Source organism: Rhinolophus hipposideros (assembly GCF_964194185.1).
Source record: "Rhinolophus hipposideros genome assembly, chromosome: 11".
NCBI lineage: Eukaryota > Metazoa > Chordata > Mammalia > Chiroptera > Rhinolophidae > Rhinolophus > Rhinolophus hipposideros.
Window position 1 is genome coordinate 72,333,073 of NC_138057.1, and position 287,117 is coordinate 72,620,189.

Genomic DNA, 287,117 nt, shown 5'->3' on the forward strand with positions numbered 1-287,117 from the left:
AAGTCACTTGCCCAAGTCACACAGCTAGTCAAAACAAAGACAGGAGTCAAAGTCAGGGTGGTCTGACTCTGACACCCAGCTCCCAACACTCACACTAACCCCCACACCAAAACTTTGTTCACAAAATTATGCAGCATGTTTAAACATAGCTGAGTCCGTGTATACATAAATATATATATACACACTAATCCTCAGCTATGTGAAAATTACATGCAGATGAAAACATTGGATTCAAATATGCCAATATATTAATAGTAGTTATTCTGGGTGATGGAATTAAGAGTAACCTTTTTTTTCTCTATTCTTTTCTGTACTTTCCAATTTTTCTACAATGAGTATGCAGTGCTTTGATAACTGGAAAAATGTAATCTTTAAATTAAAAAATTTTCCTTGGTTGTTGTTCTATTACTTTTACAGCAAGTCCATTTCCAGGGAAAGAGACAGGAAGAAACAGTTCAGTAGAGGGGTGTGGGCAGTTTTCACTCTCGCTGGTTGTTTCCGCCCTATTAGTGTCAGAGGCTGCCATCAGGTGGCACCCGAGGTCTGGTTTTTGAAGAAGCTGAAGAAGGATGAGGTGCAGGGAAGTTCCCATAGCAACAAGCGTCTGAGTAAAACCGAACAGCTCCCGCCTGGCTTTATTTGCAAACACACACACTTTTGCATCTCTAGGCTTATACCATGGTCTTGCTCTGACTGGTGCATTCTCCCCTACACCCCCTGACTCCCTGTCTGTGCAGTGAGCTGTTTATCCTTAAGGCTGAGATCCAAAGTCTCCTCCTCTTCTTAGACAAGGGGTGATGGAGTATCTGGGAGCACTGGGGTTCCTGGAATGGGGAGTGATCAGTCTTAATGAATGAGCAAGGCTTCATGTGCAGTTCTGGGTTAACTGTTTCTCAAATAGGTAATTTCTTTTTGAATGACAGTAATCGCCATTGTTCATTGAGCACACCTCTATACCAAGCCCTGTTGTGTATTCTAGTATTTCAATCCTCCAAGGAACCCTCCAGGGAGGAAAGTCTTATGGTCCTCACATGACAGTTTGGCATAGAAGTTGAGAATGGACTCTGGAGTTCAAGTCTCAACTCTCCCACTTCCTGGCTGATTATCCTTACATGGGTTACTTGGCCCTACTGTGGCTCTTTCCTCAACTGTAAAAATGTTAAAATGCCAGTATTACTGTTGCTTTGGGGATTAAATTAGCCACCACACATAAATCATTTAGAGCCGAAATAGCCAGCATACATCAAGCCTTCAACAAGTATTAGCCATTATTATTCTTATATGAGGAGGAGGCTGAGGCCTGGAGAAGGAAGTCAGTTGCCTAAAATCACAGAGCTGGTAGGAGATGAGGATTTGAGCCGAGTCATGTCCAACTCCTACTCCCAAACTCTTAACTGCCACATCATTTTCATTAGATAACCTGCTCATTTCTGTTATGTTTCAGGAAAGACTGGTAGGGGATGTGCTCTCCCCTATGTCTCTTTTGACTTCATGATTCTCTAGGAAGCAGCTGTCATTCCCTCCTCTCTGCGCTACATTGAGAAAACAGCCATAAATGAGTGAGCTAGTATGGCTGTATTCCAATAAATCTTTATTTACAAAAACAGGCAGAAATGTTCAATGTCATTAGCCTTCAGAGAAATGTGAATCAAAACTACCATGAGATACTACTTCACACCCACTAGGATGGTTATAATACAAAAGACAGGTAAGTGTTAGTAAGGATGTGGAAAAATCGGAACCTCATACACTGCTAGTAGAAATGTAAAATGGCGCAGCTGCTTTGAAAAACAATCTGGTTAAATACAGAGTTACTATGGGATCCAGCAATCACACTCCCAGGTATAGACCCAAGACAAATGCAAACATATGTCCACACAAAAACTTGTATACAAATGTGCATAGCAGCCCTATTCAAAACAACCCCAAAATGGCAACAACTCAATTATCCATCAATTTATAAATAGATGAATAAAATGTGGTATTATCTATTCAATGGAATACTCTTTGGCAATAAAAAGGAATGTAATATTAAAAATGTAATAAAATGTAATAAATTTTATTATGTAATAAAAAAGTAATAGGTAATAAAAGAAATTTCTCAGTATGTAATGACAATCTCAGATTGAACAGGCCCATTGTGTACCAAGCCTAATGAATATAGAAAAGGTCCACACCAAGGGACATCATTTTAAATTATAGTGCACTGGGAATAAAGAGAAGATCCTAAACATTTCCAGAGGGAGACAGTAGGAGGAAGTGAAAACATAAGACATGGGGAGCAGAATGGCATGAGATATCTCAGCAATAACAAATCTGGAAGGCAGTAGAGCAGTGCCTTCAAAACTAGGAGTCAAAAGTGATAGATAATTCTATACCCAACCATACTATCAAGTATGAGGCCAGAATAATGAGAGTTCCAGCAGACATTCTAGGCCTCAAAATTGACATTCCAATGGGATTTATAGATGATGTGATATTGTACACATCTACAGAATTGTACACCTGAAATCTATGTAATTACACTAACAAATGTCACCCCAATAAATTTTTTAAAAATTGACATTCTAAGTGTCCTTTCTGAGGAGCTACTGAGAATGGACTCTACCAAAATGGGAGGATAAAACAAGAAAGAGGATGACACATGAGATTCAGAAAAGACTTGTAGCAAAAATGGACATTTTTTTTTAAAAGAATGAAGTACCGGTACACAAACCTTAAAAACAGGATGCTGCGAAAGAAGCCAGACACATAAGACCATATATTGTATAATTCCACTTATATGAAATGTCCAGAATAGTCAAATCTATACTGAGAAAATATATTAGTGGTTTCTGAGAGCTGGGGGTATGGTGGGAATGGAAGGTGAGGGCTAAGAGGTATAGGGTTTCTTTTTTTAGGATATTAAAGTGGATCATAGTGGATACATAACTCTGAATATATTAAAAATATGAATTATATGGCCTGTGGAGTATATCTCAATAAAGCTGTTAAAAAAATAGTCAGTGGGCCATATTTAGCCCACCAGCCATACATAGTCTGCTGACTCTTGATGTAGAGTGGTCAGACTGCCTGGGTCATAATTTGTGTTCTCCTTTATGACCTTGGGCAAGTTTAGAGCTCCTGTGTCTTCTACTTTCCTCATCTGTGAAGGGGAGGGATAATAATAGTACTATCTCAGGGTGTCATTGTAAAAAGTTAAGTGAGTTGAAATACGTAAAGCGTCTGCACATAAGTCATCTATAAATGTTGATGATTATTATGGTTCCCATTTTAGAGATGAGGCAACTGAGGCTGAGGAAATGGAAGGCTCTTTTCCCAAGTCACACAGTCAGTAAGTGACACAGCTGAAAATCAAAGTTCAATCTGTCCAGTGCTATGTCCGTGTTCTTCCCATTCTGCCATTCTATTGTGCTGTCACCCACTAGTAGGTCCTAACTCACTGGGAGGCCCTGGTCTGGCCCTGCACCCTCTGGGCTTCTGACTGCCCTAAGCCAGTGGGGAGGTGGGCCAGGACTCCCCGTAAGAGCTTGAAAGAGCTGAAAGTATGACATTTTACAAATTGGTGAAGAAGACGGTGTGAAAATGTGGGGTCCAGGTCCATGCACCATGCGTCCTTGTGTCACCAGCATAAAGCCCAGAGGATGGCTTTCCCACCTCCCTCGCTGACTATCATGCCAGCCCCCAGGAGAAGAGGAGATGCATGACACTCTACTCACAGGTAATAGAATAATGGTCAGGCTTGTGAAGCAGTAAACTGGAAGTAACGTAACTGACAACATGATACCACCCTGCTTTCCCAAGTGCTCTGTGCAGGCAGAGAATAAATACCAAACTTCAAATTACTTTTCCTAGAAGGTCAAGAGAAATTGAAAGCCACTGCAGTCTTCTGACAACAGGCTTCTCTCTTGGAGAACTGTCACAGTTTAAAAATATTTTATAAAGCAATCATCTGTATGCAATCAAGACAGAAGCCTCACCTGGGTCAAGGAGTGGGGGCTGTTGGAGTGTATCGGTGGAGTTGTACTAGGAAAAAGCAACAACCCTATTGAGAGTTCAATTGTAACCCAACTTTGAAAAGCAATGTGTGGGGAGGGAGGGAGGGGAAGGGAAGGAAGGGAAAAGATAGATCTCTGTTGTTCCCAATTTCCTCAATGTGAGATGAAATCCTTTTACTGGTTAGTTTAGGGGTGAATTAAGGAGAAGGTTTCCTTTTGTTTCTGGGTTCCTGACTCCTCCATTTCCCTCATCCCTCCACAAACAATTAGCTATCAAGACCCATATTGGCTTCTATTGGAATTTACCAAATGATTTTGAAAGAGCTTGAAGAATGTCTTGCCATTTTCCACAAACGCTGGTTATGAGGACTAGACAGGTGAGTTCAGCAGCCCTGCAGTCTTTTCTGTTGAACTTGAAAGAGTGTATAGGCCAGGATAGGCTTTGTTATGCTGCAGTGACAAACACCCCCCAAATCTCAGCGGCTTAACAGAGAAGTCTATTTCTCACTCACACTATGTATACAGGGCAGGGTCTCTGCACATAGTAACACTCAAGGTCATAGACAAACAGACGTTCCATTTCAACATATGGTTCTATGACCACCATGGGTGGGAAGAAAGGGGACATGATGAATTATGCACTAGTTTTTAAAGCTTCACTCAGAGGTGATGTGTGACAGTTCTGCTTATATAGCATTGACCAGAACAAGCGTAACTTCCGAGGTAGAGAAGCCAGGCAGTTCTACCATGTGATGAAGGAAGAGAGCCAGAAGTGTTTAGTGAGCTCTCTCTCTCATGACAACCGAAATGCAACTCAGGTGGGGACCCGGGCGATGAGCCCCAGGCCTGGGAACCAAACTTTAAAGAGCTGGACTGTGGAACTCAGGGAGCTTAGTGGCTTCCAGCAGCTTCTAGGGTGAGGGCAGGTAAAGTGCCCACTATGAGCCTGGTACATGGTAGGCACTTAATAAATACAGTATTACCTGGCCCCCAAAGGATGATGACAAAAGAACCAACATGGGATGTTGGGAGGGACCTTAAAGGTTGTTTGGCCCAAGTTCCTGAATCAGAAATGGGAAAAGAGAAAGGGACAAATGGGGAGTGGCAAAGACGAAGAAAAGATTCTTCTTGCCTGCCCTCCCACTATTCCTGGGAACCCCCTGCTGTTCTCAATCTTAGTAGAAAGCAGAACATCTCCCTTCTACCCCTTATAGTACAGGTGTCCCATGGGAAGGTACTGTTCTCAAAGACCCAGCCTCCGAGGGATACGGTTGATGCTCGACACAGATGTTGGGGCATCTCCCAGATGGCCCCACCTACAGACCCAGGCTTGATTAAGGGGACAGGCCCCAACTTTGGCTGGGCCTTAGCTTCAAAGCAAGGGGATCAGAGAACATGGCAAACTGCCTTTGACTAACTCAGCTTGCCTTGACCTGACAGACAGAAAGGATTCTCAGTTGTATTATATTTAGGATCATTTCTAAAGAAGGAAACATCACCATGGTAGACAGTTACACTGATGACCCCAGGGAACCATACCTCAGTCCCAGTAATGGCCATGTGACTTGCTTTGGCCAATGGAATGTTAGTAAATATGATGTAAGCAAAGGCTTAAGAAGGTCTTGCACGTTATAACTTGCCTTGGAACATTCCCTGATGGAAGCTATCACCACGCTTTAAAGATTTTCAGGCAAGACTGCAGAACAATGAGAGGCCACATGGAGAGACCCCCAAGGATGAGAAGCTCCAGCCCCAGCGGAGCTCCCCGCTGAATGCAGCCACCGAGTGACCTCAGCTAGACTGCATGGAGCAGAAGAACTACCCAGCAGAGCCCAGGCAAGCTTCAAACCAGAAAAAAAATAAATTGCCATTACTTTGGGTAACTCCACTTGGGGTCATTTATTATGCATCAATAAATAGCTGAAAGAATAACCTTCTTTGGGTCAAGATAAATATGCAGGATTCATGCTCGGGTACATGGACATGGCCGCCTTTGTGTCTCAGGTTTAACTGACACAGAAACTTCCTTCACTCCTTCCTTCCACACAAGGCCCCTGGGCCTGGGGACGCTCCCTGTCCACAGAGGCCAGACACATGCATACATGACAGCAGAGCTGGAAGTGCTGTAAGAAGGAAACATGCAAGGTGGCCAAGCTGGACCGCTTAGCCAGGATGACCTGCAAAGTGGCTTTGAAGGCGCAAGTTCACCAGGCAGATGGGGTGGCGTGGGGCAGGATTCCAGCCAGTGGAACCAGCATGTGCGAAGATGGAAGTGTGAAACAGCCTGGTGCCGCCGGCCACCTACCAGCTCAGTGTTGTAACTGGACATCTCTACATAGAGCAGAGGATGGGGAGAGGAGCTGGGGAGGCGGAAAGGGCCAGGTTATTCAGGGTCTTGCAAGCCAGGAGAAGGCGCACGAACACCATCCTGAGCTCAGCAGGGAGTCAGGGGACACTGAGGGTTTGGAACCTGCGCAGGACAGAGTTTAGTCCCAAAAGGTCACTCTGGCTACTGAGTGAAGAATGGATCCGAGGGAGGGAGTCTAGAGGCAGGTGGTGAGAACCTGAAATTCATTCATTCAAGAAATTTTCACTGAACTCCTGCTACGTGTCAGGCACTATTTAAGGGTCGGGCACAGTTTGGAACAGTGGAGACGGAGAGGAGGAGTAGACCTAGAAATGTCTGGGAGGTAACGTGGGAGACAAGTGAGAGAGCAAGTTAAGGTTACTCTCAGACTGTCCCCAGGCTGCCTGACAGCGACGGAGGCGTCATTCGCTAAAACGGAACCAGAAAGAGAACCAGGGTTGGGGGATGACAGTGAGTTTGTTTTGGACACGGTGGGTTTAAAATGTCCATGGAGCCAATGGAGATAGATGTCTCCCAGTCTAAATTTCCATTTAGGTCATGGGAACAATAAACCTGGCTGTGGGGGTGGCCGAATGCTGTCCCCGCCTTCCGCTTCTCCTGATCTGTGTTTCTTCTCCCTTTGCTGGTGGGTGTGAGAAAGGGACCCTGAAGGGTGCCAGGGGTGTGTGCTGGTGGGCTGGGAAACCCCATGGGAATTTGAGGAGGAGAGGGGAAACCGGGGGCGGCCCAGGAGTGGCCCAGGAGTCGGGAGGGAGACGGGGGACTGCAACACTGTCTGCCAACCTCCCAAGGAATGGGGGAGGGCAGACACATTGTTTAGTCTTTTCTAGTTTTCTCTCTGTAAACTGGAACCGAGAACATTGTTGAGAATTCAAGCAGATAATGCAGGTAAAATTCTTACCAAGAGGCCAGCCCATAATAACCATTCACTGAGTGACATGTGTTTGCTTTTACTCACTTTTGTTAGCTTGTGAGATCCCAGCAGCAGAGTTGAGGCCCAAGACCCATGGTTTTGGGGAGGCCTCTTCAGCTCCAGCCCAGGAGACTCATAAAGCTCGGAGGGAGACGAGAGGGAGCCAGGGTCAGGAGAAGGGTCCGGGCAGAGGAGAGAAGCCCCCTCACGGCGACCACCCCGGGCTTCCTCATCCTCCTCGTCACACTTGACATTGCTTTTTAGCATTGGTTTCCACCATCCGTCTGTGAGCGAGCTCCCTGCAGACAGGACACAGTCGTATCCTCGGAGCCTGACACAGCGCCTGGCTCACAGTGAACACCCGAGAGCTGAGCATAGGATGTGCGGGTTTCCGGGGCACCAGGGAAGGAGGGAGCGGTCAGTCTGAAAGGAACGTTAGGAAAGGCTGCCCACCAGACTGGCCCCTGTGCTCACACCCAGGTGGACTAGGCAGGAAGGGTGTTCCTGGAAGGGAGAGCCACCTGGGCAACGGGCAGAGGGAAGCCTCTTTATTGTGCCAAGCAGACAGGTGAGGGGCCAGCATCTTGGCTGAGTTGTACAACCTGCCCAAGTTCACGCAGTTAGCAGGGGAGCCTGAGTTCAAATTCAATCATTCTTATGCCACAAGTCACATTTCCTACGACTCCTGCCACGCTGGCCAGCCCCCACGCCCTCCTCTGGCTGGAGTCTGAGGGATGACTCAACAGACAGAGACTAAGATTTGGGGTCAGAAAAACCTGATATTCCAGACTGAGCCCCAAAACACAGCTGCCAAGGGAGCAGATCAGATTTGGAGGAGGAGGAAAGCCCTAGCAAGAGGGGCCTGTGGTCGAGGCCTCACAAGAGAATTGGGGCACCAGATTGGAGTCACCCCTGGGTTTCCACAGACTTGGACTTCCACCATCACAGCCCTTACCCTCAGAGCCTCATTTACCTCATCTGTTAAATGGGAACATTTTTGAATGTTCCCATCAAATGAGGAAATGGATATAAACTACCAAGTGTCCTGCAAATGTAAGTTGTTGACGTATTATTTTTATTATACTGACCCTTAGGGATACTATTGGATGCTGATTCTCACTTCATATTACAGACTTATTGTTGGGGCAGTTCCTATTGGGAGGGAAGATGGATTTCCCCAGGGCCCACACAGGAACAGGGCCCAGACTCCACCACCCCACCAGTCCTTCCCATCCCAGGATACTGGCCCATCACCAGTGCTCAGGAGGCCAAGTCTGTCACTCACTTTTTCGTTCTGTATCCTTTGCTGACTACTCACTGTGTATCAGATTTCAAGCTCGGGATGCAGAACTGAGCAGAACACCCAGGTCTCGTGCTCATGGGACTCGCAGGCTAGTAGGGAGACGGAGAACACACAGGCGGGCCAAGCTGTGGCAGGGAGACACACTGCATGCTCTACCAGCATGGACAGGCCCCAGTCCGGCCTCCCCTGCCCCCATGTGGGCCAGAACCACCGCTTGCCAGGCTCTCCTCCACACCCTTTCTGATCTTGCTTCCTCAGCAGCTGTAACTTGGGGCTCAGTCTGGAGTTTCAGGTTGGGGGTGGAGAGATACCCCAGGCCAGCCAGCCTGACTGCACAAATGCTCAGCCCCTCCCCACCCTCCACCGGCCCATTAGCATGCAGGCTGCTCCTCTAAGGAGCCCTGCAGGTGCCCTGCCTGTGGGAATCCCATGAGAACAGCCTTGGGGAATAGGGTTCCCTTCAATAAACATTTACAATCATACTTAGAGCAGGAGTACTGAGAGTTGGCAAAAAGCAAACTTTGATCTTAGCCAATGCTCACAGCTGCCCTGAAAGAGCAGAATTACTACTATCTCCACTTTACAGATGAGAAACTCAAGGTTCTATTCATTCATTCATTCATTTATTCATTCACTCATTCATGCATCATTCCCCAAGTTCTGGGGATGCCGTGGTGACCATGTAGTCAGGACTGCTACCCTATAGGAGCCCAAGGACACTGAGTAAGTCATTCCTAATGGGATGAGGGGAGGCAAGGGAGCCCTGGAAGGGTATATGGAGGGTAGGGGTCAGAGGTGGCTACCCAAAGAAGCCATGGAGAAAATGAGACCTTGAGGAGGAGGAGTGGGAGGCAGCCAGACAAAGGCAAATCAGAGAAGCAGCTCTACCTCGTAATTTGCCCAGCTACGAGTCTGAGCCATGACTAGACTCCACTTCCAGTGCTCTTCCCACCTTATCGTGCTGTCGTACCACTTGCTCAGATGGCCAGGCCCCGTGCTGGACACTGGCAAAAAGGACTTTGCTGTGAATATTACAGTGTGGGCACTGCTAGGGGAGCCCAAAGCAGGGAATTTGCTTTGGAGGAGCAGGAGGGATCTTGGAGGGCTTCACAGAGGAGGTGACATGCAAGATGAACCTTAGAAGATGGGTAGGAGTTTGTCAGCTAGAGGAGGGCTGCCCATGCAGAACGAGTAGGGTGTGCAAAGGCTCAGAGATAAAAATATGATTAGCATTTTGGGGGCCGCACCATAGAGAGGTATGTGAAGGAAGGGGTGTTTCAGGTGGATGGAGGGGTGTCTCTCAACCCCTGTGGCTTCATCAGGTCATGGAAGAAACCTGAAAAGACCTGAGAAAATCTGGCAGGAGTAGGAAAAACTGGAATTGCGAAGGGAGCTAGGAGCCAGCAGTGGAGCTGCCGCTTGTGAAGGGAACCAGCTGTCAGCAATTGAGGCGTGTTGTTGACTCCTCCATTCATTCCCCAGTCTCTCTCGGAAGCTGATTAGCAATTGTTCCTCCAGCTTCTTAAGAGGCCAGAGAATTACAGGGAGAGAGGGAGGTGTGCCTGGAGAAGAATCCAGAGGCAATTTGGGAGGCAGAGGAGACCTCTCTGACACCCACCTCTGCTCCCTCCCTTTCCAACCGAACCTGGGAGATGGGGGAGGGAAAAAAAATCCTAAAAATACTGAGACAAACTGAAACACATTCTAAAGCAGAGGCATTTAAAACCATGGAGTTGGAGGGTGAATGGGGCAATGGAAAAAACCCTTGGATCATTGGGCAGGCAGACCTGAGTGAACTTTATCTTAGTACATACTTACTGTGTGACCTCGGGCCAGCAGCGTAACATTTCTGAGCCTCATGTTCCTGTTAAGGTTGTTGGCAGGGTTTGGGGAGTCAATGCGGGCACAGTAGTTGGCAAACAGTAGGTGCTCAGTAAATGTGCAATGGAAGAGATTTGAGAAACTCAGTGGCTATCTCCATCTTCAAATCTCAGTGGTGCTGTCCCTGAGCAAAGTATCCTGGTGGGGAAGAGGTATATAGAGAGGCAGGGACTAGCTCAGCACGACACAGAGAGGAGAGAACAGCCTCCATCACCCCCCCCCCCCCACACACACACACACAAAACACTCAGAAGCAAAGGCCCTGGCAGGGCCTCGACTGGCCCCACCAGGGTCAGCATCCTGGCCGTGAGTCACGGGTCAGCTGGAGCCGTGACCGATGGCAGCCAGTTCTCTGCCTCTCTCTGTGGGACCTCCCCTGACATGGCTCCACACACCCCCAATCCCTCTGGCTGATCTCCTGGCCTACCTCCCATGAGTTCCTCATTTCTAGGGCTGCACAGAGGGAGCTCAGGGCCTGAGCAGATGAGCCCACCAGACCCTGCAGCCTCTCCTGTGAATATACCTGAAAGCACTGAATTGTGTTCTTTAAAATGGTGAATTTTATGGTAGATATATTATATCCCAATTTTTAAAATTCCAAGATGGAAGTGCCAGTGCCACCGGGTATAAGGGCTGATAAGGGCCAAATAAGAAATGGGCTGCAGCGCACCAGGCTCAAAGTGAGCACCCAAAGAAGGGACATTCCAAGCACCCCAGCCACAACTACCTTGGCTCCCCTCTAAGAACTGGAATGGCCTCTGGCCTTTCGCCTGGGTTCCTTCCCTCCTAGCGTCCTCTGTGGCCAGGATCTGGCTGGAGCCCCTGTACCCTCGGAGGTCAAGGCCATAGCCAGTTCTGGCTCAGGTCAAGGGCTGCCCTGCAGGTCACAGCTGCCCTGGTATCCCCAGACTCCTGCCCCTGGCAAACTCAGACACCCCTTAATTGCTCCTGTCCCCACTGCACCTGGCCTGAGTCTGTTCTTTCCCTGCAGGGGTGGCTGGGACCCCATCACCCTCACCCTAGAACATGGCCTGGCCCTTCTTATCTCCCAGTCTCTCTGCCGAGGCCAGAGCCACCAAAAGATGAGGGCTCGGTCCTAATGCTGTATGACCCTGTCCACAGGCCTGGAGGCTCCTTGGCTTAGCCTCAGCCCCTGGGGACCCGACAGGTGGCTGCAGGTATAGGTCATGCCTTACACCTCCCCTCCTCCAGAATCTTCTATATGTGCCACAACTCGCTGCACCTGAAGACATTTGGCTACATCACCCAAGATGGTGCCCAAGACACCCTCCATTGCCACGTTTTCAGATCCGAAAAAAAGGTGAAGTTCCCTCTCCAGCCCCTACCTATCCGCTGAGGGGTGAAGCATACGACTCATCTGCCCCAAGCCTGGACCTGGAGCCCCAGGAGGCCTGGAAGAGTGATGAGTGCTCTGAGGAAGGCACGTCCCGCTGTGGATCTGCATGTGCCTGTAAGTGTGGCCATGAGCACGTGTCTGTGCACCCCAGCTTGCGTGTGTGTACATGTGCATATATGTATGTGCACGCATGCTGTTGACACAGGGTCTGTGCACATTTGTCGGTCTGTGTTTCTCCCTACGAAATGAAGGGAATCTCCAACAGGTTCCAAGAGATTACGATGTCCAATTGCCACACTTTGCAGGGAAAGAAACTGAGACCCAGGGTACCCAGGATCACAGGGCAGGATCTGGAAATATAGTCCCTAACGTGCAGATGCCGGGCCAAGGCAGGACCTGTTCTTATGCTGCCCTCTTGTGATCAGAGAAAGGCCTGCCACCGGCAGCCCAGCGGCTCCTGCTGCAGATCCACAGATGTGCTGGCCTTCTCTCCTCTTTCCCAGGCCAGCTCCCCTCAACCCCTGCCCTGGGGTCCCATAACCTCCTGTTCTTAGTCTGGAGGAGCCTCAAGGTCAGAGCACCCAGGTTTCTGTGTCCAAGGCTGGTCCCGCTGTGCAGGAATACCTACCTGGAGGGGCGACCCACTTCCTATGCGAGCAAGTATCTGCACCACGGCCCACCGGCAGTCCCCCTGCCACCTCTGGAGCACGCCTCCCGTCCTCACCTCTTCGGCCTCTCTGGTTTCCATAGGACTGACCACACTCTTTTTCTTGAAATTCTCTCTTTCCTTGGCTCTGACAAAGCAACAGTCTCCTGGTTGTCCCCCTCCCTCCCTGACTGTTCCCTCTCAGGCTCTGTGAGCTTCTTGCTCCCCTCTGACCCTGACAGTTGCTGTTTCCTGAGCTTCTCACCTCCCTGCTCTTGCCTGGATTTGGAGATGGATCTCCTAGCAGGCAGGCAGGCAGGCAGCCTCAGGGCACCATCAGACCAAACAGGAAGAGGGAGAGGAAAATGTCAGTGTCGACGAACCCATCCACTTGGCAATAATAAAATTTTTTTAATGCGTGTAAATGTTATTTTACAATTTAGCATCCTATCCTTCTATCTGACTAGGGGAGGTAGGGTGAGTGCCATCATCTTGTCAATGCGTAGGGCTTCTAAGGGCCCTGCCTGGGTGACCTGGGCTTTCAACTACCTGTCAATCAATAACCTGTCAATCAATAACCTGTCAATCAATAACCTGTCAATCAATAACCTTGCAACTCCCATGTGGATGCCACCAGACCTGATTTCACCCACTATCTGGATACCTCCCCCAGACCTCCCCCTGGCTCTCAGGCTCAACAGATCCAAATAATTCTCATCACCTCTCCCCTCACCCCTTACCCAGCACTGACTTCCCCATGGTAACTTCACCATGATGCTCACCTCCTCCATGGCCAATCCCTCACCAAAGCGTGTCAATCTTCTTAATAACCCTGGAATCTGCATCCTTTTCACCACCCACTCCTGCTCCTGCCCTGCTCCAGGCCACTGCTGTGCCTCCTGGCTGGCCCTCCTGCCCTTGTCTCTTCTCATTAGCTGGCTCTTACACGCCCAGCTGACCATGTCACTTCCCTGTCTGAGCCTGTCCCCAAATCCCTGTAACCACCAAATAAAGTCCACACTCCTAAGACTGGCCTTGAAGGTCCCCAAGATGTGGCTTTGCCACCTTTGTTATCTTATCTCCCACCACCCATCTCATACCAATAGTCCAAGTGCTGAGAAATTCTCAAGTTTGATGGTTAATGAATAAACTAAAGGGAGGACTGGGTGGGTTTAGGACAAGGCTGGACAGGTCACCCCAAGCTGGTGATGACTGCCGAGGTTGTACACTCTGCCACTAAAGTCTGTGAATCTGCAGGTGGCTCCAGCTCAGCATGTATACCTCCCACGACGGGGAGCTCCCTACCTCTCACTATCCCTGGACAGTACATGGCGAGAGGAACTCTAGAGACCCGCATCCTCAGGGACACTTAAATGCCTTTTCTTCCCTGGGAGTCCCAGTTGCCCGGGTCTGGGTGCCCCCATTACAGCGCAGCACTGACTCTGAGAAGGCCGTCTGGGCCTGACAGATTGCCCGATAGCCACCAGAGGGCAGTGCTGCCTCATACACGGCCCCTGGGATCAGCCTGTCCTTGTCTCAGACGGTTTGGATCTTTCAGGGAGGGAGGGAGGGGGATAGGGACAGGGATCGGGACAGAGACAGAGAGAGATAGAAGAGAGACACTGTGTGTGCTACTTTGTATGTCTCTGATAAGGATGTTTGTCTAGGCCACTTGGTATATGTGGTTTTCATTTTTCTTCACATCTGGGTCCCCCAATTCCCAACACAGGAAGAAGTGTCTTGGTCACTCCAGGAGCCTCAGGGAGAGACAGGGATGAACACAGCCTCACCCTGTGCATGGTCCTCACCCTCAGAAAACCCCTGCCACCATTACCATCACCATGAGACATGCTGGCCACACCTGGGCCGCAGGTACCTGTCGACTAAAGCAATGGCCCCAGTGAGAAGGGGCAGACATACATGCTTGTTGCTGGCTCAAGGATCCTGGCCGGTGGGGTCCACGTGGGCTGGGGCCCCAGGCCCTCCCTCCCAGCCTCAGATCCACTCCTGCCCATCAACACTCTACAACAAGGAGGAGCTGAATATGTCCCCAGATCAGAGAGGAGGTGCGTTTAGATTGGTCAGCCCTGAACTGGGCACCAGCACATGAAGGCAACTTGGTCCCAGTGCCCAGACCTCGCAGGTCAGGCCCCTGGAGAAGGATGTGTCTACTACCCCTGCCCACTGCTAGGACACACCTGGAAACAAGGGTGCTCTGGGAGGGAGCTGCCCCTCTACTTGGGATGGGTCTGGGAGGACAGGCGCGTGTGCCAGCACGAGAACAGCTTGTGCCAAGGCACCAACGCGGGAGAGCCTAGCCTGGCGGGCCAGGGCCCTGAGCTGCAGGATGTGTGCAGGTGAGCACAGGGAGCAGGAGCTGCAGTGCCAGGAAGGACGCAGTCTCCTCCGCAGCCTGGCTTGTGGGCCTGGCCCAGCCACCCTGTCCTCAAAACCAAGGCCAAGTGGGATCCACTCAGATCTCCATGGCTTCCACGGAACAGACACGTCGCTGTCACTGCTCCTATTGTCCCCAAGGAACCAGGAACCTAGGGGGCTTCTGCGGCTTGAGCGGGAGGGCAGAAGGGGCTGAAAGAGTTCCGTGTGTTTCACACTCCACACCTGAGAGTGCACACTGGGAGATAGAGGTCTAGAGAGAAAGTGTGTCAGACACATGGAGAAAGGAGACAGACACGGGGAGACCCACAGAGACAGGAAGAGAGAACAGGAGAGAGAGAGGGATAGGGAACCGGGAAGGCAGGGAGAGGACAGAGAGAAGGGGTGCAAGGAGCAGGGGTAGGACGAACTTTCTGGGCCTCCCTCCTCACGCCCTCCGGCAGGCGCCAGCGCCCAGCAATCAGGACGGCAGGAGGCAGGTGGCCCGGGCAGACAATGGCTCGGAGGAGTGCGGAACCTGGGACTAAATTTGGCGTTGCCTTTGCAGGGCGCGGGGCCGCCCGTTCATCTCGATGCCAAGGAGAGACGAAATGAATATGCAGCGCGCGGGCTGTAATTGGGCCGCCGCGGCCGCCGCCGCCGCCGCCGCACTATAATTTTCCAAACAGGATCTTGCAATCAGGGCCTTATTCATTAGCGCATAAACAATTTTGTTTCTCGGCACTCGAGCCTGTCAATCACGCCGAGAGGGAACATCTTGGCCGGAGGCGCGGGCCCCCGCGCGCGCTCCCACGCGCGCCCCCTCGAGCGCCGCCAAGCGGCTTTGCGCCGGACAACCTTGGGTGCCGGGGTGGAGGGGCACGGAGCACGCGGCGGAGTCCCCAGGCCCGCATCTGGGGAGTGGGCGGCTGGGAGAGCGCGGCTTGGGGGGCCCAAGCCCCCTGGTTAGAATCCTGCGTCTGACAGCCTGGCTCGTCCCTCCTCCTCTCCAGCCTCTGTTTACCCCTCTGTGAGGCGACCACTGCACTCGCCCTGCAGAACTAAAGGGGACATCAGCTCAGAGAAAGGATACCTAGTGCTTAGGATGCTGTGGCTGGGGAGGGGGGGCGCGGGGGGGTGCTGGGAAATGCTGGAGGGGAGGCCATCTAGCTCCTTTTATTAAACAGGGATCAGGAGCCCACTGACCCTAGAACCTCACTACCCAAAGTAGGTTCCTGGGACACTGTGTGTCTGTGAGGATTCAGTGTGGTTCCCCAGAGAGCTGGTAACAGGGTGGGCTCCCCCCCAATGGGACATGCATGCATGTGTGGGCTCCATGCTTGCTGGCAGCAAGGGTCTGTGGGCCCCAGGGCACCTAGGATTCTGCGAGTCAGCATGTGACTGTACGTGGGGCTTTGTGCCTGTGTGGTTGGGACCGGGTATCCTGTGCCCCTGTGTGCCTGTGTGAGTGTGCGTACAAGTCCATCTGCAGATATGCCTGTGTGAGTGGGGTGGGCTGTGATGGCGTATGCGGTGACTTGGAGCCCTCCCTGAGACCATGGAGCTGTGTGTGGCTCCCCGGCAGTGGCTACGTGACAGGAATGACTGACTATTTCAGGGAAGGCTGTGCGAGCAGGGCTTTGTGACTCTGCGTGTGTGTGTGTGTGTGTGTGTGTGTGTGTCCTTTGGGGCCAGGTGACCTGGCAGGACCATGTATATGGGTGGCCTGGGGAGGGGAGGACTGTTTCTTTCAGGACATATGACAGTTTCTGTTCTCCTCACCTCCTCCCTGGCCACCCCTCTGTCAGCCCCACTTCCCTGCACAGTCGGCCAGGGTACCCAGGCTGGAAACAGGAGCAGCTTTTGCCTTACTGACAGACCCTGTGGGGTCAGGGGGTTCATCTCCCTGGCCCCCTCAATGCCTCCCTCAGACAGTTCTGAGACAGCCTCTGCTGCTCCTTCCATCAGAATTCCAAGTCCTCTAGAATTTCCAAATGTTCTAAGCTCAGCTTTACTAGATGACAGTATATCAGACCTGGACAGACCCGGCGTATGAATGGGGAAACAGAGGTACAGGACAGGAAACAGGAAAGAGACCAGCAAGTGGGGAGCAGAACCAGGATTTAAAGTCCTATCTGCCTGGCCCCAAAGGAGGGGACAGGAGCCTGACTTCACCAGACACAAACACCCAAACACACGTGTGCACACACACCCCAGACCAAGCCTAAGGGCTAGCCAAGAGCAGAGGCAGCCGGCCATGGAGATGTCGCAGGCCCCCAACTCGCCACCCCACCCCCCACCGCTGCAGTCCCCTGTGCTGTACAGACAAAGAATTTGTGGATGTGCCGGCAGCCAACTGACAGGCCATCAGTCTCTGTCCAGACACCCTCTTCACAGCTTGAGCCCCAGCCCGGATGCCACCCCACCCGCTGGTCACCCCCAGCACCAGGCCAGGAAGGGAGGTGGCCGGGGAAGGGACTGTGGGGGAAGGCACGGAGTCCGGAAGCCCGGAGGAACAGTCTTCAACCTGTGAATCCGGCTGCACTCAGCCCCACACGAGTGTCTTGCTGGATGTCCCAACCCTCGAGGGACCCAGGCTATCTGGGAGGCAGCTGCCGTGAGCAACAGCCCTTGACCCCTTGGCACGCTGGGCAGAGGCCAGAGGCAATGCTTTGGATGAGGAGGCCAAGGCTTAAAGCCCAGCTCTGCCACCTCCTGGCTGGGTGACCTCAAGCAACTTGCCAAACCTTTCTGTGCCCCAGTTGCCTCATCTGTAAAGAAGAGCTATTTAATTCACTCAGTGTCCACTTGGCACTAGGTGCTTAGTAAATGATACCGTTTTCCCAAAAATAAGACCTAGCCAAACCATCAGCTCTAATGAGTCTTTTGGAGCAAAAATTAATATAAGACCCAGTCTTATATTATATGATGTTAGATAAGACCCAGTTTTATATTGTAGTAAAATAAGACCAGATCTCATATTAATTTTTGCTCCAAAAGACGCCTTAGAGCTGATAGGTCTTATTTTCGGGAAAGTATGGTAGGATGAAGGAGACCTCAAAGGAAGAGACCTCTTGGGTCAGATACATCTCCGGAGCCCAGACCCCAGACACATGTTTCAGAGCTTCTTCTCCTGAGGAACCCCTGCCAGACCCCCAGCTGCTGGAGGCCACTGAGTCAGGGTTTCTAAGCAAAACTCAGAAGAGTTTGTCTTTTTTGAAAAATGATCCCTTTCCAAGCCTTGTGCAACCCTTCCTATGGACACTGATTTTGGAGACATTATGCGGCCTCATCGTTGCGGTGACTCTGCTCCTTTATGGAGGCAGGACCCAAAGGCTGAGGGTCCGAGTCTCTTCCCCAAGGTCACTAGCTGGTAAAACAAGCATCTGGGCTTGAACCCACCATACCTTTGAGCACCAAGAACACTGCTCTCAGGTTGGAGATATCCAGGCTGGCCCCAGTCCAGCTTCAGGAACTGTCACGAGGTCAACAGTGGTCACCAATCACTGTCCCTTTTGTGGGGTAGCTGGACTGCATGTGATCTGGGAAGGAGATGGCCTAAATGCAGGTTCATCAGGAAATACTGGCTCCAAGGCTCTGGGTATGAAAGCTCAGGTTGGGGGCGAGGGGATTGAGGAGGAGAGGAAGGAAGCAGGTTTCCAGGGAGGTGTGGAGCCTAGGGGCATGGGTTTCCTTGGGGAAGTCCCACTGTAGATGCCACCTATATACCCCAACCTCCTCCTTCCTGGGGGCGTTACTTACATCTAGGTGATCCTTGCAACATGGGGCAGGGGAAAGAACTCAGAGGGTTACTAGCTGTGTAACCTTCAGCTAGGCACTCAACTTCTCTGAGGATCAGCTACCTCCTCTAGACGATGGGAACGGCATTACAAGAATTACCACTCCATGCCCAATTCACTGCTCTAGACCCAGCACCTAGCCCAGCGCCTCACACACAGTAAACGCTGAATAAAAATCTGTTGAGTGAGTGAGTGATCGAGGGAGAAGGGCTGAACCCAGACAGGCAGCAGAAAAGGCTGGGCGCTGACATATGAGGTTCCCTTCCCCCAAATCTGGCCCTAATCGGCTGGCGTCTCCCAGTCACCTCTGTACACTCAGCCCCGCCCAGGACCTCAGCACTGCTTGGTGGCTCGGAGTCCAGAGCTGTGCTGTCCAATTCAGTAGCCACGGGCTACATGTGGCTAGTCCAAACTGCAGTGTGCTGCAAGTATGGAACACACATCGGTTTTTCAAGACTTTGTACCCCCAAAAAAGACTGTCAAAGATCTCAACAATAATTCTTCATATTGATAACCTGTTGAAATGATAATATTGTGGACACACTGGGTTCAGTAAAATACGCTATTCAACTAACTTTACCTGTCTCTTTTTAATTTCGTAATGTGTTCCTAAAACATTGAAAATGACGTATGTGACTCTCATTTGTGGCCTGTTATGTGTGTGTTGGACAGCAGGGACCTAGACGATGCTGCTTCCCCAAGGAGTCAGGGGAAGACCCTGGACAGTCAGTCAACGACAGTGACCCTAAGGCTCCCTCCCAGAGCACTCAGGCCCAGAGCACAGCACGCGGGGCCTACGTCAGCTTCCCCGTCTGGCCCTCCAGTTCTTCATGGCACTGGCATCCTGATCCCACCTGGAATCACCCCACAGCCTTACTCCTGAGCCAAAACATCACATGCTGGGGCCACACCCCCCAACTGACCAACCAACCTTGATCCAACCACCATTTTACCTTTTACGTCTCTCAGTCCTTACACTTTTCTCCATCCCTTCTGGCACGCCTCTCGCCCAGGCCTCATTCGTTCATTCAGCAAGTATTTACTGTGTTCCTGTGTAGCAGGAGCTCTCCTTGGTGCTTGATATACATCAACAAATGAACCAGACAAACCCCTCTGCTCTTGTGAGCTGACATCCTAATGGGGAAGACAGCCAATAAATAACAGCAATTACAAACAAGTGAATAGTAGCTGTTAGAAAGTATAAATGCAAATTTTAAAAAATAGAGCCAGATAAGGGGGACCGGCCTCCACCCTGGTCTCCCTGCCTTCATTCTTGCCCTTTGACTCACCCTCCCTGGGCTGCTAGAGGGATGGATCTCAGGTCCGACCATGCTCTCTCCCTGCCTCAAAGTCCTCCCTGGCTCCCCAGTGCCTCCAGGTGACGGTCCAAGCTCCTTGGACTGGCACGCAAAGCCTCACATGCCCCAGCCCTGCCAACTTCATCCTCCTGCCCAGCTCCTGGGCCTGCTCTCCAGTGCCTCCCTGTGGAGGCCTCTGCCAAGAACCCCCTTCCCGAATTCCTCTGTTCCTTGGCTTGTTCTCATCCCTGGAGGCTCCGCTCACTGTCAGCAAGGTTTGCGCCCAGCCACACGTGGATCTCCGCATCCTAGGCCTGAGTGTGTGCTCTGGCCACACGCCTGCTGCTGCTATAGCTCACACACATGTGTGGACTCTACGTGGGCAGACATACCAGGTTCCCCTACATCCTCCCCCTCGGAAAGGCCTAGCTGGGGGGCCCAGGTATGTCTCCACTTCCAAAAGCCTCAGCGGGAACAGTCGCTGGGATTCAGGAAGTCGCCATGGCAACCGCTGGGCCTTCGTGCCATCTCCTGCAATCAGCGCTGGGACCCAGCCACCCGCTGGGCTTCCTGGAGATTTGTTCCCTATGATAAGCAGCTGTGGGGAGCGAGGGGGGTTTTTCCTAACCTCCCCCTCCTCTTTTCTCCTGTCCTCCCTTCTCTTGCCCCCAGCATGGCTAGGTTGCCAGGCTGGGACCGTGCAGTATTTGGGAGAGGACTCCTCTGGACTAGAAGCAGGGACTGGAGTTCTGGTTTCAGATAAGCCACTGGCAGCTTATGTGGCCTTGGGTAAATCCTTCCTTTCTCTGTATGTCCATGTCCTGATCTGTGAGATGCCTCCCTTACAGGGTGGCTCTGGGCCTGGGGCAATCATGTAGCACTTATCAGGTGCTCAATTAATGCTATTACCAAAATTAAAGGTCTGTAACAACTCCTCATCTTTATAGGGCTTCAAGATGTCAGTTTGACAAAAGAGAAGCCTGAGGTCAGAGAGGTGGAGAAATGGGCCAACGTCACCAGCCCTGGCTGGCTGGGCCAGGTCACAAATGCTGGGGAGCCCCAGGAGAAAGGCTGTCTATGAGGGATGGAGCTTGGGACCATCCTTTCTCTGCCAGCACAGATGAGCCTGCCTCCCTACCACTTGCTGACAAGAGTCTAGGCTGGAGCTGCGGCGTAAAGGGGGCACCTCTCAGATCCCACGGCCCTCCTCAATGGAAACAGCCCTAGACTGGGAGGCAGGAAGCCTGGGTTCCAGTCCCGACTGGCTCTGTGACATCTGGGGAAGGAGATTTTTGACATTTCTGGGCCTCACTTAACTGCGCTCTAGATTAGACAGTGAACCAGACGACCACAAAGGGCATGATCCACTCACACAGGCTGTGTTTTCTGTTCAATATCAAGACAAGCTCATGGGACATTGCAGCCCTGGGCAATAGTGACCCGTGATCTTGCCAAATGCCAGGCACAGACCTCTCCCAGCGACTGATGGGCCCTGCTTCACACATGCTCGTGGAGAGTCAGGAAACAGAATAGTGTCTTTGTTCTCCCAGTTCCACCAGAGCCTCGAATTTCTTAATTCGGATGCTGCAGTGTCTATTTCTCCATCTCAGTCCAATTCCTGCCAGAAGAGTCACCGAAGTGAGGGAAAAGGCACCATGTGCTTGGGCCCCCTTTATGCCCGTGGCCCCATTTAATTCCCACAATCTCTCTGCAAAGTAGGTCTTACTGCATGCATTTCATGGGTGAGGACACAAAGGCTCAGAGAGCTGGAGTGACTTGCTCAAGGTCACACAGCTAGTAAGTGGCAGAATGGGATTTGAACCCAGACCTATCTGATTCTAGAGCCCAGTAGAAAGACCATCCTCAATTTCTGCTTTACCTAGTTGCCTGTTTCATCCTCAATGACAGCTCTGCTCCCTGGAACTCCTTATCCTCCTCTTTCTGGGAACCCAGGTGCTGCCGATGGCAATTCTTCCTCTTTATCCAGGCAGGAAAGATGTTTTGACTCAGAATTCCAGAGCATCAGAGGTGAAATAGCTCTTTGAGTTGACTCAGACCAGCCTTACCTGACCAATTCTGCCTCCATACAGATGGGGAAACTGAGGCCCTGTGAGGCAGAGCCAGAGCTAGAGCCAGAACTAAAGGGGCTGCTACCTATCCCTCCAGGGGGCATAGTGGAAGGTAAGCTCCACCCAACAGGACTCAAGAGCTGCAGGCTCAAAAAGAAGGACATCAGTGGAGCTCTGGGGATGCCTCCTAGAGCAGGCAGGTCTGCCGGTCAAGCTGGGTTAGGATTTGGCCAGCAGAGAGGACAGGGAGCAGGCCAGACACCAGGGTGGGGGTAGGCAACCGGGCTGAGCAGAGGGGTCAGGCGGCCTTGGCTGGGCTCCCATCTCCAGCCCCAGGGCCAGCGCGTGAGGTGGAGCTGAAACATTCAAGCAGCTTCCTCTCCTTTGTTGGGAGTGATGTCGCCCATTTCCTGGATGTCCAAGAACGGGCTTCAAACAATAGCGCTGTCAGGAAGCCAGGAAGAGGCTGCAGCCCTGTGCCTGGTCCTGCCCCATCCCTCCCCACCTCCTGAGACTTGGCCAGGCCATCCTTTAGGCTTATCTCTCTGAGTCCGATGCCTCGCTCTGTCACCAGCCAGCTGTGTTTCTGTGAGCAGGCCACCTAACTTCTCTGGACCTCAGCTCCCCAACTAAAATTCGGGGAACTTATCCTTACGTGGCAGAACTGACACATTGATCAGAGAAGGTAATCACAATAATAGTATTAGTAATAATTAACACCCCACGCATAGATAATGCATGTGGAATTGCTGGGCACTTAGTAGGCATTTGAAAAAAGTGAGTTTGAATCACGAAAATTGTCAACTCACATTTTTGAAGCCTACTACGTGCCAGCATTTCTACGTGTATGATCTATGCATGGGTGTTAAGACTGGCTAAGAGTGACAATGCAGTCACTCTAGAAAACAGTATGAGGTTCTTCAAATAATTAAGAATAGATCTACCAAATGATCCAGCAATTCCTCTTCTGGGTATTTACCTGAAAAATATGCAAACACTAATCTGTAAATATATATATACCCCTATGTTCACAGAAACATTATTTACAAAAGCCAAACATGGAAACAACCTAAGTGTCCATTGACAGATGATTGGATAAAAAAGATGTGGTACATATATGTAAACGGAATACTACTCAGCCATAAAAAAGATAAAATATTGCCACTGCGACAATATGAATAGGTCTTGAAGGTATTACACTAAGTGAAATAAGTCAGATGGAAAAGGACAAAAACCATATGATTTCATTCATGTGGACTATAAAACAAACAAGTAACAAATAAACAAAAACAAACTCATAGGTACAGACAAGAGAATGGTGGTTACCAGAGGGAAGGGAGTAGGGGAAGGGCGGATTGGGCAAAGGGGGTCAAATACAAGGGAAGTAAACTAGAATTTGGGTGGTGAGCACGCATTCGAGTACACAGACATTGAATTATAATGTTGTATACCTGAAATTTATATAATGTTATTAATCAATGTTACCTCAATAAATTTAATAAAACAAACAAAAAAACAGATTTCCAGTTCTGGAGTCAGACAAAATTGGGTTTAAATCCCAGTTCTGTCATTTTCACGCTGTGTGACCTGGGACAATGTCATAGCCTTTCTGAGCTAATCAGTTTCATCTGAAATAAAGCAAAATAGGAATAACAGAATACCTGTTTCATGGCATCATTATGAGGAATAAATGCGGAATAAATGTCAAACATTTGGCACAATACCTGGCAGAGTAGGCACCGAAAAATCACTAGCTGTGGTTGTTACTATTTCCGTGCTGAGCCTCCCAGTACCACTTTCTTACCTCTGCTCAGGTTGCTCTCCCTGCCGACAAGCCCTTCTCTCCATTGTCCACACATCCACCTCTGTACAACTTTTTAATATCTAGTTGCAACCAGATACTAAAAGCAGTTCAGGGCAGGAAGTCAGAAGTCTAGACTCAGTCCTACTTTTGCTACTATCTGAGCCCATCCCATCTGGGAGCCTCAGTTTGCCTATCTGTGAAGTAAAAGAACTTCACTGACCTCTAAGGTCTTCCCAATTCTGATGTCCTGTGAGTCCAGTCCCCGCTAGATTCCTGGCACTGGACTTGCCAGGGCGGGGGAGCCCAGACCGAGCACAAGAGGGCGTCTGCATCTCCAGTTCACCAGCAGGCTGCAATCCTCCCCAAAGATGAGAGCTGCACAACTGGTTCAAGCTGTCTCCAGGCTTGGGAGCTGGGTGGGTGCTTTTGTCAGGGAACAAACATGGCCTTTTCATTAGCGCCATTGTCGGCCAATTAGCCCAAAGCTGACTCACAGGGAACACTGCATGGGGGCCGCCTTCGGTGGGCATTGTGTTCCGTCAGCCCGCCCCCTACTTCTCTGGGAAACCTAGGCTCCACTGCCTGTCCAGCGTGTCTCTCAACCCCATTGCTGGGTGCACCTGTCAACTCGAGGGGGTCACCTTTATTGCAAACCTGCGAGGTTGCCAGGCAATATACAATCACGTTGTTACCAAATCAACAAAACCACACTGCTGTTACCCTCATTTCTCACAGGAGGAAACTAAACCTCAGAGAAGTGAAGCGTGTTCCTCCAGTCCCGAAAAGGAGTGAACCACCTCATGAGTCACCAGACAGAGTAGCTATTTGAATCCTGTCTGCCAAGTAAGCGGAGAGCTGTGTGACCTTGGGCAAGTCACTTCACTGTCCATTTTCTCTCCGGTTTCTCCTCATACCTCAATTTCCAGTCATCCAGTTCAGCAATTCCAAACCAACAACTCAGCAGTGATCCCAGGTTCTGAGGGTAATCAGACCTAGGTTTTAATTCTGTTTCTGCCAGAGATAAAATACACAGTTCCTGTCTTTGAGAAACTCAAGTCAAGAAACAGAGGTAGACCCGTGGGCAAACAATCGCCACGTAATTTGACGTAGAAGGGAGCCATATCTCATAGGAATTTCCCATGTCGACAGAGAATCACTCCAGGCTCCTTACTAGCTGCCCAGGACCACATTGTCTGACTGTTGTAACTCGTTCAACTGCTCTGCTACGCCCATGGACACTCAGGTTGTTTTTCTCTGTGTGTCCCTTTTTACAAGCTACGTGCAATGAACATCCTGGCACACATCTTGAAATACCTGTTCAGCACTTCTGGAGTATAAATGTTTACAGGTGTGGAAGGGTACACATGCGTTATATTTTGATACATGCAGCAAATTGGCCTCCAAACGTAATGCATCACATTATACTCCTACCAGCAGGGGAGAAGAATACCATTTCCCCACGTGTGGGTCAATACTTGGTGTTACCAACTGTTTACATGTTTGCCAAACTAACAAAATGGCATCTCACTGTGGCTTTAGTTTGCATTGTTCTGACCACTAGTGAAGTCCAAGAATGTTTCATGCATTTAGTGGCCATTCTGGTTTTCTCTTCTACAAGCTGTCTGTTCACAGTCTTTGCAGATATTTCTACTAAGATGTTTGTCACCCGGGGCCGTGAGTTACCTCAGTTGGTTAGAGCGTGGTGCTCTTAACAACAAGATTGCCGGTTCGATCCCCACATGGGCCACTGTGAGCTGCACCCTCCACAACTGGATTGAAACATCTACTTGACTTGAAGCTGATGGGTCCTGGAAAAACACACTTAAATAAATTAAAGTTAAAAAAAAAAAAAAGATGTTTGTCCCCCAACCACTCTCTGACTCAGTTTATCCTACTCCTGCCCTTTTGGCTTCCAATGCTCTGGTCCCCTCCAGTATTCCAAGTGCTCTGCCTGCTCCCACAGATGCAGCTTCCCCACCCCAACCCTCCACGCAGCGCCAGCCTCCAGTGTCAGCCAGCCTGCACCTATAAGGGCTAAAGGCTTCAGACTGGATTTGGCCCAATCCGAAGGCAATTCAAGCAGGAGATCATCTCCGAAGTATTTCTCTTTAACTTTTAAGATCAAAGCCTTCATAATAATCCTCTGAACAAACTCAGCCTCACATAACAAGAAAGTTACACAAAACAATTTCTAATGAGGGAAATGGATGACAAAATCCCTGAGCTTCTTCCATATTATATCCTTCAAATGTCAGCATGGGTGATTTATTTACAACAAAGGTCTGAGATGCCCTTCTCATTTTAATGAAATTTCCAAAATGAACTGCCCAGGTAATTAGATCTACCTCAAGAAAATCATCAAAACTCCACCATCTCTCCCCAACAAATTCGCTAGTAGAGAAACTATGTTTCATATAATTCTTGGCATGGAAAAGAGTCGAGATGCCATCTTGGTCCAATACTTTATTTTACAGCTAAAGAAACGGGCTCAGAGGAGAAAGTGTTCTGCCAAGGCCACGTAACAAGGTCAGAGATAGAGCCAGAAACAGGACCCCAGCTTCCTCCTCCCACTGTGCCTGCTCCCATCACATTGATAGGGAAGAAAAGAGGCTAAAAAATTTTCTTGAAAGTTCTTTGGTTTGAGTTTACCACTGGGAACCTCAGATCCTTGGAAACAACCCCAGCAACACAAAGATGCTGTAAGTTCAACAATCAAACTAACTAACTACCTGACTAACTAACTAACTAAGTAAGCAAATCCCGTATATCAAACTACTGTCACTTCACCTAACACCTTAGTTTCGGATGCCAAATGAAAGAAACATTCCTACAATTTTCTTTTCAGCTTCAACTCTTCCTCCAGAGCAACAGAATTGATTAACACAAGGCTTCCAGAAAGGGCATGTCTGCTTAATTTGCATTCAACCCTCCAATTAAAGGAATACCAAGTATGCAATTATATTTCTTAGTACTGGAGCTGAATCTGACCTTTTCTGCATCCTCCCTTTGGTTCACAGATAGCATTTTTCCTGAGCCTATGATAAGGATTTGTGGGCTCTTTTTGAAAAAACAAAAAATACCTGAGGGTTCCCTTTTGGCTCCAGTGGTGCTCCTCATTACAGTAGAAACCTGAGCCTCTCTTTGAGAGGAAAACACCCTCGTGCTTATTCTCCACAGAAGGATACACATTGAACGCTTAACGAGGCTACTCCCTTTTGGTGAGGCCGATGGCTGTGTAACATTCATCCAACCTATCATTACTGAGCCCTGACTATCTCCCAGCCGCTGTTCCGTGGGTAGACGCCATGCAAAACAAGATGCGGTTCTTGCTCATAGAGTCCAACAGCAACACTGCACAAGAGGCTCGGGAACACAGAGGAAGATGTCATTTACCTTGGGGGCAGGTGAGGGATGCTGAGTTGCATCTCAAGAGAAGGGTTCATCAGGAAGAGGTGGGGGAGACCTTTTGGGCAGGGGACACAGCATGAGGAAAGGCCAGATGTCTAAAGTGGCAGAGAGGAGAGTTCAGTTTGGAGCAAGTGTGTGGGGATAATGTGGGAGGTGAAGCTAGAAGGTTCTGAGTCAGGCTCTGGAGACTATCACACTAAGGAGGATGGACTTTATCCAGCAACTGTGGGGACACCGGTCAGGATATGTCCCTATCAGGCTAAAGACAGGGGTAAGTAAGCTACCAGGGCATTGGGCTTATACCCACGAGACCACACTCCAGCCACACTTTCTGGAGCACCGAGCTCCATGCTGCCTCAGGGTTTTGTTCCTACTATTCCCTCAGAGACACTTCTTACGTTGGCCTTTAACTGGCTGGTTCCTTTACACCCTTCGGGAGAAAGTTCAAACACCACTCCCCCTGAGTTTCCATGGCCTTTCTTCCTAAACTCCTCCTCACCTCATAGCTCTTCGCTTTCATATTAACCCCATTCCGTTCCTTCACAGGACGATCACAACCTGAAATCATCTTGTTTCTGTGTTTACCTGGTTAGCGCCTCCAGCACCGGCATGGAAATCCCACGAGGGCAAGGCCCTGCCTGTCTTGTTACTCACCCACGCTGAGAATGGTAACGAGCACCCAGTAGGCTGTAAAATATTTGCCCAATGAATTAATGAGGTGATCAAAGAATTTCCAGGGTTCTGGCTACAATTATACCCCTTTTTCTCCCTCCAAAGAAAGTATTTTTGAGTATAACTGAGCAAGAGTCCGGTTATTTATTACAAACTCTGTATGTCCAGGCCACACCGCAGACCAATTGCACCAGAATACCTGGGGTAGGATCCTGACATCAGCACTTACAGATCTCCAGGTGATTCTAGCACGCACCCTCGGCTGACAGTCAATGACCTCAAGGGACAAGTGTGGCCATTGGAACCAGACAACCTCCATTTGTTTCCCAGATGGACCACTGCTCAGAAACAAAGCCTAGGGTTTCTAACTTAATCTCTCCCTAATCTCTTAAACCCGTCCTAATGTATTTTTCCAAAGCAAATAAATCTGTAGCTTTCAATATCTTATTAAAACAAACTACGTATGACACATATTACAAATGATCAAAACACACAAAGGCATCATAACCCCAAACTGAGACTTACTATGTATGTGGTAGAAGCAACCAGTACTTTTAAAAACCCAAGTATGTCATGATCCCTTTCAGGGCAGAAGAACACATCATTTATTATAGCCAAAGCTTTTCAGCTAGGATTTGATACCTACAAAGATGGCAATTTACCTCAAAGAATTACTCCCTTTTCCACAAAATTCACTTGGTTTTTTGTTTTGTTTTGTTTTTGTAGCAAATAGAGGGTTTGGATGTTCTTTGGAAAGATAAATCTGGCATAATCATTTCCTGATGTCTGTCATGAGCTGGACACTAAAATATAGAAATATAAGTAAAAGTCCAGATCTTACAGTACTGAGGTCAGGAGACATACAAACTGGATACAATATATCCAGTGCCATGACAGGTGTTACCCAAATAGGGTACATAACCATGGTTATCATTTACCAACCCTGTACTAAGCAGTTCATGTGTATAATTCACGACATGCTCAGAGCCATCCCAGGAGATATTATTGTCCTCCCATTTTACAGATAAGGAAAATAAAGTACAGACAAGTTAAGCACTTGCCTAGGGTCACACAACTATTACACGACAAGAGGCTGGATGCAGATCCAAACAGCACTACCCCAGAGCCCTTGCGCTCAACCCTCATGTGTCATGGGAACAAAGGGACAGGAAAGACCACTTCTGGCTGTAGGAAAGGGACGCTTCCTGGGGAAGACAGCACTAGTGTTTGCCTTAAGAGATGGGTAAACTTTCAAGAGGCAGAGATGAGGGAAGGGTTGTTTCCTTGCAAGTGGACGGTGGCATTAGTGAAGATTTGGAAATTGGAAAACACACTTGAGGAATACTTGGGAATCTGTGCGGTACACGATAAGAAGTGGGATAATGGTGGGGAAAAATGGACGAGGCTGAGGCCAGATTATGGAGTGTCCAAATGTCAGTAAGGATTGGCCTTTAGTTAATAGCTGTTCAGGAGCCACTGTAGCAAGCTGGAGAATGAACTGGAGGGTGAGATGAACGTAGGAGACCAAATCGGAAGTAGCGTTCATAATCCAGGCAAGGGAACAAAAACAGGCTAGGACAGTGACAGTGAGATAAAAGAGGAAGTCACAAATGTGAGAGGTTATAGAAGGAACTCAACAGGACTTGGTGTTGGATTGAACACAGAGGAGTGAGCGGAAGGAGTCAAAAGTGCATCTTATGTTTTGACACTGGACGGATGGAGACACCGCTAACTCAGATAGAGAAGACAGGAACAGGCTTGGCCAAGGAAAAAGGCAGATACATTTCCTCTGGGAATGTAAGGAATTAGGTTCTTCATCCTCAAGCCAAACCAGCAGTTAGATTTTCTATCATTTGGAGCCCCGTTCAGGGATCCATCCCGGGAACTGCTTCCAAATTGTTCCATGACCTTTTACCCACTGAAATTGCGAGATGCATTTGTTGTGAGAGATTTTAGGAATTTTATCTTCACTTAGACTCTTCAGCCCTAGAAGGCTATGAAGTGGTGTAATTCCATCAGGAATACAGGAAAGCCAAAAGTCAGTTTCTTTGTTCAAGGAATTCAAAGCAAGGTGGGGAGGAGGGGAAGGCAAGAACGGCTGTCCAACTTGGGCAAAAGTTAAAACATCCTAGAATTGAATTTGAAGCCATTAACAGTTCAGGACTTGTTGCTCGAATTCTAAAGAGGTGAATTAACATTCTTGGAGTGCCGGCAGCTGGACACTGCAGCGGGATAGGTTTGTCAGACACAGATCCTGCACTCACACAGACAGTACGGTTTATCCCCTTGTTACCCAAAGTGTGGTCCACAGACCAGCAACAGTAGCACCAACCAGCAGCACCAAATCTCAGATCCTACTCCAGACCTACTGAATCAGAATCTCCATTTTAACCAGATCTCCAGGTGATTTATAAGCAGTGGTGTGTGTGTGTGTGTGTGTGTGTATGTATATATATATAAATAAAGTGTATGGGCTTTGGTGTATCAGGTGTTTTCTGGGTTTAAATTGCAGCTTGGCCACTTAGGTTCTACTCACTAGCACTTCACCTCCTGGGCCTTGGTTTCACATTAGAATAACCTAGGGAGCTTTCAGAAATTCCATGCCCCCACCACACTGCAGACCAATTACATCAGAACCTCTGGGGGTGGGATCCAGACATCAGTATTTAAAGGTCTCCAGGTGATTGGCTGCAGCACGCACCCAAGGTGAGAACTACTGATGACTTCGAAGGACAAGGGTACGGCCATTAGACACACTCTTCATTTGTATCCCATTTCTACCATTTCTAATATAAGACTGCAGCTTCTTAACCTCTCCCTAAGCTTTAGTGCCTTCATCTGTGAAAGGGGCATGACATAAAGTAGCATCTCTTTCAAAGGACTTTGAGCATTGAAGGAGACATATGGAAAGCACTTGGCATACAGTGCTTAATGATTGTTATTAGTTATACAAGTCCCAGCTTCCTTTGCAGAAGGAACCTAGGAAGCAACACGCAGCCTAAGGTATCCTATAAATGCCATCAATCCATACTTTCCCCACCAGAGGCGACTTCCAATTACTTGGCCACTCAGAGGGTAATGGATGTTGACTTCGCTGTTTTATAAATGTGAAAACCTATTATTTTTCTTCATTAAATTGGAGAATGAGGCAGAACAGGTGGGAGTAAGTTTCACCCAAAATGTTCCCAACTTTGGGTCAGAATGGGGTGGGTAGGGGGAAAGCAGACCATGCGGTGCTTTAACTATCCTGACACTTTGGGCAACAGGCCCTGCACCTCAGCTAAACGCCTCACAGCAATCTCCCCACTTAAGCATATCTCCAATGGGGGTGGGAAAGGCCTTTACTCTTCACGACTTCACTTTTTAGAGCTCTGCATGAAGGCACCGAAGGCCCGGAGAGTCAAGATGACTTATGCAGGGTCATATGCAATTTAATGCCACAACCAGGTGTCAAGTGACCCAGTCAGATGAAGAGGAAATAGCCTCACAGTGAAAAAGAAATTGAATGAAAGGGAAAATGAAGACATAATAGTGCTTTGAACCAGAGCCTTATAAATCCTGCGGCTTTAACCTGCCCGGGAGGTAGATAAGCACGTTCCCTTTAGTCAGTCCTCAAATTCAACCTCTCGCAAGAGGTTAAGGAACACACCCAAGGCTGGAACTGACACTCAGACCTCCCGACTTCCTGGCTTTGGAGCTGAGAGCTCAGCCTCCACCTCTCTTGTCTATCAGGAAAAACATCTGGGTTATAACACTTGAGGATGGGCTATCAGGGGAAGTGGTGGAAGTTTGGTTCTTTAAGAAACTCTGAGCAAGACCTCCTAAAACCGAGCCAGGAGGCTCCTCCCATGGCCTGAGTCACGGGCTCCAAGTTTCTTCACTTCTCCTATCCTGGATGCTTCCCTTGTATGACCTTTAGGGAAATCTATTTGTCAGAGAGGTTGCTTGGGAGAAGAGCTCCTCCAAAATGTGTGAACACAGACACACCCCGAGGAGCTGCCTCAGGTAACAAAGCCTTTCCTTTATAGTCATTTCTCTATAATCTAACTAACAGTGTGGCTCCCGGCCACACTGGCGAATGCCTACTTAAAGCAAGGAGAGGAACAGGCAGAACCACAAGAAGAAAAGCAAGGGGAAGTCATCTTTAAAGGCCAGAAGGTTATATAAAACATAATAAAATACAACTGTTTCCTTTAAATTTTTTAATGGCCAGGAAATGGTATAGAATAACTGCCAAGTCACATAAATTAACTTTTTCGTTAACGTTTGTGATCCCGGAAAGAACTCTATCAGTCGATGCAAACCGCATGTGAGTTTTCATCAGTTGTCTGGGCACAGGACAGTGTGGGCCACGGACCCATCTTTACATGGTCCAGAAAAAAAGGCGGCTGCCATGTTTGGCAGGCTTCAGATCTCCTTCTATCTCAGGGTTGGGCTCTGGTCGTGCTCTTGAGTGATAAGGATTATCCGGCAAAGGTCGATCTGTTTTCACTTTGGTGACCTGCAAGGGGTGAAGAGGAAAGACGCAAAGTTGGAAGCTACATAGAGAAGTCTGTGACCATAAACGTACCTCTCACTGTCTCCTGCTCCCCAACTACTCTTCTTCCTTGAAGCTCCTGAAAAATCACATCGAGACTCACTTAACCCTTGAATAAACATTTAAGACAGCTCACTTTGTGTCATTCCACTTGGCAGAAGTTAGGGATATGGAGGGTATGGCTCACAGTCTAATGAGGGAGTCATACAAGAAAATCAACCAAGACTTCCTAAGCAAATTACCATACCTGAGCCATGAACTGAGTGCTGGGGGAGCAGGGACCCCACATACCTGATCCGTCCTGAAGGCGAGGGGCCTGGACTATTTCTGAGGGGGCAACATTTAGCTTAATCTTGAAGAATGACCAGGAGCCAGCCAGGACAATTGGGGAGGGAAAGACATTCCAAGAAAACAAACAGTACACATGAAAACAGAGGCACGTCTTTAGAATGGCCAAAGCAAGGGCTGCAAGAAAAGGGGCAGGAGATGAAGCACCTAACCATGCACTAGCGCAGTGGGAAACGAGGCTGGGCGTGCTACTCCATCTCATCCTCACACCCCCATGGGTCATTTTGCAGAGTTCAGAGGCCACCTAGCTAATAGTAGAAGAACTAGTACTCAAAGCCAGGTCTGCCCACTCCAGAGCCTGTGCTTTTCAGGAACACGCTACGCTGGGGGGCATGAACCAGATGATGAAGGGTACTGAATGATATGCAAAGGCGTTCGGATTTTGACCTGATGGTAACCTGCAGCAGGAAAGTAATTCAATTACGTCCGCAGGAAGGAAGGTGTAGAAGCTAGGCTGGACAGTGGCAAGATCACAAGTGGAGAGCTGAGCCAACAGGCCAGGAGAGATGGTGGAACACTGAACCGTGGGTATCAGGGAGAGAGATGGACTACGCCCCAATGGCCACAAAAGTCTCCATTGGAAACCCAGCAGAAACTGGGTGAGGAAACAGGCTCAGAGAAGTGGAAAGACACAAAGCCAGTTATTAACAGCTGGTTACCTCGTGGTCTGAACTCTAAGTCATCGACGTAGTAATTGGGCCGGATTGGTCTTCCTACGTGTACAAATTCGAAAGCCATTTATTATGAACAGCGCTTTCATGTACACAGTTGCACAATTACTGCAACTGCCCTCTGAGGCCTTATCATCTCTAGCTCACAGATGAGGACAGGGAGGCTCCGTCAGGTAAAGACTCATGGGAAGTGTCAGAGTTGGAGCTGGAACCCAAGTCTTCTGACTACAAGTCCAGAGTAGTCTTTTGTACGTTTTTAAAACAGTGTCCTCATCTCTCTGCTATAATTAGAGATCACTATGGTTCCTCATTGCTCGACAGAGTAATTCCAAATGCCTCAGCAGCCATTTGAAGCTCCTTTAAGGAATTCAAGAGATCTATGAAATAAAATTGAGAAAACTCTTTCTCAAACTGAGAGTAATAAAAGGACCCCTTTAAAGGACAAACTATTGTGGAAAGAACAATTAAACAACTTCCACTTCCGTGTCACACTCAGAAGAGAAAAGGAGCAGAAGCATGTGGCCAACCTAACTGCTAGGTAAACGAGGCTGGGCAGCCTGCTTAACCTTCAATTTCCCACCTCTAAAATGACACGACTGTCAGGATAACATACCTCAAGTGCCTGATGTAGACAGAGCCGATGTTCCGTAAGTTATTTTCAATATTAGTATTGTAAGGATGATGGAATTACGGATGAGAGAGCAACTCTGCCTAGGAAAGTCAGAAACCTCAAAGAAGGACATGACATCTTGAGCTAAGCTGAGATGAGTGAGTAGGAAGAATTCTTTAGGGGAACACAGGAGGGCAGGGCCATCCAGAGGAAACAGAACGCAAAGTGAATGAAGCTCAAATTTAGGCTTCATCCGGCTGATTATCACCTTACTAGGAAAAGACTGGACACCGATTTTAAGTATACCTAAAACTGACAATCCTCTTAAAGAAATACACTTTTTGAAGAGCTGAGACAATTATATTTTATTTTATTTCATAGGTTTTTAAAAAATGTTAATACAAAGATTCCGGAATAAATATGCTTTCTTAACAGTATGATTTTTTAATTCTTTCATGAGACAGAAATGAGAAAACATAGTTTTCATTATTAAATGTCTTAAGTTCCACACCACTTCCTAACTTAAGAATTACCAACTATTAAAAATAATTTGTTCAGGGGCGGCCAGATGGCTCAGTTGGTTAGAGCGTGAGCTCTGAACAGCCAGGTTGCTGGTTCGATTCCCACATGGGATGGTGGACTGAGCCCCCTGCAACTAAAGATTGAAAACTGGTCTTGGTGCTGAGCTGCGCCCTCCACAACTGGACTGAAGGACAACAACTTGGAGCTGATGGGCCCTGGAGAAACACTGTTGCCCAATATTCCCCAATTAAAATAATAATAATAATAATAATAATAATAATAATAATAATTTGTTCAAATACCATATGATCTCACTTATATGTAGAATCTAAAGAACAAAAACAAACAAACAAACAAAACAGAAAGACTCATAGACACAGAGAACAAACTGATGGTTACAGAAGAAAGGGGGGTTGGAGGGAGAGGGTGAAAAAGGTAAAAAACATTAAGTATAAATTGGTAGTTACAAAATAGTCAGGGAGATGTAAAGTACAGCATAGAGAATATAGTCAATAATATTGCAACAACTATGTATAATGCCAGGTGGGTACGAGCCTCACGGGGGGTGGGGGGGGGGTGTCACTGTGTAAATTATATAATGTCTCACCACCATGCTGTACACCTGGCACTAATACTGAATGTCAACTGCAACTGAAAAAAAAATAATTTGCTCAGTGTAGCAAAAAAAGGTATCTGAACTGAAATAATTAATCCAGATACAAACATCAAAAACGAATTGCTGAGACATTCACCTACTTATGACACCATGCTGAAGACCCGACTATCCACAAATACTTTACACAAATAGAAGGGAAGGAACATTAACTGTGGAACAATATGTAAGGGACAAGGCTGGAGATTCACAAAGGCTCTCTCGCTTAATCCTCACAGAAAACTAGGGATTAATACTGGTCCCATTCTGTGGACGTGGTAGGATAGGAAATGTTAAGCAATTTGCTCAGGATCCCATAGCAATTAAGTAGTGGAACTAAGATTCACATCTACTGTCTGTCTCCATTCACACCCTGAGTTTATCCTCAGTGCCTTGGTACCTATGCTGTCCCAGAGGGAATGGAGGGTCGAGGAGCAGGGCTAAGTCAGATTGTAAAGGGCCTTGTATGCCATGATCTGGGGAGATGCTTCATCTTGCAAGCTATAGGGAGCCCCTAACAAGTTTTTAAAAAGAAAGTGACATTGGATTTATTTTCCACACAGATCATGCCTGTAGTGAAGATGTAATTATGTCCTAAATTCTTTTTCAATTTCAGAGGATGTGCTGTCTTCTAAAATCTGAATTGATCCAGCCTCTCCTCCCAGAAATTCAAGCAGCCCAGGTTAAGAATTGTCCAAGAAATGGGGGCAGGGAGAGGATTCAAAAATTTTTCTAGGAGATGCTGATCTATAGGAATTGACAAAATGAAGGAAAAAAAGAGTAAGAAGTGAAGAAAAAACACACTCAAGTTTTTAGCTTTGATGCTTCAACAGATGGTGTTATCACAACTGAGATAGGAACTGTAGGAGAAAGTTAGGAAAACATGCTTTTTAAACTACAGGCATGTACTTTTTCTACCTTCGGTATGTTCCTGAAAACTCTGGCATAACCCTGATCCTATTTCCCCACTGAATTCAACAATTACATCAATGTTTTCAACTGACAGTGTCCCCTGACATTTTGTTTATCCTCATCTACTCCCTTCTGTTCTTCAATTAGCTAATTAACCACAAACAAATCTGCACATGCTGCAAGAGCTATTGAAAGGAGTACCTCCATTAAATAAACTCCCTTCAAGATGGCGTATAATCGCTCCCTAATTAATCTGTTAGGTAAATTTGGATTTCTCGAGTCATACCTGCACTCTCTGACCCTTTTCTGACCACCTCTTGCCTTTACCCATCCCTCAGTGAGCAAGTGAGCCTGCCAGCCGGAAACACTTTTTACCTTGGACAGCTCTCCCAGGTCAGGTCGCACCCAGCCCAGCTTGTCCAGCACACACTCGTCAAACTTTGCCTGCTGTTTGCGACAGCGACGAAATAGCTGCAGGCCAGAATAATCGATGCAGGTCCAGTATTCTGTAAAAGGCTCTGCACAGTGACGCTTTATCTGCCTGGAAAAGAGGGCTAAGTTAGGGGGAGCTCTTCGCAAAACAATGAAAAACAGAAACGTGGGGAAAAAATAGGTACAGACCTCAAATACAAAGCCTTGCTCTTTGAACGGGACGGAAATAAATACTCTTACCTCACTTATAAGACAAATTGGAGAGCCTTAGGTCGAGAATCAATAAGGAAAAAAAAGACTTCTGAGGGATAAGACCTAATTTCTTTATGCAGCAAAAATAAGTGAGAAGAAATGCCAAAAGACCGTGGTCAAACGTGCATATACTCTACTCAGAGAAGAACTCCTCATTTTTTCTTCTTGTCTTTAGATCCAATTCTAAAGATTACCAGTTTAGCAAGTTTAGAAGAGAAGTAGGCATAATCAGAGATGGGCATGCAGACAGAGGTGACAGATAACGGCAAAGAAGAGGACAGAATTATGAAAAACAAATACACAAACTACCAAGCAGAACATCCCGGAGTCACTCAGTACATATGCAAACTGCCCTACACTCCTCAAAAGCTCAAGGTCTTCATTCTCTTAATGCACTGAACCAAAACAGAGATTACTGTTGTCGTTAATAATGTTAAATTTATTTGGTGCTCTCTGTTCAGAAGCAAGGTAGCATATGAATTCATTCTGCGACCACCAAAAAAGGCTGAAGAAAAAGTACCTCTTGTGTATAAAAGGGATAAGCCGCAATTATTTTGCAGAATTCCTCTTCTCTTACCATTCAACCTTCCTAGTAATCAAATAAATGCAAACTAAAGCAAGAATAAAATACCATTATTTTACATAGAAGCTGTATTTGCGGCAGTGGAAGAAATGCAGAACACGTCCTTCCTCCAAAGGAATAATTACGAACAGCTTGCTTGTTATATTCCAAGAATCTAGCTACACTCAACACAGGAATCTTATTTACCATGGCTCAGGAAGAATCTCAGAGATGGTCTAAGGAAATACATAGTGAAAAATCTGCTTTCCATTCCTGCTTCGATCCCTTCCTGGGAGGCGACCATTGTTACCAGTTTTTCATGTATCCTTGCAGGTATTCTGAGTGTAACCTTGGAGGTGGCGGGGTGTGCAAGAGGAAGGAAGAAGGACTATCAAAGCCGTAGGGGGCTGTTCTGAAATACCTCTAGCCCCACTGAGCTGGCTTTCCATAGTACACAAAACTGCACCCACCAAACATCTACCTGAGAATCACTCTGGTTTCCAACGGGAGTTTCATGTTCTTCCAAAATGCTGCGGCACAAGGCCTGCAGACCAGTACTCTAATACTTAGTCTCTGTTCTGCACCCTGTCACCCTGGCACCCACACCCAACAAGACAGTTACGTACCAGTGCCTACGACAAGCAACTTCAGCAGTGAGACATTCCTCTCATGGAGGCAGTTAGGCACCTCGGAAGCTTGTGAAATCCAAACATTTCCCACGTAAACGTACCACGTCTGGGCCAAAGGAGAAACGTTTTGCCAAAATTCTCTTAGAAAATAGAAAACTTGGAAGCATTTGAAATCTTGCTTCCTGGCAGTGTTGTCAGTTTTGGCTCAAATAAAGTCTTACTTAAAAAAAAAATTTTTCAAATAAAAAATTTAAAAATAAACAAATCAATGCAAATTCAAGCAAGAATTCAGTGCCATTTTGTATCTATCAACTATTTAAATAATAGGTGACACTGGTACCAAGATATAGTGCTGAAGACAGTGTAACTGACTCAACTTCAAAAAATGGCAACTGTCATTGAAGAGCCACAAAACATGTTGAAAGCCTGTTATAAAATAACCTCACTGCTGGGAAATTGATACCAAGGAATTGATGAAACAATGAAAAAGCTCCCCACACAAAGGTAGTCACTGCAGACTTACACAAAACCATCAAAGCTGGAATCAACAGTGACGTTTAATAACAGGAATTGGTCGGGTACATTATGGTTGGTTTACCAACTGATGGAATATTACACAGCCAGCAAAAATGATGATCATGAAGACAATTAGCCATTTGAGAGAATGTTCCCAATAGTTTCAAGTGAAAAATGAATTTTAAAAGACACACTATGACTTTAACCACAAAAAATATCTCTACATGTGGACACGGACAGCAGAAGCAAGGAGAGCAGCTATTATGCAAAGAAATTTGATTTTTTCCTCTAACGTCATTATAGCAGACATCTGTGGGTTTTGCCTCGCCAGCAGTCACTCCCTATTCTTTTCTAACATCCTTCTCATTTTCGTTTGGGAAACAACCCCTCCCAATCTCCCAGCAATGTGGTTTAGATGAATCAAGTCTACTCCCACTTCAGGCCTGACCAATCCCAGCATTTTATCTCCTGAAACACAACTGATTCAAAGACGTGCACGTGAAATCAACCCACCAAGCCAATCGGACTCTGTCCAGGGGCCTCTGCCCGTATTACCGGAGAATTGGCACTCTTTATCTACAGCTGCTGAGCAAGGAGCACAGCAGCTTGGAGCGGCTGCTCACCATTTTTGCTGTAGCAAGGAAAGAGGCTGTCTGAAAAGGCGTCTGACAGAGAAAAGCAGAAGGGGAAGAGGAGAGGCAAAAAGACACCAGTCACTGAACTTATTTAAGCCCTTTAATCCAGCCCTGCCTGCTACCAGTCCCATTTCTGGACTTCAGAGTTACATGAGCCAATTCCCTCTGAGTTGAGTTTCTGTCCCTTTTCACAGAGATCTGACTAATATGGCTGTTAAAACATTTTTCTACAACTATAATTTCGATATTTTTTTTTTTACTTACAGTATCAAGCACAGAGACCTACCCAAAACTTGTCTCTGAATACACTTTTCTTTCCATAATTGTGTGTTCCGTGGTAATGATAAAGATAACAACCATGTTTCCCCGAAAATAAGACCTAACCAGAAAATAAGCCCTAGCATGATTTTTCAGGATGACATTCCCTGAACATAAGCCCTAATGCGTCTTTTGGAGCAAAAATTAATATAAGACCTGGTCTTATTTTCAGGGAAACACGGAATCTAGTGATTTCCACTAGCAAGCACAGAGCTGAGTTATTTTTAGGTGCCTTTTCAAATTTCTCATAACCCTGTATAAGACAGGTGTTATTCTAACAATTTGGAAACTGAGATTCACGGAGATGGAAGCACTTGCCAAATAATAAAGGACAAAGAACATAACTGTATCACTTACTGTGTGCTTGCTTTGGTCTACCTGCTTTCCAAGCCTTGCATTTCGTACTAAAATAAGTCACTAAAAGACCCTTCCCTTTAACTAGCTGGATGTTCACCGCAACACATACGCCTTGGCGTTTCACCCAAGCAGGTGTGAAAAGACTCTTACTTGAAGAAGTCCAGAGCGCACTTGTTGACAAGCTTGCCTTCCTCCAAACACCGCCGCGGGTCCTTCTCTTCCCAGCGGCACAGCATGAACTCCTTGTTGGGCTTGTCGCACTGCGCTCCATAGTGATGGGCCGCAGCTTTAAGCACAGAGGAACTGACCTTGACCTGGGGAAAGGCACAGTGGGAGAAAGCACACAGCTGTGTGACTGGGACATCACTTCCCCCACTTCACCTCACGGTGATCAAAACAGAGAGAACACAAAGGTAGCGGATCAGAGCAGTGCCATGAAAAGGAAGGCAGGGGACTGCCCAAATAACCCTTTGGAAGCTTCCGCGCTTTAGAGATCCCCGAGCTCTTGCAAACGGCAGCCCCAACAGGACCCTTAGGTCTTTCTGACAGAGAAAGTGGTGCTCCAAAGGAAAATGGAAGCTTCTGGGACATAATGGGAGGAACCAACTCTGGGGGCTTTCTTGAGTCTCCTCTACAGGAACAAAAGTAATAGAATATTAGAACATATGAGAATATTAGATAGTACAGAGGGTACCAAAAAAATGTAGACACATTTTAAGAAAGGAAAAAACTGTATTAAAATTGTACTACAAGGAATGACGCTAGCATTCATTTGATGAACGCCATCTTTTAAGCGAACGTCATACTACACATTGCTACCGTAACTCAACTTCGAAAAGTAATACATAGGGAACATCTCTTAAAATGTATTCAGTTTTTTGGCACCCCCAGTATATATCTAGTATTAGAACAGTAAAACATATCTAATAGTAGAAAGATACATTACTAAGAAAGTATTAAAATTTGTGAATTTTTAAAAATTATAGTGTACATCCATGATAGCCATCCCTACAACTATGTCAGTCTCACTCACATTCCAGTTCATTACCTGGAGAAACAGTGTGGCTTCAGCTAAGCTCACAGGGAAATGCACACAGTCCCAGGCCTATGGAATCGCTGCTGCAGCGACCGTCCTGCTGGCCTTTTCTGTACGTACTACCTTTTCCGGCGTCAGTACCACAGTTTTAATTACTGCAACTTAACAGAACACTTTCTTATCTGGGAGGACCATTCTCCTCATCATACTTCCTTTTCAAAATTGTCTTGGCCATTCTTCCAAACGAACACCACCCCACCTCACCCCCCCCAAAACAACTGGAGTTGTAGTAAGTTTAGTTATATATTAAATGAGAAGGGAACAGGGAATTCTACATCACTGGGTCTCTGCTCCAATTTGACCTCCTCAGAGAGTCTTCCCCTGGTCACTTTATATAAACCAGCATCGGTGGTCACTCCGGGTGTGTCCACTAGAACGTAAGCTCCCAGAGGGCAGGGATTTTGTTTTCAACAGATATCCAATACAGTCAGGATGTCAGTTCTCCCTAAACCAAACTGTAATTGAATTAACGTTTACTGTGGTTCACCAGGCCGTCATATAGTACGGAGCACGAGCAGCGGCTGAGCACGGACTCTGTGCCAGAGACTGGGGATACGACATTTGAAAAAGAGATAAGAATCCAGGAATTATGCCCTCTCATCCAGAACACAATATGCCTCACCATTTATTCAGGTCATTTTGATGTTCTTCGGTTAAAATTAGTTTCCTTCATATAGAAACGATGCACGTTTTTTTATTCCTCAAGTATGTTAACATTTTTGATACTATCTAAGTAGGAATTTTTTTCTATTAGATTTTCAAATTGGTTACTGCTTATTTGTACATTGCGTCTTCTCTCTAGCCATATCTTACTGAATATCTTACTGATCTTGTTAGTTCTGATACGAAACTAATGAGAATTAACAGAAAAACTTCCATTTACAAATAAAACTGTCTCCCTTCCTTTCTGATATTTGTATCTTTTTCTTCTTCTTCTCTTTCCTTTCTTTTTGCTCTGACCAAAACCTCCAGGATAATACAGATAAACAGCAATGGCAGCAGGCATCCTTGCCTTTTTCTAAACTTTAAAACACAGTTTTGGAATGACACTTGTTTGGGATATAGTTGTTTGGCTATTCCTCATCAAGGAAGTTTCTTTCTAATTCTAATTCGTAGTATTTTACTATTGCTATTTTGTCCACCAGGAAAGTCTGAAATGTTCAGGTTCCTTTTTCATTAATCTACAAATGTAGTATAGAGCATTTACACATTTTCTAAAACTGACCAATTGTATCTAGAATAAAACCTAGCTTGTCATAGTGTATTATGCTTTAAGATACCACTGGATTTGATGTGCAAATATTTTTCATGGATTTTTATGTGAGAATAATTTTATAATTATTTGTATTATAATAAAAATTTTATTTTTGATGAATTTCACACAGCTTAGGTGAAATTATTAGTAAGATAAAAGGCAAGGAAAAACGAAGAAAGTAATTCATCTATACACTACAGGAAGAGGAGAATAAAATTACGACTATGTCTACTAATGTCACACCTGTTATAACTATCAAAGCAAAGGTTAACTTATGATGTATGTGAAATCTGCCATGTCAACTCTCATAAATGTTTAAAATCTGTAAAATTTTGTATTACAGTTTTTAATAATAAGAGTTTATTTAGGTTCATTGAGTGGTAAACACTTCTTTGCTGTATTATCCATAAAGAGTTGGGAGAATAAAAATCAAGACTCGAACTGATTTAATAACTCAAATGCTTTCACAGCTCTCATGCCCAAAAAGCCAATGACATGCTTTGCTTTACTTTCCTACAAATGTAGAGGTCTTATAAAAATATAAGTATACCCACGTTGTTGAGCATGTAAAATAAGCTGTCACAGGGAATTAAAGGATGAGAACTCCACATTGAATCTATCCTGAGGAAAAAGAGAGCCATTCTCTAGATGACAGGTCAGTGGCAACCAAATAACTGGAATCCAGAGACTGTGACCTCCAATCAGGCCTCTTCCCATTATATCACCATTACTGAGATGGCAAAGAACTTCAGATGTCCCCATTGCCCTTCACCTGCTTCTTCACTAAGACTGATGGATTCCGACAGAAACAACATCTTTTCGCAGCTGCTTACCGTGAATACCCTCTCAAATTCATTCAGCTCCCTTTGTCTCAAAGAACACAGAATTTCAATGTCCCTCCTCATTTATCCTCACAACAGCAGGTTTATATTAGTCTGCAGGTGGAGAAAGGGAGGCAGAAAAAGTCTTACAATCTAGTATACAGTCTTCTAGTCCTCTTCTCTCTTTCTTAAACCATGTCTGCACCTCTTTTTATAGGACTTAATTTATGCTATGCCTTATATTTTACTTAATTTATGTAAAAGGAAGGATAATAGTACTTATTCGGTGGAACTGTTGTGATTAAATGAGTTACTACATACAAATATATTAAGAACAGTGCCTAGCACATAGAAAGCACATCATAAACGTTAGCTCTTCTTTCTGCTGAGAACTGTCAGTGTGTACAAGGAGCTTCCAGCCCAAAGCTCTGCCTACTTTTCCCATCAGGATGTGTCATAACTCCAAAGTCAATGAGGCCCAAAATGTGTGGACCCAACAATGAGGCCCAATGAGGCCCAACTTGCCCCTCGAGCCTGCTCTTTCTTCTGGCTTTACTCAACCTATCGTCAGGGTGCAAATCTGACACTGATTCCTCAATTTTCCTGCCTCTGATGCCTAAGCTGTTGCTAAGTCTGATCAATTCTGGGCAAATTTGTCCTTGCCTCTCTAAGCATAATCACCAGTTATGGTGAGGTCATTGATATCTTCCTCAATTATTTCAACGGCCACCAAGACTAGTCTCCCTGCTTTTCTTGTCTTCCCTTCAACCCATTCTTCACAGAGCTGCTGGAGTGATCTTCCTAAAAGACAATTCTTATTTTACTCTGCTATTAAAACAAATTAGCAGGAGCTGGCCCGGTGGCTCAGACGGTTGGAGCTCCATGCTCCTAACTCCGAAGGCTGCTGGTTCAATTCCCACATGGGCCAGTGGGCTCTCAACCACAAGGATGCCAGTTTGATTCCTCGGCTCCCAAAAGGGATGGTGGGCAGCACCCCCTGCAACTAAAATTGAACACGGCACATTGAGCTGAGCTGCCGCTGAGCTCCCGGATGGCTCAGTTGGTTGGAGCTCGTCTTCTCAACTACAAGGTTGCGAGTTCAACTCCTGCAAAGGATGGTGGGCTGCGCCCCCTGCAACTAGCAACCGCAACGGGACCTGGAGCTGAGCTGCGCCCTCCACAACTAAGACTGAAAGGACAACAACTTGACTTTGAAAAAAGTCCTGGAAGTACACACTGTTCCCCAATAAAGTCCTGTTCCCCTTCCCCAATAAAATCTTTAAAAAAAAACAAAAAACAAGTTAGCAACAAAACCCTTGACAAATTCAAGCATAACAGCAGCATAAAGCCTAAATGTGCTATGAGGTATTCAAAGCCTTCTGGATCCAGACTTTTCACTCATGACACTTCAAACAGGAATCTCTTGTGGTTCCCAGAACCCATTTTGGGTCCCCTGCCTTTCCCCATCTCCTTACCTTTGTTCAGATCCCACCCTGGCTTAGAAAGCTCGTCTCCATCTCTGCCTATAATTCTTACATTATGCCCAAGAAGTGCTTTCTGTTCCCTTTATAGCCTCAGAGAATTATACAGCTAGAATCACTTCATCTTGCAAATAAAAGTGTCTACAAATGCTAAAAGTGACTAATCAAGGTAACCAAGCAATTAGGCCTAGAATGTAGCTACAACTTCAAATCCTACTCTTTTCTTAAGCCATGTCTGCCCCTCTACCATAGCATTTAATCATACTTTGTCTTGTACTTTATTTACGTAATTATCTGTTTCTCAATTCAACTGTGTGAAGCCTAAAGGCAAATAATTTGTTCCAGATATAGAATACTTGCAGGAAGTAAAACCTCAGATGTTTGTTGAACCAAATTAAAGTTCATGAAAAATACAGCGCCTTGAGACGAAGCCAGCTTCACAGTAGGGCAAGAAACAAAAGACTGACTGTTGGCAGCACTCCCCCACCCCACCCCCCTTTTAGTAAATGTCACTTTATTATAAAGTCCCTGAACAGAACTAAAAATGTCTTCATCTGCGGAAAATAATAGCGGCCATTCTCCCAGGCCTATATTAAGTGAAGCAATGCAGGTGAAACACTTACGACGGTGCCTGGGATATAATTTCTGGCACACAGTTTTTAGTCTTGCCCTCCCTTCTCCTCCAATGTCGCCTGATGGTCCCGTCAGGCCATGATGCTCCTCTGCCTTAAAACTTTCCGCCTTTCCCCATCACCTTACTTATAGGATAAAGTGCAAACTGCTTGGTCTGGCCTTGTGGAAACTGTGTCCTTCTGGAGCCCAAGAGACCTCTGCCGGCTCAGCCACTGCCGCTTCCCACCGACACTAAAGTGTCATCAGACAGGACTTGTCTCGCCACGCACAAAATGGTTCTGGTAAGCCGTCCCCCTCGGTTGAGCTTTTGTCCACCATACGGTCACTTAAAAGCACGGGCCTTAAAAATCAGGCCTGGGTTCACGTTCCCGGTCGCCCCTACCAGCCACGTGACCGTGGGCCAATCACTGCTCCCCCGGGGCCCTGTCTCCTTAGGAGAGTCCCCTTGGATCCTTCGTTACGGTGTCGCTAGGAGGACGCCCTGAATGAACGCACGTGAACCCTGCCTGACCCCTAGAAGAGGCTCGATCGCGTTGGCTGTAACTAGGGTTGTGCTGTCCCCGCGTCCCAAGCACCGACCGCCCTGCACTGTAACTGCCTCTTTCCCTGTCTGTCTCCGTATCGGATTACAAGCTGTGCGAGGGCAGGGGCGTGACCTCTGCCTGTCCGGGGTCTGTGCACGTGGTCGTTCTCCAAATGCTGCCTCCTGAATAACGAGATGCTCCCAGCGTCTTGTTACCCAACACCTTCGCCGGGCGGTCCAGCAGCCGCACGCTCCAACACCAAACCCTGTCCCGGCTTCCCAGGCCCACCCCGTGCACGCTGCACTGACGACGCCTTCCACGGTAACCGTGCCTCTGCCGCGCCACGGCGGGCACCCCGGGTTGTACGCTCACTTCGCGGGCAGGTCGGAGCATTAAATGCCATGAAGTAAGTGGAGCGTCCCTGTAGGTGCTTCACAAAAAGTGTCACCAGCATTCACGTCAAGAAGCAGGTCGCTGTGGAGCGGGGGGCAGCTCTCGAGCCAGTGCGGGCCGAGGGGGGGCGATTCCCGGAGCCGAGGAAGGGGCGCCCGGGCGTTGACCCAGACACGTGCGGGGCGGGCATGGGGTCGGGGGTCCGGGACCTGGGGTCCGCCGAGGTGAGGCAGGGCTGGGCCCAGGCCCGGGCACTGCAGCCCGGTGCCCCGCTTGCCTGTCCTCCGGACGAGCCTCACCTCCTGCACTTTCAGATCCTCCACAGTGGGCAGCTCCACTATCCCCGGCATGATGGCTGTCGCCCTGAGGCGGACCAGGCACCCGCAGCTGCGTCGCCCCCGTCTCCTTGAACTCCCCTTTCGACCGCCAAGGGCCACCTAGTGCCTGCGCATGCGCAGCCGCGGGACGCAGGCGCACTGCTCTGCCCAACTGCGAGCCACGGAGCGTGCGCATTGCTAGGAAACTCCGCAGACCCTAGGGGCGGGGCTTCGCTTCGGCTCCGCCCACCCCTCCTGGTTGTCATAGCGAGGCGGTGTTTATTGAGAGTCTTGAAAGCCCAACCGCTGGAAGCCAGAGGCAGGCGCCATGCAGTACACCGGGAGCAAATATATTGGGGAATATGTAGATGGGAGGTAAGGGTCTTATTTGATTCACTATGTCTTGAACATCTGACTGGGAAAAGACATCTATTTTTTTTTTTTTTTTGCCTTTGAAAAGGACCTGTACCCGACACTTTCACAAACTTTATCCCTTTTAACTTTCAGAACAACAATTTCAGGTAGGATTGTTCATTCCCATTTTACAGTGCAGAAAAATGAGACCCACAAAAGTGAAGTAACTTGCTCAAGCGGCAGAGCTGGGATATATTCATTCCATATGTCCTTGTGTGTACGTGTGTTTGCTCTCTGCCAGTTTTAAATATGGGGATAAGAATATTAAAAATGTCCCGATCCTTGCTCTCATGGAGCTTATAACCTAGTTGGCATATTGCCAACAAATAATAAATGAGAAGATAATTTCAGATAGTGGCTTTACCTGAATCTTTCCCTCCTCACAGCAAACCTATAAGATAGCATCATCTCCAGGTGGGAAAAGTGAGGCTCAGAGTAATTACGTAACTTGCCCAAAGTCACCTAGTCCGCATTTAGCAGAACTCTCTACTATAGAGCCTCTGCTGCTGGGCCCTGCAGAGGCTGCACTGAGTTGGGGTCCTTGAAGGCTTCGTGGAGGAGATAATATTTGAATTGGGCCCTGGAGGCAGGGAAGGACTTATGTGGGTGGACATGCAAAGTGAAGAATGTTTCCAGGCAGAGGGAACAGCACGAGCAAAAACTCAAAGTGCTTATAAGAAGAGTAGGCCGTTCAGTTTGGCTGGAGTGTCGGATGTGCCCAGAGGAGAGTGGGAGCAGAAGCTGGAAAGATGGGTCTGGGCTCTGGCACAGAGAGATTTCAATACCGTGCACAATTCTGTGGGTGAGAGGCTGGGCATTAGAAATCTTATTTATTTTATCTCTTCATCCCTTATTGTGCCTATGTCTGCTAGGCACTCAGGAAATATTGGCTGAATAAATAAGAGAATGAATGAATGAATGGTATTTGAGATATGGTCATTGTATCCTTATTATGGATTGAAGTCTTCATGATAAAATAGCTCTCTCTCTATTCTTTTTAACTTACTTGAATTTAGAGCGAAGGCTTTTCGCCTTGAATAAATTAAAGAAAAATGGAAGGGAAGGAGAGAGAGAAGAAAGGAAGGAGGGAGAGCGGGAGGAGGGGGAAGGGCGGGAGGCAGAGTGGAGATGGGGTGATCAGGTCAGAGCCCATTACAGATGTCCCAGTAAAAGGCAGCAGGACCCCAGACCAAGGCAGAGGCAGTGGGGCTTCTGGAAAGAGAAAAATTTAGGAGAAGTTTGGGGATTTTATTGCCAGAACTTGGCAACTGATTGGCTCCCAGTCCCACTGAGAGACCGATTCCAGTCCCAGCCCAGTGCTCAGCTCCAGGATTTGAACTTGGAGGATTCTGATGCCACTTATGGAAATTGAAAACTCTGAGGAGGTACTGTTTTGGAGGAGGAGAGGACGAGTTCCATTTTGGTGAGCGGGAGATGTCTGCAGAAGGTCTGTGGAAGGACAATGATGTCCAATTTGCAGTAAAAAAAAAAAGGGGGGGGTGTCTAATTTCAAAGAAGGATTTATATGGAAACTATGCTTAGAAACTATGTGATCTCAAGCAAAGAGGTAGAGGACAGAAGGGCTACTTTCTCCTCCAACATCTTGCAATAGAGTAAAAGCAAAATCGTTTTTGAGTTCAGTATATGCCTTGCATTTTGCTATTGTTTCCCAGCCATTATCTCACTTAATTATCTCAACAACTTTAGGGGATTGCTGTCATTATCCCCATTTTCACAGATGAGAATCTCAGGCTCAGAGAGGTGAAGGAGCTTGTCCAAGGTCACACAGGCACAGAGAGGTGGAGCCAGGCCTGGACGCCAGATCTGCATGGCTCAGAAGCTGTGCTTTAACCACAGCGCTCTCCTGCTTTGGGCCTGTACCACAGTGGCATGTGTCATCATTCAGTCAGCTCACTGGCCTTTGTGTCTCCTTCATTTCTTACTCAGCAGCTGTTTACCGAGCACCTGTTTAAGAAGAGACATGATTCTAAGAGCCAAGGATACCAAAGTAGTTTTCTCAAGATGCTTTGATTAAATAGGGGAGGGGAGGTATACAATTAGGATATGAGGCGGAAGGTGCTAGGCATCCAACAGAGGCACAAACAAAAGGCTAAACAAGTTAGGGGTGGTGACCTCCAGTTAATGGGGAAGAATGGAGAAGGAAGGAATGAATGAAAGCACGTTTCTTAAGCATTCACTATTATGTCCGGCCCTTGACTAGGAAAACTGTTACACGTTATCTGGGTTAATCTTGGGCAATTAACCTTGGCCTTTCACACATGAAGAAACTGGTCAACTGGTCAACTGGTTGAAGGGTCCCTGCCCACTGCTCCTGTGGGGGCCTGTCTTGCCCTGGCATGGCACTTACCACACATTATGTAATTGCTTATTTGTGCCCCCCAATAGACTGTGAGCCTGACTCCAAGGGTAGGGATGGTATTGGCTTCAACACAGTTGTATCCACGTTATATCCAGCAGACCAGACTCAACAAGACACCTGGCATATAGTAGGTTCACTGTAAATATGTGTTGGGAAAAAGGATGACACAAAGGAAGGAAGGAAAATAGACAAACAGAAAGGTTTAGGAAAATCTCCAAGATAGTACATCTAGGAAACGGTGAAGTGAGATTCAAACCCATGTATTCTATCCAAATTTCATACTTTTCCACATATCCCATTTGTGGTGTAATGGGTAGGGGTGAGCTGGTCTTGGCAGGAAAGACACAGAGCCAGCTGCTAGGAAATCTGGCCCTAGTCTCTGCTGCACAGTGCTTACTGGCTTTGGGCACATCTGTCCCCTCGCTGGGCCAACCAAAGGGTGTTCCTGGGGAAAATGTGAACTCCAGGACAGCCTGTAGGTGTAGGGAAGGAGGAACAGACCAAACTCTGCCCACCCCCCTTCAACAACACAGCCCCTCTTATTTTTGAGCTTTTGAGGGGAACAAGCAAAAATTTGGGGTTTGAGCAGAATGTTACTGGGACATGAAAGTCTGAGGCACCTGAGGATGGGGTTCCCACTGGGTCTCCCATGCCTGCCAGTTCTGATCGTCGGCTGCCATGCAGAGCTCAGTGATGTCTCTTTGTCCCTACAGGATGGAGGGCGATGCGGAATACATCCTCCCTACCGAAACAAGATATGTTGGGGAAATGAAGGACGGCATGTTTCACGGCCAAGGAACCCTGTACTTCCCCAGCGGGAGCCGATATGAAGCCATTTGGGAAAAGGGATTGGTCGTTAAGGTGATCAGCCTGGGGAGGGGGCTAGGGAGGGGAAAGCCTCAGACAGGAAGAACCCCTGCTGACGCACGCAGCACCCACACTGCCCAATCGGGTGCCCTCTTCTCCCCTCTTCTCCATCTCCAGCGCTCTGGGTCCTCTCCCTCTGGATGCAGAGGGGCCCCTCGAGAAGCCATAATGAGTCTGAATCCTGTTAAACCACTAATTGTGTGACCTTGGGCCCATGACTTCCCCTTTCTGAGACTCCTGTTCCTTGTTTAATAAATTGGGGACAAGAGTTGTATTAGTTTCCTATTGCTGCTATAACAAATTACTACAAACTCAGTGCCTTAAAACAACAGAAACTTATCTGACAGTTGTGAAAGTCAGAAGTCTAAAATGGGTCAGCAGGGCTGTATTCCTCCTGGAGGCTCTACGGAGGATCCATATCCTTGCCTTTTCTAGCTTCTGGAAGCTGCCTCCATTCCTTGGCTCATGGCCACTCATGACTCTGACCTCCACTTCCATCGTCACACCTTCTCTCCCTCTGCATTTATCACCTTGTCTTCTATCACTCTGACTCTCTTGCCTCCCTCTTATAAAGACCCTCGTGATTACATTACTCCTCCCCCAAATCATCCAGGGTAATCTCACCACTTCAAGATCCTTAACTGAATCACATCTGCAACATCCCTTTTGCCATGTATAGTCAACAGATTCAGAGGTTCCAGCACTTAGACGTGGGTATGTTTGGGGACCGTCATTCAGCCTGTCACAATAGTACTCGGCACCTCCTAGGACGGCTGGGAGAGTCAGCAGTATATAGGAGTGCTTTGCTCAGTACCTGCTCACAGTAAGCACTCAGCAAGTGTTTGCTCATACTGTTACTGCTACCACCACCCTACTATCATGATACGTCATCTACTCCAAAGATTCTTAATCTTGAATTTGTGGGGCCACGGATAGAATTGACGGAGTCAGTAAAAACTGATTTGTACAGAAAAGTTTCTCTGTGTGTGGGACCAGAGTTTTCTTCGGGGGAAGGAGCCATAGCTTTCATCAGTTTCACTAAGGGTGTGTACAGGGCTGGCTCATGACCTAAAAAAGATTCAGAAACACTCCTCGTTTTACAGATTGGAGAATCTAAGCCCCAGGAAGGGGATGTGATTTACCCAAGGTCACACGGTGAATTAATAGTATTGGAATTTCCACCCATGTTTCCTGATGTTCAGGCCAATGCAATGTCTGCATCCTGGGCTTCCTCTAGCACGAAGGCAGCAAAAGCAAAATGTACATGTTTGGACAAAGGGCTGTGATGGATGATGGCTCTGACCTTTTTAGCTATAATAACCTTAAAAGGATGATAGCAACTTCACATTCATTGAGTGCTTACTATATGCCAGGCAGTTTGCTGCATTCTTTACAGGTACTGTCTGGTTGAATCAACCCTATTAAGTAGGTACCATTATTATCCTAATTTTACAAATAAGAAACCAAGGGCTAGAGAAGGTAGGTCACCTGCCCAGTCACATAGTGAGTTGCCATTTTTGAGTGCCAGGCCCCGAGCTGACCACGTTCTATCCATTCCTTCTCATCGTCACAGCCATAATAACTATGATGATATCACTTCTTTTCTGTGACAATGAGAAAGCCGCCTCTTCCCTGACATACGTCCATCCTTGGCAAAGGACAGACTTCCTCAGACACCCCCGTGTGCTCCTTGACCTCCAGGGCACGTACACCTTCTCGGATGGGCTGCAGTACGAAGGAAAGAACTGGCATTACTGCGACACCTATGATCGGAGGTTTTACACCGAGATGTGCCATGGCTTGAAGCCTACAGGTACCCTCCCAGGCACCCTCCCATTCCTTCACACCCAAACTGAGAGGGAAACGAAAGACAGTTTTAAATAAGTGGGCCATGGTTTATTTAAGTACCCAAGGGAGGAGAGGAATGGGCCAGGGGCCACAGAACGCCAAAGAGCCAGGTTCTGGAGCCAGAAAGGGCAGGCCGTATATACAAAATGGCAGATGGGAAAATGACTTGGCGAACAGTAAAAATTAACTTACGAGATAACACAGTGTAGATGACAGAGCGTGGAGCCAGAAGGTCTGGGTTAAGAGCCAAACAGCCTGAGCAAGTCCACCTCTCTGAAGGCAGAAGCGTCCAGAATGCACCGGGGTTGGAGTTAGGCTCACCTGAGCTCCAGCCCTGGCTGTGTGGCCTTGGTCAGTTAGTTGAGTACATGAGCCTCCTTCTCTCCCTTTGCTTTCCTGACACTCCACTCTCCCATTTTGTTCCTATCCCCAGACTCTTTGCCAGCTCCTCCCCCCAATTATTAATTTTGGGGTTCCCCAGGGCTCTCTGGCTTAGGCCTTCTTCTGTTATCATTCTGTACCCTCTCCCTAAACAAGCAGATTTACTTCTAAGCCTTCAGTTACCATCAGCCTCCAAACTGAAATCAAACTCCCGAGCCTCAGATTCCTGCATCCAGTTTCCCCAGCACCTGTATTTGCCCATCACTCAACTTGTCTGCACTCAATTTGTTACCTCCCCACCAGCCCACTGTCCCCCAGGGATTGTTCCCTCAGAGACCGTCACTCCCAGCCCCCACGCCCCAGACAAGACTCATCCTGCAGTCCATCACCTGGTCCTATGGATTCTACCTCTTAAATATATTCCACTCATTCATTCATTTACTGAGCACCTCCACATGCCAAGCTGGGTTTCCTTCATCTTTTCTGCCTCTGCCCTATTCCAGACCTCCATCCCTCTGTCTTCTCCCCTCCTTTACCTGATCTCCCAAGATCCGTGCTTGGCCCCCCTCTGGGCCAATCGCAACTCTGCAGCCATTTTCATCTGAAAAACCGGAGTCTGACTGCCAACCTCCCTTCTCGCCCCCCCCCACATACACACACGTACCCCCTTCGGTGCCCCTCACTACACTGAAGATAAGGTTCCAGATTCTTAAAATGACTTGCATTCTCTGGCTTCTGATGTCCCCAGCTTCAACCCGCGCTACCCACCCTTCTCAAATTTTCTCTCTCCTCCCTTGCCAGGCTTGCTTTCTCTCTATTCCTCGAAAAGATCATGCTCTTTCCTGCCATTCCTTCTGTCTGGAATGCTCTAACCCTCTCTCTTAACCTAAGTAACTCCTTCCCATCCTTCAGGTCTCAGCTTAATGGCCCTTTTTCTCGGACGCCTTCCCAGAATAGGCCCGGTCTCCCTATGGCATATCACAGAGCAGCTGTGGGTTTCGCCCAGAGTTCTATCATGAGTGCTCCGTGTCTCTCTTCCTGAGCCGACTGTGAGCTCCATGAGGGCAGGGTCTCTGTCTCATTCACTGCTGTTCTCATTCACTGCTGTGTCCCCAGTGCCTAGGACATTGCCTGGCATCTAGTAGGTGCTCAATAAAGAGTTGATATCCAACAGGGGTGGTAATATTGACCTCACAGTGGGGGGAGATGGGGTGCACTTAGGAGAGTTAAGGTGATGACATTTACATTTCCTGAGCACCTGTTCTGTGTCAGACATTGGCTGGGCCCCGGGTGACCAAGAGCTCAGAGGACAGTCTCTGCCTTCAAAAAGCCACCAGTCCAGATGCCACCTGAGAAGCTTGTTAATGGCTCCTCCGGGGTTAGTTATGATGGGGCGGGACTTTGTCTCGGGCTCTTCACCCCAACCGAGGCCTGAAGAGCCCCTAGCCAAAGGTCCTCAGATCTCACACAGCGGCTGGTTTTGCCAAAGCTGGGCTTCTGCCAGACTTGAAGGCAGTGCCACGCCTTCCCTGTACCCTTCCTTTCTCCTTCTGTGACCCCCAGCAGAGGAGCTTGATCCTAAGTACCCGCTGCCTTCCCAAGTCACTCAGCACTCTGCAGCAGACCTCTCCTACTAACAGCCATCTCTAGACATTGTTAGGGGAGGGAGAGGGTTACGGCTGCCCCTTCACCTCTCTGAGCATCTGTGAGATGGGCAGGAGCATGAGGCTTTAGGGAGAGAATGGCTGGAAGGCACTTGGCATGGAGTATGTGCTCAGTAATCATTAGCAAATGGTGTACTAGTTATCCTCATTAACCAACATAAGAGCACCTACTATGTGCAGGACCCTGAGCTGTGTGCATAGTGCCATGGGCTCGGTGGGCATCCAGCCCTCAGTCCAGAGGACAGAGAATTATAGGAACCACAAATTATAACCCGAGAAGTTATTTATTGCAACCTGTACCCTTTGCTCAGGCCTCTGCATGCCACACAGAGTGGCATGGCCTGAAAGGTGCACCGACTTCTCGTTCTTTCATGGTGTTTCCAATGTCCCCAGTCCTGAGGGTGGTGCCCAGGCCCTCTCCTCCCCTGATGTTGGCAGCATAACATATAGGTTACAAAGCTGGGTATCTTCCTAGCTGGATAAACTTGGCCAAGTTACTTGACCTGTCTGAGCCTCAATTTTCTTATCTGTAAAATGGGGTACAGGGTTGCTGTGAGAATTAAGTGAAATAGTAGGAGTCAAGCGCTGAACACAATACCTGCTACATAATAAGCACTCAACAAGTGGTAGCTATGATGGTAATTTTGGTGAGAGTCAAGGTTCTCCATTATCTGATCCCTGTCAGCTGACTCGTTTCTCTCCTACCATCCTTCCTTACACGTGCCCTGCTCCATAGAATTCCTGAGTAAAGCGTGATAGCTCACGCCTCCGGCCTGTGCCCGCACCTTGACTGCCATCCCCTCCTAGACGTGCCTTCTATCCATAGACATGGCCGACTCAGAGGGATACCCAGGCTCTTGGACTCCAGGAATTGTGCCCTTGTCATGGTGTCCCCAGAAATGGAAGATGGCGTCAAAGAAAGATGACGGAAGTCTAGTTCCCAAGACCCGCCTCATGGAGCCATTTTCAGGAAGCTCCTTGAGGGCGCTGCTCCTGCTGCTTTTGCTCCGCGCCCTCAATGGGGAGCGTTTAGGCCGACAGAAGGACCAACATTCACATGGGCTACCAGCCAAAAGTGGACTTTCGAGGGGATCGGGTTTGAATCTGGCCTTGGTGGTGAGGTAATTATCCATTATATCCTTTCAAGGTATCTCTCAACTCACCAATGAGGACCCGCCTAGAAAAATCCCTGAAGGCTGTTACGACTGTGGAGATGGCTTCTATAACCCGACCACGAGGATCGTCAAAGACTATAAGAATCGCTTTCTGAGAAATGCAGGTATGTTTCTTCTGACGCCCCGTGACACGTGTTCTCCTCTCTCATCCACACACACGTTTGTGCATGTGTGCACACACATGCATACATTTGGTGAGAAAAGCTTTTGCTGACGAAAGACAAAAATGGATTCTCTGATTGTTTCGCTATTTGGAATTCTCATGGCTGTCAAACCTATACATAGTCATAGCATTAGTGGTCTGACTATGACAGCACGTAAGGATAGCAGTGAAAAGATTAAAATGCTTATTTTTGCATGCTCCCCTTCAACTCATGTGTAGTGAACACCTACTATGTGCTATAGCTATCTATGCTAGATATAAGCACCGAAACCTGGCAACGCTAGACACGAACCCCCTTCCTTCATGTAGAGGGTAGCAGACAAGTGCTATAAACAGCTGATTCCATTCCAGAATAAGCACAACGAAAGGGAGCAACATGGCCCTAGTGGGGGGACAGGGGAAGGGTTGGTGGGAATGATACTGTGGCAGCACAAAGAAGGTCTCCCTAATCGAGAATCGGAAATTCAGAAAAGGTTTCAAGAAGGAAATGACAGCGAAGCTGAGGCCCAAAGAATAATTGGGAGTGGACCGCAAGGCTTGGGAAGAGGTTTTCCAGCCAGAGGAGACAGCACAGCTAAAGGCCTACGCATGAGTGATACATGAGGTCTAAGAAGGCTGGCTGGCCCCTCAGCCAGTAGAGGAACTTGGAGTTTCCAGAACTTCCGTTTGCTGAGTGAACACAAGCTGATTGTGACCAAACTCACAGGAGGCCACTATCCACCTAAGAACATGAACATTTTCCTTTCACATGGTGATTCCTAAACTCTCTCTTTTCTGGAGTCACAGTCCCACTAGGAATAACAAACCTGGGGATGCTTTTCCTAGAAAAGCGCCCATACATGCACACACACAAGCACACATGTGTACACACACACACACACACACACACACACACGAGATCTGCATATAATCTTAGAGGTTGATGGTCCCTCTAATGACCCAGGTCAAGAAACCCTGCTCTGTAATGAAAAAGAAACGGCCAGGTAGACCAGAAGGCCCATACTGGCTGCTGAAATCTCTCCCCATGCAGAAATTTATGCAGTAAGGTGGCATTTCCTCTTCCACCCACCCCGGTATAAATCAGTTGGGAGATAGGGAAGCAGGATTCCAAGGAACATATTTTGGGAATTTTATGTTAGTATAATCTTTCTTTAGTTGTAGTACAATGCAACTGCTCATTTTTAGCTTTGTTTTTAAGTTTTGAACTGTATTCCAGTCTTGCCTCACTGAGATGACATCCTGGTCCCATAGAGATTTATAGTCTAGTGGGGGAGACAGACACAGAAACATACAATCACAATATAATGTGATGTGGGCCCTGGAGGGGGAAAGGCCTGGAGGATGAAGGGGTATTGAGGAAGAGGAATGGATCACCTGGCTGAGATGGAGGGCGTCAGTCAGAAAAAAAGATCCCAGAAACAAAAGTAATGGATCTTAAAGAATGAATACAGTTTCATAAACAGGAATGGTGGGGAAGGACATTCCAGGCAGCAGTAACAGCATGTGCAAAGACACAGAGGCATGTAAAAGCACAGTGTAACTGAGGAATCAGAAATCGTGTTACAAAAATCCTGTGGGCAAAAGCCATGCTTGATGATAAACTTTAAAGTGCATTATGTGAAAGAATAGATGGAATTTAGAGGATTTTTAGGCCAGTGAAAATACTCTGTATAATAATGGATACAGGTCATTATACATTTGTCCAAACCCATAGAGTGTACACCCCCAAGAGTGAACCACGACATAAACAATGGACTTTGGGTGAATACAATGTGTCTGTGTAGGTTCATCAATTGTAACAAATGTATGGCTCTGGTGGAGATGTTGACCATGGGGGAAATTGTGCATGGGGGGAGGGAGGGGGTATATGGGAAATATCTGCACCTTCCTCTCAATTTTGTTGTGAACCTAAAACTGCTCTAAAACAAATAAATTCTTCAGAAAAATGTGTCATGGGAAGGGAAGGCCATTCTTAGGAAGTTTGGAGAAGGACGGACTCTGGTGATTGGTGCACAAATACTTGCTGACTACTTGCTATGGGTCTAGCTCAGTGTTAGGCATGGAGCTGCAGCAGTGTCGTAGAATCTTCTCTCAAGGAGCAGGAGAAACGGACAGTGAAATGGATCCTAACAATACAGAGTTGCCACAGGAGAACCTAGGAGGGGTACCTAACCCTGGAGGCCAGCAGGCTTGGGAGGTTTCCTGGAAAAAGCACGTTCTAATGTGAAACCTAAAGAACAGCAGACAAGTGCAGCAGGGTTGGGAAGAGCGTTAAAAGCAGAAGAGCCAGATAGCTCAGTTGGTTAGAGCGCGGTGCTCTTAACAACAAGGTTGCCGGTCGATCCCCACATGGGCCACTGTGAGCTGCGCCCTCCACAACTAGATTGAAACATCTACTTGACTTGGAGCTGGTGGTTCTGGAAAAACACACTTAAATAAATAAAAGTTAAAAAATAAAAAAGGCAGAGGGAACAGCATGTGCAAATGATTAGACATGCCAGAGAACTCTGTATTCTAGGGGGCTACCAAGTAGTTTAGGAGATGAGATAATATGTCAGGGGAAGGAGGCAAAAGAGGAAGCCCAAGAGGTGGGAAAGAGGAAATATGGTGGGTATCTTTTCATTTGAGGGCAGTGGGGAGCAAGGAAGTGTTTCAGGCAGGTAGATATACTGTCATTGATTTGTCCTTTAGAAAGATTTCTCTGGTTACATATAGAGAAGGGACCAAAGGGGGTAAACTTAAATAGGAGACCCTTCTGGCAAGATGTCAAGCGAGGGGCATCTAAAGGACCCCAGACCCCTGGTAGTAGCAGAGAGACCTGTGTTCCAGGGCTTGGCCCCGTCTCTCAGGCTGCCTGCTCGCTGACCGTCCACCAGCGTCTTCCCTCTCTGGGCCTTTCCCTCCGTCTGTAAAGTGAGGGTGTTAGACTGAATAAGTTCTAGGGTCTGTCCAACCTTGAGAGTCTATGACAGTGGAGAAAGGTAGCCAAGGGGTATTTTGGTCCTGCTATTATAGGACAGATCGAGTTCAGAGTGTCCTGCAAAGCACTAAAAGGGAGTCTCTCTTCAAGGCCACCTAGCCCTTTCCCTGGACTCAGCTCACCCTGCCTGGGACTGAGTCAGGCCTCTGGCCACCTACTGTCTTCCCTTTCTCCCCTGCCTTCTGGTCTGCCCCACATATAGTGCCCCTGTTGGCATCCTGAAGGCACAAGGGCGCTGGCCAGTGAGGGCCTGAGGTGGGTGCCGGGGGCCCTCCCACAGTAAATTCAGCAGCCTGAGTATGTGCCGCCTGGGCGGCTCATTTCATAGGAGGTCACGGGCTGAGGCACCAAGAGGGTTGCCTGTGGAGCCTCTCGGAATCCCTCGGCTCCACCCTTGCCTTGCGCTGGCTTCTTTTCCCCACGCAGAGAAGCAGGCTTCAGGCCTGACTGGAAGCCTGAGAGCCTGAGAAGCTGCAAACTGCAAGCGTGCTTGGCAGCTCTGGGTTTGCTAGACCTGGGTTTTCGAGAATGGAGAATGCCTTTCTTAACTGGGGAGGATTGTATCTGCTTGCTGGATTGCTGTGAGAATTTAAATCCATCTTTCCACGCATCAAAAAGTCTTTGAGTGCCTACAATGTGCCAGGCTTTGGGGATCCAGGCTGGCAAGAATTCTCTGGGATTGTGATTCTCAAACCTCTGGACCCTGGCTGGTAGTAAGGAAGGGTGTATATCATGACTCAGTACACACACAAACACTCACATATGTATGTATTCTCCGTAAGTGTGATGGACTATATTTTCTATTTAATTATTTTAAATGCTGATTGCTATTGCGCTAAACCTATTTTACAACCCTCTTAAGGTTCTGAACCCGACTTTGGTAGGCCATTGTTCTAGGCAGCCTTCCCAAACCAACCTCTCCCTCCCTCCCTCCCTCCTTCCCTCCCTCCCTCCCTCCCTCCCTCCCTCCACTACTCTGTCTGGGTTAGATGGCCCTCCTGTCTGCCTCCTAACAGCACTTAGCCTGTGACAGTAGAAGTAGCTTTATTTGCCCATCTCTCCCACTAGACTGGGAGCTTCTTGAGGGCAGTCACTCTATGTGACTATGTCTGACTGATCACACTGGGTCCTCTGTACCTCGTACAAGTCCCACAAATCAGAGCTGATTAAATATTTATGACAGCAGGCAGGGAGACAAAGGACCTGCCTACCAATCCCTCATATTCTTCAACAAATTATACAAAATTCAGCCCCAGGCACATAATAACTCATTCTTTTGAGTAATGAAAGCAATCCATGACAGTCACGCACCACTGAATGATGGGGACACGTTCCGCGAAATGCGTCATTAGGTGATTTCATCGTTGCGCAAACCTCACAGAGTGCACTTACACAAACCTGGATGGTACAGCCCACCGCACACCTAGGCTGTATGGCACGGCTGCTGCTCCTGGGCTGCAAGCCTGGACAGCCTGTGCCCGTACAAAACAACGTGAGATTAAGTCCAGCACACGAGAAAAGGATGTAATCAAGAGACATGGTAAACACGCGACATACGAGCAAACTCTAAAGAAACGAGAAAAAGTATAGTACATACGTAAACCAGTGGGCACCATTGTCAAGTCTTATGTACTGTACATAATTGTGTGTGCTATACTTTCATACAACTGGCAGTGCAGTGTTTATGGAGCATTGCCACAAACGTGAGCTTACGACCTTACGATGGCTGTGATGTCACTCACTAGATAATAGCAATTTTTTAAGCTCCGTTATAATCTTATGGGACCAGCATCGTGTGTGTATGTGGTCTCTCGTCGACCGAAATGTCACGATGCGGCGCATGGCTGTATGATTTCTCTGCACCTCAAAATGCTTAAAAGCTTAAGCATCAGAAGTCTCCACCCAGTGGCTCTCATGCACCGCTCAGTGGTCATTGTGGGGGATTCTTGCCAGGCCCGCGCCTTACCTGCTCATTTCCTCTGCACTTTCCCACCATCCCCAGTGGGTCATTTTCAGGAGCCACGCTTTGCAATGAGGGCACCTGGTGTCCGACAGGTTAATGACTTGCTCCAGGTCACAGCTGGTGACAGAGTCAGAGTCAAACCCAACCCTGCCCAAACACCGTTCTTTTCGTTCTTCGTGCCAGCTTTGTGTCATCGTTTATTCTTCCCTCAGCTGTCTCTGCTCCTAGACAGGGCCATGCCTCATTCACAGTTTTGCTCCTCCACCAAGCACAGTTCCTGGCACCCAGTGGGGCCCGCAGTGATGTTCCTAAATGAATGGAAAGATCCATTTTTAGAATCGTCAGACAAAAATAACGCAGTTCCCAAACTGAGATGCTACTGTTTGATAAAGGGTCCTTTCCACACTGTGGGCCAATAAAGAAGCATTTGAAGATATTTGGGACAATCACCTTTAAGATTGGTGGGAAACTGGGACACGAACTCGAATCCTTCCCCCTCCTTTCATGCTTCTCAGGAAGGATGAGCCAGAGCCATGTTGGCAGCTTGTACGCGGGTCGTGCCGCTGTTGCTTGCCTCAATGTTACTAGCAGGAATCATTTGCAAACTAACTGCATCACTAATCCTTATTCCCTCCCGGCAATTAATGACACCCCAGGCGAGTGTCTCAGATGAAAGGCACATTATTAATATTCAAAGGAAAAAAACCCTCGTAACCATTTTAACATATACAACGAACAATGAGCTAAATTTGCTTTGTGGAAGACAGAGAGTGAGCATCCCAAATGAGTTTATGTGAAAGCTGAAATTCTTCCCCGAAAGGTCTCAGTACTATCCTCAAAGAATATCCTGATCATCAGAAATGCCGTCGAGATTCCCGCCAACATTATCCCCTTTGTTGTCTGAAATGTCGAATCAAGCACATCTGGCAAATGTCCTAGAGCTCACAAATCTTTCAAACAGCGTGTAATTCCCAATGGTTAAAGAGATAACGCCACGCTTAATGCTTAATCGCTTAATCGTGCTGCTCTTCAAAATAGCACCAACTTTCCTTCAATCAGAAACAATGGCTTGGGCTTCTTAAAAATATCACATACAAGTGATTATTCGCAGAGCGGGCCCCTTTGCGTTTGAACCTGTGGGTTCCAGACAGAATCTAAAACCAAGATTACAAGCCTCATTTGAATGCATGCACCGTTAAGTGGACAATGGGAAGAAGGGTTGCGAATTGGGGACCAAAAAGGGGCCTGACCTGTGTGACTCTCTGGCTGCCCCAGAATGAGGACAGAGAAGATGAAGATGAGGCCTTGACTGAGCATTTACCAGGCACTGGCCACTCAACCAAGGGGGAGGGGAGTGTTCGCAGGAAATCTGTTTGACAAGTGAGGAAGCTAAGGCTCAGTGAGGTTAAAATATTGCCCCCAGGAAATTTGGCAGGATTCGCACTCGGGCTCCCCTGCCTCCAGAGTTTTTCATTTTTGTACTCTGCCAGGCAAGGTCCAAGATTATCTGTCCACAGAGGCAAGGACACGGCCATGACCAGAAATGGGTGTCTGTCTGCTCCTATCCAACTGTACAAAAGGTGCGTTGTGAACACCTCTAATAGAAACGAAAGACCACGTGGTCTTCTGAAGTCTCTCTTGGATTATTTAAACAGCTGAAAACTGGAAACATCCCAAATGTCTAACAGGAGGGAACTGATTAAATAATAGAGGGTGTATTCTTACAATAAAATACAATGCAGCTGTTAACGAGATGCTGAAAGAATGGATCTATTGATATGCAGAAGCGTCCATATTTTCTCTCAGGTGGAAACGCAAGGTAATAACGATAACCAGCGTTTGCTGAGTGTTCGCTGTGTTCCAGGCACTGGTTTGAGCACTTCCCATATTTTATTTTATTTTATTTCATTTAGTCCTCACAGCAACCCTGTGAAATAGTGGTCTTTATTATAGTATTTCCACTTTACAGATGATGAAACTGAGGGTGGTCCCATAAAATTATAACAGAGCCGAAAACTGAGGCTCTGCCCACAATTACACAAGTAATAAGTGGAAGAGCTGGACTCTGAACCCAGGTCTAGCTGACTCAAAGCTAAAGGTGACAGTTGAGCTGCTTCTGAACGAGAAGCTGGGGTTTGCTAGTGAAAGAAACAATGAACCGAGGGCCTTCCTTGCAGTCCAGAGACATAAAAATACCCCAGCAGTATAAGATGGCAGGGGAGGGGGTTCCTTTTCTCTCAAGAGTTCTCTGCCCACTTTATTGCTCAAAAACTGGCCAAAGAACAAGAGTCTTTTAACGTACTGACAAACCAAGACTCCTCTAATCTTGAAGCCACTGTCTTCACCTGGCAGGTGAGAAACCAGAGCGCCGGAGAGGAGCCCGGGCTGGACCCCCCCTTTCCCACTGCCAGCCAGGCCTCCTAAGGAAAACGCAGGCTGTCTGTCCATGACGCTTCTCTTGCGGGTTCTGCAAAACGGCTGAGCGAGTCTCCTGTAGAGCCCCTCCTGCCATCATCTCTCCACGAGACAAAAGGCAATTTACCCAAATGTTATAATCACCTGGAGGCTGGCACACAAGAGCTTCCCTGCCTTATCTGTGGTATTGTTAGCAGCACCATAATGAAGGCTTTGTGAGGGATAATATCACACTTGTAACTGCCAAATACAATGCCCACACAGATCACACATCCCGCCAGCAGACTTGGGCATCTGCCTCAAGCAAAGGGGGCACAAAGGGGAAATGATGAGGACTGAACACCTCCACTGTACCAGGGCCATAATCCCTTCCCCATCCTTTGAGGAATCCATCAGTATCTCTATTTGGCATAGGGGGAAACTGAGGCTCAGAAAGTAAGTTATTTACTGAAAGATGCAGCTAGTAAAGGGAGGAATGGGGATTTGAACCCAGGTCTCTCTGATACCAAAAGCCGTGCTCTGAACCAACGAGATATGCTGTGGTCTTTTCTGAGTCATGAACCTCTCTGAGAAGCTGGGCAAAGCTATGGACCTTCTCCCCAGAAAAGTACACTTGAAGACATGGACAGAATCTTGCTCTAGGAATAACCGCCTGCCCCAGCTTGCTGCCTCAGCCTGCTTGACCTGCGGGAATTGCCCCTTGTCCTCCTTTCTGCCCATTTCGGTTGCAAAGGCCCTGGAAATCCCCCTAACAGCCTGTGCCCATCTCATTCTGGTAACACTATGTCCCCTGCCCCGCCCGCCCCACTCCCCGTGGTAGCCTCCCGGAGGCATCCAAAGGACACAGTTTCCCCTTCCGTGACTGGGGTCAACCCCAGCCAGCACCACAGTGGTTTGTTTCATCTCCTTGAACAGAAGCGAATGCAAGGCCAGAGCACAGCGGGCAGGAGTCTCCCCTTCTCTTCCTCAGCCTGAGCTCCGGACCTCAGGGCAGTTGGCTGAGAGCCCCACTCAGCCGCCGGGCCTGGAGAGCCAGGCAGAGTTAGAGGCCCGGCTTTAGAGACAAACAGATCTGTGCCAGATCCCAGCACTGCTGTTTGCCAGCTCTGTGACTTCAGCTAGTCTCTTAACTTCTCTGAGCTTCGCTTTCCTCATCTGAAAAATGGAGGTAGAAATAGGACCTTCCTTCCAGGGTGACAGTGAGCGTCACTGAGACGATGCAGGGGACACAGCAGGAGTGTGGCTGGCCCGTGACGAGCCTGATGTCCACCGCCGATCACAGCTGGGATTACTCTACACCCAGTGTGAGGCTCCCGTAACCCCAAGCCCCAAATGGAGGAGCTAGTGTCGCTTTGGCACACTGCCCTCTGGCCTCCTTCCACCTGCTTTCGGTGCGGGTGCCCAGACTGGGCTGCAGGCCTGCGGGTCCCTCATTTCTCTGTCCAGCCCTAGGCCTCGTTCTGAACGTGTTGCTCATCCTCCTCATTTTCTATCCACCCAAGATCCCCCCCAGACCCAGGCCTTCACTGAGCCCCTGCAGGTACCAGGCATCAGCGTCTGGCAGCTAGAGGACAGAGGTCCCAACTGCCTGTCTCTTTCAGTCCATTGTCCACACGCAGTGGGAGAGCAGGGACAGAAGGGAGCCGAGGTCAGAGCAAAGGCGACGGGGGTCAGGCCAACCGAGTGACCTTGGCCTCGGCACCTTGCTCCCCTGCGCTGCGTGTGTACAGTGGAGAGGTAGGCATCACGCACATGTCTAGACAATGCACATTCAATGATGGAAAATAAAAGCGGGGCTTGGCGAAGCAGGAAGAATAGCAATACCGGTGTTGGGTTGGTGATTTGGCCTCCTCTCCCACTCAGCGCGCACTAGCTCTGCAGTGAGTGAGGGGAGACGCGAATCAGCTGGTCTCCTGCCCGTGTGCTTCCTGTCACGTGAGCGTCTAGCCACACACAGGATGATTCTACCATTAAGGATTTTTTTTTTTAACCAACATGGTCTGCATCTGGACCTCAACAGCATTGTTCCAGCAATCACAATACTGTGTGGCACTTAAGGAGATGTCCTTCTCCAGACCGGGGGCTTTCTAAGAGATCCCCAAGGGTCATTATGGTGATGGGCACTTTTCCCTTTACTTGCCGACTGGAGGACCTGAAACTCCGCCCTGAGACAACACCAGCTGTGCCTTCCTTCCGCAGGGTGTTTGTAAGGATTGCACGAGGTCAGGCCTGCCAAGTGCAGGGCATGGCGCCTGGGAAAGCACTTCCTAAAACTGGGTAGCCAGGGTCCTTGCCCAGACACCCCTTCCCAGTCACAGCCCTAAGCCAGCCCAGGTCTGACCTTGGAGGTCTCACCCCCAGTCGTTTCAACATATTAAAACAAAACACATCCATACTCCCACAGAAATACATACGTGTGTGTGTGTGTGTGTGTGTGTGTGTATGTGTGTGTGTGTGTTTGCTGTTAAAACTTCGAAAGGATTTTTAAAACTCTGCTTGGTAAATTGTTTGACTACCAGTCTTTAACAATTGGCTGTGATTTCTGGAGAGCCATGTGCACACTGGAGAACGCTTGCAAAATGAGGAAACCACGCTTACAAATTGGTTTCAAGTATAATAAAATTGTTTTGATTTCTAAATTTAATAATTAATTAAGCCTGAATGCATTAATTATAACATTTATTAATTTCAGCTTTATAGTTTCTCTTTTCATATTTTAGAGTCAATCATTTTTCCATGCCTCTTACATGTGAACAGGCCTTGAAAAGCTTGTGGGTGCTGGGCCCTGCACCTATAGTTCCCAGTAGGTGAAGCAACCTGGCCTAATCCACGCCCCACCCCCAAGCCCTCCACCCACCCCGCCCAGAAGATGCTCTTTACAGCAAAAAGCAAGAACAGCCCCAAAGGCCACCCCGTTCTTTCCCTATGGCAGGCTCTGCCTAGACAACGACCCCTCAGTCAATACTAGTGACGCCGTGACCTTGGCCTCTGGCCACCAACACTGGCAGCAAACTTCAAAGCCTCTTTCTTGTCAGGAGTTGTGACGAAGATACCAGGGCGTTGCCACCCTCACTGCAGTTCACTGGCTCTCTTCAGGGTCTTGGCCTTGCCCCAGCAGCTCACACAGTCCTGCATTTGCACGGAGGGTGTGGCCAGGCTTTGGGGACAGGCACCTTTTCACAGGCTGGGGCGCCGGGTTTGCCAGGCACCTCCAATCCCGGCCTGGAGCCATGGTTCACACAGGAGCCCTCTGAGAGCAGGCCGTGACACCAGGACAGGAGGGCTGCCCGCACACCAGAGCCTGGCCTGCCTGGTACTTGGAGGAGCACTGGACGTCTCTGGGGGTTAAATGTGCCTCCTCCCTTGGCATCTGCCTGGTGACCATTGCCATGCAGGCACTTTCTCCTCTTCGCCCCATCCTCAGGCACAGCCACTTGCACACTCACAGCACACACCTATTCACACCTGCGCACACACACTCACACTTAAATTCCCACACATGTTCATCCAATTGGATGGAAACAACTCCCATGTGTGCCCATGCACAGAGCCCTTCTCCTCTGCCCCAGTGGAATGAAGTGGGAAAATCATGTCACCCCCTCTAAGCCTCAGTTTCCTCATCTTAAATGGGGACCACCCCATCTCCCTGAGGAGAAGACGGACATGACATTCTGCCCACAGAGCTGGGCACCTCCTAAGTGCTCAGCCAGAGTGAGCTTCCCGAGGCAAGACGCCTTGTTCCATCTCCCTTTCCCAGTCCCCACCCGAGCCACCCCTGAAGTCCCAAGCCACAGGGTGGGAACTGCATAGCACTAGTGACCGCAAGTGTGCTTGGCTCAAAGGCGTGCCGAGAGGTAGCAGAATCGGCTCATGGGTGCCCATAACCTGAATCTGCCTGTTTGTCCTCTCTGGGTTCTCCTGCCCTGGCCTGCCCACCTCGCTTTGAACAAAAATCATTAGCTGAGCCGCAGCTCTTGATCCTTGTGTGAAGGCCTCCTCCTCCACCCCCGCAGGGAACCAGAAGTCCCAGGGCTGCTCTGAGCGAGTCCTTCAAGATCTCGCCCTTGATGGCATCCAGTCTGGGAATTAAAGACCCATCAAAATGACGATCCTAGCTGCCACTTCCGGGGTGCCCCCCAGTGCCCTTCATCCTGGCCAGTCCTCACTCTGCCCTCGCAGGAGTTCTGGTTAGAGCCACTATGTAGACAAGGAGCCCAGCTCAGAGAGGGAAAGCGATGTGTCCCCGATCACCCAGCAAGCTGGCATCCGGGCTCAACGCCAGGCCCAGAATTCCCCCTCTACACTGTGCTCTCACACGTGTCCTGAGGGCCCACCTTGCAAAGACAAATTCAGGCTTTTCTTTCGGTTTGGGGCATTTCCTGCACACCAAGCACTGTGCTAAGCACTTTTCAGGAATGGTCTCACTTGATCTTCACAGGAAACCTTCCAGGCAGGCACCTTCATCGATAAGGAAGAGGCCCCGAGAGGGGCTGTGAGCTGCTGGCGGCCGAGCTCCAGAGCCTGTGCTCTTAACTACTATGTCACACTGCCCCGGCCAACCACCGGCCAGGGGACTGATAGTGCTCTGCATCTGTGGTGAGGTTTGCAGGATCTGTTCTCCCTTAGCATTGCATGACCTGAAGATGGCACGAATGTCACCCTCGGTGACCCAGGCCCTGCTTGGTGGCCTGTGCTGGCCTGCCCTTCCCGCCCTCACTGTGAGGCAGGCCCCAGGCCAGCGAGGGCTTTGAGCTTTCCGAGTGTGGTTGGCGCCCAGGTATGAGCCCAGACAACCTATCTTCTCCACGTGGTAGGGCTGCTCAATCCATGGCCTCAAGACAAAAAAGGAAACAGAAGCTGGAGGCCTTGGCCCTGCACTTGGCATGTCTGCTTTGCCCTCTCAGGAGCTCCGTTTGCTGAGGGAGGGGAAGAAATTCTTCCTCCTTTGTCCAAATCCCACAGGATAAACCTATTACTTTTATGTACCCAAATTCACATTACTTCATTCATTCATTCACTTTATATTTATTCACTACTTTTCAAGTGCCAGATCTGTGCTGGAACCTGAAAACCTGAAGTGAATCAGACAGGGCCGCTCCAGGCTGCTGGGGGCAACTGTGACCGACACCATGAACTTGGCCTGGGTCGGGGAAGGTGACGTCCAGGCAGGGCCCATGGGGATGGAGGACAGCCAGGAGGGCACGGAGGGCACGGGGCCCCAGCCAGACACATTCATAAGGGGCCTTAAGTTTGGATTGTGACAGGGCTAAAAGAAGAGAGCTCTAAATTCACACCCCATTTCCTGACCACACAGCCTTTAGTGCACTATGGATTTATACTTCTTTGAAAGAAATCCTGGAATGGCACACTTACATTTGGTCATTTATGACAAAAGCTCTAATTTGCCAAATGTACGGGTGCAAAATATACTGCAATTGTTATACTCTTGTTTGAGCCTTTCTTCACTTTTATATGCACTAAGGCCCAGAAATGGGTGCCCTGGTCCTCTTTCTTGAGCCCCAAGAGACCCTGCACCTCAACCAGGTCCTGAAAGAAAGGGTGTTCCCTTCAGAGGAACAGCATGTACAAAGGTATAGAGGCCCATGGGTAACTGCATTACCTCACGGTGGCTGCATTTTACAGTGTGAGGCAAGTCGGGGAGGGAGGCAGGCTGGGAAACAGGAAGGACCAGAGGGTCTTGTCATTTAGGTGGAGGAGTGGGGAGCCTTTTCAGGGAAGGCTTCTCAACAGGGGAGCCCATGCTCAGATCTGAGGTCTCTCTCACAGCCCGTTCCTTTTCTCTATAATAATCCCAGTTCTCCTAATAATTGGTGAGACTCATTGGGGATGGGGGTGGGAGGTGGGTATGCAGGTGGCAGCAAGGTCACTTCCAAAGCTTCAGAACAAGAATAAAGAAATCTTTCTGCCCAAAAGGCAGACAGACCTAAACCTAAAGAGAGCCTGAGTCAAACCTTTGCACAACACTCCCCGCTGAGTCTCAGTCCCCTGTGTCCCCCAGCACTGGGCTCAGGGCCCATCACAGGATTGGGTTGTTGATTCATTTGTTCGTTCATTCGTTCATTTGTTCATTCATTCAACCGGTGTGAACTAAGCACTCCCTACGTGCCAGACACTCATTTTAAGCCCTGGTCATACCACAGTGAACAAGCAGACAAGGTTCCTGGAGCTTTCAGTTTGGACGGGGAAGACAAATGAAGACGGGTTGGAGTGACCGGGAGTGAAGGCAGTTAGATTAGGGATCAGTGAGGAAGTGACATGTGAGCTGAGACCTGGGTGGCAACAAGCAGCGGCTCAGATTTCCTCAGTCTTGCCCTCACGTCCTTTTTCTCTTTGAGGCTCCCACATTACATTTAGTTGTCATGTCGCCTTCGGTCCTCTTGACTGTGACGGTTTCTCACTATCCTTGTCTTTAAGGACAGTTTTGAGGAGTACTGGTCAAGTATTTTCCAAACGTCCCTCGATTGGAATTTGTCTGATGTCTTTCTCATGATTAGACTGTTGTTAACGGTTTTGGGGAGGAAGAATCACAGAGATAACACGCCATTTTCATGATATCATGTCACGGTGACAACTATCCCCACGGCTGATCACTGTTGATGTTGACCTTCATCACCTGGATGAGGAGTGTGTTTGTCAGATTTCTCCACTGTCAAGTCACTGTTTCCTTTCCACTCCTTTTCCATACTGTCCTTTTTTGGAACACACCTAAGGAGTGGGGAGCTATGCTCCATTTCCTTGAGGACAGACGACCCACATAAATTATTTGGAATTCTTCTGCACAGGAGATTTGCCTATTATGCATTTTTGCCACCAATTTTTTTATGCCGGGTCTTTTTACTGTTTAGAAGGTCAAGAACCCTACTGGTATTTCTAGGAACCTAGAAATATTTTATTTCAATTACTAAAATGCATGAAATTACCAAGGCATTAAATTGGAGGGTAGGAAAAAAAGCCAATAATTATTTTTATTTTTTCTATTGTCAATACACATTAATGACAGACTTGGGAAATACTAAAAATAGAAGAACCCCTCTACTCCCACTGCTCACAGCCGATGATTATTCACATTCAATTTATTTTTAAAAATTTTTCTTCTGTGCACAATATTTTTATACAGATTATACCATCTATGTAATTTTGTTTCTTGCTTCTTCCCACTTTTTTTTTTTTTTTTTGCTTATTATCGTATCAAAAACACTTCTCCTGTGTTGCAATATAGACTTCATAACCATATGTTTTCAGTAGCTGCTAAAAATGTTTAACTCAATGCTTGGCACATTGTCACTGTTTAGAAATAATTTGTTAAATGAATGAATATATGACAAAGTCATCATTCTTTTGTTTTTACAAATGTAGGTTATTTCAGTTTTCTTGATTCTAAATAGTAGTAGAGAGTAGTGAGATAGATTATTCCCTTAGGACAGAGTCCCAGAGTGGGATTACAGGGCCAGCAGGGGCCAAAACTTTTCAAGATAAATGCACCAAACCAGAAATCTCCCTCCCTTCTCCTCGGAACCACTGGCAATTGTGCTGAGGGTAATAATTTACAATTGATTGAAGAGTTTGTGGGGTGGTTCCTCCCCTCTGTCTTTATCCCCCCTCTGCTCCTCCTCCCCTCCTGCCCGAAAAAGGGGAGAAATTTTCTGAGAAGGTGAAGATGTTCTCACACAATCATATTAACATATTCCAACAATTGCAATTTGCAAAATAGTAATCACAACTCCCTGGATCTGGGAGGCATTAATCAAAGCTGCAGGTTTAATTCCATTTTAAATATTGATGAAATGTGCTTGGGATGCCTCACCCTGGCATGGCAGGGCCGGGAGCTCCAGGGCCACAGGAGGCGGAGGGAAGGAGGGTTGGCGAGCAGCTGCTGGGAGGGGGCGGCATCTGTGATTCAAATTGGTGGCTATGCAGCCAGGTAGAGAGTGAAAGGGGTAGTGAAGAGGCTGTTAAGTCCATTGCTGTCAATCTGTAACCATCGGGGAGGGGACCGAGGACTGGTTCAGCACAATAAACCCAGTTTGTCTGGTTTCAGGGGTTACCACTGAAGAGGTTGCAGCTGCACTGATTCGAATAGCCTGGAGACTTCAGAACTGTAATTATCAACCAGGCTGCTCGCGGTGTGGCAAAAGTGGGCTTCACCAGTGCTTAACTCTTTGTGTGCCACTGCTCTCTCGCCCCCGGGGGTTGGCAGACATTTTCAGATTCCCAGGCAGCTGCCTCAGGGGAAACTGAGGCCCACCCTAAGGCCCACGGCTACTTAGGGCAGTCCTTAAAGCCTGACAGGTAGCCAGCCTTTTCCCTTAGGTCACATAGGAAGAAAGTGGGGGTGGGGGGTGGGGTGAAGGAGGCTCACCTTCTGTGAGCCTGTGGGCAGCCTCGCCTCTGGCACCATCACGTCTGCACTGGAATAGGAAGTCGGGCTTTGGAGTCTGATGAGCCTTGGTTTGATGGACTGATGGACAGGGACGTGGGACAAAGCTCATCCCCTCTCTGCGATGGGGGTAATCTTCCCTACTCTACTGGGCCATCACAGATTCAATGAGATCTGGTGTTTGTAAAGCAGGCAGCACACAGTAGGCTGTTCATAAGTCTCCATCTCCCTGATCTTGTGCCTGCTGCTTTCACAGAAGAGGAAGGTGGGCAGGGGCATCTCATTTGGAGGACAGGATCTCTGCTGGCACTCCACATTTCAGCTCTCAGGGAGTTCCCTCGTTCTCTAGCTACCGCCATTTGGCACCCAAGGAGGATGGGTAGTCCCATCCTCCCATCTCTTAGGTGGGAGCACTGGGTAAGGAGAGGAGGCAAAGGCTCCTCCACTGCTACAGCCCTGAGAACTGCGTGAGGGCAGGGGTTTGGGCTAGCCTCTTTGACCCTGTATGGCACAGAAGGAAAGCAGGAATGAGGGGCGAATAGCAGGCAGGCAGTGTGGTGCTAAGGAAACAACACAGGCTTAGCTGGGAGTCGTGGGGAATGAAGTATGTATACAATCTGGTGACCCTCCTCCTGGAATATAACCCCCGAGAAATTCTTCCATTTATCTGTGAAAGGATGTGCCCAAGAATGTTTGTCCCCACCCTTATTCGTGGTGTAATACCAGGAGGCAGAAGCAACTTGCGTCTCCACCATTGGGAGGATACATAGTAAAATGTGATGAAAGCCCACGTGGAATATTAGGCAGCAGTAAGAAGCCAAAAAAAAGAAAAAGAAAAAGAAGAGGAAGAAGCTATAGAATGGGAGAATTAGGAAAGATCACCAAGAGCAAAGACATGTCACTAGAGACCAAGGTTAAGATCACCCACACCCTCGTGTTCTCAGTTTCTATGTGCAGAGGCAAAAGTTGGACAGGGAAGAAGGCGGGTAGGAAAAAAAAAAAAAAAAGCTTGATTCATTTGAAATACGATATTAGAGGAGAGCTCTGTGGATACCCTGGAGCACCAGAAAGATGAACAAGTGGGTCCTAAAGCCAATTATGCCTGAAACATCGCTGGAGGCAAAAATGACTAAACGGAAGCTGTCCTACTTCGGGCACATGGTGACAAGGCAGGGTTCTTTGGAAAAGACAATAATGCTGGGAAATAGATGGCAGAGGAAAAGAGGAGGATGAGATGATTGACTCCACCGAAGAAGCCATGGGCGTGAGTCTACAGGAGCCGCGCAGGGCGGTGAGGACAGGACCTCACTCCTTCCTGGAGTCGTCAGGAGTTGGAGCTGACTCCGTGGCAGGTAACACACAAGAAGCAAACGACTAGATGTACTTGTAGCAACAAGAATAGATCTTACAAATTCAGTGTTGAGTGAAAAAAGTGAGACAATGAAATTCACAGCACAATGCCATTTGTGTAAATTAAAACCACATTTGCACACAAAACAACGGTACATATTTTACAGAGCTGCATGCAGTGTTACGAGTATATATCCACCATTAGAGTCTCTGTCGTGGTTGGAGGAGGGGCTGGGTGTGGGTTCGGGGGATAAAGGGGAAAAATGAAGCCAGTCTGCAGAGGGACCTGGCACAGAGAGACAACGGCGACGTGCTACCTGAAGAATGTGTTTCACTCAGCTCTCTCTGAAGTTCAAAACACAGCCCAGGCTTATATTATAGACAGACACCCCTAGATACAAGTTCTGGGCTTTCCCACGTACTAAGCCTGTGGCTGTGGACAAGGGACTTGACCTCTCCGAGCCTGTTTGTCCATCCATGCAAAGGTGAGATCGCTGCCATCATTTGGTCACGAGGATTAAATTATGGGAGATAAATGCATGTAGAACATCAGCTCCTCCATTCCCCATTCAAAGAACCTGAGGAAACAGAGGCTGTCAGCTCCCTGGGGAACTGCAGGTACTTTGAAGGGTCCAGCGTGAAAAGCCCAGAAAGGAAACTAAGATCTGAAAGGTCTGGCTCCTAGCACTGCCGGCAAGGCCTGGACCATCCTGGGGATGCCGTGTGTGGATGTCACACTGGGCAAGTGCCCTCCGAGTCCCTGTCAGGTCTGCCCAGATCAGAGCAGCCATCCAGTGTCACACCTGCCTCCATCAGCAGCCTCCACCATCTATAACCCCTTTTGTGTTCCATTTCCCCAAGGCCAGGCACTCACAGGCGACTGAAGGATCTGATTTTAATGAAAGGTCTGTTCCTTCCCAACACAGAGCTAAAGAGACTGGCCACCAAGGCCACTCCCCTATTGGAAGGCACCCGCTTCCCGAGACCCCACCTGGGGGTCCCCCAGGGCAGGAAAGGCCCAGCAAGCCCCAGGCATGGCCAGCTCTCCCTCTTCCCTTGCAGATGATGATGAGCATGAATGGATCATCCGGACGTGTCGGAAGGGCTGGGACGAGATCGTGGGTCACAGGCCCAAACTGTGAGTGCTGCAGCTGCCTCTGCCAGGTTTCCTTCTGCTCTACTGGCATTAGCTGGCCCAGGGGGCAGACTGGAGTTCCAAAACATAACTTTTGACTTGGGAATAAAGGCTTTCTGCAGTCAGTGGCCTCGAGAGTACTCTCCATAGACGAGCTCTTGGAGTGGGATCCTGGTTTCACCTGCATCAGAATCCCCTGGGCAACACTGTGAACGAGATATTCTGGGGCCCCACCCTAGACCTGCCAATCAGAATCTCTGGGAATGGGGTCTAGCAATTTTCACTCCCAGGTATGTATGATGCACATGGAAGCTTGAGAACCATCACCTTATAATAGTAGATATATGTAATCAAATGAGCAACTAACCTGTGCAGGCAGTGTGTGTGTATTATCTCTGCTCCTCACAATAGCCTTGCGAGAAAGGGCTTAGCATCACCTTTTACAGATGGGGAATCTGAGGTTCAGAGAACTTGAGTGACTTACCCTAGGTCACACAGCATTCGAATCCAGTCCTTCTGAGGACAAAGCCCAGACTTGTTTGTCTTACTACACTGGGTTCCCTGCCTTAGTGGTCTTGGTCTCACAGAGCAGTAGGACGGGATGACTGTGCCCAGACTCACAGCTGGTACCTTCTGGTAGGCCCAGGAATGACTGCCTCTCCTTCTTGGCAGCTCCCCAACTTGAGCTTCATACCCTAAGCACAAAATCGGTATAGTGCATTGAACGAACGTGGCTCTGGCATCATACACAACTGGGTCCAAATCCCAGCTCAACCACAGCTATCATGTAATCTTGGGCAAGTCACTTCACTTCCTGAGCCTGTTTCTTCATCTGTAAAATGGGTAAAATGATGCTGAAAACAAGAGGGTAGCTGCGTGGCGTGAACGAGATAACACAGGAGCTCGCACTTAGCAGGTATTCAATATGTGCTTATTTTAAAGAATAATATTAACTGTGCGTCCAGAGTAATTATTTCTCAGAATCACACCCCAGAGATCGCATGTGTCAGCTGAAAGCCAGAAAAGGAAGTGGTGACGTATTCTAGGGCCACACTTGGGTCACAGCCTCCTGGGTCTTTACCTAACTGTCCCCCATTAGAGGCTGCTGGATCCTGTAGCCCCCTCCCCACCCACCCGGGCCTTGTCCCCTGGCTCACCAAGAGCTGCCCTGGAGAGAGTCAGGCCTAGGAGGGCTCTGCTGAGTTCTGGAGCCAGGAAACTGGTGTTCAAACTAGGGAGCCAGAGGTGGCATGCTGTGGCAGAGCCAGGCGGCCTGGACCCTCTCAGCTGCGCCATTGAGTTCTGGCGGGGTCACCTCTCTCCTTTGAGGCACCAGACACCTCCGCAGAACAATAGGGTTGAGCTCCACTGGGGATTTCCAAACTGGGGTTTGAAAACAGAAGGTACATTCATGTAAAGAAACACACACACACACAAATACACACACACACACAATTAAAACTAAACTACTTTCAAAGATACACATATATCTAAATGGACATTTGATAAATGGATTGGAAGAGTGGAGGGGGAAGGGGCAGAGATGGGGTTAGGGATGGGGGGGTGCAGCACCTAATAAAATAAAGAGAGGGGCTGTGGAGGGGCGATGGCCACGGACACCCTGAGCTGAGGTCTACAAGCAGCTCTGCAGGGCCATGGTGCAGGGCGGGGGGAGGGTGGGAAAGCCTCTGCCCCAGGCACAGCCGCTCCACTCCCCTCCTCGCCAGCTCGGGCTTGAACAAACTGTTCTGCTGCTAAAGAAAAACAGTTGGCACAAGCTGGCAGGCGCTCTCTCTCACTCCCCGGATTACATGGTGGCTCGGGAACCCCGTGAGGCCAGCATGAGACCCATACTGTGCCAAAGCTCAAGCCCAAACGTCTTTCACGTCACTCTATCCAATTCTCCCCGTCTTTCAAACAGGCTCCTCTGTGCCTCACCTGTCGGCCCCCCAACACCTCCTGGTTTGCACTTCGTCTGTGAACTTCTAATCTGATAAGATGCAGCTCCAATGCCCCCCGAACCGTCTCCAGCATGTTAGAGAGACCTGTTTGTTTGCAGCCTTTGCCAGACTGAGAGCTCCTTTGAGGCAGTTGGCTGGGCCTCCAAGGGGTCCAAATCCCAGCTCAACCACAGCTCCCCAACTTGAGCCCTTAGCACAGGGCTCAGCCAACCACGCATGTTCAGGAGCAAGATGGAGGATGACAGCCAGCTCGATTTCCTACAAAGCTTAGATTAGAGAAGAAACCCACTGCCACGCCTTCATGACGCTCATTGTACTAACTGGGGAACAGTACCAACTTTCTAGGAAGGAGAATATACTGGGGGCAGGGGCCTGAGCCCTTAACCAGAGAGCATGAAAGAAATGGAATCCCATCGTGTTCTGGATGTAAGTGCCAGCACTTCTACTTGCATTAACTTTATTTATTACACAAATAAGACATTTACAAAGCACAACATGAAAGGTATGTAACAAAACAGACATTGGTTTTACAAAAAAGTGCTTACAATTTTTTTCCATGTGTGTGTTTTCCCCTTTTGTTTTGTATTTAAATAAATAGTCTTGATGGCCTGTACATTCCCAGGCTGCTCTAACAGGTTAGTGGAGACATGTCTGAACTGCAACATGCTATGACCACACGATCCAAGCAAGGAACAGACCCTGGCAGGAGCCTCAAGGCAAAATAGGTACTGGGTGACCCTGGGCTGGGCCACCGACTGACCACCGACTACATGGTTGCACTTGGGACCTCAGGAGCAAAAATCAAAGGAAACATTAGAGTTCCCCAAGGCCAGGGATCAAGCCCAAGCCACTCCTGTCAACATCAGCCCCTTGCACAGGGCCAGGTACGCATTATTCACTAGATGAGTTCTGAACTGAGCTGTGCTGACCATATCTTCAGTGGTGCCTTCTCTATGCCCTGAGTCAGCAGGAACCATTTTCAGAAGAGAAAGCGGGAAGGTTTTCTTCTTGGGCTACACGCATGTCTCACCTTTCTCCAGGTCCCAAAGCAAGAATGGCATATAGGCTTTCATTTTAAGTGCCAACTTCAAGCATGTGGATTCTGCAACCTTCTCCAGACTCAGTAAAATGGAGAGTGCTGTCATTGACTAGCAATGTCTGCTGTGAGTAAAAACAGGGACAGCCGATATGCATGTGCCATGGACTTGCTTTCCCTGTCCTAGAGCCTCCTTCCAAAAGCAACATATCAGGTTAACCAGAGCAGGAAGGAGGACTTGGGCTAAAACATGCCTACTAGCAGCCTCTAGTGGGAAATGTATCAGGACACCAAGTACTTATAAAACTACGGGATAAACTCGGGACAAATGGGCATCCCCTGAAAACATAAATCATGGACTTGTGTAGCCCAAGCCCTTTTGTTTGGGGTGGAAGAGACGCAGCAGGACAGGGTGGATGTCAGCACAGCGGTGTCTAGCCTCCGTTCTCACGAGTGGGTGGGAGAGCCCAGAGGTACCACATGGAATCCTGGGCTTGGCATGCTCACCTAGGCAGGGGGCACCCTCTCTCTACTCAGAATTAACATGCTGACTGCCATTTCCCTGGGCTCTGTTCCCTAGCCCTCTATGAGCGGTCCTCCCCAAAAAGACATGGTCTACCAGGAGTCAACAGGTGACTGACATGGGCCCCCAATTGTAACCTGCCCAAACATTCGGAAATGTCATCACACAGATCAAACACCATCTCTGCTATGTCGCCTGGATATATGCTGGATAAGTAGGTGGGAGGAGGGTCTCACACACACACTCCGAGTTTTCTCTTTCCTCTCACAGCGCAACGTGCCACATCCTTCTCCTTGAACTCCAAACCAATGGGGGTCTTCCTCCCCCCAACCCCCCTCCCCAGCTCCCTGCCTGCTGGTCTAGGCAGGCCTCCATCTCTGCCCTACTGGGCCTCTCAGGGTTGGTCAGTGTCTCTTCTCTTTCTGAATTAACTTGACATAACCAGACAGATGGAAATGATAAAATTAGAACATAGCTTCCCTTTGGGGACATCCCACAGACACTGTAGAGTTTTCCAGACAAAAGCAACAGAGTGGATAACATTGGGGGTTGTCGGCTATTCAGAATTCGGAGATGGTTCCAAGGAAGTGGTGAATAAAGGCCAACGTGGGAGGAAAGAAAACCTGTAAATTAAAAGGCTGTTGGCGTTGCACAATTCAATTCGGCCTTTTGCTATTGTAATCAGCCTAAGCTGAAGACGAGTCCCGTCTAAATGGAAAAAACTGACTGTTGTTTTCACCCTGATTCCAAATTTCAGGGAGCTCTGCCTTCTAAGAGGAGGACTCCAAGGTGCTCCCGGCGGGTTCTGGTTCTCAGCAGGAGAGGGGATGGCCAGGCCCAGGGGCCCAGCTGGTGGCGGGAAGGATGGCGTTTGAGGGGTGGGTGGGTCCCTGGCAGTGGCTGGGACACTGGATCTCAGCGGCTGAGGGCAGCTGTGGGGTGCCCATGGACAGATACGGAAGAGCCGGCAGCGTCAGTACTGAAAAAGGAGGACCTGCAGAAGGAAAGCGGGGAAGATGGCTGAGCCTGGAGCCTGTCCCACTCAGCAGCCCCCAGAGGTCCTCACACATACAGAGATGTGGGTGGCTCGGGGTCCAGATCTGGCTTCAGATCTTAGCTCTGTCACTTCCTTGTTGTGGGCATCTCCACCTCTCTGAGCCTGTTTCCTCATCTGTGAAATGGGAATGACAAAACCTCTCTCTCAGACTGGGGAGGCTTCGGTGAGACACAAGAGCAGCAGCAAACGCTTGCTGGCCACTGCACCCTGCGACCGGCACCGCATGAAGTACCTGACAAGCATGATTTCATGGAAGCCTCACCTCAACCCGAGGGTGCCCCACCATTATCTCCATTTTACAGGGGAGGGCACTGAGGCTCAGGGAGGTGAAAATCAGTGACCCCGCGATCCCACCGCCAGGGAGAGGTGAACTGAGCACTGCAGCCTAGGCCTGGGTCCGGAGCGAGCTCTCTTCATTGTATCACACAGTCTCTCTCTCTCCAAGGCCGCCATGACAGCAGTCATTGCAGCTTCCTAGGCACCAGGCGACGGGCCAAGAACTTCATGGGCACTTAGTCTTCACAAAGCCGAGGGCCAGGTCGGTGGCTCAGACATGCCAGATGCCTGACACAAAGTGGGTGATGAGGGACTGTCTGCCCCTGTCCTTCTCCCTCTTCCACCTAAAGTGCCTGGCTGACCTCTTATTGCCGTTAACACAGCCAGTTTCGTGAAGTTCAGGTCGATTACTGGCTGTCTGGTCAACGGGATGTGCCTTTTCACAGTGAAATGTCAGGAGGAGGTTTCGAGTGGTCCAGGGACAATAAGTGGGTACGGCCACATGGCTGTTCCACTTTCTTATCAGGAATGTTACGTGCCCAGATCAGTTACCATGAGCAGGAGATGGAGGAAAGTAATGGTGATGGTCTCCATCAGAGTAACCGCCATCTACGGAGCACTTTCTATGTACCGGGCACTCTGCTAGGCTCTTTACATACATTACTGTCTTTGCTCTCAGCCACAAGCTTGGGTGGGGGGACCTATTATTATCCCCATTTTGTGGATGCAGGAACTGAGGCTCAGAGAAGCTAACTGTGTTCCCAGGTCTCCGAGTGAGAAGGTAGCAGAGCCTGCCTAACTTGGTGCTCATACCGTATTGCCTAACCCACTCACCCAACCTTGGGCAGTGCTATCATCCGGCCTCCTGGATGCCTGGCTTTGGGCTCTTAGTAAAAGAAGCTCTCTTGAGAATGATGACTCTGGTAAGACCTGCCCCTCCAGAGGCCTCAGTCTCTATCTGATCCGTGACAGTTTGGCTCTGATGTTCTACAAGCCTTCCAAGCTCTGGAACTGTGGGATCAGCGGCCATGACCAGGAAGAGACGTGGTTTTGGAAACTCACAGGGATGTGTGGCCAAATGATGGGATGGGGGCAGAGGGTGCTACCCCCAAATGCTCAGACACCGTTCTCCTGACCAGGCCAGTGCTGGCCTTGATGAGTGGGTTCATGGGCCTGCCCCAGGTGGCTCTGGGTCTCCTCATAGCTAGGCTGGCTCAGGCCTGGAATGACTTGGGAGAAAACCCTGCACCGACTGACTACATATACCAACCAGGCCCCATGGTTTGGCAAGATGTGGACAGAAAAGGTCCCCAGGAGCTGGCAGGAAGTTCAGACAGTGAGGGGCAGAAGGTCATGAGGGGGGAGACATTGTTCTGCAGAGCTGCTGGATGTGACGTTAGGGACGCAGCCCGGCAAGCGAGAACTCTGGCTAAGCAACCAAACCCAGGGGCCAGAAAACTTCTACAGCCCTAATTGCCAGACCCCAGCCTGTCTCATCCTTCAAGCTGAACCAGACATAACCACAAGCTTAGCTGAGCAACCAGAAGGCATGGGCTCAGCTCCAAGCTCAGCCCAGCCCTAAATGCTTCCAAGACTCCCCCCGCCTTCCAGATAACGCCCAAGCCCCTCACCCAATGGGCCAGGCCCTTCATTATGTGACCCATCAGCTCCACCCACCGCCCTATGCCTCAGCCACACGAAACACCCTCAAACCCAGGTTCCTCCATGCCCCTGTCCCTAGCACGTTCTCCTCTCCCGAAGCTTCTCTCCTAGATCTTTAACTCCCTCTTCTCAAAAGCCATGTTCGCTCCCCACCTCCACTGCCCTGTCATGCTGGGGTGTAGCTGCCCAGCTCCTGCTCTAAGCCACACACGCCCGGAGGGCAGGGACGACCATGCCCACGGGCCTCTGCCATCCCTGTGCCACCTGACAGGACGAATGCTTTCTTACAGGAGAAAGGCAGCTCCAAGGCAGACAGTCCTAGGATGCAGGCCAGCCCTGCCGTGCTCTCTGTGTGGCCTTGGGTGACCTACTCCCATCTGAGTCTCAGTGTCTGCAGGTGTGACATGGAGTCAACAGTAATTATCCTGCCCCAGGAGGCTGTGGAGGGTGAGGTCCCAGAAAGCACTGTGTAGACTGTAAAGTGCTGCACGAAAGGAAGTGGTGACTGAACCAGGCGGCCTTCTGAGTCCCACAGACTCGCCGCATCCCTGTGTCACCTCTCTGAGCCTCTGTCCCCTTATCTTTACCATGAGGACGCCATCCTTATGCCCGTGAAGTGTTTGGGAAGTGTCAGTAAAGTGCCTGCCGTGAACAGAGGCGCTGCTCGACAAACTGCAGCTCTTACTGTGAGTATGACAGTGCAGAGGGGCCCTTCCTGGGCACGCTTGCCCACCACCGGGTGCTGCAGGATTCTGCCTTGAGCACTACCAGTTACTGATAGACCTGTGTCCAACTAGGTTGTCTGTGCCTCCTCAGTCTATACCTTCCCCATGCAGCCCAGCATTGAGCGTAGCACACAGTAGGTGCTCAATCAGGAGACAGAGTCAGAGGGGCTGTCCCAGAGGAGTGGTCCCCACTCCTGGCTGCCTGCCAGAATCACATGGGCTGGGTGTAACACTCACAGGTCCCTAGGCCCTGCCCCAGACCTCCCGATCAGCTCCCTAGGGGTGAGGCTGGGGAATCTGCATCTTTACAGACTGCCCCGCTGGTTCTGACAATCACACCAACACTGCGCTCTGCTGGACTCAAGGGCTCCTGGGGTCCCTTCCAGCTTGAAGGCCCCGGCCCTCTCTCCCTGGCCCACCACACCTGCTGACTCCCGGGCTTTCCCCCACCTTTCTGAGGACCACGGAGTGATGTTTCCTATGCCCTGGGGCAAAGGCCATACTCCCCCACCTGGCAGCCCAAGCTCCCTCCCCCACCCCTCACTGTTCTTCTGCCAAGTTTGTGCTAGCACACAGTGCTGCTCAGTGTCCCCTGCAGCCACGAGGGCTCATGCCTTCCCTCAAACTGATTCAGCCTTCGGGCCTGGGCTCAGACCTTGCTTTCCTTCAGGAAGGCTTCCTCTCATCTCTCCTAATTACGCCCCTGCCCTCCGCTCCCCAACTCCCTTGGCACCCCTATCATAGTTTGATCTCACTGTGTTGTAACTGTTGGGAGGTGGCTCCCTCTCCAGACGGTGGCCTCCTCAAGGTCAGGGACCACGCTTTCCTCATCTCTGTGCTCCTGGCAAGTGACTTGGGGCCCCTGGGTATAATCAGTACATAGCAAATGTCAGCTGAATAAATGAATAAGTGAATGGATACATGCACAGGTTTTCATTTAGTCTCTGTGAGTACTACCTGGGCCTCAACTTCCTCTTTTCTAAAAAGGCAGGGAGGTCTTAGAGCTGTGGCTTTTGGGCTAACCGGGAGGTATCTTGGAGCTGAGAGGGAGGTAGGGGGCTGACTCCCTCTGCAGGTTCACCCAGATCAGCTCTGTCGCCTTTCATCTGCGTTATGGGTTTTGGAAAAGATTCAACAAAGGGCCCCGGTGCTTAAAAACAAAGCTCACAAGCCACTGGACTAGCTGATTCCCAAGCACCTTTGTTGGATGTTCAGTCCTAAAGCTGGAGACAATCAGAGACCCAGATTCCACAAAGGAGGCCTTGCCAGCTGACCAAGGTCACTTGCTGACCTACTATCCCCGGGCCCCACCAGCTCAGGATGTGCACTGCCAACAGACAGGAATAAAAAGAAGGAAGGAGGAAGAAGCAGGGATGGTGGGAGGCAGGGTGGTCTGTGAAATGAGCCTTCTCTGGAACCACCAAGTAACTAAATTCACAAATCTGAAAAAGAGAAGGCCAGCCGTCAGTGGGGGTGCTGCAAGGAGGCCTTTGGAGTGCCCATGCACATGGAACGCACTGGCACCTGCTAGAGTGACTGCCTGGGGGGCCCAGTGGGAGCCTGACTATGCTGGGCAGAGAGGCTCTGCGACAAGGCGGTATGGTGCCTGCTCGGCGACCGACGAGGAATGCTGCCCCATGCCCAGCCCCAGCAGGATGGCTCTGACCCATCAGACCCAACCTGGCTCCATTTACCTTCTCACCCCGGTTGGAAAGTGGCCCATCCATATCGGCTTTGAGGTGGACGGGGGGTGCGGTGTAAGGCAGCCGGCAGTGCACCTGCCCGCACTGTACCTGACCTGTGGATGAGAGGATGCTTGGAGCCCATACCCAGCCTCCATGCAGGATCCCACCTGCCCTGTGCTCCGTAGGCTGAAGCCCTGGGACCAATTTCTCCTCTGCTACTTACCAATTAGCTCACTCTGGGCAAAATTTCAATAAGGTCGTTTGCAATGGTCTATGTGAAAGTCCCTTTTATAGAGTGCTATATACTATGTGATAACTGTCCAGCTCACTGATAAACAAACACTCATAAATGAATATGTATTGAACACCTTCTACATGCAAGCACGCTCTCTCTGACCACCCTACTTACAATTGCAACCTAACACCAACACTCACCTCCACCCTTCCAGTCTTCTTTCCCAGCATTATTTTATCTTCTTAGTACTTAACCATCATCTGACTTACTATATATTTTTATTTTTTATTTGATATTCTCTGTCTTTGCCAACCAGAACACAAGCCCTAATGAGGGCAAGGATTTTTCTCTGTTTTCTGGATTCTAGATCTTCGTTAATTTCCAGTGCTACCTTGGCTTTTGAATGTAATCCATTCCGGAAGACCGTTCGAGTTCTGAAACGTTAGAAAACAGCCCACAGCGAGGCCTCAGGATCTTGCACTCAGCGGAAGCCGCATGACATGTTCGACTTCCGAGGCGTGTGTGAAAACCAAAGCATTTACTTCTGAGTTTACGGTGTTCGTAAACTGAAATGTTCGTCAACGGAGACGTTTGAAAACGGAGGTACTACTATGCCTAGAATAAGGCATGGAATCTAGTAGGTACTCTTTAAATATTTGTTGAATGAATCTCCGTACCCTGTTCTAACATCTAAAACTGTGGGGGAAAGTCCATTCTTGCATCTGACCCAAATCTCTCACGTTTCCATTTCTTTATCACCACAGTAGAGAAGAAGTCCACGGTCTCTCTCCCCAGCACTTCAGCAGCTTAGGTAACAGGAGAAAGAACCCTCCATAGAGACTTACAGTTGACATGCAACTTGGGACTAGTCATGTGCCTTTCTGAGCCACCGTTCCCTCTCTACAGAATAAAGCAGTTGTATAAAATTGGGGATTCTTAATCTGGGGTGTCCTAAGAGTCCATGAACAGCCTGAGATGACATGGAAAACTATGCATGTAGGTGCATTTTTCTGGGTTCTGGTTCCAAAGCTTTTTATCAGATTCCAAGCTCTAAGGCTCCAGGAAACTCAGGATCCTGTGAATTTAGTTAATTGCAAAGCAAACTGCTGAGGGGACCTTCAGCCATGCAAGAGGCAGAAGGTCCAAACACCCTTGACGCCTCCTGCACGAGCTGGAATCCACCTCAAGGTGAAAAGGAAAGAGCACCTCAGGCCCTTCTCTAGGCATCAAAGACAGCTCTAGGGTCAGTGAACAAAGTATGTAGGCAGATTCCTGGCATGACTCTGGAGGCCATGGTCCCCCTCCCAAGAGGGTCACTTAGACCCATTCCCAACTCCACAGTAGAATGCTAGCTGGTGGCCTAGAGTCGTACCTACAGAGCCCCTGGTCCTTGTTGCCTTTAACAGATGAACTAGATCTTCAATGAGCTATGTGCAGCAAATAAATCATTGTTTAGAAAAGAAAGGGAGAGAAACCCCCTCCCACTGAGCAGATGGTTCAGAAATGGAACAGGACAAAGAGACACAGTTTCCAACTGGCAGCCTGGTGCAGCAGGCAGGACTCTGCACCCCTAGCTCTGCCAGCCAAACCACCGTCACCGTCAAAAGAGCAGCTAATAGTTATCCAGCACTTACTAAATGCTGAAGACGTGAAGTCAGTGGTCTCATTTGATGCTCACCACACTGCTTTGAGAAAGGTATTTTTCTTGTCCTTGTTTTTACAGATGAGGAAACTGGTATTCAGGGAAGCTGAGAAGCTTGCCCGATGTCACACAGCTAGGAAGTGGCAGGGATGGGATTTGAAGCCTGACAGTCTGATACAGAAGCCCACACTCAAGTCTTTCAGCTCCCACTAACTTACTGCGGACCCTTGGTTTCCTCATCTGTATCATGGGGACAGCTATCTCTGCTGTTTAGAAATACGGTTAGGGGCACATGGCAGGGGCGAAGTAAATAGCAGCGTCTGTCTGACATCCCTTCTCTCTCTTCCTTTTAATTGAAGCCAGAAAAGGGAGGATCTGAGTTTGTGAATATATTGTAGTCACTTCTATTTTTCTGCTCATGGCCCGCTTTGAGGAAGCAACCAGTGAAAACAACCTCAAAGGGAAAGAAAATTTGTGCTAAGCACCCGATCAACAGCAAATTCACTGTACGTTCATCCCCCAGAAATGCACAAGGTAGGCATGAGGTAGGCATGATTAATGTCCCAGGTTACAAATAAGGAAACTGAAGTTCAAGGAAGTTGGGTGATCTGCCCATAGCCTCACAGCCCTGGGTATTCCCACCACACTGGCCTTCTTCTGGGATCCTAAATACAGTGGGACCTCAGTTTTCAATGTCCGTTGACGAACATTTCGGTTTACGAACACCATAAATTTTATGGATCTATCGTATCATTAGATAGTAAAATTCAGGCTAAATTTGCAGTTTTAGGGGTTGATTTTAAAGGTCTGGAATGGATTAATCCATTTTGCATTACTTTCTATGGGGAAACTGGGCCTCGGTCTTCGAACGTTTCAGAACTCACCGTCTTCCGGAACGGGTTACGTTAGAAAACCGAGGTAGCACTGTACACCCACTGCCATCAGGCTCCCTGGGTCAGGCTGTAGGCCTGCTTACAGTAGGTTCCTCTACCACCCTGCACACCGATTGCTCTCCACTCCTGGTGTCTCACTAACCCTACCTATGCTTCCAGTCTCAGCTTGCTGACAGGCGGCATCTCAAGCTCCCATCCAGCACCTTTTCTACAGGAACCATCAAAACGGAAACCACGCGCTTATCTGCTTGGTTTTTGTTCGGCGTTGTGTCTCCCACCAGAAGGCAACCTCCACCAGAGTAGGGGCTTCACCCATCTTGTTCCCTTCCTAGTCCTGGGACCCTGGCACACAGCGCGTGCTTGCTTGGAAACTACTTTTTGGAAGGCTGGAGGGAGAGCTTGCTTTTACTGAAGCAGAGCCAAGGAATTTAACCGAATTTAACCCTTCGCCCCAATCCTTAGGCCCAAGTGCTTGCGGAGTCCACCTCTGCACCCACCAGGCTCGGTAAGGCCTCCCCACACCTCCGCCGCCCGCGCGCACGCCTTTGGGCTCCTCTCTCCCGCAGGCAGAGCGGCCTGGGTGTCGCGGTCACTTACTCTCAATGTAGCCGTGCAGAGTGACCATGCGCGCCCGTTCGGGGCTGCTGAACGGGGAGTAGTGGATGTCTTCGGACAGGGCGGAGGGGAGGCGGGACTGAGGCGCCCCGGAGGGCGGCACTGGATGCTGCGGCGTGTGCTTTTTATGACGCGCCCGGCAGTTTTGAAACCACACCTGGAACGACAGCCTCAGCAGCCTCAGCTTCGCAGAAAAGGGTCGGACGCGCAGCCGCGGGGCTCCAGGCGGGACTGACTCGCTGCCTCCAGATGAACGCGGCCACGTGCCCCCGAGCCCTCGGCTCCGCACGCCGGCCGAGCGCTCGAGGACCCACCCCCAGGCCCCTAGGCCCCGCCTCACACCCGTAGGCCCCTCCCTTTCCCGTCCCCACCTGGATGACCCTACGACTGAGGCCGGTCATGTCCGCAAGCTTCTGCAGCGTCTGCGCGTCGGGGTTGTTGTCCTGCGCGAACTGCGCCTGCATAACCTGGGGAGCGCGGGGGGCGGTGAGGCACAAGTACGGAGGTCTCAAAGGCCCTGGCCCAATCAGAGGCTCCAGCCTGGAGGACACGCCCCAGACAGCTACAGCCCCGCCTCGCCACCCGGGACTGGGCGGGGCGGGGCCAGAAGGCCTTCTCAGCCCCGCCCACACCAACGCCCCTCCCACACCCGACCACTCGCGCCCTGCCTGGGTACCTGCAACTGCTCCGCGGTGAACGATGTCCGCGCTCGCTTGGCCGGCTTAGGCTGACTGTCCTGCTCCGAGGGCACTGCCCCCTCCAGCGTGAGGCCGTTCCCTGGGGGCGACAGAAGTGGCTGATCACGCGTCCCCATCTCTTCTAGTGGCAGCCTGGAAAGGACGGGGGTGGGGGGAGCTGGTCCCTGGAAGGGTCAGGAGCGGAATTGGCTGGGAGCGGGGACCCCAGGGTCCTAGTCCCTGAGCTCAGTCTTTGGGGAAGGGGCTTTCATTTCTGGGCATCCCCTTAGTACCAGACGCTTCTCATTCGGTGTACCATTCATGTCTTACAGCCCTGATGATGGGTGACTTGATCCTCACTTGAAAGTGGTGGAAACTGAGGCTCAAAGAGAAGTCCCTGCCCCGGATCTTTCACTAATATTCTGACAGCTGGCTGACTCAAGCCCCCCCAAAAAAAACACAAAACAACAACAACAAAAAATAAGCAAAACCTGGGCTCCCTCTTACCGAATCTGAAAAAAACAAAGATTGGTGGAGATACGGAGCAAGCAGGTTACAGAATTGTGGTCCTAATTTTGTAAAAACTGATGAAAGCAAAAAGGTTGGAAGGTGTTAGGGGTGGTTCCTCCAAAGAGTGCGATTATGGAGACTCTACTTTCAATATTTATGTAACTTTGGAGGTTTTTACAACAATCATGTGTTACCTTACTTCTCTAAGGTTTAATTTTGTTAACTGACATACATAATGTTAGCTATTCTCTTCCCACTTACATTACTTTTACAATCACACTAAATATACTCCCATTTTATTTTGAATATCTCATTTTTCTGAATGCAAACGTAATATGTGCTCCTTATCAAAAACTCAGAAAATTCAGATAAGCACAAAGAAGAAAATTAAAATCACTAGCAATTTCACCACTGTTCAAATTTATTATATTCTTTTTAATTAGAAAAACACTGTGTCAAGGGGGAAAAAAACAAAAACACTCTAACATACATAGAAAAAATCTGGGAAGATACACACAAAAATACAATGGGTGGTGGCATTTGCAGTGATCTTTGTTTTCTTCTTTTTGCTTAACCATCTTTGCTAAATTTTCTATGATGGACGTGTGTGTGTGAATGTTTCAATTTAAAAAGTAAAACAGTAGCCCAAACTGAGGGCTGATTAGTAAAGGAGATCCAAGGCCCCAAACCATCAAGCTTCCTGGCATGGTAGAAGTTTGGGGTGAGGCCTGTCTGGGAGAGCAAGAGCATTACTGGCAAGGCTGTGAGTAGGGGTTATTCTGGTTGGTTCAGGTGTGGAAAGAGCCTGGGGTCACTGACGGGCCATGGTGGGGGGCAAATCTCTGACTCCTGGGATTCCATGCCAGCTCTACTGCTGACTTGCCCATCCCCACTGCAGGTAACTTCATAGCACCCCATCTTCACTTGCTCCTCACCTAAGCCCACTCAGCACCAATCCTAGCAGGAGAAAATGATGGCCCTGACGGCCATGGCCAGGAACACTCTGGGAATCCCTAACTAGTCTCCAGGCTGGAAATCGAGGCAGGGTGGTCCATGCCCCTCTCCAGAAGCAGTAGGGATGGGATAGATTCTTTGTGGCATTAATGTCTCCTAGGAGATCAGACAGGACAATGATGAGTGTACCCTTTATTTCAATGGGAAAATGAAACTTAGAGTCAGCCACATCCAAACAGCCTCCTCTGCTCGATGAGGTCTGCTTCAGGGGCCCTGGAGCTTGAGAATGGGGTGGTATAGTACGGTGGTGAAGAGCCGGGGCTTTGGAGTCAGGCAGACTTACTACTATGTAACCTTTGGTAAGTCACATACTGTAGATAACCTCTGCCTGTTTCCTCATCTGTAAAATGGGGATTCGCAGCTACTTGCTAGGGTTGTTGTATGGATTACATCAAATAATCCACATTACAGAGAAGTGAGCAGCTTCCACAGATCCAGATAGGGGGATTAAGAAAAGGGTCCCTACCTCTGCCCACAGCCGAGCCTCTGAGCCCCCTTTCCACCAGCCCCAATCCCCCTGTGACTCAGCCCCCACAATCTCTAGACGACCTGGACCCTTTCCCTGGACCTATGTGTCTTGGGGAGTCACAGTATCAGAGCTAGAAGAGATTTAGGGATGTTTGTAGTCCACCGTCCATCTTGCACAGATAGGGAGACTGAGGCCCAGAGAGGAAAGGACACTTCCTATGTCAGCAATAGCATGCCAGAAGCAAAACTGGAGCTTTAGTCTCCAGACTCAAAGGCCTTTCTCCTTACACTCCAGGATGAACCCCAGCTCCCAAACCTCTAGCTTGGAGCTGCTGGTGCTGGTTGGGTTTGGGAGAAGAGAGTCTGTCATCTCTCCAGGATAGCTGGAGGGGATGAGCCCTCCAGCCAACCAGAGCTGTCCAAACAGAAAAGTGGTCCACCCCATTATGAGCATCACCTCTAGGGTTCACCTAGTGCCTCCTGGCTTTACAACACATCTGCTCATCTATCTTTGAGAAAGTGTCCTATCATTAGCCCCATTTTACAGATAAGGAAACAGAGTTACAGGGAAAGGCACTGACTTCCAACTCCCAAGCAAATGGGGGAGCCAGAAGCTAGCTCCATGCGCAGCCCCCAGGTGATAAAGCAAGCGCCTGACCCTAGAGGAGTGTGGGCAGTTCCTGTGGTGCTGGGGTGGGGTAAGGCTGAGGGCAGAGGTATAGCGGATGCTGGGTGGGCGGGTTGGGTACCGTTCTCTGCAGCCCTCTTGAGGTTCTCGATCATGGTGTCGTAGTGGATGCGGCACAGCACCTTCTCCTCGACCAAGCCAAACTCCTCGCCCGTGGACAGCTGGCGCTTGCAGGAGAAGCAGGCAAAGCAGGCCAGATGGTAGGCATTGCCGCGCGCCCGCCGTACCCAGTCGCTGGCATAGATCTGTCGGCCACACCGTGCGCACTTGGTCCCAAATCGGCTGCGGGACACCAGGGCAGGGAAGGGGATGGCGAGGCTCAGACAGGCCACCCCTCCTCCCTCCAAATCCCAGTGGCCAGCCCGCACCCAGGCTCCAGGCCTCAGGGCCTTCACTCCTCACCAATCGCCCTCTACGTGGATCCACCCTACCCCCAACCCCCTGGAGACAAGTCCCACTTAGAAGGAGAGCTGGTGGATGGATTTTATTGTCTTCTTGTTGCTTTTCTGAGTTTTCCAAATTTCTATAATGGTGACATTTGTATATAACATTAATTTGTTCATCAAAATATTTCATAAGTGTTAGGGAGATATAATAGTAGTAATAATAGGCAAATCTTTGAGCACTTACCATGTGCCCAGGAAGATTCTAAGTGTTTTATGTTGATTAGCCCCAATTAATCTTCATTTTGCAGACGAGGAAAATGGGGACCAGAGAGTTAAGTAACTTGTACAAGGTCACACATCTTGCAAGGACAGGGACCCGAGATGAATAAACTGTGCCCCCACCATAGAGAAGCTCAGAGTTTCTTGGAAGGATAGACAGATACGCACTTACTGGCTTGATGACCCTGAGCAAACTGCTTAACCCCCGAGTGCTCCTGTTCCTTCTCTGAACCGAACTAGATGACAACAGCTAGGACTACTATTTGTTAGTGCTCTGCATCCATTAAGTAACCGCCTAGTCCCAGAGTCTGGAGCCCGGACATTCCAACAGTAAATGTTAAAAAGACACAAAAGCCGGGATCAAATGCCGTCTCCCCCTTAAGCCTTCCTTGGTGCTGCCTCTTTCCCTCCTCCCTCCGCCTTTGTAGTGTGGCTTTTCGGGTGTGGCTGCCTCCACCACCGGAGTGGGAACCTTCCAGGAAGCAACAGAGTGTGTCCTTGTCCCAGAAGTCAGCCCAAGGCCTGGCCACTGAGCACCGGGGAAGGTTTGTGCTTTAGTGGACCCTGTCCCAACCCTCTGAGCCTCAGTTTCCTCTGGCGCACACCCTATTTCAGGAAATGGTGCCATGACTCACCCAGACGCTCAGGCTTAGACACCTAAATCGTGCACTCCTCCCCTTCCTTGGCCCCACATCCAACCAATCCTGAAGCTCTGTTGGTTCCTTTTCTAAGTATGCCTGGGACCCATCTTCTCTCCACTGCCACTGCCGAGCTCCTAGGCCAGGTTCCCATCATGCACCCCTCTCTGCCAGTCTCAGCCCTGGTCTACTCGCTGTTTCCAGGGCCATCCCTGGCAATCCATCCTCCACAGAGCAGCCGCAGTGAAGGTTCCAGCATGCGCACTGAATCCTGTCCTGCCCTGCTTCAAATCTGGTCCAAGATCCTGGAGTTTACAAAGCCCAATAGACCACATCTTCTCAGGCTCATCTCCTCCCTAACTCTCCTTCAGATCCTTCACCCCACACCCAAGCACGAGTCCAGTCAGGCACAATGGAATATCAGTCCCCGTCTTTATGGCCACCTCTGAAGCACTTTCCCGCCCCCAACCGGCCTGTGCACAGGTTGTTCTCTCTTCCCACACGCCCTCACCCTCCTGGAAGAGTGCCACAAACCCAGCACCACCCTTTAGGCACTGATCACCCTGCTTTGCAGAAGTCTGGTTCCTCGGCTCTCCCATCCACCCCGGCACCCCTGGTAGAGGAGCAAGAAGATTTGCTTCTGTGTCCACAGGACCGGCACACTTCCACCCAGGAAGATTCAGAAATGCCTGTGTGTGGAAGAGCCAGACCAGCAAACGAACTCTGATCACAGCCTCGCCTGCCTTGGCAAATGCAAGCAACTGCCAGTTGAATAAACGGTCTTGGGTTGAACTCAGTGCGGGAGCGCGGAGGCCTCGGCCAGCCCGGCTCCCGACAGAACTCCAAGGTCACTGTCTCCGACCAGAAGCTGTTCGCTCAGGCCGTGCTTCGCGCCTTTGCCGGGTCAAATGCTCCCTAAACCGAGGCGGTCCCCGACATCGGAAACTCGGCTTCCCCTGGGGAGAGCCCAGCATAGCCTGTGGTCTCTGTTCCCAATCCCTCTCAGTAAATGGGAGAGGAAACCGCTTTGCCCACCCCAGTGCACTCCCGCCGTGGGCCGATCCCAGGTTTCGCTGCGGGTCTGGTAGAGTCCAGATTGGGGCACTTTCTGGCCTCCTAGAGGAGGGAGCAGCCAGCTGTGTCTCGGGACCAAAGATGCAATTCCTTCACTGCACTCCCTCGGCTTCGCCGCAACCACGAGAGGTGTGGACACTGGCACCCACTTTGCATACGTGGAATCGGAGGTTCAGAGTGGGCAACTGACCAGCCCAAAACAACAAAGAGAGTGAGTTCCGGGCTGAGGTCCGCGCGGAGGTGCTAAAAGGACCTAGAGCCTGCGGAAGCGGCCGGACGGGAGATGAGAAGAGCTGGAGGCCGAGTGTACGAACAGGAAAGGAGCCTGGTCTGACCACGTCGAGTCCCCACTCGTGGTCGCGGGTCCTGGAAACTCCGGTGCGCAGGGCCGGGGCCCAGCGGTTTCCGGAAGCGCGATCCCGGGGCGCGGGGGAAGCCCGGGAAGGGAAGGTCCGGCCCCCAGAGGCCGGCCGAGGTCTCCGTGCGCCGCGTCCCCGTGTGCGATCCCGGGTCCTCCTCGCGCCCGACTGTGCAGGATTCCTCGTCTTCTGCCAGGGACGCCTCCAAGATACCCCGCGCAGCCTGACCTTCCAGTTCCACGAGTCCGCGACGCCCGAGAGTGTTACGCGCCTCCAGGGGCGGCTCACAGCGCCCCAGCCATGCCCTTGATCCCAGGCGAGCGCCGCGAACGGTCGCTCAGCAACTGTCTCTGACAACCCCGCCGTGTCACCCCAAATGCCAGGCGCGCTAGGGATCACGCAGTGCGAGGACCTCGCCGCGCGCGCTGCAGCTTGGCTTGGGCAACGAAATCATCCTGGCGCTGGATCCCTGGGTGGGGATTGGGGAGCTCAGGAGGCAGTTTGGGATGCCTTGAGAACCACTCCTGCAGCGTGTTCCCCACCCAGGACAGGCGTCAGTGGCACACACAGGGGGCACGAGGAGGAGGCTTACGGATCCAGGCTGTGACAAACCGACAGACTCCTTCCCAGGCGGGCTGCGAGGCCCGAGCTGCCGGATTCCGGAAGCAGCGAAATTGGCGGCGGAGACAACGAAACTTCAAGAAAGGGGTGTGCGGGAGCTGTGAAGGGAGCGCCAAAGGGATTAGGGGGCAGAGCTACCGCCCCCGCCCCCAGCCTGTGCGCTCCCCTCCCCGGGTCCTGGCGCGCCTGGGAGCGAAGGACAGAGACTCTTTGGGGACGGAGAGGCGTCCGACAGACGCTGCGCATTTCAGCAAGTGCCGAAAGGAGTAGAGTGGGCATCGCGCCCCTCCTCGCCCTCTCTCCCCCGAGTGGGAGCAGTGGCAGCCGGGTACTCGTGGTTGTGCGGAAGGAGCCGAACGCCCTCGTCCAAGTCAGGCTCGCTCTCCCGGCCCACCTTCCGTGGACAGCGAGGAGGCGCTCAGTAATAATCACTGGTTGGAGGAACGATCCTTAACGAAAGAGCCCATCGGAGTTCCACTGTGACCCCGTCCCCCACTAGTAAGCTACCCTTTTTACGCATGAGGAAACCGAAGCTCAGAGTGGGAAGTCCGACGTTAGTTACGAAGTTAGTGAACCAGGGTGCTGAAACAAACCAGAGTTCAATTATTTCATCGTCAGGATGCTGCCTTAATGGCCTTCGATTCTATGAGGCCAAACAAGGGGGATTGGAGGTGGAGCCCTGCCTATCCCCTTTTCTCCGTTTCTTCTAGGCAAACTCTTAGGAGAAGGAGCCATTAAAAAAATAAAAATAAAAAAAAAAAAGAACAACAACAACAAAAAACACAGAACCAGCAATTAAGAGGTTAAAACGTCCCGCGCCTCGGAGGTCCCGGCCCGAGGCCCCTCCCCCCGAACTCCTCTCTCCGCTCCCCCAACATCTGTCCCCCAACAGCTGGCGGCCACTGGGCCGCTCTCTGCCGCGGTGGGGGGCCGCTTCCCAGCTCTGAGCCTCCCCGGGGACCCTTGCTCTGAGGGGAGGAGGTGGGGTTCTCCCGCAGGAGCCGGAGCCGGGAGCCCCGGGTGTAAGCTTGGACTCTATGCAGAAAGCTCTAGAAGGCTGGGGCTTGCCCTAAGTCACGTGGGCCAAGAAGGGGACAGGAACACCAAGCAGAGGCCCCTTGGCCCAGCCCAAGGCACTCTCTGAAGTCCATTCTATAAACACCAGCAGCTGTACTTAACCCTTTACTCTCCTCTCTCATGGTCAGGAGGCCAGAGGGCCAGGGACCACGGTGACCTGATCTTGACAAAGTCAAGCCAGTCAGGGTCTCTGAGGAGGTCACTTCTGCCCCAGTGCTCCCAGAACCCACCCAGGAAGAGTCACACCTCAGAGCACACAGCGGGTGTTCCCTGTGTGAAGCCAACCAAACTGGGCAGGGAATCTTAGGGCCAGCAGAAAGGGGTCTTTGCCATTCCACAGGGGAAATGTAGAGAGGGGCTGCTGACATATCTATAGACGAAGCATGTTGACACAAGAATGGTAAAGTCAGGTAGGATGGTGGAGTCAGGTAGCCAGGGGCTTATCCAGGCTCTGCCACTTATTAACTGTGTGACCTCACCTCTCAGGGCCTCAGTTTCCCCTCCTATGGGGAATTATGGGATAATATGGGGATTACGAAAGTATCATAATCACAGGGTGGGCCTGAGGATTCAGTGTGATAAAGCATGTAAAGGGTTAACACAGTTCCAGGCTTGGAGATGAGCTCCATCAATTCTGAGGCCAGTGTCCTCATCCCTGCTCAGCCTCTCCACACTCTCTCACTGTGTGACCCTGGGCTCTTCACTTGCCACTCTCCCAGGATATCAGTCTCCTCATCTATACAATGGACATGATGCTTCCAGGAGGCTGAGGGAACCAAGAGGGCTCTGCAGATCAATCCATGCCCCATTTGGGGGGCAGCAGATACAGGGCTGTGGATGGGAAGAAGCTGTCTGGGGTTGTGAGTACTGAGGCCAGTGAAGCTATGAATGCTCTGGAAAGGAACATTATTTTCTCCCAGGACTTTTCTTTACTTCTTGGAAGAAAATGGGGAGAAAAATGGTCTTTAAAAAAAAAAGTGAAGAAGTTAAAAGCAATATCATATTTCCCTGGTGGTAATTATTTTTTTCTGCTAGAACTCAGGGAGTGAGGGGAGGTGGGAATCTGGTTGAACCCACAAGGGCTGGTGAAGTCCCTGTTTGGAGGGAGAGTTGGAGAAACTGGGGCAGAGAGGTCCAGTGACCTGTGTGCCAAGGGCAAACAGCCAGTGGAAAACCAATTCCTCCCAAATGAGCCAGGGGCACCACTGGAACTGGACTACCCGTTCCCCACCCCCAATCTGCAGCTTCCCTCCCTGGTGAACTTGGGTGCCTTTCTAACTTCTAACTTCCAGCTCTGCCAAAGGTGACAGACTGGAGGTGTCAAGGAGGGGCAAGGTGGGGGTGAAACCCAGAAGAAACTCTTCAACTGGGGGATAAGAGCCCAGGACCTCCTCCATGGGGTCTTGACCACTTTCTCCCTCCCTCCATCCTGTTGAGAGACTTTGGCCTTTCCTGGACAGAGTGCTCTGTCCATATCCCACCAGATCCTTGACCCTAGAATTCAGGAAACAGAGGGCTAGAGAATCTCAGAGCACAGCCCCTCCCTGAGCCCCAGCTCTTGAGAGGGGCAATCTGCCTCCCACGCCACCATTCATGCTCTCTCCAGGAAGACCTCTCTTACAACAGCCACCGGGAGTTCAGGCTGCTGCTCAGAGCAGACAATAGTCCCTGCCTGGCGCTCTGCCGGCTTTTCCTTTCCCTTTTTGTGGGTTTCATTATTTTTGTTACAGGTGGGGCTACCAGGGATGGGTTATGCCTGCAGGGAGACCTGGCTGGAGGAGAAATGATCAGAAGAGCCACAGTTCTTCCCTCCTCCCTGGGAATGTGAGCTTTTATTCCCTCCATTTTCTTAACCAAAAATCTGTTTTAGTTTTGCTTTGGGGGCTCTTGTCACTGGAAAAGGATTAGCGCTCAGATCCTGCAGCCCAGAAATGGCCCAGCCCCATCTCTCCAGGCAGGCCCTGCTCCTCAAACTGCTTGAGGAAATACCATGAGAGGATTGTGCCATGGTGACAATCAGGGCACCCACAGCACCTGCCTTTTAGGGAGCCTCTACCGAGCCTTCCTTTCTTCACTCTCTCCTTCGTAGTTCAGAGAGACAACCCTGGAAGTAGGACACTAAGGGCAGAGAGAAGCAGTGATTTGTCCAAGGTCACACAGTGATTTGGTGTTGGCCTAATGGAGCTGTATACCCACTCTCCACCCCAGTGCAGTGGGGAGGAAGATTCGGAGCCAGTGAAGGCATTGGACAGCGGGTCAGGATCTGAGTTTTGAGGAATCCTTGTAGGTCGAGTAAGCACAGCATCTAAGAAGGCTCAGTCCAGCTTAGGCACGAGCTGGGCTGGAGAAGCAGCAAGGAAATGTGGGCCAGTGGTTCACGGGGCTGTCAGGTCTGTCCTCACCAGGAGAGCCAGGACAGCAGTCCAGCCCAGCCTTACTCTACGGGAGGAGGCTGAGATGTCATCCTGCTGGCTTCCCTAGAAGCCCTGTCCCTGGCCAGCAGATGAGCCCAAGGAACCCTCAAATGACAGCTGGCTTGTTTGTTTGTTTGTTTTACCAACTGGAGTCAGGCCTAGAGCAGGGAGGTGGCTAGACAGGCATTGTAACCTCCATTTTCTGCCCTGGCCAGCCAATGGTCCGGTGGGACAGTGGGGGGAGACATCGTACTCAGATTACACACTAAATAATGATAATCCTGCTGTGACATACACACACACAGCAGTCCTCAGCGACAAATCCACATTTGTCCACATTTACGTCACACTCTTGAGCCCTCAGTGCTTGGGTGAAGGCCTTAAGCAGAAATGCCTCCCTCAGAGGAAGAGGGGGCAGGGTGAGGAACGACAGGATTTCAGAATTCTCACCCTCTTATCTCTGGATCCCTGTGCATATGTAATCTTGTCCTGACCTCCTTGCACACACACACACACACACACACACACACACACACACAGACTCAAAGTCCCAACATTCGCACACTGACACACGCTCTCCATACTCACACATGCTAGTCATAAAGGGACACAAATATTATCTAGCCACACACCCCTGCCCCTGCTCAGTGATGCAGCCCCTCAGCACCCCTGCACAGGTCCCGACAAGACAGACAGACATACACTCCTTGCACACTGAGGCCGCCTCCATGCACACCCTGGCTGCACACACTTTCACACCCAGACACAAAAGAGTCCACTTCTTGAACGATGCTTCCCACGGTTTCCCCAACTCACATCCCACTAAAATGCTACAAACTTCCCCCTGGATTCAAGGTCAGCTTCTTCCAAGTCTCAGTGGGCTGCGGGGGGTGGGTGGGTGGGTGGCTGTCGCCTTCTACCACATTCCCTGACTCTCAGGGGACGACTTTCTGGGGTGGAGGGGGAGAGAGGTCTTCCCAGGAAAATTGAAGCCATGGCCTCTCCTGAGACAAGGATGGAAAGGATGTCTGTGGTTAGGTGGGGGGGCCTATAGGGGAGTAGCACTGTCTGCTTCCTGAGACCCTTGGGAATAGGCATTCCAGGAATCAATCCCACTCCACTCTCTGTGGACTCCATAGACCCCGTGGCCCTGCATCAGGCCTGGTTCAGGTTTCCCAGGGAATCAGGCAGGCGGCCTCTACGCCCCTGACCTGGCAGTGACCTCGCCCCCATGACCAGGTCAGGCCGAAGCCGCGTGGTTAGGAGTGAGGCCAGCGCAAGCGGCGGAGACGCGGGGTGCGGAGGGAGAATGAGCCTTGCTCCGGTGGACAGCTGCCGGGACGTGGCTCTGCGCCGCAGGGAGCGCAGCCCCAGGTAATCCATCCCTGGTCCCTGGCTGCGGGCCCGGCTCTCCCCTTTCGTGCCCCTGCGGCCCAAAGTCAGAGCCTACACCCGCCAGGCTGAAGCCGGGTCCGAAAGGACGGTGGAGTTGGGACTGGAACAGGCGTCTGGGACCCAGGCAGGACCCCAGACTGAAAACGCGACATTAGATCGACGCCGGGGTCTGAGCTGAGGCGGAGCAGGAGACCGAGGTTGGGGCTTGGGACGAGGAGCCTGAGTATGGGATCGGATCTGAGAGCAACGCGTGGCTAGTGCTCGAGGCCCAACCAGCCCCGGATCCCGAGCGGAGCCGGGGTCAGAGCCGGGCCGGACGAGACGCCTGCACGGCTGGAGTTGGAGCAGGGTTGGAACCCAGACCCTGTGCGCACTGGAGATGCAGCCAGATAGCGTCTGGGGTCCAAACAGGGCCCAGCCAGAGCCGGGGACATCGGAGCTCGACCCGAGGCGCTGGAGGTCGGAACTGGAGCCTGAGACTCAGGCAGGACCCGAGACGGAGCCAGAGACGCGACCAAAACCGAGTGGGCCGCAGGAACCAGAGACAGATCTCGGGCCCAGGCTCGTGCCGGCCCCGGTGCACGGCCTGGAGCTCCTGGTTCGTGGCGCTGAGAGCAGCGGGCTGGGCCCGGCGTACCCAGAGTGTACTTGGGACGCGGGGGCTCCGGAGCCAGACACCACGCGCCGCAAAGCCGGCCTCCACACGCGCGAGGGGTGGGGGGTCTGCTGCGGTGACACTGCTGTCCCAGCGGACGAAGCCTACCTGAAGTAGTCCATCTTGCAAAAGATTTCCTTATTCTTGATGTAGCAGCTGTTCTGCTGCCTCAGCGACGTGCGACACACGGAACATTCGAGGCACCGCACGTGCCAGATGAGGTTGTTGACCTGGGGATGGGGAGGAGGGGAGTAGAGGCGGCTCAGCGCTGGCCTCTTTTCACGCAGGTCCTCAGCCTCCCCGGCTCCATTTGCAGACAGAGACGCTGGAGCTCTGACGGTTCATGTGGCTTCCCCACTTTTCTTCTGTAACACCGAGGCTCAAGGAGGTAGAAATAAACCCTTCCCCTTTTTGATACCGGACCCCGGGGGCTCAGAGAGATGCTAAGACTTGCCCAAAGCCGCGCAGTCAGGCTGCAGCTGAGGCAGGATTCGAAATTAAGCAGACCTGGTGCGGGCGTTGTTTCCCTGCAGCCCTCTGGGCTGCAACTCACACCCCACCAGCACATACGCAATACCCTGCCCCCGGGGTCTCACCTTGAGCAGATACCGATCCAGGATCTCGAGGCCGCAGCTGGAGCAGATGTTCTTGCCGGCGGACGGCACGGAGGAGGCGGCAGAGGGCGGTGAGCAGACAGATGGCGTGCTGGGCGTACAAGGGGAGGCCCGACCCTCGTCCTTGTCCAGAGCGCCAGCCAGGGTCTCGGCGTCCGACTGAGCCTGCAGGGATAGCCGAGCGCTGAGCTGAGCGCTGAGCCCCGGACCCAGTGTCACGACGGCCTCAGGGACAAATCTGGGGCCCCAGCGCACCAACTGACAACGAAATCCCCACGAGCCGCCAGGCCATGGGCTAGGGGACAGGAATAGAAGGGCCTATTGGAGAGCAAGGAACGGCTCCAACTTTTAACACTCGCGTCCTGGATGCCGGGAATGGTCAAAGCCCACATTCTCGGCCGGAAAATCGAGGCTCAGAGAGGGGCGGCGCCCTCCGGGAGTCCCCCAGCGCATGGGTCTAGGTTCGGGGCCGAAAGCCCGGCCAGGTCCTCAGGGCCGGACCACAGACCGAAGGCAGGGCCGAGCGAACTCACCATGGCGGGCGGCGCGGTCCCTTCAAGGCAGCGGGTGGTCGCTTTGCAGCCGGACCCTGGCTGGGCCATTACCTGGGGGCGGGGGGAGGGAACGCAGGCGGCGGCTGCAGAACTGGCTCTGCGCAGCCCGAGCCCAGCGCCTCCCTGCGCCTGTTATATAAACCGGCGCGGAACAATGAATCCTAACTTTGTAGTGGGCATTTAAAGCCCTTCCCCACAAAAGCGGTGTCTCTCTAATGAAGCAATTTGAATTTGGATTGGATTTTTTCCCTCTCTCTCCCCCTCTCCCTGCACTTAACCCGTGGCTCTTGAAGTAATCGCTTAGTTCCCTTGCAATCCAAGCCTCGGAGGGGGAAAAAAACCACGCGCACACACACAAACTACCTGCAATTAGAAATTGTCGTGAATGCCCAAGATAAGAGGTAGCCAGAGTGTCAATTCCAACTGTCAATCAGTGAGATCCATCAGGCCGCCCAAAGAATTGCAAATTTGATTTTTTAATGGTAGTAATTAAAAATCGAATTTTTTCTCCCTCCACCCCCCCCCTCCTCACTCCCTTCTCCTCCTTTCGACACAAAATGCAAAAAGGAGAAAAGAGAGAAAGAAAGAAAATAAAAAGGAGATGGGGGAGGTGTTGGAGGAAAATAAAAAGCGGAGCGCTGGGAGCATCAGCCTTTCGGCCCCGCGCGCGCAGCGAAATTGACGCGGCGACAGAGACGCGGATTCAGGCGCCTTTCGAGGGCCACTCGGAGGGACACCGGGAACAACATGGGGGCGAGACCCGGGTCGCAACGGGGCCCAGAAGAAGACAGAGGCGTTCAGGAGGAGGCAGCGGCGCCCTCCAGCCCTTCGGCGCGCGGGGGACGGACCCCGCGCCGGGAGCCTCCGCCTGGTCCCCGCACAACCTCCGGCCCCCGAGCGCTATCAGCGCCTGTTCAGACGGACAATGCCCGCCTCGCCTCCTCTGGATTCGCCCCTGTCTTTGCTAAATCGCTTTTTGAGAAATCCCTCCAACATTTGCATAATGTGTTCCCACTTTCCGCGCCCCCCCCGCGTTCGCGCGCGCGCTCACACTCACATAGACACACTCCCAGGCGCACCCCCTTCACTCCTGCCCCCCCGGCCGGGCCCGGCTGAGCCCCGGCCCCCGCGCGACCCTGGCCGGGGCCGCTCAGCCGCTCGCCCGCGCGCTCACCTGGTCCGCGGCGGGGCCGCCCTCGGCCGGCAGCCGGCAGCCCTCGGGCAGCGCCGGGGCGGCATTCTCGTGCTTCCAGTACATGGGCCGGGGAGCCGCGGGCTCGGCGGGCGCGCGGCGCGGACAGACGCGCCAAGGGGGGCCCCCGCCGCGCCGGGAACGCAGGCTGGAGCGGGAGCGGGAGGCGAGCGGAGGCGCCCCAGCGCCCGCCCCCGGCCCGCGCGCAGCCCCGGCCTCGCTGGCCGCCGCCGCCGCCGCCTCGCAACAAGGTCCCGACAAACTTGGAGAGGCCCCCGCCCCCTCCTCCTCCTCCTCCTCCGTCTCCGGCTTCTCGTAGTCCTCCTCCTCCTCGCCCTCCTCCTCTTCCTTCTCCTCTCCTCCCTCCTTCTCCTTCTGCCCCCCCTCCAGCTGCGGTGGCGGCCGCCCTGCCGCTGGAGCCCCGCTCGGTTCAAGATGAGTCATGCGTGACCAATCCCCTCCCCGCCAAGGGAGAGCGAGACACACACAGCGAGGCAGCGACCCAGAGACACACACACAGTCATATAGACGCACAGAAACTCAGAGCGGCTGAGACACGCTGACATACAAAGGGACCGGCAGGCACGCAGCTCTCCCCCTGCCCCTCCCTCCAGGGGCACCCACAGCCCTCAGCCACGGCTGCACTCACGGGTGCAAAAGGGACCCATGGGCACACACCATCGGCCTGAGATGGATTCCTAGAGTCACGCATGGTGATCTGTTGATGCACTCCCAGGTCTGGTCCATTTGTATACATGCTGAGGCAAGAGATCGCCCGTCCATATCATGTACAGAGCACAGGCACCCCGGGGCGCCCTCACACACCTGCACAGACACCTCTGCTGCTTAACAGCCAGAGAGTGCCCGGCTCCTAACCACTGACGGGGATTGGGCTGCGGTGCTGTTCCCCTCAATTCTCCTGGGAGGGGTTGCCTGGGATATCCTCCTTCCCTTCAGGATGTGCTGAGCTATCTCACCTTCTCGAGGGTTCTACTGATAGTGAGAGGCGTGGGGAAGGCAGGGAGGCCCAGGTATATAGATAGGAGACACAGTCCCCAAACACACAGACACAAAGCTCTCAAACTCAAAGACAGAGTCTTCCACACACGAACACCCTACAACACACACTCGTGGACACACAACCTCAACCCCTTCTCCACAAACGAAATGAGCCTAGGGAGACACATCCTCTCCTAAAAACAAATATGCACACTCAGACTTAGACCCAGCTCAGCAGACACGGCATGCCACCTCCACGCCATCACACATACCATTACCTCCTAATTGCCCTCACTTACAAATGCAAACACCCCAGACAAGTGTTCTTACACTTGTACACACGTCCATACTCAGAACACCGATGCCCCCAAGGCTCTAAACCCAGTGCCCCAAACTCCAGTCCTCTACTCAGACACCCACAGATATGTACACACATCCCCACAGGTGGCAAAATCACCATTTCTAGTCAGAAACAGCACCCACAGACACAGGAGTCCCAGTAGTCAATCTCAGTCATGCACACACACAGGCACATCCTCACAGACACAGGCAGACAAGGGTGTCTGCACACCAACATCCCCCAAAGATACAAATATCTGTTCTTTTACAAACACCAAAGGACATAGAAATGGCCCCAGCCCCAGCGAATGCCCATCCCCTTCATTTCAGTCATTTATTGCTCTCAGACACAGAAATTCAGATGAAAGTTTCTCTCTGAATCCTAATCTTTTATACTAAGGGCACAATTGCAATGTGAGAGCTGGAGAGGTGTATACATCTACACACGCATGTGCACACACATACATATGCACCCTCAAACATCCACATGACCCCAGACAAACAACCTCTTTCCCCTTAAACATCTCTTTTGCACATAATAAACCCAACAACTGCTCCTGGGTACTTTAATCCATAACAGGCTTAGCGTTTTACAATCATGACTTCGTTTTATTTTCCCAATAACTTTATGAAGTAGTGGCTCATAAGTGTACCCATTTTACTGACGAAGAAACTGAGGTTCAGAGAGATCATGTGATATGTCCAAAATGGCACCACACAGCTAATCACCAGAGCCAAGAACTCAAAACCAGATTCATCTGACATCAGAGCTTATACTCTTGAATTCTAGGCTGCATACGAGTACATGACCATGTCTGTTTTCTGCATATATACACACAGATGCATTTATTATTATTATTATTATTATTATTATTTCAAAAGATCTGGATATGACTCCTGGCCTCGCCACATATGGGCTAAGCTTTCTCATCTGCAAAATGGGAACGATAGGCAAACTTTTATCTCCCTCTTCTTCTCCCATTCTGGGTGCCTGGGGGAAGCGGGAAGTCAACAGTACTGCACATCTACCAGATGTGAGTGCAGAAAGACTCCAGAAGAGGAGAAGATCATGAGGATGGTACTGGGTTTGCAAAACTTCTCAGGCAAGGGGTGTGGAGGAGGCTTGAGCTGGGAACTAGAGGGCAGATGAAATTTGAATGGATTCGGGGGAGAAAAGGAAGTATTCCAGGTAGATAGATGACTGCAAAGCTGCAGAAGCTGGACAAACAAGCTGTGGCACTCCTATGAGGATTGTGAAGCATGAACTCTCTGAATGATGACAATGAGATAACTACAGTTTATTGAGAAATTATGTGCCAAGCACTGTTTTATCGGCACTATGCTCTTTAGCCCTCACAGCAGTCCTGCAAGGAGGTTAAATACTATTCGTATTTTATAGTTAAGGAAACAAGCATATGGGAGCCTCATTTGAAGCTCTAGCACTCAGACTCCAGAACCCAAACTTTTTTTTAAAAGACATTTCATTAAAAAAATTTTTTAAATAAAATTTATTGGGGAACATTGGGGAACAGTGTGTTTCTCCAGGCCCTTTCAGCTCCAAGTCGTTGTCCTTCAATCTAGTTGTAGAGGGCGCAGTTTAGCTCCAAGTCCAGTCGCCCTTTTCCATGTTTAGTTGCAGGGGGCGCAGCCCCACCATCCCATGCGGGAATTGAACCGGCAACCTTATTGTTGAGAGCTCGCGCTCTTACCAACTGAGCCATCCGCCACCCCCAGAACCCAAACTCTTACCCACTATGCAATTCTGCTCCTGAATTCTGATTAGGTGCACAGAAAACCAAAACTGGAAGAAGAGGCATTCAATCCAGCAGGAAAGCATGAAGACTCTGGAGCCAGACTGCTGTGGTGCCCATCTTGGCACTTCCCCTGATGACTGGGATAACCCTGGACAAGTTATTCAGCCACTCTTCAGTCTCACTTTCCTCATCTGTAAAGTGGGGACGCTAACAGAGTTCACCACTTGTGCTTGTGAAAATTAAGCAAATGATTCATGTAAAGGGCTCCGAGAACCATCCCTGGCATGCACAAAGCGACCAATAAATATTAGCCATTCTTCCAGTATGGACGAGCTGCGTTGTCCCATTGTTATTCTACTTGGTGCCATTTCAAGTGTTTTATGGAGGAAGGCAGGGCATAAATCAACCAAATAATCAAATATTTTCCTGAATAACTTACCTAAGGAAGCTGAAGAACCATTATTCCAACCTAGGGCTTGCCTGACTTCAAAGAGAACAGAAATGAAATTACTTTGGAAGAGAAATCTTTCTTCCAACAACTCCTGACTCCAGCGGGAAAGAGTCCAGACAGGAGTGACCTGGGCAAAATCAGGATTAGCAAATTTAGTACATCCCACCAGGATACTGGATTTCTTCCTACAGGACACTGGGCTTCTCTGAGCTTCAGTTTCCCTACTTGCCAAATGGGGATAACAACACTTACCTCTCAGGATTGTGGTGCCATTAACCGTATACCACTTTAAAAACTAATATTTAAGAAGTGTTGCCTTGATTCCTGGCACTGTAGAAGCACCTTACACGTATGATGCCTAATTAGTCTACATATACAATGCCATCTAGTTCTCACCGCAATCCTTCTCTTGGTCACTAAACAGGATGTGGCCATCTCATCCTCGGAGGTGAATTTTACCATCTCCCTCCACGTGAGTCTTGGTCCAAGGTTTGGGTTTGAAAAGAGGCTTTATTAGTAACTGGATAATTCTATGGGAGCGCCCCCAGCAGCGGTTCCGCCCCGCCGGGGAGTAATTCTAGGAAGGTAATGTGAGCTGGGGGAGGCTGGAAACCCAGCTTTACATTTATTTACTCTGACAGCTAAATTGGTGAGCAAGGGGGGAAATCAGATGAAAGCCATTTCAGAGTAAATACTAAATACAAAATTTAAACATTCAGGTTGTGACAAATGGGAAGGGGCCAGTGGGAAGAGACACAGGCAGCACACCTCTCCCCACTCAGGATCCTATCCTCGCCTTGTCACCTTCCGAGACATTTCCTATTTGACTAGAGGAATAGCGCATGAACTGGGGTTATAACTGCATGACCCTAGGAAGAAATTTCCCTCTCCTGGCCTCAGTGTCCTCATGGGTATAATGCGTGTGTGTTGTTTCAGATGATGGGGGAAGTGATGGAGCGAGCTCTAGCCTTGGAGTCAGAGACCTGAGTGAAATCCTAGTCCAGCCACTTCCTGGCTGGGTGAACTTGGAAAAGTCACTTATCTGAACCTGAGTTTCCTAAACTTTGGAGATAATATCAACTTCAGAGGAGTAAATGAGATAGTCAGTGTGAAACGGCTTTTTTTAGACTTCAAAATTATTGTCACCCAAAATCCCCCACCCCCCAGTTCTGGCATCCATTGTATAAATGCATGTCAGCAAACATTTATGAAGCACTTTATGCCAGGCTCCAGCAAGGCAGAGAAAACACAGGGTAAACCATCCTGGTCCCTGGCCATGAGGAACTCAGTCTACTGGGAGGGGAAAAAAGCCAGCCGTGTGACAGGTGCTGCACAATGGGAGCACAGGTGGTGGAGAAGCAAGGAGAGGCATTTAACCTGGTTCAAGATAGGCAGCTTAGAGATGACCTTTCAGTGAAACCTTAAGGGATGAGTAAGTATGAGGGGAGTTGGATTGGAATGGAGAGTGGGTGTCCAGTTAGACATTTGCTGGGGCAATGTCAGGAGATGAGGCTGAAAGGTAGGTAGGAGCCAGATTGTGGAGGGCTGAGCGCTGGGTTGCAGAGTCTGGAGTCATCCTGAAAGCTGTGGGTCTATAAGGCAACAGTTGGTTCCACGGGAAGCAGCACCCTGTGTCTGGTTGCAGCGTGGCTCGGTGGTAGTTAGAGATTCTGGGTTTAGAGGCAAGTAACCTGAGTTGATACCTGACTATTACACACTGCTTGTGGGACCTAAGGCGAGTGACAAACTCTATGAGCCTTAGTTTATTCAACCACATTAACAGAGAACCCAACTAGTGAATACAAGTTCTGTGATGATTCAAAGGGACCAGAATGCATCTCTAAGAGCTTGTCACTGACCTGGCTTCCAGTAAGCACTGTCATCCAGGGCCACTGTCATTTGGAAGAGGGTGTAATGGGGCACAGGAATCACTAGCTAAGTGAGGAGTCATCTAGCCGATGTCCCCTCCTTGGAGAATTCTGCCCTGACCACACTATTTGTAGTAAATTTCTCCTCTTTCTCTTTTTGTATCACATAGATAAGGCTTAAAAATAGGCTCGACTGAGATAAGCCTTTTCTACCATGCTAAGGAATTTCAACTTCAAAATATAAAGTGAGGGGCTATCAAATACTTTTAAGCAGGAAGACATGAATTGGGGGTTTGGAAAGATGGCTTCAGCAGTGCCTTGAGAATAGAATGGAAGGGGATGGGACCTCCACCGAGTCCTGAAGATACTGCAATAATCTAAGGGTGAGGTGATGAGGCAGGGGCAGGGACAAAAAGAATGGAAGGTATATAATAAAAAGTTAATTATTATATGCCCCTTTATTATGTTATATATAGTCATGTATTATATACATTTATAACTATATAATCCATAATATGTATCCAGTGTTCTAAATAACCTTTACATATCGAAGCTATATATAATATAGAATCATATTCCAACACATATATATTAGACATAACATATGCATATGATTCTATACATCATCTTTAATGTTAATATATAAAGTTGATTATTTAGGAGTCTGGATTTGCGGAGTGGGGGAGCTCAAAATGTCAAAGGTAACTCCAGGGTTCTAATTTATTTATTTTTTCTTCATTGTATTGTTCCCAAAGACATGGAACTCAGGAGCAATGGCAGGGCAGAGGGGGCAAAGGGGGATAATGAGCTCAGTTTTGGTTCAGTGTACCCAGGGAATCTTCAGGTGGAGGTGCCCAGCAGTGGAATGGATATATAAGTCTGTAGTCAGAAGAGAGGCTGGAGCTGGAGGCAGGAACTTCAGAGACATCCGTACAGGGATGGCTGGAGGCCTTGGGAGGTGAGATTTGACAGCACCCAGGATTAACTCCACGTATACGAGAGAGTTGCCTTGTTTGCTTTCTGGTTTCAGGGGGAAGCAATTTGTCCCTGAGGTTCATCTTATTTCCAGTGAAAGTCATTTCTTAGATTATAAAGCGTATACACTGTATGGTGATAAGTGCTAAAGCACAATCAAGTATTTAAGAAGTAGAAATGTGACTACTGTGGGGGGAATGAAAATGTCTGTTAGACTCATGGGGTGGAGGTGTGCGGAAGGGGACCTTCCAGGTAGAAAGAATATTTTGTACAAGGACTCGGGGAGCTGGGAGATTGCAGCGTATTTGTGTGGACAAGCGGTGTCATCTGGTTAGGAGAGAATGTACGAGTATATTGGGGTAGATTGTGGGCCTCGTCCATCTGGCTTATCCTAGGGGTATAGGTATTCGGAAGGCTCTTAACTCCTCTTCTGATTAGCTCTCACTTCACTGGGCCTTGTTCTTCTTCCAACTGTTCTTAAACCTTTTTGCCTGGTTTGTGTTTCAACATCCTTCACCGCTCAGCTCTGGTGTTGCTGTCTGTCACCTCTGTTTCCAGCTCAGGTAAGTGCCCATCTTCTCTCTCCTGCAGCACCCGAATCTTCCCTTTATCCTGGCACACGATAGCACGCAGGTACCATGCCTTAGTACATGCCTGGCACATGGTAGGTTCTCAGTACGTCTGAGGAAGGAACCACTTTCCTTTAGAGGTGGTCCCTCACCAGAAAGCTTCTCAACAAGGAGGGGGAGGCCTTTATCCAGAAGAGGAAAACTTAATTTGCTTTATCTTTAACGCTAAATTTTCAATTCTATTTCTAGCCTAGAAAGGTCCCAGGGCATATCAAAAATAAAATGGCAGCCTATATAATCAGTAATCCTAGCCGTCAGACTGGATGCGGAAGAAGGAAGGCATTGCACCATGTTCTGGGACAAATTCTGACAGATGTGTTTTTTTCACCTGGGATTCAAGTCTCTCTCCAGAGACCACTAAGGAAAGCCTGCCTGAGAATGAAACCAACCCAGAGGAAAACACAATCAAGAGACAGACAGATTCCTGACCGTATCATCTGAACACCTGGACTTTTCAGTTACATGAGCCAATACATTTCCTAGGGTTTTTGTCACTTGAGCGAAGCTGCGGTTACACGTCAAACTCAGGCATACCTGATGCCAAAGCTCTTTGGGCCAGAGTTTCCTCACACGTACGATGAGGGGATTTAGTCTGCAATCGGTAATTTTTTTTTTTTTTTCCAGAACAGCGATGCTACTAGGCTTGGATAGCCATTTCTCTATCTCAAAAAACACACAAAGGGTCAGAGACATGATAAAGAACTGGTACTATTCATTGCACACCATTCTATAACCTCTGTGTTGCTTTAATTCTCTGTTAACACCAGAACTTTTGACACCACAGACATTTAGAAAGACATTTCCACTCACAAAATATAGTTTAGTGCAGGGGTCAGCAACCTGATTCTGTAAAGGGCCAAATAGTAAATATTCTAGGCTTTGTGAGCCATGGTCTTTGCTGTATTACTGAACTCCGTTACTGTAGTGGGACAATAGTCAAATAATGTGTAAATGAATGGATATGGCTACATTCCAGTAACAATTTATGGACACTGAAATTCAAAATTCATATAACTTTCACGGGTCGCAAAAAAGTATTCTTCTTTTGACTTTTTCCTCAATCATTTAAAAATGTAAAAACCACTTTTATCTTTGTGGGCTACACAGAGAAGGCACAGGCGTTTGTCGTTGCAACAAACACCAGACTAGGTCTTTGCAGCCCTGGGTTCTTCCTAATGCTCGCTCATTAACTCTGTGATCCTGGCCAAGTCACTTTCTCTGGGGTTTTTATTCCCATCAAGACAATGAGGGGGGCTATATGGAATACTCTCTCAAGGGCCTTCAGTGTTCAAGTACCACAATTCTGATTTTTCCTCAACAAATATTTGAGCAGCTATTACATACCAGGTATTGTTAAATGTTGGGGATATAGCTGTGAATAAAAGTTCCTGTTAACATGGAACTTACATTCCAATGAAAAACAAGGAAATTTATATACAATGGGTGCCAAAAAATGTATACACATTTTAAGGGAAAAACTGTATTAAGATTGTAATATTCAATGTATACCGAAAACAAAAGATGAATACAAGTCACGTTTGACTTCTGCAATTACAAGAGCTGCTCAAAGTGGTTCCCATCAGTGTAATTTCGAGTTTTTTCCTTTTTTAAAATGTGTATACATTTTTTTGGCACCCACAGTATAATGTTAGGTAATGGTAAGTGCTATTTAGAAAATGAAGAAGGGAAAAAGGACTGGGGAGTGACAGGCTGGGATTTACGAAAAGGAGGTCAGGTGGCCCCTTGATCATTGACATTGGAACAGAGACACAAATGAGGGAGTGGGCGCTGTGGAACAGCCAACATAAAGGCCTTGTGCTAGAGGTTCACTTGTGTTCAAGGAACAGCAAGGCCAGCGTGGCTGAGCGCAGCGTACAAAGGCTAATAGTAAGCTGTACAGTTAGACCGGTGATCAGAGACAGGCCATTTAGGGCCTTGTAGGTCTTTGGATTTTACTCTAGGTGTGATGGAAAGCCACCGAGAGGGGAAGGAATGACAGGTTGATTTTAAAAGGTTTGCCTTGGTTAATGTGTGGAAAATTGGCTCTAAGGAGGCACTAGTGGAGGCCGGGGGATAGTAGGAAGGTACTGCAATAGTCCAGGCATGGCAATAGCTGGAAAAAGAATGGTAGGGAGTGTTCTGGGGGTGGTGAGAAGTGGATGGATTCAAGGTGTATTTTGAAGGTAGAGTTGACAGGATATTTTGGACTACGTAGGAAAAGGAGAGAAAAAAAGAGATCAAGGATAAAAATGATAGGATCAAATCATATTTTAGGAACATAACGATTACATACAGGAAATAGCTAACATGTAACTTAGAAGGCAAGAATTTATCCTATTTTTTAGAGTAGTATTTAAAAAAATCAGATGTACTTGCTGATTCAAAAATTAACTGTACATACCTTAGTTAAACAAGGGAAAGGGCTCTAGAATACTTGGCTTTAAAAAAACTTTTGCTGTTGGTTCTTGACATGCTTTGAAAAATCTTTCCTCATGCCATCCTATTCCCCAAACCTGAGATACCAATTACAGAAAATCAACTGGTTAGGGTTACATTTTACATTTGCTAAAACAGAAACTGAAATTAAGAAAATGGTTCATACCTCTCTCCTAAATATTTCCCTTAATTCTTCACTCTTACATAAATCAAAATTATAAGTGACATAATTTTAGCAAAACAGTAAACCAACAAATAATTTTAAAGTACGGGTAATTCATAACTAATTAACACTTGTATTTTACAAACCTTTCACCAGACTGCTTTCAGCATATTTATGACATACACATATTCATTCTTTGGAAAGCTCTACTTTGAAAGAGGGATTAAACACAGTATGAAGTTTCCAGGGACTTTCACTAACAATTTCTTCTCCAATAGCTCAATCTGCAGTGAGAACAGCTTGTCTCTTTTCTCTCCTCTAATGACAGAAGTAAGCAGGCATAAAGGTGGACAGAGTTGTCTAAGGTCACCTCTAGCCAGAGCCTTCTGTAGAAAAGGGTCTTAGAAACAGCACCTGTCTCCCCAACCCTGCCCTCCACCCAAATCCTGAGGGGAAACAAGCCCACTAGAGAGCTGCAGTCTTTATTCCAGAAAATGGATAAGAGAAGACACAACCACACAGACACCATCTTACATTTATTCACACAGAGAAATAAGAATCGGTACAAATAATAAACATTGCTTTAAATACAAATAAATAGTTTTGGTTTCTAAAGGAAACAATTCTAAAATAATTCCAAGTTAAGTATTTTCTAAGTTCCTGTTAAAAATAGAAGACGATTTTGCATTAAGTAAGTCCTACTCCACCACAACCCTTTGAGGACTTAAGGATCAAATGGTGGATTCCATATTCTAAGAAGTCACCAGAAAAATGGGAGGAAGCTCCCACCTCCCTGAACTACACCCCCCAAGAGGAAGAAGAGTTACCTGCATCATAGACAGAGCTAATAAATGCAGAAAGTATTTAATACCTAAAGATAGCTAAAAAGATTTACCTTGGGAAAGGTGGTAAGAATTTCTCTGAACCAGTTCTGTGAATTCTGAAACCTCACTGTGCTGAAGTTTTAATTCAGTGCCTTAAATTCATTTATGCTCATAGGAAGACTTAAGTTCTTATAACGAAAGTTTTATCTTGCTATGAATAATGGTAAAAAGTCTGTAATCACTAAGAATGGCACCGAGGGTAAAAAAAAATGATTTACCTGGGGAGGAAGCAATGGTGCTGACCAGTGAAAACAGTCTGTCAACCCGGCACCCAAATGACCAAAACTGCTGAGAGAAACACACTCCCAAATAAATATGATTTATTTTTCTCTCCCTCTTGTTATAAGTCATGCAGACTTTCAAGCCTCTAAAAACTACATAAGACATGAGGTCATTACAATCTTGGTGCCAGAGCAGTGCCTGCTCCATCGACTAATCGACTATGTCCGTTGTACGTCCCCACCTCACCCCGCACAAGACACTTCAATTTCTTCTACTCAGACCCCTAAACAATTAATAAATAACTCTGTTTGATAGAGATCAATATAGAAGCGTTTAGGTTTTCAAAGAAATTTTGCTTTTCTATTTAGATTAACCATAATACAACTCCAAATAGAATAGTCTCATGCTATAAAAACAAACTCATGCAATAGCGTGATTTTAAAAGTTCCACGTTCATAACAACATTTGTAGTATTATCGAAGGCAGGATTATATTTAGATTTTTTAAAAATGATCATTATAGAATAAAAGATGGACTTCCAAATAGAACTTTTGTTGTGGTACAAAATGCTAAATTTGATTTTCCAGTTTTGTTGACACAAACAATTTTAAGATATACACCATATTTTCCTAATTGGGATTTTGAAACAATAAACATAATTCTTAAACAGATTACCACAACATTTGCTCAAACAACCCGCTCCTTTTTGCCAAGAACTTTTTCCTTTTTCGTCCAATTGGAGGGATTGCCATAGTAAATTCTGGAACAACAGTTCTGAACATGATTCAAAATCTCTGACTTCCCTCCCTGAATCTTTTATGTTGTGAGGACACTTTAGTCCCCCCAAAATGCTCTATTATTATTAATTGTTTTAGGACGATAATAAATTTAGTTTCTTGATTTAAATAATAACATTTTTGTGTTTGCCTTTCTCTCTGGAACACTATATAGTGTTTCTGGAGTTACAAATACAAACAAACCAGCCAACTAGAGCATCCCAGTTTTCAAATCACAATTTTGGATACAATCCTATTTATTCTGGATGATACTCAATCCCACACATACTTCAGGGTAGAAACATCCATAGGAACATCCCAAAGTGTTATGCTACCAAATTCTTAACATCTGATTGTGCTCTGTGGGATAGTGCCAGCCACATCTATAAAGTACAAAGGCAGAGGATTTCAGGTGTGAAGACCAATTTGCTTCTGCTGCTACAGTGATTCATAACCATCATCTCCGAGATTTCCAAGCTGTTCTAGAATAAGGAGTAGTCCTTTTTTTATCTGGTGGCTTAAAGTAGGAATAAACAGGCGCTGCTGGATACTCAGCATCCGGATTTTCTGCCATCATTTTTAGCTTGGCTTCAATGGCTTTTATTTTTGCAGTGACACTGGAAAGAGGATAGCAGAAGATCAGAGTGGGCCTGGGTGCAATCGGAAAATCCTCCTGTGTTTCATCTTCATTGCACCTCTTACGCATGTCAGAGAAGCAACAAGATACTCAAGTAGGAACATTGACACATTTTATATAAGATACACACAAAAACTAACTAATACTTGCATTTTAAGAAAGACATCAAGTCTGAACAACCTGTTAAGGTTTAACTGTAAGCGCAGACACTGTTAGGAGTCCTCTGCATATTGTTACATTTAATCTGAAGACAAAAACACTATTCCGCACCTTAGTGCTTAGCAGGTGGTAAGCACTCAAAAATAATTCATGTAGGAATTGAAAGCAGGGTCTGGAAGAGACATTTGTACACCCATGTTCATAACAGCATTATTCATACGTTAAAATGCGAAGTAACCCAAGCGTCCATTAATGGATGAATAAACAAAATGATATATATTCAAAAATATTATTCAGCCTTAAAGAGGATGAAAATTCTGACATGTGCTACAACATGGATGAATCTAGAGTACACTATGTTAAATGGAATAAGCCAGTCATAAAAAGACAAATACTGTATGATTCCACTTAACATGAGACACTTAGTCAAAATCAGAGATAGAAAGTAGAATGGGGTTTGCTGGGGGTCAGGGGGCAGTGGGAATAAGAAGTTATTTATTGTTTAATGGGTACAGAGTTTGTTATAGAAGATGAAAATTATGGAGGTAGATGGTGGCGATGGTTGCACAACATCATGAGTATATTTAATACCACTGACCTGTACACTTAAATTGAAAAAAATAATTCATGTAGGATTGAAAGCAACATGGTAAGACAGGTGATATTCTTATTTTGCGGATGAAGAAGCGAGGCACAGAAAGCTTAACTTGCCCAGTGATACACAGCTGTAAATGATACACTTGAGATCGGAACACAGCCTGACTCCAAAGCCCATGCTAGTAACTATTACACTGTACCACCTTTTGAGTCACTGAATAATAATGAAAACACACCCTGGAAATCCTGTGAAGTCTCTCCACTTACAAATGTGTGTTTCTAAAGGCTGCCACCTACAGATGCTATAATGAGCCAGACGCTGTCCTCAGCGTTTGACTTACATTGTTTCTAACTCTTGCAGTATTGTCATGCGTATTTTACAATAAAGAAACAAATGCAGAAAGATGGTGATTTGCCCAGGTTCACACAGCTAACAAACGGTGGAGACGGGATTCAAGCCCAACTGGTTTATCACCAAAGCCCTTGCTTTCCCCTCTCCATCAGGCTGGGAGCTGAGCAGCCCTATGTTAGAGAGAAAGGGTGAGGAGACACTGCAGAAGTTGTAAGGAACGCCATCCATTCTGATCAAGGCCACTGCTATCCCTGCACCAGAATGTAAGAGCACTAAGGCAGTGGATGTTTTTGGCCCATGGCTCCCTTTATTTCCCATTCTTGATGCTGTCAATGGGCTGCAGCCAGGGAGAGAAGCGTGGAAGGGGATGTATACCTGGTCTTTTAGATATCCTCAAAAGGTATACATCTGCCGCACATACTCATAATGTGACACGAATAATGTCAATTAAAAAACTAAGTTACGATAAAAAAGAACAGAGGTATTTATTACCAAGATGCACTCTAGCACCTCTTTCATTAATGGGACAGCCCGCTATTCACCCTGTGTGAGTCGCAGGGAAACAACCTTCTCTAATTAGGTACAGATGTTACTAGAAAGATGTAAGGTGAGGTTCTCTGGATTAAAAAATAAATAGAAAACACTAGGTCATCAAGTAAAAAGTACAAACACCGAAAAGAAGAAACTAAAGACACGTTCATTATAACATGAAGATCACCAAGCGTAAATGCAGTCATTCTTTCCTTAGTTCAGATTTTTGAAAACTTCCATGGACACCAATCTGTGATCAAGGAGGTACAATCTCAGGAGGAAAACAGCATAGTGGATACAGTGCCTAGTGAATCTAGACAAGTCATTAAAAATAAAAATAATTTTTCTCTGGAAGTACAAAATAATAAAGGAGCACAAAATTAAGAGATATCAATGATATTCAACTTAAATTAGTAACTAAACAATTAATTTTAATTTACCAATTTTATCCTTCCTGAAAACATTTCAGAATCACCATCCCCTGTATGTTTAACGGGATGTTTATAAATCTGTTTTGTTTGGTATAAATAATATACAAGGAAGGACTTTTGTTTGTTTGTTTTCTATCTGGCCATCCATCCAAATAGGCATTGCATTCCTGAACGTATGACTGAACCTTGATTTCTAAACTTTATAAAACACGGATTCGCCTTCACGTATCTTCTTCCCTTCCCCTGGAACAGACTACAGAACTGTATTTACAGTTCTGCAGAATTTATTCCTGCATTTACAGCCGGAGTTTCTCTGAAATAGTAACTGAAACACTGAATTTTGAAGTCCTGTAGAACTGGCTTTGAATGTGCGCTCTGCTATCTGCTGCCTGCATGACCTGGGCCAAGACATTTCACCTCTCTACACTTCAGTGTCCTCATACGTAAAATGAGAGGAATAGTACTTTTACCAGAACTTGTATGAGAATTAAATGACATATGGCATGTAAGGTGTAGCACAGTGCCTGCTACATAGTAAGCTCAATAAATCCTGGCTATTGTTATTATTAAAATTTCTCCCTAGGCTACCATGCAAACAAATAAAGAAACAAATAACCTTACCCCAAGCTCTATCTGTTCAACTATCCATTTAACTTCCCTTTACTCTGCCCAATCCTTAGTTCCTTCTGTTTTGAATTAACTCCAAAGAAGTAACTGACAATTTGTACATACTAGTACCAAAACTGTTATAGTTGCTGAAATGGTGCATACAATTCAAGTGCTGCAAATGAAAATTTTGCGTAAAAGAACTCATAGTTGGGAAGGAATTAGTGTGTGATGACAAGTGCCAAAGAGACACAAGGCCTCACTAAAATGCTTGTTTTAAGGAAAAGACTGTGTCTGATTTACCTTTGTATCATTCCCAGTGTCAAGCACAATGGCTGTACGTGGTAGGTACACCCATCCTTTTTTGAATGAATTCTATAAATGGGTAGAACATGTTCTTGGGGGTAAGGGAGGAGAGGGAATGTATACATTCTCGAGATGAACTGAACACAGCTCTCAACATGTCAAAAGTTAGTTGGTTCAATTCTATATGAAGAGTCCAAACACTGACTGGAGTATGACTGAAGGCTTGGAATGAAGAAATGGCTCAAGCTCTTGAATGACTGTTTGCATCTTCCTACAGTACCCCATCTTACCTCAGGTTAGATTGAGTGGGCTCGGTGCTGGAGGATGGCTCAAGACTGATTGGCAGGATCTTATCATTCTTGTTATGATCGTATCTCTGAAAGCAAGAAAAAGGGAAATTACTCCACCTGAGCAAAAACCAGCCCTTCACTGCAGAGCACGGGCTCACGAGCTCCAATCCCATCAGTGTATTGTCAGCATATTTCTAGACAATTTTAGGACTGCTTTACATTTAGAATTAATGCAAAACTCCATACAGCTTTGGCTTAAAAGCTATAAATTTAGCAAAAGAAGTTTAGAAGAAGCCTCCCCTCTAGCTGTTAGTCCTCCTTATTTGGTAGGGCAAGAATTTCAGCTTTCAAACTCACAGATGGTGCAGACACACAGCAGGACGGCCCTCTTACATTCTTATTTTAACCGTCACATATCACCTCTTACCATATTTATTCTGCTTCATCTGAAACACTTCAAAATTTTGCTAGATTTTTGCAAAGTACCAAGCATAATAGTCAACTCTTAGGAGGCCTGAGTGGAGAAGAAAAGTAGTAACAGCTTTCAGGCACTGATAAAGAAAAAAACATTCTCCAGTAAAAGCAGTTTAATTTGATGTAAAAAGTGAACATAATATTACAGAGCTGCCAGGAGCCTCTGGTCAAAAAGCCTCGTAGGAGAAGAGAACTGTGAGGCACAGAGAGTCTCAAATGAAAGACAGGAGTGAAAAATAATTTCTCTTGCGTGCCTTTTCAATGAGATGCAGAATGAGAAAATGACAGCCAGTTTGGCAAATGAGACTTGATTTTCTTTTGAGTAAAAAAGCATTTGGTAATTTCCCTTGTTGTTTCTATTTTTAAGGCAATGTATCCCAGAAATTGAGAAGACTCTGGGACTACCTGAGATACTCACAAGGATCCAAAGTGTCTGAGCTGTTTTTCAGCTTGGACACTGAGCTCAAATGTTTAGTTTCTGACTCTTTACTGGGAAGCCTGTGGGGTAGAGAGTCTCTGATCAAAAACCCATGCTAATAGAGCTGAAGACTGAAGCTCCCATTTTAACTGTCACAAATCTTTTTGTAGGCAGGTCTGCCAAGACCTCACTGCAGAAGGTAGAGAATCAACTCTTGGGATTACTCCAGTCCACATACTTCACCACCTCTGTACTGACTATGACAGAAAGTGACAGAAAGACATTCTGTTTCGTTTTTCTTTTTAAATGGTCATTGCTTTTCCAGTACATTCTCCCAAGAGACCTCCTCCAAGACAAATAAGGCAACACGCTACTTCTCAGGCCTTGAAGATAATACAGACACTGCAAAGTCCCCAAAATAACTCAAAATCTCTGGTGTAATGAGATGCCTGTGCTTTAAGCACTCATGCAAACTACCCATTTCTCAAGCATTTAGAATAAACACATTCAAACTCCTCACGGAATTGAGAGGCTGGGTAGAGTCTAATAATGCCTAAAGCAACTAATTTAAAAAATAAATACATTTTTTCCTCCAAAGAAACACCCCACCAAAAAAATGATAGAGGTCTGAGTATATGCATCAGCCACATGGAAAAATCAATCAAAAACAGAATCTGTGGGTATGTGGAGAGAAACAACCAAGGAACTTAATCCCTCCAGAGATGTTTCTCAAAAGAAAAATCTGGCAACACACATGGTAAATACAAGTAGGAGACCAAAGTACGGCTCTTCCAGATGTGAAGAGACCAGGATACAAACGGCTAAGAGGACAACTATCTTCCGGCAGACTCACTTAGAATGAGCTGGCGTTGTCTTTCTAGCACACAGACTCACCTTTACTTGAGCATGTGCCCACCGCACAACCAGCTTTTTAGACAGCGCCAGCTTGCCATTGAGACACTGGATGGCTTGTTCTGCCTCCTGTCCAGGAAAGGAACTAGTTAGTCAAAAATTCAAATGCCCAACTAGCTATATGTATTCTCACGGGACCTCACTAGCTTTAATGGCTGAATTTCTAACCAAACTGCTTTTGGTAAACAATCGGCAAGGATTTACAATAAAAAAAAGGCAGAATAATAAAAAGGTACGAATTTTTTTAGTCAAACAAAAATTCAAATCCTAGCTCGGTCATTTACTGGCAGTATAGTATTTGGCAGGTCACTTAACCTCTCTGAATGTTCGCTTTTTTAATCTGTGAAATATGGGTAATACTACTTGTTCTTCATTGGTTGTTGTAAGGAGTGAAAGAGTACATGTAAAGCATGGAACACATGATAAGCACTCGACTAATATTAGCTAATAGCACTGTTCTTATTAGGTGACACCTTTCGACATACTTCTGTTAGTCAGGGTACCACCTACTACGGGAAGAAATTGTACTCCCCCAGGGCCCTGGAACTCCCTCTTAGACTAGGGCTTGTACTCCCTGGATCCAAAGTGAGAAAAAGTCATGGCTTCAAAGGATATGGGAGTGAAGGAAACTAGTCCGGAAAAAGCAGGAGTGAGTCAAAGAAACTCTGAGCAAGGTATTTGTGTGAGCCAATCTGTGCACCTGGCTTTCAGAGCCAAAAGTTCCCTGACCCTTTCCCGATAAGATACAGGAGCCACAAGGTTGAAAGGAATTCCTGAAGCTGGATAATAGACACTCTAGGACATTCCCAGGAAGCCTGGCTGCACTGTTCCATCCTGCCAAACCTTCTCTGCTCCATTTGTATCCATGAGGCAACTGGCCAAGTGTACCCCACGTTTACTGAGGGTGAAGAAGCCTTTAAGGAACAGGAAGAGAAACAAGAAGTCTGCCTGAGGCTGCAGTGTAAGACCAGCAGGCTTTCCAGGCTGGTTGGAATGGCGGTTCTTACTCCTCCCGAGCTCGCCAGTGTGACATTCGGTAATATTTATTGGGTACCCACTATGTGTCAGGCATTGAATAGTCACTGGTTCCCTTGCCTCACTTTAGCAGATGAAGTTAAAGGGGTAGATAAGAGACATTTTAATTTTCTTTTAAGTTTCATTTAGTGAATTAGAATTTACACCGCACTCTCTATAAATTCTGTAGCATCAGCGGTAATAAGATGCCAACGGAGCATAAATGCTTTAAAACATAATTTCCTACCTCTGTATTTTGTTTCAAAGTTCATGTATTCAACATTATTATTAAATGCCAACTGTGTTTTCAGATATACCCTCATCTATTTGCTCAACTTCCTATAAAGTAAGAAGGGTATGTGTTTTAAATCTCTGGTTTTAGATGAAAACTAAGGCCAAGAGAGGTGAAGAGACTTGCCAAAGTTAGGAAATAAAAGTGCCAGAAATAGAAGCTGGGCTCTGTGACTTCCAGTCCAGTGTTTTTAAACAACATACATCCCCAACATGAGCACTGATTTTAGTTGTCTGTAAGAATCCTCATCACACTCTATCATTGAGGAAGAATAAGTATTTAATAATGCTAACCATATCAGCCATTCTTTCAGTTTCCTCAAAAAAAAAACAACAAAAAACTGAATAATTAAAACAGCACTGTATCACTTATTGCCTATTCCATCTGGAAAAAATGAAAAGAAATAAAAATTAAAAAAAATCCCCAGCACTGGTCAGGACAAATAATAGCCTCACGCGGTCTCAGAAGATACCGATACATCATTTCTTGACGGCAATCTGGCAGTTGTATTAACAGAAAATATTCATGGCCTTTTCTTGACACCACTCCATGTTCATGAATGTAGTAAATATGCACACAGTTAGAGATATAAATATGTTCACTATTCTACTATTCACACTTGTGAATCACTGGGGAGAACCTAAATAGCCAACAATTAGTCAAAACACTCATCATAGTTCATAGAATGGATTATTATGCAGTCATCAAAAATCATGTTAACTTTTAAACTGAGGTCTAAGTTACATATAATGTAATGTGCAAATATTAAAGATATAGATCGATGAATTTTTACATCTTTGTATCTACACCAGTGAAACCACAGTATCATGATACGGAATGTTACCTTGATGTACATTAGGTGACAGAAAAATATTTAGTATACTCTGAGTGGTAAACAGGATATGATCCTATTCATATGTTATAAACTGCACGTGTGTGTGTGTGTGTGTGTGTGTGTGTGTGTGTGTGAAGTCTTCCAGGGTTGTTTTTTGGTTCGTGTGAATGTGAAGAAAGAAGAGATTAGAAAGATATATAATGATATATTCACAGAGATTATTTCTGGATATTGGGCTGGTAAGTGAATACCCAAATATAATTATTAATAAAACAATAACTAGGCAATGTTCCCTCATATAACTAATAAAGTTATAGAGAGCACTAAGTAGTATCTCTATTTAATAACATTCAAATTCAAGTTCTTTATCAATGCAATCCATTCTAAGGACTAAATTTTAATACAAGATACATATATGTAACATGGTTGAGACTGGATGTTTTCTTCCTCCATATATATTGAAATTCACGTGCATTTATTCTGACATACTGAGAAGGGTAAATTTTTAAGAAATCAAAATAAAAGAGTCTGTGGGTGGCTCACCACAGACAGAGAGGGCTTCTGCACCACGGGGCAAAAACTACTGAAAGAAAAGGCGGCTTTGTTGGTCAGCCGCTGAAGGAAAAAACAAAACAGAAGAGGGAGGAGGACGTCCATGTGTTTCACGTGGGCATCCCAGCGCATTTGGTCAGAAAAGTAGGTCAGCCGTCTTAGTCTGCAAATCTAGGGAGGGCAGATTCGGGAAGCTGGTCCCTAGTTTATTTGTTTGCAAGGATCTTCTTTAGGGCTCAGAGCAAGGCACATGGGGACCAGTCAGACCTGGCTCCTGCCCACAAAGAACTGCTATTCTGGTCTTAATAGTTAAGGGAGATGCACAAATACTTCGGAGAGTGAAGGACTGTGGCGGGGGGAGCTCAATTACCTGCTTAGTTTCAAAGTTAACGAAACAGTACCCTCGAGGCTGTCCCTCCAAAGCACCTGACTTGTGGAAGAGGAAGTCAAACTGCTTTACGGTGCCAAACTTCTGGAGGAGCTTCAGGAGGTGGTATCTGTGGAGAAAGAACAGCCTATGAGTTCGCTCTGGGAATTGTTGGCCACTGAGCCTGGCTGCAGGGAGATAAAAGCAGAAGATAAGGTACCCCAGGGATAAAACCTCGCACCTCCCTCGCCCCCCCCATCCCCCCCACCTCGTCTTCCTCCAAATGGCTGTGTTAGTTTATTTGGCAAACAGAGTTGTTTGCCTTTATCTGGAATGGGAACTAGAATTGTCATGGCTATGTGTCTGTCCAGCACAAAAATACCAAACAAAAAACCACACCTAACAAACAGCTGTCTGGCCCACAAGCATCATTTGTTTTTCTTTTGGAGAAAAGCTCAAAAATAGTGTCGATTTATTTATTTTTTAATTTCTTGGCAATGAAACAGTATTTGTGAGTAACTACGACTCCGTCAGAAACACATGCCCACACTCCCAAAGCCAAAGCCTATCCTATCTCAAAAATAAACAAAGTAACAAACACTTACACACTCACACAAACAAAACAATCCTGGAAGACTTCCTTCCCTATTAGATTTCACAGCCAGGAGCCCAAATTGCTCTTGTAAGACACTCTGCCCAAAACCAAGCCACAGCTAGTGGCACTTCCACAAGTGCTTGAGAGTTTAATCTGTGATGTGACTGAGCGTTAGGACAGTGTGGAACCACAGTGTGACTGAGGCTGGTCTCACACAGAGCAGGGGAACCTGGCCAGTCCCATAAATCATCCAGCTGAGGGTAACTAACCAGCCTTAGTTGCTTAACACAGTTTATATTCTGGAGCATGGCTGAATAAAGAATATAGATGGCCAAGGAAGAAATTTATCCTGGCAGGAAGTTCACCCTGAGCTCTTACTTGCCACTCTGCCCCTCATCCTTTTCTTGGATTCCTTTCTCTAAAATTTATTTGGTTTCTATAGAGCTTTTAAGTTATTCAAACAGATGTGGCCTTAACAGGTTGCTGTGGCCAATCTCAACTCCGACTTCCTGTCATCTGATGTAAGGGTGAGACAAACCAACAGCTCTCCCATTTCCTTTTCCTTTGGCCTTCCTCCTGGCATCCTCCGTGCTATTCAAATGGAGTCAAGGCTTTCTCTAAACAATGCTGTCCCTGTGATACTAAAAAGGTATCAGCCCACATGCTAAATCTGTTATTACTGGGAATTCTACCCCACAGGGAGTCAGTAAAGCTGTCCTTACAGCCACATTTATATTCACATTGTTTTCTACGAGAAAACTCATCAAGATTGTATTCTTGAGTAAGACTCTCCTTTGGGAGCAGAAAGATATGAAATGGATCATGAGCTATACTAAATTTGATACTAACGCACACCAACAAGCAAGCCCATTATCCTGGATCAGGTGCCTGACATGGTGGAGCAAGGAAGACATAATACAGGTCTTATACTGGGGCAGGATGCAAGGATCCCAAGGCATATTGTGGATATTCACCGGGTCTTTAGACCTGTTGTGAAAGGAAAAACAACTGTAACCCTCTCGTTTCCAACCTCTCAATTCCTACCAGGAGACCTCAACTGTTAGTGAGAATGTAAAAGGTGATTCTTCAGGGGAGAGGGAGACCCTCAAGTGCAAATTTCTGTTGTACTTGATTTTTTGACTGGACTTACATTACAGCAAGCGCGAGTCTCTCTAATGCACAGACAGACGGGCTAGAAGAGTCTCCCCCAGGGTCTTTAATTCACAGCTGCAGCTTTCACTTACTATATCCATTCAAACCCTAACACTGCTAGTTGCAACGAATGGTGGGTCAAACCCGTTTTTTTTTTATTTAAAAAAACAACAATCTAAGGACTACTGTGGGCTGGTCATCTTTTCATTAGCTCCATTCAGCTTAATAGCAGGAAGGTAAGGCGATCGGCATTTCCTAGGAAATGAATTTTAATTTACTCAGGGAAAAAAAAACCACACAGATTATTCTTTGAAAAGCTAACAAATACGTTTTGCCCGAGAAGTGCGACCTTAAGATTCCAGGAACATCTGCTTAGGTCTGTGTCTTTCAACTTCTCCAGGATTTCTTTTCTTGTCTGATAATTTCTTGAAATTATCGGAACACCGAAAACAAAAGGAACGAGATGTTTACTATTTTACTTCCTGGAGATGGGGACTGCAAGCTCTGATAGTGAAAAAAGCCTGAAGACTCTTGCTTTCACATCTGCAAGCACTTTCATCTGCTGCTGAAGTAGGGGAGAGCTCACTACTCATCAGAGCCTTGCTTCACTTTAGGAAATGTGGGCCCTGCAGCCCTCAGGAGCTAGAGAATTAGTACACTAGTCCCATACACATTCCTTCAACTTTCGTTAGCAAAATGGCCTTGCTGCCTAATGGCAGTTAAGTAACTAATCTAGACAAATGTTAAAATAGACACCTACTGTGTGTCAAGAACTGTATTGGGTACTCGGACTATCCAGATGACTATACCTCTCCACTCCCTCTTCAATCACTCTCTTCATCTCTCAGACTCACCCACTGGTCTGCAAGTTCACTGTCTCTATCTAGGTGACACTAATGGCAGGTCTATAGCTAATCTTCGTTTTCAGTCTCTGCCCCTCCTATTCATCCTACATATTGATGTCTAATTTCCCTACTAAACCATCACTTTCATGACGTCAGTCTCCTGCTAAACACCCACAATGAGTTTCTTCCATATGAAACTCAAACACGTCTGACTAAATCGTGAAGATCCTATGTTAATCTGATAGTATTCTATCTATCCAACTGTTTTCATTATCATTTAGTATTCAACCTCTCCTTTAGTCTAAACACTCTCCCTGACATTCTGCTCACACGTAACCATCTTTCTTATTCCTACTATATAGTTTTATTTATGATTCACCCCATTTGGATTGCTCCTTCTTTTAGAATTTCTCCTGACTTTGCTCCCATTCATAATTCTTATGCATAATACAGTGGCTATTAATTTGGCTTTCTACATGGCACATTTAATACTTGATAAAGAAAGCAGTATTTATCCTTTTAGAGTAAACCACAGTGTGGAAAATAGATAATATCTAAGGACATGAATTGTTTTGGCTTCTCTGTTGAAAGCACTAGTAATGATATTTACAGGTGTTGTTTCACCTTTAGTTAGATTGGTCCCATAACAAATTAAAAGAGGTCCTTACAGTTTAAAATTTAGAATAGGATACTTTAGCTTATGACTATTCAGTTATGTGGACTATTAGAATATTTGTCCTAAGAGCACTAAATTAGGCAGTGGGAAAATGGGCCTCGCATTAACTACTTCATAAACTGAGTCAACTCAATTAACTCGTCCGATAAAATAGGGAAAATGTTATCTATTCCACTTGCTTCACACGGTTGTTATGAGCTTAAATAAGAGGAATGAATGCAATATTAGAGCTAGAAGAAACATTCAGATCATTTAGATGAACATTCTCACTTTATCGATAAGAAATATGAGGTACAATGCAGTTGAGAGGAACCAGAATGCAGTAGCAAGAACATGGGTTTGGAATCTGCGACCTCCGTAAATAAGAGTATGTCATCATTCCCCTAAATCCAAATCCCTAAGATCTGTTCAGTCATACAGATATTCCTGGAAAACAAAATGAACACAAATAAACAAGAAGCAGAATATTACAGTGCTAGACAGTCAGTTAGCAATGCATCTGCTGTTGAGAGGAGACTGATGGACATCCTACCATGTTTCCCCAAAAATGAGACCTACCCCGAAAATAAGCCCGTTAAGATCGTCAGCCAGACGGACACATCTAGTACGTTATGATGATGTTCTAGAAGACAGCATGACTGTATTTGAATAAATGGTTGTTGTACATGAATAAGACACCCCCTGAAAATACGCCCTAATGCGTCTTTTGGAACTAAAATTAATATAAGACCCGGTCTTATTTTCGGAGAAACACGGTACTATAACTTGAGCAGGACTCAGATTAGTAACTAACAAGCAGGCACACATAGGATGACTAAAATTAATTACAAAATTAACTGAAAAATTGAGTGGAAAAGTTTTTAATTGCCATCGATTTACATACTGCTGTGACCATTCACAACAGTACATACATACTATAATTCATCTTCTAACAAGAGGAAAGAAAGCATTTGTATAGGAGGGGCAGTCAAATTAGTTTAAAAGAGATCAGGAAGAGGGATGGTAATGAGAATGAATATGTATAGGAAAGAGAGCTAAGAAGGGTTTTGTTGAAGGGAAAACAGCAAGAACCAGTACCAATTTATGGGTGGGGTGTCAGTTTAATTAAGAAAACTGGGGCCGGCCCAATGGCTCAGGGGGTTGGAGTGCTGTGCTCCTAAGGCCGCTGAGGTCGCCGGTTCGATTCCCACATGGGCCAGTGAGCTGCAGCCTCTACAGCTAAGATTGTGAACGACGGCTCTCCCTGGAGCTGGGCTGCCGTGAGTAGCCAGAGGCAGGCATGTGTTGCCGCGTGGGCTACCGTGTGCTGCCATGTGCTGCATGAGTGGCCAGCGGCCAGCATGAGCCGCCGGCAGCTGGCAAGAGCTGCCATGAGCTGTCATGAGCTGCTGTGAACGGCCGACTGGCGACCGACTACCTCGACAGGAGACGGACTGCCTCAGCCAGGGGAGCGCAAGGCTCCTAATACCAGCCTGGGCCAGGGAGCTGTGTCCTACACAACTAGACTGAGAAACAACGGCTTGAACAGGAATGGGGCGGGGGGAAGGGGAGAGGTGGAAGAAGGGGGGAAAAAAAAGAAGTTTAGAGATTTGGATTCAAATAATATTCTCTGAGCTTGGACTTTTATCAGGTACCGCGTGTTCACATAAATTTTATCATGTAATCCTTCAATGTTTGGGAGTGACTGTATTTTAACAATCAGTCTAGGCCAATCATTACCCACCGTGAGAGGAACAGGATCCAGAAGTTTATGTACTTCAAAAACTTAGAAGGAAATCATATTTCCTCAAGATAAGACCCACCTCACTAAAATGTTAGCTTTCTTTACTAAAAGTAAGTAAATTAATACTAAGCATTTCATGCTTATCATAAGCTATGATTGGTAGTTACATCTTTAAAAAGAAATTTATTACTCTTTAATAAATTGGTTTGGTTAGTAGAGATGTTTTAAAAAACAACATCCAAAAAGGAAAAAGTTAACATTATGTCTGGGAAGAGGTGGGAAGCCACAGGTAGAGTCAGCAAGGACCCGAGCTGCTGCTTAGTACCTGACGTCCACCTTTGGCCTGATCAAAACAGAGCAGATATACCAACAGGAAAGTTTTGATTCAGTACTAATGCTCTCACGGAAGAAAACATCCCTATACTCCAATATATGACATAAACTGAGGTGGCAGATGCCCATTTGAACCTTCCTGTCAAGCAGCAGGACACAGTAGAACAAGAGTCTCATTACAGGGAACTGCAGCCAAAACAATGAACATTGTTTCCACGCTCCAGATTTCCATTCAGACAAGCAGAGGTGGAAATGGAAAGCACTCTTGGGAGAATCCCCTCACAGCTTGGGTTTTAGATGATGGAAACAGTTTCTCTGATAAACCAATATTAACTGAGAGGTTGGGCAGATTCACATATTCATCCTCAAAGCCATGAGCCGTAAAGAAAACCAAAAATCAATGCACAGTCTGTACTCCAGGGCCTCCATGACCAAGCTAACATAATATGGGACAATACATCTTCAACACCATCCTAATTTCCAGAGGGACCCAACGGCATCTACATTCAGCTGATTTGAGCTTGAGCAGGTTTAAGGAATTAAACTTTCTGTTATGATCCCGATATATGAGTTTGTATCCGTTTTCCTCTCTCTTAATCCCCACCCTTACATACACCTCCTCTCATCCCAGGTTCCCTTGCCTGTAACACTGTTACAATGGCACAGTGTAACACTGTTACAATGGCACAGTGTTACAATCCTCCATGCTTTCTTTTAGCATCGATCCCATACAGCTCAACCCACTCACCCTTTACTATCCTGCCATCAGCCATCACCTTTCCCCTACTGAACAACCAGGGAAGGGAAAAAAACCCCTCAAAATACCTCTTAATTCTCTTTGCAAAGAAATTCCTTTCCACTATAATATCCACAATGGAAGGAGTAGGGAGTCAGGACAATTCAATTAGTCCTGGCACTATGGGCAAGGCACTTCCGTCTCGTGGGCCTCAGTTTCCTCTACTGTAGGGTAACAGGGTTGGAACATATCAGAGGTTTTCAAGTGTGCACCATGGAGTCCTATAAGTGACTGCCCAACAAATGGTAGCAGTTGCCAAAGGCTTTGGATGGGCCTCTTCCCCGCTTTGATCAGAGCAGTTCTGAGCTTTTATTTTCTATAGGTTCTGGTTACTTTAAGACAAATTTCCTCAGAGGTAAAGTTTGAAAAATGCTTAGCATGGCAGTTGGCACACAGTAGGCACTCAAATCACTTGATGAGTAAATGAAAACCAAGGTGACTGGGAGAATCGCTACAATCCTTTCCGGCTCCGACCTTCCACGGCTGTTTAATGTGAACTAGAGTCAGTGGTACCTCTGCCCAGTTGTTAAGATACTGAGACTTCTTCTGCTTTTTCCTTCATTTCGAGGGAATCATGCCCAAGGCTGATTCTAGAAAATAATTTCCTGGCCACTGGGTACAAGGATTAAAATAGTTGAAAACAGGAGAACATCTTTGGCAAGAAGAAAAAAAGTATACGGTTTAAAGAATGTCCAAATCCATGTACTTACAATAGAAGAGTCCAAATGTAAGAAAAATGTCAAGATAACAGGATAACAGACGAATAATAATATCACATCCCCTCCAAAGATAATTAAAACAAGTAAAAGGACCGAAATATATTCCACATCCCTTGAAAATTCTTCTGAACATAATCACTGCAAATATCCCTATTTATAGGTAATGAATCAAGATGACTTCGACTTACTCTGTGATTTTGGGGTCCAGGTTGCCAATCCATAACCGGTGCCCTTCCTGTAGGGAGCCCTCTGACAGGATGGATGCATTCTCCAGGGGAAGAGTTTTGGTTTCTGCTTCCATCAATCTCTATGAAATACTAAAGGAAAAGTAAACATTCAGGCAGGAGTGGAGCAACACTGTGTGAACATGAGACTTCAAATTCAGTTCAACAAACATTTATCCAAGGAGGGCATGCCCTGGGCAGTCCTTCAAAGGCCTCGGTTATTCCACAACTAGGGCCCCAGCACCAGTTCCCTTGGGACAGCGCCTCTGGCCACCAAAATGAAAAAAGCTTCTATTTAAGGTGAAAGGGGTGTGGCTCTGTGTAGAAACTAAAATTTTCCTCTTCTGAAGCCAGAGGCTGACTGGGCAGGAGGCCAAAGTCTCTATTACTACATGATACTCCAGTGCAACAACTGTTGCCCAAAATATGCTGTGGAAACCCCCAGAAAGAGTCTTAATGACATTGAAGAAGATGGGTAGGGTAGAGCAACAGTACATCTCTTCCTCATGAAAAGAGGCAATATAGGAAATCTAAGGCCATAGATTTTTGGAGTTAGAACTGGGTATGAAGGCAGGTTGAGTGACCTGGTAAATTACCTGAACAGTCTAAGCCTCTGTTTCCTCATGTATATAAACGGAGAAAACTGCTCTTATCAGATCGTTGTGAAGATTAAAGAGTGCATGAAAAATCACTAAACACTGCATCTCACAACAATAAGTAATCAATAAATATTAGCTATTATCATGTTTAATACTTTGGGAGAGACTGGAAGAGACTAACTTCCTTCTTAGTTAATCCAGTTCCATCATTTATTAGCTCTGTAACCTAGGGCAAATTACTTAACCAGGCTGTGCCTCAGGTTCCTCATCTGCGAAGTGGGAATAATACCTCATGAGAGTTGTGCAGATTCAGGGTTAATACACCTAAAGCACTAAGAATAGTGCATGGCACCTAAGAAGCATTCAATTAATGTTAGCTTAAATTATTATTAGGCTTAGTTCCTGAAATGTCTCATCGCACAAGCCAAAAAAGGAGCATGAGGGTTATGATGGTGACAGTAGGACAGAGCAAAATCCTTGGTGTCAGGAGATCTGGTTTCAAATTCTACCATTTCCACTGGAAGTCACTTCTCTCTAAGCTTCAGGTTCTTCAGGGCTACATAATAAACCTTGCCCTGCTCACAACTTAAGGTTGCTGAGAGGACCGAAAATGAGATGACAGATGCAAAATAAAGCTCTAACAAATGTATATAATGTGGTAGAGAAAGAAAAACGGGCTGGGAAGACGTGCAGGCTGTGCCAGACTTCAGAACTCCCTGCTAGAGAAAACATGTCCTATCTCACCTGAAGTCCTCAGAGGCCACTGCTGCAGGAACTGTCTTAGTAACAGCTGACATACCTTGAACACCGCCATTACCCCTCATCATTTCATCACAGCCTATAAAGTCCAGCACACAGTCGCCTCCAGGTAATTGCTGAATGTGTTTCTCTCGCCCCACACTTGAGGGCATTCTTACTTTCCCACTCATAGGCTCAATCTGTTCAGTAATGTGTGACAAGCAACCACCAACTGCTAACCCCTGGGCTCTGTGCTCAAAATAGAGAAATGAATAAGCTTTAGCTCTTGCTCTCACCTCCTGAGACAAAGGTGAAACAGACAGAAACAGAATCCCAGGAGTGGAAATGGGAGGAGAAACACTTTGTCCTCTCCCTGCTTTCCTTTCCTCCTTTCTTACAGTTCATTCATTTAAGAAAGAAAAAGAAAAGTGGTTCTATTTTTCTAGGCATTGTCTAGGTATTGGGGACAGAGCAGTGAACAAGCAAGGTCTGTGCCCTCAGGGTGCTCGCATTTGGAAGAGGAGCAGGACAAAACAAAAGCAAAGCAAACAAACAAGACCTAATTTGTGGTCAGGGCTGCAAACACAATTAAACGAGGAGATTGGGAATGGACCGCGTTAGCATTAGTGGGGAAGAACGGGCCTCTCGAGGAGATGACATTTGAGATGAGACTTGAATGACAGGACCTTCTGATTTTCTCTTGTCTGAAAACAGCAATAACACCACTAGCTACTTAGTATCCCAGGGCGCTACCATGTTGCGCGGGAAGAGCACAGGAATCCGGGCTCCTGCACCCGGCTGTGTGGATCTTCCAAGGCATGATCTCCCAGTCCGCGCCCGCTCCTCCGAGCAGCTTTCCCCGCCGGGGCCGAGCTCCCCGGGGGCCGCTAGCACAGCCATCTTCCCTTCCCGCAGACTACTGGTGCCTGTGTTAGTCCCCGTTTCCGTCACTAGAATGTGAGCGACCAGAGGGCAGGGCCTCGATGGTTTGGATCATGGTTCTATCCCCAGCGCTTAGCACAGTGCCTGGCTCGTGGCTGGTGCTGAATCTTGACTGCACGCAGGAATGAATGAAGCCAGCCACGTCTCCGCTCGGGGCCTCAGTGCCTTCTTTCTCCCGAGAACGGGCACGATCATGCCTCTCTCGTGGGGCGTTACGAGGCTTGAATGAGACAATGTTCTGACAACTCGGCACAGCGCTTTTTGAGGAGCGGTCAAGTGTAACAGGAAATCACGATGGCAGGCGACCCTTAAAATCCTTCGGGTCTGCAATGGCGACAACCCCTTCACACTGTTAACAGAGTTTCATCTATCCTGCCAGCTGAGCTGCAAACGACCCTGAAGGCCAGCGGTAGTCATTTGGGGAAACTGACGTGCAGAGCAGCAAAGGCACTTGTTCCTAAACGCTAACGATAGCGGCGGGGTCAAGCCTGGGACCCCAGCTTCCCGATCCAGGCCCCGAATTCCCAGAGGCGACGGGTCACTCCTCGGATTGTTATTTCCGGGCCAGCGGCGGAACAATCCGGGGCGGAGCCTGAGACGCCGTCTCCTAGGGCAGCCGCCCCTAGGAGCCCCTCGCGGGGCCGGCGTTGTGGTGCAGGGGCACGGACTCACCTCGTGGCCTCGGCGTCTTCCGCTCGGCTCATGCCCCCAAAGCGGGTCCCTACTCCGCGGTCGACGGCGCTCTAGACGCGTCAGCCTCAACGCTGCCGGCTGCCAGGCCGCCAGGGGCGCACTGCGCCTGCGCCGCCGCGCCGCCCCGTGACGTCACGGCGTCAGCGCCGCCGCCGCCGCCGCCGCCGCCGCCGCGTACGAGTCCTTTGCTAATAGCCTGGGCGATCGCTGGTGAGTGGTCTCCGCACGGCCTCGGGGCGCGCGCGTGGTCCCGCCGCCGGAGACCTCTGCCCAGGGACTTCTGAGGGACCGTAGGCAGCGTGACCGTGATCCCCTGACACGTTCCGTTCGAGTCCGGCTTGACCTTTAAGGCCGGGGACACGACCTGTCGCATCAGAGCGGGGCCTCACGGTGTGGGGGCGCCACTCGTTTTCCTCAGCCCGGAACTTGGAGGATGGGGGCGGGGGTTGCTGCCTACCTGGTAGCCGCCATGTAGAAGCCCACTGCCTGGCAGAAACACTAATTTTCAGGACAAGCCCCTGGGGTAGGGACGAGTACCCTCGGGGATGGAGAGACGGAAGCTCGGAGACGTTACCAGTGTCACGTGGCTGGTACTTAGTGGGGCTCAAATTCCAAAGCCTCCTCTTTTCACCATCGTCGCTGCAGTCCCGTGGCAAAACAGGTGCCATCTCCCTAGGCCCTTCGGTGCTTGCAGAGTGCCTCTGCAGCCCTTCTGCCCTCCGGCCATGTGCCCTGATGACCCCTGCACAGGACAGTGTCGTCTGCATTTTACAGAGGAGCCGCGGTCCGGAGAAGTTGATCTATTTAAGGTCTCCTGTCTAGGAAGGGCTGGAAGCGAGGCTCTTTCCCACGGCGTCTCTCTCAGTTCAGTGCCTTTTTCCTTTCCCTGCACTGTTGCGTTTCTCAGACTCCAGGACAAGTTTTATAGTTGGAAGGAATGCAGGCTTGGTCTGATCCGTCATTGTATAGTGGAGGAAACAAAACCTAGCTAGCAGGAATGACTTGATACAAATCATAGATCACTGGGAGAAGCTGCCACAAATGCTTTCTGGATACAAGGTGGTTAGGAATCTACAGAGGATGGTTGGCAGGGAATGCGAGGAGCATGGAATCCGGAGCTCGCTTTTACACAAAAGCTCCTTTTTCCACCTGTCAAAGTGTCTCCTCCCTCCTCTGTGCCAGGGACATGATGCTGGGTATAGTCAGACACGGTAAAGACCTTTACGTGGCACTGAATTTAGAGAAGCACAGGCCCTACTGTCTCTAAGTGAAAAGCTGGCAAACCGAAAGATCACTGAAGCAGGGAAGTAGAGCTTAGGTCCTACTGTCGTGAGATCTCGATTCCAATTTTAGTGCCAGCCCTGCGATCTTGGGCAAGGAGTTAATCTTTCCAGGCTTTCATTCATGTATCCATCACGTTCAATGTCTTCTGTGTTCAGGGACTGGGCTAGGCACTGGGGACGGCCATAGTGCTTATAGTCTCATGGAGGGAATTAGACAATGATCAAATAACTATACAAGCATTAACTGGTAATTGTTAAAGTAAGTGCTATAAAGAAGTATAGAGTATTATGTAATTGGGCCACAGGACATTTGACCTAGTTTGGCTGGAGGAGACAGCCAAGGAAGGCAGTCCTTTGAAGAAGTGATGCTTAGGCTGAAATCTGAAAGAAAAATGGGAGGTCGTTCATTAAGGAGGTGGGGGAAGATCATTCCACGCAAATTCAACAGTGTGTTTGAAGGCCATGGAGCAAGAGGACTACGCAAGGAAATGACAGATCAGTTTGCTTATTTGTAAAATGTCGGTGGTAATCACGACTCCGGTTGTTGTCGGAATCACGTAATACATGTTGTCGATGTAAGAAACGTCCAAACCTGTATAGAAATGTTATTAGAATTGATTTGAATCAAAACTGATGACAGTTGCTGGGAAGCAGGATCTCAGATGCTCCGGAGAATGGCAGTTTGCAGCTTCTTTTTATGGAAGAAGCCATGGAGATGTATTGGGAGGGGTTGCTGGGGCAATAGGTAAGCTAGGACTTTGTGTTCCCCATCTGGTTCTCCAAATTAAAATGCACCTTCTGTGAAAAACAGGAAAATTCAAGTTTTGAGAACCTCAACTTTGGAAAAAGAATGTGTATTTCAAGTACTTTAAAAAACTATCTCGGCCGTTTGAATAATAATGCCAATAATTGTACTGAGTGTTTTATGTACAGTTTAGTATAATGGTTAAGAGCACAGACTCTGGAGCTAGACTGCCTGAAATAAAATCTTGGATAAATTCTTCATCCATAAAATGGGTTTAATAACAGTACTTATATCAAAGGGTTATCCTGAGGCTCAAATGAGTTAATATATGCAAAGTAGCACCTTGTTTCTGGTACACAGTTATCACTACGTAAGTATTAGCTATTGTTTCATTTTTGTCACAGTTATCTTTTTAAAGTCTCATTAGTATCACCATGAGAAAGATGTGGTGGAAACTTGCTCAGAAAGGCTAAATGATCTGCCTAAGGTCACACAGCCAGTAAGTAGGGGAACTGAGATTCCAATTCAAGACTACATGCAAAGCCCACATACTTCTTGTGATGTTTTTTTCTGAGTATAGGTTAATTTTGTCGGATAACACTTGGGCTCCCATAATGGTTCCTTTCCTCGACTTCTGTGCTGAACTGAGTGTTAATATGCAGGTCTTTAAGGTAAAGGGTCCAAGGGACTGCCTTTATTGAACTTCCACTTTGAAATGTCCTGACTTCTGTGCAATTAAAATCTACTCCTTAAGCATTTCAGTAATGTGGTTTATTTATACAGTTGGCTTCCGGTTCACGTGTACTGGGTCTGCTTTTGGGTGCTGCGTGTTCTGTCAAAGGTTGTTTATTTCTAACCCAATTTGATTTCCTGTTGCTTTGTGGATTGGTTGTATGACCTGCAACAGGAACACCAGGAAACCTGTCTTAAATGGAGCAGCTGGCTTGAGACCCTGTAAATTAAAAAACAAAAACCACACATTTTTATACAGCCATATTTGGATGTGTGGTTTAGGTATTGGCTATATTAGGCGAACATCTAGATATAGAAACCTCACTTAGAGCCAAACTTTTGTGAATGATTTTGCCAAAATAGAGCAGAGCTATTAGCTCCATGCCCTTGGACCGTGCCAGTCTCTTTGAGCCTCAGTTTTTCCATCTGTAAAATGGAGATTATGATTTTACTTTTTTTGGCATTATTAAGAGGATTAAATGAAATAATATGGATAAAACAAGCAGCTCAGTCTTGACCTCAGTAGTAGCTACTAATAATAGAGAAGAAGAGGAAACACTGTTCCTTTGTTGTTTTTTTTAAATCCAGATCTGTTTTTACTGATTTCCTATACCAATCACGGACATCTAGCATCCCTTACCATTAAAAATCCCATCAGGAGGAATTATTTGCCTTTGTGCTACTCATTTGCTTCGCTTTTAACAGATAACGATAACGACAGCTAGCTCTTATTAAGCAGTGCTGTGTTCCTGGCACTGTGCTAGGGGCTTTACACGTATTCACTATGTCGTTTTAAGATCAGGATTATTTTTCTCATTTTGCAGATGAGGGAACTGATGCCCAGAAAGATGGAGTGACTTGCCCAAAGGTGATACTTACAACTGAGTCTAAACTACCTGTGCGTCAGTAATGACATGCAAGATTTCTTTATTGTGTGTCACCCTGTCATGGAGGGTTTTGCAAGGGAAAGTGTCAAAGCTATCCTTTTTGGGGGGCTCCGGCTGTCTGCTTGCCCCTGTGCCACATGTTTTACCTGCATAAACGCATTTATTTTTATGCTTCCCAACCTATGTAAAAACTAATTATCCCCATTCGACACGAGCGGAACTCAATGGGCAGAGACGTTCAAGGGCATTTAGGAGGTGGTGGAACTGGCATTGGATTCCAGGTCTTCCTGAGTGCGAAGCGATGCTCCTACTCAGTCTTTTATCTGCATCCAAATTTTAGGAGAGGATTTTGTTTTTTTAAATGAAGCAGGGGACTGATTTTCAAAGATAGTAGCTTCCAGATATTTGAGGCTAATTGTTCTTAATTTTTAGCTGAGTGATAGCCAGGTTCCTGGCAGAAGCTACGTTTGCCAATTAGCTAGGACTATGTGCACTCAGAGGTAGCTGTGGGCTCTAACATCTTTCCATAGTCCGAGCCCTCAGAAGTGTAACTTCTGTTAACACAGAGATGGGTGGCATTTTCCAGAGCTTTAGTTCTATAACATGGAAGGCCCCAAACCTCAACCATGCTTCAGACTCACATTAAAGTGCATTCTAATTGGTAATCAGTTTATAAGGAACCAAAGAAAATTTTAATTCAATGCTGTCGTGTGAATTTTCCAGTCATTTTATGCCTGTTGAAATGGTTTTCTTATTTAGTTCAAAGTCTCTTCCAGTGCTCTGCACTCTCCCTCTTTATAGTATAACTTTATCAAGACTTTGTTCCTTTTCTCCTGTAAGGATTTAATTAGCATCATTAAAGAGTTAGGCTGCTGTGCATTTGCTGAACTCTGTGTTCCTTGTGTACTAAGATGCATTTGCTGCAGTGGAGAAAGCATGGCAATTTGGAGTCCTACAGACTGTGGGCAAGTTACTTAAATCTCTGTGAGCCTCAGTTTCTTTGTCCTGTAAAATGGGACTAATCATATTTCCTTGTACAGCTGTTAGGAAGAAGATTAGAGATAAATTGGGTAGCATATAGCTCAGTTTATAAGAGTTGTTTGATAATGGGCACAGATTATCTTCTGAAGTTGTAATAGAGTGTTTTACTTAGATCTCCTTTTTGTCTTATTCTTTTTAGTAGGTGTTCACAAGGATTGTCCTCAGTCATGGCCTTGGGTTTAAGGTGCTTCCGCTTGGCCCACCCTGCTGTTTGCAACTCCCTTGCAGCCTTGACCAGACCTGTTTCAGAAGTTGTGCTGAAGACAGTGAATGGAAGACAAAATAACCACCGGGAATCCATGGCCTATCCAGCTGTACCAACCCGTCATTTCGCTACCAAGAAAGCCAAAGGTAGAGACATGTGACCTCCTCACCCCTTTCTTGTATGTAGCCCTTGAATGATCATAGCTGGAAGGATCTCACAGATGTACTGAATTTCTCCCTGTGCCGCATGAGAAAATGGTGTCTCAGATACTACAACTCATTAGCTGAAAAGGTCGCAGCGACAGAGAACCTAGGGTCTGTTTTCTCATTCCCATTCTGCCTCATATGTTACCATGGCTCAGAAAATGCCTAATTTCTTTCTTTGAGATTTACAATTAGAGGAGTAAGTGCCAAGCAAACCAGGATGCTTGAGGCAGGGATCAACATATTTTCTCCTTATAGGAAGATCTGTGTTGGAAGTAAAATTAAAACCAGAAGGCTGTTGGGTAAGGGGTATTAGAGCTGTGGTTTTAGATGGATGATCTTAATGGTTTGTGTCATCCAAGAATGAGACTTTGATATACCCCAGGTCTCAGCTTAAATGTCACTTCTCAGGGAAGCCTTCCCTGACCTCTTAGGCTGGGTCAGGTCCCTTGTTACATGCACTCGTGCACATTGTTATTTTACCTTTGATGTACTTAGCACAGCACTCATTAATTATTTAATTAATTATAGGTTTGGTTATGCTTTGGTGTATGTCTTCCATGCTGGGCCCAATGAGGATAAGGCCTATGTTTTTCTTGTTTAGCACCTAACAGGGCCTGACACATAGTATGTATCAAAAAATTTTGTTAAGTGAATGAGTGACAGAAAATTGTCAAGCAGACCTGCCATTTGCATAGTGCAAATATCAGGAGTCCACTCCCAAGGTTGGTGCTAGAAACATGCTATGAGTATTTTTTTCCATTGACTTTCCGTTTATCGTTTTATGTAGGTTAATAGGAAAATTAACAAGTTGCTGAAAGGGCCTTAATGCTTAGAAGACTTACATTCTGTTAATAGTGACAATAGTAATCACTTTTGATCTGTATGTTGCATTAAATTTTTTTTTTAAAGATTTTATTGGGGAACAGTGTGTACTTCCCAAGACTTTTTTTTTCCCCCAAGTCAAGTTGTTGTCCTTTCAATCTTAGTTGTGGAGGCTGCAGCTCAACTCCAGGTCCAGTTACCGTTGCTAGTTGCAGGGGGCGCAGCCCACCATCCCTTGTGGGACTTGAGGGGTTGAACTGGCAACCTTGTGGTTGAGAGCCCACTGGCCCATGTGGGAATCGAACCGGCAGCCTTCGGAGTTAGGAGCATGGAGCTCCAACTGCCTGAGCCATTGGGCTGGCCCTACATTAAATTTTTAAAAAATTGATATTAATTTAATCCTTATAATTATCCACTGAAGAAATTTATAATTTTCCAGGGAAGAAAAAATTCTTGTAATTATCAGTGAAGCACAGGTCTCATCATTTTGCAAATGAAGAAACTGAGGTACATGTGTGACATTTGCCCATGGTCATGTCTAGTTTGTGACAGGACTGGAAACGGGGGGGGCTTCTGATGCCAGCAGCATTGCAGGCTTCTAGTAGTAACTAGACGTTAGCTCCAGTATGTGAGCAGCATCTGCTCATATTTAACTGGCTATTTAGTGTTTGTCTTGTTTGAGTGCCTCTTTAAAACATTGGTTTCACTTTTTCTTTTAGTTTTATTGGATTTCTATATTAGGAATGCTAATTCTTTGTTGATCTATAGGTACCTATTTCGATTTTATTTCATGGTGTCTTTTGTATCAGGTTCCTTACCTGTAAATTTTTAACATGCATACTTGGTTAAAAAAATCTAAAGTTGAAAAAATGATTTCCATTGTTTCTAGCTTCTATTGTTGCTCTTGGAAAGTATGCTATTATTTTAAACTTTGATGCTTTGTGGTTAATTTGTCTGTTCTTGTTGGCCATTTTCAAGATCTTTTTGTCCTGGCTTTTCTGCATTCACAAGCTGTTCTGGGTATGAATTTGCTTTTGTTATCCTATTTGGAAGTTGTGTTTCTGAACCTGAAGATTTGCATCTTTCATCAGTTCTGAAAATTCTAAGCCTTTAGCTTGACTTAAGGGCAATGAGGTTTCAAGCATGATGGGGACGAAAGCAAATAAATGATTAAAAACAAAAGCATTTTTCTGCTCACTAGTTGGTTGCATTAGGGAAAACATTTAAATGGCTTATGCCTCAGATTTCTCATCTGTACAATGGGGACAATAATAATCTCTGTTCTTCCTACCTCAGAGAGCTGCTTTGAGTATCTAATAGAAGAACGTACTTGAAATTCATTGCAAATTAATATGCTATACAAATAGCACAGGGTGTAGCTCACTGTAGATGTTCAGTAAATTTTGTTGTGAACGAATCTCAATAAATGTTTGTCAAACATTTAGTAAATGAACAGCTGTAGGATAGTATTAGTTAAATATATTTAATTTTTTCTCCTCCCACCCTCCATAAAAAAAAAGCAAGAATATTTGTATTACTCAGCAGAGCAATCTATGTATATACACATGACAGAAGGTATGTGAAAAATCATCATGATGGTTTAGACATAACATATAATTTTGCTCAGCTCTCAGTGCTGTTGATTTTCTAAAATGTTAGCCATTGTCGCTACCACTGGTGGTGTTTATTCTTTCTGAACTACGGTTGTTCTGTTTGTACCAGCCATTAAATACTTCGCATATCCTTGTCTTGGTCTACCTTTTAAAATGAATTAATGTATTTCCTTTGTCTCCAACTAGATTTTCTGGAGGTAGCCTAATGGAAAGTTCATAGGTTTAAAATCAGGCAGATCTGGGACCAAATCTTGGCTTTACCATTTCATGACTTTGTGACATTAGGCAGGTCATTTTAGTTTTCTCATCGTCTGTTTATTTTTCTGAAAAATAAGGAAATAATTCACTTGTGGAGTGCCTGTCATATGAATAGTGCTCTTTTAGATATTTGAATACTTAATTTGTATCCTTGTAGCAACCTAGCAATATTGCTAGTATCCCTGTTTCACAGGTAAGGAACCTGATACTCAGAAAAGTAGAGTCACTTGCCCAAGGTCGTAAAGCTGGTTTGCATCATAGCCAGGATTTTCATGTGGGGAATCGCGTTATAAAGCCTGTGCCTTCACTAGTGTCTGAGAAAGTGGTTAGCACAGTGCAGAGTACCTAGTAGACAGTAAATGGAGGCCTTTTTTTAGGGCAGTGATAATGTTCTATAATTTTCCAGCACTTGGCATTTTTCCCTGCACATAGTAGGCATTTCTTCACTAGTTGTTTATTGTCTCTGTTTATGCTGCTGTTCTTTTATTCATTGAATGTTGACTTTCTAGCCAAAGGGAAAGGACAGTCCCAAACGAGAGTGACTCTTAATGCTGCCTTGGTTGAAGATATAATCAGCTTGGACGAGGTGGAAGAAGAAATGAAGTCTGTGATGGAAGCACTGAAGGATAATTTCAATAAGACTGTAAATATAAGGACCTCACCAGGTTAGTGACTGAACCAGTCTTTTGGAGAAGGGCATAGTGAGAAGAACATGGCTTTGATAGAGCTGGGTTTTAGTTCCAGCTCTGATCCTTATTAACTGGTGACCATGGGCAGTTACTATACTTTTCTGGTCCTCAGTTTCCTTGTCTAATTCCTACCTTATAGCTTTGGGGTGGGTATTAAAATAAGTGAGGGAACATATGTAATGTGGTTTTAGCATAGCGATGGGTTAACCCTCCGTTTATTTATCCATTCAGCAAATATTTGTTTACTATGAACTAGGCATTATGCTGGTACACAGTGGTGAACAAAAACGGGCCTGGTCTTTGCTGTTACGGAATCATACTCTCAAAAAATGGGAATTTTTTTACGACTATAATAAACACTATGTATAATTCTAGGTATATTTTTCCTATTTGGCCGTTCTTATCCTTTGCTGGGAACCAACTGGCTGCAAACCTGCCCACCCGAGGCATTTCTGTACCCCTGAGCTTGACCAGGAAGATTACGTTTGGGTTAATAACTTCCTGAAACTGGCTTTCTAAGTGGGAAATGTCAGAACTGTCTAGGAGAACTGTTTGCAGATGTGATGGAAGAAATGAGTTGTCAGCTAATGGTGCAGGCAGGCAGGAAAAATCCAATTGCTGTTAAATTGGCCTTTTGGAAATTGTCATCATCCTAGAGTCAAGCCTGGGACCCCCTCTGAAGGTATCTGTGGGAGCTCGGGCTGTTTCCACTCACGTCTTGGTTTGGATAGTTCGTAAGGAAACTGGAAAATATTTCATGAACTTGTTCTTAAGAAAACCAAGTGAAAAATATACAGCTCCGTTTATAAACACCAGCAGAAACATGCTGAGTTCAGAGACGAGATCCACTGTGAAACCAGAAGACCATTCCGTCATTTGTCAGCCTTTAGACTCGGGCATTTCGGCCTTTGCTGACAGTAGAGCGTGCCATTCAATCTCTCCCAACTGTTTATTTTAAACTTGCTTATTATTTTAGGTATGAAACTGATAAAGTGCTTTGTCTCCCCTGTGCCTTCTGGCCTGTTAACATTCTGCAGCCGAAACCAGAGAGCTGTTTGAGAGGAGCTCAGGGAGAAATGTGATCCTTAAAATTAGCCAGCAAGCTTCACTCTTGTTGAACTTAAAAAGATGATGGGCCTGGAAAGAGGTTGGGAGTGTAATTTGTTAAATGTTAACCTCTGAGAAAATGAGGGGCAGGAATGAGGCTAAGGGAGATTCTCGCTGGGGACAGATTGAGGGAAAGGATTTGATGCATTATGTCGCTATGGATTTAGGGAATGGGAACACCACAGTTGCATACTGGGAAGCCCATGCTGGGGCTTCTGTGGCAGAGGATCTTGTGGCAAACCAGGAAGGCTGAATTAAGACCCATTTTCAAAAGGCCTCTCATTGGTATTTCCTTTTTGTTTCTTTCTCTTTAGGGTTATGTTTGTGTAACGTTCTGTGTAGAACTTGGGGCCATGAAGACACTGGGTGAAACAGACAGAACTTAGCCAGTCTTTTGTGGCCAGATTCTTCCATATCATCTTTCATTACTATCTGAACCAGCAAGCACTTTTCTTCTTATACCTCCATCTCTCTACCAGCAGTTTCTGTCTGCAAGAGAGTTGATTGTTTTTAATAGTTGTCTAAGATACGGGTTTATTCATTTGTTCATTCTTGCCCTCCCTCATCCATCCATCCATCCATCCATCCATCCATCCATCCATCCATCCATCCATCCATTCATCAAAGCATTATTGAGTTCTTATTTTGTGCTGATTAATAATAGGTGCTATAGATACAGAAAGAAAACACATTGCTTTTACCTTTCAAGAGCCTAGAGCCTAATGTGAAGGGAAAAATAAACCAAAATGTATAAAATCATATAGTAAAGCAGAGTGGTGAAGACGTTAGCTTTGGAGTTGGTCAGACCTAGGTTTGAATTCAAGCTCCATTATTAGGAGCTCTTGTGACCCTGGGCAAGTTCCTCTCTGTGCCTCAGTTTCCTCATCTGTTAAATAGTGGAACTATCTCAGAGTTATAATGATAATGAAAGCAAATGAATTATAGAAGTGTTTATCACAATTTCTTGCTTGTAGGAAGTGTTCAGCAAATATTGGTTATCATTATTATAGAAGTGTGCATCGTAGGGTGCTTGGGAGCTCCTGGGGTGGGGGGGAGCGGTTGTAATCCAGCCTAGGAGGTCAGATGAGATTTCTGAGATTAGATGCTAATTACAGCGGAGTGTTAAAGAATGAGCAGGAGTTATTTGAACAGAGAAGGGCGTTCTCAGTAGAAGGAAAAATATATGCTAAACGTCTTGAGGCAAGAAAGATCAGACTGTATTAAAGAAATTGTAAATAGGTTTGTTTGGTTAAATCATGGGAGAAAGTCAGGAAGTTATAATAATAATGATTGGTTACTTACATAAGCCAGGACACAGTTACAAGTGCTTTCCATAAACTCTTTTATTTAATCCTGATCACAACTCTGTGAGGTAAGTACAATTTTTATGCCTCGTTTAGCGATCAGGAAACAGACACACAAAAGGTGGAAGGGATCTGCCCAGAGTCACACAAGCAGGGGATGGTAGAGTTGGTATATGAACCCAGGTCACTTGTCTTCCGAATCAGACAAATGAATTTGTCTTCGGGAATTTTTACTGTTATACCTCCAGAACTTTTCCAGATTGAAGCCGGTGGTATCACCACCTTCTCTCTTGTGATGGCATTGAGTACTCTGGTTGAGTACTTCAAATCAGATCTTTGGGCCATAGGATGGTACTGTATTAGTCCAACAACAGTTTTCTGGGACAACTCCCAATTTGTTTAAAAGATCCCTTTCCAACCCCAAATCCCTCTTTCTCTTTGTGTCTTAGAATGAGCCATCCATAAGTGAATCCTACTGTGATTGGTAAGGTTTTTCTTCTAATTTGCATTTGAGTGGGAAATCAAGGAGTTTGAATAATGCCCGTTTTCCATCTGCTTGCCTTATTGGGTTTCTGAAAATTTTGCCCAGGGTTTTCTAGAATTCAGATATGGGTAAAGATCAGATCCAAGATAACACTTAAGTGTTAATAGTTGGTATTTGTTTGTTTCTGAAAGGGATCTATGTACCAAAATCAAGCTGATATAAGGGGGTGGTTTCAGACCTGGCTGCGTGTCAGAATTGCAGCGTGATCTTTAAAAAAATTATAGGCTCCCCCCAAATCAGAAGTTCCTAAGCCCTACAGAATGGGGATTTCTGGGGTGGGCTCAGGAATCTAAATGAAAAAGCTCCCAGATGATTCTGACAACACAGCCAAAGTTGAGTTCCACTGGTATAAGGGAAAGAACTGTGATTGGAATCAGAATTAAACAAACCTGAATTTGTGGATTGGCTCTTGACTGTTTTTCCTTTCATAAGCTCTGTGACCTTGGCCCATTACAACCCCACATCTCATTTTTTTTCTCAGGTGTAAAGTGGAGATAGTAATACAATGTTACAGACTAGTTCTAAGAACTAAAAGGGTTAATAAGAGGTACCCAATTTTACATTTATGCTTATTTTTGGGTGCTTATTGTATACTTGGTAGTTTATATTTAGCTATAATCCTCACTTTAATCCTATAAGGTAGTTATTTTTTGACTAAGTTGGAAACCAAGGTATAAAGACGGTAAGTAATTTGCCTGAGGTTTCCTAGTTAGAAGTGGCAACTGTGTTGGAGGGGTGATCAACTCTTTTCAGTTTTAGCTCTAAAAGTCCTGTGTCACAGGAAACCTCTCGGACCCAGGCAAACCAGGGTGGTTGGCTGCCCTGGTTGCTGGTAAAGACTTCTATCCTAGTTCTGTCAACACTTCAAAGCTCTTTCTATCATGTGACACTGTTGCTCCTATGAAAGCCCCTTGTCTGGTCTTACCATTGATAAGGGATCCCTAAATAGTAGTTGAATCTGAATTAGATGGGGGCTGCTAAGGTCCATCTGAATTCTAAGACCCCATCATTTTTCTTTTAGGATCCCTTGATCATATCACTGTGGTAACTGCTGATGGGAAGCTAGCTTTAAACCAGATTGGCCAGATCTCCATGAAGTCACCCCAGCTGATTCTTGTGAATATGGCCAGCTTCCCAGAGGTAAGGTGGCCTTGCTAAAAGGGTCCTTCTCCTTGGTCTCTTTTGGAATGGAGGAGGTGGGGTCAAGTCAGGGGGAAGTAGTCCCTCCACCTGGGGATGAAACAAGAGAGAAGACATAAGAAAGGAACTTAAGGATAAGGAAAAACTTTTCCTGTTTCTAAACTCCTTTTCTGTTAAACTCAAACACTAGAAGCCAGGCAAGCAATTTGAATACTGAAACAGACCCCATCTAAGAAAAACAACAGTGGCGATGCAGTGATTGGCGCTGGGCCAACATGTAGGGGGCTGTGGTGAACTGGAGAGCCTGTGCCCTGTCTGAAGGAAACAGCCTTTGCCCAGCTCCTGGTGCTCTTTTCCAAGCAGAAATGTAGGTCTGGTGATCAGCGGTACCAGATACTAAGATTTTTATTTCCAGAAGAAGTCAGTAATCCAAATTTTTATGTGGGATCTTTGTTAAATGTTGATAACTGCTGTATTTTGTCGTGTATAATGCGCACTTTTTTGCTCAAATTTGTGAGGGAACAATAAGGATGTGCATTATACACGGGTAGTACTAATTCTGTATCTATGTAAGTGTTTTTAATTCTTTTGTTTATGCTTATGAATTAAAAGTATAACTCTAGAAATCAATAATGATATTTCGCATCAAAATAATACCCTGAAATACAATAGGTTTTGTTGAACTTACAACAAACTTGCAACGACTGTGATGCGTAAATATTGTAAATTTGTTATTGTGCATAAAATTTCTTGTACCTTGTATCTGTTCTTGTGTTTTGTAATTATTTGTTACATAAAACTTCTTGTTTCATATGTTAAAAAATAAATGCTAAAATTCCTTTATAATACAAAAACAAATACATAAATGTAAACAAATAAAAATTTGAATTAAAAAATTAAAACGAAAGATTTTTTCCCCCTGAAAGTTTGGGCCCAAAACGTGGGTGCACATTATACATGGTAGTGCATTATACATGGCAAAATATGGTAATTCACTTTTTTTTTTTTTTAAAGAATATGAGACAAAACACATTAATGAGCCAGGTTTGGCCTATGGGCCACCACTTTGTGACCTCTGCATTAGTATTTGGAGCAGACCCTTTAGAAATTCACATTGCTTTCAGACTGGACTGACCATTGCAGAATATTGCATAGAGCACAGTGCTTTCAAGACTGGAAGGTGGGTTGCTTTAGATCTTTTCAGCCTTGAGGCTACGATTTTAAGTCTAGTTGAGGAAGATAAATGCGCTTTTCCTTATTGGTCCAGTGGGAATTGACCTGGATTGGGAGTCCTAGGGGACCTGGAATCTGGCCCAACTCTGCTACCAGCTGGCTATTTAACCTTGTGTAAGTTGCTTCACTCTCCAGACCTCCATTTCCTCATCTGTTACATGAGATGAAGGAATCTGAAGTCCCTGCTCTGATTGTCTGTTTCAGTGTTTCTCTCCCAAAGACAGAGACCAAAGTTGAACCTGCTGGGTTAGAGATATAAATAAGGAAAAGCCTTTGCTATGAACACTTTCAAATCAGAGGGCGCTTGTAGCTAATGGGCCAAGCACACTTGCCAGGGGGCTGTTATTCACCATTGCCCCATAACCATTCTCCATGCCACAGCCAGAGTGAACTTTTAAAAATACACATTGGATTATGTCATTCCCATGCTTTACATTTGTCAGTGACTTCAAGTAATCTTTAAGAAAAAGACTACTGTGGCTTCGAAGGCTTCGCGTGATGTGGCCCCTGCCTGTCCCTCCCAGTCTCTCCAGGCTTGTGTCACCGTCATCCTTGCAGACTACTCTAGCCACCTTAGCTGTCCTCAGACACATTGCACCATGTGCACCCTCGGGGCCTTTGCACATGTTCTTCCCTTTGCTTGTAATACTCTTCCCTGGCTAATTGCTACTTATATTTGGGATCACAGCTTCAATGTCACGTTCTCAGGGAGACCTTCCCTAATCTCCCCAGTCTAAGTTATTCCTCCACACTGACCTCTCCTATAGAGCACAGTTATTTTTTGTCATTGCACTTATCATTATTAATAGGTACACACTTATTTATGTCTTTATTTTCCATCTCACTTTCACTAAATTGTACGCTGTGAATGTAGGAATCGTATCTGACTGGCTCGTTGTGTTCAGCACCTGAAACAGTGACTGGCACGTGGAAGCACTCAGTGAAGTTTCCTCAAAGGGATGAATATACGTTATTAGGTTGATGGAATGGAGTCACTCATTCCTGGGGTTACTGAAGAGCAGAGAAATGACAAAAAGGGAACTGTCACCTCTTTCCCTTTCTGGCCCCCTCTGAACCGCTGAGGCCTCTCCGCCTGGTTCATCTAATCCCATAGGCACTGCAGGCCAATTTAGGGAATAGCCTCCTAATTACACAGCTTGAAGACCTCATCAGGCAGATTGCTTTTCAGAGCCAGCCACTTCTGTTATTAAATAGCAAATGTCATTCACAGAAGAAACACCTGATTGGCCACCAGAACATCTCATGAGGCAAAAGGAGATATTAACAGCTTAATTTTTCTTAGGAAGTTGGAGTATATTGTCATTTTTCAACCAGAGCCATCTTTGCCATTTCTCCAAGTTGAAATTCTGTGGGTTTGGGAGGGGAGGGGGCAGGAACCTTTATAGGCATCTCACAGAGACCCTTTACAAGGACAGAGTGAGGAAGTGTGAGTTACATTGTCTTTTGAATTCCTTTATCTCATCTGGTGTATATATTAAACAAATAGCCCTAACTAAACATTTCCTTCCTCCCCTTTAGAAGCTGTTCATAGAGTACCCAGGTTCATAGCTTCAAAATGCTGAGCTAATCCTCTCTGTGTTTATGTAATTCCTTTCTGTCTCACATGCGGCTGGCTTTCTTTCCAAACCTGTGCGTTTCTGTGTCATGCTGTGGTGACACGATGCAGATTTACATGCATAATCTTTTCAAATGCATTGAAGACAGAAAACTGTGTTGCATTTGTTTAACATGTGTCCTGCTTGATAAATGATACACACAGTTGCTGCTTTCCATAAACTTGCCTGCAGCTAGAGTTAATGATGGGAAAGAAAAGAAGGGAGTAAAAAAACCACAGCATGATTTGAACAAGGCAAATGAAAAAAAAATCTGCAGGCTCCATTATTGCCCTTGTGGAAGGAAGAAAGCGAACGTGTACTGAGTGTCTACTGTGCACCAGGCACTACTTTCTCGTGTGCTGTTTCATATGATCAACACAGGTCCTCCATGAAATTAAGAATTACTCTGTTTTATAGATGAGAAGACTGAGGTTCAGAGAAGTAAAATATGCCCCTGGTTCACACTGTTGTGATAGAACCAAGATTTGAACATAGATCTGTTTGACACCAAAGCCTGTGTTCCTTTTACCATTCATTCATTCATTTAACAAATATTTTTTAAGTTTCTGCAAGTTACTAGGTTTTATGTGAGGTACTGGAATTCACTGAGGATTCAGACAGATAAGGTCCCTGCTTTCATAGACCTTATATTCTAGGGAGTCATTGAGATATAAAGAAAATGGAAGGCCAGTAATTGAAATGTCACTAACACAGTTGACTTGAACACAAATTATCAAGGACTTGTTTACCTGTCTCCAAAAGTTTTATTATCTTTTGTCGTTTAGCATAGATTATAAGCTTACGAATGGCAATAGCAGACATTGCTAATTGATGACAGAACCCTCTCCTGCCTGACCCCAGGTGGCGTCTATGATAGTTCTCAACATAGTACTCCAAGCTTTACACCAGTTACTCAGTGTTGCCATCTGAGAACAGCCCACTTGCCCTGGGATACCGGTGAGCATCCCTTCAGGGAGAGTAATGGCTAAGATAAAAGATGGAAATGCCGTAGAAATACATGCCTTTTTGTTTGAACCATGAGGAGTTCAGAAGTCATATTGGGAAAATGACTGTCATTCCCTGAGTTTCTGCGTCCTACCTATCAAACTGAAATATATATTTAAAATATTTTGAAGAACTACGTCTTCTAATAGGTTTCTTTGCAAAATGAAACCTCTCTTGATTTATATTTTTTTCTGCATATGAATGGGCACAGAACAAGAAAAGTATAAAATAAGGTTTTGGGGGGTTATATACATGAAGTAAAAGTTAGGAGATGAGTTTTTCTAATAGATCTGAGCCAGTTTATTAATATGCTTATTTAACACGCTTTTACTGAGCACTTACCATGTACCAGGCACTGAGCCTTGTATTGAGAAGATGTAGACATTGAAACATAGTGACTGCCCAGCTCGGTATCAGCAGTGGGTTCTCCTCTGCCTACAGGGGAAGGTTGTATGGAAACACTTGGGTCTGATTGTGAAAGGGAGGTGATGGTGGTAGGGTGTTACCACAATGAGTTATCAGTCATTTGGTGAGAAGTGTCAGGAAAGGATTAGGAGACTTGCGATCAGGCTACCCCTTCAAAGTGGAGATTCTCCCTTTATTGTTAACTTCAGAAGTCTGCGTTTATTTTATTAAGGCAGTTCTCTTGCAGAGGAAACTTTCATTTCTTTATCCAGCTCTTTCATTTACCTTGGCCATACCCTTTATACAGCAGACCTAATTCCAAATTATTTTTGGCAATTTAAAAAACGTCAAATCCCCTTCTGCTACAGTTACTAAGCATATTGAACTAGGAGATCTGGAAGAAAATAGGAACAGAGTGACATCATCGGACTTGGAGTTGAGGAGCCCAGCGTCTTTGCTTAATTCTGCCAGGAAGCGGAAGTATGGCGGGAGAGGTCCTCGCGCCCCTGCTCTTGGCTCTCTGGGAAGACCGTACTTGTGCTTAGGGATGTGACCTTATCCAACAGGTCCCTGTATACATGAGGAAGGGACTGTACTTGGTTATGTCAGAGATCCCTACCAGCTCCAATAGTCTGTGGTCAAGGCACCATTTCAAGAGTTCACTGTTCCAAGCAGTGGCCACACTGTTAGATTCAGTGTACAGCCTCCCTGGATGATTCATCCGCACATAGAAATTCAGGTTGATCTTTTGACTTTATGGTAACACCTTATGTCCCTGCAGAATTAAGGTCATTTTCAGATGAAATAGATAAGCTCTTTAGGCACTCCCTCAAAAACCAAAGCAAACCCTGGAAAAAATGTAAAATAGGTATGCCACACCCCCCATTCTTTTGAACCAGAAAGTCTAGGGAGGAACTCAATGCTGAGAATTGTCCCTGTGAATCAAGGGATGTGGATTGGCTCTGGGCAAACCTAAAATTCTTTGGAAAATGTCAGAGGCCTCATTTTCATGAATTCCACAGTCATGCCAATGATAGTCTCTCTCTCCCACTGCTATCTTTTATCCTTTAGGATTGCTTATCAGCTGTGGTTATACTAGTGCTTGAGGTGAGGTGAGGCGCTTTGGGAAATCGGTATGACACAGTGGGGAGCAGGACTGTTGAGAAGACCCTGGGGGATGTGAGTCAGGACAGCAGTGCCTCAGCTAAGTGATGACAGCAGCTCAGCCTTGTTTGGAGCTTTTGGGCATTCTTACCTTTACATCCCGAAGATATATAATAACTCCCCTTGCCCGGGTGTCACTGTGCGCCAGGCACAGAGCAAGGTGCATTGCTCATACTACCTCCTTGACTCGTCGCTGAGGTGTACACGGCAGCACATGGTCTCAGAGGATGAAATGGAGGCTCAGAAGAGGTCAGGCTTGTTGCCCAGGGTCACACGGTAAGCAGAGCTGGGGTTTGAACTGAGATCTTCCTGACTCCAAAGCCCATGCTTGCAGCCCGTAGACCATGCTGCCTTGCCTGGAGCACACACCAGCAGGGATTCGTTGCTTGTTCCAAAACATGAGTGAGATTGGTGTAAGTGTAGATGCGAATGAGTTAAATTTATTTACTCATTTCAAGTCGGCACTGGTATATTTTGAGTGTAAAATGTCAACTGGAATTTTTAATGTATAAAATCTTTCATCTGTCTTTACACCAATCTTTGCACAGACCAGCCCCCCTCCCTTGAGGATTTATTGTGGTTTTGATCTGTGTTGCCTCAAACCATTGAAATCTTTTCAAAGAAGCAGAGCTGTTTTCTTTTTATTTTTTCCTTCTCTTTGCTTTTTTTCCTCCCGCAGTACACTGGTACCAGGAGTGGACATAGTTTGCTATTCAACTTGATCAAAGCACTCTACACCAATGTAACTTCCTGATCTTACTGGTAACAGAACTAAATGTTTCCATGTTCTGCCAAGATGGGTTGCCAGTTATCGACAGAGGGCTTGCATCTGGTAATAATTATTTACTAATTCTGTTTACCTTTTGATCTGGTTTTCAGTGTACAGCTGCAGCTATCAAGGCTATAAGAGAAAGTGGAATGAATCTGAACCCAGAAGTGGAAGGGACGCTAATTCGGGTACCCATTCCCAAGTAAGTTTGCCTGAAATTTGCATATTTTGAGGCAATGGGGACACGCTGTTAGACTGACAGCAGACTTGACCTGTACGTCTCATCCTGACAAACTCCAATGTCTTTGGAGGGCCAGCTTACTGATTCAGAAATATTTATTGAGTGCCTACTGTGTACGAGGGGCTGGAGAAGTAGCAGTCAACCTGCAAAAGTCCTTGTCCTTGGTGGGAAGATAGGACCCACAAATCGATAAAGTCAGTCCAGATAATGAAATGTTACGTGGAAAGAAAAGGCAATGGGACCCAATAGAGTGTGACATGATGAGGCTCAGGTGAGGTCAGGCTTGTTGCTCACGGTCACATGGTAAGCAGAGCTGGGGTTTGAACTGAGATCTTCCTGACTCCAAAGCCCATGCCTGCAGCCAGCATACCATGCTACCTTGCCTGGAGCACACACCAGCGGGGATTCGTTGGTGGCAGGGACAACCTTAGCCTGGGAGGACTCTTTAAAGAAATACCATTCTGCTGAGAGCTGAATAATAAGGAAGAGCCCCCCTAGGGGAAGAACCTTCCAGGCAGCGTGAACAGCCAGCGCAAAGGCCCCAAATCAGAAAAGACCTCGATGCTTGTCATCTTGAATCCATGTTCCTTGCAGAGTTATTTTTACATTAGTCCTTGCTTGTTGAAGAATTTTAGGCATAAGAACAAAAATGTACAGTAGACCCTCTTATCTGTGGTTTTGCTTTCAGCAGTGGTCAGCTGTGGCTGGAAAATATTAAATGGGAAATTCCAGAAATAAACAGTTCCTAAGTTTTAACTTGTGCGCCATTCTGAGTCGTGTGATGAAATCTTGAGCCGTCCGCTCCGCGCCATCTCACCTGGGACGCAAATCATCCCTTTGTCCAGCATCTCCATGCTGTGTGTGCTCCCCGTCCGTGAGTCACGTAGTAGCTGTCGGGGTCGTCAGATCGACCGTTGTGTTACCACAGTGCTTGGAGTCAAGTCACCCTTATTTTACTTCATAATGGCGCCAAAGTGCAAGAGGAGTGATGCTGGCCATTTGGAGATGCCAGAGAGAAGCCGGAAAGTGCTTCTTTAAGTGAAAAGGTGAAAGTTCTCAATAAGGAAAGAAAAGAAATGGGTGCTGAGGTTACTAATATCTACGATAAGGACGAATCTTCTATCCATAAAATTGTGAAGGAAAAACATTATGAAGAAGGCAGAATATAGTACAATAAAATGTTTTGAGAGAGACCAGATTTATGTAACTTTCATTACAGTATATTATAATAGTTCTATTTTGTGATTATTGTTGTTAATCTCTTACTGTGCCTAATTTATAAATTAAATTTTATCATAGATATGCATATATAGAAAAAATATATATATATAGGTATACAGGGTTTGGTGCTACCGTGTTTCCCCAAAAATAAGACCTAGCCAGACCATCAGCTCTAATGCGTCTTTTGGAGCAAAAACTAATATAAGGCCCAGTATTATATGATATGATATGATATTATATTAGACCTGGTATTATATTATACCCAGTATTATATCATATTATATTATATTATATTATACTATACCCAGTCTTATATTAAAATAAGACCGGGTCTTTTTTTTATATATAAATTTTATTGGGGAATATTGGGGGACAGTGTGTTTCTCCAGGGTCCATCAGCTCCAAGTCGTTGTCCTTCAATCTAGTTGTGGAGGGCGCAACTCAGCTCCAAGTCCAGTTGCCGTTTTCAGTCTTTAGTGGCAGGGGGCACAGCCCACCATCCCATGTGGGAATTGAACTGGCAACCTTGTTGTTGAGAGCTCGCGCTCTAACCAACTGAGCCTTTGGGCCGCCCCTCCGGAAGCTCAGTGGCAGCTCATTATCTTCAATCTAGTTGTAGAGGGCACAGCTCACTGGCCCATATGGGAATGGAACCGGCAGCCCTGTTGTTCAGAGCTCTAGCTCTAACCAGCTGAGCCATCTGGCCGCCCAAGACTGGGTCTTAGGTTAATTTTTGCTCCAAAAGATGCATTAGAGCTGATGGTCTGGCTAGGTCTTATTTTCGGGGAAACATGGTATCTGTGATTTCAGACATCCACTTAGGGTCTTGGAACGTATCCCCTGTTCATAAGGAGGGACTACTGTATGTTTATTTTTAAATTTAAAAAAAGAAATGACAAGACTTTGACATCTTTTAGAAAGAGAAAGCCAGTGTATTTGAAACTCAGTGAAGGGGAAGGGAGCTGGAGTAGTGAGTAGAAGCTGATGGTATAGGCTTTATAGGCCATGGTAAAGGGTTTGGGCTTTATTCTAATTGTACTGGGAAACCATTGGAGGGATATAAGCAGAGGAGTGACCTGATCTGATGTTGACTTTTTGGGGGGGTCTCTTTGTCTGCCGATTAACAAATGGAATGTAGGGAGACAGAGCAGACACAAGGAGAATAGTTGGGAGGCAACTGCAGTAATCCAGGTGAGACAGAAACCCTCTCTTTGGGTTTATGGATTCCATAACATGCAGAATTAGTTTCTCCTTCTGTAATCTCACTTCTTAATTATCTTTAAGTCCCTGTTCCTCACGCAGTACCTCACATATAGCAACTTCCCAGTAAGTGTTGAATTAGTTCATTCCATCATTCAACAGATACTTATCAAGCACTAACTACATGCCAGGTACTTTCCTAGATACTGAGATACAGCAGTAAACAAAACAAACAACAAAAAGCCCCATGTCTTGGGGCTTGCTTACCTTGTAGTTGAGTAGGCCCAGTAAACAGAAAAACAAAGAACTATGTAATGTAATGTCAAGTGATAATAAGGACTATGCAGAAAAACAAGCAGGATAAAGGGGTGGGGGTTTTATTGTGGATAGGGGGAGGTTCAGGAAGGAAGTGACATTTGAGCAGAGACCTAAGTGAGATGAATGCATGAAGTGTCGGAGTAACTGGAAGGGAAAAAGAATGCCACACCAGTCAAGAGTCTTTTTGTGCCACGCGTCATCCTGCATTTCTTTATGTGTATTGTCTCATTTGTCACACCATCACCATGAGATGGGTTTTCTCCAGGTATGGAAAGTTAGGCTCAGAGAGGTAAAGTAATATCTCTGAGGTCACAAAGCTTGTGCTGAAGCTGGGACCTAAACCAAGATTTAGTTGATTCCAAAGCTTCGTGATGCACCCATGCCAGCAATAGGATTAATCCCAACACCGAGAGTCTGGAAACTTTCCCCACTGAACCCTTTTCCTGCTTTATGTCCGGAAAATAGCCATCTTATTCCATTGTGCTTTCGATAATCTGTAAATGAGAATTAATACTCTCTGCCTTGAAATCATGTGAATTGGGAGCAATACAGCCTCGTGTTTAAGAACCAGATAGACCTGAGTTCAAGTCCAGTACCTGTTTGCTCAGTGAGTTCATTGATTTGCTCAGCAAATTTTCTTCAAATGTATCATGTGCCAGGCTCGGTGTTGGGTGCAGGAGTTGTACAGATCTGATGTTTGCCTTCATGAAACTCACAAGCTGAGCCACGGCCCCTGTTTAGACCACCTGCAGCTTATTTGTGGAACTTACATATTACCTACAGTTTATAGGTGAAAAACTGTAAATTCAGAGAAAGGAAGGGACCTGCCCCAAATCACATGGTCAGTAAGTGGCAGTCAGGATTTGAATCCTGAATTTTTCTCTTACCAAAATACAGGCTCTTTGTCCTGCACTCTCATGTACTCAGGGGCGTTAGAAGCAAGATTTGCAAGGGGAATGGACAGTAGTCAGCAGGTTTATTCTTTAGTCTTGCTCTCCTGTCTGAAATCTTGGAAAAGCCACGTAACCTCCCTGAGCCTCGGTTTCCTCATACATTAAATGGAGGGGCTGTTCTCAGTGGTCTGCCAGGTCCCTGTGGAGCTCCAAAATTCTGTGATGCTATGAATTTATGCTGCTAAATGCTTACTGCTGGTTTCAGTTCCTTGTAGAGTGGCCTGATTGTGTATCGTATTTTTCTTTCAAAGGTCTAGTTGATATAATGTGCACCTCTGCAGCCCCACAGGACTAAATGATTGCCCTTGGTGCGTTGTATATAAGTTTGAAGGATCAGGGAGTTTAACTTAACTTGAATTTCCAAAGACATGGGGATCTGTTACATTATATTTTACATTATTTTATGTTGGTTAATGGGCGTAATCCAAGAGAAAGTTGACGGACCAAAACCCTCTGCTCCTGCAAACCTCATTTTTTATATACTTTCTTCCCTTTGACAAGGTGGTAAGGTCATGAGGCCCCTTACTGAATTATACGTTTGGTAGTTTTCCAGATAAAAAATGAATGATCTGTTCTTTATTATGGAGGCTGTGTCATGTGAGAGGATAAAGGTTGATTTAGACGTAAAAAGGACCAAGGTTTTCATTTGATTTTGGCAGTGACTTTTATATGACTCTGGGCACGTCACCCTAGCAGCTTGCTGCCTTCTAGTTCCTTATTTGTAAAATAAGTAAAGTAATATATAACGATAGGTTGAGATTTGGTAGGATTAGTAGAGAAAATAGATTAAGTAGTATGATTTCCTTAGAGGAAAGAAGCTATATAAATATAAGATACTAATATTATTTCAGTTAACTTTGATATATCTATATCTATATCTATATATATATATATACATATGTATACATATATATATATATATATCTCAAATTTTATATATATAAAATTTTACTTTAGGAGAAAAGGAAGGAGGGAGGAAGGGAACTAATATGTTTAAGTACCTACTATGTGCCAGGAACTGTTAGGTGCTTTACATATACAGGGAAAGTGGAAATGTACAGTTAAATTTGTTCCTTGGTATCACGGAAGCATGAACTTGAGTTCTGGCTCATTTGCTTTTTTAGCTGTGTGACAATGGCAACTGTCTCCACCTCTCTGAATCTCAGAGAGCTCATCTGTAAAATATTTACAGAACTTGTCTTATATGGTTATTAGGAGATTTCAGTGAGATAATGTACACAAAGCTTTTGATGTTTAGCAAGCACCCAGTTAACACTAGCAAATGTTCTTTCATTCACTTTCATAAGTAAGGAGGAGCATCATTCCCTTGTAACCGAGAGGAAACAGTTTCTGAGAGGTGAGGCATTGGCTGCAGGTCACACAGCTGGAAATTGGCAAAGCTGTGAGTAGGAAAATAACACACCAAAGCTTATGTTTGGGAGGTGGGAGGGAATCAGAAACATAAATCTCTAGGATCAGTTTCCTAGATTATAAAACGTTGAGTTCTAGGAAAATTTGCCTTTCCTGATTGATTGTGACGCCTCCTCTGCCAAGTAACAGTTTGCAAGTTTGCTTTTTTGCCAGAACTAAGTTTTATCGTCAGTGCGGCAGGTCTCAGCTAGTGCTAATCCTTGTTACACTCCTCTGACTCTTATGTTCCCGTTTAAATGAGTCAGTACTGAGTATGTATCTTATTATGATCTGCCTCTGATCCTTTTAACAAGTGGGTGGCAGATAAATCCTAAATCAGTAACCGGTCAGGCTTGGGGCCTGAGTGCTCCTTATGACCAAGTCCTTTTCTCACAGCCTCTGGAAATCCAGCTCTGTGTGGCTGTGTGCAAGTTTTTCTCATGGCTCGCCTCAGAAAAATACCATCGCACCTCAGAAGCTCTGAGTTATATCAGTCCCCAAAGGCAATGCGGATAGCTTATGTTTTCTTCAGTGTCCTTTCACTTAGAGAAGTCAGTCAAGTGGATGACTTGAACATTCTTTGAACATTCCCATTAATGAAGATTCACTGATAAGAGTTCCTTCCACTTTCCTTTCCTATCTACATAATCAAATTTGGGGTACTATTTACTAACCGCCTACACTAGAGGTGTAGTGACTGGAGGTGCTGTGCTGAATGCTTTACAGTTTCTTCCCGAATTCTCACATCAGTACTATGGGGTCAGGAGACGATTCTGCTGCCCATTTGACTGATGAGAGACCTGAAGCTCACAGAAATTAATGCCCAATATCATATAGCTACTAAGTGGCAGAAGTGGGATTCGAACTCAGGTCTTTTTGCTGCCCTTTTTCCTGTTCTTGTCTCCTAACAGGTCTCCCTGGAATATCAGTCTTTCATTTCTTAATCAGGGACCCTGAAAAGTTTTGAGCAGTTCCTTTTGATGAGCACAGATTTTTGCCTCCACCCTATTTGCATTTTCATTATGCCCCCAAACAAACAAATACAAACTCCCTTACTCATTGTTTTATCAACTGTCAGTGAGAAAAACACACAAAGTAGAATGAGGCTGCTTTGATTTGAGAATACTGAATTCATGTCCATCTTTAAATAAACCTATAAGGAATTGTAAATTCACCAAAGAAATAAAAGTACATATGATTGACTCATTCTCCAGTGAGGTGGCGTCCTTCCATGATTGTCCTCCTCTTTCATTATTTTTCATCAAAGTCTGCACTGCTTTTATCTTAAGTAGAATTAAATAAAAAGTTAATGCCCCCGTTCTATGCCCCATAGGAAACCAGTTTTAGCATCTTGATTTTCAAGATGTTTTTCTACGCAAATTCAAACATGTCTGTATCTCCTCCATTTCCTTCTAATGACATGGGATTATGTTGTACATACTGTTCTGCACGTTTTTAACTTAACAAGTGTCATTGCTCTCTGATGAGAGTTCTTCCTTCCTCTTCAAAGGATGCAGTGTTTGCATTTAACGTATAGCGTTAGCTGGTTCCCAATTATTGAAAATCTTGGTTGTTTAAAATGTTTCTCTTTTACGCAAGGTGTTATGATGATTTTCTAAGGCTTTGCCTCTTGTTCTGCTGGGAGTGGGGAGGGGTAGAGAGGGGACTGTAACTGGGGAAGATGCGAACGGGTGTGGGGGGCCTTGGAGTAGCTGTTGTTGCTTGATTGTCTCAGTGCTTGTTTGCGACAGCGTGTTGCATGTGGCTGAGCTTCTAAGAGATGTGGCCATTTCAGGGCCAGACAACCGTCTGCAACACACCCAGGTAACCCCTCCAGTGGTTCTCAGACCCAAACTTGACTTTACTCTCTTAGGAAACCCCATTGATATTTGAACGGCTCTCCTGGCTCATTGCATGGCAGTAATAAAATTAAGCAAAGTGACCATTTACTGAGTGCAAACTGTATTCTAGGCCCTATGCTATATTATTCAACTCATTTCACTCTATTGTTCCCTGTTTTTTTATACCTGAGCTAAGAAAGCCCACGAGACGTTAAATAACTTGCTCAAGTTCATTTAGCTAATGGAGTTGTGCAGGATTTAAATATGGGTTCTTTTGACTTCCAAGTCTATTCTTACGTCTGTAGTCTTCTAAAAGCACTTTTTGTTTTTGTCTTTTGTTTTTTTGTAGCAAGGGGCAGCAATTGGTATTTTAATATTTAATTACATACCAATCCAAACCATGTGGAACAGACTTTCCAAATCTGAAAGTGAATTTGTGTGCTGTTTTTTGGTGTGAGAGGCAGTCTGGAATGTAGGGTGTTTGATTGTTTTTAATCAACTTTATTGAGGTGTAATTTACATACAAAAAATGAACCCATTTCAATGGTATATGATGATGACTTTTGACAAATATGTGTGTCCCTGTAACAGTACCGCAGTCAAGACAGAACCACCCCCTCAAAGTTTCCCCAGTACCCCTTTGCGCGTCAGCCCTCACCTTCCTCTGGCCCCAGGCAACAACTTAACTGTTTTTATGAGGGTGTACAATTTTTATGCTGCAATTTGAGACTTCTAAGACATTCATATATTTATTTAACAGATACTTATTGAGCACCCACAGTGCGTCAGGCATAGTTTTAGACATGAGGATACAGAAGTGAACGAACCAGACAAAGCCTCTGCCCTTATGGAACTTCTACTGGGGAGATGGATAGGAACAGACACTTACCACTGTGTGTTGGATGGTCATACCTTTCTGTGGAGAAAAATAAGGCAGAGAAAAAGGAATAAGGATGTCTTGAATGGGAGTGGGGGGAGTGATACAACTTTAAATGGTGTGTTCACAGAAGGCTTCAGGGGAAGGTGATATTTGAGCCGAGAACTGAGGATGTGAGAGAGCAAACTATGCCCATATCCAGCGCTAAGACAGGAAGCAGCAAGTGCAAAGGTCCTGAGGTGAGAGTCTGCCTGAGATGTTCAAGGAAACAGCAAGGGTGCCCACATGGCTGTAGCAGAGCAATGGAGGGGAGAGAAATAGAAGATGAGGTCAGAGTGAAATGGGGAGGCCACAATCACATAAGGTATTAGGGTCCTCCAGAACCTGCAGGAGGTAAAATAAAGAGATTTATGGTTAAGGAATTGGCTCATGTGATTATGGAGGCTGACCACATCCCAAGACCTACAGTCCGCAAACCCAGGAGCCCTGGACACACCACTTCAAGTTTGATGGGTCAGGATGATGATGAGGAAAACAGCAGAGGAGACTCCGAATAAGTGGCCAGGGAATTAGGAGGGTGTGGGGTCTGGGAACCGAGTGCAGTGTATCAAAAAGGAGGCTGTCATCAGGTATGCCGAATATTGCTGATGGCTCAAGAAGAGAAGGTCTGGGACTCGGTTGTTGGATTTAGCAACCTGACTTATCTATCGGTTCATCTCTGGCTAAAAAGGAAAGCACAAAGAAAAGAATAAGTGAATGAACTAATCAGAAACAGTTTTGGAGACAAAGAGGAAAAACTGAGGGTTGCTAGATGGGCGGGGGGTGGGGATAACGGGGAAGGTGAGGGGATTAGAAAACAGTCGGTAACCACAAGATGGCCACAGGGTTTTGAAAATTAATTTGGGGAATGTAATCAATAATGTTGTAAAGATTTTGTAGGGTATCCGATGGACACGTGTCCCATTTGGGAGACCACCTCAGGGATGATGTAGCTGCCTGATCACTGCACTGTACACCTGAAGCTGAACAATAATGAATGCCAACTATAATTTTACATATGTATGTATATATATGTATGTATACACTTACAAGAAGCAGAGTACAGCATTAGGAATAGAGACAGTGGGAATGTAATGGCTCTGTGCGATGTCAGAGGGATAGTGGATGGGGGAAGGGGGTTGACCCAGTGTGAGGTATCTAAATGATAAACGTCTAAGTATTACTTTGTCTTGTGCACCTGAAACTAATAAAAAAAAAAAAGGAGAGCACAGTGCTTGGGGATAGACACACCTCGGTTCGAATCCCTGTTCTGTCACTCTTTGGGTACATCTGCTTGGGTCCTCTGAGAAGCAGATGCCAGGACACAATTAGAGTGCAGGAGATGTATTGGAGGAAAGGCCTGTGAAAGAGGCAGGGTGCAGGTCTGCCACCGCTGAAGAAAGGAAAGACAGGACTGGCTGGAAGGAGATACACTGCCCCTCACCTGGGAGAGGCAGCCAGGTGGGCGCCCCCTTAGAGGAGGCCCTCTGCCCTGCGTGGTCATTGGCTGGGCACCCAGGGGGTGTGCCCGCTGCAGGGATCTTTGGCAAGCTGCTTCATTTTTTTGGTGTTTCAGTCTCCTTATCTGTAGATTGGGAATAATGTTTATGGTTTTGAGGAGTAATGGGATATAGTATGTGAGGCTCCTTGTATGAGGCCTGGTGTAGCATTGGTACTTAATAAATATTAATTCCTTTATCTTACAGTATTTGTCATTATCTCCTTAACCAGGAGTTCTTGGAAACATTTTTTTCTGATTATTTGGGAGTAAGACCCATGATATTTTATTTCTGTGTATTGATTCATCTTTTAGTCCTTAATACGCTCTTCCTCTCTCTTCCTCACTATCGCCCTCCCCCAACCCCATGTTAATTCCCCCCTATTTTTTCCTCCATTTTTTAGGGGTGGGAGGGGTTGAGTCATTATGTTGTAATTGTCTTGGAATTTAAGTTGCTCAGGAACACTGTGGTTTGATTGTTAATGAGCACTTGGTTTATTCTTTGAATATGAATATGATGAACAAGACCTCCTGGAAGGTATATCCAAGTAAGAAATTCTGATGACTGGTCCTGCCTGTGGTGTGAGATTTGCTTTGTGTTTCTGCTCAGGCTGAGGGATCTTGGCTCTTCTAGACAGTGGCAGCCCACCACACGGCTCCCCAGGCCTCACAGTGCTTGGATGGTCACCATCATCGCCTCCCACTTTTCCTCCAGGCCTTGTCAGGGATGAGAGACTAGGCTCCCTCCCTCACACTTTGTTCCCAGGTGACAGCATGACAGAGGAGTCTACTTAGGATGGACCAGGGAATTTCACAGGTAACAGCAAAAAGGCCCGAGTTAACAGTTCTCCTAGCCTGAATTCTCTTTCTCAAGTGTTTTTCCCCACCATCTACTGATGTACAGTTCCTCCTAGCTGATGACCAGGTTTTTCCAGGGAGAGCAAGCTGGGTGGGTAAGGCAGAGTAGGATGGTCCCCAGGCTGAGTGAAACCGGGAGGTGTAGCAGCTCTGCAGCCAGGGAGAACCAGAATTGATGCCTAGAGGAGCCATGATTACAGTCAGAAAAACTCAAAAAAGAAAACCAATAAAAATAGGTATGTAAATGTTAGGCTGGTTCTTTCAACACCGAGTCTCAGTTTCCTCATCTGTAAAATGGGATAATAGCAATATTTACTTTGATGAGGAGTCACTGGGAGAAACTCCTGTGAAGGATAAAGGGGAGAGGGAGCAGGAGTAGACAGGGGGAGCCTTTAGACCTCGATGAAGGTCTGACTCTGGTGAACAAAGGAAAGAAATTCAATGAATGAGAGAGAATGTTATTTTTTAAACTGTCATTATGAAGTTAGCTGTCATTATTGAGTATTCCTGTGACCTTTCCTGCATAGTGATTGTGACCTGGTATGGGGGAGCATTCTTGCTGTGCATAGGTGAGCAAACCAAGGGCGTGCTGCTTGTCATTAAGCTTTCCATCTAGCAGACAAGTACTGTTCAGTGACAAGAACCGGACAGGCACATGACATTTGTTAACAACTTTATTGAGATATAATTCACCCATTTAAAGTGTGGAAGTCAGTGGTTTTTAGTATATTCAGAGAGTTGTACAACCATCACCAATTGATTTTAGGACGTTTTTCATCTCCCTGTAAAGAAACCCTGTATCTATTAGTAGTCACTCCCCGCTTTATCCACAATCCCCCGTCCCCCATTGCTCTAGGCAACTACTAATCTGCTTTCTATTTATAGATTTCCCTATTCTGAAAAGGTCATATACATGGAATCACACAGTGTGTGGTCTTTTGTGATTGGCTTCTTAGCATCATGTTTTCAAATTTCATCCATGTTGTAACATATATTAGTGCCTCATTCTTTTTTATCACTGAATAATATTCCATTGTATATGGATATAACACATTTTGTTTATCCATTTGTAAATTGCTGAGCATTTGGGTTGTTTCCACTTTTTGGCTAGTGCTGTGTGTAGTACTGCAATGAACAGCATCGTGCAAGTTTTTGTATAAACATATTTTCAGTTCTCTTGGGTATACACATATAAGTGGTGTTGCTGGTCAGGTGCTTACTCCGTTAACTTTTGGAGGATCTGCCAAACTTTTCCACAGGGACTCCACATTTTCATTTTCTCCAGTAATACATAAGGGTTCCAATTTCTCCATCTCCTTGCCAGCACTTGTTATTTGTTTATTGTTAGTATTATTACCATCCTCGTGGGTATGAAGTAGTATCCCATTATTAGTTTTGATTTGCATTTCCTTAGTGACTAATAATGTTGAGCATCGTTTCGTGTGCTTATTTGCCATCTGGCAAATGGCCACATGTGTATCTTTAGAAAAATGTCTTTTAACAAGTCCTTCACCCATTTTTTAATTGTTTTGTTTTTTTTTTGTCCTTTTGTTGAGTTGTAAGAATTCTTTATATATTCTGGGTACTAGAATTTTATCAGATACATGGTTTTCACCTCTGTTGTTTAAATTGTAAAAACGATGCACATTTATTGCAAAAGTTCAAATCCCACAGAAAAATGAAAAGTTATTTTACTGTCCCCCAAGTGCTCGTCCCAGAGGTCACTGTTGGTAAGTTTATATATCCTTCAGATTTAAACAGATGCATGTACAAACACACACGAACACATATATACATATTTAGTTTACATAAATGGAATTAAATAGCTACAACAACTTGCTTTTTTTGCATAACAATATCTGGTGTACATCTTTTCATGGTGATCTCATTGTTTTTGTGGCTGCAGAGAAATTCCCTTTTGAGACGGATATAATACAGATGAGGAAACTGGGGATCAGTTTAAGTAATTTGCTCAAGGTCACAGATTAGGAAGCAGAGGAGTCATTATTCAAACCCAGTCTGTCTGTTACCGAAGCCCCTGTTCTTGCCACATTATCATATTGCTCTTTGGGCTGCTGACCTAGAACCTACCTCCGTCCAGCTCTGTGGCCTCCTTGTCCGACTATGGTATTGCCTAGTGGGTCTTGTACCAGGGGTCGTGTGTATATTGGGCACATTCCAGGAAGTACTGGTAATACCCTTTTCTTACAACACCCACACACATACAGACCTTTAGCCATCTTGAAAGGGAAAAAAGAAATCAGAGAAGAATGCCTAATGACCTAATTTGGGCTGGGGCAGCCACAAACTGCATTTGAGCAACTGCAGCTGCTTTCCTAGCCCTTTCATTCCCGCCGCCTGATGCCATCGCTGCTTTCGCAGGGCCATTCATTCTGCTGGATGAATTCCAGTGCCTTTTGGGCCTGGGTGAGCCTCCGCTCAGTATAACATGCCTGCCTTCTCCTCTTCCCACCTGGCCTGTGGCTTTTTAGGAGCGCCTCCTACTATTTCAGGTCCCAAGTGTGTGAAATGGGGGCTCCTTCCCAGTACAGATGTTCTGGTTCAAACACAAAAGAAAGTGCAATCAGGAGGCAAGAAGAGAGCATGGGCTGAGAGAAAGTTGCCACTACCACCTATGCAAAAGCTATACCCCAAAGGACAGGCTCCCCCTCTCCCTCCTCCTCGTCTGTTTTCCACCCTCTGTGTCCTGCACCTCATTACAGAACCTGGCAATTGACAGCTATGGGTCACTAGTTTACAGCAGTCCTCCGTAGATTCCCTTTTCCTTTCTCCCCACTGCACTTGGAATTCTAGGGGAGCTGGAAGAGTCGTAGTGTAGTAGTGAACTATATAGCTAAGCAGCCTTAATGTCAGAGCAGAATTAGTAATAACAAAAGTACCACCACTAGTAAGAATAGCTGCTTAGGGAGGTCTGGAATTCAAGAGTCAGACTGCACTGGGCTCAGATCTCAGGTCTGCCGGGAACTTGTGTGGCCTTGGGTAGGTCACTCAATCTGTGTGAGCCTCGCTTTCCTAATGTGTGTAATCTGGGTAATAATACCGCTCACGTCATGGAAGTATTGTGAAGACTCACTGAGCTGGTACGTAGAGCGCGTGTCCACTCAGAGCCTGGCATGGGGAAAGAGCTCTACAAATGTTTATTCTTGAAGGTGAGCCGGTGATACCGCGATCTGATGTGTAGGCAGGTGGAAATAGGCCCTTACTGTGATAACAAGGTTCCTCCTTCTCTTCCTGTCTTCCTTTATTTTCTTCATAGCACTTATGTGTCACTTTATGTATTTGTTTACCCTCTCGCTCTGCTTCACTAGAATGTGAACAGGAGGAGCTTTGTCACTTTTGTTCCTTGCTGTAGACCTAGCTCTCAGAACAGGTCCTAGCAGGGGGGAAGTGTATGGTAATGGGTGCACCCAGGGTTTACGGAATCAGTGAATGTGAGTGCTCACTCTGTGCCCACTGCTGTTCCAGGGGCTATTTGTATATTAATTAATACATTCATAGTAGTCTTTCGAGGTAAGTATGCTGTTACCCCTGTTGCAGATGAAGAAACCGAGTCACGGGAATGGAGTTCTTTGTGCCCACTGTCACTCAGTAAGGGGAAGGACAGGCAGTGTTTCTCAGAGCCTGGGCTTAGCCTCAGTGCTATGCGCTCTCCCAGGAGGAGACATCACCAGTACTTTCAGTCCTGATAGGATGAACAGCTTTAAAACAGTACCTACAATTGCAAAGTTCTTTAACCATCATCTCTCATTTGCTCCTAACACTAACTGTGGAAGAAAGGTAACATTTATTACCACCCCCCATTTGACAGTTGAAGGAAATAATAATAAATAGTGTTTATTGAGCACACCATTACAGGCCAGCATGTTCAGTAACTCTTAATCCTTGTAATTATCTCACTCAGTTACTGGTATTGTACACATTTGACAGATGGGAAAACCGAGGCAAAGAGGTAAAATTACTTGCCCAGCTGAGATACAGCTGAGATAGATCTGATAGATCTGCCCCTCAAACCCTGGCAGTCTGGCTTCAGAGACTGTTCTGACGCTCATCAGACCTCCCCGATGATTCATGGAGGAAAAGTTAACTGTCCACAGTTACCCACTTACTCTATGTGCAGAGCTGGGATTGGAAAGAAGTCTGCTTTGGTCCCCAAACCCCTGCTCTTTTCCTGTACATGACAGCTGAGGTAAGAGCTGCCTCCACTGACCCCTGGACTTGGATTTCCATCCTCCTGGGGTGACGAGGAAGATGAGTGAATGAATCAAGGTCACTCAGCTGAGAGTGTGGAGCTGTGACCCCTGACCTCAGCCTCCTTTCTCTTTGCATCATGCTGGACTGTGTTTCAGGATGGTATGTCTGGGTTAGCCAGGCCTCAGTCACAGGACAGTCCCCTGAAAGCAGGTGACCAGTTGTATCTCCAGAGAGCGCCATATTTACTGCTGGTGGTAGAAGCTCTTCCAAAGGGCGTATGTGATTTCCTTTGGGCTAAGAGGATACCTGATGTCTTTCTGAGACATTGGTGTACGTAAGACAAGACTGTGAGCCAAAAGGGAGTGGGGGTGCGAGGAAAGAGGAGAGGGGGAACTGTGTACCTAGAAGTACAGGAAGTCTGGCTGGGCTACACAAACAAAAACATTTCCTTTAGGCCAGTGGCCCCACGGCATTGGGCAGCGCCCACCAGCAAACAATAAAGCAAAGCGTGTGTCTGCTGCTGATTGCAGGCTGATGCCCCTATTGGGAGGAAGTCTCCCGAAGCCCAGAGAGGAGGCAAGGTTCTCTCAGTGGGGCTGTCAGAGATGTGTTTTTGATGAGCTGTTCCCTGGAAGTGCGGCTTCCTTCTCCCATAGCCTGTCTCCCACAGCTGCGGGGCCTCCCACCATCCCCGCTGCCTGCTGCCCCCCTTGGTTCCCATTCTTTCCCTCTCTGCTCACCATCCACTCAGTACCATCCACAAGCTGCAAGTGACTAAATCCTTTTGATCACTCTCTCCCTCACCACTCGCATCCTGTTATCCCCAAGTCCCAGAGATTCTGTAGTAAGAGTAAGAATTCAGCCACTCGTACGGAGCATGCACACTGTGAGGGTGTCAAGCCCTTGCCACCATCATTTCACTTAACCCTTGCTTCCGCTTACTCAGTAACATTCTTACTCCCATTTTGTACGTGAGGAAACGGAATCTGGAGAAGTTGGATAGTGTGCTTGCAGTTCTGAAACTAATAGCAGCAGAGCTGGGATTCTAACGGAGGCCTTCCTGGCTTTAAAGCATGTCCTTTCTACCTTTTAAAGTCTCCTCTAAGTGACCGAAGATCCTTTTGAAGTTGGGTGCCGACATATTATTATACCAGGTCTTTACTGTAATTGTCCAAGCCGAGAATAGCTCCCTCTGAGGTACACCAGGTGAGTGGCTTTGTACATTTGTCTTGTCCTCACTGAAACGATGGAAGTACCCTTCTAGTCAGTGGGATCCTCCGCTGTGTGACTTAGCAGCGGGGCATGCCCTCTGCTTGTTCTCCATGGGAATGTGCTCAAGGAATTTGGCAGGAAGGCCCCCATCCAGGATGTTACTGGAAGACCTGCCTGCTGGAGTTTGTACAAACAAAGTGTGACCTTGCCAGCTCAGCCCAAACCGCTGCCTTATGTGAGGAGGCTCTCTGACCCCAGCGGAAAAGGCGGCTGTCTCCATCACCCAGCCAAGAAGCTGCTGCAGGGTGGGTCCTGAGCACCCTGTGTCTGCCTGCAGGCTCCCGGGCCAGCTTTTGGCATGTGTGCTTCGATCTGGTCTGTGTATTGCTGTCTACACCAAATGCAGATCCGACCGCGTTTCCTCTGCCTCACTCAAACATCTGTGATATTGCTCTATGTTCTTAGGAGCAATCTACCAAGACTTTTTCCCCCCCACTTTTTTTTTTTCTTTTGTGTGTGTGTGTGGTAAAATATGCATAAAAATGTAGCATTGTAGTTATTTTAAAATGTATGGTTCAGTGGTATTAAGTACATTCACACTGTTGTGCAACCACTCTCCGGAACTCTTTTCAACTTGCAAAACTGAAAATGTATCCATTAAACAACTTCTCATTCCCTGATCACTCAGGTCCCTAATAATTGCTATTTTACTTTCTCTCTATGAATTTGACCATTCTAGGTACCTCGTATAAGTGAAATCATATACTATTCGTCCTTCTGAGTCTGGCTTCTTTCACTTAGCATAATGTCTTCAGGATTCATCCATGTTGTAGCATGTGTCAGAATTTCCTTCCTTTCTACGGCTGAATGCTATTCCACTGTATGTATTGACTGCATTTGTCTATCCGTTCATCCGTTGATGGATTTGCCGAGACTCAGGAGGGCCTGCATGTGTAGCCCTGCCCTTGCCAACCTTCTCATTTGGGACAGTCTTTCTCGTCTAGGTTCTGGACTGCAGCCACACTGCCTCTTTTCCCCTCAAGAGCAGTACTGCCTTCTAACTTGGAAAAGTGCCTCTACAGAGTAAACTCCCTCTGGTGGGAGTGAGCTTCCCCTGGCCCCTCCACTCTTACTCATCTTAACTGAAATACCTCTGCATTTAGTTCCCGGAGTCCTACAAGGAGAGCTTGGTCAGACTTCCTCCCCCTGCTACTTATATTCATAGAACTCTGTATGTATTTATCGTGCTTAGTATGACCATGATGTATTGATTGTGCATGTATTTGTTTAATGACTGCCTTCTTGCCAGACTGTAAACTCGTGTGTTTAATGCTACATCCCTAGTATCTGACACAGTGGCTGGCACACAACAGGTGCCCAGTAAATAGCTGCGGAGTGAAACTGTAAACTGAATGAATGAATGAATGAATACTGGAAAAAAAATTTCAGGGCTATGTGCTGGGAACATTTGTATTTTAAAATGCGTGTGAGTTGTTAAATTACTTGTCAGATCTCAAAAAGTCATTTTGATGAAGCAGAGATTGTTTGCCCTGGCATTTCTCTGTTGATAAAAGCTTTCATGAAGAAATTCTTCATTATTTGAAGATGCATCAGTGGTTGCCAAAACATAAATAACAATTGCAACAAAGGCAGCTTGCATTTTCTGATTGTTTATTCTCTACCGAGCTTTGTACTGCATGCTTTCTTTTTATCTCATCTAATCCTTCCAGTAACTGAAAGGTAGATGCTGTTTTTGTTTGCTTGTTTTCAGTTTCTATTTCCAGGTGAGAAGAGAAAAGTTCCGAGTTGAACTAGCTTGCTTAAGGTCACTCAGCCAGTAGGTGGTGGCCCAGAAGTGGAGGGGAGTCAGGGTGGAACTATGCTTCATAGGCCTGGGATAGAGTGCCAACCCCGCCCCTGTTGCCCTTTCCCTCATTAACCAGAAGAGCTCTCCTTTCATATGTTTTATAAATGGGGACACTTCCTTGGTTTTCTTTGAAGCCAGGGTTTTGTGGCTAAAGAAGAATGCGAAAACTCCAGGTCTGTAGAACAAATTTGACCCTGATGCCCCTTTTAGGCTTCATGCCCTCCTGTCGTTATATTTTTCACCATGCTTCTGCCTGAAATGCCCTTTCCTATCTTCTGCAACTGACCAGTTACTGGGCATCTCTTAGGCATTTTCCACACCTCAAGGCAGTGTGACTTGTACTCTGCATGCTCCTTCCACACAAGGCCTGTCTCTGTCCTAGCAGCAGTCGCTCTTTCTAAGTAGTGGTTGACAAGTTTGCCTCCACCACTGGACTGAGCTTCTGGAGAAGTTGGCCCAGGCCTGCCTCCACTCTGGAGCTCCTCAGCCTGGCCCAGGATCTGGCATGGGCCGCACGGGCCTTAGCCAGTGCTTGATGAACAAATGCACACCAAGAGGAGTGGCTGCTCAGAACCAACTGGCTGGGTCCAGAAGCCTGGAAGACAAACTAGCATGTACTCACAGAATCCCGCGTATGCGAGATGGAGATGATCGGATGCATTAATCACTGGTTTGGAAAGGAATTAAAATATTTCCATAATATAGTATGTGTTTTTTTTGTAAAACAGATGTGCCCTTGTTTCATGAGAAAGTAATTAAGTGCGTTTGATTAAGACATTCATAAACGTTGTCATTTATTCAAGGCTACTATGTGCCGCTATCTTTATTGCTACTTTATAGATGTTGTGTCTGCTTCTCCCAATCACCCAGTAAAGTGTTTTTATCATCTTCATTTTAGAGATGAGGAAACCGAGGCTCAGAGAGAATTAAGTAACTTGCCCAAGGAGGGTCAGCTCCTGAGTCATAGATATGGGAATGAAACAGGACTGTCCAACTTCAAAACCAGTGCCTTTCCATCATGCTAACTGCTTCTGACCTTGGATTTCAGATACCTTTCAGCTCAACACCCCAGGCTTAGCCCTTCCTGTGCTAACTGCCCTCTCCCCCTCCTCCCTTCTATCCCCTTTCTCCCTGTATTCCCTTCTACATTTCCTTAGATTATTGCCTCTGTTTATACATCCTGAAACTGAAATATTTTTGTCCATATCAATAATTGGATACTATTATGTGTGGAAACTATCTGATGTTAACACTGTAGTAATGTCACTTTTTTTTTGAATTGACAAGATGGATTTATTTATATAATGTAAAACACAAAGCTAAATTATGTTTTATTTAGGGAAACATATATGTAGCATGTAATTATTAAATAAATAAAGAAAATAAACACCAGAAATTTTACAATAGCGAATGTTAACTCCTCAGGGAGGAACATCAGTCTGATTTGGAAGGGACATACAGGGGACCTCAACTGTACCAATTGTTTCAGTTCTTTTTTGTTTGTTTTTAATTAAAGTTTATTGGGGTGCCAATTGTTAGTCAAGTTACATAGATTTCAGGTGTACAATTTTGTAATACATCATCTATATATCCCATTGTGCGTTCACCACCCAGAGCCAATTCTCCTTCCATCACCATATATTTGATCCCCTTTACCCTCATCTACCACCCTCCTAACCCCTTCCCCTCTGCTAACCACTAAACTCTTGTCTGTGTCTATGAGTTTTTGTTTCTTCATTTGTTAGTCTTGTCCTTTTGTTTTCAGTTTTATATACCACATATCAGTGAAATTATATGGTTCTCGACTTTTTCTGTCTGACTTATTTTGCTCAGCATAATAATCTCAAGATCTATCCATGTTGTCGGAAATGGCACTATTTCATCTTTTCTTATGGCAGAGTAGTATTCCATTGCGTATATGTACCACAACTTCTTTATCCAATCATCTATTGAAGGACACGTTGGTTGTTTCCATGCCTTGGCCACCGTAAATAAAGCTGCAATGAACATTGGAGCACATACATCTTTATGGATAAATGTTCTCAGATTTTTTGGGTAGATACCCCGGAGAGGGATTGCTGGGTCAGTAATGTCACATTTACATTAATAAATACAAAATACACTTCACTAAGGCCAAATTACATGTATTATGATTTTGTTTTCTGTATATAACCTTTTACTCTTAAGACTTTTTTGAGCCCCAGTTTATTTTTTTTTCTTCATGTAAAATATAAACCAATCTAGTGGAAAGGAAGTTGATTAGATAAAAACATTTTTTTTTTATTAAAGATGATCTAAAGAATAGGATACCTATTTCAAATTATATATGAAATGAAAGATTGAAATATTGTTAGAGACGTTTAAGAGGTTTCTTACAGACTTAGATTCATTTATTTTCTGCCCCTCCTAGTATTTCAGCAGGATTAAGTTTTTTGAATCAGTGGATCAAGTTTTAATTTTCCTGTTCCTTCCTTATACTGACATGTGCTTTGGCAGAACAAAAAAGAGACCTAAACATGTCAGCATGATTTTTGTTCAATGAATTAAAAACCATAAAAGTAACAAGATCTGATCCAAATCCCTAAACTCCTGACATGGTGGTTTTGTCCTTTTCAGTCCCAAGATTCAAATTACTGACTTTGAAAAGCTTTCTGCCTGGAAGCAGAAGTAACGGCAGCAATGCATAATTTATTTGAAATAGATTACAAGGGGTAGGCAGCATGGAGTAGTGGAAAGAATACAGGCCAGAAAGCTCTGGATTCGAATCCCAGTTCTCTCACTCAAGTTACTTAACATCTGTGTGCCTCAGTTTGCTCATTGCAGAATGGGGGTGTGGGAATCTAGTTTGAAGGGTTGTTGTGAGGATCCGTGAGGTAATGTACTTAAAGTACCCACCTGGCATACAGGAGTTTAATAATGGTAGTAATCAGGATCATTTTTATTGCGAGAATACCTTCAATTAGCTGAATCCAGAAGGATTTATTTGTAAAACAGCTGTCTACTTTGTCTTCAGAGCTTAGCCTCTCAAAAAAAAAAAAAGATTCTCATCCTGTCAGGGAAGATAAAGATCAGGTAGGTGCCACTAAATCTTTAACCCCTGCTTGTCACTGTTTCACATGGAGCGGAGACCCAGAGCTTAGGATTGTCCTCACTAGACAAGAACCACATTGATTTGAGGGTCAGGAACCACATGCCAGTGATGTCCATTTCAGGACCCAGGGGGCAGAGGAATTTTGTCCTACTCAGACCATTGGCTTTTGAGACAGACCAGTCTGGGTTTGACTTTGTGTAACACGCCAAACTTCTTTGGGCCTCATTTCTTACTCTCTAAAATGGAGCTTATGATCCTACAAGACCCCCCTCCCCCCAATGCGGCTTTCCAGCCTCTTTTCTTGTCACTCTCTTCTTTGTAATCTGTGCTCCAGTTAAGTTTTCAAATGAAACGTGGTCTCTGTGTAGCTCAGAGCCTCTCTTCATCCTGGAAGTCTCTCTTTGCCCCGCCAGTACTGGCAGCTTGTGTTCATACTTCAGATCCTCGTGTGGTATTAGTCAGGATAGTGTGGGCTATGCAGTAGTAACAAGCAACTCCGATCTCCATGGCTTGTAACAGCAGAAATTTATTTCTTGCTTGTGCTGCACGATGGGTGCTGTCACTCTGGGACCCAAGAATGTCCCAGAGTCATAGTCTCTCTGGGACTCAAGCTGATGGGCGCCCCACTTATACTGTGGCCAAAGGAAACAAATGTGGTGGAGCACACCCTGGCTTTAGAGCTTCTGCCCTAAGGTGATACCCACCCTTTCTGCTCACGTTTCACTGGCCAAAGCGAGCTGTATAGCCACACACAACTTCAGAGAGGATGGCGAAATGCATTCCTACCGGAAGGAATGAGAACCAGACTACTAGTGAACAGGCCTAATGAATACCACATTTAGATACTATTTCTGTAGGAAAGTCTTCCCTGACTGCCCCCGCCCCAAGCTCGGACAGCTCCTGACGAGTTCGCTGAGCTGCTTGTGTGCTCCGCTGGCACCTTGTACTTCCCCACTTCCTTTACCACAGCACTGCTTGCACTCTTGGAAATTTCTCTTTCTCGTCTCCCTCCTTAGCTAAGCTCCTGAAAAGCAGGACAGAGCTCTGTGGTGGTCATCGTACTGCCCTCGGGGCCCACCATTGGTTTTGGTAGGTAGTAGGCCCTCAGTGTGTGCATGGCAATGAAACAAAGGCAGGGCTACTGTGCCGCGTTGTCGTGATGCTTATAGGTGAAATAGGGACAATAATAAGTGCCTCATATAGTTGTTGTAAGGACCAGCCTGTAAGTGCCTGTCGTTGTGGTTTGTAGGACACCTCAGAGTGCTCGTTCTCATTACGATGAGGATGTTAATAGTAAAAATCAGGGACAGCCATTATGCTTTTATAATGGACCGGACACTCTCAGGGGTTCTTTACGGAAGTTAACTGGTGCAGTGGTTCTCACGTGTTATGTTGTGGCTCGCGTTATAGGTCAGTTTTGAGATGATTAACAAGAAATTTGCTATAATAATAGTTAAGATTCCGAAGGTTGCTGCCTGCTTGTTTTGGGTGATTTAGAGCTAGCTATAGCACCATCATTCATTTGCATTGGTTTCTTTCGTGGGGGAGGGGGGGTGGCATTATAGCTAATTATTGCTTCCTTTTATTGAACACTTAAAATGTGCCAGGATCAGTGCTAAACAACTTAACTTGTTTCGTCTCATAATCTTCACACCACCGCCTAAGACGGGTGCCGACAATCCCCATTATAAAGATGGGTACTCTGAGGAGAGGAAGTTAGTTATGCTTCTGTAAGTTGGCATGGCCAGGATCTGAGCCCAGGGCTGCCTACACTCCCTGGCCCGTGCTTTTAGGCACTACTTACTGGCTCTCCTCAGCTCACTCACCGGAAACTTCACTTGACCCTGAGCATACCCACAGGCATGTGTCAGAATGTGAGAGCCAACCACCGAAGGAGAGTAAGGTTACAAACTGCCAAACTAGTGGACAGTGTGATGTTAAATTCTTGGCGAGCAGCTAATGTGTGTAGGATTGTTTCGTTGATCGTTCTTTTGTTTTTTTATCAGAGTAACCAGGGAGCACAGGGAAATGCTCGTGAAACTGGCCAAACAGAACACCAATAAAGCCAAAGAGTCTTTACGGAAGGTTCGTACCAGCGCAATGAATAAGGTGAAGAAATCAAAGGACAAGGCATCAGAGGACACCATTCGGCTCATAGAAAAACAGGTACTGTTCCCAACAGACGTAGTGTCTATGTATCGGACCCAGAGAATCATTTGTTCATGTCTAAAGGGAGGCAAATGAAAACACAGTCGCTCGGTCCTTCACTGACTGAGTCTGTCCTGGGTCTCGGCTGTGTTGGACGCTGGGGATGAAGGAGGAGAGCTATGGCCCTTTTCCTGTGTGCCAGGCTCTGTGCTGAACACCGACTTCCCTTCATTTATCCTCATTGCTACAAAGCTGAGAGATGTAGGGAGTAAGGAAGCAGGTTTAAAGACGCTGAATACCTTGCCCAAAGTCACACTGCTGCTACAAGGTAGAAATGGGACCCAAACACAGGCAGAGTGATTTCCCAGTCTCTGTGCTGCTGCTCTCCTGTCTGTGGTTGGTTGTCTGGGTGCTGACAAGTGAGGACGTAGCAGTGTTCTCAGTGTGCCGGCTAATGGCACTTAAATCTTAAAGGAACTACTGGAGGAGGATAGTGAGGGACGAGGGGAATGGTAGAACGGTGCGTACGGAGGTATGGTAATGTCAGAGAACGTCATTCAGTTAGGTTAGGCTAATCATGAACCTAGGCTGAGACAAGGGAGTGGAGAGAGAAGCCAGAGTGGCCAGCCAGTTCCCAGAAGGTCCTGTATGCCAGGTGGAGGAGTTTCCATTTGGACACGGCCAGAGATTCCCACATTGGCTCTGCCTCTCATCAGTCATCTCTGGCCACAATGACGCTGCAGAAAAAAACTGCCTCAAAACTCAGGGATTTACAGTAGCAACCATTATTTCATTCTGATATCTGTGGGTTAGCTGGGATGTATCTGTTCTGTGTTGGGCTCAGTGGGCTTGGCTTCATATCGTTGATTGGGTTTAAGTCAGTTTTATATATCTCTCAATCTTCTGGAATCAACAAGCTTCCCAGGGCATCTTTTCATGGTAGCAATAGATACCCAGAGCATAACCCCAACCACTCAAGTACACAGTAAGCACCTGTTCCTGTCACATCTTGTTGACCAAGCAAATCAATGGGCCGAGCCAGTTTTTGCTGGGGCAGGGACGTATTTATGTCCATGGAGGTCTGGGGAAGGGAGTGAATATTTATTGAACAATAATTTATCAGCATTATAATCGCTTGAGGAGCTTATTAAAATACAAGTATCTGGGGCCCCACTCCCAGAGATTGAGTCAATGAGTCTGAAGTGGGGCCTAGGGGTCTACATTTTTATAGTACCTACCTTGAAAGATGTTCTTGAAGACAGTGGGGAGATCACATCTGTGTTTATGAAAAATGGCTATGTTAGCTGGGTAGAAAACAGACTGTAGGAGACAAGACTGGAGGGAGAGAGGCCAGAGAGACTATTGTAGAAATCCAGCCAGGAAATGAGGATGGCCTGAACCTGAGTAGTCCAAGTGTGATGAAGATAGGGAGATGAATTTACCGGTATTTAGGGATAGAATGTATAATGTTTAGTGGACTGTAAAGGGCTTGGCCAAAGCGACCTCGTCCACAATAAAAGCACTGTTTTAGGAAGATTGAACAGGAGCGTGAGCAGGATGGGGGAGTAAACAGATAAGAAGCTAGAGGCATGGATAACCATTAGGGGGACATCTGGAAGAGCCATAAATTGACTGACTCACTGCTCCCCTTCTGGACCAACAGGTAGAATGCTAGTTGTAGACCAGACCAAAAAATCACCCAGAGGAGAATTTTAGATGGATTCCTGGGCACTGTTCCTGCATTTTCTGATTCAGTACGTCTACCCAAGAATGTGTATTTTTTAAAAGTTCCATAGATAATTGTGCAAAACAGACATGGAAGGTAATGACCGAGAAGTCTTCCGGTGTGCCATTGGAATGGCACCAGAGTTAGGAAGAGGCTGTTCTGTATTGATGCCCTGTGACCTTGGGGAATTTACGTGACATACTCCTCAGGGTCTGTTTCTTTTGTAAAAAGCATTTGTAATTCCTACCTTGAAGGGTTGTCCTGGGGCTGCTAGAAGCACCATTAGAGTGTCTGACACCTAGACCCTCAAAGCTCCCTTCTTCTCGCTGTCTTTGCACTCCCCTCTCCCTGTATCAGCTTGAAAGGCCAGAGACTAGGCTGGCCTTTTCTGAGCCCTGATCAGGCCTCAGGAGAGTCTGGGCTCTGGCCCCAGCTGGGCCAGCTCCCTGTCCATCTCCCAGGGGGTTCCATCTCTATACTGACACTTGGCCTCTTCATTGCTTCCTCCAAGACCTGCCAGGCTCACCTCACTCAGCAAGCCTGGGCATCTGCCTCAGAGACCAGAGCCCATCCTTGAAAATGGAAGGATGATCAGATAACCAGCTCTCTAGATAAAACCCACTGGACAAAAACCTTGCTGGAAGCCTTCACTCATTCACACCTGGATTTTCATCTTCCTCTTCAGATTAGATTATTTTATTCAGTGCTTATTACGGTTATGATTATTTTTCAAAATGAAAATAACGTTATTCTTTTTTTTCTGATATTAAAGTAATCTATGTTTAGTGTAAATTTTTTAAAAATTAAGAAGTAAGTGAAATTTCGTCACCCAGAGATGACCGTTGTTAACATTCATGTTGTCTCTGTCAGTGTACTCATATATAGAGTAATTCAAGAAAAAAGGTCATACTGTATTTCAGAATTCATCCACTGCGACAGTCTTTATTAAAGGTATTATCACTTAAGTATTAGTTCTTACTATTGTTGATAATAACTTAATTTACTGTCATATGTTTCAGTAAGAAAACAAAAGTTTCAGTAAGAAAATATTCAGGAGACAGCCTTGTGCATACTTCGTTTTGTTCTTCTTTCCTGACAGAAGGCATGGTTCTGTAGTTTTGGTGTGTGTTTTTATTTAAACAAGGCAAGGGCTGACTGTTGCTTTATTAAGCAGTTTTTAAAAATTTATTTGTTTACTTTGTTCCTGATTATCAAAGTATCATGTGCTCATTGTAGAAAATGTAGAGTTCAGAAGATTGCTTTAAAAAATGGGGGGAAATTCACCATACTCCCACATTGCAGAAGCAACTGCTATTAACATTTTGGAATAGTTCTTATTTCCCCCTTTTTAAAAAACTGCGTGGCTTTTAACATGATTGAGAACATGTAGTGTACATACAATTTTGTATCCATCCAGCTTTTTATTTTCTGTTCAGCATGAAAACAATTAGCATTTTGGAAAAAAACCTCTTTGTAAACAGCCATTTCTAACGGTTACAAAATAGTCTCTCTTGTGATTATACCATAGTTCACTTTCATGAGCCCTCTCGTTGGACATTTAGTTTGTTTAAACTTTTTAGTTATTATAAATAAGGTTGTAGTGAATATTTTTATACAAACGTCTTTGTTGAGATGATTTCCCTAAGATACAGTCCCAAGTGTGGAATTATAACACAAAGAGAACGCATATTTTTAAGGTTCTTAGTACATACTGCCTAAATCACTCAGAGGGTCTTTAGAATATGTGTATTTTTTTTTTTAATTTGCCTTTTCTAATCCCTAACATTTGAACCTAAAATTTTTAATGTGAGCTTAAAATCTTGCTTATGTTAGAAGCATTGCTTTTACTTCCACACTCCACAGGAAAGATTAAGTGATTCTTTATATAAATCCATACAATTTTTCTAGAGAACAATATGGCAGAATATGCCAAAACCCATACATTTCTGATTCAGTGACTTAGGAATTTATCCAAAATACATTGTCAAGAATCTTATCTGTAGAAGTGTCTGTTGATGTATTATGTATAATAGTAGAAAACTACAAACTGTTTAAATTTCTGACAGTGGGAAAATAAGTTGTTTTACATCTGTGTACTAGAATCTTTATGTATATAGATAGTTATGACAATATTTTACAGACATAGTAAAAATTTTTTTGGAATTTATTTTTTTAAGGTAGATTACACAATAGTATTGTGATTTCATTTTTATAATGAAGAGCTTCATGTACATAAACAATTGGTAGCTTATTCACTTCAAAATGTTAATGGTGGTCATTTCAGGTAATGGGATTATGAACAATTTTTATTTTATTCTTTGTGAGCTTTTTCTTAATTTTTAAAAAAATGTCCAAGTCTTTTGAGGTCAGATTTTTAAAAACTGAATTATAAAAATGTTTCATCTTTGGTGTGTGAGAAGGAAATGCTTGTATTGTAGGTTCTATCCCTGCAATCACCTCTGACCCCTAACCCCTCCCCCCACAACTTCCCAACCCCCAGCCCAGGCCAGCTCTGCTGACGGACCGGGGTCTTCCCACCCGAGACACTGACATCTGTCAGCCTGCTGTTTCACCTTCGCTTGAGTTTGCTGTAAATGGGCCTGCTGAACATTAAAGCACTTGGCAGAAACCACCAGTAAATCTGGCCAAAATCCTTTCACTGCCGCCTTTTTCTGAAAAACTGCTCTGAAGTGAAGCTGGGTGCTCGTGGCGCTGAAGGAGGGAAAGACTGCTAGCAGACTGGGCAGGCAGGGCGCCCTGAGTGAGGAGCGAGCAGCACCCAGTGGCGTTGTGGGTGTTCTGAGTCAGGCCGCCGGGAGGCCTGCCACAGGGGTGTACCATGTGCTCTGCCATCCCCCTTTCCTCTCTCCGCCTTTTGTTTCCCTGAACTTGTAAGGAGCAAGTGTGATGCTGCTGATGATATGACATGTGAGGACGCCGCCGCCGCCGACGACGACGACAGCCTCTAGATAGTGTCGACGGTGGTGTTACAATCCTTACGAGGCAGCAAACTGTATCGGAAAGCGCTCTTGTTTGGAGGCAGACTGGCCTGGATTCAAATCCTCGCTATTTCATTTGTCACCTGTTAAGGCCAGCACATGGCCTCACCTTTCTGTGCCTCTGTTTCCTCGCTGTAAAGTGGTGGCAGTGGTGCCTGTCACACAGGGCTGCAGGAGAACCAAATGGCACAACATACCTAAAAGTGGCCAGCATGGGTGCTGGTCCTCAGTAATGTTTGCCTGTGTGTCCCTCCCACTTTGTTCCCCATCTTGTGACTTTGAATATGGAGTGACTGTTTTCATGAGCCTAACACAGCCTACCTGGGAGGAGGAAGGACTAGGCCAGGTGCTGTGGACTCCCCAGAGGGAGGAGTGGCACCAAACTGGCAATTAGGGTGGGTGAGTTCTTGGCTCAGGCGCACCACTGACTTTTTATGTGGTCTTGGGCCCCGGGTTACTGCTCTGTACCACCTGCCCCACCCACTACATACAGGTTATGTGACGTTATTGGATGCGAATAAAGTCACAGGACAAAACACCTTTGCATAGTATGAACTCTACTATGTAACTGTCAGGTGAAATAATTAAGATTCATAATATATTAAGGGGAGATGATAATAGTGTTTCGTATGTTTTCAGGATTATGTGAAATAATGCACTGTCAACTTTCTAGACCACTGTCTGGAACGTAGTAAGTGGGAGATGTTGTTGGTGTCCTTGCCATTGTTCATCATTATTTTAAGAAGTCTGATAAAGATTGAAAAGATGAACTTGCAGGCAGACTGTCCCCAAGGGCACTTTGTGCCTGTAATATGATAGAAAGTAAATATTTTCATTAATTCATTGATTTGAAAAGAAATCAGGAAGTGATGTAAAAATCAGAGTAACACAAGCAACATTTGCATAGCAAATAACCAATTTAAAACATACTTGCATATTCATGACTTTAATCCTCCCAACTACTTACTCTCTGAGGAAGGGACTAGCATCCCCATTAGATAGATGAAGAAACGGAGACTCGAAGTGGGGAAATGACTTGCACATTGTCACCACACCAAGAATTTCACCCAGAACCAACATTATCAAATTGTTGCCCTAGGTACCCTTCCTCGCCCGACTCCCTGTCTGTGTCCCCAAACACCACTCTTCCGGAGGAGGCTTGCCACCCTTGTTCCTGGCCGGCCCAGGCTGCCCGCCTCCTGGTGCTGGAGTGCTTCTGGCACCCGCCACTGTCCAAGTAAGGCAAGCTGCTCAGGTGGGGGCAAAAGAAGCTGATGGAGGGTGTGCTGCCTGTTGAGAGACGAGGGACCAAGCAGCCGTTCAGCACCCAGTCGCTCTTTCAGAATGCCCAGCAGCCCCTTTGCTTTTCCAGCTGAAAAAATGTATAGCTGTTGCTATGGTGAGAGCCTGACTGTCTCCGTGCCTGGGACCAATTGCTCCAAATCCTTTTTAGTTTCTACCCTTTCTAGTGCATTTATTTCGCAGTTTCTGGCCAGGGCCTGTGGTCTGCAAATAAAGATGTCAAATAGCCGCTGAGCCACTGAACACACAGATCCTGGGTATGACTGCCCCTTTCAAAGCTTCCTTCCGGAGGCTTCCGGCCTTAGGTTCTTCGTAGACCTGGGAGGGAAACTGCAACTCTTACTCAGTTCTTTTGTGTTTTTTATTCTCAGGGGGAGGATATGTTTATTGCAGAAAAATTGGGAAAATATAGAAAAGCACAGTAAACCTTAATATTCATTTAGTAAATATTTCCCGAGCACTTACTAAATACTAGGTCTTCTGGTAGATGTGACAGATATCGACACAAATAATATATTAGCTATCTTCCCATCACCAAAAGGTAATTACTATGAATATTTTGACAGGTTTCCCCCCAGTTTTAAAAAATATGCATTTTGAAAAAAAATCATATTTGAGGTCATTTCTGTTGCGTATATGTACACACGATTTTGTGTCCTGCTTTTTCTTTAATTCGGGGTTACATGAGCATGATTCCATAAATAGTATCTTGAAACATCATTTCTTTTTTTTCTGATTACAAAAGCAATCCATGCTTGTTATAAAACATTCAAACATTCAAACGTTTCAGAACTAGACACTGGAATGTACTCATTTATACCCTCTGCATAAGAAATGGATAGTCTTAACCAGTTTTAATGGCTCTATGTATTCAGCTACTTCCCTGTACTAGCACGTTAGATTTTCTGATTTTTCATTATTAAAAATAAAGCTTAGATAAATATCTTTGTATACAGAACTTAAATATTTTTCAGATTCCATTCATGTGGTAATTTCCCAGTTGAGAGATTTAGGGGTTAAAAATGGTATGAACATTTGCATCAATTTGAATCCCTATTGATGATATATGACCTTATCCATTTCACCATAGCTTCCTGGCATTGAATATTGTAATTAAAAACCACAACATCAAATTTTGTTAACTATGATGACTGAATTATATCTTGTTTTAATTTCCATTTCTTCAGTGTCTGTTGAATTTTCCATGTTTGTTAACCAGATGTACTTCATCTTTCTTCAAGACCTTTTTTTTCTGCTTAGCTATTGGGTTCTTAATATTCTTATAAATTAATCTGAGGGCTTTATGTAGCAGAGTGTAGGAAATTCTACAGGCTCATTAAACGACAAATAAGCCTGGCTTCTCTGTATTCTATAATAATAAGAATTTGGGGCTGTGGAATCAGATTACCCAGATTAAATTACGTTATTCCTGCTTTCTAGTTGTGTACCTTGAACAAGTGATCTGTCTGCCTCAGTTTCCTCATCTTTGAAATGGGGATGATAAGAGTGTCTAGCTGTTAGAAATCAGTAAGAGTTTGTATATAAAGTTCTTAGTACCGTGCCTGGCTGGAACTCAATGACTGTGAGCTTTATCACCATAGTATTTCCCAGATAACCTTTTCGTAGTCCTGGAATATTTCTCCCCGACCCTTTTCCAGCCCCGGTTATCAGGCTGTCACATTTTATGTTTCTGCAGATCAGCCAAATGGCCGACGACACGGTTGCAGAGCTGGACAGGCATCTGGCGGTGAAGACCAAAGAACTCCTTGGATGAAAGTCCACCAGGCCCAGCAATTCTTCAGAGCCCAGTTTCTGGTGGATCCCCCCGAGGGCGAAATGGCATCTGTCACGCGTGCACACAGAAGGCTGTCACCCTGTACTTGTCCGTCCTTGCGAGGCCCAGCCTTCCAGTGGGACACCCAGAGCTGTTCAGCCTCTCCCTCCTGTGCCCTGTCCACTCCATCTGCTCTGGGCCTTCTGGCATGAGTGGCTCTCGGAGAATATCTGTTGCTGACAGAGGGCCTTTACTTGGGCATTTGCCCTGAAATATTGCCAAATGACTGGGACCACTGGCAGGCTTAGCACCAACTGCGCCTCATGGCGGGAGCCTCCTTTTGAAACAATTAGTCGTGCCCTGTCCTCAACTCTAAATTTTGCTTAGGCTGATGTGGGCCTTCACCTGTGACTGGATAACTTTGCTAGAGGCCCATTTTCACAAAACAATAAAATTGAAAGGATTGGAAAGAATGATAACCACAAAGGAAACAGAGTCAGTCTGGATGAATGCTCTCTGAGGACCTGTGTGTAAAGCAGCCAGAACCATACTTTTGCCTCTGGGTCATCTTTACACATGCTGTTTTCTCTGCCTCTACGTTCCTCCACTCCTCACCTGGCCAGTCCTTTTCGTCCTTCACATCTCATCTGGGAAAGCACTTCCTCTGGGAAGTCTCCTCCCGACCCCCCAGGACCCTTATTATTGGCTCTCATAGCACCATCTGCTGTTTTTATCGGAACCTTAATTGTTCTTTTTGATAATTAGTCTGCATATCTTTAGTAGCCTCAGAATTTGGCATAATGCCTGGGACACAGTAGGCACTCAAATGTATTGTGAACGAACTGTACGTAGTAGCTACTCAGCAAATGCTGGCTGCTTTTCCTTTCTTTCCATCTGAACATTTTCCACACTTACTCCATCCTGAACGTTTGCTTGGTTGTGAGATACCTTTCCCTAGGGTCTGCCTGTTACTGACAGATAAGAGGTTTGCTGTGGCTCATTTTGGGGTACTGGGTTAAGTTAGTCCTCCCCCCCACAATAATTTTTCTTCTATTCGTTCGTTCGTTTGTTCGTTCGTTCATTCATTCATTCATTCATTCCTTCCTTCATTCATTCATTCATTCATAATATAGCCATCATGAGCTAGATACGGCTTTAGTAAACTTGCAAGATGTGTGTTATCTCCATTTTACAACTGGGAAATCTGAGACTTGATAATATTAGATAATTTGCCCAAAGTAATAAAGCCAGTACAGGGTTTCATTATTCACTGTCATTCACATTTTACAGAGAGGGAGGAGCTCAGATGTGAAGTCTGTGGCCCAAGGTTACACAGCTGGCACATGGTAGAGCTGGGATTCAGAGGGGCCTGACCTAAAGCATGTGCTCTGCCCACCGCATCCTGCTGCCTTCGTAAACATGAGTGAGCACCACTTGGAGAGGGGTCTCACGAACCGTGCTCCATGCTGGGAACACAAATGGGTAATACCCCTGGCTTTGAGTGAGGGGTGTGTGGGGCACTGGACTGAGCCGCTATTTATGTCTTGGGTGGAAGGTAGGAAGTTCGCTCCAGTTCTGCCGAATGTCTGCCTGTATGACGGCACCCACCTCGGCAGCAGCAGGGCCTTGCCGTGTTCCTCGAAGCAGCACCCAGCTTCTCTTTGCTGTTCAACTCCTCTCGGCTGTCCCGTGCTAGAGGTGATGGGGTGCACTTCTCCCCCTGCTTGTCCTGGTGGGACATGCTGACGACAGCCAGGGAGACTCAAGGTCAGAATTGGCCGAAGGTAGAAGAAGCTAACCATCTCCACCCTGCTTGCCTGTTCTCAGTCAGAGCCCACTCACCAGCCCTGAGGAGCTGTCGCACGACTGGAAGTCAACTGAAGGAAGAACAGGGATAGAAAGAGCAATCAAGGAAACTTTTTTGGGGTAAGCCACATGGCGAGGGCTTTGCAACAGTTTTTCATGAGTGGCCGAAATTCCCCACTCACTGCAAATGTGCTTCTCAAAGATGCAGGATTTTTTAATAAACAGAGGAAATGATAAATTATGTTGTAACTCCACTCCAAAGGCATTTGGTTCTTAACAGCCAAATCCTCTGTAGTCTTTAAATAAACAAAAACTTATTTGGTGAACAGACGGGGGGGAAATTGAAAGATTTTCTGTACTTGGGTTCCACATGTCAACAATTTCTCTCCTGTGTGTATGTTGGCCAAAGCCGTATATCATGATAAATGAATAAAGGAAAACCTCGGGCCCAGGGCAGTCAGACAGCTCAGCAAATGGCTTTCAGCTGATTGCTCTATTTCAGTTGACATTTATCAAAGAGTTTCTCTGTTACTCTGTGTGTCAGGGCTTAGGTGGTGGCAGGGACGAGAATAAGACTACCTGTTTGGATGTGCTGAGTAATGAGTAATGCTGGAACAATCCAATCTCCCTCTCTCCCTCCTTCAGTGTCTCTCTTTCAAAAAGGAAAGCTGGGTATGGAAATTCTCACACTTGCCAGAAGAATTAACCACCTCCTCTGTTCAATTCAACAGCTTTCAAAGTCCCATGAAAAATACAGGCCAAAGAGAATTCAATAACTTTTTTTCCTGTTTGTTATTTTCTTCTTTCTTCCAAGTGTGCACATGTGTATGTGTGTGTGTGTGTGTGTGTGTGTGTGTGTGTTGGAAATTACAAAAGAAACTGGAATGTCAAAAATTCGAAGAAACTCCTCAAAAGTCCATCCCCAATCTTACTCCCTTTAACAATTAGAGGTGTGTCCTTCCAGACTTTTCTTTATAGATATATCATTTTTAAAAAGTGAGGAGGGAAGCTATTCTGTTCCTATTCTGAAGCTTGCTTTCTTTTTTTTGGCCAACACATATATGGCCATATATCCATGCGTGAATGTACAGGCACAATTCATCCTTTTTCATTGCGGTGCAATATTCCACAATATGGATGTGTACCATGACTTATTTCACTGTTACCCCTACAATATTTTTAAAAAATTAATTCAAATGCATTAAGGATGTTTGTAGTTGAAGATTTTTTTTTTTTTTAATGGGAGAAAGAACCCTATTCTATGTTTATCTGTTTGGTAATTTTTTTCTTCAACCTCAGACTAAAATTTACCAAATGCCTAGTGTGGACCAGGTACCATGCTGGACACATGTATTACTACATTCAAACTTCTGAACAATCCTAATTGGTGTTTGTATTAGTCCTCTCTGTGTTTACATATGAGAAAACTGAGGTTCAGAAAGGGTATTTAACAACCCAAGGGCACACAGGTTATAAGTGCCAGAGTGAAGTCTGAAACTTCTGTCTGACCTTGAAGTGGGTCCTTAATCACTGGGCTTTGGTTCCGAAGTCTTCATTGAGTATTTCATTCGAAATGCACCTGGCATTGTCCTGGGCCTGACGGTGAGCTAAGAGAAGCAGAAAGCTGGCTTTCATAAAACAATTAGAAAGCTACTTCCAGTAAAGGACGGCATGTAAAACAGCACACCTGGCAGATAGTAAACACTAAAGACATGGTAGCTCTCATGGAGACAGGAAAGATTCTGTATTTGTACCTCACCTGTTTGGCAGACTCTTCTAGAACGTGTCAGATAACCAGGGAGTGAGCAGAAAGACCACCCGGCAGTGAGTAACAATGACAATGGCAATAATAGTATTGACAACATTGGAACGGATACTGGCTTGGCGCTTTTTAGCTTTCAGAGTGTTTCTACATCCTTTATCCCACTGAAACCACTGAGCGAAGCTTTGCAGTTTCTTTTGGCCTCAGAACAATCAGTTTTCATGATGTGCCTGACAAGGTATATTCTCTCTTTGGGGAGGTACAAATTTTGATATGTACATAGGACATGTAGTTTATAGATTGTGATGTTTAGGTTTTCTGCATTGCTTATTTTTGACCCTTCGATGCATTTTGGACTGAAAGTGGTGTGTTTTAGTCTCCTGTTATTAGCGTTTCCATTTCTTCTCGCATTTCCTGTCATTTCTGCTCTATGGAAATGCTGGTGTGTTTGATGTACAGATACCATGACTCTCATATCTTTGTCTCATTCAGTGCTTGGAGTCTGAATTCTGTTTTCTCCTATATGAAGATTACAGGTCTATCTTTCTTTTTGTTTTCATTTGCTTGGTGTATCTTTCCTGTTTCTTTAATTTTAGCCTTTTCAAATCACTGTGTTTTAGGTATGTTTCTTTTTTAGAGTTGGGTTTTGTTTCATGAACCATTGTGAAAATCCTTTTTAAAATTATCTTTATTTTTAATTGTTGTAAAATGTACCATCTTAACCATTTTTAAGTGTACAGTTCAGTTGCGTTAAGTACATTCACATTGTTGTGTGACCATCTCCAGAACTCCTCACCCTGAGAACTGAAACGACACCCATTCAACAGCTTCCTACCAGCCCCTGGCAACCACCATTCTACTTTCTGTTTCTATGATTTTGACCATTTAGGTACCTCATATACGAGTGGAACCATAGAGGATTTTTCCTTTTGTGACTGGATTATTTCACTAGCAGAATGTCCTCAAGGTTCATTCATGTTTTAACGTGTGTCAGAATTTCCTTCCTTTTTAATGTCAAAAGATGTTCTTTTACAAGTATATATGAAACCCCTTTTAATAGGTGACTTCAACTTATTCATATTTGTTAATACAGGCAGACCTCAGAGATAATGCGGGTTCAGTTCCAGAGCCCCTCAATAAAGCGAATCATAATCCTTTTGCTGGTGGAGGGTTCTGCCTTCGATTTGTAAAAAACACAACTTCCGTGAGGCACCGTGGAGCGAAGTGCAATAAGACAATGTATCACTGTGCTGACATACTTAGAGCCTGTTTACTGTGACATGCAGCGTCCACACTAGGTGATTGGGGGTCTAAACCTTTAGCAGATGAGGGGCTGGAGATTAGATTGAGGAGAAAGGCTTGCTTCTGTAGAGAGGGACTTCACTGTTTGCTGAAGGAATAAATAAGTGATGGTCCCTGTTTCTTGTATTCCTTTCTTCTGCTCTCTATTTGAATCCCTCCTGTTAGGTTAGAGCAACCTGACACGTAGCCTTTGTCTCCACTCTTCTGCTTAAAAACCTTCCGTGGCTTCCCATTGCCTGCTGAATTTGTACCAGCCCATCACCCCAGGATCCAGTAACTTCTGCAATCTGGTCTCTACTTGTGATACATGTCTCACAATTGCCCCAGTGCAACCAGTGCTTAAGCTATTAGGTTGGTGCACAAGTAACTGCGGGTTTTGTAATTATTTGTTAACCTTTCAAACCGCAATTACTTGTGCACCAACCTGATACATAGAATTACTATCTTTTCTGGTTTCGTGCTGCTTTCTTTCTTCCACCTCCATGTCTTGTCTTAGGCTATTTTCTTTTCCTGGTCTGTGCACCCTTAAACCCCTGCCACCTCCAATAGGCAAACTTTCTATCTAGCCTTCAAAGCCCTTGGCCCCGTGTCCTTTGTACTAGTACAGGCGTTTCTTTATCTAGACCTGTATATGCCCACTGAGCATCTCCAGTTGGATGTGCCTCACACACCCCAAACTCAGCCAGCCCCCCCTGGAATCCGTGTTCCCAGCCAGGTGCCGAGCCAGGACGCTGGGAGCCACCTGTGCTCCCTCACCCCCTCCCCCTTCATCCAGTAAGTTCCCAAGCCCCTCCAGTCTTACCTGCAAAGTGCTCTCTCCTTTCTGGGCACAGCCTGGAGTGATGTGTACCGGGAACAGGTGTGGCAGAGGGTCCCACTGGCCTCGCTGGGAACGCTGGCCCTGCCTCCGAGGCAGACCACCATAGCAGTGGGTTAGCCTTGTGTGAGTCCCTGCAAGAAGTTCGCTGCCCTTGGCATCTTTGCATTGCCTGACTAACCGTGCTTGGGGCCTAGCAGGTGCTAAAAAAATGTTTGTCCATTTGTAACGGGCCTGCAGAGCCTAGTATACAAATGAAGTCAATTTACGTCAATAACCCAAAGTCTCTTTCATTTGCTCGCTCAGACCTCCAATCTCACCTGCCAAGTGAGCCTCAGGAGTTTCTAAGCATCTCCTAAAGGCTGCCGCCCCTGCCGCCCACAATCATGGCGCCCACCACAGGCTCACCTTGGCGGCGTCGGCGTCTGCGGCCCTGAATGCCCCTGGGGAGCTGTGCCTGTGTTCCTCCTGGGAGTCAGTGTGAGCAACAAGAGTGCTGGTTCCTGGGCTTCGGCGGCCTGAGCACGCTGGCTGCGTCCCTGAAGAGACAGGGAAAGGGTTTCTTCCCTGATCCCGTGCTACTCTGGGGCCGCTGAACGCACAGCAGCCTCACCTGGACCGAGCCTCTGCCCTCTCCCCCCACAGCGGCTCCTCCACAGGCTGAGTTCTGCCCCGATGTGGGGCTCTGCTGGCCCAGGGGGCAGGGTACCCGAGTCTCCTCTCTCAGGCTCCAGCCTCAGCCCAAATTGCCCCCTCTTCGCGGATAATAATAGTGGCTAACATGTCCGGGGCCTTTGCTATGGAGAGGCAACTCTAGAAGCTAGCTATTATTTTGCTCATTTTACAAATGAGGAAGCTGAAGCCCGGAGAGTTAAATTACTTGTTCAAAGACAAGACCCGAGGAAGCTTGGATCTCAGGGAGTCTGATGTTGGACCCCCAGCTCAGCAGCCTCAGTAGGTTGTTTTTATCTCAGAGACCAGAGGGGCTGGAAACGGCCTGGTGAGGTGCTGAAGTGGCCATGAGAACTCATGGGTCCTGTCCACGTTTTGCCCTTTCTATCCACAATAAAGGTCACCCCATTTTCCCATGGTTTCCAAGGAAGACCTTGGACAAGATCAGTGGTTTCCAGCTGAGCCAGAAAAACTGGGCTGGTCCCTGACAACATTTTCACGCATTTAGGGCAAAATAAGTACAATAAAGGTGATTGCCACGCGGGGCGGCCTGCGGGGTCTCAGCTCCCGCTCCCCACATAAGAATGCAGGACATGGTGAGGCCAAAAAGGAACACCCACGGAGCCATAAGTAGGGGAGTCATATCACTATATTCTCGCCGTCCGCATCCGCCTCTCTGCAATCTGCTCTTGCTAGCCCCCATCCTTTTTCTGCTAGCGTAGCCACGGCAGTTATATTAGTGGCCAATGGCTTACGGGTTACAGCTGACGACCAACTAGCCACAGCTGCTGGCCATCTGATCACAGTTGATGGCCATTTACTACCCGAGCCAGCACCTTTCTATGTGAGGCCCAGAGCCTGGAAACTGCTTTCTGGGGCTCTGTCCCCACAGTGATGTAGCTAATGTTTTCATACATTTCAATGTATAGAACTTAAAGGACTATTCTATATTCCTGGATCTTGTTTTCTCTACTTCTGTTTTTGGTGTTCAAATATTCTTTCTCTTATGATAAGAAGTTAGTGATTCTTTAAAAAAAAAATCCTCATTTAGAGAAATAAAAACCTGGTCACCTTCTGTTGGTTCCCCTCCATATTTTTTTTTTTTTTTAATTTTACTGATGCATGAATCCCAAAGTCTGGGAGCTATGGAACCTCACGCCTACTCCTAGAGCTGAGGTCCCCCAGGCTGTCATCTCAGGGAAGCTGGAACTGTAACCAGGGAGAGAAGCAACAGAGGGAGGCGGTTTGACCTGTGTGGGTGTCAGGGGCCCAGTGGGTGAGCAACCGGTGGGGGTAAGGCAGGGTCCGAAACAGGACAATAGCCAATCAGGAGGGTTCAGAGACCCACAGGGAGGAGGGAGAGGTTAAGTCAGAAGAGAGAGGCAGGGATAGAGACAAACGGGGAGAGACAGAGATACACACGACCAGAGGGAGGGGGAGAGAGGCGGAATCACAGGGAGACAAAGACAGAAACACACCCCCACAGGCACATGTACAAACACAGAGACCAGCTGGTAGAGACAGAGATAGAGACGAACAGTCACAGACACAGAAACAGGTGGTGACAGTGAGATAGTTAACAGCCCGAAAGAAACACCTAGAAATAGAGACACTGAGATAGACACAGTGACACAGACGGAGATAGAGAAATACACACAAAGAGAAAGACAGAAATCCAGGGAGAGAGACTCACAGTGTTAAAAAAAAAAAAAAAGAAGAAGAAGAAGAAAAGAAAAAGAAAACTGGAAAGAGACACACATGTAGATGGAGACTGAGTGAGGCAGTCTGAGTGGGGTGGGGTGGGGTGGGGGGAGAGTGAGTGACCTGGTGGCTGTGTGGCCCCTGGGGCACAGGGTGTGGGTGGAGGAAAAGGCCACACTGGAGGGGCCGGGGCTGCAGGGACCAGATAAGGACGCCTGCCAAAGGAAAGCAGGGGAAGGAAAGACGTTTGCAAATCCCAAGGGGGGGAAAGCTAGGGAGGCTGCCCCAGGCCCAAAGAACAATGGGTACTTGACTTCAGTGGGTCATTAATGAGACAATTAATGGAAAGAGTAACAGAGGCCTCCCCAGAGACGCCTTGGAGAGGGGATAAGTGGAATTATTGTGGAGGGTGTGCGGGTGGTTCTAAGGGGGGTGGTGCTGTTCCCCACAGTCCCAGATGTCCAGCATGCCAACTGCAGATTCCTGGCCTGGGGCATGGGGCCTCCCCCAGCTCCCCCGCACATGCCCTGTACTCCCTCCACCCTGGATCCTTGCCAGCCCCCAGATGTGCCCTGGCTTTCCTATCCCCTCCCTTTACTGCCGCCTTCCCTCTACCTGGAATGTCATCCCTTGATTATCTCCATCCAAGGAAACCCTACCCATTCCAGGAGTAAATAAATGTGGTGCATCCATTCGAGTAAACGCGTTTTAACAAGAATAGAGCCCCCCGAAACATAACAGGCCATGGAAAAAGCAAGTGGAGTCTTACAGACAGTGTGGTACCACTTACATAAATTAGAATGACATAAACAAAAAGCGATTCTTTTAAAAAGTTATTCCTGACTCTATTTTGCATTATAAGATCATTTAAAAAGTGTGTGGGGTGGAGGAAGTTGTGAAGCAATACTTACCAAATTCGTACTGGTGACTGCCACTGGGGAGAGGGAGGAAGACATAAAGTGTACCCTAAAGTCATTTCATATACCTATGTATACATATATATAAAAATTTGACAAAATTGTTTATTTGGGGCTGTGAAAATAGGAATGATAGCAATGGTTGTTACCTTGTTTACTGTTTTATTTTTTCCTTCTGTTTTAAAATTTGTCCCAGAGAGAGAAAGAGAGACAGAGAGACAGAGAGACAGAGAGAGAGATCCTAGCTAACCTCCAGACCCAACTCAAATGCCACCTCCTGCAGGAAGCCTTCTAGGAACACACCCACTAATCAGATGTGGTTCTTCTTTTTCCTGGTATCAAATTCTCAGGGCTCAAAGCACTCTCCCCCTTGTATTTCCCTTTGTGATGTTCATGGACTGTCTTCCCTGCTAGATGGAACTTTTTTGAGGACAGGGACTTCCTGCACAAGGCTGGCACAGAGGTGGCGCCCAGGGATGACTGAATTTACCTCTCCCATCCCACCATGGTAGGAGGCAAACTACAAAGGCTCCGATCACATCTCAGATCCAACACACACATCGTTTTGGGGGGAGGGGAGTGAGCTCCTGAAATTCAAAGTATGGCTTCGGAATGGGGGGATCTAGAAAAGGGGGACAGCTGCTATTCACAAATGTTCAGGGAGGAAGGAGGAAGTCTTGTTGCTGTGACCAGGAAATCATCCCATTGCTTCTTAGCTGGTTGTTTCTGAAGCTAGTCCCAGCAAAATTCCCCTCACCCATTCTAGTAGGGCACAGAGGCATTTAGCTCTTTCCCTCCAAATCTGCCTATTAAGAACCCTTGACTTCACTAGCCTCCAGTGAACCCCAGTTGCTGGTAAAATGGCGCCATTGTAGAGGTGGAAAGAAGGGGGACATGGTCCCAGCCTACACATCCAGGCAGTGTTGGTCCCTCCATAACCACAGCCTGTGCTCCATGCTCTGCCCTGAGCTACCTTATCTGATTTACTCCTCCCCACAGATAGCCCTTTGGTGCCTAATATTTGGTTAAGCCCATGGATTTATAACATTATATAAGTTTCAGGTGTACAACATTATAATTTGACATCTGTGCACACTACAAAGTGATCACCATCAAAAGTCTACTTTCCATCCGTCACCATGTAATTGACCTCTTTTATTCATTGGGCCTCCCTCCACCTGCGCCTTTCCCTCTGGTAATCACCAATCTATTGTCTGCATCCATGAGTTTGTTTTCTTTTGTTTGTTTTATATGTACAGTGGTACCTCCGTTTTCGAACGTCTCCATAGACTAACATTTCGGTTTACGAATGCTGTAAACCCGGAAGTAAATGCTTCAGTTTTCGAACACGCCTCGGAATTCGAACATGTCTCATGGCTTCCGCTGAGTGCAAGATCCTGAGACCTAGCTGTGGGCTGTTTTCGAATGTTTCAAAACTCAAATGGTCTTCCAGAACGGATTACATTCGAAAATTGGGATACCACTGTTCATATATACATATATATATATGCACACATACATACATATATATATATATGAGTAAGGTCATACAGTATTTGTCTTCCTCCCTCTGACTTATTTCACTCAGCATAATACCCTCAAGGTCCATCCATGTCGTCACGAATGGCAAAATTTCATCGTCTTATGGCTGAGTACTATTCCGTGGTGCATGTAGTATATACACCATATCTTCTTTATCTATTAATCTCTCAGTGGGCACTTAGGTTGTTGAGGTTTTTAAGACCTAAAGAAAGCAAATGGGGCCGGCCCAGTGGCTCAGGTGGTTGGAGCGCCGTGCTCCTAACGTTGAGGTCGCCAGTTCAATTCCCACATGGGCCAGTGGGCTGCACCCTCTACAGCTAAGACTGTGAACAACGGCTCTCCCTGGAGCTGGGCTGCCATGAGCAGCTGGAGGTAGGCGTGAGCTGCTGCCGCCTACTGTGTGCTGCCGCAGGCTGCTGTTGGCCAGCCTGAGTGGCCGGCAGCCAACGTGAGTGGCCGGCAGCCTGCGAGAGCTGCCGTGAGCTGCTGTGAGCGGCCGACAGATGACTGGTGACCAACTGCCTCAGCCGGGGAAGCGTAAGGCTCCTAATACCAGCCTGGGCCAGGGAGCTTGTCCTACACAACTAGACTGAGAAACAACGGCTTGAACCGGAGTCGGGGGAGGCAGAAGAAGGGGTATAAAAAAGAAAGCAAATGAATGACAAGATCCCTTTGATGCCAGGAAGTCCTTGCCAAATAAAACAGCCTCATGACCCAGAGAGTCCCTTGAATTCTCAGAACCTATTGAACCTATTAGATCCCATTTATTTATTTATTTATTTATTTATCAGTAATTTTTGTTTGTTTGTTTGTTTTTAAGGAGGGTGCAGCTCACAGTGGCCCATGTGGGGACTGAAACAAAAACCTTGGTGTTATTAGCACCACACTCTAACCAGCTGAGCTAACTGGCCACCCAAGATCCCATTTAATAATAGGTAACTTAGTTGCCAAACTCAGAGCAGATTGGAAATTGTGAGTTAGAATGTGGAAAAGGGCAACTTCCACGCCGAGAGATCTGTTGAATGCTGAATACATGAATGGATGAGTGAGTGAATGAATGAATGGCTGCCAGCCTGATTTCTACCTTGTACCTGATTTCCCTTCCTCTGCTCCATCTCTTGCTGTCAGATGAATCATGTTAAAACAGCCCTTTGCTGTGACATGGTAACATTGTCACTGGTAACGTGACATGACCCTGCTCAGAAGCCCTCCACGGTTCCCCGTTGCCTGGTTAACTGAATAACCAACCGCCTAACCAATTTCTGTTCCCCCATAACTGGCCCTTCGGACCCTTCTCCCCATGGTGACCTTTTCAAAACGCACATCATGCCACTCTCCTTCCGAGGCTCTCTATCACCCCAGGAAAAGGCCCCAAATTCTTACCTCAAGGTCTTCACTGCAAGCTTTGACCTGGACTGGTTTCTAACCTCATCTCACACCAGACTCTCCCTTGCTCTGGCTCCAGCCACTCTAACTTCTCTCAGGTCCCCACAGTGTCCCTTCAGGGACTTCGCACATGCCATTCCTGTCTGGGGCTCTCCAGACCCTACTCTGCCTGTATATCCTTTAGATCTCAACCCAATGTCACTGCTTTGGGACAGCCTTCCCTGACCTTCCCAGGCTGGGTTTGTACCATTCGTCCCCCAGCACCACACTGTCCCATTTGATTATGTGTAATGTCCTCGATGTCTGTCTTCTGCCCAAACTGTGAGCTTCAGGAAGGCAGAGACTCTTATTCCCCATCACATGTTCAGTGCCCCGAATGAAGCCTGGCGTCCACTGTGCACTCTACCAGTATTTGCTGAATGACTGAATACGTACATTTGGCTGCTCATTGAAATTGATTTATTCAGTCAACAAATATTTATTGAGCATCTACTAAGTGTCAAGTCTGGTTCTCCACACTCCACAGAAGTGAATAAACCAACTCTGATTCCCTGCCCTAATAGAGCTCACAGTCTACTTGGAAGAGGCAGATATTAAACAGATAAAGAAGTAAGACAATGCCAGCATGACTATGTGCTATGAGGAAAACAAAGCAGAAGGGAAGAGCAGTGTGTGTGTGTGTGTGTGTGTGTGTGTGTGTGTGTGTGTGTGTGTCTGTGTGTGGGCAGGGAGAGGGGGTGGCAATTAAGATGATGTAGTCAGGGAATGCCTCATGGAGGAAGTGACATTTCAGTGCTGAACCAGAGTTCCTAAGAAACACAGGACTCTCTCCCACTTTGGGGCTGCCTGGGCCCAGGTGTGTCCCAGTATTACAGTCACTGATCCCCACACCCTCCCTGCCTCCCAGGACTCTAGCAAGGACCCCAGCAGAGGTCTTTGAGAGGCTTTGGGGCGGGTGCGAAAGCCTGAAACTGCTCTTCACAACAGCTGTGATTGGGCTCTTTCTGCTAGGCGAGAGGCAGCGATTGCTTTGTGCAGTGAGGACTCACTGATTGTGGCCGGGCGAGTGGCACCCACAGACCTCGGCCGCGAGGGTTTACCGCGCACCCCCAGTGCCTTGGCGAGCCGTGCGCAATGCGTCAGCCCAATCTCGCCTCCTATATTCAGAGTTGATTAGACGCTATTTCTGCCTGGATTTTCAGAAGGCTCAAGAGCTTTTTTAATCACTACAGTGGCTCATTACAGTTTTGCAGTGACACTCATGTCCTTCAGTTCTCTTCTCAGATTAGATTCTATAGTCAGATGAATATTGGATGATTTCATTACATACAAATGCAATCAACAGTTTTGCATAAATTTCTTCTCTTTTTCTTGAGTTTCAATTGACCCCAGCACCCATGGTGGCAGGCACGATCCACATGCAAATGAGCTGGGTTTGCAGCAGCCGAGAGGGGCCAGGATCAGGTGGGCACTTGCACCAGCCGGGGAGGGGGAGGGAGCGAGCCTTGATTGCTCAGCCTTTGAGGGAGGCTTGGAGGAGGGGCGCAGCTCCCGGACAACTGATGTGGCCGAGGGCACTCCCGTGCGTGCGGGATGATGTTCCTGCAGATGAACTGAGGCACAGGAATGCCCAGAGCAGGGCAGGCTCTCTCTCTGGGCAGAGAATGGAATGTGCAGCTTCCGTCCTGGCAAGCCGGCCAGAGTGGTATGCTTAGGTGGATTGGGCCAGTGCTATTTAACAAGTGGTATGGACAGGTGTCAATATTTTAACAACTGGTCAGGCCTGAACAGTGCACTCCTGCGGTTGTTAGCCCTGAGCCAATGAATGCTGCTGTTATGATCATTATCAATGCCATCATCATCCTTGCTTCTCCTGGAAGGCTTGGGCCATGACCCTGAGGCCAGGCAGCTAGTCAAAGCCAGTCCTGGCAGATGGGAAAGGGGAGCCTGGGAGGTCGTCCTTACGTCACTTTCTAGATTTCTTGTTTTGGGTGGAGAAGCAGGATTGTTTCCGAATGCCTGTGTTACCTGGAGACTGCATCCTTCCCCCCACATCGCTGTGGACAGGTATGGGGGCCTGTGCTTGGTCCTGCTGTGGTGAGGCACTCTCTTCCTGAAGCAGCCTCCCCTGCTTACTCAGCTCCCTGCTGATAAGGCTCTTCCGAGGGCTCTCCAGGCCCTGACCCTGCGCTCTGTCTGGGCCCACAGCCCACCTCTCCTCTCTCAGCCCCATCATGCCTCTGAGATCAGCAGTGGGACTGTGCTCTGAGGAGTCACCTTTCCTAGGGCCGCAGCTTCTCTTCTCAGGAGCACAGCCTCCAGCCTCCCACCCAGATGCTCCTGGTGGCTGTCATGGTTCATTGTCCAAGCCTGGACTCAACACCAGGCATCAGCGTGGAAGGTAACGTGGGGAGTGAGCTGTGTGTAGTCAGGGGTCCCAGGGCTGTGCAGCGAGGGGTGGGGTACGGCGAGGACCGAGATGAAAACTGTAGACCTGAGCATCTGCCAGGATGGGTCTGTGCCTCCCAAACGAGCTGCCTTCATATAAAAGCTCCCCATGTAAACAGAGACATGACACAGTATGGGATCAGGGACAGAAGAGAGCTGCCTATGGACCCACAAGCAGTCATGGGTCCCAAGCTACAATCATCATCATAGACAGGACAGAAGTGGGCGGAGTGACAGCCACAGCCATGGGCATGAATGAGACGCATCTGTGCTGCCACAACCCCAGGCTCAGGCCCCTGTCTGTCACTGCCCTCGGTTCCCCAGGTCGGGGTTACAGAGATCCAGACTCTGAACTGAAGCTGGGGTGCCCGGTAATGCTCCCACGTTGCTGGCGGCACCACTGAGTTCCAGGGGGGCGAAGGTTGGGCATAGAGCCACACAGCACTGAAACCAGAGCCTCCGGCTGCTTCCTGGTCTTCTGGTTGCCCCTGAGGACCACTGCCTCATCATTCTGTCCTGTGCACAGTCATGAGGGTCCCTGTCTCCCCAGCTGAATGGACCCAGCCCTCAGGGCCTGTGTGTCTGGCTTCTGCTGCCTCTCAGCCTCCACACACTCCCCCTTCTGTACACCTCTGTGTGTATTTCTCTCCTTTTCTCCATCCTTGAGTCTGTCCCTCTGTCTCTGTGTCCCTTCCTCTCCTTTCTCTCTCTCTCTCTCTGCCCCCATTCCTCTCCCCATCTCTTTGTCTGACTGCCTGTTCCCTTTGCCAGGCCACATTTGCTCCTTGCTCTCCGTGCCCGTGTTCCCAGAGCTGGCCTCTGAGGGGATTTGGTAGATCTGAGGCCCCAGGCTGCCACCCCCCCCCCCATAGAGCTCTGGTCTCTGGAAGGAGGTGGTGGGGGAGGGGCTTTGTGTCTGAATTCTTTGGAGTCTTCCTATGGTAGCCAGTACTGAGCCATCCATTTTCTCTCCCAGTCAAGGACAGCAGGAAAGCAGCCATGCCTCTTTCATCACAGACCTATTCTCACTCTGGCCTGGAAGAGGGAACTGAGCGGTGGGGGTGGGTAGGGGTGAAGAGGGCTCCCATTGAGCAGACTGGGTCATCCTGTCTAGGTCAGTCCAAACCTGCTGCTGTCTATGGCAGGCTCCCCCTAGGAAACTCCCCTCCTGCCCACCCTCCCTTCAGCTCCTCCTGATAGAATGAACCTGTTCCCCCAACCCAGTGGAAATCTGGTCTGCACCCACCTCACCACATCCTTTCCTTTCCCTCCTCAGCTCTCTCTCATCCAGGCACAGAGGACTGCTTTCCTGGGATTCCCCTGCTTTCCAACCCCGGGCCACGGCACATGCAGGGTAGAGAGGAAAGACCTGGGCTCTAGAGGCTGGCAGGTCTGTGCCAAATCCCAGCTCTGCCACTTGCTAGCTGGGTCATCTCAGGCAAGTGACTTAACCTCTCTGAGCCCAGTTTCCTCCTCTGTAAATGCAGATAACACTCCTTCCCTTGTAAGGTTGGCATGAGGACTGTGTGAGATAACGTATATAAAAGTACCTGGCGCAAAGTAGACACGCAATAAAGCATTTGTTATGAATAAACGAATGAGTAATGATGAATGAGTAGTAGAATTTAGACATGCACGAATGGGGCATGGAGAAGGAATTCCAGGGTCAGGAGTGACACAGGCAAGGGCATGGAGGTAAGAAATCTTGAAGAGGGAACAGGGAGCCATGAGAGCTTACCATGAATGCAGAGTCCAGAATCCCAAAGGGAAGTCTCTGGTAGTAGGGAAAGGACTGGTCAGAGAATAAAGAATTTATTCAGTGTCAACAATGCACCAGGCAGCTAAGACTAATTGTGGCAGCAGCTACCAGGAGTGGAGGCCCCGTGCTGAAGCATCTGTAAACATTATTTCATTTAATCTTCATAACAACCCTCTGAGGGAGATACTATTATTATTCCCACTTTACAGATGAGGAAATTGAGACCTAAGGAAGTAAAATGGTTTTCCTGGGTCATACAGCTAATGATTGTCCCAACCGGGACTTGAACTCTGGTCTATCTGGCTCCAAAGCTGGTCCTCCGTCCCCTTTCAAAGGGAGGACTCCCTCTACCCCCTCTACCCTCATCCCCACACAATTTCTGGTGAGGTCATGTGAATAAAATGGCTTAAAAACACTTAACGGTTAGTGGAGGAGAATAAAGAAAGGCATAATCAGAGGGCCCAAATATCAAGAAGATAGAAGCTTGGCACAAATGAATCAGGGAAGGCTTCCTGGAGGGGCTGGGCACAGAGGCAGAGACACGGCCTAGAAGTGAGGCTGTGGCAGCCCTGGTGAGGGTAGAAGTAGGGTGGGTACTGTTACCCTGAGTGACACGGGAACACAGTGGCTCAGCCTGGGGCTGGGGCTCTTGACCTGGGTCTGCTTTGCACTGGGGTCCATTTGCTTGGCCCCAACTGGCCCAGCCTATACTTCCTTCTTCCCAGTTCCTAGAAAAGTGGGAAGGGCAGGTTCCCGGTGACTCGAAACGTGGGCCCCATTCCCAGCTCTGCTGCCCTCTTGCTGCAGGTCTGTGGCCAAGCTGACTCCCTTTTCTGATCCTTGCTTTGTCCACCTGTGCAATGAGGCTAATGGTGCCCACAAGCTGGGTACAGCTGAGGGTCAGGGGCAAACAGAGCCAGCACAGAGTCAGGTTCTGAGCATGATCTGAGCAGTGCTGGCTCCTCCCTTCTACAGGGCCCCTTCCCCTCCCAGCAGCCTCAGACCCCCATTTCAGAGAATCAAAATCTGAAAGACAGGATGTGTGCTACAGTTGTCAGACTCCAAAGCCAGACTGCCCACTCTTTCTTGCTTCGTGATCTTAAGTAAGTTATTTAACCTAGTTCCATAGTTTCCTCATCTGTAAAATAAAGATGATAATATAAACCCACAATCCCTTATCTAAAACCTGTGAACTTAGATGATTTCAGAGCTTTTCTGATTCTAAAGTTTAATTCAGAATATATCCCATAGACGGACTGCACAGCCTCCCCGTGAGGCCTGGGGCATTTCTTATAACCAAACTTATTCATATTTTTTTTCAACAAAACATGAATGTTTGTACAAGATAGTGGAATGAAGACCAAAATAGCTTCTCCTTAGTTCAGGTCATTTTTGACACTACATAATTTGACACCAAACCTATGTAAAACATTTTAGTCACCAAAGCTCTTAGGATTTCAACATTGTAGAGAAGGGATTGAGGCCTGGGATAGTTGCCTAATGGAGCTGACATGCGGATGAGTTAGTACACGTGAGGCATTCAGAGCCATGCCTAGCACGTAGTGAGGGCACAAGACATACTCTACAACGGGTCCCTCCCCTGCTCAAAACCCTCCATGGCTCCCACATCCTCAGGGGCAAGTGCAAGCGATTTTGAGCGAGTTCCTTTATGGCCGGAGCCCTAACTCCAGCCTCAGGTCTTACCTCTGCCTCACACACCCTAAACTTTAGCTTTGTTATCTTTCTTCAGTTCCTCAGACACATCGGGTTCTCTCTCTGCAGGCTGTGGCACTTGCTGTCTTCTGCCTGAAATGCCCCGCTCTCCTACTCCCCTTTCTTTACTGTTTCATCCTATAGGTTTCGTGGCCCTTACCTAAGCACAAACCACGTGCTAGGAAAGTTGCCGGTCCCCTCTGCCAGACTGTGTGATCTCTGGGAAAGCAGTGGCCTTGTGCACATTCTCTCTGGCATACAGTAGGTGTCGAATGAGTGAGCGTCCTCACCCGTCAATGGGGTTGTCATTAGCTCGGACTGAGTATGTGTTTGTTGAATGAATAAAAGAAACACAGCTCTGGAAGGAAGATCCCACCACCCTATGGACCCCAGGAGAAGATTCTTAGAATGTTCTCTCCCTGATCACTCCCTCTTCCAAATTCCTTAAGTGATTTTTCAGAAAGGGACCCAGTGGGGGCCAGTGGGACCTCCAGGATCACAGGGCCTAGGGGAAGTGGCTTTAGTACATTAGGCAGAAACCACTTGTCCAGGGTTAGTAGAGGCCTCTGGGGCCTGGGGAGCGGGGGGTGGGGTGAAGGGGGCCTCCAGCATTCTGGACAATTGCTATAAAATAAACTCCATAATCAGGTAAATGCATTTGTGCGGGGGATGGTTCCCGTGCAGCTGCGGGCGTCCTCCTGGCTGGAGGGGACCTGTCTAATCTCAGGGTAATGAAAACGTGGGTCCAATTATGATGGAGGGACGAGGCCTGGGCTGGGCCGGAGTGGGGGACCTGGGCCCCTGGCAGTGAAATTAGAACATTTAAGCTGTCAGGCCGAATCCGGGAGAGGCCTGATTACCTGGCCTGCGAAGGGGCCGCTTGGTTTGGTGTCGACTATAATTTCCTGGCCGCCAGCTGTGAAGCCAGGGGCCACCTTCTCTCCTTTGCGATGGGGGTCCAGGCCCTGCCTCTCTGACTTCCAACCTCTCAGACCCACCTAGAGGGGCTGGCCCAGGCCTCCCAAGCTGCCCATGTGGGGCAGAGACAGGAACAGGTACATGAGTGACACATGTTGAGGGTGTGTAATGTGTGGACACAGGTTAAGGAAACTGTGTACACCAGCCATGTGTGAATGACATGTGCACAGGAGGTGGATATGGTACATGTAGTATGCATACACTAGGTATGTGTCAATGATACAAGACGTGTCCACGTGGATTATGTGCAGTTGATCCAACAGTGGGGCATGTAGGAGACTCCTGCACACCGACTGTATATACAGTGTACCTGCGTGTGGACACGGGTTAAATGCGCTGTGTGCTCATACTGTGTGTGGTGGTCTGTAAGGGCCATGAGAGCAGAGATCAAGTCTGGCTTGCTGACTTCTGGGCCCTCAGCACCTCGCTGGGTGCCTCACCAGGTGGGTAGGTGTTGGTTATTAAATATTGAAGGAATTCATATATCTTCATATCACATAGGAGTTATGTGACATATGTATTAAAGGTAGGAGTGTGTGGAGTCTACATGGAAGGGGCTTGGGGTGTGTGTGTGTGTGTCTGTGTGTGTTCTTGTCCTCGTGGTGTGAGATGGGGGCATAAGCAGTGGAATTCTTCAAGGGCCTGAACTGTGTGGTCACACAGACCTGTGCTCGAAGCCTGCCTCCTCCACTTACAGATTGTGGCAAGTCATTCAACCTCTCTGAGCCTGACTTTTCTCATCAGTAAAAGGGATACGACAACAATCACAGCTAGCATTTACTGAGTGCTCACTATGTGCCGGTACTGCACTATAGGTGTCTCATGTATTATCTTACTGACTTCACAATAACCCTAATAGTAAGAACTACTATTGCCCCACTTTACAGGTAGGGAGACTGACACTCTCAGAGGTTAGATAGTGGTGAAGCCAGGATCCAAGTCAGGCAATCTGACTGCAAGGTGAACTTTTAACTGTCAAGCTAAAGGGACAGTGCCTATTGCATGGGGTTGTCCTACAGACTGAATGAGATAATCCAAGTAAAGCACCTAGCATTGTATCTGGAACAAAGTAAGCACTCTGTAAATGTTACGATTATTATTTGCACATGATATATGTATATGGGATCTATAAACAGGTACAAGGGAATATGTGGGAAATATGCATATATTTGTATAAGAGACACACATGTAGGTGTATTTGTGGGTGTGTACTGTATAGGCACAAATTTACACAAAGCTTATGATATACGTACTTGTATATATGCATGTGATGTATTTTACATAGTGAACACAAGGTGTGTAAATAAATATATTATGAAATTGGTAAGTGGCTTATGAAATTAGAAAAAAATGCGTACCTACTTGAGGTATGTGATATATATGAGTCTACTCTGGCCCTGTACTTGTGAATTGAAGAATATACATAAATGGGGTAATGACAGATATCTGAGGTGCAGGCATGGTCATAAATATGCACATTTGTGTGTGCATAGAGGTGATACATACAGATACATAAATATACATGGGGGGTGGATATACCATGTTTCCTGGAAAATAAGACCTAGCCGGACAATCAGCTCTAATGCATCTTTTGTAGCTAAAATTAATACAAAACCCAGTCATATTTTACTATAAGGCCGGTATAATATAATATCCTATTATATAATAATATAATATATAATTTTTGCTCCAAAAGACGCATTAGAGCTGATTGTCCAGGTAGGTCTTATTTTCGGGGAAACACGATACATACCATACTATGCCATGCATTGTATGTGGTCTGGTATGTGCACATGTATGTAAAGTGCTTATGCATGGGGTATATGTATATAGGGACAGTGATGTAAACAGCGTATGTGTTTGTGTAATGCACACACTTGGGGTATATTGTATATCCTTTTGAGATGTATACGTGTATTTGTGATTCACGTTTTGTGCGTCTTTGCTTAAATGTCACCTTCTTGGTTAAAAGATCCATAACCACCTATCTAAAACAGACTCACTTTCCCATGGAGTCCCTTCTTTCTTTTCTCCAAAAAAAAAGATCACTTTTAAACAATATCTATAATTCAGTAATGTATGATGTTCATTGCTTTCTCCTTCACTAGAGCGTAAGCTTCAGGGGGCCAAGGGCTTTTTCTGTTGTTTCCTGCTCAATCCCCAGTGCCCAGCACGGGGCCTGGCACGTTGGAGACGCCCAGCCACAATTGTGGCGGGGACAAGCGGGTGTCTGCGCCCGCCGAGCGGCCCCACTGGGTCTGCAGAGGACGCAGCGGGGTCTCAGGTGCACAGCCCGGCCGGGAGGCTGCGCCCCAGGGCAGCGCGACCGGCCTCGGGTAGCGGCCCGCGCACGCCCGCGGCAGCAGCGAGCCCCGTGCGCGCGTAGGTGACAGACCTGGGCCACCGCCGCCTCCGCCGTCGCCCGGGGTCAGCCCCGCGGCCCCTCCCGGCCCCCGCCGTCTCCCGGGGCGCGACCCGGTGCACCGGGCTCCGGCCCATTTCCCGGCGGCTCGGGGCGGGGGGCGGGCGCGGGGCCGCTGCCCCGAGGGGCGGCAGGAAGCAGCGCATTGTTCGCGGCCGCGGCCGGGCAGGGAGTTCCCGGCCCCGCACGGACTTAAAAGGAGGAAGCAGCGCCCGCGCAGCGGCTGGCAGCCCCGCGGCCCCGGCGGCCGCAGGAAACGCAGCCCGCGCTCCGCCGACCTCGGCATCCGCCCGGGCCCAGCCCGGAGGCTGGGACGCGCCGCCCCTGAGGTCTCCCCGCGACACACCGGCTCGAGTCCCGACTCGCCCACGTGGGAGCCTGCGTTTCCTCACCTGTAAAATTCAAACAAGCCACCTTTTACTTTGAAGAAGTAAATGGAACCCCTCCCCCAACGGAATCCCCCAGCCGCCCCCTTTATCGCGCATCCCCACTCCGCTTCGCTTGTCCCACTAAGACCCTAATCGCCTGCTGCAGGTCTCGAGGAAAAAAGGTACATAGCAAAATCGAGGATGCAGGGCGGATGTTTCACCTACAAAGGAAACCCTCCCATGTAGCTTGACTGACACCTCTTTGTGCAAACGGGGCTGCCCATCACAGGGGCCCGAAAGACCCTTTTTGGGGTGGAACTTTGTCTGCAGGCACCTTTGTGGATGGGGAAACTGAGGCATGGAGGGGGAAAGACTTGCTCAAGGTCGCCAATCACAGAAACTGTATCATGAAGACTTTTTTTTAAAACAAATCCAGGGTCTTTCTCCCAAGGCTTAGAAGTACAGCCACTTTTGTGGTGGTTGTTGCTTGTAAGATTGATCAAATGAACGTGGTTACTGATGTGTATCTTTTCAGACCAGCTTTACGCTTGTTACTCACTTGTCTCACATCCTTCTGGAGGTGGGCATGGGTAAACTGAGGTCTAGAGAGGTGAAGTGTCTTGCCCAAGCAGGATGGGGGAGATCTTCTCCCTGGTCTGTTTTAGAAGATATTAACCTGACAACTCCAGCATCACAGTCTTGGGCAGGGAAGTATTTGCATGAGGATTAAGATCTAACCCAGGCAGGAAAAAGTAAGGGATTAGCAGCCCCACCCCATTCCAGCCCATCCCACCCCATTCCAGCCCATCCCACCCCACCCCAGTGCAACCCAGGGTACTGAGCTTTGCTCTCCAGGCCTGGACTGTATTCTTGCCTCATCCGGAAGGAAAAGGCAGATTCTTCCCCATTTCCACAGGGGACCAGAGAGGTTAAGTGACTTGTACCAGGTCACCTAGCAAAACGGCTATAAAGCAGAAGCCCTCTACCCACAGCCAGCCCTCTTTTTCTGAGGAGAACCCCCTCTCTGAGTCCTAAAATTTGGGGGACCTGTCCTGGGGTGCCTTCACCCCCTGGGTCAGGATATTCCGATGGTGGGGAAATGGCCTTCCCTCCACCCCTGCCCCCGCCCAGCCCGGGAACCCTACACCGGGGGTAATTGAGATCAGATGCGGCTGTGACCCACAGAATGCTCCCCAGGAACCTGGAAGCATTTATTGTCTGGAAGGGAATCCAGGGCCCACTCTAGGCTGCCCTCCCTCCCTTGCTGTCTCCTCCCCAGGCGGCTGAAGGTAGATGGGGGCCCTGAGGAGCCTCTGGTGCTGCCTGGGGGTTAGTGCAGCGGCCTTGATGAATACAACTGCTGAAAGCGCCTTCCTGACTTCCTCCTTCCTGGGGATACAGTTACAGGGGTCCAGACTTCCTGCCCAGCCCGCCCAACTTCTCAGTGTGGATCTGCAGGCTCTCCAGGCCAGCAGCTCCACAGCCCCCCTGTCAGCTGGGGCCACAGAGGGCCCCATCTCATTCAGAGCTCAGCTCAAATGTCACCTCCTCAGGGAGGCCCTCCCTGACCACCCTATATGAACTAGCCCACCTACTGGCAGTCTCTCCCTCTCACTCTGTTTCATTTCCTTCATATCACTTATCTCCAGCTGGCTGGTTCCATTTTTTTCTTTTTTTCTTATAATAATGTTTATTTCCTAACAACACCGCCCACCCCCTGCCCCACCACAAGAATGTGAGCCCTGTGAGGGCAGGGACTTTGTCTTGTTCACTGCTGTATCCCAGAGCCTAGAACAATGCCCAGCACATAGTAGGTGCTCAGTAAATACTGACTGAACGAACAAAGCAATGAATAACCCCCCCACCTTTGGCCTCTGAACTTGAAATTTGACTTTGAATCTCTGCTCTGAGTTGAGGTTTACCATCCCTGATCTCCACCCTCTGGTTTCTCTCATATCTTGATTTTACATTTCTGGTATAAAAATCCAGTTTCTGATGCTCATTATTCTGCCTGCATTTTATTGCCTCAGGTTATCACCTGGAAGCTCCCAGCTCACCTCTGGCCTCATATCTCTGATCCCTCTTTTTTGCTCTTGTCTTCCCAGCCTCTGCTGAGTGACTGAGGGCAAGTCTCTTACACTTCCTGAGCTAGCAGAATTCTTTTTCAAACAAAAGCTTAGAAGCCCAGTATATGAGACAGTGAAAAGTGGGAAGGGGGCCTGATCCTTAAATGCCTGGCTTTTCCTGTGTCCCCTAGTGCTATCCCCAACACACCTTTGCAGATCCCTACAGCTTTAAAGAACATTGTTTGAAAACCCTAGATTTGGTGCTTTCTCAGTCTCTTGTAGCTCCGTAATTCCCCAGTGCCATTTCTTGGGCGTCTGGTCTTAAGCGTTCATTTAGTCATTCATTTACTCACTTTTCAAACATGAATGGGTCATAATTGTGTGCCAGACTTTGCTCTAGTCCCTGCTCTCCAATTTCTGTGTCCCGTTTCTGGTCCCTTTTCCTCATTCAACAAGCAGTCTGAGAGTACAGTTCAGCAGCCAGGGCCACGAAATCTCAGAGCACACACGATTAGGAAAAGGGGCCCCCTACTGGGCAAATGCAGCCTTGCTGGACTCCAGCTTGACCAGCAAATGTGCCCTTGAGTGAAGAAAAAGGTGGCTGTCTTCCTGGGGGATGAAGCCTCACATTTGGGGGTAGGCTGGCTGGATTTCAGACCCCTTTAGTGTGCACAGACTTCACGGGTGGCTCTACGAATGTGCGACCTGTGTTTGGTTTGATGCTCTACTATCATTGTCTTGAAATTTAAAAATATTTTGGAACAAGCAGTTGCACATTTTTATTTTGTATTGGATCCCACAAATTATGTAGCCAGCTGTGATCCTACACACAGTCCTGGTTAGATGACAGCAGCCCCCCATTATACAGAGGGGGAAGTGGAGGCCCAGGAAAGGTGAACTATATGCCAGCGTGGCTCCATGAGGCCTGTAGGGGCAGAGGCTAGTCTGCCAGCTCCCAGCTCATTGAAGCTGGGCACGCTAGGCTGTGGGGGCATCAGGCCTGGTCCCCATCTGGAGCAGGTGGGAGAGACATGTGAGAGCCTATTTAGAACCTGAGACCTTCAGAACCAGAGGAAGTGTTGTTGGCTGATTGGAAGTGCCCAGCCACAACCCTGCCAGGGGCTTTAGAGAAGGCATCTTAGAGGTGGGGACGAGGGACTTGACATGAAGGGATGAAGAGGGCTTGAATCAGGAGGGGAGGTGTTGCGCAGGGGACCCTGCTTGCTGCGCCATTTGTCGTGTGGGGCGTCCGGCGGGGTCTCAGCTCCCGCTCCCCACATAAGAACACAGGACATGGTGAGGCCAAAAAGAAACACCCACGGAGCCATAAGTAGGGGAGTCATATCACTATATTCTCGCCGGCGGCATCCGCCTCTCGGCAATCTGCTCTTGCTAGCCCCCATTCCTTTCTGCTAGCGTAGCCACGGCAGTTAAATTAATGGCCAATGGCTTACGGGTTACAGCTGACAGCCAACTAGCCACAGCTGCTGGCCATCTGATCACAGTTGATGGCCATTTACTACCCGAGCCAGCACCTTTCTATGTGAGGCCCAGAGCCTGGAAACTGCTTTCTGGGGCTCTGTCCCCACAGGAGATACAGGGCCTTCCTAAAGAAGAGTCCAGCATAGGCAGAGACAGAGAAGCAGGGAAGAGTGTGGTCTGGGTGGAGGGGGCAGTGGGAATTGGCACTGGAGAGGGAAGGATGTGGGATTTGGCCTTTAACCTCTGTGTGGGTTTGGGAGGGTCCCCAACCCCCACTTTGACTAGAGCAGGTCCACATAAATCTAGTCTGTTTTATACATGGGGTGGAGAGGGGGGAACACTTAGGATATTGTTTGTAAAAAACAAAAAGAAATGTTGCCTCTACAAATATGTTTGAGAGCCACAGCTATTGGGGTGAAAGCCAGAGAAGGGGTTCAAGTCCCTCTGCCCACTCTTCTGGCTCCCTTGCAAGGCTCATATTCTTTGCAGGGAGGGGAGAAACCGGAGCCTCAGAAAGGGGCAGGTACAGGCTCTGGGTCACAGCAACACCCAGAACTCAGGAATCCTGCCTCCTAGAGCGGGACTCTTTTGACGCTGTAGCTGCGGGGACTCACACCCATAGGCCCCTGGGAGGGACTTCCCCAGTGGGTCTGCCTCCCCAGCTGAGAGGTTCCCTTCTTCCTCCTCTAGTCGGCCTTCCTGGAAAAAGGCAGCCTATGCTGCCACCTGGTGGCCACTCTGAGGTAGGTGAGGGCACCACCTCTGCTCTGCAGCTCCAGCATTATTTTGGTGCAGACAAGGAACCCTGTGCCTCAGTGGGGACATTCCTGTTCTGGTGTATCAACCCCTTAGTGCTCTGGGACCATTAACGATGGTATAGCCCACCCCGAATCTGTTCCTCCTTTCTGTCTTCCCTGTCTCAAGGACTTAGCACTCAATTGTCTAATTTGGAAGCCTGGGCGTTACCTTCGGCGCCTCCTACTTCATTATGCCCTATATCCAGCCTGTCCCCAAGTCCTGTCAAGTTGACCTTTTAGGCAGACCTAGAATGTGTCTGTCATGCAGAGTGTCAGGCGGGGTCTCAGCTCTCGCTCCCCGCTTAAGAACGCAGGATATGGTGAGGCCAAAAAGGAACACCCACGGAGCCATAGATAGGGGAATCATACAACTATGCTCTCCATGGCGGCTGGGTTGGAGACACAGGAAGCAGGAGCCACACGATCCGCAAACCGCTGTCCACTTCTCTGCCAACTGACCCCACTTGCTAACTGCAAGCCCCACTTGCTAGCGTAGCCACGGCAGTTATATCAGTGGCTAATGGTTGACTGGTAACAGCTGATGGCCAACTAGTCACAGCTGATGGCCATCTACTACCCGAGCCAGCACCTTTCCACGTGAGGCCGAGAGCCTGGAAACTGCACTCCTGGCTCTGTCCCCACAGTGTCCATTGCTCTCCATCCCCAAGACTATGGCTTAGGTCCAGCCACCATCGTCCTCACTGGTCTCCCGTACTAGCCTCACATTTGGTCTTCTCCCCCACTCGGGCCTGTCTGCAATCCAGCCTGTGTGCTGCACCCAGAAGGACCTTGCTAAAACCCACAGCTACGCACATCACTCCCTATTTAAGACAATCAAAAACAAGAAAAAGCTCAGCCTCTTTACTGGAGAACCCTGTTGGGAATTGTCCCCTGTAAACCCCCAAGCTCCACCTCTCTCGGTCCCCCCCATCTGGGTAGTATAGCTCAGTGGTTATAGGCGTGGATTCCAGTGCCTGGGTGTCTGCTTTCAAATTACACTTTTGTCATTTGCCACGTATGTGACCTCGATTAGTGGGTTATTAGGAGGATTCCATGAATGATCATGCAAACAGCTGTGTTAAGTTGGTGCCAATTATAAGCGTAAAGGCTCAGTCTGCACCTGAGGCCGCCCTCACTCCTGATATGAACTGCAAGTTCAGGAGGTGCCCCAAACTGCCCTCAGGTTTGATAATTCACTGTAAAGACTCACAAAAGTCATGGAAAGCTCTTACATTGACAGGGAAAGAATAGAGATTCGGGTCAGCCACAGGCAGGGCTATCCAAGGCAGATCACATGGGTCCCATCGCTCGATGGGCAGAGGCAGGACTCGGGCCTCTGGAAGCACTCATGCTGCTGGAGAATGTGACCGCAGCTGGCCTGTCTCTAAGGGGCCATTGGGCAGAGGAAGTGACCCGTGCTGTGAGGCCCTGAGGCAGCAAAATGGAAGGAGATTTCAGTTTCACGTGTTAGGACCTTCCAAGAATGAAGACTGCTTGGTGAATTGGGTGTGAATGAGTCCAGCCCTGCAAGATCTGCCACAGGGATGGGACCGGCCCGTGAGGTCCAGGTAGGAGCTTAGAGGGGGTAGAAGCAGGAGGCTCAGATCCTCCCTCCCTGTCTACCCCCAGCTTAGCTGGACCCAGAGTGGGGGTGGGAAAAGAGAAGAAAGAGCCAGATCTGACCGAATTCAGTGGGGGAGGGGTTGGAGGAGGTGGGGAGGGTCCTGCCTGGCCAAGGCCATTGAAGGGAGCTGGGATTCCGGCTGAGCTGAGGGTTCTGAGGAACAGGGAATTCCCGGGTCTGGGGCAATTCATGTAGGGTGAGAATTTGGCCTCTTGGGTATATGGGGCAGGTTCAAGGGCCCAAAAGAACTTCTCCTAGAGAGTCTACAGGAGAAAGACCCAGTCAAGGGCCAGGAGCCTTGGATTCCTGCTGACTCTCTGTTACTTGTCCTTGGGCAATCTCCCTCCTTCTCTGGGCCGCGGTCTCCTCATCTGTTCCTTGGAGGTTTGGGCCCAATGAGTTGAGGCCCCTTCTACAGGGAGGCAGGAAGCAGGAGTGCGTGGAGAGGTGGTGTGAGGGTACTGGAGGTCAGGCCAGGATTTGTCCTGCTGGCGTCTGTCTGTGCGTCTAGAAACTAGTTCTGGCCTCACCCCACTCCCTCCAGCTTCCCCTCCGCCCCCCACACTGACCACAGCCTTTTCTTCTCCTTTTCTATTTTCAGACATCCTAGAGTTCTGAGGAAGGCCCAGTGCAGCGCCTGCCTGGGAACCTGAGCTGCTGAGAGGCATTTCCTGAGGAGTGAGACCTTCAGCGAGTCAAGCGCTTAGGAAGAGGGTTGGATCCTCACTTCTGGCTGGAGAAGGGCCTTTTTCCTGGCTTGGTTCTGGCTCCTTGGGGGCTCTGGTTCCTGCTGGAGCCCGGACTGCTGGTGGGTGGGGCTGGGGAGGAATGCAGTCCTGGCCCTGGGCCCTGAAGGCTCAGCCTACCTAGAGCTGGAGAGTCTTGTGGGCCTTGGGGGCTGGGCAGGACGCCTGAGGCTAAGGGCTCCCTTGGTAGATTCCGGATTCAATCTGGCTAAAACACCAGCCCTGCCCCTCACAGGCAGCTGGCTTTGTTGCAGGAGGTCAAGCCCAGGCTTCCTCCTCCCCCTGGAACTATGAGGGCTTCCCCTTGGGCTCTCAGAGTCCTGCTTTCATCAAATGTTGGGTCCTGACCCCAAGAGGTGGGAAGGGTCGGGTTGAGTGGTGAATAACCCTCACCCAGAACACTTCTCTCCTTTCTTCCCCACTCCCCAGAGAATACCTTTGACTAGGGGTGAGGGAGGCACTGCTCTGAAATGGTGTGGCAAGGCAGGCAATTGTCGTGATCATGGAGATGGCCTGGGGTGGGGGTACACTATGTCGGTCTGGTACCCAAACCTTTCTACTCTGGGTCAGAGTCTGGGGTCTCCAGCTCAGGAGGGCCTCATTCTCACTCCTCTAACTCTGAGTGACCGTGGGCAAGTCCCCTGCTGTCTCTGGGGCTCAGTTTCCGTTTCCCCATTCATAAAATGAGAAGACTGACCTAAAGTCCCCTCGAGGTCTAGTGTGAATAATTCTGATTTCCCGACTGGGGAAGTACTTTTAGCTCCTGGGCTCAGGATGGCAGGCCTAGTTCAGCAGCCTCAGGGGGTTCTCAGGCAGCCTGGGTGACTGTGGTTCCCTTGGTAGGACAGAGGTGGGGGGAACGCAGGGGAGGAGGCTTCCAGCAGATGATACCAGAAACAGACAGCAATGGAGAGGGATAGAGTCAGTTACAGGGAGATAGCACAGAGATAGTGAAAGAGGAAGAGAGCGTCCAAGACGGAGAAGAAGAGATAGGGTCACCCAGACCGAAGCGGAGATAACAACAGAGAGAGAGATCGAGAGAGATAAAGGCAAGAAAAGCCAGGGAAAAAGTGTTCTGTCTGGGAGTCAAGTCAGATCTTGCTTTTGTCTGTAAGGTGCCCACGTATGCTGGTCCCTCTTCTGTTCATCAAATTTCTTCTAGGATTGGAGCCCTCTCTGTCCCCAATCTGAATGTCCTCCATACCTCACCTCCCTGAGGCAGTGTGTACAGAAACGAGAGCCCACACAGGATTGGGGTCTCTGAGACTTCATGGCCTTGGGGTTTCATTAAAGGGAAGGGGTAAATGGTGGGACATCAGAGATGAATGAGGATTATTACCTGTAGGGGAATATGGTTAAAATTGGGAGAAGAACAAGGAGATGAAAAGCCCAAAGAAAAATTTCTTCATCTTTCTTTAAATCCAACGTTAACTCTGTGTCTCACTATTTAGGGAATGATAGGGAATCTGATAGTGGAGGGAGGGTTGGGAGACAGGTATTTAGTGTTGGAAGGAAGGAGGCAGTATGAAAGGTGAAAACCAGCAGGGCAAGGATGGATTTAGTTGAGTCGAGTTATGTTGACCTAGGTTGAGTGGCGTTGGTTTGGTGCATGTGGAGTGCAGTGGGGCTGCGTTGTGTCATGTTGGGGTGGGTTGGATGGAATAAAATTTCGTTTGGTTGGATTGAATGGAGTTGGCTTTGGGTTTCGTTGGGTGGAGCTGAACTGAGCTGGTTTGTCTTGAATTGAATTTAGTAGAATTAAACCAAGTTGGGTTGTGTTGAGATGGGTTGGGTTGGGTTGAGTGGAGTGAAGTTTGATTGAATTGAGTTAGGCTGGATTGGGATGAGTTAAATAGAAGTAAGTAGAGCTGAGTTGAATTTAGAGTTGAGGTGGGTTAAGTTGAGTTGAATTAGATTGGGTTGGTCTGGATAAGAAAGTTAAAGATTCCAAGTAGGAAAGAGTGAGGGGGAGTCCAGATCCAGCATAATCCAAGTTATGCTGCCAGGAAAAGAAGGTGGGGTGAGATACCATTAAGGAGAGACCTGATGAGGGGAGATGTCCGAGGCTGACACCTAAGCGGATCTACGAGTTTGAGATGGTTTGGCCTATAAGTGGTCTAGCTCAGTGTTTCTCAATCTTTTTACCACTTTACTTCTACTGGTGTGGAGGCTCACTAGAGCTGGGAGTCGCATCTTGGCATAGGATGAAGGGAATATCAGAATCTCCTTACTTGTATGTATGTGTGTGTGCACGTGTGTGTGTGCACATGTGTGAGTTACACGTGCTCCTTCTCCATCCTTTGTCTCTATTCCGCTGAGGCTCACCTCCTTGTCTGAGAGCTTCGTGAGAGCAGAAGACTCCAGCAGCCTGTCTGGAGGTTGGCCCAGATGCTATTTTCACGAATGTTTATAGGACGGGGGGAGTGGAATTAAAAGGAATCACAGCAGTGAGGTCACTCCTGTGTGTTGGGTGCTAGGTGCCCCTCAGAGACACCCAGTTCCTGTCCTGAGGGTGGCTTGGGGGCAGGGTGCAAGTTTTGTGGGCTCTGAGGTGTCCACAGAGGCACTGCTCCTCCTCAGGGAGTGGGAGGCTGTGGGCAGGTTGCTGACCAGTCCTTACTCACCACCCACTTCTTTCTTTGTGGTCCTGTGTTCCTGGCTGCACGGCTGGGCCTGCTCCTTCCCCAACCCCTTGGTGAATCAGACACACACACGCACACCAAACACAGCTCTGGCAGCCCCATCAGAGCCCCGGCTTGGATGGAGGGGAGATCGGACAGCCCCTCCCTGTCCAGGCACTCTGATGGTCAAAATCACTACAGCTCCTTCATTCACTCCTTCATTCTTGGCTTAAAAATTTGTATCTGCAGGCTGCAGGGGATGGAAAATGCAGAGAAGCCAGTCTGGCATCCTGGAGCTGCAGGTGAACAACCAGAAACTTCAGCCATGTCACCTCACATGCTGAGTGGGTTTCTTCAAATGTAAAGTGCGCATAATGCTCTCTTACTGGGTAATGGGGACAAATGAGATAAAAATAAAAGTCTTTGTAAATAGAAAGCTCTTGATTGTGTGTGTGTGTGTGTGTGTGTGTGTGTGTGTGTGCACGTGCGCATAAACAAGTCATTCATTCATTCATTCATTCATTCATTGGCTCATTTAAGAAAGACTGATACAGTGCTCTTTAAACGTCAGACGTGTCCTAAGCATTTTACAAGAGTTAGCTCATTTAATCCTCAGAACAGCCCAATTAGAATGGTACTAGTATTGTCTCATTTTAAAGACAAGGAAACTGAGGCACAGAAGGGTTAAGTAACTTGCTTAATCCTGAAACCAGAGGCCAAAGGAGTCCGGGGGCTCATGCTGCCTGTGCCGCTCAGCCAATAGACTAACACAGGAGTTGGGCCATAGAATAAGCGTTTATTATCAGAGCACCAGTGGTCTGAGAAGGCAGCGGGTTAACACTTCCAAAAACTGCCTTACCATTCTCAGACCGGCTGGGGATTTTTAAGGGACAATCTGGGCATTCTTCCACAGGCTACATGAGGGTTCCAGGGGTCTGCATGGAGCTTTCCCTGTGGCCACACGATTCTATGGTGGAGCCAGGAACCCAGGAACAATGACGGGAGTAGCCCTGACCACTAGAGCATAGAGATTGTGATCAATAAGCCTAAGGGTATTAATCATAAGTTTCAGGGTACTTTTCTAAAACAGGGAACTGTTGGGACAGGGGACATTCCCAGCTCCAGCCCCAGGGGATTGATCTACTGTTAAGCTATGGGTAGGTCAAGTAAAGGTGAGGCGAGGGATTCAGAGAGGTCTTTACTATGGGGGTGCCAAGCAGGCCCTGCTTTAACACCATACAGCTTATTATTGGGAGAGCTGGAATTCGCACTCAGTCCTGTTTGACTTCCGAATCTTCCTTTCTTTTTTTTCATTCATCAAACACTTATTCAGTGCTTTCTCTGTGTCAGGCCCTGGGTCCACTGAAAGGAACCAGAGTTGGTCAGCATGGTGGTCATGCAGGGATAGAAGTAGCCTCCTGGAGCGGGGTGGGGTTTGGAAATGCATGGGCAACTTTAGGCTGTTGCCATGACTGCGTTTACTCTTAACCAGCTAAACTTCCTGCCCTGTGTGCGGTAATCCTACACAATATATCAATGGCACCCCATTGAGAAGTCATTCAAGAAAACAGCACAGGTGTTGGAGTCATTCCAGGCCTGGATTGAGTCCCAGCCCTGCCATTTCCAAGACTGCATGGCTTGGACAAGTCTCTTCACCTCTCTGAGCCGCAGCTTCTACCTCTGAAAAACATGATGGGAAAGATTAGTCTGTGAAATGCACAGCGAGATTTGCCAGGCCTTGGTTGTTCAGCAAACATGGCCATCTTTTCCTGCTCAAGGAAATACCAGGAAGTACACAGGAGAAGCAACTTGGATCCCAGCATCCCTCTAAACCCTTCTCCCTCCAGCCTGGGGAGCCTCTGCCACCTGCTAGGCTCAGAACACACACAGGCCCTGTCACCCACACAGCCCTTCCCTCTTCTCTCTCCAGGCTCATGGCCAAAAGGCAAGACAGCCTCCCTTCTTACCGGCCCTGAGGCTTCAGGCCAAAGCCACTTCACCTCTCTGAGCCTTGTTCATCAAATGGAGAAACGGAACATGAGTTGTTTCTACCTGCCCTGCATCCCTTCCCTTTTCTTTTGATAACAGTAACCAGTTTTCTTTTGGGGAACAGCCCTCTCCCATTCTCGGGTGCATGTAGACACATGTCTAGGACTGGCCAGTCAGAATCAGGACATTCCATTTTCCTGGTCACTGCATTTGGTTTAGGAATGGGCACATGAACTAAGCCAGAGAAATCGGAAGTGTCCAGGAGAGAGACATTCTCTTTTTACATGGGACAGTGCAAGCCTGGAGCTGCCTGAGTCTTTGGGGAGCACCTACCTGAGAGAGGCCAATAAGAGGGGAAAAAAAGGATGAGAGAGAGAGAGAGAGAAAGAGAGAGAGAGAGAGAGAGAGAGAGAGAGAGAGAGAGAGAGAGAGAGAGAGAGAGAGAGAGAGAGAGGAGAATCTGACACCTGGATGCAGCCATACCTGTCACCAATTTTCAGCTTGGGGGACAACACTTCCCCTTCTTTTACCAAAACCTGTTGGAATTCATTGTCTGTCACTTGTAATGGAAATAATCCTGACTTATTCAGGGGCTAAAAACATCTATGTCAAAAGATTGCCAGTGGATCAAAAGAGATAATAATGTAAGTGAAAATGTTTTCCTAAGCTGTATGGAGGCACTGAATGACGGTAAGTTATTAACGAGGCGTTCACGCAGGAACACACATTCCAGGCGAACGATGAGTCAGTCCCATTCTATTTGAAAGGCTCAAGAAAATGGACTTTTAAGGCTCTAGCCGGAGAACTGCAGAGTTGTTTGGAAGTGTGAATCCTTGCTCACTAAATTTTCAGTTCATAGGGTGTAAGTTTTCAAAGGATGAGATGTCCTTGCACTGGGACACAACTGTTTCTCTAATGTGACTTGTTCAAAGGTTGGTCATTTTACAAGAGGTCACAGGACACAGAGGAAAGATACCTGGCTTGTTTGGGCAAGTCCCTGCCTCGCTTTAAGTCTGAGTTTGTTACCTGGTGGGGGTTGGGCTGCACTTTCTCTTAGCTCCTGGCTCTGAGCTGCTGTGGTCCTATGTTCCTGACCCTTTACCCTGGAACGAAGAAGGTCTGCTCACCTCTGGAGTCTGCAGCATATATTTGCTCACCTCTGGAGTCTGCAGCATATATTTGCTCCTAGAATCTCTGGAGAAGCCACACATCAGAAACCACATGCTATGGAAGACAGTGTGGAGGTTCCTCAAAAAATTACGAATAAAATTACCATGTGACCCCGCAATCCCTCTCCTAGGTATCTACCCCAAAAATCTGAAAACATTTATCCATAAAGACAAGTGTGCTCCAATGTTCATTGCAGTTTTATTTATGGTGGCCAAGACATGGAAACAACCAACGTGTCCTTCGATAGATGAATGGATAAAGAAGTTGTGGTATATATACACTATGGAATACTATTCGGCGGTAAGAAAAGATGAAATAGTACCATTTGTGACAACATGGATGGATCTTGAGAGTATAATGCTAAGCGAAATAAGTCAGACAGAAAAAGTGGAGAACCGTATGATTTCACTGATATGTGGTATATAAACCAAAAACAATAAAAAAACAAGACAAGCAAATGAGAAACAAAAACTCATAGATACAGACAATAGTTTAGCTGTTACCAGAGGGTAAAGGTGGAGGGAGGTGGTAGATGAGGGTAAAAGGCATCAAATATACGGTGATGGAATGAGAACTGACTCTGGGTGGTGAACACACAATGCAATTTACAGAGGATGTAACACAGAATTGTATACCTGAGATTTACGTAACTTTACTAACAATTGTCACCCCAATAAACTTTAATTAAAAAAAGAAATAGAAATGGAAAAAAAAAAAAAGAAAAGAAACCACAGCCCAGGGGGGAGGGGAAACGGGATCAAATATACGGTGATGGAAGGAGAACTGACTCTGGGTGGTGAATGCACAATGTGATATATAGATGATGTAATACAGAATTGTACACTTGAAAGCTCTGTAACTTTACTAACCGTTGTCACCCCAATAAACTATACAATAAACTTTAATGAAAAAAAGGAAAAAGGAAACCACAGCCCATACCAGAAAGAGACTCTTCAGACACCAGAGATAGGCTGGCCCAATCTCCATTTCCAACTCCCTGTCCCTTCCTGTCTAATCCCAAAACTCAATTTCCCAATCCCCTTTGCAGCTAACTGAGGTCACATGACACGGCTCTGGTGAAAGAGATGTAAATGGGGCTCTGCGGGGGCCACCTCTGAGGGTGACGGAGCAGAGGTGCTGCAGAGGCCTGGGCTGGTTACCTCTAGACTTTCCTTTGAGAAGAAGAATCTCCCTCCTTTTTTTTTTTTTTTTGTGGTTTAAGTTTCCATGTTTGGGACTTTGTTATATGTAGCCAAATATATTCCTGGTCCTCCAAGCTAGCACTTGCCTGTAACCCATTCTTTCTTAAATTCTTTTAAGGCACCTAGTAAAAGGTTTTTCACATTTAGGATCACACTGAGAGAATCGGATTAATTATTTGATTATTAATTGTAGTAACTCCACCAATAATGATCATTAACCAAGTGCCTCCTGGGTGCCAGGAATTAGAGCTAAGGGGTCTTACCCTCACAGTGGCCCCAGGAAACAGGTATTATTATTATTATCCTTATTTCCAGATGAGGAAACTGAGGCTCAGAGATGACGTATGACTGGCTCCAAGTCATACGGCTAGAATGTTGAAGCTGGGCTCCAAAGCCAGTTCCTCCTCATTCTGAAACCTCTGCTCCCTAGCTTTAGCACATCTAACGAAACAATCTTATTTCACAAGTAGGGAAACTGAGGTTCCAGAGGGTGATTGACTTGCCCACACAGTGAGTTCAGGGGGTCATGTTACTAGAAACCCAGATCTCTGGATCTCCATACCAGGGCTCTTTCTATGACATCCTGCTGCTCGGTCCATGCTGTGACTTGAAGGTCAGGCTAAGGTTTGGGGGCGGTGGGAACTACTGCAGGTTCTGAGCAGTTAGGAGGGAGACGGGTCCTCTTTCTTCAACTATGGTGGAGAAGGAGGTGCATGTGGGGCCTACATTTGATAGACCCAGCAACCTCCAGAGCCACTACTATCCGTTAGCAAGACAATGACTCTTTCCCAGGGTCCTCTGGTTCCTTTGTCACAGGCGGCTGGGCTCCCAGATCCCAGGAGCTGATGTGTGATGCTCTGCAGATTATGCTGCTGGGAGGGGGGGACGTGGGAGAGGGCGGGCTGGGGAGGATGCCAGTGGCATGTGTTGGCCATCCCACGTTGATCAGATGGCGCCAGCTGCCTAGTGATGAAGTCTGTAGGACAGGGGACCCTGCAGTGGAAACTCCCCAGATGAGCTTGGGGACTCTCCACTCACCAATCTCCTGCTTGTTTATCTGCCTTCTTGGCTAGCCTCCACCAGGATTTGGGTGTTTGTTTCAAACACTCAGGGTTTGGGATCCAAGAGACCCAGGGATGGAGCGTAACAGGGAACTAAGCTTGTAGACATTGACATCAAACAGACCAGGGCTCAGAGCCCAGCTCTATCACCTTCTAGCCTGTGGCCTTGAGCAAGTCAGCTTTCCTGTTTACAAAAATGGGGACAAGAAGGAGACCCATCTCGTGGGGCTGTTATGAGTTACAGAGGACACAGTGCACCCAAACCCCTTAGCGTAATGCCTGCCACACAGCAAGCTTTCCAGCAGTGGGTCAAGCTCCACCTCTACCTCTTTACAGCAAGATCTAGGAAAATCTTTGAGCCTCAGTTTCCCCTTTTGCATAAAATGGGAATAATGATACCTTCTTCCTGGAGTTGCCATGAGAATTTCAATGAGAAAGGGATGTAAAAATATTTTGTGACTCTCAGCTCTTAGCTTCCTAGCTGAAGTACGTTGTTCATATTGGACCCCCCGCCCCACTGCCACCCCTAACTGACCACCACCCTAACAATGCATTGCAGTCTCCACTTAATTAACTCCAAACACTGGCTGCCTATGCTGGGGCTGAGGTACGTGGTACCTGTTATTACAGAACAAAGGGATTGGGCCTAGGAACCTAACGCTTACTAGCTGTGCCACCTTGGGCAAGTCCCTTCAGCTCTCTGGACCTCAGTTTCTTACTCTGTAAAATGGAGGTGAAAATACTCTATAGGGCTGCTGAGTTATTACATGTGGTACTGCATGGACAAAACATAACACTCTGCCTGGCATGTAGGAGCTATTTGAGAAATAGTAGCAGTTATTATTCTTACTATCATGCCCAACCCTAGCCTGGCATTGAATAGGTAAAGAGGAGAAAGAAGAGAACGTTGCATAAAACCCTCCTGCTCAGGTAGGGACCAGAAGGGAGAGCAGGTAAAGAACTAACATTAAGTTCTTACTGGAGGTCGGGTGCGCTCACATAGACCATCTTGTTTCATGCTCACAATAACCCTTGCAAGAATAGCATTAACTCCATTTTACAAATGGGGAAACCGAGGCCCAAGAGGGGCAGTTGGCTGCCTAAGGTCACACTGAGAGCTGGTCAGAACTGGGGAGACTGGGATCTGAAGAGATGTTCAGTTGATTCCAGAGCTTTCCTGCCTGGCGGTGAAGCTGCCTCCAGAGGTGGGGCTGGGTGGGGCTGGGTCCTGGTGTGATTCAGGTAAGAGTCAGCTCTGGATTTCCAAATAGTGGGTGGGACCCAGCAGGTGTGAGACCTCTTCAGGGGCATTAAAATCCAAGTCCTTGCTGGGGCTTCTGGTAGGGTTGCCAGGAGGGCATGTGATTGGGGTGGAGCTGGGGATGGGGGTAGGCAGCGGGAGAAACCCCACCCCATGTCACCAGTTGGGTATAGAAAAGACAGAAGGAGGCAGGTCCTTGCTGCCTATCCTGGGGGCGGGGTCTCAGGGTCTAGGGTAGAACTGAGTGTTGGGGGTGCTGGCCAACAGGCCCAGCCAGGGAAGGCAGGGAAACTGAGGCAGAGCACTGCTACTTCCGGTGGTGGTCACTGCAGATGGATGGGTTGGCAGTCTCCTTGATGAGACTGGCCATGGACCCTCACTCACTCACAGAAAGTTTATATATTTTTTTCATGTATTCAATCACTCATACAGACACTCATTTCTTTTTTCAACCAAACAACATTTGCTGGATGCCTTCTATAGGCTCAATCTTGTACTTGGACCTGGGAATACAAGAGTGACCAAGATGCCTGCAACTTAATAATGGAAATCCAGCATGCTACCTGCTGTGACCAGGGACGGCACAGAAGTTTCCTCAGAGGACAGAAAGAGGTGGACCCGTGTCACAAGAGGCTTCCCAGGGGGACACTGGAGCTGGCCTTACCCAACAGTAGAAGTTCACCATCCTGAAGATTAGGAAAACTCCCTGGATGTTGAAGCTCTAGGCTTTGGAGCAGAGGAGCAAGGAAAGGTGACCCTGTGTTGTGGTCTTTTCCAAGGGCTGGGGCAAGCGCTAGCCTAACCCTCTCTCCCGTGTGTATCTAGCTGCTAGACCCTGCTGCTGAGATGAACCAAACACAACAAGTCCAAATGGGAACTCCACCTATCCCAGCCTGCTCCCCGTCCCTCATCCCTTCCCGGGGTATTATCTCCAGCACCAAGCCAGAAACCCATGTGTCCTCCTAAGACCTCTCTTTCCCTGACGCTCCAGCGCCAAAGAGCCCAGGCCCCTCTCTGGCACTGTTTCTCTCTTCATCCGTCATCCACGGTCTCGGTGACTGCACTGGCACCTCTGGCCTCTCCTTCGCTGCCTGCATCTCAACATCTCCAGCGCTGGTCACAGAGCCCAGCCACAGTCGGGGCTTGGTCCCTCAGGAGACCATCTGACTTGGCCTTTCTATCATTCAAATGGGGAACCAGAGGCCTGGAGAGGAGCAGAGACTTGTCTAAGGTCAAACCACTGGAGAAATGAGCCTCGAACTCAGTTTTTCTGACTTCCCACCTAAGGCTCTTTCTCCCAATGCCAGGGCCACACAAGTGTTTTGGGGTGACTTGGGGTTAAGGAGTTAGCAGGAGGTATACAGTGTGGTAATTGCTAGGACTAAGGCTCGAAGGGAGGGGGGACCTGGGAGTGGAAGACACGACCTCATTCAAGCTCTTCTCTCCTTTCTTCATCACCAGAAAGTCCCCTTTTCTTTGTGTAACTGGGTCCCTGAATCTCCACCCTGACCCCATCTCTTTGGCTGATAATCCGTGCCTTACATCTCCTCACCCTGACTTTGTAGATCTGGGCTTGGGGTGGGGGGAGGCTGCAGCCTGTTCCAACACCTCAGGGTCCCAGGCTGCCACCTGCCTCACCCAGTCTGCCCTGGCTTGCTCTGACTCCCTGGGGCAGCTGGCTTTTGTCCCATTGGATCGTGGGAACATTTTGGGTGGGGACGTAGGCAGGTCTCATCTCTCCCACCTGGCATGGTTCCCCCCTCCCTCTCCCCACCTTGCAGCCAAGGATGCCTGGGAGCTGACACAGGACCACTAAGCCCTCCTGCCAGGACTTCCCCACTTTGGGGCCCACAAGATGGCTGGGTGTGCTGGGGAAACTGAGGGAGGAAACCTGTGGGTGTGGGGACCAGGAGATTCGGGTGACATACGATGATCCCTTTCACCTTCTAGGATCAGTTTCCTCAGCTGTAAATAAGAGGAGCTGGATGCTGGGATTCTGTACATTCGGTAGGTAGATGTGAGTCCAGCTGTAGTACTGACCCTGGCCCCCAGCCCTAGAATTGGAGTTAGATTTTTGAAAAACATGGCTCCTGATAAATGAGCACCTACTATGTGCTTGGCAGCACATCAGAAGATCTGTGTGCTTTATCTCATTGAATCTCACAACAACTCTCTGAATGGTTCTTATTATCCCTGTTTCATAGATGAGAATGCTGCGGACCAGAGAGTGTAAGTATTTGGTCCAGGTAACATAGCCAGTAAACTGTAGAGTCTGGATTTGAACTCAGGTCTCCTGGATTTGAAGCCTGTGTGCTCTTCATTTCTGGTGGCTGAGCCTCAGTCAGAGACATATGGCCTCAGAGGGCAGAGTCCAACCCCTGGGGGAAGTCAGCCTTTCTTGATGGATCTGTTTGAAGGTAATGGGTTTTTGGTCCAGGAAACCATGTGCCGGCCAGGCTGTACTGTTCCTTTTCCAGCCCCTTTCTTCTCTGGGCCACAGGGTGTGTGATTCAGACCAGCAGCTTCTAGCCTGAGATACTCTCAGTTCTGCCAGGAAGCCCTCTGCATTGCACATCATCCCCGGGCTTCACTTTCCTATCTACCAAATGGACACAATTCTGACACCATCTTGCTTTCAAAGCTCAAGTGCCTCAAGCATCTGGGGTGCAAAACCACTTTAGTGGCAATCATAGAATAATTAATAGAATGTCTTGGCTGGGGCGGGAGCAGAGGAAGTGGGTGGTGGTGGACGAGGTGACAGCCGGCTGGAGAGGTGGAGCCAGGGAATGGGGTGGGGAGGGGGCGGGCCAGGCGGGCCAGGCTGGCCAGCTCAGAGTTAGAGACGCTTGCAAGATTCCAGAAGTCTGTGTATCCTGCACCTATCCGCCGCCCCATGGCACCATGAGCCGTGAGTCCCGCCCCGTGCCCCAGGAATCCTCTTTGCCTCCTGGTGGAGCCTTGAATGCCAGTCTCAGCCCTTCATCTCTCTCCCCCTGCAGGGCGGAGTTTCTCGCTCCAGTTCCCACTGCTCCTGCTGTTGCTGTTGCCGTCCCCGGTCTTAGCTGCGGACCCCAGGGAGCCCGCTACGGGTAGGCGGCCTCCCTCCTTGTGCCCCGGGGAGCCCCGGATCCTGCGCCCCTGGCAGGGCCCCTCTCCCTCCTCTCCTCTCCGCTAGCCAAGCTTCCCCTTTCTGTTCGAGGTGCCTGGGAGGGGGGAGGGAGCTTAGTCTGTTGGTGGGGTGGGGGCTTTCTGAAGACCCCTGGGGAGTGTGGCCTTGGCTAGGGGGAGCTCCAGGGCTCTTTTTGGGGTAAGGCAGACTGGAACTCTTGCTCACTTTGGAAGAAGGGACAGTCCCTCTCTAGACCCCTCACCTGTTCTGGGCCCCCAGTTCCCCAACACTTCCTGTGGGGGCCTCTTTTAGAGGAAGCAGCAGACACCGCTGTGGGGAAAGTGGGCTGGTGAGTTCCCTTTCTCCAGCCTCTAACTTTCTGGGGACTCATCTGATTCCCAGCCCTGGTGGAGAAGATCTCTCCTGGTTATGACCCAGGCACATCAGTCAATCTGGGAAGATGGGAGGTGGAAATACATTTACAGAGCTGGGTGCTTCCCTGGACCTATGAGGCCCCCATTGGGCAGATGAGAAAACTGAGGCTCAGATAGGTGCCGTAACTCCCCCAAGCTTAGGCTCAGGTTTTGAATTTGGGTCTATCTGACTTGAGGCACTTTGCAAGGTCTTTGCACAGAGAGTTCCCCCACTCCCAAGTGGACCCTTGTTTCATCAGCCCAAAGATGATGGGGAAAGTCAGATCCTGTAAAATGCCAACACCCCTGCCTACCACCATGCATGTACCAAGTTTGAGGTGAAAGAATTCAGCTCCTCCCTCAGCTAACCTCCCTCCCACAGCTTACTGCTTCTGTGCGTGTATGTGCATGTGTGTGTGCATGTGTGTGTGCACGTGTGTATGCATGTGTGTATGTGTGCACGTGTGCAATGCCTAGACACGACTTCCTCCACCCCTGTAAGGCCCATCCATCTCTGAGTCTCCTTTTCCCATCTGTAAAATGGGGGCAAGAGAAGGTGGGAAGAGGAGGGGTCTGAGCTTCCAGTTGTGATGCTCTGGGGATTTGGGGCTCAAAGGAGAGAAGAAAGGAATCAGACCAAGTTTCCTGGGGGAGAGGGTTTGAATGGGTAGCTTTTGGGGAAGCCAGAGAGAGGATGGAGGGTGTTCTAGGCAAGAACAAAGGGTATGAGCAAAGGTCTAGTTCCTGGGAAGAAGAGGACGCAGACTCATGCGGCCAGCTCTTTACAGTTTACAAAGCCCAGTTGGAGGTGTTCACTTCTTTGGTGCTCACTACAGCCCTGCCAGGGAGATGTGATGGGTCCATTCTACAGAAGGGGGCTCTGAGGCCCAGAGAGGTGAGCCCACTTGTCTGAGACCCCAGTAGCAGAGCCAGGGCTGCCTAGGCTGCCCCAGTGATGGGTCTTGTCAGCTCCTGGATCAGCCCAGCACTTCTTCTGAGGCTCGTTTTGGCCCCATCCAGGCCCCTGGGGTGTCCACAGCTCACCCTGCCTGGCTTTCTGTGTCTGTTCTCTAGCCAAATGAGCCAAGGGCTGTGCCATTTTGTTTTTTGCCTTTCTCCTTATCTTTACATTGTTATATGTTTAAATGGAATGGTTATTTTCACTCCACAAACATTCCCGAAAGTTGTTTTTATGCTAGTGTTTGGCTGGTCTCTGAGTCTAGAGACACAGAGTTGGGAAGAGCTCCCAGTCAGATAGGGGAGGCAGAAAATCCAACAGACTGTCATCCAAGGGGGTCAGGGCCATGGCGGAGGGATACACAGGGGAGTGAGCAGTTGCCTCTGAAGCCTGAGGAATTGAGGGAGGCTTCTCAGAGGTGGTGACACGTCGCCTGGACCCTGAGGAGGGGGTGACTGAGCAGAAGCACTGTGAGAGTCTGCGAGGGTCTTCCTGGTGGAAGCAATGGCAGGAGCTGAAGCACAAAGTCTGAACCATGGGAGGCAGATGGAAGCATAGGGAACAGTGGGACAAAAGGTGGGTGCTGGCTGTCAAGGTGAGGACCGGGCCTTGGGCCTGAGGGTAATGGGGAGAATGGATGGGAGGGATGCCTTGGGGGTGAGACTGGACCGTTAAGGAGGACTTTTCAAGGGTCAAGGAAAGAACAGTGACCAGTTGGGTATGGGGGCAGATGTTTGGGCTGTACTTCCAAGTCTTTGGGGGCATTGAGGTCCTAGGCATCTGGGTACCTCCCACGGGAAGCCAAAGCCTGTGTTTGCCCCCAGAGGGACAGCAAATGCCGATCCCCTGGGAGATGAGGGTTGTACACACACCTGAGGGCAGGCGGAGGGGGAGGATGTTGCTTCTGCCTCTTTTGTGGTGGAAGAGGTGGATTCCATTTTGGAGGGGAAGGCTGTGGCAGGGATCCTTACTGCTCAAGTTCATCTCCTCCAGCTCCGGAACTTGGCTTAGTGCTCTCTCCCTGGCTAAGAATAGGGCACGACCTCCGTGCCAGGTGGAGGGGCCTGAGGTCAGCTAACCCTGGCATATGGGCATGCTAAGGACTTCTCGCTACCCGCTGCAGGCCGCCTGCTACCTATAGCCAGCTGCGTCTGCGGGCTAGGACACAGCTTCCTAGAAGCTCTTCCGGCGGTGGGCCCAACTGTCGAAGCCTGGTGTGGCGGTGCCTGGCCTCTGGCTGTCCACCCGGCTGCGTGTAGGGACTGGGGCCCAGGTCTGGCTTGTCAGGGCCCCCCTTTCTTTCTCTGTGGCTGCCAAGCCCCTGGAGCTTCTCTAAATATTATTCTTGTGGGATTTCAGTTCAGCCTCTTGTTGCCTGGCGTCTCTGTATCCTGGATCATTTGGTGTTCCCCTCCTGTGTCCGGAGCCTGACTTCTGGGCTGGGGAACATTTCCTTGCCTGACTCCTCAGAAAGTTCTGGAGGCAGGCGCTCCTGGACAGTCCTTGTCTGTGGGAATGTGTGCCATATGGGCATGCTGATCAAGCCCGCCTGTGGGGTGGCTTCTTCACGTGAAGGCAAGTTGTCTGCTGGTGGGGCTGGGGAGTCTACACTGACACAAATAATGGAGAGGGATAGACGGTCTTCACGCAGAGGAGAGAAGAAGTGGGGGCATAAAGGGAGGTCTCCTTAGAGCCTGCCTGCTCCACCCACTTCTGGGGTACACAGGAGAATGAGGCCCAGAGGGTCGAAGGGACTTGCCCAAAGACACACAGCCAGTAAAAGCAGCCACTCACTGGCATATCTTTTCCCTACTTGGTGCCAGGCCCTGCGCTGTGTGTGGGAACTCGAGACACGCTGGACTCGGTACCTGCATCTCCCCAGTTCTCTTTCTTTTTCTTTTTAAAAAATTAATTAATTATTTATAGTTTTAAGTGTGTTTTTCCAGGACCCATCAGCTCCAAGTCAAGGAGTTGTTTCAATCTAGTTGTGGAGGGCGCAGCTCACAGTGGCCCATGTGGGGATCGAACCGGCAACCTTGTTGTTAAGAGCACCGCACTCTAACCCACTGAGCTAACCAGCTGTCCCCCGCCCCCCAACCCAGTTCTCTTTCTTGATGGCTTATTATACAAGGTACCCTCCACTGAACCCAGAACTGGGCTGGCATGAAAGCATGGGGGATTTAAGTTAGACTGAAGGAAGGCCTTCTTTTGTGAATAGTTCCCAGAGATCTGGTGGTGGCAGGGGATGGTGATCACTCTGGAATTCTGATTTCATTCATGTAGGATTTTCGGGTTCACCTCAAAGGAAGGGTGACAAACCTTCTTCACCTGGGATCATTCCCAGGCTGTGGAACAAAGTGACTCTCCCCCCCATCCCTTCCCCAAATTAAGACCTGGAAACCTCTAGGGGGAGGAAGGGAGGAGAAGAGTGAGTCTTGGCTCTGGGATTTCAAAACAGTGAGGCTTGGGTGAGTCTCCTGCCTCCTGAACCTTGCATGGGGGGCAGAAGGGGGTGCGGAGGGCACCCACGCTTCCTAGGGAGTGCTGAGCAGATAAGCTTGAGTGGTGGCTGTGCAAGGCTGTGGACAGGTCAGCTAGAGCCCTGGCTTCCCTGCTGTGGGGAGGCTCACCACCAGGATAGGAGCTCCTAGTCTCCTCTCTGACACCCTGCGGCCCTCAGAGAGCTGTTGTCCTTGCTGGGGAGAACTTTTCTTGCTCTGGGGCAGCTGGTGTTTATGGAAAGATTGTGCAGGAGGAGGGAGGGAAAGTTGGACAGCCGGTCCGGAGAAAGGGAGGGGCCTCCATTGGGCACACAGCCTCTCTTGGCAGGACAGGGAGCTCTGCTGCCTGCTGGGGCAGGACTCTGGGCTAGGACGGGAAGCCTTCATGCTAGACTTCCTAGCCAGTGGCCCAGGGCTGGGAAGATGAGAGGTGTCTTTGCCCAAGCTAGAGGTGGCCAGTCTCCTTGCTTCATTTTATTAATTCCACAAACATTTGTTGAGCTCTGGCCACCCTATCTGGATCCTTTGGGTGGCTGGTTCTCTCCAGGACCTGGGTTGAGCCCCAGCTGCATGCATGGAGGAGAAAGTTGGGGAAAGTGTGGCTCCTTTACTTGGGGGCTCATGGTGGAGAAGCGCAGGTTGAAGTGGGATATGGAGCTGGGGTGAGAGACAGAGGGAGCAGTTAACATTCCTGAGATGCTTTCTGGGGGAGGCAAGGTGTGAGCTCAGGGGGGAGGATGAGGTCGATTTGGAGGAAATCTGTCAGGGAGGAGAAGCAGTCTGGGTAAAGGAAGAAGAGCTTTCCGACTTTGCGACAAGGGACAGGTCTGCCACAGAATGAGCTGGAACGACCTCTTGAGATCCTTTTGAGATCCCCACTGTGGGAGGGGTAGGGGAACTTGGCCTGCTGGGTGGTGAGAGGGCCTTGTGTGCCAGGGTTGGGATCTGGACAGTGGGGCCCTGGAGCAAGTGAATTAAGCAGGTGAGCAGAGTGTCCTGAGTGGGAGCGATCAAGGAGGAGAGTTTCAGACTCCTGAGCCAGCTACGGGCATGGTCCTGAGGCTCCTGGGCATTGCTGGGCCTGTGGTTGTGGGAGGAGGAGGCTGGGTCCTGCCAGGTTCCTGCCCTGGGTCCTGCCTGCCTGTGTCAGCCTGATAAGGCCTTTCATCCAGCCTGCTTTCCATTGGCCCCTCCTCCCTACAGAATGGCATAAAGATGCCATTGTGGGGGTATGGGGAGTCACTAGGGTTTAAGCAAAGTTATTTGCATGATTCTTGTGATTTGCTTCTTGTTTGTTTGTGCGTGTAGGCAGATGGTGGGGGTGAGGGTGTGGGGTATGGGGGTGGTGGTGGTGATGGTGGTGCTGGGGGCCCTCTCTCAGGTGGGGGCCAGGAGAACTCTTGCTCAGGACCGCTGCTGTGAAGTGAGGGGCGTCAGGCTTTGCCCAGGGTCATGCTCTCTGATCACAGCACCCTGAGATGACTTCCCAGGTTTCTCCCACCTTTTGCTACCCTTTTGACCCTTTCTAATCAGTTGCACAAAGAGTACAATTTCCCTATACCATGGGCTCTGGGCCTAGATAAGGAAGTATGTTTGCAGAGGGGAGCCTGGCGTTTTCTGTATGAGTCTGGGGAAGGAGCCCCTGCCAGGGGCCAGCAGTCCTGGGTCTATAGGAGACCCTGCTCTGTCCTGTGTCCTTGGCCAACTTTCCAGCTCTCTCTGAGCCTTGGTTTCCCCTGCTGAGCAGTGAAGGAGCACCGAGTGAGCTCTGAGGAGTTTCTGACTTTGCTCTTAAAGAATCACTGAAGCAGTGCAGATATGAGTAAGGAGGCTGTGGTCGGTGAGATCAAGGTTAGACATAAGGAGGGACTTCCTAGTGGGGGTTTCTCCAGGAGGCAGGGGCTGATGCTCAAGCTCCATTCACTCTCTCAGGAGATTTTTCCTGCCACATGTCTCATTCCCGTGGTCTCTGACCTACCTCAAAATCCTCAAGCCCAGACCCCCTGACGTGGGCCAAAGCTGGGCCTGTCAGGGATGGGAGCTGAGGCAGGTGAGATGCCCCTAAAACTAATACTCTGTCTTCAGGGTTCTGGGAAACTTTCCCCCTTGGACTTGATTGCTGAGTCTGTGAGGTGGAATGGAAGTAAAGGGATGGGCAGTTGTCTGCTGTGACTTCCTGAGTGACCCGTTGGGGTTTCCTCTTAGTTGGCTTCAATTCCCCATCTGCAAGTGGTCATTATGATACCTACTCTTCCTTCTGCTTTGTAAAAATAGAGGGCTGTTGGGTGATCTCATCTTCCTAGTATCCAGGTGCCCAGAGGTTGGGGGCTGGTGTAAGAGAATTCCCCATCTTGTCCCTTTCTGAACTCCACAAACCCTGCCCGTGGTGCTGGGTTCTGACTTGGCAGGAAGTGAACACTCTAGAAGCCTGTGGCTGCAGCGTCTTATCAGCTGTTTCCTAGCCTCCAATGTCACAACCTGGGGCCTGGACTCTTCCCCTGCCCCCTTTTGGTGGCAGCAGGGAGGGAGGGGGGACTTCCCCTGGGGGCCCAGATGTGGGCTACGCTGAAGATCCAGTGAAGGGTCTAGAAACGGCAGGGCTATGGGAACAGAGAGGGCCCTTAGGGGAACCCTGAAGTCCAGTGAGTTAGGACAGTGCTGTCACTTGAGTCCATGCCTCTGGCCCCAGCGAGAGATTTCCTCTGATTTGTTTCTTATCCACAGTGAACCCCTGTTGTTACTACCCATGCCAGCATCAGGGCATCTGTGTCCGCTTTGGCCGTGACGGCTACCAGTGTGACTGCACCCGCACGGGCTATTCCGGCCCCAACTGTACCATCCGTGAGCTGGGCTTGTCCTCTGACACCCCCACTTACTGCCCTTGTCTCTGGCCATGGCCCCTTTCTCTTCCTTGCCTGGCTTTGATCTGACACTGTCCCTGACCTCAGCCCTCACTCCCTGGTTCTGGGCTCTGTGGTGAGTCTTCACTACCAGCCTGACCTCATTCCCTGGCCCTGTCCCCTGTCCTCATATCTGGTTCTGTCTCTGTCATGTTTCATCACCCCCAAGGTCCCATCCTAACCGCAGCCCCCTGACCCGAGCCCCGTATGTTCTGCCCTGTTTCATTCTGGCCCTCGTTCCCAGTTCCCATCTGCCACCGGCTACTTCTAGTCCTGCCAGGAGGGCCCGACTGAGCGGTTCCCATTGTCCCCTGCAGCTGAGCTATGGACCTGGCTCCGGAATTCACTGCGGCCCAGCCCCTCTGTGCTCCACTTCCTGCTGACACATGGGCGCTGGTTCTGGGAGTTTGTCAATGCCACATTCATCCGAGACATGCTCATGCGCCTGGTACTCACAGGTGGGTGGCAGGTAGGGCCCCCCTAATCTGGAGGAGCAAAAAATACTGCTAGTTCTTGGAATTCTTCTGATAAGGGCAATGGGTGGGGAGACTCTATGATGCCGGATAAAACAAGCCCAACCCAAGAGAAGGTGGGGAAGGGGGTATAACTAGGAGTGGGAATCCCCTTGTCACCATTATTTTTGCCTTCTACAGCACGTTCCAACCTTATTCCCAGCCCCCCCACCTATAACTCGGCACATGACTACATCAGCTGGGAGTCCTTCTCCAATATGAGCTATTACACTCGTGTTCTGCCCTCTGTGCCTCAAGACTGCCCCACACCCATGGGGACCAAAGGTAATGGAGGTGGGGTTAGGGGCCTGGGGATCACAGGGGATGCTCAGTTGTCTTTTTTGGAAAAAAGCAGGCAGAAGAGCCATTGTTGACCCATTTTACAGACGAGTGGACCAAAGGCTGGAGGAGGACAGGGCTGGAGAATGAGGACAGCAAAGGGTGATGGGAGGTCTTGCCTGAGGTTCCCTAGAATGTCAGTGGCAGTCAGACTAGTGTTTCCATATTTCCAGAGTGCCTCTTTGCCTGAACCTTGTCTCCTGAATGGGTGGGACCCTGCGGGGATGGGCGTGACTTACAAGTTGAAATGTAGGAGGGGAGTAATAGTGTGCTTTTTATTTGGTGCTTCACTAATGTAAATAGTTTTACATGCTTCATCAGGGCAGTTTACATATAAAGTCCTGTTTCTTTTTCATTCGTTGCCCGCACCCCACTTGGTCTCATTGGTAGGGGTCTTTCTCCTAAGGCCTTCTGCCCACTTCCCTCCTGGTTGTCCAAACCCCTGAGAGTTTACCCAGTTCAGAGCCATCAATTCAGCAGCAAGTATAGAGGACAACAGAGGTGTCAGTCGGCCGCTGCCGTCACTTCAGTTCCCACCACATGGAGTCACTGTTGAGCACTGGTCCTGTGCAGTCCCACAGTTGTGTGCTTTCAATTCAGAACTTTGCGGGACCAATCAATTCTTGTCAGTGTCGTTCTGAGTGATGATTCCAGGTTAGGGGGTACAGACCACTCCCTCCAACTTCCCTTTTAGTGAATTCCCTTTGGAGTGCTTGATAGCCTTTCCTGCTAGAGGAAACCAGTCAGAGATCTGTTGATCTCGATGGGCTTTCCACACTGAGTCTCACGTGAGGTATTGGGAAAGAATGCCTTTACGAGAACACAGAAATTTAATTGTTCCTGTCTGCGAGCCAATTCATCTGGCATTGACATAATTAAGGAAGGCCTCGTAACACGTATTCTCATAAATGACACAGACACCTGCTTCAAGATGTCTTCTTGGCTTTACCCCAGACATAGAAAGACTGGCACCATTTAAAATAGGTGGGCAAACTCTAGCCTGCAGGTCATATCCTGCCCACCCCTGTTTTGTAAATAAAGCTTTATCGGAACACAGTCACATTTACTAAAGACTGCCTATGGCTGCTTTTTTGCTACAAGAGCCAAACAGAGTAGATGTGATAGACACTGTCTTGGCAAAGCCTTAAATATCGACTAGATGGATTTTACAGAAAAAGTTATCTGACCCTTGATTTAAAAGATACCATGTCACCAGTTCTCTGTCATGCTTACAGGATCTCATGCACTCCTCAAATCTGCTGCATAAAATAGGTTCAATTTGCCCTAGTTTGTAGATGAGGACATTGAGAGATGAAATGACTTATTTATGTTCACACATTGTATGGCACAGGCTGGTTTCAAACACAGGGTTACATTGCTCCAGGGCCCAGAAGTCCAAGTTCTTTTCTTTTTTTCCCCCTTTCTTCTTTCTTTTTGCTTAACTTCTTCTTTTCTTTTTTTGTTTCACTTTTTCAAAGGTGCAAACATACACAAAAGTTGAGAGGAAAGTATAATGTATCCATCTCTGGGTTTCAAGACTTGTCCACAATTTGCCAATCTTATTTCATCTGTCTCCTCTGACCTTATGTTTTATGGAGTAATTTAAAGCAAAGTCCAAATATCATGCCATTTCATCCACATATACTTCTAGGGGTTTCTTTTGGTAGAGAAGGTGCCAGGGACCATCTGTCGGGAGGGAGGTGGTCCTGTGGAGGCCTCTCTGGGCTTCCTGTGTGCACCAGTTTGGTGTGGTAAGCCCAGGAGGTCCTGGGTAGGAAGTTGCAGACAGGAGGCAGTCACTGCTCTTTCCCACTTGCCATCCAGGGAAGAAGCAGTTGCCAGATGCCCAGGTCCTGAGCCATCGCTTCCTGCTCAGGAGGAAGTTCACACCCGACCCACAAGGCACCAACCTCATGTTTGCCTTCTTTGCACAACACTTTACCCACCAGTTCTTCAAAACTTCTGGCAAGATGGGTCCAGGCTTCACCAAGGCCTTGGGCCATGGGGTGAGTACCTAGAAAGAGCTCAGGGTTTCTCTGGCCCTAGCGTGGCACATGCAGGTTGTTGCCAGTGGGGCAGGACCCCGTGATCTGAGTGGGCTCTCTCTGTCTTCAGGTAGACTTCGGCCATGTTTATGGAGACAATCTGGAACGGCAGTATCAGCTGCGGCTTTTTAAGGATGGGAAACTCAAGTACCAGGTAGCTCTGGCCATGGGGATGAGATACTGGGAAGGGGCTTCTACCATCTTCCTTGGCAGAGGCTGTGGGGGACCTGGGTGGTGTCCTGAGAGGGGCAGCTGCAGGAGCTGGAGGTGTGTGCAAGGAGGAGAGACAATAAACCCTGGATAAGGTGCCAGACAAGAGAAGCAGACAGGGTGCAGAAGTGGCCTCTCCTGTCCTCCTGGGAGATGGATTTTCGGGCTTGATAGGAGATGGGCATTTCCAGTTTGCTTTTGTTCATTTAATTATTCTGCTGTATTAATTGGGAACAACGATGTGCCTGGCACAGTTGATTGAACAGTGGCGGTGATAATTATGGGCCTTGCCCTCGAGGAATTCACAGCCCATCAGGGTCCACAGACAAACAGTAAGATGCAAGTTCCATGAAGCCTTTTTGTCTGAACTAGTACTGTCTCATAGAAAAATAACGGGAACCACACATGTAATTAACATTTTTCTAGTGGCCACATTCAAAGGAACATGTGAAATTGATTTTAATAATACATTTCATTTAACCCCATATATATCCAGAATATTATCATTTCAATCTGTAATCAATATACAAATAATTAACAAAATATCTCATCCTTTTCTTCTCATGCTAAATCTTAGAAACCTGATTTATATTTTACACTTACAGCACACCTCAATTTGGCTGCCAAATTTTCATTGGTGATATATGATCTGTATTTAGATTTCATAAAATTTACAGTTGAAGAAGTAGATCCTCATGCCCCAGTTGCCCTAAGTGTGCTTAAAGATTTTTCCAGTAGCGCAAGGAGTAGTTTTAAAATTTAAATCTAAGTTAAGTAAAATAAAAAATTCAGTTCTTCATTCACACCAGCCGTATTTCTAGTTGCTCAGTAGTTACACATGGAGTGGCTACCATGTTGAACTGTGAAAATATAAACAAATGAAAACCAAAATAAAGAGTTCATGGCTGAATCCTTAGGGCTAAGAGCAGTATTCGGCTTATAGTAGGTCTTTGGTGTGTGTTTATTGAATGAATGAAGAAAGTGCCATATAATCAATTACACTTGTGATAACCACTACCAGGGAGAAGCCACGAGAGTGTTCAGAGGATGGGGAAGTCTTCCTTAGGAGGTTGCAAATAAACCAAGAGTTGCGTGAAGGTTGAGGAGGAGTTAGGGAGGGTAAGAAGGGGAAAGGGCTTTCCAGGCTAGCATGTGCTGAGGCTGGGAGAGGGGAAGGGGCTTGAGTGCCTCCGAAGAAGTGACAGAAGGGAAGTGTTGCTACATACCTGAGTGATTGTGGGTGAGGATGGAGACATCTGTGGGGCCATGATAAGGATTTCTGATTTTTACAAGAGCAGAGAGGAAGGACTTGGTGTACAGCCAGGGTGTGATATTAGATGTGGGTGTTTTAACGGATTGCTTGAGCAGCAGTGCTGAGAATGAACTGTTTGGGGGCAGGAAAAGACACAGAGAGCCATTTAGAAAAGAGTCAGGATGGAAGATGAGGGTGGCTTGGAAGCTGATGGTGGTAGTGGGAAAGGGAGAAAGGGACCCATTTTAAGAGAGATTTAGGAGGTCGAGTCAACAGGCCTCGGTTAGGAAGGACGGGCAGTTACCCTGTGTGATACAGGCAACTGTAAGTAGGAGTGAGAGGGTGTCAGCTGTGTCAGGTTCAGGTGCCCTGCCTCATTGCCAGGTGGCCCCATCCCACAGGTGCTGAACGGAGAGATGTACCCGCCATCGGTGGAAGAGGCACGTGTGGTGATGCGCTACCCACGGGGCATTCCGCCCCAGAGCCAGATGGCTGTGGGCCAGGAGGTGTTTGGACTGCTTCCTGGGCTCATGCTCTACGCCACCCTCTGGCTGCGTGAGCACAACCGTGTGTGTGACCTGCTGAAGGCTGAGCACCCCACCTGGGGCGATGAGCAGCTCTTTCAGACGGCCCGCCTCATCCTTATCGGTGAGGACTCCAAACCAGCCCTGTCCTGGAAGGTCATCCCCTCCGTCCTGAGAAGCAGGAGATGGAGGACTTGGGGACAGAGAGCTGGGATTAGAATCCTAGCTCTTCTGCTTACTAGCTATGAGACCCGGAGCAGTTCCCTTCCTCTATGTGAGCCTCAGTTTTCAAATCTGGACACTGGGGATAATGATGGTTGTAAGGACTTGTTGAAATGAATGAGAATGCCCTCAGCACATAGTAGGCCTTCAGGAAATGGATGACTGTGGTGCTTGAAGATTAGCTGGGTAACTCGCAGCCAATTCCATTAGCCATTTTGAGTCTCAGTTTCCCCACTGTACTGCACTCAGATACACAGCACAGTGACACTGCCGGTATGTGCCGGTACGTGCAGGTCCAACTCCAGCTCAGCTTGCCTAGCCTCAGGAGTCCTCACGTTTCCTGCCCTGCATGTGTCTGCCTTCCTGGAGCTCAGTAGCTTCTGTGTGACTCAGGGACAGGATATTTTTGTGTCCCCTACGGGGGCGAGTCTGCAGCCTAAAATGTCAGATGGTTTCCTGCCTGGGAGCTTGGCCCCCGACACCCCTGTCCAGACCGTGTTCCCTCTGACTCAGTAACCCCCTTCCCTGACCTCTGGGCATCCCTGGCTGTGGCTGGTCCCAATTATAGTGCCTGATTCCCTGGAGCCTGGAAGAGCCAGGTACTGGGGATAGAAACAGCCTAAAGAAGAAGAAGGGGGTGGTTCGTGGCAGGAAGCTGCTCAGCATGCTGACTGGTGATGAAACGATGAGCAGGGCAGATGCAGCTGTGGCCCCAGGACTTCAGTTAACCTTCTCCAACAACCTTATGAATCACATATGATTACCCTGGTGAAAATTAAGATTCAGAGAGGTTAAGTGAATTCTCCAAGACCACTCAGCAGAGGAAGACTTGACTCAGGTCTGGCTGCCACCGAGTTTCATGCTACTTCTACCACATCACAAGGGGGGCTCGTTGCTGAGTGGGGAGGGGTCGCATGCCTTAGACTGAGCTTTTGTGATGTGCGAACATGGGGAGGACATTCTCCCCTCCTACCGACACTTGGGGCTCCTGCTTGTTACCTACACATACTGACACTTCCTAGTGTACCAGGCCCCGTGCCAAGCAGTTCAGATGCATTTGTTCTCTACTCCTCCCAGCCACCCTATGAGTATGAACTGATATTATTATGACACATTTCTCAGATAAGGAAAGTGAGGTTCAGAGAGGTTAAGTAACGCGGCCCAAGCTCAGGTGGCTAGAATTGGTGAGGCCAGGATTTGGACCCAGGTCTGCTGATGGCAAACCCAGTGGCTCCAGATCAATTTGCTGAACGCCAATTTGTCTAATGGCTGATTGGCCAAAATATCTGTTTCTTTTAGTATCTAGATGATCGGTTTTAATTTTGTTGTGGAATGTTCAATTTGCTTCTTTCCTGTCTCTTTGCTTTGTAGCTGGTTACTGAGGGAGCAGAGGGGGGAGAATCTGATATATAAGAATTCTGATATAAGAATAAGAATTCTTTATAATTCTATAAGCATAAGAATTCTGATATATAAGAACATGTAAGAAATACATTTGGGACTAGATTGACCTTCTGTCCTCAGTGTCCCTCTCTTGCTACCACAGCAGCTGACACAGGGGTCTCTCCGAAGCCCTCGCATTCCCCTCCTGGGCACACTGAGAACCCTAAGTTCACCTCCATTTTTCCATATTTTGCGGCCTCTCCAACTTTTTATTTTATTGGGCAATATTGGGGAACAGTGTGTTTCTCCAGGGCCCATCAGCTCCAAGTCATTGTCCTTCAATCTAGTTGTGGAGGGCGCAGCTCAGCTCCAAGTCCAGTCACCATTTTCAATCTTTAGTTGCAGGGGGGCGCAGCCCACCATCCCATGCGGGGAATTGAACCGGCAACCTCGCTGTTGAGAGCTCGCACTCTAACCAACTGAGCCATCCGGCCGCCCCTCCAACTTCTTTTAATGGGCTGTGAGAGGGTGGTCACCCAAGGCTCACAGAACCAGTTCTCAGACACTTCCTTTGCATGTTCTGGTTAGTGGGGCCCACAACCTTCCTTCGGAATGTAGGAGCAGGTGGCGGTCCTAATTTGGGACGTCAGTCCAACCTGAGACAGAAAATTCTGTTTTCACACCTCACTACGAAAAGCCAACGTGAACGTGGCCAAATGAAATGAAACAACAGTAACAGCAATGAAGAAGCAAAAGCAAGCCCTTTTCAGGAACTGGCCTGCTTGCCAAGCCCGGTGACTAAATCGCTGTGCTCTGCTTACCCTTCCCCTGTACTCCCTCCCAGGAGAGACCATTAAGATTGTGATTGAGGAGTACGTGCAACAGCTGAGTGGCTACTTCCTGCAGCTCAAGTTCGACCCAGAGCTGCTGTTCAGCAGCCAGTTCCAGTACCGTAATCGGATTGCCCTGGAGTTCAATCAGCTCTACCACTGGCACCCTCTCATGCCCGACTCCTTCAAGGTGGGCGCCCAGGAGTACAGCTACGAGCAGTTCCTGTTCAACACCTCCATGCTGGTGGACTATGGGGTCGAGGCCCTAGTGGATGCTTTCTCTCGCCAGATAGCCGGCCGGGTAAGTCTCAGAGGAGCCTTGGTGAGGGCAGGTGGGCTCTGGGATCCAACAGACCTGGATCCAAACCCTGGTTTTCCTTTCTGTAAAATGGGGACAGTGTCGCTCCGACAAGGTGGTTGTTAGCAGTCCTTCATTCATTCTCATTCTTTTGGTCATTCAGTAGCACCAGGCATTGGTCCAGCTGCTAGGGATATAGTGATGTGAACAAGACCAGTGTGCTATTTGGGTCTTTGTCCATTTGGCACTTACACCTTAGAAGGGAGCACTCGTCATATGACAGCTATCATCATTTGAGTACTTACTATGTGGTAGGCACTGTGCCAAGTGCTTCTCTGATGTGATCAGAATTAGAACATGTTAGGAGAAAGCCCGCAGTGCTCTGGGAACTCGGAGAGAGTCTTCTGAGCCAGAGTTAGGGTCTGTGGATAAGGAAGGGAAGTTTGAGCAGAGATCCAAAGGATGGATAAGATTCTCCCGGGGAAAGAGGTAGTGTTAATGGTGAGGGGTGACTACGTTCCAGGTGGAGGGGACAACAAAGGCCTGGGGCTCAGAGGGCATGGCAACTTGAGGGCCAGGAGGACATTCAGGGTATGGTAATATATGTGAAAGTGCCTGCACACAGTAGGTCTATTAAATCACAGGCCTCTGTTTGGGGCTGAATGTTCCCCCTACTGTTCCATATGTTGAAATCCTAACCCCCAGTACCTCAGAATGTGACTGTAGGTGGAGACAGGGTCTTTAAAGAGGTCGTTAGGTTAGATGGGGTCATTGGGTGGGCCCTAGTCTGACCAGTGTCCTTATGAGAAGCCAAGACTAGGATGTGGACACGTACAAAGGGAAAACACTGGGAGAACACGGCCATCTATAAGCGAAGGAGAGAGGCCTCATGGAACCAAACCTGATGACTCCTTGATCTTGGATTTTTAGCCTCCAGAACTTAGAGGAAATACATTTCTGTTGTTTAAGCTGTCCAGTTGGTGGTGCTTTGCTATGGTGGCCCTAGCAAATTAATGCAGGCTTTTCCCCAGGAATTCCTAACCAACTCCTTCCTCTTCCCCACCTTTGGAAGCTCCCATCTCAGCTCCCCTCATCTGGTTCTGCTCTAATCCTTGTCCTATCACGAAGTTGTGGTACCGTATGAATTGAGGTTTCTTCCTGGTAATTTGACTGAAATTGGCATATGCTGCCACCCATGGGCAGCTGCTGGCTGCTTTGTGGGTGCTCTTTTCTGTGGGGACACAGACAAGAACAGAGACAATAGCTTTTGTTTGGAGCTACGGTTTCCAAAGAATTTTCAAGGAATGACCATGACAACGCGTATGAAAAGCCCTGCTATTTTCTGGCACAAAGGAGAAGGGCAACAGAAGTGTGTTGACTCTCCGGATTTTAAAAGAGAGAGTGAGAAGTGATAAAACCGGGCAGATAATTACCACACATGGCCTCCACCTTGGGTCATCATGGGACAACGTTGTGATGTCTGCTTTGCATATTTTATCTCGCTTATTTCACCACAACCATATCAAGTGGATGCTCTTACTTCCCTCATTTTTGCACAGGCGGAAACTGAGACTTAGCTTCAGTAATTTGCCCAAGGTCCCTGTGTTAGTTTCCCAGGGCTGCAAAAGGACCACAAATTCGGTGACGCTAAACAGCAGAAATTGATTCTTTCACAGTTCTGGAGGCTGGAAGTCCAAAATCAAGGTGTTGGCAGAGCTGTGCTCTCTCTTAAGAGGAGACTCTGTTCCATGCCTCTCTCTCAGCTCCTGGTGTTGCCAACAATCCTTGGTGTGCCTTGAATTGTAGGATCATCACACCAAGATGGTGCTCTCCCTGTGTCTCTGGTGTTTCCTTTTCTCAGGACAACAGTTATTGGACTAGTGCCCACCTGAATGGAATATGACCTCAAGTTGATTACATCAATTTCCAGATAAGGTCACATTCATAGGTTCTGGGGGTGAGGAGTTCAACATATCTTTTTGGGTCACCCAGGTCAACCACAACAACCCCACAGCTTGTAAATGGTTGAGCCGAGACTGGGACCAGCCTCTGATGGCTTTGATCCAAAGTGTATAATTTCACCCAAATATGCTCTTCCTCTTTCCCACTCAATTATATATGTTCTATTCAAATTCTTTCTTAAGCATTAACGTTTTCAATTCATCTGAACAACAGAGTTTTCTTTAGGCCAATGCTCCTTGATAGTTATGAATCAGTTTTTTTTTCCCCTAGAGCTTTCTTTATCTCACCAGGTTACCTGGGCTTTGAGACCCATTGTCCCTTCATTCACAAGATATTATACCACCCATTAGTCTTGGAGTTAAACTCCAAGTTTAGTTAAGCTAAATTTGTTTATATATATTATAGTTTTCATGGCAAGATTTTAGTTCCCTCCTTGCTAGCTTATGACGGTTCCCTTCCCAGCAGGAAGGAGAAACAGATATAGTCACTTATGCTCCTGTGAGTGGCTGTATCTGGTTGGAATGGAATGACTTGATACTCTGTCTTCTACTTTCTAGGCCTGAGTTTCTGTCCTAGTGGTGGCCGGTTACTAGGGGTTCACTTTTTAATACTAGATGCTCAGTAAATTATGTTGAATCTCAATACTATGATATAGGCAATGAAAGCAATAGCAATAGTTTCCTTAGTAGAATCCCTTAAAAGAGTAAACATCTCTGTTCTATAAGAACTGATTTGGAGAGTGACAGACACATGTTAGTTCTGCCAGGTATAATTTTAAAAATATCATGAGAAAGCCCTAAAATTTTGGCCTCTCGAGCGAATATTCATCCATCCTCCTGTTTCCAACGCTTGCCAGCTCAGAGAGTTTTCTGTCCCTCCAAACTTCATTTCCAAAGCTGGAATACCTGTCCCCTCTGCTTGAGCTCTTGGCTGTGACCATACTGGCCATCTCCTCTGCAGAGTCCCAGTTGCTAAATCTAATAGTTCCAGAAGCTTCCTTAACAGGATGTTGGGGGTTCTCACCTAAATTCAAAGGGCTTGGGAACAGTGTGGCTGGTGAGCCACTACAGAGGTCCTCTTGGCCCACTCCACACTTTGAAGATGAGGAATCTGAGACTCACGGGGGGTCCCTGAGAAAGCATGGAGTCGCAGGCCTGATGTCAGGTCCCCAGCATGGTGAGGGTTAGGCTGAGACATGCTCCTTGTCCTAGCTCAGGAAGGACTCCCGACCGGAAGTTCTTCTCCAGGACAGTGTGGCCCGGCTCTCAGACCATAGCTGTGTTTATCTCTTGGCAGATCGGTGGGGGCAGGAACATAGATCAGCATGTCCTGTATGTGGCCATGGATGTCATCAGGGAATCTCGAGAGCTGCGGCTGCAGCCCTTCAATGAGTACCGCAAGAGGTTTGGCATGAAGCCCTACACCTCTTTCCAGGAGTTCACAGGTGAGCAGCTGCTTCCTGGATCCCTGTCCTCAAGGGACTGGCACGAAAGTGAGGGAGACATCGAGGAAACACAATGGGCCAATCCCTGTCGCCAGCACTGTGATTAAGACTACAGGGGGTGTGGGATGACAAATAACCCCACCCGGGGAGAGAAGGTGGCTTCTCAGCTGGGTCGGAAGGATAAATAGGGATTTTTCCAGATAAAGAATAGAGGTCATAAAGCATGAGTACCAGGGAGAATAGCCATAGGTGTGGCTGGAGTAAGGGGCATATGTGGGGTGGGCGGGGGTTAGTGATGGAAGGTTGGGAACAAATTGTGTAGAATCTTGGATTCTATGCTAAACATTTTGGGTTTTACTCTGTCTAGTGGTTTCTAAATACCCATTTATGGACCAGCTACCTAGAATCACTTAGGAAACTGATGAAAAATACCAAATCTTAGATGTCTCTCCCAGAGATTCTGATTTGGTAGGGCTGGGTGGTGCCCAAGACTCTGTGTGTGTGTGTGTGTGTGTGTGTGTGTGTGTATACTGTTGTTATTGTTATTGTTGTTGATGATCCCCAGCTGTTGGGCAGCTAAGTTTGGGAATCCTTGTTAACAAACAATGGGGAGCCACTGAAGGGTTTTGATGAGGGTGTGACACAACCCAATACTGTGTACATACTAGTGTCCTGCGGAAGGTGGATTTGAGGAAACAGGTAGGGAAGCTCAATGACAGTCTAGAGGGGTGGAAAGAACGCTGTCACTCAATCTCTGTGTGATCTCGGACAAGTTACATTACATCTCTGAGTTCCAGTAGAATGCAGGGTCTTAGACCAGGATAAGGCCTTAAAACCTGCCTGTGAAGGAAACAGATGGGTTGCTTCTCCCTGCTTTAATGATCAGGTCATTAGTGCACAGAGAAGTGAGATGAGTTGCTCAAGGTCACACGCTGCTTGGGGCAGACCCAGGCCCTTGACTCCTTCTTCAGTAGTGAATTCCTTCCCTAGATGCAGCTCTGGAGAAGGCTTGATCTGCCAGGCCAGATTTTGGGGTATGTGTTCCATTGCTTAAATTGTTCTGAAGTTTCTTATTCTTCCCAGAAAAAGATGGACCTGGAAGTTTCCCTCCGTAGATTAAACTTAATGGATGATATCGTGATTCTGACTCTAGCTTCTCCACCTTTTAGGAGAGGAGGAGATGGCAGCTGAGTTGGAGGAGCTATACGGAGACATTGATGCCTTGGAGTTCTACCCGGGACTGCTTCTTGAGAAGTGCCATCCAAACTCCATCTTTGGGGAGAGTATGATAGAAATTGGGGCTCCCTTTTCCCTCAAGGGCCTCTTAGGGAATCCCATCTGTTCTCCTGAATATTGGAAGTCGAGCACATTTGGTGGTGAGATGGGCTTCAACCTTGTGAAAACAGCCACACTGAAGAAGTTGGTCTGCCTCAACACCAAGACTTGTCCCTACGTTTCGTTCCATGTGCCCGACCCCCACGAGGATGATGGCCCTGGTGTGGAGCGGCCATCCACAGAGCTCTGAGGGGGCAGAGCAGCAGCATTCTGGAGGGGAGAGTTTTGTGCTTGTCTTTCCAGAATGCTGAGGCCAGGGTTGACCGTCTGAAGCATTGGGTTTCTAGTTTGGCACCGAGAGTATCAGGGTTGACATTTCGAACTTCGTGTCTTTTCCCCATTGTCTGGAATATCATGGTCTTGTTTGTCATTCTAAAGTACTGAATTCCTGGTTAACCATCTAGAATGTGAGGAGTGGGTCTCATTGGCATGCCCAAACACTGAGCTTCTGGTTGACACCTAGAATGTCCGATATCTGGTTGATGTGGAATATATTCTAGGATGTGGAGCTCCTGATACAATCATGTAGAACGTTAGGGGGTTCTAATTTTGCATTCTAGAATTTTGGGGAATCTTCCAGAATGTTGACTTTCTGATTGGTGATCTAGAAGGTTGTGTTGCTGGTTGTAGGTCCAGAATAGTGGCTGGTGTGCTAGATTAGTCCTGGGCTGAATGTCTAGAATGTTGATTTGATTCATTTTCCTGTTCAATGAGATAGCCACAGAGCAGGAGAATCTAATGAATGTGTACGAAGAATGTGTTGCCTGAATCTGTGCCTGCACTGAGGGGCCAAGGAGGTGGGGTGTTCTTCTTGGGTCCCCAACTTAGACCTTGGTCTGAAGATACAGAGGGAGCAGGTGGGCTTTTTCCAGGCCATCGGTTGGAAGAAACTGGAGCTCTGTCTCCATCCAGGTCTTGACTCACGGCAGCTGTTTTTCATGAAGCAAATAAAATTCTTTTTCCAAATTGCTTGCTATGTATCTCTTTTGATTCCATCCCTAGAAGCAGAGGCAACACTAAAGTGACCTTTCTCCCAGCCACAGCACGGGGCTTTCCACTGGGACCCCTGGGGCTTGTGACTGTCTAGAACTTCTACCATTGATGCTTCATGTACCCCCAGGAGCTAGGCATTACCTCCTCCAGGCTCTCCTAAAACACACAACTCCCCAACTCTAGGACTTGTAGCATTCAGCTCCCACCATCTGATGAAAACAACTTCCTCTCTTACAGAGCCTACAACAGAGATGAGGGGCATCTGTGTGCCAACTTTACACATTTAATTCTCATTTATTCTCACCTCAACAGTAGGTAGGAGGTGTATAAAAATCCCCATTTTAAAATGAAGGAAACGGAGATTCAGGGTGGTCACGTGACGTGCCCCACAGGTGCCTGAGCCAGGTTGAGACTCAGGTCTGTCTGAGTCTAGAGTTGTGCTCTTTCTCCCATCCAGCTTCCTCTTGCTTCCTAGTTTGACTCAGTTCCAGGCCCGAGCTTACCTGTCTGGCTCAGGATCAAAGGCAGAAGTTGGGGTGAAGCCTCCAACTGATTTCCATGCTATTCGTTCAGTCATAAATATTTATTTTCCTCACTGCCTACTACACACCAGTTATTGTCACAGGGTTGGGGTTGCAGCAGTGAGTGATCAAGACAGACAAGGCTTCTGCAGGTATGGAGCTCACATTCCAGTGGGGGTAGAGCCGACGAGAAACAAGAAAATAGTGTGATCTCCCTTCGAACTCACTTTTCTCTGCCCTCCGAAGCTTAACACCTGAGCACATGACCCTTTCACCAGGCACACAGACCTGCATAGCCAGCAGAGAGAGAGGAGAGGGAAGGGCAGAAGTTGGGAAAGGTCCTTTGTGCTCTGCACTTTGGGCTTTGGAGATCCTGGGGAAGAACAATGGCCCAGAATCAATGCGGGGGGGTGGGGGGAGGCGGGGAATTGGAGTCCAGGCTTAAGCGCCCTTGTCTTATAGTCCAGAAAGCCCTTGTTTCTCTTTTGTTGGCTGTAGTGCCTCCATTTCCTCCTGGCCTTGTTGGATGCAGAAAATGCAGTCTTTCCCGGCTCCCCCAGTTGCTCTGATCTGGAAGGATCCGTGGGTGCTGGAAGTGGGGATGGAATGCTCGTGTCTTGTCTTGCTTGTCTGTGTCTATTTCCTCTCTTCTGCTAATACCCCTACTTTGCCTGAGAATCCTCCCTCTCTTGTTAATTTCAGTCTTGGCTCCATCATGAGTCCTGTCCAGGCCAAAGGGCGGGCCTGTGACTCAGTCCCAGCCAGTCAAACACCCTCTCTTTACCGATCGTTCCTGAGTGGAGACTGAGATGACTGACTGGTCTGTCGCTCAGCTGTGCTCTGCAAAGTCTGTGCATTTATTCCCGCTTCCAAGATCCCCAGGGAAGTCTGGATTCCTACACTCAGGACTCCAGCTTTTCCTTCCCCCCGGGGGGGGGGATGCGCCATGAATCCCCATTTCACTGATATGGATCAGAGTGTGCATCTGCTGCTTGCAACCAAACCTTAATGGCTTTGAGGTGACAGAAGCACTCTGATGGCTCTGGAGGGAATTTTGATCAGCAAAGACACAAACAAACTAGTGCGTTAGAAAGAGTACCCTCGGGTAGGGTGGATAATAGAGCAGGAAGAACCAGAGGCTGGAAGAATGGTGGTGAGGAGGCTGTGGCCCTGGTCCAGCAGAGAGATGATGGCTCCGGGACCAGGTGAAGGGCTGTGCATGGAAGGGTGGGGTAGATTTTAGGGGTAGACTTTTCTGGAATGCAGCTGCCTAGATTGGATGGACTTTGTTTTGTATGGACAACTGTGTATGGAAATTTTGCAAATGGGAACTTAGGTCAAATGCACCAAGAAGGCTTTTTAAAGTCAAGGATCTTAATGCTCATAATATGAACGCCCGTTCCCGGGAGTTTGCTTTGGCGGGTGTGATGGTGAGTTTTACGTGTCAGCTTGGCTGGGCTACAGTTCTTTAATCAAACCCCCATCTAGATGTGACAGTGACTGTATTTTGCAGATCTGGTTAACATCTGTAATAAGTCCATGAGATTACCCTGGGCAATGCGGGTGGGCCCTAGCTAATCAGTTGAAAGGCTTTAAGAACAAAAACTGCTTCAAGATACACAGAAGACAGCATCAACTCCTGAGTTTTCAGCCCGCTGGTCTGCCCTGTGGATTTCATACTTGCCAACCCTGACAATCGTGTGAGCCAATCCTAAAAATAAAGCCACACACACACACACACACACCCCTACACATACACATGTCCTTTTGGTTCTGTTTCTCTGGAGAAGGCTGACTGATACAATGGGTGATCCGTTCAAGGCTCTCAGCACAAACAGAACAGCCTCCAGCCCATTGACACAGGAAGGAATTTATTATAGGACATGGCGCAGCTCACGGAAACACTGGCAGGACTAGAGGATTAGGCTCTTCAGGTACAGGAGCAGCAGCCACCACACACAGGCATTCCAGCTATCTCGCTGCTGCCCAGACCCCACTACTGCTGTCCCTGAAAGCTGGCTGTTCTGCAGCCACCCTGGCTAGAAAATGGGTTCATTCTGCACGGCGCCCACTTCCCCACTTTTCTCTACTTGGAATTCAAGTTATTCTTGTTTTGCTTCTGATTGGCAGAGCCTACCTCACGTGCCTACATTCCAACTCCAAGAGAGGGTGGGAAAGTGAGGTTTCTGGCTTTCACCTTGGACAGGAGAGACCCATCGTGTGAGAAATTCTCCCTCCCCCCGGGGAGGGTGTTCAAAGGACCTGGGGCACGTGGGTGGTCTACCTCAGTGGGTCTGCGTTTTCACTTCTGTTTTGCCTCTGTGGGCCTGCGCCCTAGAACACTGCCAGAACAGCACAGTGGCACCACTGTTGACCTGGCAACCCCTCAAAATAACTGCCAACGAAGAACTTGAGAAGTCGAATTATGGAAGTAAGGAGTAACAGAGGGCAAAGACTGCAGAGCACACTGCTAACAATGTCTGAGTAAAAAAGTGTCAAAAATGTCATGCGTGCCTACAACCCACTTTTCTACTTAATCATGCTTGCCCATAAAAATGGACTTTACACTAAAATAGCTTTGTGTGAATGACCAGAAGGAATATTCAAACTTCAAAGGTGCCTTTGCAGGGCACTATTCAGGGAATCACAATGAAATACTTTTCCTCACTATCTTACCTGTTCGTTATTTGTGTTTGATTTCCTCCCAGGTTAGGTCTTAACACTTTTTTACTCTCAATCTCTATACTTTTGGTCAAAAGGACTTTTGAGCCATTTGCATAACTTCAGGCTTCGTATTTTGTGTTTCAAGACCATGGGACAGGACATTTTTGCAGATTTCTGTGGCAGGTCCCCCACCCCTTGGAATATAACATACAACAAAGTGCACTAATCTTAAGTGCATGTAATTTTACATAAGTATAAACCCAAATAACCACCAAAGAAATCAAGGTACAGACTATTGCCTGCACTCTAGAAGGCTTTTTTGTGCCCCTCCCCAGCACAAACCTCCAAAATACGCGTATAACCCCTATCCTGACTTCTGTCATCGTTAGTGTTGTCTGCTTTTGAACTTCATTTGAATACCGTCACACAGTGTGTCCTTTTTTGGGTCTGACTTCTTTTCCCCTACATGTCTGTTGACGTCATGTTGCTGTGTGTCTCAGCAGTTTGATATTCTGTATTGCTTGTAAATATTTAACATATACCACCATTGATATTTGTCGTCAACTGCTGGTGGTCACCTAGGTTGTTTGCATTGTTTGACCAGGATGAACACAGCGGCCTCTTTGGCAGATTTTAACCCTTATAATAAGGGCTCTATGTAAAACGTCATCTTTTATACACATTCATTATGGGATATAGTTCCTGTTCTCCATTCAAAATCCCCTGCCGTGTCTCCTCTTGCTTGATGGTCCCCTGGAAAGAGAAAATGTGTTTCCTAGTGTGACATGCACCATTAGAGAAGGGAAAGGAAACATATATTTATTAAGAGCTTACTCTGTGGCCTGTACTTTACCTGCCTACTTCATTAACTCTTACTCACAGCCCTGTTGAAAGATTTCCTGTTTCACAAAGGAGGAAATTGAGCTGCAGAAAAATCAGGTGACCTGTTCCGAGTCAGACAACTATGAAGTGTGGGAGGCAGCAGTGACATTCCAATGTGTGGCCGATTTCCACCATGTACCCTGTTCAAGATCCCCAGAATCAGAACCACAGTAGGGTCGGGAGAACGGAGGGTAAAGGGGGCAGCGGTGGGCGGGCTCTGGTGATGTTAACACACTTCTAGATGATTCTGTTAAGAAGCCTTGAATGAAGACCTCTGTATTGTATCATGCTGTCTTCTGGTCATTCTCTCCCACTTTAGATAAGGGACGTTTTATTTTCTCTCCATGACTCACTTTTTCCAGGCTTGCTATCTCTTTTCTGATCTGTGACTTGCACTCTCCCCACCACAAATGATGTTCACTGAAAACTGGTTCCCTGAAGCCTGAAAAGCTGCTCCCATTTATTTCCCCATCTGCTTCTGACTCCCCCCCCCCCCGCCCCCAGCCACACTCAGTGACCCTCCAACCCCAGGCTCCCACTGACCCCCATGGGGATACTCAAGTGCCTGTTCTTATCGTGGTTCTCAGTTCCTGCCTCCAAGACAGGGATTCAAGACAAATCCGTTTCCACCTCCTCCTCACTCACCCTATGGGAGGCAGTAGGGGTCTGGCATTATTTTGTAATTGTGGTAAAATACATGTACATTGGGATTTTCCCTAGCATTTCATAGATGACATGACAGAAGCTCAGAGACAAGAGATTTCTATGAGGTCATAAGACTTGTAAAGGGCAGAACCTGGACCCGAACCCACAGCCAAGAGCTGTGACCAACCCGTGCTCTCTGATGACGAAGATCTCAGTGTCCTTTCTGTGATGAACAGAGCGTAGGTTAGGGTGATGCCTAAGTTCATGTTCTTTCCATTCTAAAGGTCGTCGGTCAGAAAAAATGTGGTTAACACATGTTTAAATGACTTCTGCTCTAGGAATTTTCCAGGATCTGGGATGCTGGTGGAGCGAAGTAGCTCGATGAAAAAATCCCAGATAATGTGACCCAACACACTGTCGGTGGCCTCCAAAATTTTGGGATGGTGCTCAGGGCAGCAGAATAAGAAATGGTGTGAATCCAGATGTGCCCCAGGCTGAGGGGCAGGTAGGGAGAGGGCCAGATGTCTTGGTTCTTGTCCATTGGTCATTTCCCTAAATGGGAAATTTCTCTTCAAGAGCTTGGGCTCCTGGCTCCCAGGACCATATCCACTGACTTCCCTTGTGGTTCTGGAAATGAAACAAGCAATTGCAAGTTTTTTGTCCACAAAAAGAAAGGGGGATTTACTAGACAACAGAAAAATTACAATATGGCATGTAATCAAGGAAATATTTTCTTGACTTATGCTGTTAAGGCTACTCTTTTTTGGATACCTCATCTTACATCATACTAAACGTATTAAAATGCATCCATACATCACATTTAATATAATTTACCTATGTATCATTTACATATATGTTGAGGTGGGTTTTAGTTGACTAGTTAACATATTGCATTTTGTAGACATTTAATTAAACATCTATAATTTCAATTTTATCATTTTATTTTAGTATTTTGGGCAATACATTATTTCTTCCAAGTCTCAAATAATTCCAGAGCCCTTGGAAAGCTTGACTATCAGGTGCTGCGCCCATGGGTTTATTGAGTAACCTGGCTTTGCCGCCTCTCTGGGTGATCCCACATCGTTGTTGGCGAACCTTCTCCTTCATCTAAATTTGACTATTCTTTTCATGCAGCCAGACAAGAGATCAGTGGTGAGTTTTCTGCTGATTTGGAAAAATATGGACATAAGTTCCCCAACTAAATGTCTCCAATGAAATATTTTTACATGGCCTGCTTTATAAATATAGCTGAACTGGTAGCTGCCATTCAAAATGGCAACTGTCTCTTATGCATTAGCTGGTCTGGACCCGACTAATTGCTGTCAAACCAGAAAGTAGGGGATCTTACGCTGAATGGGCTTTGAGCAGTATAAAAGTTTGCACAGTGTAGGAGTGCCTGTGGACATAACCTTGCCAGTGGAAGAGCAGGGACAGATAAATCCCCTGTAACTACTATTCTGACTGCCAGCACCATAGATTAGCTTGTGTTTTGTTTTGTTTTTTTTTTCTTCTTGGTTTATTTATTTTCCACTGTATTTATTCCCACTTTAGAAAAAATTGAGGTAGAGGGCAGCCGGATGGCTCAGTTGGTTAGAGCGCGAGCTCTCAACAGCAAGGTTGCCGGTTCAATTCCCGCATGGGCTGGTGGGCTGCGCCCCCTGCAACTAAAGATTGAAAACGACGACTGGACTTGGAGCTGAGCTGCGCCCTCCACAACTAGATTGAAGGACAACGTCTTGGAGCTGATGGGCCTTGGAGAAACACACTGTTCCCCAATATTCCCCAATTAAAAAAAATTAAAAAAAATTGAGGTATAGTTTTAGGTACACAACACAATAATTTGATATTTGTACATATTGTGAAAATCTTGTTCTTGAACTTCATATGAATGGCACCATAGTATATGTAGTTTCTGTTTCTTGCTGCCTCTACTCAATGTAATGTAAGATTATTCATAGTTTGTTTTTTTTTAAATCCTGGGTGGCTTTCTATTGTGTAAATATACAGAAATTTGTTTATCCTTTTACTTGTTAATGGACATTTGGATTGTTTCTAGTTTCAGCTATTATAAATACCACTATTACAAACATTTGATACAAGTCATGTGTGGATATACGTCTTTATTTCTCTTGGATAAACATTTGAAGTAGAATTTCTGGGTCATATGGTGAGTGTATATTTAACTTTATAAGAAACTTCTGAACAGTTTGCCAAAGTGGCTGCCCCGTGTTGCACTCCTATCAGCAAGGTATGATTTGGTTGTTCTGAATCTTTGGCAACCTCTGGCTATTGTAAGTCTTTTAAATTTTAGATACTCTTCTTGAATATATATCTCACTGTAGTTTTATTTATTATTTTATTGGGGAATATTGGGGGCAGTGTGTTTCTCCAGGGACCATAGCTCCAAGTTGTTGTCCTTCAATCTAGTTGTGGAGGGCGCAGCTCAGCTCCAAGTCCAGTCGCCGTTTTCAATCTTTAGTTACAGGGGGCACAGCCCACCATCCCACGCAGAAATTGAACCAGCAACCTTGTTGTTGAGAGCTCACACTCCAACCAACTTAGCCAACGAGTGGCAGCTCGTTGTTCTCAATCTAGTTGTGGAGGGCACAGCTCACTGGCCCATGTGGGAACCGAACCGGCAACCCTGTTGTTCAGAGCTCGCGCTCTAACCAACTGAGCCATCCGGCCGCCCCTCAATGTAGTTTTAATTTTCATCTCCCTGATAATGAATGATGTTGAGAGTTGATCATTTGCATATCTTCTTTTATGATGTGTCTGTTGAAATTTTTTGCCCACTTTTTAATAGGTTGTCTTCTTATTACCATTATAAGTTACAACTATTGCAAATATTTTCCCCTTATCTGTGGTTTGTTCTTTCATTTTCTTAACATAATTTTAAAGAACATAATTTAAAACATTTTTATAAAGTCCAATTTACTATTTGTCCCCTTATGGTTAATGTTTTTCTGTTTTTTGTTTTTGTTTTCCCTGATTCAAGAAATTTTGCTAACAGCAGTCACAAAGATATTCTCCTACTTTTTTTTCTAGAAGCTTTATAGATTTTAGGTCTAAAGTCCACTGAGCTTTTGTATACCACATGAGATAGGGTCAAGGTTTAGCTTTTTTTTTGCATTTAAGCATCTAGTTACTCTAGCATCATTTGTTTAATAGATTATTTCTTCTTCCATTGAATTGCACTGGCACCTTTGTAAAGAATTAAGTGACTACATATATATGTATGGGTCTATTTCTGGACTCTCTGTTATGTTTCACTGATTTATTTATCCTTATGACAATACCACACTGGCTTGTAGCTTTATAATAAGTAGCTTTTTGCTAAGTCTTGAAATTGTTTAGTGCAATTTCTCCAACTTTGCTTTTCTTTTTAAGATTGTTTTTGCTGAAAAAGACAAAACAACAAAGGTCCTTTGCATTTCCATTCAAATGTTAGAATCACTTTGTCAATTTCTATAAAAACGCCTGCTGAGTTGTTACTAAGGACAGTATTCAATCTATAGATCAAGTTGGGAAGAACTGACATCTTAATATTGAGACTTCCAATTCAGGCACTGGTGTATCTCTTCATTTATTTAGGTCTTTAATTTTTATGGATGTTATTTTGTAGTGTTTAGTTTACAGGTCTTGCACAATTTTGTTAAATTTGTCTGGAAGTATTTAAAGGTTTTGGATGATATTGGAAATGGAATTGTTTTTAAAATTTGTGCTTTATTCATGACAAAGGTGGTACTATAGCGTAGTGGTAATCAGACAATATTTTTAATAAATGATACTAGGCCAAATATGCAATTGTATATTCATATGGGAAAAAAATGAAACTTTTTCCCTACCTTACACAATATACAACAATAAGTCCAGGTAGATTGCAGATCTAAACAGGAAATCAACACAACACTGTCTTAGAATATCAAAAGCATTAACTGCAAAACAAAGCTTGACGAATTGGGCTGCATTAAAATTAAGAATTTCTGTCCATCAAATGATAACATTAAGAGAATGAAAAGTTATGGCTTGATTTTATTTTTTGCTATTTTTTTTAAATTGATTTTTGGATTCTATAATCTTGTTAAATTCACATATTGGTTTTTGAAGATATTTTTGCAGATTCCTTAGGCTTTTCTATGGAGCTAACAGTGTTATCTTCAAATAAAAACAAATTTACTTTTTCCTTTTCAATACATTTTTAATTTTTTTCTTTTTATTTCTTTTTCGTGCTATGCTGTATGGCTAGGACCTCTACTACAATATTTAATACAATTAGTAAAGGATGGCTACCTTCCCTTGTCCCCACCTTAGGGTGACTGCATTTAGTGTTTTACCATTAAGTGTGATGTTAGCTGTGAGTATTTTGTGGGATGACCTTCATCAGTCTGAGAAAGTTCCCTTCTATTCTGAGCTCACCAAGAGGTTTTCTTTTTCAATTGTTGAGTTTTTTTTGTCAAATGCTTCTTTTGCATCTATTGAGATGATATTTTTTCTTTTTAAATCTGTTGATATGGTGAATTGCATTGGTTGATTTCTGAACCAGCTTTGCATTTCTGGGATAAACTAACCTTGGTCATGAGACCTTATCCTATTTATATAGTATTGGATTCAATTTGATAATATTTTAAGTGGATTTTTGTGTCAATACTCATGAGAGATAGTGGTCTTCAGATTTCTTCTCTTGTAACATCTTAGTTTTTTTAAAAAATCAGGGTAATGCTGGTCCATCAAATGGATTGGAAAGTGGTCACATCTCTATTTTCTGAGTTTATGTATAGTTGGTATTATTTCTTCTTTAACTGTTTGGTAGAATTTATCAATGAAACCATTTGTGACTTTCAAGGAATTTGTCTATATGTTGCTGAATTTTTTGAACTGTTCATACTATTCCTTTATCATACTTTTAATGTCTGTAGGATATGTAATGCTGATCCCCTCTATCATTCTGGATATTGATATGTTGGCTTTTTGCTTGAGTTTTAGCCACTCTGCCTTCTGAAATCTGAGTGCTCTTAGGAGAAAAGCTAATTAAGTATGAATCTCACTCAGGTCTCTGGTCTCTGATTGCAAGGTTAATTGCTCTCCATTTTCTACCTGCTTTTGCTCATACTCCAAAGCTTTCAAACAAATGTTTTTTCCCAGAGTGTCCTTCCCAATAATTTATAATTATTAATATAGGAGGGTTAGTCTCAGACAAGCTGCTTTGCCATTACTAGAATCAGAATTTTACCATCTTGCTATATATTTTCTAATTATCCTGCATGTTTTTGTTCTTTTTTCTCTGTTTGCTTTTCTTTTTTTGGATTATTTTTTAGTATTCAAATTTTGCCTTTCTATTAGCTTGTTAGTTATAGATCTTAAATTATTCTTAGTGTTTATTTTAAACATTACAACATACATCCTTATTAAAGTCCAATACATATTTGTATTTTTAAATATCCTGATAAATGCAAAAACACTTGAATGCTATTTTCTTCTTTTTTGCCTTTTGAGCTATAGTTTTAATGTATTTTCATTCAACGTGTATTTTAAATCTCACAAGACATCCTTACTATTAATTTAAACGGGCAATATTCATTTAGATTTACTCATAACTTCATTTCATTCCTTCCTGCATTTTGTGCTTCCATCTGGGATAATGTTCCTTCTCTCTTTAGTGTTTCCATTTAAGGCAGGATTTCTAGTTATATATGATTATCGTCTTCACCAATTACTCACTCTGCTCTCAACATCCCGGGCTATTATGTAGCTAAACCCTCACTGGTATCTATAAGGGGGAGGGTCTCTCAATTTTTTGTTTTGGCTCGTCTTACAAGTTCTATTTTTTTGTCTTCCTGTTCTGCAACTATCTCTACTCTTTTTGTTTTCCTTTTCCCACTAGAGCACCAATACCATTCTTGTTTGTGGCTTATTTTCTCAGCCCACCCACTAACAACTTCTCTCTAGAAGTTATTCTTGCACAGCACCCTGCAATGATAAGCTTATGTTAAAAGTGGACCCGAGGATAAGGAACAATGCTCAGAGAACAATATAGAGGCGGAGTCAGGCCTTGAAGGATGGCAACTAGGCATTAACTACATGGAGAAGAGAGGCAAAGATATTACAATCACATATGAAAATGTGGAGGTGTGAAGAAGTGTTAAGTGTTTGAGGAATGCAACATGGTTCGGAATTTGGTACAGGGCATGGAAGGTGAATACAACATAGCTGGCATGCTACAATCTCTCCCATTCCATATCCATGGCAGACATTGCTAATTTATCACAGAGCTTTATTTCTCATTGGGATTGAGCAGAGGTTTTAAATCATTCTCAAATTACCACTCCAGGCACTTGATTAAATAGTGGTGGCATAAGAGATGAAATCTGTTTGTTATTCTGGGAATAGGAGGATGATAAGTCATGAAGAGAAATGAGGCTGGGGAGTTAGGCAGGACCCAGACTGGGAAGGTGATTTTGATGATGGCGTCAGTGATTATAAACCGTTGAGGAAGCCAGGAGACTTCCAATGTGAAATATCAAGAAAGTTTCAGTGCTCTTGGAGCTGCCTCTGTGGGGCCTGGTCTATTCTATGACCTTATTAATCAGGCCCCAGAGAAACACCACTTGAGAATCTCTTGGCTACCCTGCTTTGGCACTAATTAGCCACTCAGGGAAGTTCTTTATGGTTTAATTAAGTGGTATCTCTGGTTAAAAGTTTGGCTTTTCCCAAATGAACAGTGATCAGGAAATAAGCATGGTCTCTTAGTGGATCAATCTCTTCTTCGGAAACATAATCTTTGGCTATTACCAAGTTCAAGTACTGCAGGAACAGAGATCCATTCTTAGGCTCATTGGTCCCACTTCCCAATCAGACAAGCAGGGCCTACCTAGGTTTAGTCTAGAATTACACCTGGAATTGAGGCACCAAATTGTAGTGTGGGTTTTGAGTGGCCATAGTCATCCTTAATAATTCCCAGGTGTTGAAAGAGGCATATACAGTATAAGATGGGATTGGTGAAAGCTCTGAGGCAGAAGAGTGCCTGGTATGCTTGAGGAATAATAAAAGGGTGAGTGGACTGGACTGCATGAGCAAGAGAGATAGGAGATGAGGCCAGAGAAGTCAGAGGGCCAGTTCATGTGAGGCCTTATAGGCCATTGCAAAGATTTTGGCGTTAATACTGAGCCAGCTTTATCAATATTTTCTTGTCAATTCATTTTGATCTTATTGAGAAATATTTTCTTAGCCCAAGGTCTAAAACATAATTACCTTTAATTTTCTACAAAGTATTTTGTTTCTTAAAGTCAGGTTTTATTGCACATGATGTATCATTTATGTACAATAAAACTTATCTGTGTTAAATATTCTGTTAGGTGAGTTTTGACAAATGTATGCTGTTATGCAATAAGCACAGTAAAGACACAGCACCTTTGTATTACTCTGGAAAGTTCTCTCCTGGCCCTTTGAAGTCATTACGCTTTTCCCACCCCCAGCTCCAGGCAAATACTGATCTGATTTCCTGTTTCCTTTTCCTGAATGTCATATAAACAGAATTATATAGCATGTAGTATTTTGTGTTTGCTTCTTTCACTTTCCATACTGCTTTTGAGATTTATCTAAGTTGTTGCACGTATCAGTAGTTCATTCCTTTTTATTACTGAGTAATATTCCATGTAAGGATGTACCACGTTTGTTCATTCATTCATCAGTTGCTAGACTGTTTCCAATTTTTGGCTACTATAAGTAAAGTTGCTATCAACACTGGCATACAGTTCTTTGTATAAACACATGTTTTCATTTCTCTTGGGTAAATACCTAGGAGTGGGATTGCTGGGTTGTATGATCGGTGTTATGTTAAATGTTTTAAGAAACTTTCATTTTAAGCAACTTCCAAAATGGAAAGTGGCTATTCCATTTTACAATAGATAAGATTTCCAGATGCTGCCTTCATTAGGACTTGGTATTGTCAGCCTTTTAAATATTAGCTATTTTAGTGGATGTGTAGTGGTATCTTGTGGTTTTAATTTGCATTTCAGTAACGACTAATGATGTTGAACATCTTGTCATGTGCTTGTTTGCCATCTTTTGGTTAAATATCTGTTCAGATCTTTTGCCCATTGTTTCATTGGGTTGTTTGTCTTATCATTAATTTTGAGAGTTGTTTATCTGTTCTGGATACAAGTCCTTATCAGACATTTCCTTTTGCAACATTTTCTCCCAGTCTGTGGCTGTCTTTGCATTTTCTAAAGAGTGTCTTTCAAGTAGCAAAAGTTTTAAATTTTGATGAAGCTGAATTTATCAATTTTTTTCTATTATGGTTTGTGGTTGTTATTTCTTATTGAAAAAAGTCTTTGCCTAATTCAAGGTTGCAAAACTTTGCTCTCTGTTGTTTTCTTCTAGAAGTTTTATAGATTTAGATCTTAAATTTCAGTCTATGATCCATTTTTAATTAATTTTTGAATTTGGTGTGAGTTAAGGATTGAATTCTTCTTCTCCTCCTTCTTTCTCTTCTTTTCCTTCTCTTCTTTTTTTTTCCCCTCACTTTCTCAATTGAACTGTCTTGGCACTTTCTTGAAAAATCAATTGACTATATATGTATGGATGTATTTCTCAACTAGTCTGTTTCTTTGATCTGTATAACTGATAGCAAGCTGTGTTGATTATTGTAACTTAGTAAGTCTTGATATTGAGTAGTGTAAGTCTTTTTTTCCCCCCAAATTTATTTGAAAATAAATTTAGATTGTTTGGCATTTCCATATAACTTTTAGAATAAGTTTTTCAATTTCTAGAAAAAGGCCTGGTAGAATCAAAAACCGTTTTTTTTGGCTTTTGATGTTTCTATTTCCTTTTGACAAATAAAATAACATATTGAAGAGGTACATTCTTACAATTCTAATGTGATAAAGTTTGATTGAGATTGCACTGAACCAATAGGTCAGGGGTTGGCAAACTATGACCCATGACCCAAATCTTGACCACACTCTTTTTGTATAGTCTGCAAGCTAAGAATATTTTTCACATTTTTAAAAGGTTAAAAAAATAAAAAAGGAGAATAATATTTTGTAACACATGGACATTATACAAAATTCAAATTTCAGTGTCCATAAAGTTTTATTGGGACATATTCATGCTCATTTGTTTACATATTATCTATGGCTGCTTTGTGCTACAATGTTGGAACTGAGCAGTTGTGACAGAAACCACATGACCTATCAAGCCTAAACTATTTATATAATACGTAGCTCATTCTAGAAAAAAATTGCTGACTCCCACAATGGATCTACTATAGGATAATTGAAATCTTAACAATATTGAGTCTTAGGATCCGCTAACCTGGTATATCTCTGTATTAGTCAGAGTTCCAGAGAAACAGAACCAACAAGATATATGTATATATATCTTTAAGAGAGATTTTTAAAATTTTTATTTTAAGGAATTTGGCTAACAAGATTGGAGGCTCGTTAAGTCCCAAATCTGCAAGATAAGCAGGCAGGCTGAAGACTGAGGAAAGAGTTGTCAGTTCCAGTTCAAAGGCAGCCTGCTGACAGAATTTCTTCTTGCTCTGGTGGTGGGCGTGTCAGTCTTTGTTCTATTAAGATCTTTAACTGATTGGACAGGGTCCACCACGTTTTGGGGGATAACCTGCTTTACTCAAAGTCCATTGATTTAAATGTGAATCTCATTTACAAAATATCTTCATAGACACATACAGAATAATGTTTGATCAAATATCTGAGCATGGTGGCCCAGGAGAGTTGACAAATAAAATTAACTGTCACAGTCCCCTTTTTCACAAATGTCTCTATCTTCACCTTCAACCTCCACTAATGGACTACAATTTCACCAATATTCAAAACAAAAACATTAAGTAGAATTTTACAGTTTGTCTATAATTTAAAAATATACGAGGTGTGACAATTAAGTTCACAAACTCATCCTAGAAAAAGTGCCACATACCTCATTGCTGAATATCACTATAGTCACCTTTGAAGTACTCCCCTTGGGAAGCTGTGTACCAATGCCAGTGCCTAGTCCACCCTTCAAAGCAATTTTGGAACTCTTTTTTCTGGAATGGCCATCGAGTTGTAGTCGTATTACCCTTGATGTCCTGAATGTCATCAAAATGTCTTCCTTTCAGTATTTCTTTTATCTTAGGGTAAAGAAAGAAGTCATTGGGAGCCATATCACATGAGTAAGGAGGGTGTTCCAATACAGTTATTTGTTTACTGGCTAAAAACTCCTTCCCAGACAGTGCTGTGTGAGCTGGTGCATAGTGATGCAAGAGCTCCTTTGGGACCATTTTTGTATACACCTTCCTCACGCCAAGATTTTCAGTTAAGATTTTCCTAACTGTTTCTCTATTTATTGGTCTCTATCACTTGGTCTGCTATGCTTCTCACAGTCAGTCAACAAATTCTGACGCACAATTCGATGAATTTTTGCAATGTTTTCATCAGTTTTGCTCGTTACTGGCCACCCTGACCTCTCTTCATCAGTGATGTGTTCTCTCCCCTCAGAAAAACATTTAATCCATTTGTACACTGCCGTTTTCTTCATGGCATTATCCCCATAAACTTACATTAACATGTGATTTCACTTCCACTCTCGCCAAGTTTAACAAGAAATTTAATGTTTGTTCGTTACTCTAATTCAAGCTCAGACATTCTCGTGATGTCACACAAAAACACGCAACAATAGTGAACGCCACTCAGCAAGACACCGCCACACGTCGACACGAACACAGCTGTGAGACACTGATTACCAAGGTTATGAAAACTTACCGAGCTGTTTGTACAGTGCTGCCAAAGTAAGCACACAGCGGCAAGTTTGCAAACTTAAAGATCAGAACTTGTATTTTCATATTTATAAAATAAATATCATTTATGGTCAGAGAGTTGGGACATTTTATGAACAAGCAAATTTTTAATATCTATACTTGCACTACCCAGAAATAATCATTGTTTCTACATTTTGGTGGATTTTCTTCTTTGACTTAAAATTATCTATATTTATACTAAGTCTTATTTCTGGAGAGTTTAAGAAGGCTTGAAAATAATATATAAAATACAAGATAAAATAAATTGGACAAGGAAAAAAAGAGGGAATAAACAAGGGTGGGGATGTAATATTGAGCCAGGAAAGACTCTGAAAATGCAGATAGAAATGACCCTTGTTATGGGTGTGCCTCAGATTTGGCTCCAAGTTTTCTGGCCGAGAGTTCACAGTGAACAAAGATTAAAAAAAAAAAGAAAAACGGTGTTACTGAAACACTAACATCTGTGTTCTAAGAACAGACACATTGCATGGTCTTTCTTTTAATAAGCCTCAATATAGGCTTTTGGCATTCATATTGTACATAAAAATACACATAAGCAATAGTTTGTAGGCAAAAATAATGTTGTCTAGGTATTTAGGTGATCTGGGTTGACAAAACATATTGGATTTTAGATTTTTAGGGAAGTATGGATGGGCTGCATGTCCTTTGGGCAATTTTCCCTAAATAATTTCCCCTTTAGTTAAACTTTTGATGAATACTGTCAATGAGTTCTAAATATGATTCCCTAGTTGGTGCTTCAGCTATGGCTGGTGTTTATTGTTAATTGCATATAGATGAGTTTTCTTTTGAGTTGGCAATCAATTGACAGTTTGTAGTACTGAGAGCAGGTTTTTGGGTCCGACAGATGTTTCAAACCCTAATTTCATAATTCTATTAAGTGTATGTTCAAAAGCAAGTTATAGAATTTAACCCTGTCTCAGGGTCCTCATATGTAAAATGGGAATAACAGTATTTATCTTGTAGGGTTCTTGTGGAAATTAAATAATACACGCAAAGTATTTAACACAATAACTAGTGCCTAGCCAGTGCTCAGTAAGTGATAGTTACTATTATTATCCCTTTATAAAGCTGATGGTCTTAAGGACTTGTGCCTAGAAAGAATGCCATCAGACTTCTGCTTCAAGGTGAGCTGAGGTGGCACTCATCAAATCTGCTCCAGGACCAAAACAAAATCTTAACTTAGACTACACAGCTTGTGAACTACCTTCAAGGTTCCAGTGTATTCCACACCAATGTTTCTCAAATGTTAGCCTCTAGACCAGTGTTGGTCCATGATGAAGGCTCCATGGGTCTTAAATAAATAAATAAATAAATAAATAAATACATAGATAGATAGATAGAACTGCATATTTGCTTTGGCTGTATTCTCTGGGCCTTTCTCTATCTTTATGTTTAAAGCATATTTCTTGTTAAAAGTATTTAGTTCTTTCTAGGAAGAAGTAAAACTGTCATTATTTGCAGATGACATGGTACTATATATAGACAACCCCAAAGATTCCACCAAAACTATTAGAACTGATACATGAATTCAGTAAAGTAGCAGGATACAAAATTAATATTCAGAAATCAGTTGTATTTTTATACACCAATAACGAACTATCAGAAAGAGAAATTAAGAAAACAATCCCATTTACAATTGCATAAAAAAAAATACCTAGGAATAAATATGACCAAGGTAAAAGACCTATACTCAGAAAATTATAAGACATTGAAGAAAGAAATTGAAGAAGCTACAAATAAATAGAAGCACATACCACGCTCATGGATAGGAAGAACTAACATAGTTAAAATGTCCATTCTACCCAAGGATAGATTCGATGAAATCCCTATCAAAATACCAATGGCATTTTTCATAGAACTAGAACAAATAATCCTAAAATTTATATGGAACCATGAAAGACCCCAAATAGCCATGGCAATCTTGAGAAAGAAGAACCAAGTTGGAGGTATCATACTACCTGATATCAAACTGATAGTACAATGCGATAGTAATCAGAACAGCATGGTATTGGCACAAAAACAGACACATAGATCAATGGAACAGAATAGAGAGTCCAGATATAAACCCATACCTATATGGTCATTTAATCTATGATAAAGGAGGCAAGACTACACAATGGGGTAAAGACGTCTATTCAATAAATCATGTTAGGAAAACTGGACAGGTACAAAAAAAAAAAAAGGAAACTGGACCATCTTCCTACTCCATACATAAGAATAAACTCAAAATGGATTAAAGACTTACATGTAAGACCCCAAACCATAAATCTCCTAGAAGAAAACATAGAAGTAAACTCTCAGACATTGCTCTTAGTAATATTTTTTCTGATATATCTTCTTGGGCGAGGGAGACAAAAGAAAAAAATAAACAAATAGCACTACTCAAACTCAAAAGTTTTTGCATAGCAAAGGAAACCATCAACAAAATGAAAGGCCAACCTACTGAATGGGAGAAAATATTCACCAATGATCCATCTGATAAGGGATTAACATCCAAAATTTACAAAGAACTAATACAACTCAACACCAAAGTCTCCCTGCCCCAAACAATCCAATTAAAAAATGGGCAGAGGAGTTTTCTGGTGAATAGTATGAGATCCGCTTGGACACCCCACTCACTCTGGAGCCTACAGAAAACATCCTGGGAAAAACTGGCAGAAGCCAGCAAAGGGAAAGAATTCTGACCAAAGCCAACAAAGTCCATTCTCTTAGATTTCCATCCTGGTAGAGAGAAGAAGGTAAAAATTCCCATTGTCCCTTCCTTTTCCAAATTCAGATTGACAGGAAAAAACATTGGCTATTGATCCTTTCTCTCCCTGGAGACAGCTATTGCCCTCTTGTCTCATCTGTGCCCTGAGAACTTGGCTTGACAACTGGCAGGTCGGGGACCCCAAAATATGACCACACAGAAATGTCGGTTGCACTCCACTTGCAGCTAACGTCCTATTGCCAGCTGTCAGGGAGAATTGTCTCTGTCTTTTATTTGCTTATCTTTGGGAGAAGCTCTGGAATTTGGGGAGGTAGGATCTTTTACACCCTCTTTGAGGACTTCTTTTGTGTCCATGGAGTTGTTCAGTACTGCCAGTGATGTTTACTGTTTGCCCAGGCTGAAACTTGACAAGATATTTGGAAGGGGTTTTTGTTTGTTTGTTGTTTTGCTTTTTTTTTTTTTAAGTAGCTCTATGATCAGAAGTTACCAAATTGTAAATTTTGATAATTAGAGCATGATAGGAACTATTTTTAGGCTTTCCCCCCTGAGCTAAAATGAAACTATTTGCCCAGGAGAAAAGACAAACATTGGGAAGCCATGTGGAAGGATTTAGGAAAACATTTCAAAGACACACAGCTCTAAATTTAAAACATAGGAATCTCTTGCATTTGCATCTTAGTTGAAGATGTTTCTCCCCGAAGGTGTCTGTACCCATAACAAATATCTCCTGCTGTACCTGGATCAATACCTCTGGTATTGTAACAAAATACAAGAAATTCACAAACAGGTCACTTGGCTAAAATAGGTTGTTGCCTCTTTGGGTACATTCTGTGATTTATTTTATACCAGCTGGTTTAGTTTATTAAAATAAACTAAAAATAAATAAATAAAACCACAATTACGATGTTATTACTCCATATTCAAATTGGCACCCTTTTAGACATAATCCTGTATCCAATGTCAGTGAAGGGGAGTTTGTAATACTCACAAGAAGCTTTAAAAAAAATATGTTTTGATCCAGAGATGCTACCACAGAAACTCAATCCAAGATAAAAATAAAATATACACATAACATACATACATAAGAATATTACTGGATATTGAATAATACCGGGAAATTATATCATGTACCCAAAACTGAAAAGAAATTCAATATATAAAGAAACAATTCAGGGGAAAAAAAAAAATGGCGGCGTGAGGTGAGCCTCTGTAACGCTCCCCTGGAATTTACAACGAATCGGACAACAATAACTCCACAAAGGACTCCTTGCACAGCAGACAGGCAAGACGAAGAGGCCGACTACTGAATTCACCTCCAGGTGGGTGAATCGCGCGAGCGGGGGAGGAGGGAGAGGAGAAGTGCGGAGACGGAGCCGCGCGGGCGCAGGACACAGACCTAGCTCAGTGCTCGGAGCCCGCTGCGCCCGGATCTTCCGCAACTGCGGGACAGGGAAGGACTCGGACTGCTAGGGCTCCGCTTACGGCCCACAGGGCTGAGGGGGCAGCATACAAAACCGCTGAACCAAACGCTCGCTCACGGCAGACCTCGGAGCAAAGACTAAGGGAAGAGGGCTGAAATCGGTGGTTTAAGCCCTCACTGCCGAGCGGAGAACGGAAGCCCTAGGCACGGAGACTAGCCGCCCCCTCCCTACCCTCCCAGAGCTCGCCCCGCCCCCACCTGCTCGGTGCTAGAAGCAATAAAGTAGCAGTGTCGGATCAAAGGACAGAATATTTGCTGCTCTGAGAACTGTGGACCGCAGACACAGATTCGCAGCTCAACTAGTTCCGGCAAAGGGGAGGGAGCTGTGGAAGCAGGACTGGCTGTGGTGGTGGTCGCCGCCATTGCTCTGGGCCACCTCTCACAACTCACCCCGCCCCTGGCCCCACCTATCTGGGCGGATCCCTGCAGGAGTAAACAGAACTGCTGAAACAAATGGGCTCTGAATCTGGTGCAGAAAGAGCTTTGGAACTCCAAAAGCTCTTTGCATACCTATCAACCTGTTGCAGAAGACACTCCTGTAGATGTCTAGGAAGAGAAATAGTAAATCAGTGATTGCCATGAATAACCAAGGCAACAAGATAGCTCAGAAAGAAAGTGAAAAGTCTCCAGAAAAGGAACTTAGAGATATGGACCTTTGTGATTTAAATGACAGAGAATTCAAGATCGCAATTCTGAAAAAACTGAACGAGATGCAAGAAAACACAGAAAGGCAGTTTAATGAACTCAGAAACACAATCAAAGAACACCATGAGCATTTTACAAAAGAGATTGAAATCTTGAAAAAGAACCAAATAGAATTTCTGGAGATTAAGAACTCAATAGAAGAAATTAACAATAAAATATCCAGCTTAGGTAGTAGAGTTGACCAGATGGAGGAAAGAATCAGTGACATCGAAGATAGGAACCTGGAATTTACACAGAGGGAAGAAGAAAGAGACTTGAGACTTAAAAGAAATGAAAGAACTCTACAAGAACTTTCTGACTCCATCAGAAAGAGCAATATAAGAATAATGGGCATACCAGAAGGAGAAGAAAGAGGGAAGGGAACAGAGAATATATTCAAACAAATCGTTGATGAGAACTTCCCAAACTTGTGGACAGAACTGGATCCTCGAATCCAAGAAGCAAATAGAACACCTAATTACCTCAATCCCAACAGGCCTTCACCAAGGCACATTGTATTGAAGCTGTCTAAAATCAATGATAAAGAAAGAATCCTCAAGGCAGCCAGGGAAAAGAAGACGGTAACTTACAAAGGAAAGCCCATTAGATTATCATCAGATTTTTCAGCAGAAACTCTACAAGCTAGGAGGGAATGGAACCAAATATTCAAACTATTGAAAGAGAGAAATCATGAGCCAAGAATAATATATCCAGCAAAGATCTCCTTTAGATATGAAGGAGGAATAAAGATCTTTCCAGACATCCAGAAGCTGAGGGAATTTTCTAATACACGACCTGCACTACAAGAAATACTAAAGGAGGCTATTAGACCACCATCAACAGGGACAACTTGTGGCAACCGAAACATAAAAAGGGGGAGCGTAAAGGCCTGAACTGGAATATGGGAATAGAGAAAGTAAGCGTACTGAAGAAACTGGAATACTCTAAATATCAAACTTTCTTTTACATAAACTCAAGGGTAACCACTCAAAAAACATCCAAATCTGAAATATATACTGTAATAAAAGAAGAAACAGAGGGAAACATCATAGAATACTACCACACAGAAATAACAGACAACAACAAAAAGGCAAAGAAACAATGGAGACACAGCCTTACCAGAAAACTAAAGACAGAATGACAGGAAATCCTCACATTTCAATAATCACCCTGAATGTAAATGGACTGAACTCACCAATAAAGAGACACAGAGTAGCAGATTGGATCAAAAAACTAAACCCAACCATATGCTGTCTACAAGAGACACATCTCAGCTACAAGGACAAGCATAGACTCAAAGTGAAAGGGTGGAAATTGACACTTCAAGCAAATGGTACCCAGAAAAAATCAGGTGTAGCCATAATGATTTCCGATGAAACAGACTTCAGGGTGAAAAAGATAACAAGAGACAAAGATGGACACTTCATAATGGTAAAGGGGACTATACAACAAGAAGACATAACAGTCATCAATATTTATGCCCCCAATCAGGGAGCACCAAAATATACCAAGCAACTACTAACAGAACTAAAGGGAGAAATTGACCAAAACACAATTATACTAGGGGACTTAAATACATCATTGACAGCTATGGATAGATCATCCAAACAGAAGATAAATAACGAAATCGCAGCCCTAAATGACACATTAGATGAATTGGACATAATTGACATATATAGAGCACTTCATCCTAAAACATCAGACTATACATTCTTTTCTAGTGTACATGGAACATTCTCAAGGATAGACCATATATTGGGACACAAAATCAGCCTCAGCAAATTTAAGAAGATTGAAATCATACCAAGCATATTCTCTGATCATAAAGCTTTGAAATTGGATATCAACTGCAAAAAGAAAGCAGGAAAAAACACAAATACATGGAGATTAAACAACATACTTTTAAAGAACGACTGGGTCAAAGAAGAAATTAGAGGAGAGCTCAAAAGATACATAGAAACAAATGACAATGAAAATACATCCTACCAAAATTTTTGGGATGCCGCGAAAGCAGTTTTAAGAGGGAAATTTATATCATTACAGGCCTATCTCAAGAAACAAGAAAAATCCCAAATAAATAACCTCATGTTACACCTTAAAAAACTAGAAAAAGAAGAACAAGCGAAACCCAAGGTCAGCAGAAGAAAGGAAATAACAAAAATCAGAGCAGAACTAAATGAAATAGAGAACAAAAAGACAATAGAAAAAATTAATGTGACAAAAAGCTGGTTCTTTGAAAAGATTAACAAAATCGACAAACCCTTGGCTAGACTCACTAAGATAAAAAGAGAGAAGACACTAATTAACAAAATCAGAAATGAAAAAGGGGAAGTTATCACGGACACCACAGAAATACAAAGGATTATCCAAGAATACTATGAAGGACTATATGCCACCAAATTTAATAACTTAGAAGAAATGGACAAGTTCTTAGAAACATATAGCCTTCCAAGGCTGAATCATGAAGAACTGGAAAATCTTAACAGGCCGATCACCAGTAAGGAAATTGAATCAGTCATCAAAAACCTTCCCAAAATCAAAAGTCCTGGACCAGATGGCTTCACCAGTGAATTCTACCAAACCTTCAAAGAGGATCTAATACCAATCCTGCTCAAACTCTTCCAAAAAATTGAAGAAGAGTCAGTACTCCCTAACTCATTTTATGAGGCCAACATTACCCTGATACCAAAACCTGGTAAGGACAACACAAAAAAAGAAAACTACAGACCTATATCTCTGATGAATACAGATGCTAAAATCCTAAACAAAATTCTAGCAAATCGAATACAACAATGCATTAAAAAGATTATTCATCACGACCAAGTGGGGTTCATCCCCGGGGCACAAGGATGGTTCAACATTCGCAAATCCATCAATGTGATACATCACATAAACAAAATAAAGGACAAAAATCATATGATTCTATCAATTGATGCAGAAAAAGCATTTGATAAGATACAACATCCATTTATGATTAAAACACTTACTAAAATTGGTATAGAAGGAAAATACCTCAACATAATAAAGGCCATATACGACAAGCCCTCAGCTAACCTCATAATTAATGGTGAAAAGCTGAAGCCCTTTGCTCTACGTTCAGGAACACGACAAGGTTGTCCCCTATCACCTCTGCTTTTCAACATAGTGTTGGAAGTCCTCGCCAGAGCTATCAGGCAAGAGAAAGAAATAAAAGGCATCCAAATTGGGAATGAAGAAGTTAAATTGTCACTCTTTGCAGATGACATGATGCTATACATAGAAAACCCTAAAGACTCCACCAAAAAGCTATTAGAAACAATCAATGAATATAGTAAAGTTGCTGGCTACAAAATCAATGTACAAAAGTCCATTGCTTTCCTATATACCAACAATGAAATCTCAGAAAAAGAGATAGAAAAAACAATTCCTTTTGCAATTGCAGCAAAAAGAATAAAATACCTAGGAATAAACTTAACCAAGGATGTGAAGGATTTATATGCTGAAAACTATAAGACATTTTTGAAAGAAATTGAAGAAGACACAAAGAAATGGAAAGACATTCCATGCTCATGGATTGGAAGAATCAACATAGTTAAAATGGCCATATTACCCAAAGCCATATACAGATTTAATGCAATCCCCATTAAAATCCCAATGGCATTTTTTAAAGAAATAGAACAAAAAATCATCAGATTTGTTTGGAACCACAAAAGACCCCGAATAGCCAAAGCAATATTAAAAAAAAAGAACAATACTGGAGGTATCACACTCCCTGATTTTTCCTTGTACTACAGGGCTACAATAATCAAAACAGCTTGGTATTGGCGGAAAAACAGACACATAGACCAATGGAATAGAATTGAGAACCCAGAAATAAAACCACATAAATATGGACAGATAATTTTTGACAAAGAAGCTAAAAACATACAATGGAGGAAAGACAGCCTCTTCAATAAATGGTGCTGGCAGAATTGGATAGCTACATGCAAAAGAATGAAACTGGACTGCTATCTGTCACCATGTACCAAAATTAATTCAAAATGGATCAAAGACTTAAGCATAAGACCTGACACAATAAACTGCATTGAAGAAAACATAGGTACTAAACTTATGGACCTTGGGTTCAAAGAGCATTTTATGAATTTGACTCCAAAGGCAATGGAAGTAAAAACTAAAATAAACAAATGGGATTATATGAAACTGAAAAGCTTCTGCACAGCAAAAAAAACTATTGACAAAATAATGAGGCAACCAACTGAATGGGAGAAGATTTTCGCAAACAGTTCCTCTGATAAGGGGCTAATATCCAAAATATACAAGGAACTCATGAAACTCAACAACAAAAAAACAAACAACCCAATTGAAAAATGGACAGAGGACCTGAAGAGACATTTCTCCAAAGAGGATATACAAATGGCAAATAGACATATGAAAAAATGCTCAACATCGCTAATCATCAGAGAAATGCAAATGAAAACCACAATGAGATATCACCTCACCCCAGTCAGAATGGCTTTCATCAACAAAACAAATAGTAACAAGTGTTGGAGAGGCTGTGGAGAAAAAGGAACTCTCATACACTGTTGGTGGGAATGCAGACTGGTGCAGCCGCTATGGAAGGCAGTGTGGAGGTTCCTCAAGAAATTACGAATAGAATTACCATATGACCCAGCAATCGCTCTCCTGGGTATCTACCCCAAAAATATAAAAGCATTTCTCTATAGAGACACGTGTACGCCAATGTTCATTGCAGCTTTGTTTACGGTGGCCAAGACATGGAAACAACCAAAATGTCCTTCGATAGATGAATGGATAAAGAAGTTGTGGTACATATACACAATGGAATACTATTCGGCGTTAAGGAAAGATGATATAGGAACATTTGTGACAACATGGATGGATCTCGAGAGAATAATGCTAAGTGAAACAAGTCAGACAGAAAAAGCAGAGAACCCTATGATTTCACTGATATGTGGTATATAAAACAAAAAGAACAAGACAAACAAATGAGAAACAAAAACTCATAGACACAGACAATAATTTAGTGGTTACCAGAGGGTAAGGGGGTGGGGGGTGGGTGATGAGGGTAAAGGGGATCAAATATATGGTGATGGAAGGAGAACTGACTCTGGGTGGTGAACACACAATGGGATTTATAGACGATGTAATACAGAATTGTACACCTGAAATCTATGTAAATTTACTAACAATTGTCACCCCAATAAAATTAATTAAAAAAATAAAATAAAATAAAATAAAATAAAAAAAAAAAAAAAAAAAAAAAGAAACAATTCATTAAATAAATCTTCACGTATCCATGAACCAGCGGACTCTGCTAGCACTGGAAATTATATTTTATAAAAATACTTAATGACACAAGAAATGTCATTTACTAATGAATTTTTAAATTTAAAAAGTCATGCTATAAAATAGGATTATTGTAAGATTAAAATGATAAATGTATAAAACATGTTATATAAGTAAATAATGTAAGTTTATATGTACATTCACATGAGGGATATTAATGTCAAGGTTTTTTTTCCAATTGTATTATTTTCCTGATTTTTGACCTAATTTAAAACAATTTGGGGAGATTACTTTGTTTGGAACCTTTGTTTAAAGTGAGATGTTTCAAACTTGCTTCATTTATAAAACTCAGGAAAGGCTTTCCTACCTCCTTTTCCAGCTCAGCTTAAGCCTCAAGCCTCAGAATACACAGAGGGATCAGATCAACATCATGAGAATAATCTGGGAGCTTGTTAGAAAACAGGGTCTCAGGCTCCATCCCACGTGCACTGCGTCAGGTTCTCCATTTTCACAAGATCCTGGGTAATTTTTAAAGACTAAGAAGCACTTCTCTAAAATATCGAGAGGAAGTTAATATACGTGTTACTTCTCATAAAGACTTATCAGTAACGGAATCATTTCAGAAAAAAAATTCAAAGTTTAAGATAACATGAGATTGGAGTACTAATTGGTACAATCCTTTTGACAATTTGGTAATAGTATCAGGAACCTTAAAATGGTATACTCTCAGCTCTAGTAACCACAGTTCTACAAATGTATCCTGAAGAAAGGATCCCATTAAGTTGGTAAAAGCTTTATGTATAAAGATAATCATTGTAGCCCTATCTAAAATAGGAAAAAAATTAGAAACAAACTAAATGTTCAACAATAGAAAAATGATAAGTAAATTATGGCAATGTACAGCATAGAATTTTCAAAATTATATATATTTTTTTAAAAATTAAAGAAAAAATGGGCAGAGGACCTCAGCAGACATTTCTCTAAAGGGGACATACTGATGGCCAACAGACATATGAAAAGATGCCCTCAATTACTCATCATCAGGGAAATGCAAATTAAAACCACAATGAGCAAGGAAGTCTCTGTGACTAGTAGAGATCAGTCATGATTGTGGGGTGCTTTGTGGAGGCATGAGAAATAGGAAAATTGGAAGGCTGATGGAGGCCACCTTTGTTTTTGATAGAGATGGCACTGGCGGATGTTGTGAGAGTGAATGTCATAATGAGGCTGTCACACGTCCAGGCATAGAAAAGCAGAGGAGAGTGAGGCCTGAGCCAAGCAGGTAACCAGGGTGGTCTTAACGCTTGCCTCAGCTTGACTAAACATTAGGCTTCTTTCTGACTCTAGGCCCCTGACCTCCCTTTTCTTAGAAACTTATAATTGTAAATCCTTTTTCTGCCTCTCTAAAGTACAAAATTTTTAAAAAGCCTCTTGTCAGTTTTACAACTTAGCAATATCTTTCTCAAGGATCTGGGAGCCATCCCTTTGGAATGTAAAATCATCAAGGAAGGTGGTGCCCCTCCCCACCATTTCCCACGGCTTAAAAACCCCCCACCTTTTGTTTCAGTGGAGTTGAGTTCAAACGGAGTTCTGGCCTCTCTTATTGCAATAGGCTTGAATAAAGTCTTCCTTGTCTGTTTAACTCTGCCTGGTGCAATTTTTGCTTAGTTCCATGCCAAACATATGCTTCCGAAATGTATCAGTCAGATAAGTCACTTGTCTTTCCTGGAGCGGAAACAGTAATAGGGTTGGGGTGAGGGGGAAGGATAGGCTTTACAGTAACTAAACTCTCTTCATGTGGAAGGAAAGATTGAGACTAGGAAAGAAGAGTTCCTACCAAACAGTGATTTAATCTTTCTATTTTTAGATGTTCACTTATAATATCAAATTTTCTACCACATTCTGAGTTTTCATTTCTTGACACACTCAATATTTTCCTAAGATAATTGAGAGAGTGACAACCCTATAGCCCAATAAAATGATAACAAAATGTCTAAAGCTACTACCTTTTCTAGAGACTGTCTTTTTGGATGTATTACCTTATTACAAACGTTAGTGTTGTCAGTTTTGAAAATGAGCTGTTTAATATTAAACAATTTCTCTGAAATGGAAGTGACCTTAATATTATCTAGTTCAACTCCTGCCTAATAGGAGAACTGTTTTTGTAATACCCTTCTCTAGTGAGGTGGCTGCCACCTTTCAACAACTCTTGCTTTTGCATTCTTTCCTTATTCTGTGCCAAGAATTACCTTCCCAATTCTTACACATATTGGGTCTAGTTCTGTCTCCAAAAGCAACTCAGAATCAACCTCATACAGAGAAATGATCTCTCCTTAGAAAATGGGCAGACCAATGGGTGGTAATGATTTTGCAAATATAGATACTTCTAGGGTGAATGAAACCCAAAAAAGGCTCAGGAAAAGGGATGGACCAAGAGCTGTCAGGGGACCAAGGGAAGGAAGCCAGGGCATAGACACAGAAGTAGACTTTATTCCTACTGTATATGGCTTATCATCTCGCGTGCTGGATCTGAGCTGCTAAGTCAAATAGCTCTTAAAGGCCAATTCTTGATTATCTGCTGTGTTCAGGACCCAGGACACTGTGCTGAGAGAGATTCCAAAAAAAGGAGCAGATGTCATCTACTTTCTGTTCAGTGGGCAAGAAACTGTTCTTGCTGTTGGGCAGGTTCTGATGTTATGGGGAAGACAACAAACATACGTACCTGTGCGTGGGCACACATGCACGCACACACATGTAACTGTGGAGACATTGAAGTGCTGATTGCTGCTGTTTCTTAAAATATGTAAGGATACTGGGAACTGGGAACTCAGAATTATTGAACAAGGAGAAATTTGCTGAAGAAAAATTAATGGAAAGTCTTAGTTTTCACTTGGAGGGAGTGAATAGAAAAAGAGAATAGCAGTGGGGAATGAGGAATGGGTACAAAGACCCTGGGTCATTCTGAGCCTTGATTGGTGGGAACATATGTAAGACAGAAAGAAATGTATATTGCATATTTATATATTTACAGTATAAATATACAATATTTATTACAAATATATAAGACTGGGTACAAAGTCTAATCGTGTCATCCATATGATTTCCTGGGAACACCTGGCTTAGTATGCTAACCTCCAGTAGCTTGATATACTGGGGTACCAAAAACATGTATACAAGTAGACACTTTGGTCAGCGTTGCTCAAGCAGTAGTTCGCCGTAATCAGAAGTGTCTAGACACTGGTGGTAACCACTCAGCACCTCTTGTAATTGCAGAAGTCAAACATGACTTGTATTCATCTTTTGTTATCGGTATATATTGAGTATTACAATTTCAATACAGTTTTCCTTTCTTAAAATGTGTACACATATTTTTGGCACCCTCTGTATATACCAGGAATCAGCAGAAACGCAGACTCACAGGAGAAGACTCACTCCTGGGTCTGGCCTCGGGGCGCTGTTAGGGTTTCCTTTTACCCATCAGCTTCCTCAGGCCCCACTTAATGTCTTTGTTCTTCAAGCTGTAGATAAAAGGGTTTAGCATGGAGGGCAAAACTATCTAGATGACTTTTGCCACCCAGTCATTGATGGCATAGCTAGACAGGGGTTGGAAATAAATGGAAATAATGCTTCCATAAAACAGGGTCCCCACGGTGACGGTGACGTGGCAGCCACAGGTAGAGAAAGCTTTATGCTTCCCAGCAGCTGAGGGGATCTTGAGAACCAGCAGTGAGGATTAGTAGGTAAGAAATGATAATGCATTATAAAGGGAGTAACCAAGTTTATCACCCCTTCTGTCATTATCACAATTTCATTGACAAATGTGGAGAAGCAGGACGATTTCAGCAGCGGGTTGATGTCACAGAGGAAGTGTTGATAACACTGGAGTTACAAAAGAGAAGCTGATTTCTCAGGAGAACTAGTAAGGGGGAATGGAGGTGAGAGATGGAGCAGGGGAAGGGGTGGTAGAAGAGGGAAAAGGGGGTCAAATATATGGTGATGGAAGGAGATCTGACTCTGAGTGGTGAACTCACAACGCAATACATAGAGGATGTAATACAGAATTGTACGCTGGAAACCTGTATCATTTTACTAACCACTGTCACCCCAATAAATTTAATAAAGAAAGAAAGAAAACGAGTATGCAATTAAGACAAGTAATAGCAGTCACGCCAAGGACATACTGAGTCCTTATTATGTATTCAGCACTGAACTAAATACTTTATGTATATCGCTCAAAACAGCTCTCTGACCTGGCTTTCAACAGCACTACCCTTTAAACAGATGAGAACACTGAGATTAATGGTGATTTTTCTCAGGATCATGCAGCCTGGAAGGGCCAGAGCCAGGGCCCACCCAGGATGCTCTGGAACACAAAACAACACTTCCTGACTCGTTAGTAAAGCTTCAAGAATTTATGCCAGAAACGACGGTCCAGGGGTGTGACTTTTCACTGTGGACATTTTCTACCTTAACATCTTTGTGTCAGTGACTGACAGGCTCTCAAAATCAATGTCGCGTGTAGTCGTTATTTCAATTGCTAGAGACAGGATTTCTCTCAAGCCTCGTGTTGACCAGGGGCTGTGTTTCTATGGAGCTGTGGCGATGCAGAGGAAACTTTCGGGATACAGACACCAAAGATGTGGTTCCGCTCGCTACTCACAATGGGTCTGTGGTAAAATCTCTTCACCATTCTGAGTTTCACTTTCCTCATACATGAAACAAACTAAAACCTGTTCTCAAGAAAAAAGGGAGGAACATGTGTGTGAAAGCAGTTTGGAAACCACAAATGCAATGTATGTCAGAGGAATGACTGGAAACCGTCTGATAAAGAAGGAGCCAGCGGGAGAGGAAGGAGAGGCTGAGATAGACTAAACGTGGTGGAGAAGGAAAGGCCTTTAGGCTGTGAGAACAGAGGGTCTAGAGCTGGGAACATGAAGGGGCAGGTGTTTTTGGAGTCAGAATGGTTTGTCTATTTTTTCCCCATTCTATCTAGCACCTACCAACATGTGCTTGGTTTCTTCAAGGATCTCCATGGCTTTACCTCCTATCTCTTCAATCTTGCAATTCTTTTCATCTCCCGCACCAGCACTCTGGCAAAAGCCATCACTTCCCACCTAGATTATTTCAGTAGCGTCCCAATGATGCATTGGGTGTTCCCACATCAGTTGCCACCTTCTCCCCCATCCGTTCTCTACGCTGCAGTCACAGTGATCTTTTAACGTAAAAATTTGATCACTTAACTCTTTAGGTGAAAGTCTACGTTTGTTTTCTAGGGCCGCTGTAACGAAGTACCACAAACCTGGTGGCTTAAAACGACAGAAATGTATTTTCTGAACGCTAGAAGTCCAAAATCAAAGTGCGAGCAGGTTTGGTTCCTTAGGGAGGCTCTGAGGGAGAATCTGCTCCAGGCCTCTCACCTAGCTTCTGGTGTTTCCTAGGCTTGTAGATACAGAGGGTGCCCCCATATACGACAGACACACACACACAGACACACACACACACATACTTTTTTTTAAAAAAAAACTGTATTAAAATTGTACTACTCAACATATACCGTTAAGAAAAGATGAATACAAGTCACGTTTGACTTCTGCAATGACAAGAAGTGCTCAAAGTGGTTACCATCAGCGTCCAGACACTTCTGATTACGGTGAACTACTGCTTGAGCTACGTTGACCTAAGTGTCCACTTACATACATTTTCATGTTTTTGGCACCCCTGGTATATGACGTCATTTCTGCCTCTGTCTTCACATGGCTGTCTTTCCTCTGTGTCTGTCTCTGTGTCTTTACGTGGCATTCTCCTCTCTATGTGTCCAAATGTTTTTCTTCTTATAAAAATACCAGTCATTGGATTAGAACCCACTTGAATCCACTATGATCTTATCTTAACTTGATCACGTCCATAAAGACCCGATTGCCAAATAGCGGCACATTCCGAGGTTCTGGGTGAGTATGGATTTGGGGGGACACTACACAACTCAGTACAAAGTCTCTCTTCATTTAGTATTTATTGAGTCCCCATTCCTCTCCAGCCTCGCCTCAGGCCTGCTTTCCCTGGGGGCTTCATCCAGTTCCTCAGGTGTGCCAGCCTCCTTCCTACAATGGCTCATGGTGGTCCTTGTCCTTCGTGCTTTTCCTCTCTATTGTCCTTTGGATCTCAGCTCAGCCAATACTTTTCTGGATCAAGTCACTCTGTTTTATGCTCTCATAGCACTCTCCCTTCCTTTATAGCACTTATCACAGTCCGTAATGATTCATTTATTTATGTGACATAACACAGAGGAATCCTCTTTTCTTTACCTCACCATTATACCCTCAGAGCTTAATAGCGTGTCTGGCACATTAAGAGTGGTCAATAAGTATTTGCAGAGAAAACAAAGTCATGTGGCTTACAACTGGGAGCATCTCAAGATGAAAGTCAGAACTGGGTGGTAAGCTGAAGGTGGTGACTCTGCAGGGTTCTTTGTATTATACAACTTGTGCCTGTGATTGCCGATGGAGCAGTTGACTAGACTGCTCTGGCCACGTGTTTCCCTGAGCTATCAACACGGACCACGTATCACCCTCAACTCCTCATTTCCCACACCCAATCTATGACCATACCCTAGAGATTTTGCCTCTACAAAATCTCTCGGCTTCCAAACTCTCTCAGTCTCTGCTACCACTACTTTCACAGAAACATTTTTCATCTCCTGCCTCCAAATAGCCTCCTTGCAGCCATTCTTGTTCCCATTCAATTTCTTCTCTACACCATAGGTAGATCAATTTTTTAGAAATGCAAATTGGAGTAAGTCACCGTATTAGTTTGCTAGGGTGACTGTAACAAAGTGCCACAAATTGAAGGCCATAAACAATGAAAATGTATTATCTCACAGTTCTGAAGGTTAGAGGTTCACAATCAAGGTGTTGGCAGGGCTGGTTCCTTCTGAGGGCTGTGAGGAAAGGGTCTGGTCTAGGCCTCTCTCCTTGGTTTATAGACGGTAGTATTCTCCTTGTGTTTCTTCACATCCTCTTCCATTATTCATGGATGTTTCTGTGTCTAAATTTCCCCTTCTTAGGAGGACACCAGTCATACTGGATTAGGACCGACCCTAATGACCTCATTTTAACTTGATTACCTCTGTAAAGACTCTATCTCCAAAAAAGGTCACGTTCTGAGGTGCTGGGGGTTGGGGCTCCAATTTATCTTTTTGGAAAAACATAATTCAACCCCTAACAGTCACTTTCCTGCTGCATAAGCCTCCCTATTCCCCACAGACTAAAGGCCAGCTCTTTCCTGTGGTCTACAGAGCTTCCTGTGGTGGGGCTCCTACAGGGCTATGTGGCCTCATCTCTTGTCTCCCTCCCTTTCCTCTTGCACCCCAGGCTCCAACTGTAAGGTATTTCTTGCTTCTTCTTGCCTTAGGGGATCACTATTCCAACTGCCTAAAATTTTCATTCTCCCTTTTGTCAGCCCCTGTGATAAATCCTTACCTTTCAGGCTCAGATATCATGTCCCTTCGGAAGGCGGGCCTGCTGTCTTCCACCAGTTCCTGATCAGGCACCCCTCTCGTACACACAATATGGAACTGAATCTCAGTAGTTACAACACCACCTTCTCCACTAGACTGTGAGCTGCCCCCATATGAGGACTGTGTCTGGTTCCTTGTTACCCCCCTCCACCCCCTGGCTCCATGCCTGGAACACAATAGCCCCTTAATAAATATTTGTAGAATGAAAGAATGTCTGGATGGTCACTTAGGATTCTGAACAGACATAAGGAGGAAGGAGATGGACCTTAAGCTGCTGTCTACAGAGCAGTACTTCACTTAATTGACCACGTGTGGGTGGGGCAGAGACCAGCCAGGATGCCAGGAGCCTTCTCTCCCGGAAGTTGCCTCTTAGCTTCTTATTGCTTCAACTTTAAAATGATTCACAGGAGTTCTGAGCTGGAGAAACCCAGATACCATGTGTTCCAATTCCTCACTTTGAAGAAGGGGGAAATTGAGGCCTGCTGGGAAGAAGGACCTTACTTACGACGTTTTTATTGTTAGAACAAAGACTGGAGGCCTGAATCCAGGCCTCATGGCTTCTCTTTGAAGAGAGGAAATGCTTTGCCTGTTATGGAGGTGACACTGCATGTAGGCTAAGAGCACGGCCTCTGGCTCACTTTCTAGGTATGAGGTCCTGTCCTTATCAGGTAAGTGGTCTAGGGCAAGGCACTTAACTTCTCTGGGACAGTTTCTCCACCCATAAAGTGGGGATGGTGGGAGTCCCTGTCTCACAGAGTTGTTGGGAGGACTCAGTGAATGAAAGCATGAGAAAGCACAATGCCTGGTAGGCGGTGAGCATCCCCACCCCCAAAGTTAGCTATTTATACTATGATGCAGAGGAAAATGTTTTGGTAAAGTAAGGAGCCAGTCATGGCCAAATCTTGGAAGTCTGCCGTGTGTGCACTTAGGTTAACCAAACATGTGAAAACCGGAGGCTTAATCATAGTGACCACTCATTCCTTTTTGTACAAATAGAAGGCTCCCAATTTTGTTGGGTTCATTTTGACAATAACACATGGAAAACCCTTTCCTGATTCACCGCTATCTTATCAAAACACTCCAAATGATTTCTGACAAGGTTTGATTCATGGACACTTTGGAACTCACTGTGCTCAGATGGCGGGCAGCGACAGAGGCATACCTGATAGGTGTGGGCTGGGAACGGGGAAAATTCAGTCCTGGTTGCTTCCTACATCCAGACATTTTTCTCTCCACCACAATCTCTCCAGATGTAGAAGCCTTTTCCGCACCAGGTCTGCAAAATTGATTCAGAATCCATACTTTAGTTAAGGGCTCCAGCCTCTTCATGTGCCCCTCTCACTGCCCGAGAAAACCAAGAAGAATGAGGAGAGCAGCCTGCATGGTCCACGGGGGTAACAGGTCCCCCACACTGTTCTAAGTTCCTTTCTCATTCCCCACCTCTGGTCTCCAGCCCCACCCTGACTCCTCATTTTAGAAGACAGGGTCACCCAGAGTCACCGAGCTGAGGACTTGTGTCCTGGGAACTGTCCCGGCCTGTAATGCTCTAATCTTCTTTAACTGGGCCTCCTCAGGGCCCTTTGCGCTCTGACGGAACAGGGTATTCTTTCTCCTTGCTGTTCCCTCAGGGAACTCTGCTCAGTGTCTTCTCCAAGTTTACAAAGCAAACCGCAGCCCAAGGGGATGGAGAATGGGAGGTCTCTCCTACTTAGTGTTGAGAATATTCCCAGAACCTCCTTGGATTCAATGGTCATATCTCACAGGTGTGATAACTTCCCCCATTAGTGGGTGACTAACAGCTGAGAAACAATGGTGGGTATTTTGGAAGAGGGGGATATCAATAGAGGTGAATTGTTATTATTTTTTTGGTGTGGATGGGTGTCACCCGGGGTGGCCTGTGGGGGTCTCTGCTCCTGCTCCCCACATAAGAACTCAGGACATGGTGAGGCCAAAAATGAACACCCACGGAGCCATAGATACGTGAGTCATACCACTATATTATTGCTGGTGGCACTATAGTCTCACTGGAGGTTGGATCCACACTGTCCGCAACCCTCCATCCTAAGTGCAATCCACGCTTGCCAGCTCAGCCACCGTCTTCTTGCTAGTCCCCATTTTTTCTGCTAGTGTAGCCACTGCAGTTATATTAGTGGCCAATGGCTCACTGGTTACAGCTGATGGCCAACTAGCCACAGCTGATGGCCATCCAATCACAGTTGATGGCCATTTACTACTTGAGCCAGCACCTTTCTATGTGAGGCCGAGAGCCTGGAAACTGCACTCCTTGCTCTGGCCCCACACTCCATCCCTACAGAGTCTTGCCTCACAAGTTATGCGACAAGTGTTTTCCACGAGAGGCTCTGTGCGAGGAGCCTGGAGATGAATGCAATATCCTGGACACAGCCAGGGTTTCTCAGGGCACCACCAGTCCTTCTGGGTACAGCCAGACTTCCTGGACTCAGCCAGGGTATTTAGGGCACCACCAGTCCTTCTGGGCACAGCCAGACTTCCTGGGCTTCTTAGGGTACCACCAGTCTCCCTGGGCACAGCCAGGGCCTCTCAGGGCACTGCCACTCTCTCTCGGCACAGCCAGACTTCCTGGACACAGCCAGGGCTCTCAGGGCACTGCCACTCTCTCTGGGCACAGCCAGACTTCCTGGACTCAGCCAGGGCTCTCAGGGCACTGCCACTCTCTCTCGGCACAGCCAGACTTCCTGGACACAGCCAGGGCTCTCAGGGCACTGCCACTCTCTCTGGGCACAGCCAGACTTCCTGGACACAGCCAGGGCTCTCAGGGCACTGCCACTCTCCTGGGCCTCTCAGGGTACCGTCCTGGAACAACAGTGGCTCACAGTCAAGGTGCTTACATATTCTCGATGGCAGCCGGTCAAGCCACAAAAGCAAACATCCGCCAGTTCCACCACATTGTGGTATGTTCCCAAGCAAACAGTGAAATGGTCCATTAAATTAGGGATAGAAGGCAATTCCCCATAGTCCATAGTCATTCTCCAGGGCTGTCCTGGGGGTGAGGGATGACCTTGATCTCATCCTCATCTCCCACAGAGGACTCAGCAAGTGTTTCCTCCTGGGACAAGTCCCGCATCCAGGCTGCCTCAGCAAGAACTTCCCAGCCCACAGGGCCGCAAAGACCTTTGCTTTCTCCGGCCTATGCTGATTGGGGGATTGTTCACGTCTTCCCACCCCTCCACGGGGGTCCAGCTCTCCAGCAGCTGCTCCTCCTGAGACTGAGTGTTCATTCGCACAAACTGTTCCACCGCCCTTTGGAGAGCTTTGGCCGGCACCGTACCCTGATCGCTGCACCGTGTGTCGTGCGGGGAGTCACGCGGGGTCTCTGGTCCCGCTCCCCACATAAGAACGCAGGACATGGTGAGGCCAAAAAGGAACACCCACGGAGTCAGAGATAGGGGAGTCATAACACTATATTCTCGCTGGCGGCACTATAGTCTCACTGGAGGCTGGATCCACACTGTCCGCAACCCGCCATCCTAAGTGCAATCCACGCTTGCCAGCTCAGCCACCGTCTTCTTGCTAGTCCCCATTTTCTGCTAGCGTAGCCACGGCAGTTATATTAGTGCCCAATGGCTCACTGGTTACAGCTGATGGCCATCCAGTCACAGCTGATGGCCATTTACTACCTGAGGCAGCACCTTTCTATGTGAGGCTGAGAGCCTGGAAACTGCACTCCTGCCTCTGTCCCCACAATGGGACACATTAATATGAGGAGACAGTAGTTTTCAGGCAATGGAAAGGTGTGATGTGTGTGTGTGTGTGTGTGTGTGTGTGTGTGTGTGTGTGTGTGTGTGAGAGTGGGGGCACAGGTGCTCGGACGACAGTGATGAAGGTAGATTAGAGTTTTATGTTGGTTTATGAAATAGTATCAGGTTTTTTGGGTTCAAGAGACATTGATGTTAGGGTTTCCTTCGTGATGGATTTTCAGTATGGAGTCAGAATAATGTTTGTATGGTTTACCCACTGGGGAAGCTCTTACAATTGTGCTAATTTCAGTTGCAATAGTGGACCAGCAGCTCCCTCCAGTGACTAGCCTCTGTTAGCTGATGTGGAGTCATCTGTCCTCCAGAGAGCTCCTCTGGCTTTTGGGTCAAAGAGGAGAAGCAGGCCTCGCTCATATCCTCAGCTTAGGATGCTAAGAAGCATACTCAAGAATTTCTGTACATTTCAGAGGAAGTGGGGCATGTTCAGGAGAGAGACTAGACTTTCTGTTAACCTATAGTTTACATCCCTGAAAGTTATACTCTGAGATACTCCAGATTCACATAAAAACAGCTAGTCAAGTGCTTTGCTGGATGGAGTTCTTCCCTTTGCTCCTCCTTCCTCACTTGCTTGCTTTCTCCTGCCCTTCCTCCTTTCCTTTCTTTCAACTTCATTCTCTTCTGAAAGGAATGGGGTTGTTTAGAAAGATAGATACAACAAGATGAAATAAAACATAGCTGAGGGACAAGAAGCAGAAAAGTAAGGTGTCAGGAAGAAAATGATGGTAAGTGTGAGTGCATAAAATTAGTAGGAAGTTCTGACACGTTTGGTTCGAAGCTCATTTAACTCTGAGCTCTCTGATAACCGAAGTGAAGAGGGTGAGGTCATTTATATGATTCTCCGTATCCAAGAGATGAAAAACAAAGCCGCTATTTAGGAGATGCACTACCAATTCTGGCTCCGTGTTCTGAGAGAAATAGCTCTTGTGGATTTTCACGAAGATATTACCGTGCAAGCAATGAAAAGCCTTGTTCGCCAGGTCCTGAGAGGAAACAACAGCACGTTCTCCTAAAGGTCCTCAGTAGAGGCCTAAGGGCTATGCTGCCAAGATCCAATTTAGTCAAAGTGATCCTAAGGGGGCCCAATACATGCAGGTGTGCAGCTCTCTGAGGGTCTGGCTGTCCTCTATGTTAGTCTTCACTTAGGATAACGATGTTTAATGTAGAGTCACCCTGGCTCTGCTAGAGTGTCATTTAGAACACTATCAGAGGGGCTACAGGGGACTGTGCACCCTCCGACATGGCATGTGCTTTTTTTGGGTTTTGTTTTTCCTGTGGGTGATGCGCATCGCTTTCATTGTAATTTTAGCCTGGAACTTCTCCTTTTACAGCTCTGTTTTTAAATTTCAAAAGTATACACACTCATATTTAAATAAAATCTTCAAATAAATATTCAAACAAATCTAATGTTTAGTTAGTAAAAGTGAAAGTCTCCCCTCCCAGTCCTAATAGAACTCTTCCATTTATACACAAATAAGTGCAGACACAAATGAAGGCATGCTAGCTGTGGTGTTCCACAGCTTCTTCCCCTTAGAGAATGTTACGTCAGTGCATATAGACAGCACTGATATTCAAATTATTTAACAACTGTAATACTACTATAAATTAATTTATACATGGAAATATATGTATATTTCTATTTAGTGTCTAACTCAACTCAACTGCATACATCAGGGGTCAGTAGGTTACGGCCTGCTAGCCAACTCAGGCCCACCACCTAGTTTTGCAAATAAAGTTTTATTGGAACACAGCACATTCATTCACGTATGTATTGTCTGTGACCACGTTTACTCTACAATGGCAGAGTTGCGTAGTTGTGACAGAGACCATCTGGCCTGCAAAGCATGCATTGTCTGCCCCTTCACAGATAAAGCTTACTGAACCCTGATAAATATCATAGCATTGCTTAACAAGTCATTACAAGCGGAAGGGCAAACACTTTGTCCAATTATTTTAATAACTTCCAGATGGTTTAAGAAGATTTTATGGAAGTGTGATGTACACACAGAAATTTATGCAAGTCACAGGAGATGGATCACAAAATGAAAACACCCATTTAAACACTTCTGAAGTGTTTAAATTCAGCACCTCAGAAGCCCCTCCCCTTTGTGCTCCCTGTTTATCACTATCCTTTCCTCCACCCACTCTTCTGACTGCTAACACTATAGGTTAAGCTTTCCTATTTTTGATCTTTTATAAATGAAATCATATCATGTGCATTCTTTTGGGCCGGGTGTCTTTTGTTCAAGATTATGTTTCAGAGAATTTAGTAGAGTTTTTCGTTTTCTTCCCCGCCCCCGCAACCCAAGATGTTTGCTTTGTGTAGCTGTAGCTAGTCCATTGTCAATTTTTGTTTTGTGTGTGTGTGTTTTAAAGACTTTATTGGGGAAGGGGAACAGTGTGTACCTCCAGGACTTTTTTCCAAGTCAAGTTGTTGTCCTTTCAGTCTTGGTTGTGGAGGGCGCAGCTCAGCTCCAGGTCCAGTTGCTGTTGCTAGTTGTAGGGGGCACAGCCCCCCTCCCTTGTGGGAGTCGAACTGGCAACCTTGTGGTTGAGAGGACAGGCTCCAACCAACTGAGCCATCCGGGAGCTCAGCGGCAGCTCAGCTCAAGGTGCTGTGTTCAATTTTAGTTGCAGGGGGAGCTGCCCACCATCCCTTGCGGGACTCGAGGAATTGAACTGGCCATCTTGTGGTTGAGAGCCCACTGGCCCATGTGGAATCAAACCGGCAGCCTTCGGAGTTAGGAGCATGGAGCTCTAACTGCCTGAGCCACCGGGCTGGCCCCATTGTCAATGTTTTATATAATTCTTTTGTATCACTATATTTCGATTTAATTTATGATTTTATTGTTAATGGACATTTGGATTGTTTTCAGTTCTTGGTTCTTCTAATGCTGGATAAATGTGGTTGTAAATGTTTGGAACATACTCACATGACTTTCTGTTGGGCATATACCAGGGACAAAGGATATTCATACACTCACTTGTAGACAGTGCCCAATCAATTTTCGTGTGCTTGTTGCAAATTACCTCCCATCAATAGCATATGAGTTCTAGTGTTCTCTTCACCAACACATGTGGTTTTATTTTCCACTTCTCTGAGGACTAATGAGATTGAGCCCCTTCTCATTTGTTTCCTGGCCATTTGTAAATTCTCTTTTGTGAAGTGCCTGTTCACATCTCTTGCCCATCTGCCTATTGGGTGGTCTGTCTTTTTCTTAGTAGTTTGAGATTTTGAAATATATATTATGGATAATATATATTCATAACCCTGTTGTAGTCATATGTAAATGCAAATAATTTCTGCCACTCTGTGGCTTGCCTTTTCATTTTCTCAGTGTCTTTTGCTGAATGGAAGTTCTCAATTTTAATGTGCATTAATTTATCTTTTTTCCCCCTTTGTGGTCACTATATTTTGTATCTATTTAAGAAAATTTCTCTTATTCCAAGGCCGTAAAAATATGCTTTTATGATATTTTTTAGAATATTTATCGATATTTTGATGAATGGAAGTTCTCAATTTTAATGTGCAGTAATTTATCTTTTTTCCCCCTTTGTGGTCACTATATTTTGTATCTATTTAAGAAAATTTCTCTTATTCCAAGGCTGTAAAAATATGCTTTTATGATATTTTCTACAATATTTATTGTTTTACCTTTTACACTTTGCGTTAAAAGTATGAAATAATTATTTTATATGGTGTGAGGCAGGGGTTTTCCTTTCAACATAGATATCCAAGTAACCCAGAACCATTTTGAAGAAAGATATCATCTTACAATTGCTAAGGGTCTGTTTCGGGTGTTTCTATTTCATTCCTTTGGTCTATTTGACTACTTTTGAGCCAATATTACTCTAACTTAATGACTGTCATTTTATAATAAGCCTTGATATCTTGTGGAATAAGTTTCCCATCTTGTTCTTTTCAAGTCAGTTTTGGCTTTCCATATGAATTTATGAATCAGCTTATCAACTGCTCCAAAAATAACTGCTTGGGTTTTGAATGGGATTTTACTGAATCTATAGTTTAATTTAGAGTGCATGCATCATTACAACATTCCATGTTCTAATCTGTGAACTTTTGTCTATACTTCCATTCATTTATGTTTTATTAAATTTAATGCAGTCATGATTTATGATTTTCTGTGTTGTAGTCTTCCACATCTTCATTTGATTTATTGCTAGGTATTTGATTTTTAATGCTATTTAAATGAGATCTTTAAAAATTTTTATTGTTTTGTAGCTTTATGGAAATACAGATTTTTGTACATCAACCTTGAATCCAGTGACTCTGATACACTCACATTAATTATCATGATTTATGTGTAAAAATTTTTTGGATTTAATAAATTTACAACAATGACAAAGTCAGTTATTTTTTCCTTTCAAATCTTTATGCCTTTCCCCATCCGTGCCTTACTGCATTGACTAGAAATTCCAACACAGAAGTTGTAATAGTGAGCATTCTTTCTCTTTCGAAATCTCAGAGTAAAAGCATTAAATATTTCATCTTTAAGTGTGATGTTTGCTATAGTTTTTGTAGATACTTTTTATCAAATATAGGAAGTTTCCTTTTTTCATAGTTTGCTTAGTTTTATTTTTCTGTTTTATTAATTATAAATTGATGTTAAATTTCATCAAATGTTACATTTGTTAATTAATCTTATTGTTTTCTTTTGTATTCTATTAATGTGGTAAATTACATCAATTGATTTACACTGTTTAAACAAGCACGACTCTGAAAAAAAAATCCTACACAATCATTAGGCATTTAAAAAGTAATTCTTGATATATTAATGTCTACAACCTTTGATGTACAAAAACAGACATTTTAAAACTCCACAACACTAAGACTTCTATCATCCAATTAGGAGTTGGAATACTTTCCCTGTAATCCCAATAACCATGATTATATTCCCTCACAAGATTTCTGATATATCTTTTTTAGTTGGATTATTTCTCTTCCTTGCATTTTTTTAAGGTTTTGACACAGGCATTCAGTTACATATATTACTTTTCTAAAGCTAAATTTACTTTTTTCTCTAGCCAATAAGTCTCCATGCGTATTATATCAATTGCAAGTTTTAGTTTGACTTCCCAAAATATCTTTTAATTCAGGCAACCATTTAATACCTATGTTCCATTTTCATTTATTTTTATAACTAGTGTAAAATTCTTTACTATGCCATGTAGTTGTGGCCGAAAGATTAAATAATGTTTAACATGTCCACATTAGTTATTATAACCTTGACAATTTCCTAAGCTTCCCTGCAAAAATCCATTTCATCATATACCATACATTTTCCATAACTGGTGTAATTACTAAACGTCATTGCTCAGTAAACTCTAGGTTCCATCTGCTCTGTGGGCATATTCTACTCCATCCACCAAGGAACTAGTTTGATATTAACTCGGGATTCATGGATCATTGTGACACACTGCCCATTTGTCTCTCATGGGGATGTTCTAAGGTTGATCCTTAACCTGTTCCAACTCCACCAATTGTATCCCAGAGGCCCAAAATTCTTTTCTACTTTTCGACACTGTGGCTCTAAGGGAGTATCAGTAAACACCATGCTTACCAGTGACATCTTGCTATAGTTTAGGCTAGTCAAGTGTTCCCACAAATGAACCGCCTCTTACCTGAGCCTGTAGCATAACTAGCCACACTGTTTAAATATATCAGATGCTATTGCTATGAACATGGTAATTGTCCCTTCCTGGGGGAGGATATGCGCTCCCTTCCAAAGTTATTGACAAGCAAGATGCTGAGTCAGTTTAGTAAATGCATGGTCCATTCAAATGCAGTTTCATCATATTTCTGGGCCAAGTGCCAAGTTCAGTTTTTTGGAAGAGGACTCCCTCAAGTGACCAGTTAGACTCTAATGATTCTCCAGGAAAGTACTTTCAACTTGACTGAACACACTTAATCAAGCTCCCAACTCCCCAAGTCCCTCATAGTCCTCTGGACCAATGTTATGTGATCACAAGTATTGCCATGAGTATTTGTGGCATGGGCCTAATTCGAGTACATTATGTGCTCCGAAAAAGTACTGTGTTCCTCAAGAAATTGCCAGATGAGCAAGTTATGAGCATATTCACTTGGTAGGTGCAGTTCAGTTCAAGTACCCTAAAGGCTTCCCATAATCATTTTCTTTGGAAGTTACAGAGTGAAATCATCATTGATATGTGACAACTATGTCATGGCAATACTCCCTTCTCAGACATCACTGATTCCTTGAATGCCTGCTGGTATAGTTTTCCATCTACACTCATATCTGGTAGAGTCAAAAGAGCAAATTTTAGATTCCAACACACTGGGCAGACAACAGCAATGTGTCTTCCTCAAACCCAGATACTTGCTTTCATTAGGGTGTCGTCCTGGTTTACAGAAACATAACACAGCGGTTGTTAGCTGACAGTCACAGTATGTCCAGTGAAGTTCAAAGGAAGGAATCCTCTTAGGGCTACAGAGAATGGCAAAATGTGACTAAAATGATAATCCCAATCTACTGTTATCTAAGCAGGTCATCAAGGAACTCTGTTTGATGAAATACCCAAATTGTATACATAAATTCTCAGGAAATTATTGTAGTATGGCTTTGGTCCAATTCTCCTCAGGGGAAAATGAATCCTGGGACATCCTCCTGTATTGGCCTTTACTCAGCACCACTTAGGAGAGAAACAGCTAAGCATATTATTCTCTTGCTCTGAGGTAGATTCTTAAGAAAAGAATGACAACTTCCTTCCCTGCCATTATTTCCCATTATGTGATCTCTTTTCAACTGCCCCAGTTCTCCCACTTTTCGAATGATTACCTGCTTAACCCAGACTAGGCTTCTCTGGATAGACATTTTTGGTTCAGCTATACTGCCCTCTACAGGCCTGGAGCAGGATTAAGCTTTTCAGAGCTGCTTTTGTCCAATTCTAGAAAGGAGTAGAAAGGTAAAGGATGATGGGACTGTATAGTACATCTACCAAGACGGAGTGAGGCATCATCCATGGTCAGTCTTAATTTAGCTCTACTAGGTGAAGTCGCTATCCAGCCCATTTTTCCTTTAGGAATATGCACAAATTTAGAGGAATCTAAATAGAATTCTGAGCAAAAATGCAAATGTTATGCTGGATTCAAGTCAATTGGATTCACAAAACAGAAAATTTGTGAGGTGAAGATAATTTTTGTGAGGTGATAGGTAGCATCATTCCTGACTCTCTCATTCCCACCTCCTAAAATTCCCAAAGATATTCCTTTCTATTATCCCTTACATTTTGATGAAGCACACCTTTGCCTGATATTAATCTATATTGTGTACAAGTGCAGAACTGTCCCAAAAGCCTTTGTTCAGCATCTCCAGGTCATTCAACTTTTTGTAAAATTAAGGAATAATTTACTTATAGTAAAGTGACTTAAATCTTAAGTGTATAACTTTTTACTGATTATTTATTTGCTTTCCTGTTGATGAACATCTGGGTTGGTTTTAGCTTCGCTTACGAATAAAGAAAGCTGCTATGAATTTTTTTGCACAAGCTTTTTTGTAAAAAAATAGAAGTAAGGTAGTTATATGTTTCATTTTATTAGGAATTGCCAAACTGTTTTCCAAAGTGATTCTATAATTTTACATTCCTAACACCAATATATGAGAGTTTCAGTTGCTCCAAATTTTACCACAATTTTGTATTGTCTTTTTAATTGTAGTCATTCTATTGAGTGTTCAGTGGTATTGTATTATGACTTTAATTTACATTTCCCTGATAAGTAATGATGTTGAGTGTTTTTTCACGTGTGGTATTGGCCATGTAAATATCTTCTGTTGTAAAATGACTGTTCAAGTTTTTTGCCCACTTTAAGAAATTGAGTTTTGTACTTTTGCTTATTGATTTGCATGAGCTCTCTATGTATTCTGAAATGTTTTTTATCAGATATATGTATTGTGAATACTTTTCCCTTTTCACTTCCTAAAGGGTCTTTTGATCAGCAGAAGTTTTAAATTTTGATGAACTCAATTAAATTTTTCTTTGTGTTTCCTGACCAAAAAAAATCTTCATTCATCTCAAGGTAACAAATATATATTATATATACATATATAGATATTATATATATATTTCTGTTTTCTTCAAGAAATCTTACAGTTTTAGCCCATACTTAGGTCTATAAGCCACTTTGAATTAATTTTTGTGTATGGCGTGGAGTAAGGGGTCAAAGTTTAATTGTTTTCTATGTGCATATCCAGTTACTCCAACATAATGTATTAAATGGGTCCTCCTTTCCCTATTAAATTGCATTGGCACTTTTGCCAAAAAATCAAGTGCTTATATAAATAAGGATTTACTTCTGGGTTCTCTATTCTGTTACAATGCTCTATTGATGTATTCTTATACAAAGGCTACACTGCCTTAATTACTTTTGCTTTGCAGTTAGTCTTGAAATTTGGTTATGTTTGTTCTCCAACTTTGTGATTTTTTTTTTCTTCAAGATCATCTTGGCTGTTCTAGGTCATTTTCATTTCCATTTAAATTTTAGAATTGGATATCAGTTTCCAAGGACAATGATCAGGCTCCTGTACCCAGGCTTGGAGTAAAGTGGGTAGAATTAGGGTCTGCTCTCCAAGGCCTGTAGAGTGGCAGCGTGGCCATCTTTACTGTAGGTTGTCTATAGACTGTGGTTAGGGGAGGACAGCAGAAAGGAACACAAATTAGAATGACCTCTTGTTTCTCACTGAAAACACTTGATGCAGTAGGACAATGCAGATATGTCTGTAAAGTTCCAAAAGTTTTAGTAACTAAATGCTACATCCTATCAAATTATCATTCAAGGGAAAGAGCCAAAAAATGTTTTTCAGACATGCAAGCACCTGGAAAGTTTCTCTTCAGCTGGTACCTTACAAAGCAAGTCTTTCCCCATTGCATTGGTCATCTGATTTATGAATAGTTTTAAATTCCATGAGCAATAAATATTTATTTTAACAAATTCAGATATTATGAATGTGTATAGAGAAGTGGAAA

At 46.2% G+C, this 287,117-nt stretch overlaps 6 protein-coding genes and 1 long non-coding RNA gene across 27 annotated transcripts; 3 read left to right on the forward strand and 4 right to left on the reverse strand.

Moving 5' to 3' along the window:
* Positions 1 to 10,410: 10,410 nt before the first annotated feature.
* LOC308505203 lies at positions 10,411 to 21,509 on the reverse strand. The gene is made up of 3 exons (XR_013994479.1): positions 21,408 to 21,509; positions 19,593 to 19,773; positions 10,411 to 10,601 (listed from the first exon to the last, which is right to left on the reverse strand). It is a non-coding gene; the product is annotated as an uncharacterized lncRNA (long non-coding RNA).
* A 10,507-nt stretch (positions 21,510 to 32,016) lies between these two features.
* On the reverse strand, positions 32,017 to 46,539 carry NDUFA8 (NADH:ubiquinone oxidoreductase subunit A8). Its single transcript, XM_081066997.1, has 4 exons — positions 46,346 to 46,539; positions 39,994 to 40,157; positions 36,518 to 36,683; positions 32,017 to 32,391 (listed from the first exon to the last, which is right to left on the reverse strand). Exons 1-4 carry the CDS (start codon positions 46,394 to 46,396, stop codon positions 32,254 to 32,256), a joined length of 519 nt encoding a protein of 172 aa, XP_080923123.1. The 5' UTR covers positions 46,397 to 46,539; the 3' UTR covers positions 32,017 to 32,253.
* Positions 45,589 to 76,087, forward strand: MORN5 (MORN repeat containing 5). 5 transcript variants are annotated; one of them, XM_081066992.1, is made up of 6 exons: positions 45,589 to 46,059; positions 49,871 to 50,018; positions 51,726 to 51,837; positions 55,065 to 55,196; positions 73,424 to 73,499; positions 75,418 to 76,087. In XM_081066992.1, the coding sequence occupies exons 1-6, from the start codon at positions 45,848 to 45,850 to the stop codon at positions 75,488 to 75,490; spliced, it is 753 nt and encodes a 250-aa protein (XP_080923118.1). In that variant the 5' UTR covers positions 45,589 to 45,847; the 3' UTR covers positions 75,491 to 76,087. The 5 variants fall into 5 exon arrangements, with proteins under 5 accessions (XP_080923118.1, XP_080923119.1, XP_080923120.1 ...); XM_081066993.1 differs by lacking the exon at positions 45,589 to 46,059 and adding an exon at positions 46,631 to 46,738 and having other exon boundaries at positions 75,418 to 76,069; XM_081066994.1 differs by lacking the exons at positions 45,589 to 46,059; positions 73,424 to 73,499 and adding an exon at positions 46,631 to 46,738.
* LHX6 (LIM homeobox 6) lies at positions 75,880 to 100,653 on the reverse strand. Of its 3 annotated transcripts, XM_081066989.1 has the most exons (10): positions 100,404 to 100,653; positions 99,209 to 99,280; positions 98,658 to 98,840; positions 98,170 to 98,291; positions 89,225 to 89,445; positions 86,483 to 86,583; positions 86,178 to 86,273; positions 85,789 to 85,963; positions 82,431 to 82,534; positions 75,880 to 78,010 (listed from the first exon to the last, which is right to left on the reverse strand). In XM_081066989.1, exons 1-10 carry the CDS (start codon positions 100,485 to 100,487, stop codon positions 77,990 to 77,992), a joined length of 1,179 nt encoding a protein of 392 aa, XP_080923115.1. In that variant the 5' UTR covers positions 100,488 to 100,653; the 3' UTR covers positions 75,880 to 77,989. The 3 variants fall into 3 exon arrangements, with proteins under 3 accessions (XP_080923115.1, XP_080923116.1, XP_080923117.1); XM_081066990.1 differs by lacking the exon at positions 99,209 to 99,280 and having other exon boundaries at positions 100,404 to 100,539; XM_081066991.1 differs by lacking the exon at positions 82,431 to 82,534 and having other exon boundaries at positions 76,058 to 78,010; positions 100,404 to 100,545.
* A 9,905-nt stretch (positions 100,654 to 110,558) lies between these two features.
* RBM18 (RNA binding motif protein 18) lies at positions 110,559 to 131,306 on the reverse strand. Of its 2 annotated transcripts, none has more exons than XM_081067012.1 (6): positions 130,705 to 131,306; positions 127,718 to 127,846; positions 120,694 to 120,820; positions 117,613 to 117,699; positions 115,827 to 115,912; positions 110,559 to 112,534 (listed from the first exon to the last, which is right to left on the reverse strand). In XM_081067012.1, exons 2-6 carry the CDS (start codon positions 127,828 to 127,830, stop codon positions 112,375 to 112,377), a joined length of 573 nt encoding a protein of 190 aa, XP_080923138.1. In that variant the 5' UTR covers positions 127,831 to 127,846; positions 130,705 to 131,306; the 3' UTR covers positions 110,559 to 112,374. The 2 variants fall into 2 exon arrangements, with proteins under 2 accessions (XP_080923138.1, XP_080923139.1); XM_081067013.1 differs by lacking the exon at positions 130,705 to 131,306 and adding an exon at positions 129,097 to 129,208.
* Positions 130,615 to 185,276, forward strand: MRRF (mitochondrial ribosome recycling factor). Of its 11 annotated transcripts, none has more exons than XM_081067006.1 (8): positions 130,615 to 130,935; positions 134,310 to 134,353; positions 135,556 to 135,764; positions 139,027 to 139,182; positions 143,183 to 143,301; positions 149,604 to 149,695; positions 172,338 to 172,497; positions 180,203 to 185,276. In XM_081067006.1, the coding sequence occupies exons 3-8, from the start codon at positions 135,581 to 135,583 to the stop codon at positions 180,278 to 180,280; spliced, it is 789 nt and encodes a 262-aa protein (XP_080923132.1). In that variant the 5' UTR covers positions 130,615 to 130,935; positions 134,310 to 134,353; positions 135,556 to 135,580; the 3' UTR covers positions 180,281 to 185,276. The 11 variants fall into 11 exon arrangements, with proteins under 11 accessions (XP_080923132.1, XP_080923130.1, XP_080923126.1 ...); XM_081067005.1 differs by having other exon boundaries at positions 130,852 to 130,935; positions 135,553 to 135,764; XM_081066998.1 differs by having other exon boundaries at positions 130,902 to 131,534; positions 135,553 to 135,764.
* Positions 185,277 to 220,691: 35,415 nt separating this feature from the next.
* PTGS1 (prostaglandin-endoperoxide synthase 1) lies at positions 220,692 to 241,099 on the forward strand. Of its 4 annotated transcripts, none has more exons than XM_081066430.1 (11): positions 220,692 to 220,800; positions 220,892 to 220,981; positions 227,598 to 227,714; positions 228,091 to 228,231; positions 228,427 to 228,570; positions 230,449 to 230,630; positions 230,740 to 230,823; positions 232,533 to 232,779; positions 235,105 to 235,391; positions 238,647 to 238,794; positions 239,964 to 241,099. In XM_081066430.1, exons 1-11 carry the CDS (start codon positions 220,794 to 220,796, stop codon positions 240,317 to 240,319), a joined length of 1,803 nt encoding a protein of 600 aa, XP_080922556.1. In that variant the 5' UTR covers positions 220,692 to 220,793; the 3' UTR covers positions 240,320 to 241,099. The 4 variants fall into 4 exon arrangements, with proteins under 4 accessions (XP_080922556.1, XP_080922559.1, XP_080922557.1 ...); XM_081066433.1 differs by having other exon boundaries at positions 220,716 to 220,800; positions 228,018 to 228,231; XM_081066431.1 differs by having other exon boundaries at positions 220,731 to 220,800; positions 220,892 to 222,948.
* The last annotated feature ends 46,018 nt before the right edge of the window (positions 241,100 to 287,117 follow it).

What these genes read in the sequence shown, in the direction of transcription:
- MRRF (XM_081067006.1), top strand. Translation starts at nt 135,581, where the DNA reads ATGGCCTTGGGTTTAAGGTGCTTCCGCTTGGCCCACCCTGCTGTTTGC. An exon ending in CGCTACCAAGAAAGCCAAAG is followed by an intron (nt 135,765 to 139,026) that starts GTAGAGACATGT and finishes TTGACTTTCTAG; the next exon opens with CCAAAGGGAAAGGACAGTCC. An exon ending in ATTCGGGTACCCATTCCCAA is followed by an intron (nt 149,696 to 172,337) that starts GTAAGTTTGCCT and finishes TTTTTTTATCAG; the next exon opens with AGTAACCAGGGAGCACAGGG.
- RBM18 (XM_081067012.1), bottom strand. Translation starts at nt 127,830, where the DNA reads ATGGAAGCAGAAACCAAAACTCTTCCCCTGGAGAATGCATCCATCCTG. An exon ending in TTAACTTTGAAACTAAGCAG is followed by an intron (nt 117,700 to 120,693) that starts GTAATTGAGCTC and finishes TTTCCTGGACAG; the next exon opens with GAGGCAGAACAAGCCATCCA. An exon ending in GGGCACATGCTCAAGTAAAG is followed by an intron (nt 115,913 to 117,612) that starts GTGAGTCTGTGT and finishes TCTTGCTTTCAG; the next exon opens with AGATACGATCATAACAAGAA.
- PTGS1 (XM_081066430.1), top strand. An exon ending in CCCCAGGGAGCCCGCTACGG is followed by an intron (nt 220,982 to 227,597) that starts GTAGGCGGCCTC and finishes TCTTATCCACAG; the next exon opens with TGAACCCCTGTTGTTACTAC. An exon ending in CGGCCCCAACTGTACCATCC is followed by an intron (nt 227,715 to 228,090) that starts GTGAGCTGGGCT and finishes TGTCCCCTGCAG; the next exon opens with CTGAGCTATGGACCTGGCTC.
- LHX6 (XM_081066991.1), bottom strand. Translation starts at nt 100,487, where the DNA reads ATGTACTGGAAGCACGAGAATGCCGCCCCGGCGCTGCCCGAGGGCTGC. An exon ending in TCACCGCGGAGCAGTTGCAG is followed by an intron (nt 86,274 to 86,482) that starts GTACCCAGGCAG and finishes CGCGCTCCCCAG; the next exon opens with GTTATGCAGGCGCAGTTCGC. An exon ending in TCTGCACGGCTACATTGAGA is followed by an intron (nt 78,011 to 85,788) that starts GTAAGTGACCGC and finishes TTCCTTCTGCAG; the next exon opens with GTCCTCCTTTTTCAGTACTG.
- NDUFA8 (XM_081066997.1), bottom strand. Translation starts at nt 46,396, where the DNA reads ATGCCGGGGATAGTGGAGCTGCCCACTGTGGAGGATCTGAAAGTGCAG. An exon ending in AGGATCTGAAAGTGCAGGAG is followed by an intron (nt 40,158 to 46,345) that starts GTGAGGCTCGTC and finishes GCCTTTCCCCAG; the next exon opens with GTCAAGGTCAGTTCCTCTGT. An exon ending in TGCGCTCTGGACTTCTTCAA is followed by an intron (nt 36,684 to 39,993) that starts GTAAGAGTCTTT and finishes CCTCTTTTCCAG; the next exon opens with GCAGATAAAGCGTCACTGTG.
- MORN5 (XM_081066992.1), top strand. Translation starts at nt 45,848, where the DNA reads ATGCTCCCAGCGTCTTGTTACCCAACACCTTCGCCGGGCGGTCCAGCA. An exon ending in CCATGGCTTGAAGCCTACAG is followed by an intron (nt 51,838 to 55,064) that starts GTACCCTCCCAG and finishes TATCCTTTCAAG; the next exon opens with GTATCTCTCAACTCACCAAT. An exon ending in GTGGGTCACAGGCCCAAACT is followed by an intron (nt 73,500 to 75,417) that starts GTGAGTGCTGCA and finishes TCTTTCAAACAG; the next exon opens with GCTCCTCTGTGCCTCACCTG.